The sequence below is a fragment of the Diabrotica virgifera genome, chromosome 5 (assembly GCF_917563875.1).
Source record: "Diabrotica virgifera virgifera chromosome 5, PGI_DIABVI_V3a".
Classification (NCBI taxonomy): domain Eukaryota; kingdom Metazoa; phylum Arthropoda; class Insecta; order Coleoptera; family Chrysomelidae; genus Diabrotica; species Diabrotica virgifera.
In genome coordinates, this window is record NC_065447.1 from 177,113,427 (window position 1) to 177,373,714 (window position 260,288).

General features: G+C 33.5%; 2 protein-coding genes across 5 annotated transcripts; both read right to left on the minus strand.

The window, feature by feature from the left end:
- Positions 1 to 15,857: 15,857 nt before the first annotated feature.
- LOC114334632 (uncharacterized) lies at positions 15,858 to 221,891 on the minus strand. 4 transcript variants are annotated; one of them, XM_028284716.2, is made up of 6 exons: positions 221,481 to 221,891; positions 93,351 to 93,418; positions 82,822 to 83,058; positions 37,102 to 37,230; positions 27,935 to 28,054; positions 15,858 to 22,422 (listed from the first exon to the last, which is right to left on the minus strand). In XM_028284716.2, exons 3-6 carry the CDS (start codon positions 82,892 to 82,894, stop codon positions 22,322 to 22,324), a joined length of 423 nt encoding a protein of 140 aa, XP_028140517.1. In that variant the 5' UTR covers positions 82,895 to 83,058; positions 93,351 to 93,418; positions 221,481 to 221,891; the 3' UTR covers positions 15,858 to 22,321. The 4 variants fall into 4 exon arrangements, with proteins under 4 accessions (XP_028140517.1, XP_028140520.1, XP_028140518.1 ...); XM_028284719.2 differs by having other exon boundaries at positions 15,858 to 22,407; positions 221,481 to 221,887; XM_028284717.2 differs by lacking the exon at positions 221,481 to 221,891 and adding an exon at positions 103,412 to 103,643.
- Positions 147,688 to 149,622, minus strand: LOC126885533 (uncharacterized). The gene has a single exon (XM_050652115.1). The coding sequence runs from the start codon at positions 149,620 to 149,622 to the stop codon at positions 147,688 to 147,690; it is 1,935 nt and encodes a 644-aa protein (XP_050508072.1).
- Positions 221,892 to 260,288: the final 38,397 nt, after the last annotated feature.

Consider the following 260,288-nt stretch of genomic DNA (forward strand, 5'->3'; position numbering starts at 1 on the left):
ACCCAAATTTTGGTGCACTATCTCAATCACGAACGTCGCAAAAAACCCCTTATATTTTTTATATTCACCCCTACCCCCACCCCTTTGTCGGCCACGCAGCGTTGAGCCCCCAGAGATTTTACTTAGGTACGTCATGACCCACTTATTCCCAAATTTTGGTGCACTATCTCGATCATGAGCGTCATAAAAAAAATAATAAAATCCGCGACTTTGACCCCTTATAACTACCCTCGGCCCCAACTCTGGTTTCCGGCCGTTGGTGAAAGTCATGTACACAACTAATTCAACATATCCCCGTATAGTTTTTCCATATTACTTATCACGCACAAAATCCGCTCCCAGCTCTTAGACTATATCTGACCTTGTTTAGTATAGGAAGCGAATACGTTCGATAACGAAGCGAAGAGTCAAAAATCGAGGCCCTGGTGAAATAAAGTTCAACTACTATAAGTGGTATAAACAAACCAGAAAATTGTTGATTTGAATGAAATTTGGTCACTATCAAGAAATTTTTAGTAAATTTCAGCATGATGAGTACATTAATAGTTATTTATGTACCAAGTCAGTAAAGTGACTCTTTGTCGAAAGAGTCTGATATTATGAGCCGAGCGAGCGTAGCGAGCAAGGCGAATAACAGACGAGTTCGATAAAGAATCTTTACTGACGTGGTGCATACAAAATTTTATCGCCAATCATAAAAAACATTAACATTTGCTTAATTACATCCTTTTAATGAAAAAAAGTGTGTGTACTTTGTACGCACGAAATAAGTTATATTTCTGTTATCATGATTTCAACGAAATAAATATATTTTAAACAGTTTTATCGTATTTATATTTAAATAATATACTAATTTTAATACTTAAAGTAAAATACCAAAAATTAAAAATATCGTTAATAGTTACGTCATTGTTTATGAAATGTAGCTTCCCGCAGCGAAGTTGCGTTTCCCGTGATGAATAGTAGACAATCTAAATAAATATATTTACTAACAAATTATCAGTACCTATATATTTATCACCGTCCTATATATAATCGAATTAACAAAAACACCATTTCATACTATTATATTTGCATTAATACGAAACTTAAAAGATTTAAGAATTCTTTTATTTTTACACGAAATAAACATTTCGTATAACAGTGACAGTAATGACAGAAGGCTCTTGCATGGTAGCTGATTTCGATGTTTAATCGATAGTTGTTAGGTATCAATATTGAATACCTAATTACTAAATCTGTAAAGTTTTGATTTATGTACAGAAAATACTACAGAATTTCATTATCTGACATAAATTTAATTAATAATAACGTAAATTTTGTACAATATTTTTAATAATTAAAGTAAATAAATTTTAAGGTCACTCAAATAAATAATCGATTACTGCCATCGACCACTTACATTCAATCTCAGTTAATTTGATTAATCGCGGCAGGTAAGCTAAAAGTCTTCTTTCAGTACAATAAAGTGTTACTTTACTGCCGCAAATGGCGGCAAATGAGTACAATAATGAATGACTTTAGTCACGGTTGGCGATAAAATATTTTAAATCAAATCGGTATTGTTCTGTTCCTCAATAGACCAGGGCGGATCTGTTTTGAGGTGGATGTGAGAGGTGGCATTTGGATTTTTGCAGATAAAATTACGTGACGACTTCAGTAATTATAATTGACTTATGGTCCTTCGCAAATATGCCCGGAACATTAATGAAAAAATTAAAATATGTAAAAATTTCGAAAAACATCGATTTTTTTCAACTTTCATTGCTTATAACTTTAAAACGATTCATTTTGGAACAAAGTCGTACGGAAATAAAATAAAGATAATTGAATTTTGTATGATATACGACTGGTTTAAAATGTCTTAAGTTATTACCCTTTCTGCAAAATAGCAATCAATACAAAATAAGGGGGCAAAATAGGCCTGTTTTTATTCAATGTTTTTCAACCACTTTGGTTGCACTTAGAACCTTCGTAATCCGCTTAGAAAAATTCTTACAACATACTTAATCCATCCACCGAATTTCATTAAAATCGATATAATAGATTTTGCAAATAATTTTGCAATCTAAATTTTTTTAAAAAAGTTAAAATATTTTAAAAGCTTTCTGAACAAAAAGTAGACCATTTAGAAGTTTGCTAATTTTTTTACATATCACGAGGCGCTTTACCTATCTAATACACTTTACAGCATTAAAATCGGATTATTTTTAAGCGGCCTCAGCACTGTTTTAAAGTTATAAACAATTTTTTGGCTTATAAACAAATATAGTGAGGACGTTTGAGTTGGAATAAATTCATTTTCTCGAGAACGGGCGACTCTGCAGATAAATCCCGAAACAGGTCGATTTTTATATTTAAATTATAATTTTTTGGCATATATATCATACTAGTGCCGTCAACCATCTGGCTGTAATGACGTAATCGATGATTTTTTTAAATGAGAATAGGGGTCGTGTGCTAGCTTATTCGAAAGGTTGTTTAATTCTCTATTCACTAATATAGACATTAACATAATTGTTTATACAGGGTGCCCAAAAATTTTTTTTTAATTAATTGAGACAAAAAGAAGAAAGTATATAATTTATTTAATTCGAAATACATTTTACTGTTGTCCTAAAACAGAAAAAATGTTTATTCGATAAATAACTGAAAAATGAATTTATTCCAACTCAAACGTCCTCACTGTATTTGTTTATAAACCAAAAATTGTTTATAACTTTAAAACAGTGCTGAGGCCGCTTAAATAATCCAATTTTAGTTCTGTAAAGTGCATTAGATAGGCAGAGCGCCTCTTTATATGTAAAAAAATTAGCAAACTTCTAAATCGTCTACTTTTTGTTCAGAAAGTTTTTAAAGAATTTTTTAGATTGCAAAATTATTATTCAAAATCTATTAAGTCGATTTTAATGGAATTTGGTGGACGATTTAAGTAGGTTGTAAGAATTTTCTAAGCGAATTACGAAGGTTTTAAGTGTAACCAAAGTGGTTGAAGAACATTGAATAAGAATAGGCTTGTTTTGCTGCCTTATTTTGTATTTATTGCTATTTTGCAGATAGGTTATAATTTAAAACATTTTTAACCGGACGAATATGATACAAAATTCAATTATCTTTATTTTACTTTCCCACGACTTTTTTTCCAAAATGAATCGTTTTAAAGTTATAAGCAAAGAAATTAAATCATTTTTATATATTTTAATTTTTTTATTAATGTTCCGGGCATATTTGAGAAGGAGCATAAGTCAATTATTATTATTGAAGCTGTAATATAACTTTATCTGCAAAAATCCGAATGCCACCTCGCACATCCAAAAATAGACGTTTTTTCACAGATCCGCCCTTAGTCCTGTCGCCAGGGGGGGTCAACGGCCTCCTTAATTCAGATGGACTTACCCAAGTTTTTTTTTATATATTTTGACCCGTAGAATACGAATTTTTTGGGTAACAGTTGATCCGGATGTCGATAAGATTGTTATAGACAAAGAACTTGAGGAATTACATAACAGCGATTTCTCGCAAAACAAAACATCTTTTTGTATTTTTTGGGTCATTTTAAGCAAAAAATATTCCTACAAGTTTTTTCGTAGAATGCATAGTTTTCGAGATAACCGCGGTTGAACTTTCAAAAAATCGAAAAATTGCAATTTTTGAACCCGAATAACTTTTGATTAAAAAATAAAGTAGCAATTCTGCTTACCGCATTTGAAAGTTTAAGTCAAATTATATCGATTTTGATTATTTGCATTGCTAAAAATTAATTTTTTTATTGTTAAACTAATCTATAAACACATAGTGTTTCTAGTGCCTAATACATGCGTTTTAACGCATGCTACGTAGAAATTGCCTCGCTTGCACTCGTAGCTACCCTACCTACTCGTTCGATTTTAAATGAGAAATCATTGAAAACATCACTCACATACTAGGTGTTTATAGCTTTGTTTAACAATAAAATAATAAATTTCTAGCAATGCAAATAATCAAAACCGATATAATTTGACTTAAACTTTCAAATGCGGTAAGCAGAATTGCTACTTTATTTTTTAATCAAAAGTTATTCGGTTTCAAAAATTACAATTTTTCGATTTTTTTAAAGTTCAACCGCGGTTATCTCGAAAACTATGCATTCTACGAAAAAACATATCAAAATATATCAATATTTTTTGCTTAAAATGACCCAAAAAATACAAAAAGATGTTTTGTTTTGCGAGAAATCGCTGTTATATAATTCCTCAAGTTCTTTGTCTATAACAATCTTATCGACATCCGGATCAACTGTTACCCAAAAAATTCGTATTCTGCGGGTCAAAATATATAGAAAAAACTTGGGTAAGTCCATCTGAATTAAGGAGGCCGTTGTACCCCCCCTGGCGACAGGACTACCTGGTCTACAATTGAATGTTTGTTTATCCGCTGTGAGCTCGTACGTAGAGGGGATATTTACAAATTCTCGAGCGCCAGTAGTGGCAAGTCTGTAAACGTTTACCGGAAATTTGACATAAATGTCAAAGTGATTAATGTAAAATTAAAATTAAAAACATTAATTATAAAAAATATTAGTTGGTCAAAGTTGTGGTATATATTTTTACCTTAAATATACTTACGTTTTAAATACTGAATTTAAGTTTTTTTAATGTTCCGTAATATGTAATTATAATTTAATCTAAAAACCTTAGCGCCATCTACACGATAATTGTGAAAGTATCCGAAGTAAGAAATTCATATTTTATCAATAGAACGTCAAAATGATTAGCAAAATCTTAAAAAAATCGATTACAATTTGATTAATTTTTTGCGTTGTAAATGTTAAGCGATAACAATTAAATAATAAATTTAAAAATTACCGGTGAAAGATAATTCCAGTAATCCGCTAGGAGCGCCACCAGCGAAGCTCAGAGCGTATACCATTTATATCGGCCATTTTCCTGCATTCGACCTGCCCTCTATATTCCGTTTCAATCGCGAATAAAATAATATCAACATTTACCACTGTAAATTTTACAGAACGTGACCACCAATCACTTATTTAAGCAAAAAACTAAATTTGGAATAAGTCGAGTTACTGCACACGTTTTATCAGATTCTATTGCAATCTGTAAAATTTTGTTAATTCAATCAAGAGTTAAACCATTTTTAACTTAGGTAAGTAGCACGATTATTCACTACCTGTCACGCAACCCATTCAGCATCTCTGTATCAACGTGAAGATACTTTGAAAGGCGCTTAAAATGCAATAAATTGCAATTTATATTGTGTCTTATATGATTCCATTCTATTCAGGATGATGCTAGCTGACAAGACCGATCTTCTTGATATCCTCATCCAAACCATCCCCCTATCTCAACCTCAACTTTTACCTATCTCTTTGTTCAGTTCCCCCCACAAACCATACATACTCATAGACGTTTCACGTAAATTGTCAAGGTCAAGACAGCAAATTAGTTACCATTCCAATCCAGAGATGTCGCTGTCAGTCAATTCTCTTGTCATATTTAACAACTGACAGTTGACAATTAAATTAATTTGTTATTTACTTTTTATTTTACAGTTTGTGGCTTAATTATTTTATTATAGTGGTGTTACGTTTTTAATTAGATTTAATCACAATTTTAATCAATTGTATTAAAACCTCCTCTCCGTTTTTATGAGTACAATTTTTAGTTTGCTTTGATCATCCCGTGTTGTTTCTCCACATTTAAAAAAACAATATATTAGATCCTGAAACAGTTTATTCCAATAGACAAGTGTGTCATCAACATTTCGGACCTATATATTTTTGGAAGTTTGTAAAAGATTATAAGGTATTTATCTAAACAATCATCCTACAAGATTCTTTCAAAAATTTTCATTCAACTCATTACACCTCAGTGCTTTCACGTGACACATGGCAGTAGTGTTTAGTATTTTGAAAACGAATTGGAATATTTGAAGTTTTCAGTAAAACCGTAAAACTATGATTTTTGGTTATATTGGTATTTCAGCCCCGATTACAACACTACCTACTAACAGAAAGACAATACTTTTAGTAGGTATTTTTTATGTAGGTAGATGGAACTTTTAAGGTCATAGTATAATTATTGAATAAAACATTGAATTGTCTTTCTGTTGTTTTAATTTCCTGCGAAATTTCATCAAAAATCCCGCAAAATTTATAATTTGAAATTCCCACGTAACTAAAATTTGTCAATTTAGTTCTCATTCCAATCAAGAGATGGCGTTAATTCGATCCGAAAGATTAACATGGTCGTGAAACGTCTATGAGTATGTATGGTTTGTGGTTCCCCAGGCTTCACCAATAAAATACATCGTGCAGGATAAACTTTCATTTGCTATTGCCATCGCAGGCGTGTAATTTTTATTGCATCTAAGTTAGAAAGCGCCCATGAAATTAAGCCCCCGGAAGTATGTATTAAGGTTATATTTGGCCACTTTTTGGCATGCAACTGCCGGTTATACTGAAAATTAACAAAAACTTTTGTATTTTACACTTAACCCTCTGTATATTATGGCATTTCTAGATTTTGTTTAAAATTGACAAAAGTTGTAGAAGGTGTCATTGTCATAGGTTTATATTTTTTTGAGTTATTTACCTTTGTACGCAAAGAGTAAGTAACATTCTTACAGGAATTTACATCGAAATCGAATGTCCAATAACATGGTCATCACCTCTCTTTCCTTGTCTAAGGTCATCACAAATTATGATACTTCTTCTTTTCTTTAAACTACAGTAACTACAAAAACAGACAAACCACTTTGCAGACAGGGGCGGCTCGTGGTAGTACAAGACGGTGAGGCACCCTACATTTGAGGAATATTATTATTACGGAGTTATATTCTCTTTAATGGCCAGAAGGTCGATTTTGTGACGTTATAACGTGTGGCTGTCTACAGTACATTCTGCGAAATCATGTATTAACTCGTATATAAAAGCGTTCTCATCCTGCGATTTTATAAATTAATTTTCAGTTGAGACTTGCCATATTACTCAATCGTGCCTGTCCAGTTGTATTTCTGATATAATTTTAATCCTTTTTAGCGCGGAGAAACTTCTTTCTGCAGAAGCACTTGTCACTGGCAAAACAACACAAATGCATAATAATTTAAAAACTTCTGGCATGCTAAGTTTTAAATCATTATCGTGAAAAAAGTCTCTATCATAAAAAAAAAACGTTATAGTAGAGGTTCCGATATAAGGTCGAACTGCACCGATTTGTTTATTGGATAAAAATTATTATTGGATATGTATTTTCGTATGTTACCAAGTATACAATTAATATACAATATGAGAAGAATAAAGTTATATATGTGAATGTGTGGTCTCTATTACTATATGGCTGTGAGTCCTGGACGTTATAACAGTATGACGTCAACAAATTGAATTCATTCGAAATGTGGTTGTACCGCCGAATGTTAAGAATACACTGGGCCAGCAGAACTACGAATTAAGAAGTACTGAAAATAATGAACACACGTCCTCCTCTGGTCAATACTATCAAAATTAGAAAGACGTCATTTTGTGGGACACATAATGCGCCACAGGGAATTTGAGCAGCTCCAGGTAATATTAGAAATCAAGATCGAAGGTTAAAGGCATATAGGAAGAAAGAAAAAATCTTGGCTACGAAACATCAGATATTGGACCCACACAACAGCAAATGACTTAATTCATCAAGCCCAGAACAGACAGAAATTTGTCATCTTGACCGCCAACCTCAATAGAGAAGACACTTAGGAGGAGGAGGAACAATTAAAAGAAAACAAGGGGTGCTCGATCTAATTTTGTTCTGACTATAATTAATTAATAATTAAAAAATTACTTTTTTATATATTTTAAAAAAGTAGTTGATCGTTTTCGAATTATATGCAATTTAAAACTGAAAAAAGAACGAAAGATGACGATTATCAAGGCTAAAAACACAAGTAAAAAATATTATTTTTGTAATCATTAAGTACCTAAATTCAAGTTCAAACCCTCTTCTATCAGGTTCTGATCATCATTTTTGCCATATTTTATTCTAAAATGTAGGATAGTTTTTTCATTTTTAAGGAGGAAGGTTCCTTATGACAAAACGGTCGATCGGGCTGCATTAACAACTAAAAAACAATGTCTTAAAATAAAATGACTGAAATAAGTCCAAACTACTTATCAAAACTGTTAGGATAATGGTTGAACTTGAATTTAGTTATGGACTTCGTAATTTCAAAAATGATATTTTTTACTATATTTCAAGCCGTGAAAAACGTCATCTTTCTTTCTTTTTTTAGTTTTAAATTGTTTATAATTCGAAAACGATCAACTTAAGAAAAAAAAGAATGTGTGTGTACTTTGTACGCACGTAAGAAGTTATACTTCTACTATAATATAATTTCAACGAAATAAATATACCTACTTAACAGTTACAATACAAAAAATTAACAATAATTACCAAAAATGAACCAAAACTTAACAATGCCAAATATTAAAAAAAAAGAAAAAAATATGAATCTTCCGGGATTTGAACCCGCAATCTCGCGATTTTTTGATCTCTGGTCCAATGCTCTGCCAACAAGGCCATCAAGCCGCATGCTGGTTACCTTTCAGATAGACATAATTATACATCACGGTGACAAGTGAAATATAAAAATAGATGTTTTATTATTTTACGCCCAAGGAAGACAAATCGAAAGACACAAAATTATAATAAAAAACCTTTTAAACCACCTTTTTCAAATTGCGCAAGTTGTATTATTAATATTAATGTTAATAAACGAAATATAAATATTTTGACGTTTCACAATTTGACAATTCACTTTTAACTGCAGTGCCTTAAAAATTTTAAAGCACTAGCACTAGTGCCTTAAAGTAGCATTTTTAACGCTCCTATGGAGTCCTAAAAATTGCATTTTTAACACGTTTGTAGAAAAATGTATTTAAAAACACTAATATATTCTTTCCACACCTTTTCTGGACTGATACATACATAAATTAAAACATTTTGAAGTATAACTTCAAAAATATAATATGAAAATTATTTAAAAAGGCAGTATAACTATTAACTAACCTTTGTTGTTTCTCTTCCCACAAATTTTAAAACGCAACAACCATACATAACCAAACCGTCAACCGTCCAAACCACAGCTGCGCTACAGCTGCCATATTGGATAATTTTTGACATGTCATTTGAACATCCAATCAGAACAAAGTTATAATGCGCATGCGCCGGGATCGTAGGTTTTAACATATAAAAATTCACTCTCATATCGCGCGTAAAGAAGTATAACTTCAAAAATTACAAAAGATCTTTTTTATTTCGAATGATTATAAAATCTAAAATATCTGACCCGGCCGATTTTTTTTTAATTTATAAAGAAAAGTAATTTTTTAATTATTAATTAATTGTAGTCAGAACAAAATTATATCAGGCACCCCTTGTTTTTTAAAATTGTTAACAGACTAACTTACATATCCAATAATTTTTATCCATTAAACAGATTGGTGAAGTTCGACATTATACGCTTATATCGTATTACACTTACTACTATGGCCAGAGGCAAGCCTCCAGGAATAGTGAAATTCGCTTTCCGAAATTAAACCTCAGTTAGAATTTTGTTGTTGGTTGCCGATATACATCTGGTCCCGTTTGACGAAACCTTAGAGTATGGAAAATTTCACCCTTCTGAAATTTTCCATACTCAAGGACGAAACGGTAGTGTGCTAGAAAAGGCAAGAGAGGCTTGCTTCATCTGTGATAATTTGAGAGAGTGAGAATGAGATGCAAAATACTCGCACGTAGGACGGAGGGCAGAGATCAGGGCCGTACTCATTTTTATGTTTTATCATAAAAATATGTAATGTTATTTAGCAAATTTCAAAGAGTTACTTAAATCGTATTTAAAGCATTGATGACGAAATAACGAAATAACCTAAATAGTCGATTGATATACTGGTGAGGCACTGCCTCACCTGCCTCATAGGATCAGCCGTCACTGTCTGCAGAGCTACCAAGTTTTACTTTTTGGATCCACTCAGTAGCCCTGGAGAGTGGTTCGTCTATTTTTGCGCAAGTCAATCATTTTAAATGAAATGTATTTTATAATTTTAATAAAAAGTCAATTTTCTTTCAAATATCTATGGTTCCCTATACCCAAAGTTACTACTTTTGGAAACAATTGGGGATTAATGTTAGAAATACGTAAGATATTTATTGCTTAATTTAGTAGGCCGTATATGAAGATGTCATATCTCTTGTTATTTCTGGTTGCTGTCACTTTTACCAAGTGATAGAAATGGCTCGTTTAGAAATAAATAATGAAAATTTTAAACGTAAATTTACTTATCATACAGAGGTAAAAACTTCTTTTGTACAATGGTATAAACAGTTGGTTAAAAAACTATTAAAAAGTCATCCAAAAGGATTCGCAAAACGTTTTCGATCTAGATCAGATCATCTTCAGTGCCTAGAACGAAGTAGTTCCGCGTTAGAATGAATGCAAAAGGTTAAAATTGTGACTAGTTAAAGAAAAATGTGGCAAATACTTACGTTCTGCTTAGTAGATGAAACTAGCAACCTTATAAAATTGGTACCATCGAGAAATATGGTTTACATGTTAATAATGTGATATTTGTAGCGACAAGTCGATGTTAAAAGATTAAATTTGTTAAGAGTGCTCAAAAGGCAATATGGTTCCCTGCTTGATAAGAATGTGTGGCTCGTGCCAGTTCAATGGACACAGACCAACAAAGTGTAGGAGATGAAAATCTATTTATCAGACAGAAGTGACAGGACAACACAGGTAGTCAATTTTTGGTTATGAATTTAAAAATAGTGTAGTTTTGAATTTAGATTATTAGTTAAGCTAAATGGTTATTAATAACTGTATTAAAGTGGAATTTAAATTATAATAAATTAGATTATATTGTAAAAGGCTAAAAGACAGACTTTCTGTTACAGAAAGAACTGTTGTTAAAAATATTATTCATAAATATCTTTCTGTAACAGAGAGTGGCCTTTTAGACTTTTACAATAGAATCTAATTTATTATAATTTAAATTCTACTTTAATACAGTTATTAACAACCATTCAGCTGAACTAATAATCTAAATTCAAAACTACTATTTAAATTCATAACCAAAAATTGACTACCTGTCTTATCATGTCACTTCTGTCTGATAAATAGATTTTCATCTCCTACACTTTGTTGGTCTGTGTCCATTGAACTGGCAAGAACCACACATTCTTATCGAGCAGGGAACTATGTTGCCCTTTGAGCACTCTTAACAAATTTAATCTTTTAACATCGACTTGGAGTCGCTACAAATTATTAACATGTAAACCATATTTCTCGATGTTACCAATTTTATAAGGTTGCTAGCTTCATATACTAAGCAGAACGTAAGTATTTGCCACATTTTTTCTTTAACTAGTCACAATTTTAACCTTTTGCATTCATTCTAACGTGGAAATACTTCGTTCTAGGCACTGAAGATGATCTGATCTAGATCGAAAACGTTTTGCGAATCCTTTTGGATGACTTTTTAATAGTTTTTCAATAAACTTTTTATACCATTGTACAAACGAAGTTTTTACTTCTGTGTGATTTTTAATTATGGTATACAACCAGCTACTGGGATTTTCCCACTGATTTTGTAAATTTACTTCTCGTATAGCTACTAGAACATGTGCTTTATTTGCTACAAGGTATTCAGATTGACCACGATCTATCCGTAATATCGTGAATTGAATACTTTAACAAATTTTGGTTGTTTTAACCTTAGATTAACGAAGACGAAACCGGTTTCGTTAATCTAAGGTTTTAACACGTTAAGCGCCATGGCGGTTCCTAGGAACCGATGTAGGAAGCTCCCCATACGCCATGAAGGTTCCTAGAGACCGCTGTGTATTGACAAAACAGCTACGACGAAATGCTTAGCGTTTCTCAATATTGTGTGTGGCGCACAAGAAGGTAAAAAAAGAGAAGCACACAATTTCACATACATACATACATCACAATAACTTATAAGTGTTCAAAATGTTGTCCTTGAACTTCCAAGCATTTACATAGAGCCTTTCTATCATGGCTTTGTTGGTTGCACGTCTAATCATTGCATGGGAACAAACAGCATTTTTTATATAACCCCATTTAAAAAATATAGAGGTGTTATGCCTGGAACAAATTAGATGAACAAATTAGAAGCCTTTGAGATGTGGTCGTATCGTAGAATGCTCAGAATATCTTGGGTTCAACGCATTTCAAACAGAGAAGTCTTAAACAGAGTAGGTCAAGGCGAAGGTGATTTAACCAAGCTGATAAAAAATAGAAAACTTGAATATCTGGGGCATATAATGAGAGGTAGCAGATACAGGATGCTGCAGTTAATACTCAATAGAAAGATCGACGGCAAAAGGGGGAATTCGTCAGAAGAAATATTCATGGCTCCGAAACCTTCGTCAATGGACTGGCTTATCAGCAGATCAATTGTTACATGCCGCACAAGATCGAGAACGATATCGGCAAATTGTTATGGAAGCTGCCCAAGCCTAAAAAAATTGGGCAGGGTACTTAAAGAAGAAGTTAGGTCTGGGTGTCTAGAGAGCCACTGGAAATGACCATTGTTGTCTATCCATCTATCTTTAAAGGTCTCATCTATAAATTGCTTTCGGGGAGCTCGATCGTGAACAAAAAATAGTTTTCTAGACTTTAAACTTTGAAATGGGGTATAAGAATCTTCTCCTGTAGTGCCTATCAGTTTTGATTTTTGGCGTCTATAACGGCAGACTGTATGTTGCACACTGATGTTCTGAAAAGATTTGTGGTTCTTGTGTTGAACCGCGCACGTAGATTTTTCAACCAGGAAATCCTTCGCGTTACTTCTACTTTTCCCTGTAAATTTAGATGCAGCAATCGATATCTTCAGGTGTCCTCATAATGTGACCGAGGTGTTCGATTTTGGCTGTTTTTATTGTGATTAACAGCTCTTTTATTTTTGTATTTTTAATAAGACGTCATAACTAGTACTAGTGGTCGATATAAGATTCGACGATAAATACATTTCGAAAATATCAATTTTCTTGCAGATAGCATCCTGTAAGAGTCCACGACTCAACTCGATTCCACAATTTTTATGAACATTGATAAATCATCACATTTGAAAAGCTTAACCATTTTTTGAAATGCAGATCGTGCTTTCTTCATCATACATTTTTTGACTTCTAGGGAATCACCGACTTAATTCTTTGATTCATAACTGTCGGCGAATATAACAGCGACGTATGCGAATCAGTGCCGGTTTATCCACTGGGCGCTTGGGGCGGGAGCCCAGGGGCCCGGGCCCCGGAGGGGCCCGTTCCTTTTAATTATAAAAAAAAATAAAGTCGATAAATAATTTACATATTCTCCGAAAAAAATCTCATACGCAGATATGCCAATACACTGCAAACGCCTTTGTTCTATTGTTACATCTCTTCACGCCTATACACAGTGCAGTAGCCTAGCCCCACAGGGGCCCCGTGTCAGTGTTTGTGGCGGGGCCCTTTTCCAAAAATTACAGAAAGTTGTCAGATTTCGCTATGTTATTGATTAAAAACTACCCAGGTAGTGGGTAAAAACTGTGTAGGTTATTAATCAATGGCCATGTCTCGAATTGTATCCAAAATAATCGCACAAACGGAGTTTTTTTAGTTTCTAATAATTTCTTTTTGAATTGTGGGCTTTAATAATAATTTATCTTACTTTTCAGCTTTAAAATAAGTTCTTTTAAAATAGGAACAAAATAAGTCCTTTTAAAATAGTTAAACGACAGACAAAAATAGATAATACATAAATCTAATTTATAGATACAGAATAGATTATTCTCGAAAATGCCAATACCCAAACAATAGGTACACACTCTTTCAAACATTCAAAAGTAAAGCGATTACAAAAATTGCAATTTGGCATTATACAGTGGCCTCTAAGGCTAGCACTCCACTTGCGATTTGTAGTCGCAGCGACAAAAAAATCGCTGTCGCAGAAAATCTAGAGTCTAGAAAATTAGTCTCTGTTTTCAAAATCGCGAATTGAATGCTACAAGGATGTAACATCAGCTATTAGATGTTTCTTTAATCGAGATATAAAGAAGAAGTCAAGACGTCAGTTAATATTTTATGCGTGACACATAAAAACGATGTTGATGGAACCAAAGAGAACTTGCATAATGAAATTACTCATTTTGTAACGTTATGCCAAAATTTGAATAAACATCAAACAATTTATGAAAAATTTGACTCTTCCAGGATTTAAAAGCAACTTTTCCCAAATTTTAACTTTACTGCAAATTTATTTGACGATCCCAATTTCTAATGCATCAGGCGAGCGGTCTTTTTCGGCTTTAAAACAAATAAAAAATATATTTAAGGTCAAATTTGGGTCAAGAAAACCTAGACGCATTATCACTATTGTATATAGAAAATGAAGAACTGGAGAAACTGAATTGCGATAATATTATATTACAGTTTGCGAATGCCAAATCAAGAAAAAAAGTGATCTAATTTTTGTCTTTATGTTTTTTTTAGAATGTTTTTTTACTTGTCATGTGTTGTTTTGTGGAACTTTCTGTTTTTTATTTATGTTTTTAAATGTATTTTTTGGATAATTTTTTACGTTGGCTATTCTTCTTGCTTGTTTAAAAAAATATTTTATGGATTTTACAATAAAACTTTATAGTTAATGCATGTGTTTTCTTGTTAAAAAACTGACAACGAATAGCAATGAAGGGGGCCCCTAAAGCTCCAGCGCCCAGGGCCCGAAGTTAGGTTAAACCGGCACTGATGCGAATCTAATGTTATTGATACTATATCCGTTAATTCCAATGCCGCCTTCAACATCCTCTATTGCTTCTGAAAAGATTTTCTCGAGTATATTTATGTTAAACAGCAGAGATGATAGTATACATCCTTGTCGGACCATACGTTTGATTTTGATATCACTGGATTCTGCCTCTGAACGGATAGATGATGTTTGATTAGAGTAAAGATTTCTAATAATTATTACATCAAGGGTGTTTATTCCAATACATATTTGTAAATATCTCCATCAGCTTATCGCACTTTGCTGTGTCGAACGCTTTATGGTAATCAATAAACCATGCAGAGATATCGTAAATAATATTTACGAATATATCGCGAAAAATAAACTTTGTATGGCTACTTTTTTCTTCGCTAGTCATATCCCTTGATGTGTATTTTTTATAAATAACTTAAAAATATGGCTCGTTAAGCTGTTGGTTAGGAAAACACTGAAGGATACGGATTTTGTTTTCGTTAATAAAACAATAAACGTTGACTTCAGCCATGTTCTTGGTATTATTCCGCTTAGATAGGTATATATATTTTATTATGTCATTAAATATTTTGGTTAGGCGTTGAGCTTTGCTATTTTTTAGTTGTCACATTGTTTCTTCCAATTCATCCGATGTGATTGGTAAGTGGGTATTACATATATTATGTACGACAGAGGTTATTCGGACCTATTATTATCAGATTTCTTGGATGTATTTGTTCCATATTATGTAAAAATAGATATGAACTTTATTTTTTTTTAATTCGCTGATTAGATGGCATTACTATTACGATATTTGTTATTAATAATGTTAATATTGTTTCGTACATACTATTAAGAGAGTGCCCTGTACAAGTACATTGTACTCGGGGCACTTTTTTTACATATTGGTGTAATCACTCTTGTTTTCCATTCTAGAGGCATTTTATTTTTACGTATATATCCTTCACAGTTCCCATTTTTCATGCAGGAATGGTGACTCATACTTAAATCGTATAACTGGAATACCACTTGTTCTAGAGGATATGGATATGGTACACATAAGAAAGAAACACAGCATATTAATTTTTAAATAACGATTTTATAAAAAAAAGTCCATCTGAGAGTTTTGTACATTGCTTTTAAAGTCTCGTACAAAATTTGTTATGGTAAATACCTACAGAAATATTATCGTCACAAAGCTAATATGTACCTACCTTATAAAATCAATATAGGTATTTTATTCAGAAAAATATTAAAATTGTTTAGTGTTTTTAGGTTCTAAATTTCCTTAGTCTTAATTCAATCTAAGTCTCTAACACCAAATCCAGCGTTTTACAAGAAAATTAAAAATTAACTCTCAAAATTAAAAATTTACTCTCAGGACTGAACTAAACACTATTCTGTAATGCGGGTTAACTATGCATTTTTTTGGCGTGCTTTGGAGTCTACTGTTTATTTTCATCGTCCTTGAATTTGTCAAAACGTTATAATAACTAAACGTACATATTTGTAAGTCTCTGATCTGACTGTTTATTTAATAAGGAATAGTAGAAGTTTGCTGAGAACCCAAAATTTAAAAATCCTTTGAAAACACAAAATACTGGGCCCTAGTTATCTTACCTAGATGGCCTAGGTGATGGATATCTAGACCGATCACGGATAATGTGCAAACATACATCACAACTATTTGAAAAGTAACTAGGCATTAAATATCTAGGCATCAGACTGCCCAGCTACGAAAAGCTCGAAACAGAAGTGGAAGATCAAGTCAATAGAGCAAACAAAGCCGGAGATTACCTGAATGAAACAATTTAAAGAAATAAAAATACAGTAAAACCTCGATATAACGGACCTCTATTTAACGGACCTCTATTTAACGGACTTCGGATATAACGGACAAAAAATATTGTCAAAAGTAAAAAAAATTAAAAACGTCCTATTAATATTGTACATGCTTAACTTGTCACATACCAAGATACATTGGATACCAACGGGGTCCGTGTGGACCCCAAACGCGACACCTACCTACAAACTCAAATTGTATGTTTTTGCCAAAAAATACAACATCGCTTATTCAACCAATGGATCAGGGAACAATTTTGGAAACCAAACGAATATCTCGCAGAAAGTTTTTAGATGAAATAATGGTTGTATTGCATGATGAAGATAATGCAGAAGATACAAGAGGTCAGCGTACCTTGCAAAAGAAAAATATGTTTGATGGCCATGATGCAAACATAGGTTTAGAAGGGTTGGAAATTCCTGATTTCTGTAGGACAATACATAATTATGCCGGAGAAGAAGTAGGTAGCTGAGAAAGATGTTTTACAATGGATAGAAGAAGCTGAAGTTGACCCTGGGTATAATATCATGACTGAAAGTGAAATAGCAGATGAAGTTATGAACCTAAAAAATGAGGGTAATTGTGAAGATAGCAAAGAAGACAAAACAACATTGCCAAAAATGAAGTTTTCAGAGGTAAGATCGCATCTTTACGATCTAATAACATTTGATTATTCGTCAGATAACGAAGTTCTGTATTATACTGTATAAGTTCAAGTTCACTGTATTGTACGCAATTTCGTAATTTTAGAGAGTTAATTATAAAAAAATAAGGAAACTTCAAAAATGCAAACAAAGCTTGATTCGTTTTTCAAAGCAGGCCTGCTTTGAATCTGGATTACCGAAAGCAAGCGCGTCGATATCAAACGTCACTTCACGACGAATGTCCGAAGACAATTAAATAGAATTTTGTTTGTGTTTTGCACATTTTCAAAATCAAGTTTTTTTATTTATTTTAAACCTATTTTTATATAACGGACTTTCGGCTTTAACGGACACCCCGTTCCCCCAATTAGTCCGTTATATCGAGGTTTTACTGTATAGGGAAAGAAATGAAAGGCAGAATTTACAAACCAGTCATAGTCATCACACCAATAATGACATACGCGGTAGAAACATGACCTGACACAGGGAGGACAAAAAGAAGTCTTGTCTACAAAAAAAGAAGAAGGGAGTATAAGTACCTTATTTTGAATAAAATACTTATTGATGGAAATATGTACCTACTACGTTCTGGACATCCTAGATTACTATACTAGTTAAAGATAAATTTATTCGAGATGTTTTAAAAATGCATACCTATACTCTTTCTCAGAGGCACCTTTCAGTGCGTCACAGTTTGTCGATTTCTTTCTAACGCATTAAGTTGAAAGTGACAGAAAAAAGGTACGTCCGTGGTTAAAATCATTTAGGGTGTTTCATTGGGAAACGGAAATACTTTAACGGTGAATAGAGGTCACCGAGCCGGTTCTAGATATACTACATTTTTTGCCCTGTCGACTTTTATAACCGAGTTATAGGGTGTTTTATCGATTTTGTCCATTTCTTTCCTAAGCCATAACTTTAGAACCACCCTGTATATTTTTTTGATATTTGGTGCACATATGTCTCATTCAAAACCCAAACGACCGACATACTAAACATAAGAAAAATCCAGGTCCGGATTAACAAAAAATTATAAAGTAATTGTGACCTTAAAACAACACCCTGTATATTCAAATTTTGAAAATCTGTTTGCATATTTGAAAAGAGCACAAAAAAGTAAGTTTAATGGTTCGCTTCAATTTTTCGGCCAGACAATTTTATGCCTTTAATTTTGACATTATATTGAATTTTTTAAGAACTCTTGACATTAAAAAGCAGGTATTATTAACTTTTACTTAGTTACAAATTATTAAAGTTAATGAATAAATACTCATTTTAAAAATAATCAATAATTATTTACCTCATTGGAACGACCCAATTACTAATGACAAGAAAAATCCAGGTCCGTATTAACAAGAAAATATAAAGTAATTGTGACCTTGAACCAACACCCTGTATATTGAAATTTTGAAAATTTGTCAGCGCATTTTAAAAGAGCATAAAAGACTGTGATTAAAGGTTCATTTTAATTTTTTCGTCGTTGATTTAATTACATCAATTTTGAAAGTGTATTGAAATTTTAAAGAACTCTGAGATTAAAAACCAGGTATGTATTATTAACTTTTAATAATTTGAAGTTAATGAATCAATACTTATTTTAAAAATACTTAATACTTATTTACTACGCTGGCTTCATGGATTCTCTGGATTTGTAGCTGTATGCACATCATTAAAAATTAGAATTGCAAGAATTGGGATATTTTAATGATTGAGTAAAGAATTAAAAAAAGAGCTATATTTAATAAAAAAAAATTCGTTTAAACAATTCAACAATTTAACATAAATTAAAAATATTTGAACTATAACAGTTGCTCAAAATGTCCGCCATTTTGTTCGATGCATTTCCGTGCTCGTTTTAAAAGACTTCGAAACGATTTTCTAATTACATTGGGATTGTTCTTCATTTTTCTGGCAGCTTCTTGTGACCTTGAAAGAATTAATCAATGATTGCAAAATTGCCGTAATTAAATTATCTGCGCAAAAATTTGACATGCACCTTTTAACGCAGTTTCTTATGCTCTTTTAAAATACGCAAACAAATTTTCAAAATTTCAATATACAGGGTGTTGTTTCAAGGTCACAATTACTTTGTATTTTTTTGTTAATCCGACCTGGATTTTTCTTGTCGTTAGTAATTGGGTCGTTCCAATGTGGTAAATAAGTATTGAATATTTTTAAAATTAGTCTTTATTAATTAAATTTAATAATTTAGAACTAAAAGTTAATAATATCTGCTTTTTAATGAGAGTTTTTAAAATATTCAATATAATTTCAAAATTAAAGTCAGAAAATTGTCTAGCCGAAAAATTGAAGCGAACCATTAAACTTACTTTTTTGTGCTCTTTTCAAATATGCAAACATATTTTCAAAATTTGAATATACAGGGTGTTGTTTTAAGGTCACAATTACTTTATAATTTTTTGTTAATCCGGACCTGGATTTTCTTATGGTTAGTATGTCGGTCATTTGGGTTTTGAATGAGACATATGTGTACCAAATATCAAAAAAATATACAGGGTGGTCCTAAAGTTATGGCTTAGGAAAGAAATGGGCAAAATCGATAAAACACCCTGTAACTCGGTTCTAAAAGTCGGTAGGGCAAAAAATGTAGTATATCTAGAACCGGCTCGGTGACCTCTATTCACCATTAAAGTATTTCCGTTTCCCAATGAAACACCCTGTAACATTTATTCTAGTTGTTGATAGATGGCGCTATAATGGAACAAAAAAATGATTTATGTATTATCTATACGACCATACTCTGTATAATTTATAAGACTATACAAATCAAAGAACACATCTTTTTATAAATGAAATAAACACAATTTATTTGTTTTTATACCAAATTACGATTAAGATTCTGACAACTGTCAGATTTAACTAAAATGTCATGCTATAATTCTTTACATTCTTAAAATCACATCTTACGTCATTAATGACACACTGAAAGACTGAGAAGAACTTTAAATTATAGTCGTATAATATGCATTGTATAACTAGACCTTTTTTAAACAATGTATATAGTTCAGAGAAATAAGGAAAAAAAATATCCTGTTGGTGACACAACCCCCTCCAGACCGAAACCAAATTTTTTGAGTAGTATGGACATCTATATTAATAACCTATGTATTTCCTGCAGCCGATTTTGATGATATACATAGTAATAAATAAATGAAGATCAAAAAACGGTAAATTTTTGCTTTTTTCGTCTATAACCAAAAAGTCAAGGATTTTAAACAAATTTGAGAGCAAGAAACTCATAAATCGTATAAAAAACTTCAATATGGCGTTCGCTGAATACATCTATCTTTACTGGTTGCTTAGAAAATTGCAAAATAAATCATAAGTTGTGAGTTTTTATAAATATTCATAACTTATGTAAAAATTAACTTAGAACATTCTGATTATACGGATTGCTGAGACTTCTGGTGCTTAAATCATACACTAAATTTCAAAGTAATTGGTCAATTAGTTTAAAAGATATTTAATTTATTTATACCAAATTAATTTTTTTTGCAACGCTATAAGTCAGAAAATGATGAAGTTACACTAATATCTTGGATAGTTTATGAAAGAAGAAGATTTATACTATTAATTTAATTAAAAAACAATGACAAAATAATTCTAAATACTGCAAAATTATTTTGCAAAAACATGTGAATTAAAAAATGGGAGGGTGGGGCTAACTTCGCCCCTAATTGCCCTAGGACAATTGTTTTTCTTTCTAAATGTGTATAAAAATTCAGTCTTTCTAAATATAAAAAAATAATTTTTCTACGGGTAACGGTTAAGAAGTTATTCTAATTGTTTATAAGTAAGCAAAAAATTGACGTGTTTTTGCAAAATAATTTTACACTATTTAAAATTACTTTCTGTCATTTTTTTTTAATTAAGTCAATAGTATAAATGTTCTTCCATAAACTGTCAGAAGTCTTACTGTAACCTCATAATTTTCTGACTTATAGTGTTGCAAAAAAAATTAATTTGGGATAAACAAATTAAATAACTTTTAAACTATTTCACCAATTGCTTTGAAATTTAAAATATAATTTAAGCACCAGAAGTCTCAGCAATTCGTGTAATAAGGTTATAAGTTAATTTTTACATAAGTTATGAATATTTATAAAAACTCAAAATTTATGATTTATTTTGCAATTTTCTAAGCAACCAATAAGGATAGACATATTCAGCGAACGCAATATTCATTTTTTTAGACTATTTATGAGTTTCTTACTCGCAAATTTGTTTAGAATGCTTAACTTTTTGGTTATATACGAAAAAAGCGAAAATTAACCGTTTTTTGATCTTCATTAGTTTATAACTATGTATATCATCAAAATCGGCTGCAGGAAACCTAAAGGTTATTAATATAGATGACCATACTACTTAAAAAATTTGGTTTCGGCCTGGAGGGGGATGTGTCACGAGAAAAATCTTATATCTCTGGACTAATAACCTTTTTTTAAACAATGGTATACGTATGTAATAGGTAAATAATGGGTAAATACGTAAATTTCTTTTCCGATTATAGCGCCACCTATCAACAACTGGAGTAAATGTGTATGTATCACGGACGTATCTTTTTTTCTGTCACTTGTGTCGCACTGAAAAAAGCCTCTGAGAAGCACCATAGGTACCTACAAATTTGTTGCAAGAGGACAAAAAAAGTTAAAAATACTTTTTGGTAAACATGGATAACAATTACACACTATTTTAATTTGCTGACAAGAGAAATTGCTTCTATTAATTTCTTTTATACATGCTGATTCCAACAAATAGAAAATGTAAATAGAAAATTGTGTAATTTGAACGTGAACCATTGGTGGCATAATATTTCTTAAGAATTTTAATCTTACGATGAATGACGATAATATTTCTACACCTAATTACGTTTTGTCTTTAAGTACATTTTAAGTATCTATTTACATTACATAAATAACCTTATAAACAAAAAAATACCAAAAATTTTAAAATATCCTGAAGTTGTTTTACATCTTCATGGGAGGTGGTATAAATTGAGATATATGAACATCTTTGGTCAACATCAACTATTTCTTTAGCCTATCCACAGATATAACTTTAAGTAGAGTAATACTAAAACGGGTAAAATGGCATATTTGGTGGCTGATATCCTTGTAGAATCTGAAACAACGGGAACTATATAAAATTAATAGTATTTGATCTCTGATTTCTGTTCGTTAAACATTAGGTCCCTATACGTTTTATTGCAACATTTCGCAAATGTCTAACTAGAACTACACTCAACTGAGTGAAAATGGACAAAACAAACCCGCTATAAAATTAACGAATATTTCCTAAAAGTAAATACTTACAAAATACTCTGCGTATCTTGAAGTGGCTATTATGATTAACTCCATAAATTTTTAGTTATACTTCTTTTGGTGAGATTTGGCGCACACTGACAGAAGCAATAAACAGTGTGAATAAATAAAAATACGTTGTTGTTCTTGTTAATTTAATTCTATATACGGTGGTGATAGGTCATCATCATTCTTTTTGTCTTATCCCTATGCGAGGTCGGCTTCCCTAATTGCATTTCTCCACACAATTCTATCTTGGTTCATATCAATATTAATTAATCCCCTTTACCAACATGTCCTGCCTAATCGTCTACCTCCGAGTCTTCTTTGGTCTTCCTCTCCTGATTCTTCCAGGAATCTGCAAGTCAGCAATTCTTCGTATTGGGTGCTTAACGTCTCGACGTTGAACATAACCAAACCATCTTAACCTACATATGCTCTCTCATTTTGGCATCAATTGGTGCCACACCCAGACTTTCCCTAGTATACTCATTTCTAATTTTATCCTTTTTTGTCACTCCACTCATTCATCTAAGCATTCTCATTTCCGCTACATCCATTCGTTATTCCTCTTTCTTTTTCACTGCCCAACATTCAGTTCCGTACATCGTAGCTGGTCTTAAGGCTGTTTTATAGAATTTTCACTTTAGCTTCATTGGAATTTTTCTGTCACACAACACACCACTCGCTTCCTTCTACTTCATACATCCAGCCCTAATTCTACTGCATGCATCTCCATCTATTTCTCCATTACTTTGTAATACCGATCCTAGGTTCTTAAAGCTATTGCTTTTCACAATCATTTCACCATCCAAAGATACCATTTTATTTGTAGTAACTCGATCTTTAAATGAACATTCCAAATACTCTGTTTTGTCCTACTAAGTTTTAATCCTTTTTCCTCCAGAGCTTGTCTCCACTGTTCCAGTTTTTGTTCTCTTTAACTATTTCCTACTAACACGTTTCGCTGTTATCTGGTCCAAAACTAATGAGAATAAATAAGGTCTAAGCACCGATCCTTGGTGCAATCCTACTTTCACCTGAAATTTATCAGTCTCTCCCACACCTGTCCTAACACTAGTCATTATTTCCTTATACATATCTCTCACAATATTTACATATTCACCAGGGACTCCTTTCTTATTGAGTTGAGTTCCCACCACAGAATCTCTCGAGGAACTCTATCATATGTTTTCTCAAGAATAATGAACATTATATTACCGTTTGTTTCTTTATTCCTGTATTTTTCCATCAATTGCCTTATAATGAAAATTGCATCTGTTGTTGATCTGCCGATCTGTGTTTTATCTTGATAAAAGTGGTTTTAATTCACTGTTTTAAGTGCGTTTATAGATTTGAGGTTATCTGTTAATATGTATAATTTATTTACATTTTAAATTATAAATCATTACATTATTATCTAATAAATATTTTTCTGATATATTAACGAATTTTATATATAAATTTAAAAATTTTAGTTTTTAATTTTTCAAATTTAAGTCTTCGTGGTCGTTCGCTCGCGTACGAGCATTTTGGCATATTATGTGGGATGAATTATTCTTTGACACAAATCATCTCTATTTTTGGATGTTTCAATGCAATCATACTAGTGCACAGATGTCACAGATGCCTCTTGGTGTGGGTGATCTTCCTTCAACTTTTACCTATGCTACCAGCTTTTTGAGCGGATCGTTATTCTTTCTCACAATATGGATGAAATATTTAATAATGTTTTTCTGAGTACTGCTTCTTAGCCGTTTAATGGTGTTCGGCGAGAATTAAGACAATTACGTTTCTGGATTTACGCTATTCTTAACATTCGCCTCCAAGTAAACATTTCGAATGCATGGATTTATTGCCTATCTGCCGATTTCATCATCCATGTGAGTTTCGGAAAGTCCTATTATCCCATATGGTGCTATTTTACCATATCAATATCACTACAACTGTTTCGGCAGAGTTCCTTTCTTAAGTGATGTATTTTTACTATGTGTCTACACTTTATAGCCCGATCAAAGAACAATCTGACCCTAAAAAAGATAAAGGAAGGATGAAAATTTGGGAATAGGTAGTTGAAATTGTCAAAATGAAAAATTGAAATTGACAATTGAAATGAAAAAATATATAGCTCAAAAAAAAATGGTGTATGCTTGAGGTCTGTAGACCTAGTAGAAGCAGAGTTGTAGCTAATGAAAGGTAGGTTCTTCTTCATAAAATTCCAAATCGAATATTTCAATGTGAAATAACCTAAAAACGGAGCACTTTTCGGGGAAATTCATTTCAACTTTTTTAAAGTGTTTAAAAAAAGGATTATTTTTGTTTTTTAAAAAAACTTGTCATTAAAAGTAAGTTAGTTACGCTCAAAATATTGTTGGCCCCTTTTATTTTTTGGTAAAAAAATTGCGAAAATCACCCCCCAATTAGCATCACAAATAAATTTTATCATTACCACTTCACAGGTTACTTTGCTTATGTATTATTTATATGATCTGTAAGTTTCATCGGTTCAAAGTGCTTATTTTTGAAAAACCTGTGGTTAAAATGGCTTGAACGAGTTTAGTCAAATTTTTAACAGCCATAGCATAATTAATTTTAGTATAACAAAAAAAACAAAAAAGGAAAAATATTCAGAAAAGCAAAACGTACATTTTATTACTCTTTAAGATTTTTGGTATAACTAATAATTTTTAAGTTAATTCCATGAACAATTCCATTTTTTTTAAATTAAAAAAAAATGTTTTATTTTAAACATTTTTTTTTTAATTAAAAAAAAATGTTTTATTTTAAACGCATTTTTTTTTTCAAAATTGAGCACTTTGAACCAATGATACTTATAGATAATATAAACAATACATAAGTAAAGTAACTTGTGAAGCGGTTACGAATAATTTTATTTGGGAAGCTAATTGTGATTTTCGCGATTTTTGTACCAAAAAATAAAAGGGACCAACAATATTTTGAGCGTAACTCACTTATTTTTAATGTTAATTTTTTTTTAAAAACAAAAATAAACCTTTTTTTAAACACTTTTAAAAAGTTGTAATGAATTTTCCCCGAAAAATGCTCTTGGTTTTTTGGTTATTTCACATTGAAATATTCGATTTGGGATTTGACGAAGAAGAACCTACTTTTCATTAGCTACAACTCTGCTTATACTGGGTCTACAGACCTCACGCGTACACCATTTTTTTCTATTTTTTATAAGCTATATTTTTACTAAGAATATTTTTTTCGCTAGAGTACTTACTTTTTGAGTTATCTGCGAGAAGCCGTCCATAAACATGTTTTTTTGTTGTTAAAAATGAACATATTTACTCGCAAATAACTCGAAAAGTATTGACTTAGTGAAAAAACTCTCTAGAACAAAAGTTGCTTAGTCATTTTATCCAATTCCGGGCCTATCTTGAACGTATATTTTTTCACTCACGAGAAAATATTTTTCACCCCGTGTTTCCCAATTTTTGTAAAATGGAGGGGATGTAGAATTGTAAACTTTTTCTTATATAATAATAGACAATTTCAACTACCTATTTCCAAATTTTCATCCTTCCTTTATTTTTTTGGAGGTTTTCGTAAAATTTTGTGTTCCCTGATCGGACTATTATACTCTTTAACTGAATAAGTTGAGGAGCGAAGAGCTGTTGGTCATTCAGAATTATATCTGCATTTTTAATTTTTTAATTTCCATAATAAATTAAACGAATAACACTAAACAATGGGCACAACTTACAAACAAATAAAATTTTAAACCAAAAACTGCATGTAGAAGCTTAGTAAAAATACATCACTTGAGATAGACACTCTGATGAATCAGGTGCAACGGTCAAATCCAACACTAGAAAAGGTTTAGTTTGTTCTACATTACTTTAGCTTGCCCCACTTTGAACACTCTAAGGCAGGCCGCACATCAAAGAAACATGAAACGTAAATTACGTTTCAGTAGTAATAACCCAAGGCCATTGATAATTGTTCGAAAAAATTTTATAACAGATTTCGAAAGCTTGTTGTCTGTAAGCAACAAGCTTGAGAAAGTTGTTAAAAAATTTTTGAGCATTTATCAATGTTCGAGGGTTATTCGGATAGAAAATTTTTTACTGTAAACAGTATTCTTTGGTATATTTGATTCGATAATTTCATTAATATTCTCATCAGTATTACAACCAAATCGTGACATTTTGAAATATTGAATATTTGAAATGTCAAAATCGAAATGAAACGAAATGTAGGTATCCATAGCTACATGATTGAGTGAAAACAGCCCATGGGATCTGTTTTCAGTATAATGTTGGTTTTATTGGTTGTATTCAATCAGATGACCACAAATTAATTGATTTCATTGGATTTCTAATTGAGCAAAAAATTTTCACTAGTAATACCACTAGAGGTCAAATTATTTCCGGAAATTTTTTTGAGATCATGAATATTTTGAAAATTTCCCGAGTCGCAGACGAGGGAAATTTTCTAAAAATATTCATGATCAAAAAAAAATTTCCGGATATTAATTTGACTTCGCGTGGTATTCGGTAAGAAAATTCCACACCAAATTTGCATTTGAAAATCCAAAGCTGCATGAACAGATTAATAGCGCGCCATAGCTTTGTCAGCAATTATTTAGGCTTTCAAATTCGTAATTTCTACTCATTGTAGTTGCATGGGAATACCATTTCAAGATAGAAAATAGTATATTCTTCAATTTTACATAAGTTTTGAGTAACTACAAGTGATAGAAAATGAATCAAAACTAAATTATGTAAACAAATAAAAACCAGTCTGTCAAAAATGTTCTGTTATTGTAAACGTCAAAAAATTTCCACTATAATTCGCTGTTGGGTACCCCACGAGCAAAAAATTTCCGATAAAATACCTCCGTTGCCATGGTGATCTGTCAAAATAACGTATTTTCATTGGTTCAAAATTACAGGTGTGGAATTTTCATGGAAATAAACCACTGCTAAACAAATATATGTCCGGATATTTATGAAACTCTCCGAAAATAAAAATGTGTCATGAGCATGAATCACACTCGTTTCGTTGGTAGGCGGACTTTGAGATTTTTTTAGCAATGTTTTCTTTTCATGAAACATGTTTTTCGTTTCATGTTTCATGTTTCTTTGGTGTGCGGCTTGGCTTAGGATGGCTTCAGTCGAAAGCTCGAAATAATAAAAAACGTAGCACACATAAAAACAAAATAAGTGAAAAAAATAAAATGCAGTGAAAAATTTGTTCCAAGACAATAAAATTAAAAGAAATACAAATAAGAAAGTGTTACAAAACGCTTAAAGAACAGAAATGTTAAAAATGTGCAATTAACAAAAAAAAAATTAAAAGATCTAATAGCAGATACTTACGTGAACACTCGGTTTTGTCTTCGCTTGCAACTAGAGGTTCTTTGCACTCGCATTGTTTTTGTTGTTTACAAAATCCGCCTTCTATACAATGTTCGTCATATTTACATTTCTCGCCAACGACTAAAAAAACAGAACTAATAAACCAAACAAGTAAAAAATATGTTTTGTTGTTTTATATTCTAATTTAAATAAATGCTGTTATAGCATTATGTTTTTGATGTGTAACTCTGGGCTAATTAGCAAAATACAATGAAAAGTTATTTACATCAATTTTATTGCTGGAATCGAATCTTATGATTGTATATATAGGCCAGGGTAATAAGACAAAAATATACCCTGTTCGTGACACTCGAGCAGCCAGGGTACTGAAGCGTTTTTTCGACAAGTAATACCTATAGGAACAAATTGTAACTATTTCCTGCGTAGGATCTGGCGGCCATTTTTATTTATAAACAATTAACTGTCAAAAAATGGCATTTTTCCCTTTTTTTTTCAAATCAATGGAAAACAGTGAAACATGATTTTTTTTAGTACAAATATCTTTGAGATTATGGAAAAAGCTTTAAAATCACATATTACAAAGTTTGATATACTCATTTATTGTTAATATAATTGCGAAAACAGGTCGAAATTGCAAAAAAATATATTTTCGCAATAACTGCTGTAAAAATTAGTGTACAGGTTTGAAATTTTTGTCAAATGAGGGTTCTTTGGTGCTTAATATGTGATAAGAATTTCAAAGCGATTCATTCAATTGTTTAAATTTTATTGGAATTGTTTATCTCAGTGAGCATTTTTTTGCACTAACATAAGTCAGAAAAAAATGACGTTAGAACCATTCCACAGGTGTCAAATGGAAGAGCATGAACTATATTTTCAACTTGGTTTAAAAAAAGCGAATAAAAAATGCATTTATTAGTAATAAATAATTGTGCAAAAGTATCGTAAATCTTTCCTTATAAACCTTTTGAATAACTTTTTCCAAAAAAATTAACTTTTTTACCCTGTTTTAAGTGCACAACTACCAAATAATGTTACTTATATCATAATTGATAAAAAATTGTAATAAATATATATAATTTCTTATATAACAAAATAAAAAGTTTATAAGGAAAGATTTACGATACTTTTGCATAATTATTTATTACTAATAAATGCATTTTTTATTCGCTTTTTTTAAACCAAGTTGAAAATATAGCTCATGCTCTTTCATTTGACTTTCATCTGTGGAATGGTTCTAACGTCATTTTTTTCTGACTTATGTCATTGTAAAAAAATGCTCTCTGGGATAAACAATTTGAATAAAATTTAAACAATTGAATGAATCGCTTTGAAATTTTTATCACATATTAAGAACCAAAGAACCCTTATATGACAAACATTTCAAAGCTGTACACTAATTTTTACAATAGATATTGCGAAATTAATTTTTTTTGCAATTCCGACCTTTTTTCGCAATTATATTAACAATAAATGAGTATATCAAACTTTGTAATACGTCATTTTAAAGCTTTTTCCATAATCTCAAAGATATCTGTACTAAAAAAACCATAACTTTCACTGTTTTCCATTGATTTGAAAAAAAGGGAAAAATGCCATTTTTTACATTTAATTGTTTATAAATAAAAAAGGCCGCCAGATCCTACGCAGGAAATAGTTACAATTTGCTCTTATAGGTATTACCTGTCGAAAAAACGCTTCAGTACCCTGGCTGCTCGAGTGTCATGGAAAAAACCTTATTACCCTGGACTAATAGCAGTGGTCGGCAAAGTGCGGCTCCGAAGCCGCATGTGGCTCTTTGGCTCCTTAGGTGCGGCTCTGGCACAAATATCCACGGAAAGTCATTTAAAAAATAATTGGTAGGAAAAACATTACCTACATCTTGTTCTGATAAATTAGCTTTTATCAAACTTACAAACTTTAGCATTTGTCAAAATTCCTCTTAATGCTACGATAACAGAGTTGAAATTTTCTTCTTTTAACATTTGCATTAATAGCTTTGAAATATGTATTTATAGTCTGGGCTGATTACCGGAGAATAGGCCATTTTTGGGAAAAGTTATTTACCAGCAATTTTATTGCTGGAATCGAATTATAAGATCCTATGTATTAATAATATAGGTATGCAAAGTCCTCAGATAGTGTGCTACTTTTTTTATAAACAAAATGGCGCACGAAAATCGTGTTTTTTTCAATTATTGCTCTATAACTCCGAAGATTTTAACTTTACAACAAAAATACTCAAATAAAAATTCACCATACTTAAATTCTGCATAGAGACGCGTTTTTCCCGACCTGCTCCGACGAAAATTTTCCTCGGAAAATGCGGGTTTTCCCAACAAAATCTTTAATTTTCAAATAAAGTTTTAGATAAGTAATTATCTACCAATAATTAAATAATTTGGTGACTTAAAAGCCTTTTTGGTTTAGATTATAGTTCCAGAAGCTGATGAAAATTTTTTTTTTCTCTGATTCTGGCTTTGGTTTAGAACTAGAACCTTTAGCCACGTAATTGTATAACTTATCACTAAGTCAGGGGAGTAATGTGTAGTGTGTGTGTTGAGTAAGTGTCTTGTTACTTTGCAAAGTCGACGTCATTGTCTTTGCAAAGAGACGCTAATTGTTTCCGAACGTCTGCGGTCCCTCCGGCTGATGAAAATTAAACGAATATTTTAGCAACAATTCAATTGTTAATTAATAATTTACGATCGCAATAATAACCAAAATATTTATGATACACTGATCAAGCTTTGAAATCTTATAAAGATGAGATGTCTATTTAATATTTTGTCGACAAAATATGAATTTTTTATTTCTTGGCATAATCTTTAAATGTTTTTAAAAAAATTGTTATAAACAAATTAACGTTTCTCAGAAAGTTTTTATTATATTATAATTTTAAAAAATAGCTAAAATGCGCATTTTAAATATCTTTAAAATGAATGTTTTAAAACTTTTTTGCAACCATTTGTAAAAAAGTTATGAAACAGCAAAGTAAACATACGATTACTACTGTGTTTATATATTTTTTTAATTCTTTCAAAGCGTAGAAGTGAGTTTAAAGTACAAGCTAATTATTTACAAAAAAATATCGATTCTCAGTTTAATGGTTATATATTAATTAAAGATTATAAATATATTTTTTTGTAATTTACACCCGCGAAAGTAGAGTAACACAGTACTGTAGCTAAAATTTTCACTCTGAGCGACGACCAGCCGCATGATGTACACTTTTAATAAATAATGCATGCTGCGTGTCAGTCGCTTCGAGTGAACAGTTTAGCTCCGACTCTGTATCAGGCCTACGTTTGCGCTAAAAATTACAAAAAAAGGTATTTTTAATCTTTGATTAAAATATAACCATTGCACTAATTTTTGACATTCTTTGTGAGTAATTAGGTTGTACCATAAACTCACTTTTAAGCTTTGAAACAATTAAAACAAATTATAAACAACGGAGATTTCGTATATTTACTTTGCTGCTTCATAACTTTTTTGCAAATGGTTGGAAAATTTTTTTAAAGCATTCATTTTCAAGACCTATGAAATACGCATTTTAAGTATTTTTTTAAATTAGAATATAATAAACAATTTCTGAGAAATGTTAATTTGTTTATAACAATTTTTTTTAAACATTTAAAGATTATGCAAAAAAATGAAAAATTTATATTTTGTCGACAAAATATTAAATAGGCATCACACCTTTATAATCTTTCTAAGTTTGATCAATGTCTCATGATTATTTTGGTTGTTATTGCGACTGTAAATTGTTAATTAACAATTGAATTGTTGCTAAAATATTCGTTTCATTTTTACCGGCTTCTGAATTTATAATCTATAACAAGAAAGCTTTTATTTCACCAAGCTATATAATTATTGATAAATAATTACTGGCCCAAAAAATGTATTTGAAAATTCGAGATTTTGTTGGGAAAACCCACATTTTCCGATGAAAATTTTCGTCGGAGCAAATCGGGAAAAACATGCCTCTATGCAGGATTAAATTGGGGTGAATTTTTATTTGAGTGTTTTTGGTGTAAAGTTAAAATCTTCGGAGTAATAGAGCAATAATTGAAAAAAATACGATTTGTCGGCGCCATTTTGTTCATAAAAAAAGCAGCACACTATATACGGACCTTGCATACCTATATTAATAATATATAGGATCTTATAATTCGATACCAGCAATAAAATTGCTGGTAAATAACCTTTCTTTGTACTTTACTAATTAGACCAGCGTATTATAACTATTTTTTTTTTCAAAATTTAAAGATTATGCAAAAAAAAGAAAAATTTATATTTTGTCGATAAAATATTAAATAAGCATCTCATCTTTATAATCTTTATAAGTTTGATCAATGTATCATGATTATTTTGGTTATTATTGCGATCGTAATTTGTTAATTAACAATTGAATTATTGCCAAAATATTCGTTTAATTTTCACCGCCTTCTGGAATTACAATCTATACCAAGAAAGCTTTGATGTCACTAAGTTATTTAATTATTGATTAATAATTACTTACCTAAAACTTTATTTGAAAATTAGAGTTTTTGTTAGGAAAACCCGCATTTTCCGAGGAAAATTTTCGTCGGAGCAAATCGTGAAAAACATATCTCTATGCAAAATTTAATTGCGGTGAATTTTTATTAAGGTGTTTTAGTTGTAAAGTTAAAATCTTCGGAGTTATAGAGCAATAATTGAAAAAAATACGATTTTTCGGCGCCATTTTGTTTATTAAAAAAGTTGCACACTATCTGCGGACTTTGCATACCTATATTATTAATATATAGGATCTTATAATTCGATTCCGGCAATAAAATTGCTGGTAAATAACTTTTCCATGAATTTTGCTAATTAGCTCAGAGTATTAAGAACAAGAAGCTATGGCGCTCTGAATTCGAACGTCTTCGTGTTAAATTTGAAATATTGAAGAAAAAAATGTTCACAACACAAGTGGTCTGCTTGGAATGACCTGGAGAAGGAAGACATGATCATTTTCAACGCTTGGAATAGTATTCCTGATTCTTATGATCAGCTGAAAAAGCTCACATTTGCTGTTCTTTCCTTTTTTGGTTCTGCATATCAAAAGACAGTGTTGTAGGAAATAAAACCTTACAAAACGAAAGAAAATAGAAGGCTCTACGATGATTAGAAACGAAAATATCGCCAAAAAACGAAAGAAACACGTTTTAATTTTTTGGGGGTTATGGATGGGACTAGGTAGTAGGGCTTTAGTTCTATTTCGTGTAATAAAAGTTTGCTGAACAAACAGATTTGGCTTCCCATTTTTTTTTAAATTGTTGTAATGTTCATATTTGGCTCTTTGGCTAAAAAGTTTGCCGGTCACTGGTATATAGTAATCATATAGGTGTGCAAAGTCCGCAGATAGTAAGCTACTTTTTTTATAAACAAAATGGCGCCCGAAAATCGTGTTTTTTTAATTTTTGCTCTATAACTCCAAAGATTTTAACTTTACACGAAAAACACCCAAATAAAAATTCACCGTAATTAAATTCTGCATAGAGACGTGTTTTTCCCGATTTACTTTGACGAAAATTTTTCCGGAAAATGCGGGTTTTTCCAACAAAATCTTTAATTTTCAACTAAAATTTTAGATAAGTAATTGTTTATCAGTAATTAAATAACTTGGTAATATAAAGCTCTTTTCGTATGGATTCCAGAAACCGATAGAAAATGAATAAACAGTTTAGCAACAATTGAATTGTTAATTAAAAATTTATGGTCACTATAATAATAATAATAATTATGATACATAAGAATAACTATGATGTTTGTATAAATAGATACTCTACCTATCTAATGTACTTTACAGAATTGAAATTGGACTAGTTAGCGGCCTCAGGAATATTTTAAAGTTATAAAAAATTTTTTGGCTTATAAACAAATAGAATATCTCGGGAAATATTAAATGTAATTAAATCATGATGACGGTATTTAAAAAAAGCGGCAGGACGCTTATTTTAAAAGAAAAAAACGTTTAATTCTGATGAGTGGTTCCTGAGATACAACCGGTCAAAGTTGACCGGCATTTACAGCAAAGATATAAATACTAGGAACATAATTTTCTAACCATCACCTTTTTATTTTTATCCACTTTCTCTACACCAATTTTCGTATCTTTAAAATACTCAAACATGTATTATTATAATAAAAACTATCGATATTACGAGTGAAAATTGCCAAAAATAGCAAAATTCCAATAAAAAATTAGGTTGGAGAAAATGTTATCTCAATGTTCAAAATAGGTATACGTTAAAAAATGCATTTTCTCGGTTTCCCATGGAGCAATTTTCTTCATTCTTTTTTTGTTCCCAAGTAACTCGAGTAGAGCCATCTAACTAACGTATTATCAAATGTCAAACTTCCTTTTATTTTGTTATAATAGATTAATTTATTTTTAAGAAAAGAAAACTACAATATATATTTTTTGCCAGTGGCAGTCTTTTTTTTTAGATAAACTTACTACAAGTGTACTTTTTAACGTTAAAAACACAAATATTCTCATTTGAAAGCTGTATAATTATTTAAACAATATTTATTTTAACAAATTAAAAAATGTTGTTATAACAAAACAAAAGCAATTTTGACATTTAATAATGCGTTAGTTAGATGGCTCTACTCGAGTTACTTGGGAATTAAGTCAAAAAATTATAACAAAAAAAAAATAAAAAATAATTTGTTGCCCCTCAACTCCCAATAAAGTAGTCTTTGGGTTAAGTTAATAATATAGTGTATGATCTCCACGGTTGTTGATGACTATCCTACATCTGATATGCAAACTCATGATCAGATGGTCAATGCCTTGCTGCGGTATTCTGTTCCACTCCATTGAAAGGCCCTCAACAGTTGGTAGTTGCTGTATTGTATTGAACGCAATATTTTGTTGTAAAATGCATCTACCCAATATGTCCCACACATGTTCAATTGAATTTAAGGCTGTCAATTGTGCAGGCCATGGTAAATCCTCAATTTCATTATTTTCGAGTAATGTTCGCATGACCCTGGTAGTATGCGGACGCACATAGTCGTGCATTAATTGAAATTGGGAACCAGCTTGTTGTGAAAAGGATACAACAATAGGTTCGAGAATAATATCGCGGTAGTCTGTTGCATTTAGACACCGTTCCAGACAAACGAGGGGTTCTTCCACCACGAGTGATGCCACTTCATACAATTATACTGCCGCCTTGCTGTCTATCAACCTCCTGCACCGTGGACAGCATTGCCAGATCGTCTCCGAATTCACGTCCGTCTTGTATCTGGTGAAAATCCAAATCCGGACACATCTGTGAACAAAGTAGAGGCCCACTCACGTCTAACCCAATTTGCGTCTTCTGTGTTCTTGTGCCCACTGAATTCGATGAGCTCGATTTTCTCTGGATAACACAGGCACTCTCACAGGTTTTCGAGTATTTAGCTCTATTTCATGCAATCTATTTATAAGGGTTTGCCCACTTACAAACTCCAGATGGCTCTCTTGCAGCCTCATTTGTAATTGTGATGCAGTTACAGTGCGATCTCGCCAAGCCTGCAAGGTTATCCTTGTACGGCCTCTACGATTTTCAGAAACATCACCAGTTTCTTGAAACCTTAACCGCAAACGACTAATGACCCTTCAGTTCGTGTGGAGGACCTTAGGAACGTCGCTTTGACTTATGCCAGCTTGAAGCATCCTGATAGCGCGCCACTGTTTTCGCGATTTAAATGATATCTCTCCATTATTGGCAACTTCAAAACTAAATAAAAATCCACATATATATCGAAAATCAAGTACCAATAGAGAAATATTACTTTTTATCTCATAGATAAGAAATATTACTTTTTACCTCTACGTAAGTTTCATAGATTTTGAGAAGGCCTTCGATAAAGTCAGACACCAAAAGCTGTATGAAATCCTAAGAAGCAAAAACATCGACAGTCGCGACATTAACATCATATCCAGGTTGTACTGGGGACAAACAGCAAAAATCAAGGTTGATAATGAGTTAACCGAAGAAATTGAGATTCGTCGAGGTGTGCGTCAGGGTTGTGTGCTTTCTCCACTACTATTCAATATATAAAGCGAAACAATATGTTAGAAAGCGCTCCTAGAGCAAAACATTGGTATGAAAATTAACGGAGAGTTAATTAACAATATACGATATGCTGATGACACGCTAATAGTAACAGGTAACCTAGCAAATTTACAGTACTTGATGGAAAACATAAACACCCATACCAATAAGTACCTATGGTCTAAAACTGAACATCAAAAAGACTAAATTCATGATTGTAACAAAGAAGCTATACACCAATGTGAATTTAACCATAAATAATCAGCCAGTTCAAAGAGTTACGTCCTACAAATCTTTAGGGGTTTGGTTCACTGATACTAATGACCAGACAAGAGAAATCAAGAGGCGAATAGAGATAGCGAGACAATCGTTTGTCAAAATGAAAAAGTTCTTATGCAGCCGCGACATTAATATAAACTTAAGAATGAGAATGTTAAGGTGCTATGTTTTCTCCGTTCTGCTGTACGGCATGGAAGCTTGGACACTGAAAAAGATAAACATCAAAAACATTAAGGCATTCGAGATGTGGTGCTACAGGAGAATGTGGAAAATACCATGGAGAGAAAGAGTGACAAATCAAGATGTTTTGCTGAAGCTGGGGAAGGAATGCGAAGTCATAAAAAGCATACAAACGAAAAAAACTGGAATATCTCGGCCACATAATGAAAGGAGAAAAGTACTCTCTGCTAAGACTCATAATCCAAGGAAAAATCTCGGGAAAGGAAATGTGGGACGTAGGAGAATTTCCTGGTTGCGAAATTTAAGGGAGTGGTATGGGTGCAGTTCAATACAGTTGTTCAGAGCTGCAGCCAACAAAGTTAAGATTGCTGTGATGGTAGCCAACCTCCGATAGGAGACCAAAATAAAGTTTTTATTTTTATAGTCATTTTTATTAGCATTACCGTCCAAGTTGATACAATAATTGACAAAACATCAAAAAAGATTAAAAACATAAATTTATTTTTGTACGAGTATTTGCACCTAACATTGATTTAAAGCTAATAATACAGGTGTCTCCTAGATTATTTTTATGTGTGTATTAAATGAAACCATATATGTTTTGCTTTTTCTGAAAATTTGGATACTTACTACCAACACATTTGTCCCAATATTTGTTTGGTTTATAGTTTGGCAAGCATTGACAAGTTCTGTTTCTACTACACCAATAGGCAAAATGTCTACAGTCGCTCCCTAAGGTACAATGTTCGTTAAGTTCACCTAAAATTAAAAGAAAAAATCATAAATTTATTGTTCATTAGTTTTTGATGCGAAAAGGTATTTCTTTTAGCGCATATCGGGGGTACACGAGCAGATTGCACTAAGTCAAAAATTACTGTTTTGAGAAAATCAAGTTTTAGTTAAATTTTTAAATATAAATCAAAATTACACAAAAAGTATTACTTTTAGTTTAATTCTATTACTTGTATAGAAATAGTAATGGTATTTTAAAGAATGTGGTATATGACAACAACAGTTATTGTTTTTGGTTAATTAGTAATTATTTTTTTAATAAATAATGAACTGACTTGTTCATTCTGCTTGTTCATAATGTTACTATTTTACACAAGTAGACACACAACTAATCCCATTTTAATGTTAATTTTAGCTGTATCAATTTTACCATTATAATGTTTTATCCTATAATCTTAGACAACTAGAATTTCGGCATGAAAAAAATCCTGTTGAAAAATAAAAAATAGAAAAGGACAATAGAAATTTTCACAAGTTATTAGATTTTACAGACAATTAGACAATTATTGGATACTTACAAAAAAAGTACAAAAAGCACATAGATGGTTGGTCTTCGTTATCTAGACCAGGGCATTTAGGAATTTTAAATACTGCACATAGAATCTTGTAACTTTTTGAATTGTGTTCAAGATGATGTCACAAAAAAAACTTCTACAATAGAAAAATGAATGGAAATGCATACTTAAATTTTAAAAGTGCAAAGAATGCATTCAAAGGTGCATAAACATATCCAAATAAGTGTATTAAGGGCTAGATTTTGTCACTTGATGATTTTTTGGTTTAGAACCGGCCACCGGAGCACTGCTAAGCCACATGATCTGGAGTTTCGTGGGTTTTTGGCAAATTGATGCAAACAGATTACTCGAGGGTTTTTGGGGCCGCTGAATAAGAATACGACATCAGAACCGACCCCCGATGCACAAACACCCACCAAACTCTGTAAGGTAACATGCCTTCGCAGTGACCTTGGGCCCCAGGTGGTCCGGGTTCGTTTCTGATGACGTATTCGTACTAAGTAATCCCAAAAACCGCCTAGTAATCTATTTGCATGGATTAAGTGCCGAAATCCCTCGAAACTTCGAAGATGGCATGACCCTAGATACCACGTGTCTGTTCTGAAGGTGTATTCATCTTCAGCACACCCAAAGACTCCCTCTGAGTAATCTGTCTGCATCAATTTAATGCCGAAAACCCTCTAAGTCCAGAAGATGATGTGCCTTAGCAGTGAAACTGTGGCCTAGGTACCCCTAGGGTCGGTGCTGATGGCGAATTCGTATTCAGCGACCCCAAAAGCTCCCTAGTGACAAAATCTGGCGCCTTAATTATCTTGACATGTTTATGCACTTTTAGATGCACTTTGTGCCCTTTAAAATACAATTATGCATTTTCACTCATTTTTCTATTGTAGACGTTTTTCCCGACGTCATCTTGAACACAATGCAAAAAGTTGCAACTCTCTAGGTGCTGTATTTAAAATCTATTTACCCCGGTGATTTTAGTGCTAAATGATCTAATCTGAATCATAGACATCAGGTTCCGGCAGAACATTGATAATAATTTTTTCATCAAACGACAAATCTTCGTACCACCTGTGAAATACTTCTGGCATCTGGTATTACTTTCTTCTCGCATAACTGCATTAACTCATTCTTTTTGGCAAAATTTATTTTAATCGGCGTAGAGTACAATTTTGGAAAATTTTCAATATTCAAAAATAGTTGATGAGTATAACTTGACCTATGCGTTCTCACATTTATGGCCCTTTAATTAGGTAAAAGGTTTCTCTTTTTCGTACATTAACCTTTTGATTTAAACCTGACGATAGGTATACAATACATATTGTACAATCAGAATGTTGTAAGTTAACGTTAATGCAGTGTTGTATGTTCGGTTTTCGCAAAAATAGTACAAGCAGACTACATTAAGAGTACTTAATGCATTCTGCTAGTAAATGAAACAGTCAAACTGACTTGGTATTAAATTTTTTTCTGTTATTATAATAAATACGACTTAGTGTGTTTGTGCAGTATATAGAGCATACCTTTTTATATACGACTGCATTAATAGTTAGATAACTGAAAAAACTGACTTGTGCATTCTGCTGGTATACCGTGAATATACTGTGAATTCCAATTGGTATTTAAGAGAAAGATCCACCGATAACCTTGGTGGTATGGATCTTTTACCATAAGCTGAAATTGACGTCACTTGTTTAATTTTATCTAAAATTTCCTTGATAAATGAAATGCGGTTAGTATTTATCAAACTATTGGAATTGCATATATCACATTTAACAATAAAGAATTAAACAATAAAATGAGTAAAAAGTCTAGTGTTATATGCACTATAAAGAAACACAATGAAAATACACTCACAAAATTAACCGCCCACCTTGTATTTCTTTCAATTTGAAGAAAGTGTCCATCTTGGACCACATTTTATGAAAGATACGGTGAAAACTACTTTTCTTCTTCTTTAAGTGTCATCTCCGTGGCGAAGGTCGGCAATCATCATAGCTATTCGTATTTTAGAGACGACTGCTCTAAAAAGTTCATTTGATATACATCGGTACTACTCTCTCAGGTTGCGCAGCCACGATATTCTGCGTCTCCCTATGTTTCTCTTTCCTTGCATAATCAATTGGAGCAAGCTGTATCTCTCTCCACGTGTAATATGCCCGAGATATTCCAATTTTCTTGTTTTGATGGTATTTAGGATTTCCATTTCTTTATTCATCTTTCTCAGAACCTCTTTGTTTGTGACGTGTTCTGTCCACAATATTTTCAGAATTCTTCTGTACACCCACAGCTCGAATGATTCTAGTTTTTTCATTGATGCAGCATTCAAGGCCCAAGCTTCCATTCCATAAAACAAAGTCGAGAAAACGTAGCACCTAGCCAACCTAACTCTTAGCTCCAACTTCAAATCTCTTGTGCAGAGCACTTTTCTCATTTTGTTAAAATTTGCTCTAGGCTTTCCTATTCTGATTTTGATTTAATGTAAGTAATCTCCTGTGGAGTTGATCATTGTTCCAAGGTATGCATATTAGTCGAACGTTCGATATTGGATCAGTTTATGAAGAGATTTTCATTATTTCTTTGAGTTTTCGATATTCTCATAAACTTTGTCTTCTTGAAATTCATTGTTAGCCCGTATTCTTGACCAAACTCTGCTATTCTGGTCACCAGCCTCTGAAGATCCCCAATATTTTCAGCTAAGATGACAGTGTCATCTGCATATCTAATGTTGTTAATGGGAACTCCATTTACCTTTACTCCAGCTGTTTCACCCTCAAGAGCTTTTTTCAAGATCTCTTCCGAGTAGGCATTAAAAAGAATTGGCGACAACACGCATCCCTGTCTCACTCCACGTCTGATTTCAATTGCCTCTGACAGCTGGTCGTTAACACGTACTTTTGCTCGTTGTTTATAGTGTAAATTCGATATAATCCTGAAGTCATTGTAGTCCAACTTCTTTGATTCCAGAACATGCATTAATTATTCATGTTGTACTATGTCGAATGCTTTATTATAGTCAATAAAATACGCATATATATATCTTGATTGACGTCCAGGCACCTTTGTATAAGTATGTTAAGTGAAAAAGAGCTTCACGAGTTCCCAGGCCTTTGCGAAACCCAAACTGAGTATCATTAATGTCTATGTCCAATTTATGATATATTCGGTTATGGATGACTTTCAGTAGCAACTTTAGCACATGGGGCATCAAACTAATGGTGCGGTAGTCGCCGCATTCTCTTGCGTTTTTCTTTTTAGGGAGGCAAATAAAGATCGACGTCAAGAAAACTGAGGAAAACAAAATAATAAAATGATTGAAAAAAAAGTTGTCTATCAAGGGATGTTTAGCAAAAATCCAATGATTAAAAATCTAAAATCGAAGAAAATTTAAAAAAAAAAACATAATTTTGAAAAATATAGTCTAATTAAAAAAATCATTAGTATTAATAAAGGGTGTTGTCGCCTCTGGCCCTTAGGACTTCTTGGAGCCGGTTCGGCAATCCATTCATGCTGTCCTGGATATCCAATTGGAGGATATTGTGCCACTCCTCTGCCGCAGCATAGGCGTAAACAAGGGGTGGTTTTGGGGGTTATAACCCCCTTTTGGTTGTACTTTGAACTCTATACGCTTAACACCATTATTATTCCATACCCCCCAGAGACCTTCAAGTAGATGTAACCCCCCCCCCTTAGGATGATCCTGGTTACACCTCTGTGCCGCAGTCGTCTTGACCTCTCCGAAAGCAGTTGTTTTGAGTAGTATGGACCTCTATATGGTATGATAGTATGGACCTCTATAACAAGAACCTATACCTTTCTATCAGATTTTTTGGACGTGTTATTTACAAAAACGTCAATTTTCGCTTTTTTCGTGTATCATAAAAAAATAAGGCATTTGAAACAAATTTGAGAGTAAAAAATTAATAATTCATACAAAAACAAAAGATTACTTAAAATCCTGTATAAAAGATATATTCAATTTAAAAAATTATCTTCGAGGGCTACATCACAGAATGTTTTCGAACTAAAGAATTCATCACCAGTGCTGTTAAGAGGTTTTTACATGCTTGAGCCACCAAAAACACTTTAAATGTTGTACAGTTATAGAAAATTTATACGTTTTTCTACGACCGTTTAAAAACATGCTCATTATTCGCTATTTTTCATAGATAATAGCACCCATTACTGTACACAGGTCATTACTCACGGGCTGAAGTTAGATTCAAGTGGCGCATGCCACTTTTAATATTAATCGTATATAAACTGCAAATAAAATTACTTAAACTTGTTTATTTAATACAATAATTATTGTAATTTATACCAATTGTAACGTTACAAACAGCACATCTTTGTTATTTTATTTTTAAATAATTATTTTGTTCTATTTTTTTTTAATATTTCATTAATAATTATTATCTTCTATTCGTTTTAACTTGTTTTTTCGTTAAACACTTGTTTGTCGCCGTCTTTTATTATGCTCTTTTATTATCTTCTATTTAATATATCTCTTTTAATCTAAAATCTAAATCACCATACTGAACATACCCCGTATATTCTTACTCTATAAGTATCTGTCTTTTAATACGGAACATGGTTGTCCACCTCCTCATACTTTGCGCTGTCATGTCCATGAGGATGACAATTAGTAATGGAGGGGAAAAATTAATAATCTTACAAAAGGCAATTACAGAGGTGATAATAGCTATCTATTTCTATCAACAATTAATATTCTCTTGGGTGAGTTTTTCATACAGCTTTTTTATAATAATTTCTTACAGTCATTATATTCCTCATTATATTCCATGCATACCTAGTTTCTTATAACAGTCTTTCTAATATTTTTATATCTAACCTCCAATGTCAAACAATGTGTTCTGATATTTTAGTTTTAAACATATCTTTTTAATTTACATATATGCACGTTTAGTAATCAAATTTTAACTAGTAATATTCAATTAATTTAATTTATTCTTGTCATCTACTACTCTTTCTGACGATTATTTCTTAAAAGAATGGCAGACTGACACAATTTGGTTTTTTTCTTGATGTTGATATGTGTTTTTATCTTATACGTTTTGGAAATAAGATCACCGTCCTCCCTCTGGGAGCTTCAAAAAGCCTATAGCCGGCGATGACACTAAGGCTGCCAGCAATGGGACCATGACATCTGGACTACGGTACCCAACATCTTCAGCTGCAGGGATCTGAGGCCGAATATCTGCCCAGGTCTATAAGAAGTCTACAGTAGTACCATTCGACATCAAGAAGTTACCATCAGATACCAAAAGCCATAAGTATAATCGAGAATTGTTAGTTTTTGGCAAGAATTTGAATTTATTTGTTAATGCACTTAATAAGTCATATTTTTATTATATCTTTATTGAACAATAAACATGATTAGTTAAAAATACTGTTTTGTTTGCTTTCATTCCTAATCTTCATAGTTCACATCTAAGATTAGGACAAGACGAACACACACCTGAGAGACTGAGCTAAGCTAAGGGTGTAGCGATTGCTATCTTGGATGATTGAGTTTATTTTCGAATAAGTATTATTTCAATTAGCTGGGGTAGTCCATCGCCTTTTTTTTTCGTTTCACAATAATTAACTTCGAAACATTTTTAAAGGAATTTTAACTGTAACAATGTCAGTATATTTTTTACGTTTATATCTTGTTTACTAAAAATTTTGACGTTTATCATTTAATTTAGTGACAGTGACATTAGCGCATTTTGTTTATGTAAATTGGAATTTATAACTAATATTGTGTTTGTTTTTCAAGTTATACTGTGTTAAATATGTTATAACATATTATGTATAGCTATATTATTATATTATATATCGTTAAATGTAAATATACATTATAACTATATATATATGAAATACGTCCACCGACAACAGCCATTTCCTATTTATTAGATTCACTGACAGTAGATACAAATTTAAGCTTATAATTTTTCGGAAACGACTAGAACCAATAGTCCATAGTATTTGCTAGAACTTATATTGACTAGTTGTACTAGTTGTATTTTTACAATAAATAAGAATTTAGTAATAGTAGGCAACCAATTATTCAGCCACATACTAGGGGTAAATGGCATTTAGGTATTTTGTAAATTATTATAATTTAAATCACGAGTAGTTGATAATTAAATTTTTTACTAATTAACATAAAAAAAGGTCGTAGAAAAAGTATAGTATTCTGCTCGCATGTAATGGCTATTACTCACTCTGATGAATTACGACACTCGCCTACGGCTCGTGTCGCAAACTTCATCATCGTGTTGAATAATATACTATTACCTATATTAAATTAAGTGTCATGGTTAAAATAATTCTATATTTTACATCAGGTAACACAGGACTCCCCACAATACATAGGTTGCTCGTCCAAAGGGCAGAACAAATGTGTGGTATAGGAAAGTTCCATTTTATATAGATTATTATGTGTTTTTGATACATATTTTGTCCTTGAATCTGATATAAATTCTTTTGTTAAAAATGTGGGTTCGACTTATTGCATTGCAGAAAAACAAGTTGCTCTGTACAATTTACCGATGTAGGTACCCGCTTTAAATGACATAAAAAAGTGAAAGTTGTAAAGGTAAGGCAGGCAAGGCATTTTTTAGAAGAGGTGTACCTACTACTAAATTTAAACAACTGTATAAAGAAATAATGAAACAACGAGCAAGAAATATATAAATCAAATATATACCCACAGACTAACTAAAAAATAGTCTGATGATATTGTAACACGAACGAAAATCATAGCATAATAGGCAGAAATACTTTAAAATCTTAGAAAAACCAAATTTTAGGGCTACTGTGTGTTTTTTGTCCACTTTTCTTCTTCTTGTTGTTCGGCTCCTGCTCGGAGGTTTTCATCCTCCACAGGGCTCTATTCTCTCAGTTACCTTCTCTGATGTCTCTATCTATCATAGCATTTCCTATGTAAGTTTTCCATCTCATAGCAGGTATTCCTCTCCGTCTTATTCCCGGCGGGTCCTAGTCCAATATTCTTTTCGACCACCTGTGGCATTCTGTCCACTTCCAACCTAATTTAACGGTTAGAAGAGGGTTAAATGAGGTTAATCGAAATGCTCGAAGACCCGCTACAGGACCCGAACTCTGTAGTTCAGGGTAATAAGGATTTTCTCAGGACACTCAAAGATCCAGGTAGCTGACTACTTTTTTAGTTATTGTAGACCTGTTTCCTGCCTAGAGTTACCGTCCGTTTTTTAATTATTAACAATTTATTGCAAAAATCGCGATTTTTTCGATTTTTTGCACCATATTCAAAAGCTAAACAATTGACAAAAAACTACAAAATTGAATTTTTTAGAACATTAAAAATCCTTCAAAATACCGATTTTTGAAAATTAAAAATTTAATTTGTTGCTTCGCAAATTGAAAAATAAATGAAAAGCGATATTTGTTAATAACTTTTACTAAATTTAACTTAGAATTTTACGGTTTCGCCCAAAGTTGGTTATTTTGGTACTTAACAAAGCCTAAAAATTTGAAACCGATCCATTAATTAGTTTAAAAGTTATTCTATTTGTTTATCCCAGAGACATTTATTTTGCAATAACATAAGACAGAAAATAATGAACATTGGGCAATTCTGAGTAAGCCAAACGAAAGTAGAAGACTGATAGTATCAAAATGTATTAAAAAAAAATAAAAAATTAATCAATATAATCAAAAATCCTAATGCCAAATTTTTGAAATTTTGTGGTTTATAAACATTTATAATAACTTGACAAATACTGTCCGTAGAAACAATCTTTTTATATATTCGGAAAACTAGTATCTTTACACGAATTTCCAAATAAAAAAATTTAGCCTGGGTTCATTAGGGACAAAGTTAGCCATTTGTTTTTTTAATTCGTAGCTAATTTGTTTACAATAATTAAGGAATTTCATTGATGTCATTTTAAATAATGGGATTTGTAGTTTTTGTTAAAAAATTTGCATAAACATTGTGTCTTCACAGCACCCCCTACGATTTTTCAAAATTGTAGTTCAAACGGTTACTAAGGTGAACCTACGAATCCACCGAGTTAAAATACCGAAAAAGTACGAGTAATTTCAAACTAATACAATTTTCTGTATCTCCGGATCAACTCAATAGATTTTCATCTTTCTTTTTTTAATTTGTATGTAATTTCTATGTACATTACAAATATGCAATTTGTTTATAAAGTTATTAATTAATAATCAGTCTAATCTGTTTAAACCATTCTTGAAATAATATATTTTTACAAAAATCTATTTTTTTAATCATAGTATCATTAAAAATCATACAAAAAGTTAAAGTTGACTTTAATAAATAAATTATTTTTATTAGATAATTATTTATTGATGATAATTTATTTATTACAGTATACCTTAACTTTTTCTATGATTAATAACGATAGTCTGATTAAAAACACGGATTTTTGGAAAAAAATTATTTTTTCAAAAATTGTTTAAACAAATTTGATTGTTTACTACTTAATAAATGTCAAATTGCAAATAGACAAATTACATATTTGTAATGTTCAGAAAAATTACATATAAATTAAAAAATAAAGATCAAAATATATTCAGTAGATCCCGAGATATAGAAAAGTTGCCTTTTTTAGTTTTTGAACTCGTGGATTTTCCCAGCTTCGCTTACTACGACTAGTCACCAACTGAACAACATTTTTAAAAATTCGTGTAAAATACCAACTTTTCGAATATGTAAAATAATTTTTTCTACGGACAATATTTTTAAAGTTGTTCTAAATGTTTATAAACTACAAAATTTCAAAAATTTGGCGTTAGTATTTTTGAATATATTAGATAATTTTTTATCTTTTTTTAGTAAATTTGATAGTATCACTTTTATACTTTCATTTGACATACGCAGAATTGTCTTATCTTCATTATTTTCTACCTTATGTTATTGCAAAATAAAGGTCTCTGGGATAAACAAATAGAATAACTTTTAAACTAATTAATGGATCGGTCTCAAATTTTGAGGGTGTGTTAAGTACCCCAATACACAACCTTGTGTAAAACACTGAATTTCTAAAGTAGTTTTTGTAAAAGTTATTAACAAATAATGATTTTCACTTATTTTGCAGTTTGCGTAGCAACAAATTAACTTTTTAACTTTTAAATTGGGGATTTTGTAGCTTTTTCAATGTTCTAAAAAATTAAATTTTGTAGTTTTTTTGCACCAAATTGTTATTAATTAAAAAACGGACGCGAACTTTAGGCAGGAAACAGGTAGGTTTTCTTCCTATAGGTCTACAATAACTAAAAAAGTAGTCAGCTACCTGGATCTTTGAGTGTCCCAAACATGGTATATTTCCAGCTTATTACCCTGGAGTACTAGACGACTGGAGAAATGTGATGTTTTCCGATGAGTCCAGATTTCTACGTTACCCGGATGGTCACAAAAGAATCTGGAGAAGAAATGTTGAACGATATGCTGAGTGCAGTTTTATTCCTAAAGTAAACTTTTAAGGGCCTTCAGTTACTTATGTGAGCTGGTATAACTTCGGAGGCGCGTACATAATTATACGTTGCCCCGTCTGACCGCTGATAGGTACATAAAAGAGCTAATGCAACTAGAGCTCCATTCCCGGGAAATCAGTAAAAAATGAGATTCCCGGAAATTCTTACAGATTTCCCGGGATTTTTTAATATTTAATTTTAAATTATGAGCGGAGATATTACTAACTCAAAATTAATAAATGATTCTGATACAATTATCTCTGTTTGCCTAATAATTATTTTCAACTATTCCACTTGAATTCTTTTTTCAATTATATTTTAAACCTTTTTTGGCGTTAAATCAGAATGTACCATATCGGTTAGCATAAACACTTAAACACTCTATTGTTTATGCAACGGACCTGATTAATATTGAATCATCTAGAATTATAACATAAATATTTATTTTCAATAAAAACTATGTCTATGAAGCCTTATAAAAGGTCATTAAACAAGTACCAGCCTGAAAGATCAAACATTGAACAATTTATGTTTTCTTAAAACATATTTCAATAATAAAAAACAACAAAAATTCAAATTAAACACAAATTTATAATTTTCCTATTTTTAAATTTTTTTTAAATTTTTGAATTTTTATAAAAACTTTTAATATTTCGTCAAATTTATACGTTTGTATACTAAGTAGGTATTATATACCTAATACCGTTTGTATATCTAATTGCATTGAAAAAAATAAAGAATTAAAAAACAATTTCTTCTTTTTATTTTTAAATTTCCCGATTTCCGGGAAGTCCCGGGAAATCCAAATTATCGACTCCCGATTCCCGGGAAATCAAAAGGGGCCGGGAAAATGGAGCTCTAAATGCAACATTATGTTGTCCCGTATGCATCATTTATTGGAGAAAAATTCACACTACTGGGCCACATGGCCATCGCACAGTCCCGATTTAAATCCCTTCGAGCATTTCTGGGTACCTACTCCTCTTACCTTTTAGATCAACTCATAGTGGCTCTTTTAGAGGAATGAGAAGCAATTCGCCAGAATGAAGTTTTAACTTAATTAAGAATATTCCCATAAGAATAAGTACCGTTATACAAGCTCGTGAATCATTATACCCCGGTCAACTTACGCATCCGAGGCTACAAAAATTACCATCAAGCTGAAAATTGGCAGGATTGTTAAAAATACCATTATAAATGAAATCTAAAAAGTCCTCATAAATCCGACCCCTGCTAAAAATTTTACGCGGGGTCAAAGGTCACCAAATATGGTTTTTAGCGATTTTCAGCGAAACGGTAAGTTTTATGGTAAAATTAGTGCTAACAAAAAATGTAGATTAGATAATTATCTATGAAAAATGCATTATTACTTTTTTTCCTGGGAGCCACCGTTTTTGAGATATAACGATTCAAAAAGTGGTAATCGTCATAATACTTAGCGCGTTTTTTTAACGTGGTTTTCCCAGTAGGCCTATTCCACGGATCTGTTACGATTCTGTTTAATTTAAAGCTATTTAATAATTGATATTGGCAAGGGTTAAAAATGCTTTAACCCTAATTAACTTTATATAAAGCGGTATAAATTAAAAAAAAGGGAAATTTATCAAACTGGTTCATAATTTTCTAATACTTCTGCTTCCCTTGTTCTTCTTCTCATTGTTCTTCTTCCTCTTCTTCCTCTTCTTCATCTTCTAGTTCTTCTTCTTGTTCTTCTTCTTCTTGTTCATCCTGGGTGCAAGTAAATTGTCCCAATAATGACACATCGCATGGCTCCTCGAAAGAATCAAATGAATCCTCAATTGTTGGTGATTCAACATTGGAGCACGACCGGTTTTGACAATTAGTACATGCTACCGAACAAAACAGTCCAACTTTTTTGCAACCACATTTAGCGCTACATCCCTTTTTACAGTTGCAAAAAATTGTGTTCAGGAGTTTTTCCGGCGCAGGGGGGAGTAAAGTTTGAATTGGTTCTAATGAACTATCGACTAATTTCCATCCCCAGTGTTTTGGATCTAGCTGATAACCAAGCCACACTTGAACTTGGTAATATACCCGAAAAAGATGCTGATGAGCAGCCGCTGAGGTTGAAGGAAGACAAGATAACTGCACTTGTTTTTTGTTTCGAGTACTTTTAAAAAAACATGCATATCGAAACTTATCTAAGCACGTAGTTTTCTTAGGCGCTGCATACATAGAGAGAAGAAAGCTAATTCCGTTGGAAATAACTTCTTGTGGAGTTGACTTGTTTTTCAAACATTTTAAAAACAGTCGTTTTACCCCTCCTGAAAAATGCAGATGTCGTATCACAGCCAGTTATTGCGTGTAAAAATAGTATAGGATTTTGACATTTTGCAAAAGTAGATAAACTTTTCGATGAATATATTACCGATTGGTGTTGAGCTTTTCCAGGTTTTAAAAAAAGATATGTTTTTTCGATTGGAGTTCTACCAGTGAGTAATACGAGCAAGTCTACATCTTCACCTACAACAATAGTTGTATTTGTTAAATTGAATTGCTCTATGGCTGTTTCAATTATCATTACGTCAAATAATACGCGCAAATACGCGCAAATAAAACAATATTCTGACATTTTTGTTATAACAATGAAAATAACACGAAATACACGATAAAAAAAATATAGGTTTAACACGCATTTTCACTCCGGAGTAGTACTCAAGACAAATTAATACCTCGAGGGTGTCATCTACCTGAAGGATTTCGCCACCCAGGAAAATTACGGTGTTATTTGCATAAATATTTATTAGTACTTAGCAATAAACATTTTGCCTAGAAAGTTGTCTTTCATTATTATGTTCAGACCCTTCGGAGAAGAGAATAGGTAGGGTGATTAGATTAGCTGACGAACGTGTTTATTCCGACAAAACCCATCTTTGCAAATTGAACTAAGGCGCATAAATAAAAAGAATTATTATAAGTTAATACTTTGTCATTTGTTGTATTTTTGTTGGGATTAAGCCGTAAAATTCAAATAATTCTTATTATTTTCGCGTTACATTCACTTTGTAAAGATTTTTTTGTTGGCACTGCAATATAATACAGCTTATGGATTGCATCCCTCGGTAGACCGCAAGCTGTATAGTAGAAACATTATCATATTTATAATCTTATATTATTATGTGTAATATAAGTTAAGTTGACCGTAGAATATTATGTTTACTTGTATTACAGCTTCAGTGATGTATATACCTGGTGTACTAATACATATATTATGACGATTAGAAGTCTTTCAACTCTTTGAATCGTTGTATCTCAAAAACAGTGCCTCTTAGGAAAAAAACTATTAAGATATTTTTTATAGATAATTATCTAATCTACATTTTTTGTTATAGCTAATTTTACGATAAAACTTACCGTTTCGCTGAAAATCGCTAAAAACCATATTTGGTGACTTTTGACCCCGCGTAAATTTTTTAGCAGGGGTCGGATTTATGAGGACTTTTTAGATTTCATTTATGATGGTATTTTGAACAATCATGCCAATTTTCAGCTTGATGGTAATTATTGTAGCCTCACTCCTGTTTTTGAGTCTAACTAGACCGGTCTATTAATACAAGAATAAAAAACCGCTAAACGCTGTAAAATGAGTGACGCATACAAATTTAAGCTACAAAAGATTTGATAAATATGTATGAAATAAATGAATATGTATGAGATAAATGTATTTTCATTTTGATAGAAAATAAAATTCTAGTTTTATTTTAACATAATGTTTCCATAATATTTGTTCAATTTGAAGTAAAACGCGCCACAAAAGAGTAACTTTGATACAGTTTGAATTTTGAAGCTCTTTGTGGCGCGTTTACTTCAAATTTAGCAAATATTATGAAAAAATCTTTTAAAATAAAACTAGAATTTTATTTTGCATCAAAATGAAAATACATTTTCGCGCCCGCGTAGTATTCATATCAGATCTTTTGTAGCTGGAATATTATATGCGCCACTCATTTTTACGGCATTTAGCGGTTTATTATTCTTGTATCAGGAGTTTTTCAAAGTTATTTATACTTTTTTTAAAATTATTTAGCTAATGCCTCGACAACTAGTGGCCATTGGCATGGTAGGTACGGTAAATTTTTGTAGTTAAGTACCTAGGTGTCATGTGTAGTGTGTGTGTTGAGTAAGTGTCTTGTTACTTTGCAAAGTCGACGTCATTGTCTTTGCAAAGAGACGCTAATTCTGTGCTCCGTGCGTAAAGAGAGTTAAGTCCTAAAACAATGTTTTGAGATAAACGCGTTTAAAGTTTGCAATAATATGTTCGAGTTATACTTTTGGAGTTTTTACAAGAATGTATCCCTCAAAATTCTTTTAAACACTTTTGATCAATTAAATGTTTATTTCTCTCAATAACATAATCAATAAATAATAAAAATAAACCATAATATAAGTATTATATGAAAAATAATAAACTTTTTCTTACATGGACTTAACAAAATTTGCACAAATATCATGAACTTAACACGCTTAACGCATAACACAAACTATTACAAAAAGCATAAAAAATAATATTTAATAATAATGGGGCTTCTTAAGACCAAAGTAGCAAGTTTTAATAAATAATAATACAAAAAACATTTAGCAAGATCAAAAGTTGTGTTTATTCATCATAAACCAAGTAAGTATTGTACCCTCGGAGATCTGTGGAAAAAATTTACACCCAAAATAACAAAATTCAGTTTGGCAACACTGTGTAAATGTTGATAGTAACATATCCTTTTTAAGATAAACACAACTGTAATTTGGTCCAAACAAATTAATATATTTTTTTTGCCAACAAAAATGAGATTTTTCAACCAAATAATGTTTCAAATATGATGTGCAAAATAATTTTTAATTGGGTTCTGCTAATGGGCTTGCTCTTTTTGTCATTAAAGTAAAAAAAACTTAAAATTTCAGTCATTAAATCATTATTGTCCGGTTATCGTCTTAATTAATTTAACTGTACTAATATCCGTCGAGTAATTCTGAATGATTAATAGGTCGTTAAAACATTTTATCTGTAGCGGCTTCTGGAATATCTTAAAAATATCGAATTTCATTGATAAAATGCACATATCCCACCGAACTTCGCTTCGACCATACCTAATAATACAAAGTAGATAAGTAAAATAATACAAAAAATAAACAAAAACTGATATGGAAATCAAATCAATATTTTTTTAAGTTTTATTATTTAGTAAACATTTTTCCCTTCTTCCTGACAGTTTGTTTCGTTGATTTATTTTCTTGGCAACTGTCATTTTTTTCGTGGTTTTCACATTTACTTTCATTTTTTGTCAACTAGTTGCACTATCTCTTCATTTTCTTCAACAGGAATGTCATCAGTGTAGGTATCCTCTGCTTCATTTGAGGTTATTAAGTCTTTATAGAACTGGTAAAATACTAGTGAAATGGATGAAAACAGGTTGAGGAGGTTATTTTGTTCTTCTTAGGTATAGGATTTTATCCTGGGTAACGTAAACTAGGGTCCATTTTGCTAATGGTTTCTTTGCCTCTTCTTTTGAAACTAAATGCATTGAAACGGTTGATTAAGGTCTAAGTAATTCTTATAGTAAATTCTTTCAGGCTCGTTTTTGACAAAATTCAACAACTGTACATCTCTCCAGCTTAAATTGTCTCCAACAACATCATCTTTCGCTGCTGAATGTCGGTTTTCAGCAGCTTAGCAAAGTCAAAGAAGCTATCTCAATTCATCTCCTTCATCACGAAAGGGCGTTTCTTACCAGTGCTTTGTATAAATTCGGCCCAATCATGAGGATGGTGGAAGATCCAGTACTAAAAAATTTATGATTAATCTCTTCCAAGTTAGTAGGTACCATACACATAACCGCTACATGAGTATCCTTGTTTTGACCACCACATGTATCTGAGTACATAGTCAAACTTTTCGCAACAGGCTTTAAAGCTTTAGTAATAAATTTGTATACACATGAGCCAACTTCATTAGCATTTCTGCCAACTACACCTTCATGCCAAAGGAACAGTAAGTTGTGCCACCACTGCAGTCGTAGACCGTTAGATTAAAATTCCAAAGTTGGCGTTTGTAGAAGGCTACAGAACTATGCACGAGTGGAGTGGGAAGGCATTGCTGCATGTCAAATCTGGCAGTTTTGGTTGAACGTTAACTTTTGTATTTTATTTGTCTTTTTAGACTCAGACGCACACTCCGCGTTATCAAGGTGGTCATTTTTTGTTTTAAAAACTCCTAGTTTTCATTCTCGGAACATATTTTAAATTGCATGTCTAGCCTATCACATTTTGAACAGGTATCTAGTTTAGGCTTTTTAATTTTTAAATTTAAGTTGTGGAACTCCGCACAAAACTTAGTATAGCTTCGTCACTATCGTCAAATGTGGAGAAACAAATTTTTCCCACAATCTCGTCTTGAGTACGGGTATTCATAAGCTGGGATTCTAATTAAAAATTGATTTACTTTATTCCTTCCTTCTTCAGTTATAAAGGTTTTTGTAAAATTTCCTCTTCCATCCGGTTGGATTATGCCCGAAGAAGATGATCTTTTCTTTTGAATAATAGTTTATAGGTATCTCCAACTTTCTCCAAATACTTTTAGTAAAATACACAAATCAGCTTCAAAAGGCGCGCGGGGTACAGAGAGTCAACGCAATAACTTAATAGTGTACAGTGTGTTAAGTCGCAAAATTGTGGAACTTAACACAGTCTTCTTATTTCTTAAATAATGTTTAGTGTAAAGAGTGATATGTCTAAGTTCAGGACTTAACACGATTTACACAGTTAGGATTGATCGTTTTTCATTTGTGTAAAATGAATATCTCAGTTTAGGAATTGAATTGGACTTGATAAATTATATACACATGTAGATATCAAATTCTAACATACAGATAGTGCATTGGTTAATTTCGACCATTTTTGGACTTATCTCACTTTACACACAGAGCACAGAATTGTATCCGAACAAATTAAATGTATGAAGCTGAATGTAATGGTTCTCGATTACACGTTAAGCTTTATAAATGGTCACCTTTGTCGCATTATCTCCCAAAAATGATCTAGTGTACATTGAATGTACACTAGATTTTTTTTCTATTCGAAATACACTAAGCGCCAAAATTAACTCACCACCTTAAAAATGGAACATTTTTGATGTCTCGTATTTCCTAAACCTGCTGTCCGATTTTAGTGATTTTTTAGTGTATTATAGCTTTATTCTTTAAAAATATCGAAGTAATAATAATTTTGCTAAACAAGTAAGTGTCATTGTATACCGGGTGTAACAATGATAGTGTGTTTTTTCCTCAAAGTTTGGAACAGCCTGTGGAATATTCTAGCACATGTAACATATTGAAATGATAACTCAACTGTAGCCTTAGGCTTTCTTAACATTTTTCTTTTTGATTCATTCGCTTATGTGGGATAATGAAAATGTTAGGTACTTTAACAACTAGCCATGTTATTCATCACCACAGGGTGTTTCTAAATAAGTGCGACAAACTTTCACGGGTAATTCTGCAGGAAAAAATAATAAACGTTTGCTTTATAAAAATATGTCCACGAATGCTTCGTTTCCGAGATACGGGATGTTGAATTTCTTCTTACAAACTGACGACTTATTTATTGCTCTAAAACCGTTTGAGATATGCAAAAGAAATTTGGTAGATTTTAAGAGGTGGTTATTGCACATTTTTTGACATACAATTAAGAATTTTATATTCACCATTGGCGTGCATACGGGATGTATATAAAATGTTTATACCCGTATGCACGCCAATGGTGAATATAAAATTCTTAGTTGTATGTCAAAAAACTACCTTTTAAAATAACTTTAAAATAACTAAAATAACTTTAAGGTCAATAACTACCTTTTAAAATCTACTAAATTTCATTTGCATATCTCAACCGGTTTTAGAGCAATAAATAAATCGTCAGATTGTAAGAAAAAATTCAACATCCCTTATCTTGGAAACGAAGCATTTGTGGACATATGTTTATAAAGCAAACGGTCATTATTTTTTCATGCAGAATTACCCCTGAAAGTTTGTCGCACTTATTTAGAAACACCCTGTATTGATGAATAACATGGCTAGTTGTTAAAGTGCCTAACTTTTTTATTATCCCACATAAGCGAATGAATCAAAAAACAAAATATTAAGAAAGTCTGTAAGTCTGTTTAGTTGTAATTTCAATATTTTATATAAGCTAGAATATTCCACAGGGTGTTCCAAACTTTGAGGAAAAAACACGTTATCATTGTTACACCCGGTATACAATGACACTTACCTGTTTAGCAATAATATTATTACGTCGGTATTCCTGAAGAATAAAGCTATAATATACTAAAAAAATCACTCAAATCGGACAACAGGTTTAGGAAATACGAGACATTAAAAATGTCCCATTTTTAAGGCGGTGCGTTAATTTTGATGCTTAGTGTAGATTGTAGATTGAAAAAAAAATATTGGGAAGGCCGGTAAATGAACTCGAATAGCCCATTGCCCGATCAAATTTAGTGTAGTACAACAACATAAACCATTTCGGGGATAATGGTTCTTATTCTTCTTTTTGTTTTCGGTCTCGCTGCAAGGCGATTACCAGCACGATTTATAGGTGATCTTGAAGGGATAATGGTTAATTGGATTATACTTTTGTAGCTTAATAACCTAAACGGCTTAACTCATTTTGATCACAAAACATGAGTTTAAAACGTATTGACAAGAAGTATCTGACGCATCTAAGGTCAAGTATGATAACTGAGGGTATTACAGAAATTATTGAGCTTGAAAAACGTTTTTTTCCATAGGAAATAGATTTGATCATACTTATGAAGCCCATAACTTAAAAATTCAAAATTTACGGGATATGAGGTGTACACCGTTAGATGCAACTAGAGCCCTTCTACAAACGCTCAGTTATTGGCGCAATTCGTAGGTTGAAATTTTGAGTAATTGCCGAAAAACCAAAATTTTCAAGGTGTAGTTTTTCAGTTTTTCGGCTATACTGAGAGGTGTGTATGTCTGATCCTGATGGCTTAGACATCTTTGAAAGCTTAACTCAGCACTATTGATTTGGTGTATTTGCGGTTTTCCTGTCTCTTCTTGAACCGAAGATTGAAGATATATACCCCCAAAAAATATGCCGTTTTTTACCTACTAAGTCCTATAGCTGGCTTATGGGTGGTCAAAAGTCACAAACTACACCGGTTCTAAATCGGCCCTGGCCCCTCTTCAAACACAGAAAAAAAATTCAGATCGGTTTAACTTTTCCGCACACATACATACATATCCACAAACATGTTCCCTTTTTTAAATAGAAAGTGAGCATTTCTGATCTCGGTAACTTTTGAATAGTACAACCGATTTTCAAAATTAGACATGCGTTGGAAAAGTGCTATCAGAAGTCGCAAAGGTCAGACTTAAATGTTCGAAATTTTTGGAAGTTTTGGGGAAGAGAACGAAAAACAGACCCTAAATAGGAAAGGCCGTAAAATCCACACCCTTGGACCAAAATATTGATGGTTAATATATAGATGGGTGAGTCTTTTCCTGAAATTTGAGATGGGATTTGGCCCAATTTTTAATTCAGCCAGATTTAGAAAATCGAAAATTGCGTGTATATATTATAGTGTCGCGCGTAGTGGGGTTGTGCGCCACTGCCGAGAACTCCCGTTCTCTTGGGATGTTTTCTGTCTTGCTATATGGCTGGGAAAGTTGGACCATGGACTATGAAAGAGATAAGAGAATATATGCCTTTGAGATGTATATATACAGACGGATGCTGAGGATTCCATGGGTACAAAAAGTTTTTAACAATGAGGTACTTCGACGCATGAACAAACAAAAAGAATTACTAAGAATAATCCAAGAAAGAAAAATTCAATACTTGGGCCATGTCCTGAGAGGGGAAAGATATGAACCAGTTCAAATCATATTGGAAGGTAAAGTACAGGGCAAAAGATCAATAGGAAAATGCCAGAACTCGTGGCTGAAGGACCTGAGTAGATGGTTTGACCGCTCATCTGCAGAAATTTTTCGTGTAGCTGTTTCCAAAGCAACAGTTACCATTTGGACCGCCAACCTTCGAAAGGAGACGGCACAATAACAAGAAGAAGTATAATTAATTAAATCGAGAAATAATTTGTATAGGTTTCCTTGTTATTTTTATTTCTTTTTCTGAAGATAATTGAATAGGTACCTATCAATTTGTTATATTTTATTTTTTTAAAGGATTGGCAAGCTTGTATAATTCTCTTTAAATAAAAGTTATTCGTACGAATTTCCTGCCTAAAACATACCTTAAATCCTTATATCAGAGCATATCAATTGTCGATAAAAGTTAGACTAAAAAATAAAGTGTTTTTCCACAATTTTATCAAAAATTCAAGGGCTGCTCGTTTTTCATACCGGTGGGTGTATATAGGTATACATAAGCAATCAAATTTGTTTATAATCAAATATATTATATAAAACAAGATGAATATTACATAATGTATAAGCTGAACAATACCAGAAAACTATGAATAAATTATGTTTCTAATGTTGAAATTTCCCTGCTAATGACACAGCTACAATATGTTTTATATCCAATAACAGTAAATAAGATGTTAGTGCATTTGACAATTCAAAAAATGCGACAAAAATTGTTTGTTTCAGATGATAATATGTTGTCCCAATGATACATAATTATTTGGTAACTTCCTGTTATGAAATAATAATTTAGTGTCAGTGAACGACTTTCTACGTTTATCTGCAGAGCATCGAGTATACGAGGATTCTACTGTAGGTTAGGAAACCTATACAGTGATGAGCGCGCTAATAACCGGCAAAATAGCGCAAAAGATGGAAAACATAATACATTGCGAAACAAAAAGAGGTGAAACTAGTGAAGCTGGAAATGATCATTATAAACGTATACATTACATTACATAGTTTCCCACCTTTAGACGTCTGTGACGGGAGTATTTTATAAAATACAGTGACAGTAGAATTTTATCTAAATCTATCACAGTGACAGTTGTCATACTCCTCTGATACGTGTAAAGGTGGGAAAGTATGTAATGTAATGTTAATTTATACGTTTATAACGATAATTTCCATCTCCACTAGTTTCATCTCTTTTTGTTTCGCAATGTATTATGCTTTCCATCTTTTGCGCTATTTTGCCGGTTATTAGTGTAGGAAACAGAGGTTGAACCTCGCAAAATGGACACAAGTCCGGTTTTATTTTTTTTTTCTGGTCTATTAAGGGCCTTCCTGTACGTTTTGCAAAAAATTTGCTTTATAGTAAAATGAAGCGGACTATATTTCCTACTATTTATTACCCGACAGAATATGTCTATCACCCAGCGGCGGCTCGTGGGTCAATCTTCAGGGGGGTCATTTTGGTTTGAAAACTTCAAACTGTTGATTTTTTAAAGTATTTAAAAGATCTTTTAGCATTTATATTTTAGATAAAAAATACAGACTTAGATAAAACTCAATACTATTTACCCTAGTTTTCCGAAAATTAAATTTGTCTTTTTTTAGAGTAAATCTTTTAAAAAATATAGGAAAAATGGTATGAACAGGTTATTGACTGATATATAGATAGGAATATTTATAGTATAATAAATTGTAAATTTATTAAAACGAAACTTACTTTAAATATTTTTATATTTTAAGTCAATTCTTCTATCCTTTAGTTCTGCAAAATAGTCTATGACCTTCTCATTGAACAAGCAGACGGTAACTAACTAAACGTGAGGCCGTCGACTCTACTACAGGTATACGACGGAAAGGTCACTCCCACTCTCGCCCACGAAATTGCTATCTGCCGTCTCTTTTCTATTTTACATGCATTTGTCCATAAGCCATAAGAACTGTATGTAGACAATTTAAAATACGGCCCAGCCACGGGCTTGTGTATAGCGCGAGGCGCGACGTTATTATATCTATTATATTTGTTTTGCCAATGCAGACTGCTGAGAGTATTTCAGAGTGAAGTTTTAGATAAAAGATATTTTTAATAAAATTGGTATTTTTATGAGATTATTTTAGGGGGGTCATTGACCAATTGACCCTAAGGAGGAGCCGCGCTTGCTATCACCCACAGTTTAGCGGGGGTGGCGCCCCAAAATTTTTAAAAAAGGTGTTTTTAAAAAAAAATATTTTTCCCTAACTGTAATGGAAATCAAGAAAAAATCCTGGGGCAATTAATCACAAATAAGTGGCTGATTTTTTGGTATAGGCTTCATTTAAGGTCAATTTCCCATTTTTTAATTACAGGGTGTTACATTTTAAAAAAACCCCTTTTTATACCATCTGAACCGCTAATGCTGGACCACCGAACAACCCGAAGGCACAGTCGACTCGGCGGGAAGAGTTCGCGCATCTGGTTTGCGCACGGCCGGCGGCCATTTTTTCGGTCCACAGGTCCGCTGCTGACACGATCAATTTGTGATTGTTGTTGTCAGATCACGCTTGTTTCGGGGTTACTTTGATTTTGTGTTGTTCTGTTCGGTGATTTTGTTTTTGTGCATTGTGCAATAATAATTAAGGATATGGACAAAAAGAAAGGAAGTTCGAATTCAATCTGTGCAGCGATCAACTGTAAAAACACGGTATCAAATTGCAGCTATAGTTTTTTCCGTTTTCCAAAAGACGAATCAAGGTAAGCATTTTTAAATTCACAATGTTTTTGTAAATGTGTATGTACTTGGGTAGGTAATGGGTAGGTATTGAAAATTTGGTGTTAACTATGAAACTTTACCTAATCAACTATTTTCAATGGGAAATAAGCCACAATTTTACCAAGAAAATGATTTTATTAACGTTTAGACGCCCAAGTCGGGTGTCGTTATCAAAATACAAAATAATTCTTGTATTCAATCATTGAAAATTCAGAACAAAACTTTACCTATATGTATATATAAAATATTGTTGAAAACGTACTTATACATACCTTGTTATTGTAGAGCTTGGAACTCCTATTTTTTGTACAAAAAAATTACAGAAAAAGGGATAAAATATATAGAATACCGAGAAGCTCTTATTAGATCGCTATTAGGTCTCGATAACAATTTCAAGGATGGTTGTTTCTGTGCCAATTTCAAGCCAATTCATCAACGTAGTGACAATTCAGAACTCCATTATGCTACTGGTACAGTATCTCAACACTTCCGAGAACTAATACCAAGACCAGATAACCATCATAGAAAGTTCTATTACCTACGCTGTAAACAGTGTTCCAGAGACAAGAAGAGGACAGAAACTCATTGGAGATGTAAGGCATGCCAGGACAATCCACTTCTTTGCCCTGGACCATGCTTCAAAAGATGGCATATAGAAAAAAATTAATTTGTTTTGTCCAAAAATGACTTTCTCTAATGTTCCAAATACCTAATAAAACAATTTGACGTAAAATTACATTGAACGGTTGCAGCCGTTGTGTCCCATTAGACATAATATATTTGCCGGGTGGGACGGTGACGGTTCCTACCGTCATAGTTTTTTAGTAAAGTCACTTAATTTTAAGCAGTTAAGTCATTTCTAAAAATTTGAGTTCAAAATATTCCATAGTATAATAGATAATCAAGTGCGTTGGTTTGGTCGAAAAAACGTTAGCTGGTGTCCGTCAACGTGTTAAAATACACAATAATTATTATTCGTATGGGCATTTTGGTATTGCAATTTTTCCATTTAACTGTTTTAAATTTAATGAAACGACATATAAACTAATAAATAATTTATTAACAAATTATCCACCATAATATCTTAATTATTTAACGCTGCCAAAAAGACCAAAAAGACATACGATGTATTGAAAACTTGTACTGGTATCAGAGAGCACAATTAAAAATAGATTTTTTAATTAAAATTATATGTTAAATAAGTTTAAAATAAATAAATTTTATTTGCTACACTTATTTGAAAAATCAAGACCGGTGCTGCAACATATATTTAAGCAAAGCCGGATCTGACCACTTGGACCGATAAAATGGCGCAAGGTCACAGAATCTGTCTGACAGCTAAACAATGAAATTTATTGAAGTGCACCTTCGGGTTTTTCGGTGGCTAGACTAACAAAACTTTCAGCGATTACCCATGTACAAGTATTATTTACAAATTTGTATAATGCACCCCCATATTTTCCCCGGAACCACCTCAAAAAAGGAGAATCAATAAAAAAAATAATGAAAAATTGATTTTGGGCCACCACTGGGGCTTTAGGGTGAAAAGAAAGTAAAATATGCATACGTCATAATTAGTGTGACCAACTAGCCCGAAAAATCCGGGACATGGCTCGAATTACAAAGTCGTGTCCCGGCGTCCCGGACAAGGCTTCCGGGTCATCCGAATTTTCAACGATTTGGTAAAATTCTATTTTCAAATTTTGAACACGTTATCCTTTTAAGAATTCACATCGAACTGAATTGGTGGGACGAAAAAATGTCAACAATTTCTAATAGTCGACCTAAACTATCTGTCTAGTGTAAAGTGTAAAACTAATACCACATCAAAATTGCATGCATTTTATTTCGTGGTATTATAGTTCTACAAAAACTCAAACTCTGGGTTTTTTCTGTTTTTGTATTTTAATTATCGTCTTCTGAAAAGACGATTTAAAAACATGACAATATAATTATGATAATTATATTTTTATATTAACCTAAGGTTCTATTTAAATTGAAGTCCAACATCAGTTAATTTTCTAATTTTTCCTTCTTTGAGCACGATTTCCGGATTGGAATCCGAAACGTCAAAAACTAACAAAAGTGTGATTATTGTTACAACCCATCCCATAAAAAAATTTTTTTTTAACACAAAAATGATAATAATTAATCAATAAAATGATTAAAGTTCTATATTTAAAAAAATGGCCCGATTTTCATGGGAATGTCCCGAATTTTAGGTATTTTTTTAGCGTTGTCCCGAATTCGACTGAATTGCAGTTGGTCACGCTAGTCATAATGTGTAGAAGACAGTGTGTTCTTTTATTTTCCATAGGTACGTTATCAATAAAATGAATAGGTGACGAAAAAAAAACAAAAAGTGGAGCCCGCCAAAGCGTTTCTGAGGTTTACGGCGCCACTGTGCCGTAACGGTTGCTTATACGAAAAAAATGGGTAGGACCTTATTTGTAGAGAAAATAATGGTATTTTATTCTGTATAAGTTTGTTTCAAAAAATGCATAAGTAATGAGAAAATCGTAAAAACATGCTCGCCAAGGGATAGGAGTAGTTTCTGCAGTTTATTTTCAAGGATAGGGGTAGTTTCCGCAGGGATGTTGCAATAACCATATATATTTATGAAAAACCCTATTGATGGAGAATATGCCCATATGGGTCAAAAAGCAAAAAAAAAAATTTTTTCAACCCCCCATTTTTTTTGGCTACAGGAGTTGCATCAAGAAATCGCTTTTGGCGTCAATGCATGGGTAATAAGAACGTGCACAAAATAATATATGAAGCATTTTAATAAAGGGCATGGTGTGTGAAGGCTTCCAAGAAGATTACTTTCTTTATTAATTCTCCTTGCTGAAAGTTTTTTTACTCTAGCTTAAGCGGTTCAGATGGTATAAAAAGGTGTTTTTTAAAATGTAAATGAAACCTTTTAAAACCCTTAAATGAAACCTATACCATAAAATCTGCCACTTATTTGTGATTAATTACCGTAGGGTTCCTTCTTGATTTCCATTACAGTTAGGGAAAAATAATTTTTTTAAAAACATCTTTTTTAAAAACTTGTCAACCATGAGGCGCCACCCCCGCTAAAGGGTGGGTGATAGACATATGCTGTCGGGAAATAGATAATAGGAAATATAGTCCTCTTCATTTTACTTATAAGTAAATTTTTGGAAAACGTACAGAAAGGGCTACGTTTTGCAAAAACCACAAATTACCCCTTTTAAAGGGATGAAAAAGGGGGTTCCGGGGAGAAATTTTTTAAGAAAAAGTTAGTCTCATAATAAGCACCCCTTAATATACCAGAAAAAAATAAAACCGGACTTGTGCCAATTTTGCGAGGTTCAACCTCTGTTTCCTACACAACATCACTGTATAATCGTTTGAAATAAACAGTGACATGGGATAAAGAGATGCGATGTCACCTTTCCTCGTTATAGTCCAGTCGGGTTAGGCCGCGTTCAGAGTGGACGAGCAAAGAGCAAAGAGCAAAAAGTGCACGTTCAGAGTGGACGAGCAAAGAGCAAAGAGCAAAAAGTGCACGTTCATAGTGGACGAGCAAAGAGCAAAGAAGTGCTAATAGCGGGTAGTTAAGTTTCTACGCTAGACGAGAGTTTAGTTCTTTTCCACTCGGCAGTATGGATAGGAGCGGTAGGATATTTGCTCTTTACTCTCACAGTAGTCCATGTAGTGAGACCGCTCCCGTCTGAAAAAAATTCCGATTCGGTCTCTTTGTGGATTCCTATTTAAAAATATTTTAAAATTTCCTTTAAACAAATCTGAAGGGTGCCGGGCGGAATTTTTGGGCAGAAATTGTTTAAACAATTTTTTTAAACAAATACAAAAGATCACGTTTTTTGCTCTGGAACATATATTTTTAAGTTTTGTGGGTCATTCTAAACAACAAAGGTATCTTGTAAATGTTCTCAAAAATTGATAGTTTTCGAGTTATAGGCAATTTAAAATCAGAAAAATGCGAAAATACGCATTTTCGAGGCCTAAAAACTCATATTTAAATTAGTATTTTTGAGGTTGCCAGATACTTAAATTGAAGTTTAAACATTGAGCTTCAAGACTCTGAAGAGTGATCGCGTCTAACCTTAATTTATGCCGTTGTTTTTTAATTGTTAAATATGCGTGTTTATCCGATTTTTTTGCCGGTGCTCTATTTTTACAAAACTGTAAAAACTTTTGTCGTAATTTATTGCTCATTATGTCATCACCATGACAACGCCAAAGTTAAGGATATTTGATTATATGAAAGTGTGTTAAAAACAGTGCGAAAAAGTAAGTCCCATTTAAAATACATTGTTACTTCACGCTCACTTTAAACACTTCACGCACTGCTATCTAGAATGACAGTTTTCACAAACTAAAAACTTACACATAATATAACATAGAGTAGATAAAATTGTTTAAACAATTTCTGCCCAAAGATTCCGCCCGGTGCTCTTCAGACTTGTTTAAAGGGGACATTTTTGAATAGGAATTGACAAAGAAACAGAATCAAAAATTTTTTCAGACGGGAGCGGTCTCACCACATGGACCAAAGAGTGCGAGCGGAGAAATCAAACTTGTTTGGTTTCGCCGCTTTGCTCTTTGCTAGCACTCTGTGTACCTCCATTTCCCAGTATGAGTTTGATTTCTCCGCTTTGCTCTTTGCTCGTCCACTCTGAACGCGTCCTAAGACGAATAACAGCCCTAACCTTGCATTAGGAGGTGCCCCAAATTTTATTTTTCTAATCTTTAGGGGGCTCAATAGTAGTTAAAATTTAAAATCTCGACTAAATTTCGCCCTCGCTTTAGCCACCATCTTGATTTTAAACGAGAACCGTTTTTGCTCAATATCTCCGCCATTTTCAACTTTTCGACAAAAAGTATAACAACCAAAATTGTTTAAAATGCGATTTTATATCATTTCTATTGTTATAATTTTTTCGTGCCGTCGATATTTTCCGAGTTATGTCGGAAAATAGTGACAGTTAGAGCATAATTATTGAATTATCCCGTTTATTATTAGTTTTACGACAAAAATGTTTTTATACAAAAATAGAGAAAATTAAGTTCTACACAATTTTGATCTCTTTCTTTTTTTTTTGCTAAAGTTAATATTTAAGGTAGTACGTATGAGATAATGGCGCGAGCGTAAGACCTGATTGATTTTGTAGCAATTTTTTTTGTTCAATATCTACGCCGTTTTCAACTAAAATTGTTCCAAATATGATTTCCTACAATTTCTTTTTAACAATTTTTTTCATGCGGTTGATATTTTCCGAGTTAAGTGTGAAAATAGTAAAAAGTGATGGGGGAATAATAATTACTGAATTGAACCTTGTTTCCGAGCTGCCCCAAATTTTATAATTCTCTCCTTTAGGGGAGCTCAACAGTAGTGTAAATTTAAAATCTCGACTGAATTCCGCGATTGCATTAGAGGCCATATTGATTTTAAAGGAGAACTGTTGTTGCTTAATTTCTCCGCCATTTTCAACTTTTCGACAAAAACGTTAGAAACTAAAATTGTTGGAAACGCAATTTTCTACAATTTCTTTTCCACAATTTTTTTATGCGATCAATATTCTCCGAGTTAAGGGGGAAAATAGTGGAGGCGTTGGGAAGCATAATTATTGAAATGCCTCATTTATTATTAATTTTACGACATAATTGTACATAAACAAAAATAAAGAGAATTATATTTTACACAATTTTTGAAACTTCCAATGAAACACCAACCAAACTATTAAAACCTTTTTATGTACTTGGCTTGGTTGTTGTCACGATATCCGCAAATTTTGTAATCCATTTTAAAAATAGTTCTAGGCTACCTAGGTACCTGAAATTCTCAGAATAGCTTAGAACTAGCTAACAATGCAATATTTAACTGCTATTATACAGGGTGATTGATTAGTGGGGTAAAGCTCCGTAGATCCGTTATAGTAATAAACAGCGATAAAAGTTAAAAACAAAAATTGTAGCTAACTTTGAACTTCACAGTAGAAAATTAGTTAGAATGTTACAGGGTGTTCGATAACATAGTGGCAGATCAAAGTTATGTTTTTTTAAATGGAACACCTTGTATTTTATTTTATATTCGAAACTTAACTTCTCCATTACAAAAATATAAAGGTTTAGTATGTTATACAGGGTATTTACAAAGTTATAAGCAATTTTATATTATGAAAATCGTAACAAGTTTAACTCCCTTTATAAATGATCGATATTGCTAATTTTCTTTATATTGAATACAGGGTGAGTCAAAACGCAAGTACATTATTTTCTCAGTAATTTTAAATGAAACACCCTGTATTTTTATCACTATCGAAAAGTATTATTACCGTACCTTAATTTTTATAAAACATTCCCTATCTCTAAATTGATTAGTTTTCGATATATTTTCATTTTTCAGAGAAAATTATTAATTACGGGTATAAATCTATCCAAATTTTATGTAAGCCATGACTGAATTGTCTAAAACTGACAATTTACGATTACTGATTATCAATCTGTAATCAAAGTTGGCTACAATTTTTACTATTAACTTTTATTGCTATCTATTACTATAACGGATCTACGGAGCTTTACCCCACTAATCAATTACCCTGTATGGATAAATCAATTTTTTTTTATTTCAAACTATTTTAAAAATGTGACTAGTGCAATGATATTTTAAAGTGCGTTAATAAATTGATATCTACAAATTGATGGTGGGTTAGTGGCATTAGACTGCAGATCGAGAGTTCCCTAGTTCGAACACGGCTGTTGCGTATTCTTTTTTAAATTTTTTAATAAATAATTAAAAGTTGATATACTTAAAATTAATTTATATTTTATAAGTTAATTATTATATTATATAAATTTTATATATACCATTTTAAACAACCGTGGTATTATAAAAAGTACTTTTTTATACTAGTGTAATTTTTGGAATTATAATTTTAAAAGTTAATACACCTACTAAAAATTCATATTTTATTCTTTCGAAACATTTTGTGTCCTGTATACAGGGTGTTTCATTAATAATTGTCCAAATAGTAACTGGAGAAGCCTTAGCACAAAATACGAAGATTTAACCTAAAACACTTAAATAAAATGTGGTTCCTTACTGAGTTACAGGGTGTTTTATCTAAAATTTTTAAAAAAATCTAAATTTATCTAAAAATATCTAGAATTTAAAAAAAAATTGCTCAGAATTTTAAAACTATTCGACTTATCCTTTTCATACTTGGCAGAAAGTACGACTACTAGACAGCCAACTAAATTATTATAAAAAAAAGCGTTTCTAGCTACTACCAGAGGCGTACGACAGGGGATGGTGAATGGTTGACCCTTCTCAAATTCTACGCCACTGGAGGAATTACTATAATAGTACCATTTTTAGATTCTCCAATACTTTCTACGTAAATAATATACTCTCTATCGGTAACGATTAAAATCATTACTTTTTGAGATATTTGAAGTTAAATAAGAAACGGCACAGTTATTTTGATTAATTTATGATATGATTCATATGATTAAAGTTTAAAAATTATTTGTACCCAGTACTTTAAAACTATTTGGCGTATCCTTATCATACTTGGCAGAAAGTGTAGGTACTGTACAGCCTACTAAATTAAGATAAACAAACGTTTCTAGCTACTACCAGAGGCGTACGACAGGAGATAGTGGCTGTTTGACCTTTCCCAAATTGTACGCCACTGACAAAATTGCTATTTTAGTGTAATTTTTTTATTTTGCAATACTTTTTACGTACATAATATACTTTTCATTCGTAACGATAAAATGATCAGATTTCGAGATATTTGAAATTAAAAATGTTTCATTTTTATCTTCAAAGATCTCGAAAACTAATGACTTTATCGTTACGAATGAAGAGTATATTATTTTTAAAGAAAGTATTGGATAATCCAAAAACTGAACTAAAATAGCAATTTCGCCAGTGGCGTAGAATTTGGAAAGAGTAAACCATTCACTTTCCCCCGTCGTACGCCTCTGGTAATAGCCAGAAACCTTTGTTTAACATAATTTAGTAGTTTGTATAGTACCTATACTTCCTGCCAAGTATGAAAAGGACATGTAGAATAGTTTTAAAATGCTGACCAAAAATAATTTTTAAATTTTTACATAAAACACTCTGTAACTCAGTAATAAAGGAACCACATTTTATTTAAGTATTTTAGGTTAAATCTTCGTATTTTCTGCTAAGGTTTCTCCAGTTAATATATGGACAATTATTAATGAAACACCCTGTATAACAAAACCGTGTTATTATAAAAAGTACTTGTTTATTATAGTGTAATTTTTGGAATTTTAAGCATTTTATATCGTCAAATTACTTTATATTGTCTCCTATAAATAATAAAAAGGTTTTAGTATAAAAAAGTTAATTTTTATAAAGGTGTAATTATGTACATATACATATAATAACTTATATGCATTAAGTTCACTTACTTTTATTAACTAGCGTGTTTTATTGGTTGAATTTGTCTGTCGATAATTAAGTTTCATGTCAGCTAACCTATTTTAATATTTCAACAATTTTGTTTTAATTTTCGACCCTGTTGGGGGGAATTTCCCCAACCCCCCCTTGTAGACCCGCCACTGGTTCTTACGAAAAGTTGTAGTAAATGGTAATTGCAACAATTTCAGTCCTTACACTTTTTGTCGAAAAGTTGAAAATGGCGGAGATATTGAACAAAAACAATTGCTATAAAATCAATCTGGTCTTACGCTCGCACTTTTACCGCATACGTACTACCTTAAATATTGATTTTATCAAAAAATTTTAGGTGATCAAAAATGTACAAAATTTAATTCTCTTCATTTTTGTATATGTTCAAATTTGTTTTTAAAACTAATAATAAACGAGATAATTCAATAAATCAATAATTATGCTCTAACTGTCACTATTTTCCCTCCATACCGCGGAAAATATCGACCGCACGAAAAAAATTATAATAAACGAAATTATAGAAAATCGTATTTTCAATAATTTCAGTTTCTACACTTTTTGTCGAAAAGTTGAAAATGGCGGAGATATTGAGCAAAAACGGTTCTCGTTTAAAATCAAGATGGCGGCTAACGCAACGGCCATATTCAGTCGAGATTTTAAATTTATACTACTATTGAACCCCCTAAAGATTAGAAAAATAAAATTTGGTGCAGCTCGTAATGCAAGGTCAAATGCTATCCCGACTGGGCTATTAATAATCCTGGAGAAAGTAGTAAGAAGTAAGAACAGTACAAATTAGAACAGAACTACTGACAATAAATTAACCAAAATTACTACTAGCGTACGTGGATCACATTTACATTGTTGGAAACATCGTCACCAATCTAAAGGAAACTTACAAAAAATTAGAGATACAGGCAAAAACTGGTCTAAGAGTCAATGAAAACCAAGCGACAATCAAATATATGTGCGTTAACAGACAAAAAAGACGGACAAAATAGAGAAAAATGTAACAACAGACCCAGATAACTTTGGAAGCGTAGAGAGTGTTTTAAATATCTCGGAGCGATAATCACCGCATATAACGATATCATGGACGAGATGAAAGGAAAAATGCAGACAGCAAAACAGATGTATGTATAGCTTCCACAACAGTATTAAATCCAAGAGCTTAACACAAATATAAAAAATCAGGTTATACATATGTACACATATTAAACAGTGATTAGACCGATGCTCTTTCATGGGTGTGAGACGTGGACGCTGACAAAGCTCAGATGTTTTGAGAGAAAAGTCCTCAGAAGGATCTTCGGACCCTATCGCGACCCGAAGCAAGTTATGCATTCAGCCAAGACCCACCCCGGGTGGTTGTGCTACGAGAAGAAAAAGAGGAAGAATTAGATTGCATTTTGTAGAATGCTGGAAGAACTGGACAGGCATAAATAACACTGGAGAGCTTTTGCATGCCGCAAAAAGACGTCTGATTCAAAATATTTATTTATAAATACATGTACACAATGTTATGTTTCAATTAGTTTTCACATATACAGGGTGTTTGGTAAGTAATGGGCCATAGCTTAACCATAGATTCCTGAGGTTAAAATAGGTCGATTTAAGCTAACTTACCTTAGTACAAAAGTTGATAATAACCGAAATACATAATGTCAAATGCCGGCCGCTTCATTTGTTGTTCTGAGATTTCCGATAAACAAATGGTGGTGACTGGAATCCAGCTGCAGATATGGTTTTAGAGAGCTTGTATTTGAGTGATCCGTTAATTTAATTAACTCCTGTTCAGAAACACCTTGCTTGAACAAGGCTGACATAGCTGAAGATCGATGAGAATGGTTTGTAATTTTATGGTTTTTTTTTGGGTCTATTCCAATTTTTTCACCTGACATTTTTGTCCACTTCGATACAGTCTTTGTTCCAAGTGGACAGTTTTTGAACCAAGATCCATCCTTCTACTTGGGGTGAACGGTAAGAAAGAGTCTGAAAGAGAGTGGTAAAATATTTGGTCCCCTTTTTTCCATTAATTTCAAAAATAATCTAACTGGGCAACAATTTTCGTTTGATGAATTTCTTACCAGCCATTTGCTGTTTGCCAAACTTTTTTCGAACCGCATTGATTTGTTTTGGAAAAAAATGCTGTTGTATTCAATTTGGCCCGTAAATTCTCCCATAACATCAAATTACTTCTGGAAAAAGTGAGTCTTGCAGTTTACGGTCTTATTGCATCTCCAAGCAAGTTCAAATGAGCAAAGGCGAAAAAAATTTTTTTTGTGCTCCATCGGGGGTTTCCTCGTCGTAGCTTTGGATGCTTTTTAATAGTTCTTCGGTGGATAATGCTTTTGAACTGAGTTTTCTGTTTTCTTAAACACTGAGCTGCCTCCGCTTGATATCTCTGGCCAATCTTGCACATTTGAAAGATATATGTGCGAAAGAGTCGATTTTTATGCCGTACTCCGTAATAGTTATTTTCCTGTGCAGAAAGTCATACTTTTCCGCACGCGACCGCAGTTTTGCCGAACGACGCGAAGCGGGAGTTCGGCAAGCAGTCGAGTGCGGAAAAGAGACTTTCTGCAAGCGTTAGGAACAATGTTGTTCTGAAGCTATTTTCTTGTGGCATTTTTACAATTTTAACTATTTATAATGGGAAATAAGCCACAATATTATTAAAAAATGATTTTTATTAACGTTTCGACGCCCAAATCGGGTGCCGTTGTCAAAATAGAAAATACTACTAACATAAACAAAAATGTTGTTGCTTAGTAAAAAAATTCTTCTAATAATTTATTTAATTTTACTCATTTATATCGGCAATTCAGATACATATGATACATTTTAAAGTAGAAGACTTTAAATATTGGCAATATCATTTTAAAGTCTTCTACTTTAAAATGTATCATATGTATCTGAATTGCCGATATAAATGAGTCAAATTAAATAAATTATTAGAATAATTTTTTTACTAAGCAACAACATTTTTGTTTATGTTAGTAGTATTTTGTATTTTGACAACGGCACCCGATTTGGGCGTCGAAACGTTAATAAAATCATTTTTTAATTATATTGTGGCTTATTTCCCATTATAAATAGTTAAAATCGTTAAGAACAACATTTTTTCTACGAGTCTTTAAAAAATGACCAAATCTTAATCAATTAATTTAATTAATATGATTATTTCATTAATAGGAGATTCTGACCAATAGAAAGCTACAGAAATCTAAATTAAATTGATAATTTTTGATAATTTCCCGTCGTCAAGTATATTACGTCAGATGCCCTTCGTTGCTACGAAAAAATACATTCAGTAACATTAATGACAATTAATGTTTTAAAAATTATAAAAGTGATTACTTTCAACCGTAAAATATTTATAACAACTGTGTGTTTAATTTTACTAATTTGTACTTACATAAATAAATTACAATAAAATTTTGGTTTTGAACAGTTTTATTCATGAAATAATCGCAACAAATTGCACTCGATCTCTAAAAGTAATATAGAATTTTTGCCCTCGTGACGCTTTTGACATAATTTCACTCGCCTTCGGCTCGTGAAATTAAAACTGTCAAAGTGTAACTCGGGAAAAATTCAATAATTTTAGAGCTCTTGTGCAATTACTACTGAAAATACATACACAAATTAATTCTTTGACAAGGTTGTCAAAACCAAACTTTCAGCATAATAGGGAACTTGCATAAATTTTTAAATTCGAAAAAAATGTTATAAATCACAACAGAACATAATTTAAAACATGTATCAAAGATAAACAATTTTTGTAGGTCTTTCGTTTGGCCCCCAAAGGCGATTAAAAATTCAAATTAAAACAGGTGGCCTAAAACGCGTCGTGTCGTCATTAGTTTGTACATTTACATTTTTCCAACAAAGTAAACAGAATTTTAAATTTGAGAAAATACATTTATTTGACGTTACAAGTGTTTTGATCGTTTGAACTATTCATAGAAAACTGTACTTTTGCAAAATGGTTTTATTTTCCGTAGTAAACCTTCTTTCCTTTCCTTCAATAACTATATCAAACTCCAATGTCAACAAACTAGTATATATTATTACAATGACATACGATAAATGTTAATAGAATATAAATATTTTTCCTTTATTTCCCGACGAGGTATACCAAAATAGGTGGAGGCCAATAAACTAAAGAAGAAGAACAAGAATATACCTAATTATAACCATAAATGGAACCATATAGTTGAACTGAGTGACGTCACGGGCCGTTTGACCTATTTTAAGATACCGAAGACTTTAAATTTGTACTTCTAAGTTATTATGAGTTTTTGAAGCGTGAAATTTTGGAAATCTCATTTTTATACAAAACTGAACATTATTATGTAATAAAAAAATGTGCAAGTTCCCTATTGGTTAGCATGACGACGATCTTGGTTTCCATGACGACGATTCAAAACCACTGTTATTGTCTACTGATTTTACTTTGGAATATTACGTCAAAATTATTTTATTTCATCGAATTCTCGCGTTAATTTCATTAAAACATGAACACAATAAGATATATTATTTGAAATAAATTAGTAAATAATATCTAAATATTAGTTTATTGCATGTATTATAATTACTTTAAGGCCATATTAACATATCTAAATTAACACGCGTGCGGAAAAGTAAAACGCGTGCGAAAAAGTAACACGCGTGCGGAAAAGTAAAACTTTCTAAACTAAAACGCGTGCGCGAAACTAGAAATTTTTGCACGCTCGTAGAAAAAATATTTTTCTTGTACCATTTTTGCTGTAGTATTCCACATTGACAATCTTGATTTTTCGTCTGGATTCATTATAGGTATCTGACCAAAATTGATTACGCCTCAATGACGTTTGTCAAACTGACAACAATAGAATTAACAGACACCTTCGTGACGGATCTGTCATAATTTTGTAGCTGAGAAATCATGGGCAGGAAGGAGTTTTGTTAGTAGGAAACGTGGCGTTGCTACGACGTTTTATCAGTTAAAAATAGTCTAGTGAAATAGTCAATTAAAAAGATAATATTAATTTTATCTCAGTGGAAAAAGTATGAGAAGGTACATACTAAAAGGTAAAAATTTGAAAAACACAATATTATTCTGTATAACTCTTATTCTATTTCATACTTAGGCCTATTAATGGAATATTTATTAAATACTGCATTGTTGGCTTTTCTCATAATACAACTAATTAATCTACAATTCATGTTGTTATAATACTATACAGTCTATATTTAAGACAATGATAAATATATACAGGTGGTACTATAGAAAGAGTGTAATGACCTTTTAATGGTTCACGCAAATGCTTAGGTAAGAACATTTAAAATGTTTCGATATTTTTGTAAACAATGGGGTTATAAAAAAAGTATAATGTATGGTCATATAAAACTGGTACAACTCATAACGGAAAATTGTGTTTCTTTTAAAATATGTTAATGTTAAACTATTTGTAGGCTACAATTTGTAGGACAACGTTGCATCACAACAAAATATAAAATATATTAAATAAAACGCCGTATTTCCTTCTTGTATGTCAGCTTCAAAGCCTGTTTCTTTTCTTGAATATTAGCCTCCTAAATTGTTTAAATTATCGCACCATCGTTTTCTTGGTCTGCCAATACTTCTTCGTCCATTTGGTGACTTATCTCGTGCTATTCGTACTAGCCTATCCTCTGCCATTCTACTAATGTGTTCGTTCGTTCCACTCCTGTTTCCGTTTTTTCACCCATCCATTTATGTCTTCTACATTGCATGCTCTTCTTATGTTTTCGCTTTTCTCCCTATCCAATAGACTTTTCCCTGATATTCGTCAAAGTATTTTCATCTCTGTTGTTTCTAGTAGTCGTCCCGTTTTAGGCCGATGCCACATTATGCGTTTTGACCGGATGCGGTGAAAACGCATCCGTTGCCAACGCAACCGGACCGACCTGTCACACTATGCGTTTAGTCTGGTGCAGGGCCCGGATTACGAACACTCGATACGAATCGTATCCGCCATGTTTTCCCATAAGGCGCTACGGTAAAACATGGCGGATACGATGCGTATCGAGTGTACGTAATCGGGCCCCTGTTTGTAAGCGCGTACCGATGACTCAAAAAGCATCCGTTTCCAACGCAACCGGACCGATCTGTCACACTATGCGTTTTCACCGGATGCGGCTGAAACGCATCCGGTCAAAACGCATAATGTGGCATCGGCCTTAGATGTGTCAGGTCTTGTCTACGCCGTGTATGTCAATATATAGGGTGGAAGGCACTTATGGAATAAAATTATTTCTGACCTTGTTTCAAAAAATTATAAAAAATGCTGAAACCTGTCGATTTTTAAATAAAAATGTGCACTTTTTAAACATAAATTTAAATGTACAGGGTGATCTTTGCAATTCTAACAGAGTCCATAAGCTTTATTTTTAATGGAGCATCCTGTATATTCTTAGATTTTTAAAAGCTGCTTAACAACCTTTCAACAAACTATATCATGTAGGGTGTATTATGAATAATACAAGGTGAAATTTTGAAATTAAAGAGTATGGAAACCACTTATGGAATAAAATTGTTTGTCTTTATTTTAAATAAATATAAAAAAATACTGAGACATATCAACTTTTAAATTCTAATGGGCGCTTTACAAACATAAATTAAAATATACAGAGTGATTCACGCAAGTACAGCATAGTCCATGATCTTTAGTTTTAATGGATAATATATATTTTTATATTTTTAGAACCCGCTAAACAACCTCATATATCAAAAAAGTGTATACCTATTATGTAGGGCCTATTATGAATAATACAAGGTGAAATTTTAAAATTATGTGTAATTTTCGACAAGATATTAAATACCTACATACAATTTTAAAATTACTAAATTATCATGCTTTAAATAATGGTATATATTTTAAATTAGCTAAATAAAGACATCAATTTTCTAAACTAAGTATTAAATCTATTGGGTTTTGTATTTAATGTCTTGACAAAATTTATAAATAATTTCAAAATTTCACCGTGTGTTATTCATAATGGACCCTACATAATATACTTTTTTGATATGAGGTTGTTTAGCAGATTCTAAAAATAGAAAAATGTACAGGGTGATCCATTAAAATTAAAGGTCACTATGAGCTATGATGTACTTGCGTGAATCACCCTGTATATTTAATTTATGTTTGTAAAGCGCCCATTTGAATTTAAAAGTTAACGTGTCCCAGTATTTTTTATAATTTTTTAAAATAAGGACAAACAATTTTATTCCATCAGTGGTTTCCATACTTGTTAATTTCAAAATTTCACCCTGTATTATTCATAATACACCCTACATGATGTAGTTCGTTGAAATCAAGTTGTTAAGCAGCTTTTAAAAATATAAGAATATACAGGGTGTTCCATTAAAAATAAAGCATATGGACTCTGCTAGACTTGCAAGGATCACCCTGTATATTTAAATTTATGTTTAAAAGTGCACATTTTTATTTAAAAATCGACGGGTCTCAGCGTTATTTTATAATTTTTTAATACAAGAACAGAAATAATTTTATTCCATAAGTGCCTTCCACACTGTAGGTCTAATTGCTGCTTTATAGATTTTTGCTTTTATGTCTTGTCTTAGTCGGCGAACACAGTGGAGGCGGTTTCTGATTACGGTTAAACCGCGCGGACCCGCTTTTAAACGTTTTCAAAATTAATGCACGTCTTTAAATGTACACGAACATAGTCAAAGCAGGTTCGCGCGGGCCAACCGCTTTAACCCGCCTGACCGCTTTTACTAGAATGAGAATTTAGTTTTTTCCGCGCTGTTTTAATGTTTACTCGAATTAGAATTTAGGTTATTTCCTCTTTTTGTCGCGCGTGTTCAGTGATTTTACAATGAATATGTACCTAAATATGTATTTATATAAATTACACCAGTTTTTAGTTAAACGATACTCCACTTTCTCCAAAATATAATTAAAAGTCTCTTGAGTCATTCTCATATACTGGAAGAATCGTTCATTATCTTCTTTTAATTTTTGAACTAGATGATGATATTCTCCATAAATTAATCTTTCTCGATTAATAGGATGTACACCAACTCTCTTTCTTTTCAGTTTAGTCAAAACAGAATCTAAAGCAATTATATCGTCATCGGAAGACGACATTTTGCTACAAGTAGTAGACGCAACTGACAAATTTGAACGATCTCTCTCGATTTTACCCGTCTTCACTGTGTAAGCGGAAACCGCTTCCACTATGTGTGCCGCCTAGGTGTTTGTTCTTTCAGATTGAGTCATTAAGAAATCCCTCCGCTTTACTTGCTTTTAAGCTTTGTTGTCGTACTTCTTCTTCAACATCTCCGTAGCTACACTGCGCGTCAGAGAAAACGGAGTTGACAAACGGAGTTGAAATACAGAGTAAACGTGTTGTCCGAAATAAGTAATTTCTTTATTATGTTATAGCCTTATTCTTTAACAATATCGCTGTAATAATATTGTTGCTAAACAGGTAAACTTTCATTGTATACCGGGTGTACGAATCAAATTGTGTTTCTTTCTCAAAGTTCACAACACCCTGTGGAATATTCTAGCCTTTATAAAATACTGAAATTAAACCCAACTATAGCTTTAGGTTTTCTTAACATTTTGTTTTTTTATTTATTCGCTTAGGTTGGATAATACAAAAGTTATTAGGTACTTTAATAACTAGCCATGTTCTTCGTCAGTACAGGCTGTTCCTAAATAAGTGCGACAAACTTTAAGGGGTAATCCTGCATTAAAAATAATGGCCATTTGTTTTATAATCGTATATCCGCAAATGATTCGTTTCCGAGATACGGGATTCCGAGATACGGGATATTTTTTTACAAACTGACGATTTATTTATTGCTTTAAAACCGGTTGAGATATGCAAATGAAATTTGGTGAGTTTTAAGAGATAGTTATTGCGCATTTTTTGACATGCAATTAAGAATTTTATATTTGACATTGGCGCGCATACGGGTAATATAACCGATCGTATTAGCCGTATGCACGCCAATGGTGAATATAAAATTTTGAAACGTGAAACGTCGTTTGGTGAACGTTTCCATATTTATAATGCGTAGTTTTTTCACACTATTGAAATGAATGAAAAAAGTCACTTTTGCTAAATTGGTAATAAAAAAACCATGACGCAGTAAAAATTTCGATACCTACGAGATGGTGCGCGTTTTGTATTGACTTGCCCAAAATATTTCAGTTGAAAAATAGCGGCCAGTAATTTTTTTATTTTTAAATGCTTCATTTCCTGGGGTATTATTTTTTCAGCATCTGCCATTATGATTGAATTTCGCTTGTTTTTTTATGGACACCTGTCAAAAATATAACGTAATACGTAATCAACATTTTTCTTAAAGACAGTTCTATATAACATGGCATAATTTGGAAACTCATCATATGGAATCTCTTGTGTTACGTATTAGGAGGTTATTAGTAACAGTTAACAGTTATTGTTTCATTGTAATTTAATAGATAAACAGAATTCGCTCTACCGAGATTCACTTTGACACATTCGGAATAGGAAACATACAACACAAAAATTCCTACCTCACACTATTAACTGCTAAAATCAACTTAATCTTTCATTAAAAAAAAAGAAGAATTATTAGAAATAGTGGGAGTGCCTACTAATCTCATAAAATTTTGTGGAGTTTGATTTCTACAAAATATTTTTATTTTGTACAATAAATAATTTTCTCATTTGTTATCAATACATTATAAGGGTGTAAATAAATAATTATTGATTGGCGTAAGGTTTATGTTATTTTTATGTCTGTTTACTATTAATAATATTGGCTATGAGCAGGTGCGTTGGTTGTGTAGTAATTTCCAGTCACACTGACAACTGAACTTTTCAAAAAAGAAATTACTAACGTCAGTGTCAAAGTGAATCTCGATAGAGCGAATTCGGTTTATAGTTTTCACCATTCAACGGACGCCATTTTGAATAAGAGAAAAGCACATTAATAAAGTTAACTTTTTTGCAATCGCAATAATTTTTTTATGTTCAACATCCAATATTTAATCCAACATTAAATCTAAATTTCACTATAATTGTTGAATTCTAGATACTACAATAATAATAGAAAACTATTTCTACCTTGAAAAGTAACTACCATCTTTCTCGTCATGCGACGATCTTAAAAAGGTCAAGTATACCATTAGTTATATAACCGCATAGCAGAAAAAAACACATTCCTTAGAAGCACATATTAGCATAATGTGTTCTTTATACGAACTACAAGTCTTCATGCATTAGTAAATATCTAGAATAAATCTGCTTTACTGCTTTTATGTCCTTAAACTAAATCAATAAGACAGAAGAGAGCACTCATTTATTAAACCACATGTACACAATTATCCAGTCAACATGTAGTTAAGAAAATAGAAGTTATACATATAATACTTCATTTGTTGAAAACAAAGAACATCTTGATTTCAAAATAGAGAGGGCTGTATCGTCGCCCCCCTTAGTGAAATTATTCCGATTCGATTTTTTTTGCACAAACTTACTCAAAAAAAAAATCCTTATAACAAATCCACAGGGTGCCAGGCGGTGCCGTGGTCTAAAACTTGTTTAAATATTTTTTTAAACAAATTCACAAAAATCATTTTTTCATTTCTAACAATTTTTTTAGATAAATTGAGTTATTCCAAGCAAAAAAGGTCTCTTGTATTTTTTCTCTAAAATTGATTGTTGTCGAGTTATACGCGATTTAAAATTTGAAAAAAAAAATATGAAAAATTTTAGTTACGAGTGACTCAAATTAACAATATAAAAAAAATTAACTAAAAGGCAAAAAATAAAAAAAAATTCAAAAAATCTAACACATTCGTCAAAGAAAAGCGTGGCGCATCTTCATTGAATAAACGGTTTTCGCCCCACGCTTTTCTTTAACGAATATGTTAGATTTTTTGAATTTTTTTTATTTTTTGCCTTTTAGTTGATTTTTTTTATAATATTTTTAATTTGAGTCACTCGTAACTAAAGAAAAGCGTTTCTTAAAAATTTTTTTTCATATTTTTTTATTTTTTACTTTTTAGTCTTACACTTTTCAAACATTAAAATATATCGTCATATTTCTTAAAATATGTATAAAACATATTATGATGTACTAAGATGAAAAGTAGTCGGAATCGGCAAAAAATTTGAAACTTTATTGTTTATTTATGAAGCATAACGTAAACAATTAACATAAAAAGTGAAATTATGTATAGTTCATATCATTAGCTACAATCCGTAAAAGTTTCAAGTTTTTACATTGTAAAAAACAAGAGAATTTAAGCATTTTCCATTAAAATCGTTTTTTTTTATTTAAACAATTAATAAACACAAAAAAACATTTTTTATTGATTATTCGTGTATTGTTCCCGCGAATGCATATGTCTGCAAATTTTCATTCATTTGCATTGGAGAAAAGGCACTCAAATTAACGTCTAAAGATTTGACGCAAACTATTGAACTAAATAAAAGCGTTTAAAAATGCGAAAATGGGCATTTTCAATGCTTAATAACTCGATTAAAAATTATATTTTGAAAGTCAGAAAGTGATCAAGCAAAGTTTAAAACCCCTCCTTTAAGATCCTAAAGAAATTTTTGTCATTATTTTATTACGAAGCTGATATTTTTAATTATTAACAATTAGCGCTATCGTCCCTGCTGTATCGTCGCCCCCGTTAGCGAAATTATTTCGATTAGATTTTTTTGCACAAAGTTACTCAAAAAGATGTCCTTTTAACAAATCCACAGGGTGCCAGGCGGACAATTTTTCGACCAAGGTACCGCCTAGCACCCTGGGAGTTTGTTATAAGGACCTCTTTTTGAGTAACTTTGTGCAAAAAAATCTAATAGAAATAATTCCTCTAACGGGGGCGACGACACGGCCTGGACTATAGCGCTAATTGTGAATAATTAAAAATAACAGCTTTGTAAAAAAAAATAATGACAAAAATTTCTTCAGGATCTTGAATGAGGGGTTTTAAACTTTGATTTGGTCGCTTTGTGACTTTCACAATAATAATTCTTAATCGAGTTATTAAGCCATGAGCATGGCCAGTTTCGCATTTTTCAAATTTTAAGTCGCGTATAACTCCACAACAATCAATTTTAGAGAAAAAATAACAAGAGATTTTTTTTGTTCAGAATGATCCAGATTATCTAAAAAAAATTGTTAGAAATGAAAAAATTATTTTTGTGAATTTGTTTAAACAAATTGTTTAAACAATTTTTCGACTACCTCACGCCTGGCATCCTGTGGATTTATTATAAGGACTTCTTTTTGAGTCAGTTTGTGCAAAAAAATCTCAATCGAAATAATTTTGCTAACGTGGACGACGGTACAGCCCTCTCTAAAAGGTATAAAGGTAGAGCAAAGAAAAATTGTAATTAACACATAACTCATTTATTGATGCGAGAAATATACAATATGGTGCAAATGAAAGGAATAAATTCGTTATTTCGTAAACCAGCGACTTCGAAAAATTCCGAAACAGGTCGATTTTTATTCATAAATTATGATACTTTGGTATATATACTAGTGGACATACTAGTGACGTCATCCATCTGGGCGTGATGACGTAATCTATGATTTTTTTAAATGATAATAGGGGTCGCGTGCTAGCTCATTTGAAAGGTTATTAAATTCTCTATTCAGTAATATAAATATTTACATAATTATTTATACAGGGTATCAAAAAAAATTAATTAAATTATTTGCACCCCCTAATTAGCATCCCAAATGAAATTAGTTGGTACCGCTTCACAATTTATTTTACTTATGTATTTTTTATATTATGATCTGTAAGTTTCATCGGTTCAAAGTGTATTTGAAGTGTATTTTTTAAAGCTGTAGTTGAACGTTCTTGAACGAGTGACTAAGCACGAGTATGTACAGTCGAACCCGCTTATTAGAATACCGGTTATAGGAATTAGTAAGATAGAATTAGAAAATAGTTTAAGAAATAGAAATGTGAGGTCCCGAAACCGTTTTACTAGCTTCTTTTTATCGGTTATTTAGAATATCTCGCATATAGGAATACTTTTGCATGGCACGAAGGCTATTCCAATAAGCGGGTTCCGACTGTATAAGAAAATTCTGATGAGCTATACCTTAATCAATTTTGTCTTACAGAAAAATAAAAAAATTATAATAAACCTGTAAAATAAAAAATTATACTAAATAGCTTACAGAAAATTAAAAAATATAATAATAAAGAAATGTTCACAAAAGCAAAATCTACATTTTTTTACACTTTAACATAACATTTTTAAAAATGTTTGGTGAAAGAAAAAAGCTTTGTCAAAATCAAAAATTAAAAAAAATTTACTTTAAAACCAAATTTTTTCAAAAATAAGCACTTTGAACCCATGAAACTTACAGATCATATAAATAATACGTGCGTAAAGCAACTGGTAAAGCGGTAACAATTAATTTCATTTGAGATGCTCTTCGAGGGTGATTTTCCCGATTTATTTTAATAAAAAAAGGGAACAACTTTATTTTGAGCGTAACTTGCTTACCTTTGATGCTAAAACGTTTTTGAAAAAACAAAAATAAAGCTTTTTTAACACTTTAAAAAAGTTATAATGAGTGTTTCCCAAAACATGCTTCATTTTCTGGTTATTTCACGTTGAAATATTCGATTTGGAATTTGACGAATATGAACCTATTTTCATTAGCTACAACCAGGGCAGGGGATAACGGGCCTCCAAGGTATGTACTGCAGGCGAGCGCCCCTGCTGCAGGCCGCTAAAATGAGCTTTTTTTTAGCTGGTATTATACAAAATACTAATGTAAAAAAAAATCGAAGGCGCCTAGTTCTAGAAGGTACTAGTTTTGCAGACGGGCACCTTATACCCTAGCACCGGTACTGCCTACAACTCTGCTTCTACTAGGCTTAGAGACCTCACACAAACGGATTTTTTCACTTTTTTATAAGCTATATTTTTGCAAAGAATATTTTTTTTGAAAAAATAATTACTTTTTGAGTTATGGGTGAAAAACCTTCTGAAATCGATTTTTTTTGTTGAAAAATGAACATATTCACTCGCAAATATCTCGAAAAGTATCGACGTAGTGAAAAAACGCTATAAAAGAAAATTTGTTTATAATTATTCAGTTTATCCACTTCCGGACTTATTTTGAACTTATATTTTTGCACCCACAGGGCAAAAGCATACATCAACACAATATCACTTTTTTCTTTGACATGTTAGCTATGTGTATGCCAAATTTCATGTCAAGAACCGTGCGTAAATGAACTATAAAATATGTATTTAGAAAACGGCTTCGTAACGGAAAAACCGAAACGTCAAGTAAAAAGTGTTCAGTATAATTTGTGGTTTATTACCAACTAAATATTTGTCAAGAGATACATCACAAGATAGAAAAATTTTTAATTACTAAAAAGAAATAAAACAATTTTGTCGCTTACCTTCAATTGCAGTTGAACATACAAATAGTCCTAATAAACTAACTCCTACACAAACTATGACATTGTATTTCATCGTGGCAACTGATTTTTCGTCGTCTTTTCGATGTATCGCTCCCTTTAATTTGAAGTTCTTATGTTTATTACTTGTCGTTATCGTTGGCTAAAAGTTTGATCGATATAATATTATAATTGATTGCCGGAAGTCCCATTCAATGTATTCACCGATACATTCATAACCTGCAACATAAAAGATACGTATTAAAGAAATGGATTAATGAATGTAACAAAAGATTTTGGTCGGAATGGTAAAAAAATTCAAACTAATTTGAATTTAAAAAACCAGTCCTAATGACGTACACAAAATACACGCAAGACGACTGCATTTTTTAAACATTAAGTAACACATTAAATTAATTAGTAGTCTGGGCAGATTATCGGAGAATAGGCCATTTTTGGGAAAAGTTATTTACCAGCAATTTTATTGCTGGAATCGAATCTTATTGTTGTATATGTTACAGTTCAAGTTGATTCTCAGTTAGAGTTGACTCCAACTAGTTTTAGTTGACTTCAAACTAGTTGGAGTCAACTCCAACTGAAACGAGCAGTAAAAGTTGATTTTAAAAATTTAAATCAACTTTTACTAGTTGGAGTTGACTCTTCCTGGATCGATTCAGTAAATGTTGATTATACGAGAATCTCAAGTGCATTTTTAATTAGTGTGCGTTTCTTTGTTTTGACCGTTTCAACTACTTATTAGTATTGCCTGTAACGTCGCCCTCGTTAGGTAAATTATTCTGATTCGATTTTTTGCACAAACTTACTCAAAGAAATACATCCGTATAACAATCCTTATAACAAATACACATGGTGTCACGCGGTACCGCGGTCGAAAAATTGTTTAACCCATTTCAGTAAAGTCAGTCAGTAAAGTGACTCTTTATCGAACGAGTCTGATATTACGAGCAGAGGAACAGACGCGTTCGATAAAGAGTATTGAGGTGGTGCGTACAAAATTGTATCGTCAATCATAAAAAACATTAACACTTACTTACAACTTTGAGGAAATTTTTTTAATTTTAGACGAAATAAAAAATTCGTATGACAGTAATGACAGTAATCACAGATGACTTTTGCATGATGGCCGGTTTTGATGTTTAATCGATAGTTATCAATATTGTATACATACCTACCTAATTACTAAATCTGTAAAGTTTTGATTTATTTTGTATGAATATAATTGCGAATCACTACAGAGTTATACCTTTTGACATACATTTTATTAATAATAAGATAAATTTTGTACAATATTTTTAATAATTAAAGTAAATAAATTTTAATTTCACTCAAATAAATAATCGATTGCTGCCATTGACCACTTACGTTCAATCTCGGTTAATTTTATTAATTATTGCGGCAGGTAAAGTAACATTCTTCTTTCAATACAACAAAGTGTTACTTTACTGCCGAAAATGAGGGCAAATAAGTACAATAATGAATGATTTTAGTGACGTTTGGCGATAAACAATGATTTTAAACAAATTCGCAAAAATACACACACCGGCAAAATTAGCCGAACACCTTAAGAATGGGACATGTTTGATGTCTCAAGTTTCCTAAACCACTGATCCGATTTGAATGATTATTTTAGTATGTTATAGCATAGCCTTATTATTTAACAATATCGTTGTAATAATATTGTTGCTAGACAGATAAATATCATTTTATACCGGGTGTACAAATCATGCTGTGTTTTTTTTTTCTTAAAGTTTGGAACACCCTGTGGAATATTCTAGCACATGTAAAATATTAAATTTTCCATAACGTGGGGGACTTTTCATTTTTTAATTTAATTTTGCATTTGAAACAATGATTTTTCTCCGATTATAGATCCGCTATCTATCCATAATTAGAAAAAATGTGTCGAATAAAAGTAGCTTATTTTTACGTAAAGAATCCAAATCTGCAATAAAAATTTGGGGCTCCTATTTGGGATTTTAAATTAAATTCCCCACCCCACCTCCGTGGAGGTTCTTGACACCCCACGGAGAGGGGAGGGGGTAAATTAAAAATTTTAAATACGAACCCTGCGATATTTCGCGAAATGAACATCAGATCGTAAAACTGCAAAATACACCTGTTCAATATTTTTCAAAAATCTACCGAATGGCACCAAACACGACCTCCATAGAGGTGGGCTGGGGGGTTACTTTAAAATCTTAAATAGGAGACATCTTTACAAACTGCAAATTTAGCATACTTTTCTCCCCTACTATGAGGATTTATTGATAAAAAACATGGCTAGTTGTTAAAGCACATAACTTTTTAATTTTCCAACATAAGCAAATGAATAAAAAAAGAAAATGTTAAGAAAGCCTAAGTCTACAATCGAGTTTTAATTTTAAAATATTATATATACTAGAATATTCCACAGGGTGTTCCGAACTTTAGGAAAAAACCCAGTATGATTGTAACACCCGGTATAAAATGACATGTATCTGTCTAGCAACAATATTATTACACCGATATTCTTAACTAATAAGGCTATAACTTACTAAAAGAATCACTCAAATCGGATAACAGGTTTAGGAAATTCGAGACATCAAACATGTCCCATTTTTAAGGTGTTCGGCTAATTTTGCCGGTGTGTGTAATTTTTTCACTTCGTACAAATTTTTTTTAGATCCGTTGGGCCTTTTTTTCTCTAAAATTGACTATTGTCGAGTTATTATCGACTTATAATTTGAAAAACGCCAAAATAACCATTTGCAAGGTTTAATAACTCGGTTAAAGATAATTATTGTGAAAGTCGAGCGAGCAGCCGTGGAGTAACGGCATAATCGCTGGCCTCATACGCCAGTACACGTGGGTTCGAGCCCTGCTAAAGACAAACCATTTTCATTTCCAATAATGACACAAGCCGTCTCACCGTGCCTCGGAGAGCACGTTAAGCCGTCGGTCCCCCTGGGCTAGTGTACATCGACACTAGTTACTTGAAACAGGGTTAAAGATGTAATTGGCGCCGGAACTGTCCGAAAGGCAAAAATGCCATACGATATTATATAATATGAAAGTCAGAAACTAAAAAAATCAAAGATTAAAGCTACCTCTGTAAGATCCTGAAGAAATTTTTGTCATTATTTCATTAATAAGATATTATTTTTAATTATCAACAATGAGCGCTAACCGTGTATTGAGGGGGCCGTCAATGTGAGTGCGAGTGAGATTCACCATTGGACGGCTGGAATGGTGCATCTCTTTAGCACTCACCATTGACGGCCGCCTAATACGCACTTAGTGCTCATTGTTAATAATTAAAGATAAAGCTTAGTAATAAAATAGTGACAAAAATTTCTACTGGATCTTGTAGAGGGGGCTATAAACTTTGATTTGGTCACTTTCTGACTTTCATAATAATGGATTTTAACCGAGTTATTAAGCCTTGAAAATGGCTATTTTCGCATTTTTCAAATTTTAAATCGTGTATAACTCGACAACAATCAATTTTAGAGAAAAATCACAAAATACCTTTTTTTGCTCAGAATAACCCAAATGATCTAAAAAAAATTGTTCGAAGTGAAAAAATTATTTTTGTAAATTTTTCTAAAAAAAATTGTTTAAACAATTTATCGATCAAGGTACTGCCTGGCACCCAGTAGATATGTTATAAGGAACATCTTTTTGAGTAAATTTGTGCAAAAAATTCGAATTGGAGTAATTTACCTAACATGGGCGACGATACAGCCTAGACTAATTTGAACATATTCAGTATTAATTTCTAGAATCGGCTGTTTGTGTGAATCAGAATCAACTTTTACTAAATTGCATTGGGAAGAGTATACTTTTCCTAGTTGGAGTCTACTTTTACTAGTAAATGTTGAATATAAATCTTCATTTTATATTTATAATCAACTTTTACTGAAACCAGCCGTTAGAGTTGACTCCAACTAGTTGGAGTCAACTCCAACTGGATAATCAACTTGAACTGTAACATATTATAATAATATTTTGCATACCTATATTAATAATATAGGTATGCAAAGTCCGCAGACAGTGTGCTACTTTTTTTTTAAACAAAATGGCGCCCGAAAATCGTGTTTTTTTCAATTTTTGCTCCAAAGATTTTAACTTTACGCCAAAACCACCCAAATAAAAGTTCACCGTAATTAAATTCTGCATAGAGACGTGTTTTTCTCGATTCACTTCGACGAAAATTTTCCCCGGAAAATGCGGGTTTTTCCAACAAAATCTTTAATTTTCAAATAAAATTTTAGATAACTAGTTGTTCATCAATAATTAAATAACTTGGTAATATAAAATCTCTTTTCGTATAGATTATAATTCCGATGGAATACCACAGAAGCCGATGGAAATTGAATGGACAGTTTAGCAACAATTAAATTGTTAATTAAAAATTTACGGTCGCCATAATAACCACAATAAATAAGATACATGATAATAACTATGAAATATTTTAAAATTATTAACAATTTTTTTGGCTTATAAACGAATAGAATATTTCGGGAAATATTAAATTAAATCATGAAAACGGTATTAAAAAAAAGGGGCAGTACGCTTCTTAAAAAAAACGTTTAATTATGATGAGAGGTTCCTGAGATAAAATCAGTCAAAGTTGCCGGCATTTACGGCAAAGATATAAACAATAGGATCATAATTTTCGAACCATCACCTTTTTATTTTTGTCCTCTTTCTCCACACCAATTTTCATATCTTTAAAATACTCATAACATATTATTATTATAATGAAAACTATCGATAGTACGAGTGAAAATTGCCAAAAATAGCAAAATTCCAATCAACAATTAGGTTGGAGAAAATGTAATCTCAAAGTTCAAAATCGGTATACGTTAAAAAATGCATTTTCTCTGCTTCCCATGGAGCAATTTTCTTCATTCTTTTTTTGTTCCCAAGTAACTCGAGTAGAGCCATCTAACTAACGCATTAGTAAATGTCAAAGTTGCTTTTGTTTTGTTATAATAAATTAATTTATTTATTATAACAGAAATTTTTAATTTGTTTAAATAAAGATTATTTAAATAATTATATCTGTGGTGATAAGGCAAAACCCGATATATTTATCAAAAAACGTGATTTTGCAGCAGATGAGTTTAAAAGTTCGCGGTGTTGTTGTAATAGTGGAGATATCGGAAACTAATTTTATCATCTACTGGTTACATGGATGCGTTTAGCCATGTAGGGTTTTGTCATCATAATATGCTTCATCGCTCAAGGAACATATTGGCATTAAAACGGAAAAATCGATAGTTTGTGACATATTGGGTTTTGCCTTAGTACCACAGATAAAGCTTTCAAATGAGGATATTTGTGTTTTTAACGTTAAAAGGTACACTTGTAGTAAGTTTATCTAAAAAAAGTCTACAACTGGAAAAAATATGTAGTTTTCTTTTCTTATAAATAAATTAATCTATTATAACAAAACAAAAGCAAGTTTGACATTTAATAATGCGTTAGATGGCCCTACTCGAGTTACATGGGAACAAAAAAAGAATGAAGAATTGCTCTATGGGAAGCCGAGAAAATGAATTATTTTAACGTATACTTACCGATTTTGAACTTTGAGATTACATTTTCTCCAACCTAATTTTTGATCGGAATTTTGCTATTTTTGGAAATTTTCACTCGTAATATCGATAGTTTTTATTATAATAATATAGGTTATGAGTATTTTAAACATATGAAAATTGGTGTGGAGAAAGGGGACAAAAATAAAAAGGTGATGGTTCGAAAATTATGATCCTATTGTATATATCTTTGCCGTAAATGCCGGCAACTTTGACTGGTTTTATCTCAGGAACATCTCATCACAATTAAACGTTTTTTGCCGCTTTTTTCCAATACCGTTTTTATGATTGAATTTAATTTAATACTTCCCGAAATATTCTATTTGTTTATAAGCCAAAAAATTGTTTATAATTTTAAAATATTCCGAAGGCCGCGGCCGCTTAAATAGCCCAATTTCAATTCTGTAAAGTACATTAGATAGGTACAGTGTCTTTTTATACAAAAATCATAGTTATTGTTATGTATCATAATTATTGTGGTTATTATGGCGACCGTAAATTTTTAATTAACAATTTAATTGTTGCTAAACTGTTCATTCAATTTTTATCGGCTTCTGGAATTATAATCTATACGAAAAGAGATTTTATATTACCAAGTTATTTAATTATTGATAAACAACAACTTATCTAAAATTTTATTTGAAAATTAAAGATTTTGTTAGAAAAACCCGCATTTTCCGGGGAAAATTTTCGTCGAAGTGAATTGGGAAAAACACGTCTCTATGCAGAATTTAATTACGGTGAATTTTATTTAAGTGTTTTTGGTGTAAAGTTAAAATCTTTGGAGCAACAATTGAAAAAACACGATTTTCGGGCGCCATTTTGTTTATAAAAAAAGTAGCACACTATCTGCGGACTTTGCATACCTATATTATTAATATATACAATTATAAGATTCGATTCCAGCAATAAAATTGCTGGTAAATAACTTTTCCTTGTATTTTGCTAATTAGCAAAGAGTATAGGTACGTTAAGAGGCTACAGTAGCGCGTTATCAAAACGGAAAACGCGTTCCAAGATTGCGGCTTTAATTTTGAATATTTTGTCGAGATATTTGGCACACATATTCGTATTTAATATAGTAAAAAATGGCGGTACAGAGCCAAATTTGAGAAATATGTTAGTATGTGGAATTTACTGTATAACTAAATACAATATTAAAAAAACAAGCCTGTACCACCATTAAGAAGAACAAAAAAAATACTTTCTTCAAATAAACTTTTTTGTCCCATGCTAGATTTTGTGTCATATTGGAACTACTAAAAATTTTTATCTCTAACAAGAAATCGAACATATTATAACTAATTAACTGATTAGTCAACATAGAGAAATAATCACTGTCATTTTGACAAGCCTGCGTCAGATTTCTAAGTGTAATAAAACACGATTCTCTTATCTGTTCTGTTATCTGTATCGATATCTGTTCAGTGCAGTAGTGTATTATTTTAAGATTTCGTTAGTGTTGATCCATAGGGAAGTAGTGTTTATTTTATAATTACTTTATTATATTTTTGTGTAATAGAACTAAGTTGTTGGACTATTTTGAAAAAAAAAAAGAATATCAATTGTTAATTGTAAATTTTACTTAAAGGTAAGTATATTTACGAAAAAATATTTCGAATTCTAATGCGAGTATATGAAGTTTTAGGAGGGTTTTTTTTTTTTTTATTTAAATTAACGTGTCTCAGTAGGAGGGTTTTTTATTCGAAAAATATTATCAATAGTTGCCAAAGTTTCGCAGAACTTTCGAAAAAGGGTATGATACCATCTCCAGAAGTTATATTGATGACGCGCTACTGTAGGCTCTTAACACTATCGCATCGTCTCAGAGACACTGTGTCCCGTTTTTCGTCCCCACTATTTATTTTTTGGCCTGAAATGAACTAATGTTTAATAGACTTCGATCAAAATTATGCGGAAAAGACTATCCGATGCGGTTTTGTGAAAAAATATTTGAAGAAATTACGGTATTACTAAACAGAATAATAAACAAATTATATAAAGAAAAATTTTAAAAATCGTTTATTACTTTATTAAGGATATATTATAAACATCAATATTTAACGAGAAATATAAAAATATTCCTGTCATTAAAAAAATCGCAGGGCCTAAAGTTAAGCTTCTGCGGTATGCTTTTTCTCATGAGGATCTTTCAGTGCGTCACAGTTTTTCGATTTCTTTCTAACGCATTAAATTGCATGTGATAGAAAAAAACGCACGTCGGTGATTACCTTTCGTCGGTGACATTTATAACATTTATTCTAGTTGTCAATAAATGGCGCTATAATCAAAAAAAATTATTTACGAATTATATAATATATCTACGAATATAATCTGTACAATTTATAAGACTATACAGATCAAAGAAAATACCATTTTATAAATGCAATAAACACAATTGATTTGTTTTTATGCTAAATTGCAAATAAAATGTGACAACTGTCAGATTTAACTAAAATGTCATGTCACTAAAATGTATATTATCACGGACTTACCTTTTTTTCTATCATTTGTGACGCACTGAAAAATGCTCATGAAAAGAAGCATACACTCTCTGCATACTTTTCTGCGCACACGAAACAGATTGGTCTCTGGCAGTGGTTCTCCTTTTTTCTGGTAGTTACAAGTGAGACGGTTCAATTAGAGGACGATATTGGAACTGTAGAAAGTTTCAAGTTTCACCTATTTGAGAGTTGCATTAACACGGATGGAACAGAAGAACCAGAAATTCAAAAGAGAATAGCAAAGGGAAACAGCTTATTTTTAACTCACCCATGAGTTCTATAATCAAAAGGTGTTATATTTTAGTTAAAAAGACCTTTTTGTTGTTAAATTAAATTAAAATATTTTGAATGATGCTTCCGGTTTTTTAGAAAATGTTTTTTAATTATTTTTAGGTATTTTTAATATTTTGTTCTTTTGTGTTACTATAATTAATAGGGAGAAAATAAAATTATTGATTTAATTATTCGTATGTATTCATTAGTGATTAGAGAGTCTCTGGAAATCATAAAATATTTACTTTTTTTTATTTCTTCACAAAAAATCATAGGGTATCTGACACCCATGTGTGCGGTTTATGTAAAAAAATAGGTATGATCTTCCAGGGTTAAGTTATAGGGTCCCATCGTGCCTAAAATGATTAAGAAATTTCACCTATAGCGGCTCTTAGGGCCGGTTGTTCGAACGCTAATCAATAATGATCATTATTAAATATTTAATTACTGTCACCAAAACTGTCAATGTCAACTTTGTTTGGGTTGCTGAAAACATAATTAATTACAATTATGAGATTTATTATTAATTATGTTAATAATTATTGTTATATTAATTGATTATAGTCTCAGAATTGTAATTAATTATGTTTTTAAAGTTGACATTGACAGTAATTAATTATTTGATAATGATCATTGTTGATTAGCGTTCGAACAACCGGTCCTAAGTCTATTAGTTTTCTCAGGATTCGAAAAAATGAATACATTTAAAACACATTGAAAATTTGGCATGCGTCAAAATTTTGCATTTTGCTCCGTTCCCCTTAAGTGTACACATTATTATGGCGGTATTATTTTGGCTACACCTTACCCTAAATAATTTATCTCCGGGATTAAAAAATTGAATAGATTCCAAACTATTTGGTCGATCTGTTTAAAATTTAGCACACTTTAAAAACTCATTAACAATTTTGAGGAGTTATATTACATATTTTATTCAACAAACAATAGTATATTGTACAAGTGAGAAAAAAGGCCTATTTGTCACGAGCACAGAAGTTTGCACGAGCCGAAGCACGAGGCGAGGGCCGCAAATCAAGCGAGGGAGAAATATGTCATTTTCTCATGTGTTGTACACTGTACTTTTTCTATGGGTGCGGTTTTGTCAAGAGTTCAAACTTCAAAATTAAATAATTTAGGTGCTTTTAGGTATATTATATGCATAAATTGAAATAAAATACACAATATATAAGTAGGTATTTAACATTCTTAAAATTTATACCTCATTTTTTAAAATGCTATTTAACAGTTACTTTTGAACATTTTTGAAAGGTAGGTAATTCCTGGGGCAAGTTTTGCTTTAACACATTTATTTGACAACATTAATTGTGTTTGTATCGTGCATGTTACCATGGAAACGGCGATGATAGTATGGAAGACCGTAGGAGAACCCGTGAGAAAAAAATTTCTCACTGCAATGGCCGACTTTTCTCACTGCGTGAGGAATTGTTAGTTTTGAATGTATGTAAGTAGTGAGAGAAGTTGCATATTGTATAGCAACCATAGAAAAAATTATTTATATACCTACTTTATTAATTTAAAAATACATTTATAAAATACTGCAAAATTATGGGTTCTTTGCAATTATTTCGGTCAATTTTTTATGGTCTACAGTTTTTATTTGAAATATATTTTTCTAAAATGTATAAGAAACGTTTTATAGGCCAAACACATTTTTCACTTTTTGAGATTATGTAAAAAAAACAAAGCAAAATCAGCTGTGCGTCTCACGGATCTTTCATCATCTACCCCCGCATATTCCTTTTAGAACCTTTAAATATCAATATACAATTTTTTCAGTTTTTTTCTTCTTTGACTACGGTAACAACGTTATCTTTGACAACTTATTTATTCCCAGGCAACAGGAATCCAGCACTGAAGGTAGGTGAAACGTCAAACTTTTTATAACCTATAAATATTATAACTCACATGCTAATCACAAACGTCTTATAATTTGAATGAATCTTAAAAATAATAAACTGAGCATTTTATTAAAACTCTTTTTCGCTTCACGCTGTTTTATATGAATTTTAATTCATTTTAATGAGAACAGTTTGATTTTAATATGCAAAAGCAATAGTACCTATAGCAAGTTTTTTAAACCGGTGTTTTATTATAACCGACCTACCTATTATATTTAACGTCAATGACTTACCTTATAATAATAAGTTATCACAATTTCGTAGATTTCCCACTTTAATCACGACAAAGAGCCGGCGAACACTGAAACAAAAACACATGTGTCATGTGTGGTTATACTTCCACATGTTTATGCAAAATGATAGTAAAAAGACGATCTTTATACAGCATAGACCATATTATATTATGAAAGATAGGGTGACGAAATAGTCATCGCGTATTTAAATCGGCCGTAGTAATGCACTAAAGGGACTGAAGTTTTTATGGCTGGACAAAATATTGATCAATGGTAGGGCATTTCTGTTTGCTGATCACAAAGCAGCCCCCTTATAATGCAATATCAGAATATTCTGTTTGTAGGGCAGTATACCTACACCTGGGATTAGGGTTATTGTTCGTTGGCAGCGGCGGCGTACGTTTTTAAGAATGAAGGTGTGCCTCGATAAATGCGTAAATGTAGACATATCAGATAAGTCGAGGGATATTTTTACAAGATAATAAAATTAATAAAAAGTAATTCGTGTGGTCGTTTAACTTCAATTGAATTTGTACAGTTGCTCATCCTGTAGATTTTTGTGAGTAAAACAGAACGGCAAAAGTGGAAACGAATAGATATTTGACAAATTTTAAACAGAAGAAACATCAATCTACACGTAAATAATAAGACGATAGAACGAGTTCACAATTATAACTATACAGTGCGTCCATAAAGTAAGGCATAAATTTATTATTTCGTAATCCGTCAACTTTGAAGAGAAATCCCGAAACAGGTCTATTTTTATTTTTAAATTTCGATTTTGTGACATATGTAGTGACGTCATCCATCTGGGCGTGATGACGTAATTGAAGATTTTTTTAAATGAGAACAAGGGTCATGTGACAGCTCATTTGAAAGTGTATTCAATTCTCTATTCAATAATATAAACATTAACATAATTATTTATATAGGATGTTCAAAAAATACCCACTTACCTCTTGGAAGTTTGAAAATTTCGTTTAAGCGAAAATCAATGTTTTTTTCAAATTAAATTTTTTTCTGTTTCCTGGCAGCAGTAAGATGTATTCGGAATTAAATAAATTACATACATTCATCTTTTTCTGTCAATTAATTTAATAAACAAAGCTTTTTTTGGACACCCTGTATAAATAATTATGGTAATGTTTATATTATTGAATAGACCCTTTCAAATGAGCTATCACATGACCCATATTCTCATTTAAGAAAATCATTGATTACGTCATCGCGCCCACATTGATGACGTCACTAGTATGAACAACCTGAAAATGACAGTCTCAAGTTTTAATTCCCTAATTACTTACAGTAAGTAAGATAATGTTTATGAAAAAACAAAAGATGTAGATCTTTGAAACACACTTGGTGATCAAATATATATATATATATATATATATATATATATATATATATATATATATATATATATATATATATATATATATATATATATATATATATATATATGTGCCAAAAAATGGTAATTTAAAAATAAAAATCGACCTGTTTCGGGATTTTTTCTCAAACTCGCCGGTTTACGAAATAATGAATTTATGCGTTACTTTATGGACGCACTGTATATTAAGGGACTAACATTATTGAAACAAACGATTATACCAAAGAAATCAGAATTAGAATAGAAAAGTCTAGAAGCGTATTCACTAATATGAAACAAATATTATGTAGTAGAGACCTCAGCCTAAATTTAAAAGAAAACGAGTACTAAAGTGATATGTATTTTCTGTTCTTTTGTATGGTGTGGAGACATGGACCCTCAATAAACAATGTCTCACTAGATTGGAATCATTTGAAATGTGGACATATCGAAGAATGCTGCGAATCTCCTGGACAGACAGAATAACCAATGAAGAAGTACTAAGAAGAATAGAGAACAGCATGGAGATACTCGATTCCATCAAAATAAGAAAACTGCAATACTTTGGTCATATAACACGTGGTGAGAGATATGAACTCCTACAATTAATAATGCAGGTAAAGATTCAAGGAAGGCGCAGCATAGGTAGAAGAAAAATGTCCTGGCTGAGAAATCTCAGAATGGTTTGGTTGCAGCTCAACTCAACTCTTTCGGGCTGTAGTGTCAAAAGTTAGAATGGGAATGATGATTGTCAACCTTCGTCGCGGATATGGCACGTAAAGAAGAAACAGAAGAGGAAAAAACTATAGTTTTTATACTGCAGTAAATATTCTGCTAGTTTTGATTTTGTTCATGCTATAAAGAAAGCTCTTGTTTACTTAGGGCCGGTTTTTCAATGCTGGGTAAACCTATTTATTTTTTAAATCTAAACGGGAACTGGTGTATGTTTTCAAAATACTGATAGTGTGTAAATAAATTTATTAAATCGGCTAAGTACTTTCAGCATATTAATGCCATCATCAGAGCTATCCTATAAAAAGACTAAGTTGAAAAATCTTATTCATAAAAAATTATAAAGTGAAACTTACGTCTTATAGGTGTAAATTCTTCTATTTATTTATTTATTTTTTGGTCACCGAAATATTCATGTTTAATCAGTTTTTCAGTAGGTACTAGGTTAGAGCTTAAACTCGTTTAAGTTAACCACGATTTTAACCGATCCTCGTTAGATGGTTTAACTCCGAATTTTGCGGTTACGCTTGCGCATTGGTGCAGTGAATGTTTATTTTTTTGAATACCTGCCTGACAGAAGGGATTAGTTGAGTTATGTTATTTTCTTTCATCGCGGGAAGTATTCTAATACCTCCTTATTATTATAAGGAAATTATTATTATTGAAATTATAAATTATTATTATCATTATTATATAGGAAGGAATTATAAGGAAATATATTTAAATATAATTGTAACAGGTATAGTACCCTCGGAGATCCGTGGAAAAAATTTACACCCCAAATAACAAAATTCAGTTTGGCAACACTGTGCGAATGTTGATACTAACATATCCTTTTTAAGATAAGCACAACGTTAATTTAGTCCAAACAAATTAATATATTTTTTTTGCCAACAAAAATGAGATTTTTCAACCAAATAATGTTTCAAATATGATGTGCAAAATAATTTTTAATTGGGTTCTGCTAATGGGCTTGCTTTTTTTGTCATTAAAATAAAAAAAAACTAAATTTTACTCATTAAATCAATGTTGTCCGGTTATCGTCTTAATTATTTTAACTGTACTAATATCCGTTGAGTAATTATGAATGATTAATAGGTCGTTAAAACATTTTATCTATAGCGGCTTCTGGAATATCTTAAAAATATCGAATTTCATTGATAAAATGCGCATATTCCACCGATCTTCGCTTCGACAATACCTATGTTTACACATAGGGTCGATTTCTCATACCTGCCTTAATCTATGGTTCAGTTGACCGCAGTTCAGTGGTGAACTTCGGTTTTGTTTGGAATGCATTTCTCATTGCACGTTTATGTCAGTGCACGTTCTACAGCTTTCGAGAAATGTCAATAGACGGCAAAAGGTAAAAAGATATCGCCATTTTGTACGACCATTTATATGCTGTTTTTTAATAAAGTTAAATTTAAGTATTTATAGTCAAATAGTAATTTTTATAATTATAAATAAATGTTATAAAAACAAAAATGATGTTATCGTTTATCGTTAGACTTAATATAATAAAATATATATTATGACAACGTTTCGTGTTACTACAACGCATGCGTAATCCATGAAATCATCTGAATTGGGTTCTGAAATTTTTGAACGGCCGAATTCCACCGTTCAAGCATCGTTCAAGTTTAAACTGCCATCATCGGTTGAACGTGAATTGAAAAAGACGATTTTGACTTTAAACTGACGTTCACTAAAAATTCAGGTTAAACTGGAGTTGAACTCGATATGAGAAATTGGCCCTTACTGTAACAGGATTTAATGCATGATTCCTAGTAATATTTTAAAAAGATTATTTTATATTTATTGTATACACAGCAAAATACTTAATTATTTACCAAAGAGTCTGACTTCTTATTTCCTGGTCAATCTGTTCAAATAGTGATAAGACCGTGGTCTTTGACAAACAAAATCGGAAAAAAAGTCTAAATCGTCCCAGTAATTCTAATTCTCTTCTGTTATGAAACCGAGGTAGACGTTATGAACAAAACAAATATTCCGAACTTGATATTGCATTGCATTAATCATTTTTTTTTAATTTGGTTATGAAATTGTCTTTTATTTATTTTTCTGTCAAATTGATCATTATTTCTCGAATTGCACATGCGCACGTAAAGTTACTGCTGCCAACAGAAGAAAAAAAATAGTTAGCTAACCGAGATTTTCTTAACTGGATTTAAAGCACTGAAAAACGCTATGAGGGTTAAAATATTGGTTAAAATTTAAACTAGGTTAGCTAACCAAAATTTTAACCGCTCACTGAAAAACCGGCCCTTTTTTTAGTGATTGAAAATTTTGTGTTTTATTTTTTATAATAGAACGGCGTCATTTAACTGTGGATGATTTATACGAACGACGTCAAACATGGCTGTAGTCCTTCTTCAACGTGGCATGCACAAAATAATGCAACTGGGCGCATGGAACTTTCCCAAAGTGTTAAACGCTGATTGTGACGGTGTTTTTGTCACACTCGTCGCGTCATACATAGTGCGAGTAACTCCAATTTCGAATTCGGGACAAGGCTGAAAAAAAAAATACCTGAAATCCGGGACTTTTCAATGAAAATCGGGCCATTTTTTTAACATAGAACTTTAATATCGTCATTTTATTGTTTATTTAACATTTTTATGTCGACAACGGTATCAATGATGGTATTAAGGTACAACTGTTGATTGTAATGGTAACTATATGGGTTTTTGTTAGTTTTTGACATTTCTCAAAAAAGGGAAAATTAGAAAATCAACTAACTGAGGTTGAATTTCCATGTATTTTCCGTGGACAGCTGATTCATGTGTATACATGAATTGCTATTGTTTTTGAATCGTCTTTTCAGAAGACGATAATTAAAATACAGAAACGAAAAAAAGTCCACGGTTTAAGTTTTCGTGAACTTTAACACCAAGAAATAAAATGCATGAGTGTTGGATGCGGTATTAGTATTACACTCTAGAAATTGTCGACTTTGTTTAGTCCCACCAATTCAATTTGATATGAATTCTTAGAGGAATAACGCATTCAAAATTTCAAAATAGAATTTTGCCAAAACGTTGAAAATTCCGATGGCCACGGAACTTCGTAATTCGGGCCATGTCCCGGATTTTTCGGACTAGTTGGTCACATTAGTCATACAGGATGTGAGCGCGCTATATACAACTGCAGCTCAAGACCGATGTTTAGTGTTAACCGCTAAGAAGATAACCAACAATTAACAGCATCTGAGCGAATTATTGTATCGGGCACACCCGGTAACCATAGGCCGTGATACTGAAGGAAATTGTCTCCATATAGCCAATCTTACAATCGAAGGCCATTGACATGTCACCTATCTCCAGAGGCAATCACACTGCAAGATTAGAGTGGTGTCAAGAATATCATAACTGGGATGCAAATGATTTAGCTACAATGTTATTCTCCGACGGATCTAGATTTTTATTTCATCCAGATTTTCGTAGAGTAAGAGTGTAGAGACAATCTGGAAATGTAGAACCTTAAGACATGTCCAGGAAGTTTACACATGCAGAAATGGTACGGTAAAGGTCGATTCGCATTTTACGAACGTCAACGTCAAAGTCCCGTCACGGACCGGCAACGTTACGTTAAAACTGTCGCTCATTCACACTATACGTTCGTCGTGCAATGGTACAGTAACGTTCACCAAAGTTTGACGTCGTTCAATTACGACAAAAAGTTAAGCGATGAGCAAAAAGACTTATCAATAATTGCACTAATTTTTTATGAAGAGGAGCAAGCAAACAACAAACCTAAGAAAAAGTTGTGGGCACGAAAAATGTTTCTTAATAGAAAATATGTATGTAGGAGAGTACCATACATTGTTTAAAGAACTAGATGATGACGAAATTTGTTTTTAAAAATATATTTTGGATCAGTTTTATGTACCTACTATTATCTAAAATTGAAAGGCAAATTCAGAAGAGGAACACTACATTTCGAGAAACATTTATATTAGTCCCAAAGAAAAGCTAACGGTGACATATCGTACACTTTTATGTATTCCCTTACACAGTCTTAACTTTTCGACATCCATACTAGTAGTAATTTTTAATAAAAAAAATTGGAAAATTATTTAGTTCAAAATTCAAAAGCAAGATACGATCTCGCCAAATATTCAATGAATTGACGGCCGTGTTTTACTTTCCGCATTCGCGTACTAGAAATATTATGCAAGAATGGACAGGCAACGATACAGACCGTCAAGTCAAACTATTGTTTCAGAGAAACGGTGACGTTCTGAGAGCGCGACGTTCCGTGACGATGCCGACATATGAGAACATCCTGGCTTAAAATACACTACAGAATATTTTGACGGGACGTTGCCGGTCCGTCACGGAACGTTGACGTTCCGTAAAATGCGAATCGACCACAATGGTATGGCATAATAATTAGTGGCTGAACGGACCTCGTTTTTCCAGACTGCTTCCTTACAGCTCAGCAGAACATCGACGACACTTGACACCATTCTTCAACCTATCGTTCGTCTGTTTGGTGGTGGTGCTCTTGGTCAAAACTTCTACCTCGTGCATAATAATACTCGTCCAAATGTCGCAAGCCTAGTCTAAAGACTGGCTTGCCAGTGAAGGTATTGATGTGTTACATAGGCCAGCACAATCCCCGACGTGAATCCCACGTGAATTGACCATGTGTATGAGCGGTGAAATCATTAGCGATATGGACGAAATTAAGATAACCTGGATGACATATTTTAAGGAAGTATTAAACAAAGGGGCACAACCACCATTACAACAACAGAGGCAGCAGCAGGCACGGCAGGAGGTACAACAACAAGAGCTGGGGGAAGATGGAGAAGAAAATGAATTAACTAGACCCCCAACGCTAGAGGAGGTCCAAACGGCAATCCACATACAAAAAAGCCATAAAGCACCGGGAATAGATAAAATACCGGCAGAACTACTCAAGCAAGGAGGAAGGAATTTGACACAACAGATGTACCAGCTAATACGAGAGATATGGATAGAAGAAGAAATCCCCCAACAATGGAAGAAAAGTATAATCTGCCCTATTCATAAAAAAGGAGACAAACTGTTGTGTCAGAATTATAGAGGCATCTCTTTACTTTGTTCGGGATACAAAATATTCACAAACATCCTTAATCGAAGACTTCAACCTCTCACGGAAAAAATCATCGGGGAATATCAAGCAGGGTTTAGGCAAAATATATCTACCATTGACCAACTATTTACAGTCAAACAAATACTAGCCAAAGCATGGGAATATGACATGGACGTTTACAATCTCTTTGTAGATTTTAAACAAGCCTATGATTCAATAGGTAGAACAATTCTACCTAATATATTAGAAGAATTTGGCATACCATCAAAATTAATACGACTAGTGCAAATGACAATGACAGAAACAGAAGCACAAGTATGTGTTCAAGGACAGATCACTGATGCGTTTACGATAACGCAAGGACTGAAACAAGTCGACGGACTGGCTCCAACGCTTTTTAATCTTGTTCTTGAATATGTAATTAGACGGTTGACGGTGAGTGGAAATAACATACTTACAAACAAATCTACCCAATTAGCAGCATACGCGGATGATATAAACATAATGAGCAGAACAATGAATGCAGCGGAAGAAACCTATGTTGAGTTGAAACAGAGTGCAGAAGCAGTAAACACAAATAAAACAAAACTACTCATACAAACCAGATCAAATAGACCGGCGCAACAACACTTTATTGACGATATAGAACATGTGAATAGATTCACGTACCTAGGAATGGATCTGGTTGCAAGCAATGAAGAAGAACCAGAAATAAATAGAAGGCTTGTGCTGGCAAATAAAGCCTATTTCGCGATGGGCCACATATTCAAATCGCGAGACGTACACTGGAAAACAAAACTCCGGGTACCTATATAAAACAATAATCAGGCCCATAGTAAGTTACGGCTGCGAAACAAGGGTGGTGACACAGAAATCTGCCAATGCATTAGATGTGTTTGAAAGAAAAGTATTACGTAGGATACTGGGCCCAATAAGTGAAAATAACAACTGGCGAATTAGGTATAATAGAGAAATATACGAACAATATAGCGAACCAACTCTAGCACAACACACTAAACTGCAGAGATTACGGTGGGCAGGGCACGTGGTCCGCATGCATGAGAATAGAATCCCCAGAAAATTGCTGAATGCAAGAATGCAGGGAAGAAGACCTGTTGGAAGACCTAAAAAGAGATGGGAAGACGAAGTCGATGAGGATGCCAGGAACTTCCTGGGAACGCGTTCATGGAAAAGAACAGCGGTAAATCGAAATGATTGGAGAAGCTTATTGAAGGAGGCCAAGGCTCGATTTGGGCTGTAGTGCCATTGGATGGATGGATGGATGGATGAGCATTGATATGCTTCAACGAAGAATTCCTCCACATATCACACATAGAGGAATCCAAACCTGCAATAAAAACGGGGGTTCCTATTTAAGATTTTAAAGTTACCCCCACCCCACCTCCAAAGTGTGGAGTGGGGGGATGGGGGTCGTGTTTGGTGTCATTCGATAGGTTTTTGAAAAATACTAAACACGTGTTTTTTGGTTTTTCATTTGGCAGTGTCTTTCACGAAATATTATAAATTACCTATGGTACGACGATAAATGGTTTCAAAATTCGAAAAAACGTCTCGAATAAAAGTTGCTTACTTTTACGTAAGAAATCTAAATCTGCAATAAAAAAAATGGGGGTTTCCATTTAAAACTGTAAAAGTTACCCCCCACCCCACCTCCAGGAAGTAACGTGGTGGGTGTTGTTTAGTGTCACTCTAGATTTTTGAAAAATATTGAACACGTATTTTTCAGTGTTCCGATGTTCATTTCGCGAAATATTCGACCATGCTAATTTTGGGACACCCTGTATAGGTATATAATATGGAAAATGTAGAAAAAGACGAATTTGTTTCAGTAAAAATATACCTACATAAATATAGTGTATGTGTATAGAATAGAGCTTTTCATTCTTATTTATTTGTTTCGACCTTTTGTCATATGTAGTATAGGTAGTGTGACCAACTAGCCCGAAAAATCCGGGACATGGCCCGAATTACGAAGTCGTGTCCCGGACAAGGCTTCCGGGCCATCCGAATTTTCAACGTTTTGGAAAATTCTATTTTCAAATTTTGAATATGTTTTTCTTTTAAGAATTCACATCAAATTGAATTGATGGGACGAAAAAAAGTCGACAATTTGTAGAGAGTAATACAATACCACATCCAAAACGGATGCATTTTACATCGTGGTATTATAGTTCTACGAAAACTCAAATTCTGGACTTTTTCTCGTTTCTGTATTTTAATTGTCGTCTTCTGAAAAGACGACTTAAAAACATGAATATGTAGTAATGATAATTATATTTTTATAAGGTTCTATTTACATGGAATTCCAACATATCAGTTTATTTTCTAATTTTTCCTTTTTTGAGAACGATTTTCGGATTGTAAGTCGAATCGTCAAAAACTAACAAAAATGTGATTATCATTACAACTCATCCCATCAAAAAAATTGTTGTCGACATAAAAATGTTAAACAATCAATAAAATGATGATATTAAAGTTCTATATTTAAAAAAAAATGGCCCGATTTTCATTGAAAAGTCCCGGATTTCAGATATTTTTTTCAGCCTTGTCCCGAATTCGACTGAATTGGAGTTGGTCACACTAAGTATAGGTAATCCGTGTATTATTAAAAATATTATATACAGATTATACAACTCGAAAACAAATGAGAATCGATGAAAATCCCTATACGGTACTATGTAGTTCCACTAAAAAACGGGAAATGTACCTACTTGATTAAATTTGTAAAATAAATAAAATACACTTTGTACTTCAAAACTTGTTAATAGTTTTAAATATTAAATAGGTATACCTAGTTTTTGGTTAAATAAAATAAAAAAAAAACGTATTATACCTCTCAAAAACGTTTCTTCATCAATTAAACCAATCCATCAATACCACACTAAACACTCTATTTCACACTACAACTAAAAGCCGTACCTACACTTCAAATAATATTTATTATAACAACTGAAAAACACTGAAAACGTTTTCTTTCCTGGTACTTCCCACAATTTTATCTTCAGAATGTTCGTAGCTGGGATTTTTACTTTGCTGTGCGTGTGTGTTAATAAATGGGTTGATGATCTGCTGACATCCAACATAAACTGAATAAAAATGATGTATGCATATTTTTTAACTAAGTTTGATTTCTGTTTATTTGAATACACGGTTATTGTAAACAGTTCCAAAGCTAAAATGTCAACAGGGTATGATTGCTGTCCTTGCAATTTTTCAATATAAATTATGTCTCTGATTTTAAAATTGGAATAGAACGATTTTATGTAAATTAAAATAATATATTACATTTGCTTTGTTGCATTTTATAAATAATTTCTCGTCATGCTTAATTTTGTTAAGTTTGGGATTAGTTTCCACATCAGAAATATCACTATCTAAATACATGTATTTATTATATTTTCAAATAAGATACTGACTACCACAATAATGAAAAAAAGTTCCCTCCGACTGCAAGTATTTTACGCTATATTATATATTCACACTTAAAGACTAAGCAAACAATATAATAATATGTATTATGTTTACGCTGTAAACATTCCCACATCCGTATGCGAAGAGTTCGTAGGTATATAAAAAAATCAAAGACTTAAGACAAAATGAATGCGAAAATATACTGCGAGGCATAAGGTAGGGATGTATAGAAAATTGTGCTCATGTTCATAGTTGATTTTTTAGATTATTTTAGACAGATTAACGGATTCCGCTAATTTTTTTTATTATTTTAGATTTTTCTTTAGTATCTACACAGTTGTGCAAATGTTTACTCAAGTAGGAAAAGGTACAAAGGTCGGGATATACATCGATATGATGTTGTAATCTCATATTTTGTGAACATTTTATTTTTTTTTAATTTCTCTGATATCTTTAATAACAAAGAAATTAGACGGTTTTACTATTTAATATGTGTTTTTTAACTGACGTCAAGCTATATGTGAGGAGGCGTCTTATCATACCACAAGATGAAATTATTTCCTATATAGTGCGACAGTGCGAAAGAAAAATTGTGTTCAAAGAAAAAATCTAGGTTCTAGAATACATACAGTGCTAGTCAAAAGTCCGTACCCCCCCTCGTATCTTTTGATCGGTTATACATATAATAGTGAAATTTGGAGTGAGGAAATAAACGGACGTACGCTTCTTAACTAGTCATGACAGGTGACGTAATAGTGACAGATGACTTTACAGCGCCACTGTGACAGATAATTTTAAATGGGACCTTATGGCAAGTGACACTAGTAATATCTCTTCAGTCATACTATTTTTTTTGGGTTTAAGTTGATTTTGATTTTGGTGAATAAATGAAATAAATATAACTTTGTAGTTTCGCATTTAATTCTTAAAAATTGAAATGTCCGCCCATGGTTATTTTGTCAAAAAAGTTGACATTTTTCAGCTCTCTGGTAGTTTTTACGTCAACGTCAACCTTTTTGACAAGTAACCATAGGCGGAGGTTTGAATTTTTATTAATTAAATGCGAAACTACAAGTTTATATTATTTCATTTATTCATCCAAATGAGCTTAAACTCAAACAAAATTAGTATAGCTGAATAGGTATTTTCAATACCTATCAAACGAGGTGTCGCTTACCATAGGGTACCATTTAAAATTATCTGTCACAGTGGCGCTGTAAAGTCATCTGTCACTTTTACGCCACCTGTCATGACTAGTTAAGAAGCCTACGTCCGTTCATTTCCTTCCTCCAAATTTCAATATTATAAGTATAACCGGTCAAAAGATACGAGGGGGGGTACGGACTTTTGACTAGCACTGTATACTTCTTGTGCACATAAATTCATGTGAGGCCACTATACACCTGGAAATGCATGACTGGTCTTCTAAATTAAGTACTACTACTTTATACTATTTGATCAACTTTTTGTGAGTTTGGGCTATCCAAAAAAAGGGAAAAGAAATTTTTCCTAGATCTTGTAACCGTGATCCTTGACAATAATTAATGCCGTGTAGTGTCAGTTGCGTAGCGTGAGTGTCGGCTGCCCGGGGCGGCACACAATTTTGCCGCCCTCTTATTTAGGTATTTTAATTTATTATATACCTACTATACATTACATAAATTAAATTATAGAGATCTTTTCGGCGAGAACAGTCATCATTATTTTGCATTATACAGGTTAAATTTTAAATAAAAAAGTTTATCTAAGTTTTACAATCACGTTTATTAATACAAAAATTCTTTTATTTTAACCAATTAGATACATTGATATAAGTTAGATACATATTACTTAAGATTAGGTACACCTTGAAGATTGACAACATTAAATAAAATCAATTTTTAATTAGAACTAGAACGATACTATAATGTTATATTTTTATTAAAAAGGAATACATATGAGTATTTGTTAGAATTAAAAACAAAACTTCCGTCTTCAATTCAAAATTTATAGGTCTACTTTTTTTAAGAGCAAAAGTCTTTTATTGCACCGTCAATGTCTATCGCATCACATACCTCTTGCTCAAATAGACAAAATAGCCCAATTAGTTAGTCTTAGAGTACTCATTGTCGATCTTAAATAATTTTTAATTACTTCTCTCACAGCTGACATTGCTTATAACAACTGTGAAAATTATTCGGAACATTATTAAAATATTGGGAACAGTATCTTCTAGCTTGGATTTAACAATACATTTAAATAATTCAAGTTAAACTGCATTAATCAATTTATTTTCGTTGTCTGTAGCAGCAACGAAAGTCAGCAGTCGAAGACTTTCCAGCTTGAAATCCTGCTCGTCTGAATTACATTCAGTGTTGTCTGGACCTAATAATATAGCCGGCGTTAGATAAGCAAACTTACATATCTGTTAAATTATGTAGCAGTTGAAAACGCTCACGAATTTCTACAATAAATCTATTTAACGAAGAAAACCGCTTTCGTGTCAACTCATTTTCACAAGACAAATTACCATCTCTAGTTTGATCATCAAAAATATGCTTTCTTGTTATGCGCCTCCGTGGTGTTATGGAAATTCCAAGTTCTTCACACATATTTTTTGCATAACCTATAGCTCCATTTGCCCATTCCTCTCTTTTCTCTGTCAATATCATATGCAAAGCATTTACTTTCTGAGCGCACAATCTTATGTCAAGTCCCCTTGTTTGTAAATTGTTCCCACAAGTCAGTATAGACGTTGTTGCCAGTCGCTACAAAATATTATCATTCAAAGAAAAGGAATTCCCCGAATTCGTCACAAAATAAGTAATGAAAAAGTCCGTGTTCCTTTCAATCGGTCCGAATTTGTAGTTGCGATAAAAATATAAAATGGTTCAAATATTTACAAAATCTTCTTCTTCTTCTTGTAATAGGAATGTCATGTTTCTTCTGTTACAGTCTCTGCTGCGATCCGGAGCTCCAGCTCCTCGTACCATCGTTCTTTGGTTCTTCCTATGGGTCGCTTGGTGTTGGGCTTCTGTGTCTTCGCCCATTGCGGCATACGCTCAGGGTCCATCCGATCTACGTGGTCTCTCCACATGCGTCGTCGTGCTCTTATCCATCTCACTACGTCTTGAACGCCTAGCTCTCTCAATGTGTCTTCGTTTCGTATTCTATGTCTGAGTGTGATACCTCTTATAAATTTTAAGAGTTTTCATCTCTGTTGTTCTCATTATTTGCTTGTTTGTTAGGTATATTTACAAATTATTTTTATTATTTACTGTTAAATTTTGCCGCCCCCTAAAAAATGCCGCACGGGGCGGGCCGCCCCTGCCGCCCCCACTACGCTACGCCACTGTGTACTGTTAGACACGGGCTTGGTAGCCAAAAACCAAGGTCGCTGGCTCGCTGGATGTGCCAAACATTTAGAAAAGAAGCCATTCTATATTCTAGATTCACAAAAACAGAGGTAAACCAATGAGAAAGGCGCAATAACCTCACTCGATTAAAACAGTATCACTGCAGAAAGGACTCTTGGATAACTCATTTCCCAGGCATCCAAGATCAAAAATAAGTAAAGCTTCCCCAACATTATGCAATTGGAAAGAGGTAGAAGTAGCTTGGTCACTAACTAGTACTTGGTAAGTTTTACGATAACAGAAACTTACCACTAGAGCTCCAGCTAGATAATTGGAAATGCTTATAGTATAAGGGTACAATGATGGTGTAGATAAAACCAAGCTAATGATCATCCGCAAGTAAAACATAACTGGAGCAAATCTGTATGTGAACCAAATGCAAATTGAACGTTTCACAATACAACTATTTGGGAACTATAATCAATGAGTCGTGGGACAATACTCAATAGATCAGATGTCGCATCGGAAAGGCAAAAAGTGCATTCTTGGCCATGAGCTCTGCGTTCAAGAGCCATGACCTTACTCTAAAAACAAAAATAAGGCTCCTTAAATGTTACGTGTACTCAGTGCTTCTATACGGAGTAGAAACGTGGACAGTGAAGGCAGAAACTCTATCGAAACTTCAGGCTTTTGAGCTATGACTGTACAGAAGGATCCTGAAGATACAATGGCCAGACAAAGTCAACAATGAAAAAGTACTACCGAGGATGAACACAACTGCAGATTTAGTCAACATGGTGAAGGGCCGTAAACTGCAGTACTTGGGACATATAATGAGAAATCAAGGCAGATACGAGCTACTCCAATGCATTTTACTACGTAAAATTGAAGGAAAAGTGCCCCAGGACGAAGAAGAATATTCTGGCTTGCTAACCTGAGGGTATGGTATAGGTATAGAAAGACCTCAACACAACTATTCCGTATAGCAACCAACAAAGTCATCATAGCCAGAATGATCGCCAACGTTCGGAACGGACAGGCACCATAAGAAGAAGATGGTGTAGTGGAAAAGTGGTTTATACTTTTTATGGAGGGAATTTTGGTACAAATTTTTAGGGATTTTTTAAACTTTAGACGAGATATTCTTAACTCTGATAGCTACGAGAGTTGGTCTCTTGAAAAATATGTATCTAACACCTAACCTAACCTAACCTACATATCGCGATATTTGTCGGAATACAATTTTTGCTAATTAAATAGGTAGATCAAAGTAAATATCGATTCAAGACAGTTAAGCAGGGATTCCTCTAAATCAGGGGTTCCCAAACTGGGGGGCGTGAGGACATATCAGGGGGGGGGGGGCGAGAGACAAGTTGAACACTAAATTAAATTTAGTTATTTTTCTAAAATTCAAAATTAACCGCTTGTTAAACTGTATCTGGTAACGCAGAGTAAGCAAAAGTTATCTCAAATACCTCTTTTTGACAATACTGTGAAACGCCGCATTGATGATATATGACCGAAGACATACAAAACCAGGTAGTTGATGCAGTAAAATAATCGCCATTTTTTGCTATTCATCTAGACGAGAGTACTAACATATAATTATCATATTATCATATTCATAACACAATGTTATCAGTTAATTGTTTATGTTCGGTATATTCAAAACGAAAGAATGAAGGACGAGCTACTCTTTTCTACAGAGTTGGAGACTGGAGACCACGACAAAAGCTGTTAATGTTATGAAAGCAGTGTGAGAGTTTTTTGACAAACATGAACTATCTTGGCAAAAACTGATCAGTTTATGTACAGATGGCGCAACTTCAATGCTTCGTTTTCGTTCAGGCTATTTGTAATTAGTAATAGAAAAAAATGCTGATGTGATTGGGATACATTGTTTTATACATCGACAAGCCTTGTCAGCAAAAACCCTTCCAAATGAACTTAGGGATGTCTTAAAGTTGTGTATTAAAGTAGTGAAGTACATAAAAAACAGTGTGTTGAATACTCGACTGTTTAAAACTCTGGTGTCATCGACCTTCCTGAGTCCCCGATTGTTCATACTGCAGTATACTGCATAAGGATTTATTGGTCCTGAAAATTTAGAAAGTGATCACAAAACACTGCTACTTCATACAGAAGTACGATGGCTATTAAAAGGAAACATGTTGGCAAGATTATTTGACCTTTAAGATGAAGTAATCACCTTGGAACATCAAAAGCAAAATGAGCTAAACATGGCCTTCAAAAAACATTGTACCCAAGTAATATTGGCCTATTTGTCAGACATCTTTGACTCGTTGAACAGCCTTCACCTAAAACTGCAGGGTGGAAACTCAAATATAGTAGTTACTCATTGTGATGTAGGCCTAATTACTCAACTTTGGAGGCGTAAAATATCAGCAAACCCCTGAAATTATTCAAATTTCTCTAAAGTAGAGCCAATCTCAGAAGAAACACGCTTCAAGGACATTTATGAAGGACCAAGTTTAAAAATCCAAATATCAAACCATTTGGAGAGCCTAATTGAAGAGTTCCGAAATACTTCCCAAACACTTGTGACAATTTTATTTACAGAATCCATTCCATGTCAACTGATCCAATCCATGTCAACATAGACTCCCTGCCTGAATCACTTCAAGAAGATGCTTTGCAAATAAATCCAAATGATTTTTTGAATGATTCCTCTGCCAAATACTTTGTTATAATGGACAAACCTTCATTTTGGTTAAAATATTTCAAAGTGTATCTTAGTGTATCACGGGAAGCTCTTCATTTATATTTGCCTTTTTCAAGTAACTATTTGTGCGATTTTCAACAATTGTGGCAATTAAAACAAAGTATCGGTATAAACTTGATGTTGCTAGTGACTTGTGCTGTGAGCTTACTAAAACTCAGCCACGAATAGGCATACTAGTAAATAAAATGAAAGCACATCCATCTCACTAACCAACCTAATATATTTTTCTTGTATTAATAATTTTTGTATTTTATGGAAACTGATATTATAGTATCTTATGACAGAATAAATAAATGTTTTGTTTTCAAGCTAATACTTATTTGTTTTGATTTTGTTCCTATTTAGGCGCATACAATTTATTGTAAAGGGGAGGCGCGAGAAGCTTTCATTTCAACAAAAGGGGGCGTGGTACAAAAAAGTTTGGGAACCCCTGCTCTAAATGTTTTAAAAGAGTGTCATTAAGATCTTCATCCACAAGTTTCATAATTGCTGATGGTAAATCATCTGAATCGAATGATCTTTTAATCTGATCCCCAATGAGTTTTGTTCATGGTTGAAGTACATATATATTTATGTGGATTGTTTTTAAATTTATTGGTTCGCCTTTCAAGATATATGAAACATTTTACAATTAGACCAGGAAGGATCATGTTTTAGGTGGATGTGAGAGGTGGCATTCGCATTTTTGCGGATAAAGTTAGGTGATAACTTCGTTAATAATAATTAACTTATGCTCCTTCTTAAATATGCCCGGAACATTAATAAAAAAAATAAAATATTTAAAAATTTTAAAAAATTTCGTTTTTTTTACTTTCTTTGCTTATAACTTTAAAACGATTCATTTTGGAACAAAGTCGTATAGGAATAAAACAAATATATTAATTAAATTTTCTATCAGATATAATTGGTTAAAAATGTCTGAATTTATCACCCTTGCTGCAAAATAGCAATAAATATAAAATAAGGGGGCAAGACAAGCCTGTCCTTATTTAATGACTTTCCATCACTTAGGTTACATCTGGAACCTTCCTAATTGGCTTAGAAAACTTTTGTAATGTGCTAAAACCGTCTACCGAATTTCATTAAAATTGACTTACTAGATTTTTCATAATAATTTTGCAATCTAAACTTTTTTCAAAAAATTAAAATTTTTTAAAATCTTGCACAACAAAAACTAGAACATACAAAAATTTGACAATTTTTTTACATATAAAGAAGTACTCCACCTATCTAATTCACTTTACAGAATTGAAATCGGATTATTTAAGCAGCCTCAGCAATGTTTTAAAGTTATAAACAGTTTTTTGGCTTATAAACAAATTAGTGCTGTGGCCAGGAATGGGTGCTACGGGTTCTTTTATTTAGATGGACTTACCCAAGTTTTTTTTATGTATTTTGACCCATAGAACACGAATTTTGTGGAGAACAGTTGATCCGGATGTCGATAAGATTGTTATAAACAAAGAACTTGAGGAATTACATAACATCGACTTTTCGCAAAGTAAAACATTTTTTGTATTTCTTAGGTAATTCTAAGCAAAAAATGTTCTTACAAGTTTTTTCGTAGGATGCATAGTTTTCGAGATAAACGCGATGGAACTTTCAAAAAATCGAAAAATTGCAATTTTTGAACGCGAATAACTTTTGATTAAAAAATAAATTAGCAATTCTGCTGACAGCATTTGAAAGTTTAAGTCAAATTATACCAGTTTTAATTAATTGCATTGCTAAAAATTAATTTTTTTATTATTAAATAAAGCTATTTTTTTATAAGCCAAAAATTGTTTATAATTTTAAAACATTGCTGAGGCCGTTAAATAATCCGATTTTAATTCTGTAAAGTGTATTAGATAGGTAAAGCAATTCTTTATATGTAAAAAAATTAGCTAACTTCTAAGTGGTATACTTTTTGTTCAGAAAGATTTTAAAAAATTTGAACTTTTTTAAAAACATTTAGATTGCAAATTTATTATGCAAAATCTATTAAGTCGATTTTAATGAAATTCAGTAGACCGTTTAAGTAAGTTATAAGAATTTTCTAAGCGAATTACTAAGGTTCTAAGTGCCACCAAAGGGGTTAAGAAACATTGAATAACAACATGCGTATTTTGCCCCCTTATTTTGTATTTATTGCTATATTGCAGAAAAGGTAATACCTTAAGTCATTTTTGACCAGCAGTATATCATACAAAATTCAATTATCTTTATTTTATTTCTGTACAACTTTGTTCCAAAACGAATCGTTTTAAAGTTATAAGCAAAGAAAGCAGAAAAAAATCAATGTTTTTCGAAATTTTTAAATATTTTAATTTTTTTATTAATGTCCCGGGCATATTTGAGAAGCAGCATAAGTCAATTATTATTACTGAAGGTGTCACCTAACTTTATCTGAAAAAATCCGAATGACACCTCTCACATCCAAAAATAGACGTCTTTTTACAGATTAGTCCTGGTCTAAATCCGAATATGGAACGAACGGGATTTACTTGTTTAAACATTTTTTATGGCACCTGTCCCAGTTTCTGGAGTAATACATATGACTATTGTTTCGGAAAGTTATTGTTTAATAGTTTACTTAAATAGTGTCTGAATAAATAACTAATGTCTAAATATTCTTCAGAAGTTCACTGTTTGTTTATTTGCAACTATTTTTAATGGGAATAAGCCACAATTTTACCAAAAAAGATTTTATTAACGTTTCGAAGCCCAAATCGGGTTTCGTTGTCAAAATACAAAATACTACTAAAATAAACAAAAATGTTGTTGCTAAGTAAAAAAATTCTTCTAATAATTTATTTAATCTGACTCATTTATATTGGCAATTCAGACGTATATTATACATTTTAAAGTAGAAGACTTTTATGAGTTGCGTTCCTGGGGCGACTTTACTAAAAGATAGTTCACTCGATTACATGAAATCAATCCCAACTCAAGAATATCCGTCACAAAAAAATCATAGCATGTGATCTGTATTTAAAAAGACAACCAAATGTATCGATGATAGTAAAATTCTCGCGTTAGAGATTCCATAGTAAATCACGAGGGAAAACCAGGAAAAAAACCTCGTGATACTATCCCGACATCGTAAGTATTTGGTCTTACATTTAATTTACTTTCAAAAAACTAATACCAAATTCTGACTTTAATATGTTTAAATTATAAATATTATTAATAATACATAGATATACGATAAGTAATACTAAAATATAAAATTTGTACTAACTCAATATGTTATTGATTTACCAATCGGGTATTTTCTTTCTATTGACTTCCTCTTTCAGTATGGGTAACCATTTTTAGTAGTATTTTGTATTTTGACAACGAAAACCGATTTGGGCTTCGAAACGTTAATAAAATAATTTTTTGGTAAAATTGTGGCTTATTCCCATTAAAAATAGTTGATTATAAAAATGCCACAAGAAAATAGCTTCAGAACAACATTTGTTTATTTTGTTTTGTCTCCCAGGATTATTGCACTATTGTTTTTGAAAAGACTGAAAGTCACTAATATTCATTTACTTACATATAATTTCCTTATCTTTCACAGCAGCGATTAATTGAAATGAAATGAAGAAACCACCAAACAAAAAAAAATTCCGACACGCCACTGTTTCTAACCTGCTTAGATTATTAAAAGTGATTCATTTATTATATTATATGGAAGTCATTAAAATGGCTTATTGGCATGTTATCACTGCATTAATTCGCAATGAAACAATATAATAGAGTATAACTACTATTATAATTTCTTTAACCTAGCAGATTTTTAATAAAGGTATGTCCTAGATAAAAAATGAAGTCTTTATAAATCATAAATATGTCATAATGCATTAGTATTAAGGATCATTCGCAATGCAATGCACAAACTATTTGTGATAAAACTGGAAAGTTAATATTATCAGCTCGTACAAATATTTATTCTCTCATGTTAAGCTACCAAATTTTTATTATATTATGAGTCAGACATGGTGTACTTTCCGTTATTTTGAAACACCTAATAAGGTAACGCGATAAAAAAAGCCACTAAATATTATATTCATATGGAATTAAACCACAATTAATTGTAATGAGAATTACCTACATTTCACATTATTTGTTTTTGATGATTCAATTTCGAATCCGCAAATCAATTTTTTATAAATTAAAGAAAGACAGTTAGATTTAGTTTCAAATGGTTCAATACAGAGACCATCACCATTCGACTATGCACATTTCATCCTCTTCGACATAATTATGTCTCTGTTGCGTCTGTTAAGCTAGGTATGAGACAGGGCAGGCCCCTGTCCCAGGGGTGGGCGAACTGGGCGGCTGCCCAGGGCGGAAAATTCAGGGGCGGCAAATTTAGGGGCAACAAATTTTAGAGGACAGCCAATTTTTGAAATTTGAAAAAAATTAAATATCAAACTTATGTTTTTAATACTTATTATAAAAATCAATATTATGAACAAGAGCGGCAAAAATGCAACTGTAAAAACGAGAATTAAGTAAGTGAAACAGTAACAATTGCAAGGTTCGGAATTACAATTCGACAGAAAATCAACAACATCGCCTTCTTCTTCATCGCATAAGAATAGTAGGATCAGAACTAAACTAAATTCACTGAAATTCACTCAAAGTCAACTTTACTGAAAATGGATATAATAATTAGAAACATATGGCTGAAGCTTTGTCCAGCCACGCTAAGTCTCCAGCTCATCTACAGTCACAGCGACAGTGGGTAGAACTAGCGATTAGACTGGAATCGGGCAAAATCATAGATGAAGAAACACAAAAAGTTCTAAATTCAGAAACTAGTCACTGGAAAAATGTAATACAACAATTTATATCAATAATACAGTTCTTAGCACATCAGTGTCATCCAATAAGGGACGATTCTGATTAACATTTTCATCAAAACAATGGTATTTTTTTAAGCTTTTTGAGCTCTTTAAAAATTTTGATTATGTGTTACAAGAGCACATTAGGAGAATAACTAATGGGAGTAACAAGCAGCATCACTACTTGGGAAAACGTATTCAAAACGAAATTATTCAGCTCCTCCATGACCAAATCAAAAATAAAATTTTAAACTTTTTGAAATCAGCAAAGTATTATAGCATAATTTTAGATTGTATATCTGATATTGCTGGGGTGGAACAGATGACTATTGTTGTACATTTTGTCGATTTAAGTTCTTGTTCACAAAGTGTTAAAATTGAAAAACATTTTCTTGGATTTGTGCCTGTAGTGGAAACCACTGGCTTGGTAGTTACAGAGTCCCAGAATGAACTGGGAATATCTTTGGAAGATATGAGAGGACAAGGGTATGATAATGGGGCAAGCATGGAAGAGAAGAACTTGAGAGTTCAAAACAGAATTTTGAAAATGAATCCTAGAGCATTTTTGTCCCATGTTCTAGCCATTTACTTAACTTAGTCGTGAACGATGCTGCTAAAGCCTTACAGTTTGCAGTTTCTTTCTTTTCCTTAGTGACAAAATTTACAACTTTTTCTCAGCATCTGTTCATCGTTGAACTATGCTGAAAAATCATATTTCTAGCCTAACATTGAAATCTTTGTCCGAAACTATATGGGAAAGTAGAATAATTTTGATGCAATTACTCCCATTAGATACCAAATTGAAGAAATTTACGATGCTCTTGTAGAAATCACTGTGAATAAAAACAACGCTAAAATGGTTGCTCATGAGGCAAGCTGTTTGGCAAATCAAATCCGTGATTTTTTTACTTTTCTTTGCTCTGTGGTAATATTAGAAAATGAGAATCGAAAAGGAGGCTGAAGATGAAAGTATGGACCTAGATCGAGAGACACGATATAAAAATGACTTTATTTAAAAATTATAGACACAACCGTTAATGCATTAAGTGATAGATTTCAGCAAATTAAGAGCCATGGTGAAAATTTTTGAATTTTGGGTACACCAAGGGGGAGGGGCGGCGGTCGCCGATCTTGCCCAGGACGGCAAAATCTCTAGGGCCGGGCCTGAGACAGGGCAACACTCTCTCACCTAAATTATTTATAACGGTCCTCGAATATACCCTATTCCACGAACATACCCCTGTTTTAGATTACTTCTACAACGAATATTTTACTGTGCAAAATAAGAAGAAAGAAAGTAAATTGCAAATTACATTGTTGTTTATTGGAATAATTATTAGCGCCATTTACTTTCGTACTTCTTATGTTGCACAGTAAAATATTCGTTGTCGAAGTAATCCAAAACAGGCGTATGTTCGTGGAATGGCCCATACGCATTTCAAATGCTAAAGTGGGAAAATTACGACCATATTTTTGTGATGACCTAATTGTTTTTAATTGTACTTCTCGGTAGTTTTGACATTTCAACAAATTTTGTCGTATATTAAATACTACTAATGGTAGGGGTGCCCAAGCGGGGATCTTTGCAGTCAATCGAGCGCGTCAGATTATCACACCTTGTACCCTGTAAATGTACCTTGAGAACCCTTGTACCCTGTAAATGTACCCCTAGCATATATTGGCTCTTAACCCTTAAACGCCCAAGGGTGGGTAAAAAATGTCCACCTAATGCATATTCCTTTGTAACATATTTATTACGTGTTTAAAAATTTTCAAAAATTATTTGTTAAAAAGACAGCCCTTTATCGAATGTTAATTTGGTTCTACCGATATTTTTTAAAATAAAAGTAATATCTTGAGTTAAATATGGGTGGGCACAAAAAGTACACCCTTAGTAAAACTTGTTACTAATGGTTTCTACATAATTTCTCGTTGGTAGGAACATAATTAATATAAATATCGACGTATAAGTACATAATCGACATAATTATCCGCCAATAAGGAGGCTGAAAGGAAGAATTTGGAGAAAATCGACAAATCTGAATTACCGGCTTTTACTAGTATGTTAATTTTGATGTACATTGTAATTTGGATATAAGGTTTTTAAATTGTTTATATTAATATTTTAGAAGATGCTGTGTTTATTAAGCATAATATTCTTAAGTTTAATCCATTTCCAACCACCCTCAATAAATATATTAGCTATTTTCTAGGTGGACATTTTTTGCCCACCCTTGGGCTTACATGGAACCAAAAAAAGGTTGGGCGTTTAAGGGTTAATATAGGGGAGTTCGTTAAGGGGTCAGAAAAATAATCTATCCTTAGAAAATCTCGAAATCGTCAGATTAAGATAAGGTAAATTAAGTACATTGTTATTGTTTTATTACACAAGAAAAGTGATATAGCAGATATAAAAACCTACCATCCATCAGTCTGCTATCACACATATATAAACTTTTCACAAAAATTATCAAAAAGACTGGAGGCTAAGTTAGACTTCTATCAGCCTAGAGAACAAGCTGGGTCTAGATCCGGATATAGCACTAACGACCACTTACTGGTAATAAAAAACTTGACAGAGAAGTGTGCAGGATACAACATACCATTTAGGCCAGGGTAATAAGACAAAAATATACCCTGTTCGTGACACTTCAGCAGCCAGGGTACTGAAGCGTTTTTTCGACAAGTAATACCTATAGGAACAAATTGTAACTCTTTCCTGCGTACGATCTGGCGGCCATTTTTATTTATAAACAATTAACTGTCAAAAAATGGCATTTTCCCTTCTTTTTCAAATCAATGGAAAACAGTGAAACTTATGATTTTTTTAGTACAAATATCTTTGAGATTATGGAAAAAGCTTTAAAATGAGATATTACAAAGTTTGATATACTCATTTATTGTTAATATAATTGCGAAAAAAGGTCGGAATTGCAAAAAAAATTATTTTCGCAATAACTGATGTAAAAATTAGTGTACAGGTTTGAAATTTTCGTCAAATGAGGGTTTTTTGGTGCTTAATATTTGTTAAAAATTTCAAAGCGACTCATTCAATTGTTTAAATTTTATTCGAATTGTTTATCTCAGAGAGCATTTTTTTTGCAATACCATAAGTCAGAAAAAAATGACGTTAGAACCATTCCACAGGTGTCAAATGGAAGACCATGAGCTATGTTTTCAAGTTGGTTTAAAAAAAGCGAATAAAAAATGCATTTATTAGTAATAAATAATTATGCAAAAGTATCGTAAATCTTTCCTTATAAACTTTTTGGATAACTTTTTCCAAAAAAATGAACTTTTTTACCCTGTTTTAAGTGCACAACTACCAAGGAATGTTATTTATATCATAATTGATAAAAAATTGTAATAAATATATATAATTTCTTATATAACAAAATAAAAAGTTTATAAGGAAAGATTTACGATACTTTTGCATAATTATTTATTACTAATAAATGCATTTTTTATTTGCTTTTTTTTTAAACCAACTTGAAAATATAGCTCATGCTCTTTCATTTGACACCTGTGGAATGGTTTTAACGTCATTTTTTTCTGACTTATGTTATTGCAAAAACAATGCTCTCTGTGATAAACAATTTGAATAAAATTTAAACAATTGAATGCATCACTTTGAAATTTTTATCACATATTAAGCACCAAAGAACCCTTATATGACAAAACTTTCAAAGCTGTACACTCATTTTTACAATAGATATTGCGAAATAAATTTTTTTGCAATTTCGACCTTTTTTCGCAATTATATTAACAATAAATGAGTATATCAAACTTTGTAATACGTCATTTTAAAGCTCTTTCCATAGTCTCAAAGATATTTGTACTAAAAAAAACCATAAGTTTCACTGTTTTCCATTGATTTGGAAAAAAAGTGAAAAATGCCATTTTTTGACACTTAATTGTTTATAAATAAAAATGGCCGCCAGATCCTACGCAGGAAATAGTTACAATTTGCTCTTATAGGTATTACCTATCGAAAAAACGCTTCAGTACCCTGGCTGCTCGAGTGTCATGGGAAAAACCTTATTACCCTGGACTAATTGGCACTGATATTCGTGGACTACGAGAAAGCATTCGATACCATAAAGCAGCAGAAAATGTTAAAAACATCAACAGAATGCCGAATAGACCATCGCTACAGTTTTTTTTATTATAACACCTGTACCATGTATGCATACTGCTATCTAGTCACAAATGACCAATTATCTGTTATTCTCTGACCTAACTTAATAACAAATACTTAAGGGGAAACAGTATCAATCAACAGGTAGCGAAAACGCGTTCCAAGATTGCGGCTGTAATTTTGAATATTTTTTCGAGATATTTGGCACACGTATTCGTAATATAATAAAGAATGGCGGTACAGAGCCCAATTCGAAAAATATATTAATATGTGGAAATTACTCTGTAATTAAATACAATATTAAAAAACGAGCCTGTACCGCCATTAAGAAGAACAAAAAATACAGTTTCTTCAAATAAACTTTTTTATCCGATGCCTAGATTTTGTGTCTTTTTGGAACTACTAATGAAATAAATAATTTTAGTAGTTCCAAAATGACACAAAATCTAGGCATCGGATAAAAAAGTTTATGTGAAGAAAGTGTATTTTTTTGTTCTTCTTAATGGCGGTACAGGCTCGATTTTTTAATATTGTATTTAATTACAGAGTGATTTTCACATATTAATATATTTTTCAAATTGGGCTCTGTATTGCCATTCTTTATTATATTACGAAAGCGTGTGCCAAATATCTCGAAAAAATATTCAAAATTACAGCCGCAATCTTGGAACGCGTTTTCGCTACCTGTTGATCGCTACTGTTTCCTCTTAAATCTAAGAGCATACCCTATGGCTTACTCTTATTATATCTATCAACTAATGCACTACAATTAACATGCAATAACATCACAGCACTATGCTCTGCTTTTTACACTAAACTGTTACACATTTACACTAACTCAAATGGTTTTGTCCTCATGAGTCTTCTCTTTAGTTCAGTGTTGTCAAGAAGCTGGATTGCCTCGACATTCACATGACTATGCAGCCTCTGCTCGTGACTTGCTGCTGTTCTCTTGATTACTTCGGTCACAGTTTCCATACCCAGGTCCTGGTGGAGGTTGCTGTTACGGATATACCAAGGAGCATCAACAATGTTCCTCAGTACTTTGTTTTGAAATCTCTGGATAATATGTAGGTTACTAGCTTTGGTACAGCCCCAGAGTTGGCACCCATATACCCATACTGGCCTCAGTACTTGTTTATAAATGGATAATTTATTATGAATGGATAATGTTGAATTTTTTCCAATCATCCAATACAATTTATTGTACCTCATATCTAGCTCCCCTCTTTTCTTTTTGACATGGACTTTCCAGCGCAGTCTCGCGTCTAGGGTGATGCCCAAGTATTTTGCTGATGTTGCATAAGGAACTTGGGTATCATTTATTCTAACTGGGAAATTTTCTATTTTTTTATTTGTGAAGTTAATGTGTGCCGATTTAGACTCATTTAATTTTATTCGCCATTTTCTGGTCCAGGTATGTATTGTATTTACTGAGAGTTGCAACTTATCAGTCGCTTCTTCACTAGTGTCTCCTATCGCTAGTATAGCTGTATCATCAGCGAACGTGGCAATAGTGTTCTTTTCTAGTTCTGGAATGTCACACGTATACAATAGGTACAGGACCGGACCTAATACGCTCCCTTGTGGCACGCCAGCTTTGATCTCCCTTAAATCGGTGTACACTTCTTCTTGTTTAACTCTGAAATATCTATTCGCAATGTATGATTCTAGGATTTCCGAATACTGTTTAGGCATGAACGTTTTAGTTTATAGTTTAAACTCTCATGCCAGACTTTATCAAATGGCTGTGCTATGTCCAAGAAGATTGTAGAGCAGACTTTCTTTTCTTCTAATGTTTTTTCTATTATATTCGTTATTCGGTGAACTTGATCTATAGTGGAATGTTTATTTCTGAAACCAAATTGATGATTTGGTATAAGATTTTTTCTTTCTATTATTGGTTTTAATCTTTTCAATAGGAGTTTTTCAAATAATTTTGACATCACCGGAAGGAGTGATATTGGTCGATACGATGTCACTTCATTAGGAGGTTTACCTGGTTTAGCGATCATAATGACTTCGGCTACTTTCCAGAGTCTCGGAACATATCTCAATCTAAAATCAGCATTTATTAGGTTTGTCAGCTTAGCTATGGCTTTTCTTGGGAGATTTTTTAATAGTTCCCTGTTATGAGATCATGTCCTGGAGCTTTCTTAGGATTTATATTCGCTCTTGTCTCTGTTGATACTTCTCTAACTGATGTCAACGTTATTCTTTCTTCCGTTTGGAATGGTTCTTCCCATCTCAGTTCTTCACCATCATTGTCGTTGGATTTGAACGTGCTTTCTAAATGATCTGCAATCTTTCTGCTTTCTGTTCGTTACTTCTAGCCCAGTTGCCGATCGCTACAGTAACATGATAAAATATATCTACCACAACGCAACGACTAGCATAAGACTATCTGATCAACAAACAAATAAATTCTGTATACAGCGAGGAGTACGGAAAGGAGACACCATCTCACCAAAACATTACAACCCTTTTAGAACACACTTTTAGAAGACAGATCTGAACGAATATGGTGTCAACATAAAAGGAGAGAAATAAGATGAAAATAATGACTAACCTGGTGCTAAATCGTAATATTGTTGCTGATGGAATGGATATTGAGCAGACTGCATTTTATAAGTATTTGTGACATGAAATTCGGTTGGGAAGAGATAACCAGACGTGCGAGCTCCCACGTCGCATAGGATTAGCCTGGGCAGCGTTTGGTAAACTGAACTATGTATTTAAATCGGACTTACCCATATGCCTGAAAAGGAAAATCTTTGACCAGTGTGTATTGTCTGTACTTACTTATGTAGCGGAAACATTAACACTCACAAAAAAGGTAGTGAACAAGATTCGTATAACTCAGAGGGCTATGGAGCGCCAGATGCTGGGTGTCTCCTTGAGGGACCGAATCCCAAATAAAGAAATACGCCCTAGATTGCCCTAGAACAAAAACAACGGATGCCGTCGAAAGAATCGCGTCGCTTAAGAGCCACGAGAAGAACAGAGGACGACCATCAACCAGATGGGGTGACGATCTGAAGCGTGTTATCGGCAACTGGATGTAAGCCCCACAAAACAGAGACAGATGAAAAGAGCTGAGCAGGACCTATGTCCAGAAGTGGACGCGTACGGGTTGATGATGAAGTTAAGTACATGCAAAAGAGTGTATATTTCAAAAATCTGACGATTTGAGCGGGGTGTAAGGAAATGGGTGGGTCACAAAGTTTCACAAAAAAAGCGAATGTTTCGCGAAATGAACGTCAGATCGAAAAACTAAAAAATACCTGTTCAATATTTTTCAAAAATCTATCGAATGATACTAAACACGACCCCCCCCCCCACGCAGAGGGGTTGGGGGTAAATTTAAAATACGAACCCCGTAATATTTCGCGAAATGAACATCAGATCGAAAAACTGCAAAATACACGTACTTATTCAATATTTTTGAAAAATCTATCGAATGGCACCAAACACGACCCCCACGGAGGTGGGGTTGGGGGTTACTTTAAAATTTTAAATAAGAGCCTCCAATTTTTATTGCAGATTTGGATTTTCTACGTAAAATAAGCAATTTTTATTCGAGACATTTTTTCGAATCATGGATGCCGCTATAATCGGAAAAAAACGATTGTTAGAAATGGAAAATTAAATTATAAAATGGAAAGTCTCCCACTTTATGGAAAACTTAATTTAACTTTTTTTGGTTTTAGGACCTACTCTTCACAACCCAATAGGTCCCCATAACGCTCGAGTAACTCCAAATTTAGCATAATTTCCTCCCCTACTATAATCACTACAAATTACGTCTCTTTTTAAAAATATCTCTAGACTTTTTACGATGCCTGTATATTATAAGTCATGCAGACAATTTCCTTGAAAATGTACTTTTACTTTCATTCAGTTTGTATTCCATTTCTTAATACTGAATCCTAATATACTCACGGACAAAAATATTGCATATTTTATCTTCAATCGTTATTATTTGTTTATTTTTTAAATTTGAAATGTTAAGTATTTTTTTTATTTATTTATTTATCTGTTTATTTTATTTATGTATTTATTTGATGTATTTTAATTTATTAGAGATAAATAAATGGTTAAAAATAGCCTTTATAACCCAATATGCAATAATGTAACAAATTAACAAACATTGCATAGTATGGAAAATGTGCTTTGGCGACTGACAATTCTTGTTTTGTTGAAATGTCAGTTAGAATATGTCAGTTGGACAGTCTTATTTTTCGATTCTCCAGTTTTCTTGATGATATGTCACATGTAAGTGAGTTAGTGTGTGCTAGAATTGTTACTTTAAGAAATTAGGGTTACAGATTAAGGCGGGTTCTCATTAGTCAATCTCATTGATCAATATCCTTGATTCTATGCTATAGAAGAAAAATAGATTTATATGAACGTCGATTCAGCGATATTGTTCTATCATATGGTATTTCAATAAAAGTGAAAAGCCTTCCTACTTTTGATAGATCAATGGAAATGATTCTATCAAATAGAACAGTGCTTGACAATGAGAACTAGCGTTCAGTTACGTTGACTTGTATTTTGTGGAGTTAAATATATAGTAAGCATATGAGATGAGGTTAAATTCTTTGTGAAAACCGTAGATATATTATAATTTCGTGAAAAATGTCAAACTTTAAATGGAAAGACAACTATATCTGCAATTTTCTAGAATTATACCAGAAAGAGGAGTGCTGTGGAATATTAGGAGTGAACAATATAAAAATTTAATAAAGCGGGAAAAAAGCTATGATAAATCGTTTTGGAATGGAAATAGAAACCCTGACTTGACTCTAAACAATATTAAAAATAAATTAACTGAATAAAATATTAAAAGCAAATAAAAGTGGTACATGAACAGATGATTTGTATAAACCATAAACCCAAATTGTTTTGGTTCGGCCAAGCTAATTGGCCAAAACAAAACTTTTAAGAGGTATTTCCGTTGCAAAAGACAGTCAGAGATGTTCTTCTTTTCCTATTTTTAATTACGTTTTTTAAATATTCACACACAATGTGAACGCCAGCATGAACAATTTTCTTCTTTACATTATTAGCCATTATTAAAGTTAGCACTTTGTAGACCGAATTCAATATCCTTGAAATAGTGTGAATTTGAATTCTATGTTCAGTTGCATAGAATCAGCGCTATTGATCAATGAGGTTGACTAATGAGAACCCGCCTTTACAGACAAGAAGATATTGCGTCTATAGCGAATATCCATCAGTCGACTGTTTCTCGTATAGTAAAGCGATACAATGAGACTTGGGAATACAAACGGCGACCTGGTCAAGGATGAAAAAGATGTACAACGCCAAGAGATAACCAATATTTAAGACTTAAATCTTTGCGAAATCGTACACTTACAGCTCTTTATCTCAAAAATGAATTACTGATCACAAGACAAGTTAATGTAAGTGTCAAAACTGTGACTCGAAGACTTAAAAAGGTTGGCTTGAATCCAAAACGGAATGTCAGAGTTCCACTTCTACCACGGCATAAAACTCAAAGGTTGCACTTTGCAAGAGCCCACGTTAACTGGAACGAACATCAACGGAGAAGAGTTCATTTCACAGATGAAACGAGGATACAATTATGGAAGCCAGATGGACATGATTAAGTATACAGAAGGTCTGGGGAACGTTTGGCAGAATGTAATCTTGTACAAAATGTTTGTTTTGGTGGCGGTTCCATAATGCTGTGGGGTGGCATTAGTTGGGAGAGGCGTACGGAGCTTGTTGAGGTGAATATTCGAATGAATGCTGACTGGTACATACGGCACATCAGTGAAGAGCATGTTTTTCCTTATGCTGGCCTCATTGGGTATGGTAACTTTGTGCTAATGCATGATAATGCCCGTGCACATACCACAGGAACAGTCATACAATATCTTGAGGATGTTGAGGTTGAGGCTCTAGACTGGCCACCAATGAGCTCTGATGCAAATCCCATAGAACATATATGGGACATTCTAAAAGACGTATACGAGCAAGAAATCCAGCTCCAAACTCAATTGCAGGATTAATAATTGCTGCACAGGAAGAATGGAATCGACTTCCGCAAGAAACCATCCAAGATATTCTGCGGAGCATGCAGGCAATCATTAGAGCTAGAGGAGGAAATACTAGGTACTAAATTGTTACAACGTTGCCGTAAAAATTGTTCTATTGTCGTTATTGTTTGTTTTTCTAATTAAGCGTTATTAGTATAGTACAGTTGATCCAAAAGATGGCATAACCCAGACATCCAAAGTGAAAGTTATCCTTCAACACCAAATTGTTCTATATGGTCCACACAATGTCCAGAAAAAAGTCACACCATTTTGTGCGTCGGGTTTGGGGGGGGGGGGGGGGGAGAGAAATCGGTAAATTCGTAGTTTTTTAAGTTTTTCGCCAATATTTCTAAAACTATGCGGTTTAGCATGAACAACCCTCTACACAAAATTGTTCTACATTAAATTTGAAATAAAAAAGGCCCTATGCGTAATCTTTCTAAAATGAATGGTTCCAAAGTTACGGAGGTAGTATAGTATAACTGGTCCAAAAAAAGGCCTAACCCAAACATCCAAAGTAAAAGTTTTCCTCCAAAACCAAAATGTTCTATAAGGTCCACATATTGTTCAGTAAAAAGTTACACCATTTTGTGCGTCCGGTTTGGGAGGGAGATGGGAGAGAACCCGGTAAATTAGTAGTTTTTTTAAGTTTTTCGTCAATATTTCTAAAACTATGCTTTAGCGTAAACAATGTTATATACAAAAATGTTCAACATGAAATTTAAAATAAAAAATGTTCTATACATAATTGTTACAAAATCAAGGGTTCCAGAGTTACGGAGGGTGAAAAGTCGAGGTTTTCGATACTTTTTATATTTTTTGGGCAATATTTATGATATAACCGTTGATTGATAAATATAGGGGGAAGATACGAAACCATGTGCATTATTTTGTTCCCTTTAAAATCTGCCTGTATAGTGGCGCGCCTAGCGTAAATTTGTTGAAGCTAGCCAAGAACAAGCACTTATTCTACGTGGTCCGTATTCAAAATTTTAACGCACAGTCGCTATCATATTAATCTGTATTAATACCTGTATTAATTTTTTTTCTGCAAAAACGTTGAAAATATAAATTGACTATAGAGTTTTTTTCACTAGTCTTGACCTCACAAGTAAATACTTTTCGAGTTATTTGCGCGTGAATATATTCACGTTTCAAAAAAAGTATGTTTCATGAGGAAATGAGGAAGTATTTCGCCAAAAAAATATTCATAGCAAAAATACAGCTTATAAAAAAATTAAAAAAATGTTTTATATATGACATATGAAGTCGTAGACTCAGTAAGAGCTGAGTTGTAGCTAATAAAAAGTAGGTTCTTATTCGTCAAATTCCAAATTGAATATTTCTACGTGAAATAACCAAAAAATTAAGCACTTTTCGGGGAAAACTCATCATAACTTTTTTAAATTGTTTAAAAACAGCTTTATTTTTTTAAGTTTCTAGTATCAGAAGTAAAAGTTGCGCACAAAATAAAGTTGATCCCTTTTTTTGTAAACAAAATCTTAAATATCACCTCTTTAATAGCATCCCAGATGAAATTAATCAGACCTATGGATATGACCTTTACACTTTGGGATATTTCGTATCACTGATAATTATAAAGTTATTTTGAAAAAAAGGCATTTTTCTTTCAAAACAAAAAAAAAATTACTGTAAAACTAAATTTACGATAAAACTTACAGATCATGACAAGGCGAAAACGGCGGGTCCGTTGGGAAAAATATTCCCATGAGATTTTTTTGCATAATCACATTCGTGAGACATCCCAGAATAAGGTTCAAGAAGTCGCCCACGTGAAAAGTGGGCCAAATTTTTTTTAACAATTTTTTTTAATCAAATTGCAAAAATAAATATTTTTGGCTCGGACATTTGTTTTTTTAGGTTTTTTGGACCATTCTGGATAAAAAAGGTCTCTTATTATTTTTCTCTAAAGTTGATCGTTTTCGAGTTATAAGCAATTTAAAATTGAAAAAAAAAACGAAAAATGGCGATTTTCAAGGCTTAATAACTCGGTTAAAAGTTATTATTATAAAAGTCAGAAAGTGACTAAATCAAAGTTTAATGCCCCCCTACAAGATCCTGAAGAAATTTTTGTCATTATTTTATTACTAAGCTGTTATTTTTAAGTAATAATAATGAGCGCCATGCACGAGGTAGGCGGCCGTAAATGTGAGTGCAAGTAAGATGCACAATTGGACTGCCGGAGTGGCATCTCTCTCGCACTCAGCATTTACGGCCGGCAACCACGTTCATGACGCTCAATATTATTACTTAAAAATAACAGCTTAGTAATAAAATAATGACAAAAATTTCTTCAGGATATTGTAGGGGGGGGCATTAAACTTTGATTTAGTCACTTTCTGACTTTCATAATAATACATTTTAACCGAGTTATTAAGCCTTGAAAATCGTTGTGGCATGTTTTTATGGCAGCAACATCTTAAAAAAAAATTAAGTAAAATTTTTGCGCCCCATAAAAATTTTATGGGGGTTTTGTTCCCTTAAACCCCCCAAACTTTTGTGTACGTTCCAATTAAATTATTATTGTAGCACCATTAGCTAAACACATTGTTTTTAAAACTTTTTTGCCTCTCAGTACTTTTTCAATAAGCCAGTGTTTATCGAGATATTTTGAATATTTGTCGAATCCACCACATATTTGTATATGGTTAAGTACGATTATAGAGACCTGTTAATAATCTGAAAATTTATTTATAATTTACATTTTTAGGTATATTTTGAAAAAGAAGCTACATCTCGATAAAAGGTGACTTATGAAAACAAGACTAAGAGGCAAAAGTTTTAAAAACACTGTGTTTAACTAATGGTACCACAATAATAGTTTAATTGGAACGTACACAAATATTTGGGGGGTTTAAAGGAACAAAACCCCCATAAAATTTTTACGTAAATATATTGAAAAAGAAGCCGCATCTCAATAAAAACTGGTTTATCGAAAAAATACTAAGAGGCAAAAAAGTTTTAAAAACGTTGTGTTTAACTAATGGTACCACAATAATGAATTAATTGGAAGTACACAAAAGTTTAAGGGGGGGGGGGGTTTAAAGGAACAAAATCCCCATACATTTTTATGGGGTGGACAAAGTTCACTATAATTTTGTTTTAAGATGTTCCTGCCGTAAGAATCATACATGTCCATTTTCAGTAAAAAATCTCTAATAGTTTTCGATATATTGAAAAAAATCGATTTTCATTTTGTAACTTCAAAGGGCTGTAACTTTTTTATGAGCACATTTGTACTAAGGTAAGTTAGGTTCAATCGAACTATTTTTGACCCCAGAATGTGTGGTATAATTTATGACCAATCTTTTCGGGACACCCTGTATAACGTGTACCATTTGGGGATTAGATATAAGAATTCTATTAAGTTGTTCAATTCAAGGAAATATAAAATTTATTAATAATTATCTATATAGACGAAACTTATTCGAATAAATAACGTTCTTTTAGACTCAAAAATCCAATTAAACGGCATTCCTCAATGGTCTACTCTTAGTGTTGCACTTTTCCTTATTGCAATCAATCACATCGCTAAATCACTTAATCCACTACTCATTTATAAATTTAAGAATTGTTCGAACACTACTGGCTTAGAATTTTCTCCCACTAAAACGAAAACAGTAATCATCAGTAAAACTCCAAAGAAGCACATTATACTACCGAAAATCTACCTAAAGAATTTGTTCTTCTTTTTCTTTTATATAGGCAGTACTGCCCGTTTTTCTTCAACGGTGCCTTTCATTCTGTCCCTAAATTGTCATTCCATCTTTTCCTTGGGCGTCCTATACTTCTTCTGGCTATTCTTACTATCCTTGATTCAGACATCCTGCTTAAGCGTTGATTCCACTCTTCTTTTCTATTCTTTACCCAGGCATTTATATTGTCTATCCCACATATGCATTTGATTTCCTCACTTATTACCCTGTCCCGTAGTCCTTTTCCAGCAATCCTTCTTAAGATCTTCATTTCGTTGGTCTCCAGATGTCTTTGTGTTTTGCTTGTATCTGGTCTTGTTTCGGCAGTGTAAGTCATAACTGGTCTAATAACTGACTCATATTATATTCTGGCCTTTGTTTCCACTCTTAGGTGTTTGTTTTTCCAAATTGTGTCGTTTAGGCATCCGGCCGTTCTACTGGCTTTAATTATTTGGTCTTTAACCTCTTCTTCGATATTGTTGTCGGCTGATAGATGAATTTATTATTAATCCAAGGTATTTGAAAGTCATTACTTGTTGTATAATTTGATTGTCCAATTTGCATCTTATTGATTCTGTAGATATTACTAAGATTTTTGTTTTTTTAGGCTGATATTTTCATATTCATTTCTTTTACGTTAATGTTGAACTCGTGCAGTATTCTTTGTAGGTCGACTTTGCACTCTGCTACTAACACGGTGTCATCAGCGCAACAGAGTTTTTTATCTCTTTATTGCCCATTTTGTACCCTCTTTTTTTCTTCACTTGTTTTATTATTGCATCCAACTTTATTTTAAACAGTATGGAATGTTTAGTGAATCTCCTTGCTTGATTCCTGTGTTTGCTTCTATGGGTTCTGTTATTCATTGACTTTCATTTCTATTTTATTTCTTACATGTATGTTTTCTATCAGTTTTATGATATCCAGTGGTAAATTTTTGTTATATAGTAGGTGTAACTCATCTTTTAATTGTATTCTATCAAACGCTTTCTCTAGGTCTATGAAACAGGAAAAGGCTGGCTTATTATATTCTAATGATTTCTCCGCTGTTTGCCTTATCACAAAAACTGCATCGTTACATGATCTTCCACTTCTAAATCCTTGTCGTTCAACCGATATATTTAAGCACCATTATTTTCTCCATCAGTATTTTTGTTGTTTCAGTATAATACTGCTTAGTAAATTTATCCCTCTATAATTACTGGGGTCTGCCCTATCACCGTTCTTAAATAACGCTATCATTTGAGTGGTTCTCCATTCTTCTAGATTTCTTCCTGTATTTATTATTTTACTTATTATAATAATAACGGATCTGTGTCCTCTTGTATTTTGGAATGTATATTTTTATTGATCGTAGTTCCTAAAGAAATTACAATAAATTATTCAGAATTGATTAACTTCTTGGGAATAAAACTGGACAATCGTCTATCTTGACGTAAGACAATATACACTCACTCCAACTGTCAGCTTAAACGGCCTCAACTTAATGAAAAATATCTCCCATAAAAAATGGGATGGCGACTTCCAAACTCTTATGACTGTTCACTGAAAGTTGGATTTCTACCTGAGATACAATATGCTAAAGTGTTACGTTTGGCTTTTTCTCTTGTATGGAATGAAAGCATGGATATTAAATGCCGGCTCCATTAAAAAACTTGAAGTCTTTGAAATCAGGTGCCTGCACCGAATGCTTTAAATATCATGGACATGAACGACCTGAGACATAGTCTCAGCATCCGTTATGGCTTGCAAATTGTAGAACACCTCGGAGGTGTTACCAGAGAAGGTTCCCATTGTTTTCAATCTGGTAGGATGTAGAGTAACATCTTTGGATGTTGTTTTAGATTTTGCTATTAGATTGAAAACTTAGTTTTTTGCTAGCAGTTGCCGCTAGGGCATCCCTGCCATTTCATTCGTTGCAATCCGTGACTGCACGCCGGGGTTTGTCCTAGTTGGGTCAGAGAGAGCAGCATATGTGCCTCCTGATGAGAGACTAATAAGTTTCGAAACCGGTAGAGGTGCTTGCTGCACTCTGATTGAACTGGAATAATGATGCGGTTGTAGTTTCGTGTTGCAACGCAATTGAAAATGGTTATTCATTTTTGATTTACATCTTTACTCTGATAGGAGTATGAAGGGAACCATTCTCGTTAGAACTTTACCGCGCTGAGCAGATGGGACGTGAATTATAAATTGTAAAATTCCCTCATCTTCCTTAGTCTCAGCATCCGTTATGGCTTGCAAATTGTAGAAACCTCGGAGGTGTTACCAGAGAAGGTTCCCATTATTTTTAAAATGGTAGGATGTAGAGTAACATCTTTTGATGTTGTTTTATGTGCTATTAGATTGAAAACTTAGTTTTTTTTATCATGGACATATTTCGGGACATATTACGAGGAGAACGATATACGGCAACTGGTAATCAAAGGAAAGATAGAGGGTAAGAGAGGTCTAGGAAAAGATGTCATGGCTGCGTAATATTCGCCGAATGATATTAATGAAATTACTCTTAATAGAATAATGTAGGTAATTCTGACTATCTAATATCTCACCTGACAATACAATCCACGGTGGACGCCTGCGCAGAAATACAAGGCACCTTTAAGAAGTAAAGTTAATAATAGATAAATAATTCAATAAGTATACTTAGTCACGATTTTCCCCCTAACTCGGAAAATATCGACCGCATGAAAAAACTTGTAAGAAATTGTAGGAAATCGCAACAACTTAAGTCCTTACCATTTTTTCGAAGAGTTTAAAGTGGCCGAGCGGTTTACTTAGTAAATTTTATATTAAGTAAATACCGTTGCAATATCTCCAAACAAAATATACAATCATCAGAAGAGACTGTAATTAACGAAAATACCTACCTAATTTTTTATCGAGATTATGAGGCAAATAAGATAAATTTATAATATCTAAAACCACCCAGTGAGTATTTTTCTCGTTAAATAATTTTTTTATTTGGAATATTCAATGATTTCTTTCAAGAATTCAAATTAGAGACAAATTACAACTAAAATTCTTGTTAATTTAAAAACGAGTTTAGAAAGTAATAGGTGCTAACTTCAATAATTATTTTAAAGATTGTCTGATCGTCATGATCATGCCACTATTATCGCTGAATAGTTGAATGATAACTCAAATATAAATGAATGAAAAGAAATAAATACGTTATATTATAATCCAGTCGGCAGACCGACCCCAAATTCTGATAACCAAAGCTACCTGAATACGTCTCATAGTTGTCTCAGGTAAATTCAATCTCGCACCTAGAAAGCTGCTAACGCCATCTATTTCTAAAACCACTGGTGTCGTACATAAACGCTCGTTTAGTTTCGTATCTTCTCCCCTATATTTATTAATCAATGATATAACTATACCAAAAACCCAGACATCCAAAGTGAAAGTTATCCTCCAACACCAAATTATTCTATATGGTCCACATAATGTTCAGAAGAAAGTCACACCATTTTGAGCGTCGGGTTTGGGGGGGAGCGGGGGGAGAAATCGGTAAATATAAAAAGTATCGAAAACTTCCACTTTTCACCCTCCGTAACTCTGGAACCGTTGATTTTTTATAACAATTATGTATAGAACCTTTTTTGTTTTAAATTTTATGTAGAACATTTTTCTATAGAACATTCCTTACGCTAAAGCATAGTTTTAGAAATATTGACGAAAAACGTAAAAAAACTACTAATTTACCGACTTTTCCCCCATCTCCCCCCCAAACCGGACGCTCAAAATGGTGTAACTTTTTACTGAACAATATGTGGACCATATAGAACAATTTGGTGTTGAAGGAAAACTTTTACTTTGGATGTCTGGGTTAGGCCTTTTTTTGGACCAATTATACTATACTACCTCCGTAACTTTGGAACCGTTCATTTTAGAAGGATTATGCATAGGGCCTTTTTTATTTCAAATTTAATGTAGAACAATTTTGTCTAGAAGGTTGTTCATGCTAAACCGCTTAGTTTTAGAAATATTGACGAAAAACTTAAAAAACTACGAATTTGCATATTTCTCCCCCTCTCCCCCCCAAACCCGACGCTCAAAATGGTGTGACTTTTTTCTGAACATTATGTGGACCATATAGAACAATTTGGTGTTGGAGGATAACTTTCACTTTGGATGTCTGGGTTTGGGTCTAACTATACCATACTATATAAGTAAAATCAGACCATTTCATTTATTTCTCTGCAAATTAGTTGCGACTCTGCAATTTGCAAGTTTATTGACAATAACTATACGTAGCATAGTCCAGTTCAACTTATTTAGCAATAAAAAGTACAAATTTTTTAAAAGGAGAAAGATATACTTCAAAAATAAATTAAATGCAATATTTTTGTCTGTGAGTGTATATCGTATTTACGGTCTGTCATAACTTCATCTGATTTCAAGTTCTAATTGTTTATCATAGTGTAGTTCAAACAATGTAATAGGGGTAGTTACATACTACTAAACACTACAAATCGATTGTTACTTATTCAAAGTAGAAAAGTAAAGAAGAACTTACGTCTCCTTTTAAAAATATCCCAAGACTTTTAATGTATGTGTATTATAAAAGTGATGCAGACAATTTTCTTGAAAAGATACTCCTGCTTTCATTCAGCTTGTATTCCATTTCTTAATACGTCACTGAATCCTAATACCGTATTTACGGTCTGTCAGACAGCAAACAAAGAACTTCATCTGGGTCTGGGCATAAGGAGTGTTTCTTTTATAGCATCTTCGCATTGATTATAATTACGGACGTTGGAATAACGATATTAAATTGTTTATCATAGTGTAGTTCAAACAATGTAATATGGGTAATTACGAACCAGTCCTGCAAGGTAATCAAGTTGTCAATAATTAACCATTCTAATGTTTATATAATATTATGTTGGTATGTTTTTTTGTGTTGATCAGATTAAAAATAGACGAACAGTTTTGTGAATGCCACTCAACAAATGTATTTTCAAAGATTAAAGAACAATAAATTAATTATAGAAAAATATTTAGGTATATATTACAAGAATAAAAAACCGCTAAACGCCGTAAAAATGAGTGGCGCATACAATATTCCAGCTACAAAAGATCTGATATGAATATTACGTGGCGCGAAAATGTATTTTAATTTTGATGCAAAACAAAATTCTAGTTTTATTTTAAAAGATTTTTCCATAATATTTGCTAAATTTGAAGTAAAACGCGCCACAAAAGAGTTTCAAAATTCAAACTGTATCAAAGTTACTCTTTTGTGGCGCGTATTCAAATTTAGCAAATATTATGGAAAAATCTTTTAAAATAAAACTAGAATTTTGTTTTGCATCAAAATTAAAATACATTTTCGCGCCACGTAATATTCATATCAGATCTTTTGTAGCTGGAATATTGTAAGCGCCACTCATTTTTACGGCGTTTAGCGGTTTTTATTCTTGTATCAGGAGTTTTTCAAAGTTATTTATAAATTAAATGTATGAAGTTAAATGCAATGTTTCTCGATTACACGTTAAGCTTTATAAATGGTCGCATTTGTCGCATTATCTCCCAAATGATCTAGTGTCCATCGAATGTACACTATATTTTTTTTTTCTATTCGAAATAGATTGAAAAAAATATTGGGATGGCCGGTAAATGAACTCTGACTGGCCGTTGTCAGATCAAATTTAGCGTCGTAACCACTACAACTACATAAACCATTTAGGAAATAATCGTTAATTGGATTATACATTTCTAGCTTAATAACTTCTAAACGGCTTAACCGATTTTGATCACTAAACATAAGTTTGAAACGTATTGACAAGTAGTATCTGATCAATATAAGGTCAAGTATGATAACTGAAGCTATTACAGGAATTATTGAGCTTGAAAATCCGTTTTTCCCATAAGAAATATATTTGATCATACTTATGAAGCCTATAACAACTTAAAAATTCGAATTTTCCCGAATATGAGGTATACACCGTTAGATTCGCCTAGAGTCCTTCTATAAACGCTCAGTTATTGGCGCAACATAATAATAATATTAACTAATTTCAATTACATATTTTAAACAAAACTCAAACTTAAGTAGGTATAGTATTTTTACTACAAAAACGTTATTACGTAGGTCAAAATTTTTGACGTAAGAGAACTGTCAAAACATTAGAATGTGACTTTTCATTATTGCCGTGTTTATAATAAACATAGCAATAATGAAAAGTCACATTCTAATGTTTTGACAGTTCTCTTACGTCAAAAATTTTGACCTACGTAATAACGTTTTTGTAGTAAAAATACTATACATACAAAATTCTTAACAACTGTGAAGGACCCGATGAAAAATATTTCTTCATTCACTTCTATTTAGTGTTTTTTTCCAGTCCCTCACCATCACGTATTTAAGGTATTGGCGTTTTTTTTATAATTTTTGTTTTATTTGTTTCTCGGGTTAGGTTTAAGAGACACATTCTTAAGTATGCTCGGTTTATTGCAGTTTTGACATTTCTATTCCTGTTTTTCAAGCAATAAATTGAAATATATGGTAGGGGAGCCCAAACGGGCATTTTTGCAGTTACTCGAGCGGGTCAGATTATTACATGGGGATAAACCTTGTACCCTAAAAATGTACCTCTACCATACATTGGCTCTTAATGCAGGGGTGTTCGTTAAGGGGGGGGGGGGCGAACAAACATCTATCCTTAGAAAAACTAGAAATCGTCAGATTAAAATAAGGTAAGTTAAGTATAGTGTGACGCCTCACAACCCGGCCTAGTTATTCTTGAATCTTCTCGGGGTTACGAGTAAAGGCCAGACCTTCCACGGCGATTCGAGGCGACCGCTGTCAGAGTATTTACAGGAACAGGAATTCGAGCACAGGCCAGTCAGTCAATGAACGAGCCGCGACGCGTGATATAATTGTATTCGAATCGGATTTAGTGAAATGTATTTATTAGTTATCGTAATTATTATGTTTAGTTAATTAAATCATAAATTTGAGTTTGTAAATAAATTAGATGTGTTAGTTGGTGTTATTTGTAATTATTAAAATAAATAAGTGATATAAATAAAATAATATAAGTAAGTCTTCCTTTATTTAAATTAAACTTAGTGCCTAAAGATATAAATAAATAAAATAGTATAGTCAATCGCGTAACAAAATGGTGCAAAAGTGAGGATACTTGAAATAAATATCAACGTAAATTTTCGGTTTAAATACAGTGTGGAACCTTTAAAAATAAATAAAATATAAATCGTAATAAATAAAGTGTGTGATCATGCCTTCCTTGTGTAAGCTAACAATTGCAGACCTGAGACTTGAATTGGAAGAAAGGGACCTGAGTTCTACTGGCAAAAAGGCTGATCTAGTTGAACGTCTGAAGAACGCACTAAAAGAAGAGGGTCATGATCCAGAAACTTACGTGTTTGTAGACAAGCATGCTGCTTTAATTTCGCCAATAACATCGTTAGTGATCAAATTTTCTAGTGAAATCTCTTAAGTTTCCTCGGATGTTTTGAAAGTTTCGACAGACATTACGTCGTTAGAGAACAAAGTTTCTAGTGAAATCTCCCAAGTTTCCTCGGATGTTTTGAAAGTTTCGACAGACATTGCATCGTTAGAGAAGAAAGTTTCGGGTGATATTTCATCCCTTGAAAGCAAAATGACTAACGAGATCTCTGCTAACATCTCTAAGGTCACTTCGGATTTCGACGACAAGATATCGTCCATAAAATCTACTTTTGAAGAAAAGATCAAGGAAATAGAAAAGAAACTGGAGGAAACTGAAAAAGTGGACAAACAGATATTAAAGATGATGAAACCAAATACAAATTGGAGCCACGGTCGATAGTTGAAGGGAGTGTGAGTCTTGCTCGTGTTAAGGTGCCAAATTTCGACGGAAAGTCTTCCTGGAACAGTTATGTGAAACAGTTCGAAGCAGGTGCAAGAGCGAACGGATGGTCTGAAAAAGACAAAGCTGTAAACCTGGTTATTGCTCTTCGAGGAGAGGCTTTAGATGTACTTGAGACCATAGCAGTAGAGGAAACTAATGATTATGAACAACTTATGAATAGACAACATGCGCTATGGGCAGGAACATTTGGAGTATGTCTATCAGGCGCGGCTTAAAAATCGACGACAAAAGAAAGATGAAGCTCTTCAAGAATACGAGGTCGATATTGCCAGGTTAGTACGGTATGCATATCCAACAGCAGTAGATAGGCAAAGCGGTTTCTGGCGCAACCCCTAAATCGCAACCCTTAAATATTAATAAATGCCAAACGGCTTAACGTAGGATGACGTGTGACGTATCGTTGGAAAGGGGATGAAAAAGGGGGTTGAACTCAGTATGTGGCGTGCGCATCGGAATATGCCAAAAGGGCATTACGTCATATCTTCTTTTCTATTGGTCCGATTGTGACGTAAGAGGGCTCGTCGGAACGGGGAGGGGGTAACGAACACATAAAAAAGATGGCGGCAGTGCCAAAAGGGCATTACGTCATATCTTCGTTTCTATTGGTCCGATTTTGACGTAAGAGGGCTCGTCGGAACGGGGAGGGGGTAACGAACAAAAAAACAAAGATGGCGGCAGTGCCAAAACGGCATTACAGCATATCTTCGTTGCTATTGGTCCGATTTTGACGTATGGGGTGTCAAATGAAAGCGGTGGCGACACAGAAGCCAACTGTCAATTCTTCTTCTTCTTTTCGTTTGTCAATTCTTCTTCTTCTTTTTTCGTCCGTTAAATCTTATGTCAACGATTGCGTGGAAAAGCCAACTGTCAATTCTTCTTCTGTCAACGTTCAATATTAACTGTCAGTTCTTCTTCTTTTCCGTATAGTGCCTAACAGAACGTGAGATTTGACGTATGACGTGACATTTATGTGTGACGTGGCAAAGCGCTGACATTCGACGCAGAACGTGACATTTGACGTAGATATGTGACATTGTTCAGTTTTCCGTCCGACATTTGACGCAGAACGTGGCATTTATGAGACATTGTGACACTGAGCATGTTCAGTACTGATATGAATCCCACCGAGTACATACATAGGGTTATGGAATTTCAAACTAAACTTAATCAGTTAAATAAAGATATTAAATCATATGAGGATATAAAACAAATTAAAAGACATTTCGATAGTTTGCATATTGAGGACAAAACGTGGAAGCCTGAAGAGTTGAATTTACAGCAGCAGCAGCAAGGTCTTTACGCTTTTAGAAAACTACCACAAGCTACATATCCATTGAGACGTATTCAGCCTACACCATGGGTGCCAGCAACAACACCAGCGAGTATGTGAAAAGTGAAATAGACAATGTCTTTGCAATGTCTTGTGTAATATTAGCATCTATATTTATCTTAATTTTAAAAATTATGTTTGAAATTGTAAAGAGAAAATTTGAATCTTCATGTAATATAAGACTTGATCAGTAAATAAGGTGTTTAAATAAAAAAGCAAAAATCTCTCTCTAAAAATATTTATTTATACATAGAAAAATTACAATGGTAATATTGTATAAGAAAACCAGTGACGTAGACGATCCACATTTCTTTCTGTACACGAAAATAGTCCAACGGCGTGACAGGGGTTTGTAGCAGGACCAACGTTTCCAGTAGCAAGAGGCGTGCCATCAAACTTGCAAACATCAATAATAAGGGGAAAAACTCCAAAAATGTGACATTTCTTGCTTAAAAATTCTGCTTTTTGTTCTCCTCGAACGTATATGTAATCGGCTGCATACAACAACTTGGTTTCTAGTATTTCATTTATTTTGGACAATTCTACTGCTCCATCAGAATATCGAATGCCAAGCAGTTTTTTCTCCACGTATGATGCTGTCTTCTTATCATCATTACTTAGCGCATTGAATGGTTTCGGAGGTAAAAAGATGTAATGACTTCGTTTAAAACCTATTTCGATGGTAAGTTCTTTGGGAACAAACCACCCGTCCACAGCGAATCCCTGAATATCTACGAATGCTACTCTCATGATGACTGCTCTTGTACTACTGACACTTTATGCGTCTAATTTAGACTTTTTACAATTTCGGTAAGTGGGTAGTACTCCATTACGCAGTCGTGAATTATAATGCAGTAGGCCTTGGTATTTTCGGGAAAACCATTATGTGCTTCAATATCTAGTTTTACGTCAACAGTGGATGCTTTCATGCTTTCTTCTTGTTTTGAACAGTCGATGACGAACAATGCACGATTCTTGAAAGCTGAGAAATCGAGTAGAGGTCGCTTTTGGTGGGAATGTACGTAGCTGGGATAAAATTCGGTATAGTTGAAATAGGCCTCGTTGTAGTCAGTTTTGCTGAAATCCAACTGCATTCTCTCGTTTGGCCAATATTCTCCATTTAAGGATAATCTAATACTTTGGATGCTAACATTGTCAAATAAGGTAGGATCAGCTGTAATCGTGTTACGTTTGCCTGTTTGAAAGAAAACAATGACATAACGTGGTCTTTCAACTGATGTGCTAGTTTTGACGGCCCAAACTTCACGCCTAGCACCTTTGGTAATGGTAGGCAATTCGTGCAATTCCCACTTTCTAAATGGAATAACTATAGGTTGATCTTGTTGAATGGACTTCATTAGTTCTAGTTTAATTTCGTCATTTGGAAATATGTGCTTCACTCTGAGTTCAATGTTGGTGATGTTAATCTTTGCTTTTGTAGTTTCATCAGTAATAATTAAACAATCGTTGTCGTTTCGAGCTCGAACTAGTCTTATTGTTTGACGACCACACGTAATCATTGGATAATCGTTGAAAATGTTAAAAATATGCTTAAGAGGTATCTGTATGTTGAATGAATTATCTGCATCGTGTAGAATGGGATCATTAGGGTAATTCCAACCCGCCATAACCATATAATGGGAATCTTCTTGATTGTAACACGTCATGGCACGTACAGCACTTACGATACCAGGATCCCGCACTGTTTCCATCTCCCGTGCGCTTTCGCTGTACGTACACGAATCGAAAAGAAAAGCACCCACATTGTTGGCTAGTTTGACTACGCCAGATCCTTCTTTATCGACGAGTGATCCTTTAATGCACAACAAGGTTTCGCTCATTGCAAAAAACGAGTCAACTTGATTAATGCTAAATTCTACAATATCATTACAGTTGAATGATTTGATGAATGGTGCATAAGTTCGGTATTCGGCCTTTCGAATCGACTCATCAAACATTGGCTTACGATAAATATCGAATATTGGAGGCATTACGCTGCTGTCGTTTGAACGAGCTCGTTTTCCATACATTGTTGTCATTTTTTAGTTTAAAACCAAGTGATTGTAAAAACAATTTTTTTGCGAACGTAAGAGGTTTCCGCTTCGACACAACTAATGGTGTTCTTTTAATACGATATTGTCGCTTGGACGGTTGCACAACTAATGGTGTTCTTTTAATACGATGTTGTCGCTTGGACGGCTGCACAACTAATGGTGTCCTTTGAGCAGTAGATGACCTTATTACTAGTCCCATTTCCCTCTTGATCTAAGTTCCAGCACCAATGTGCTCTCTTCTCCTCTAAAGTTTACAGGTCGTCCTTCTTGATCGAGAGCCAAGACAGTGATATTGGTAAGTTCACGCTGCGGCACAACGGGTAAATACAACAAATTGTGAGGAGTTTCGTCAATTGCGTACCCAGGATTTGATTGTATGACAAATTCGTAGATCGTATGAGCAGGTCTGTTACCGTCGAAGGCTCCAGTACTAATGTTACATTCAAAGCGTATGCTAGATACTTTAATAATCCTAACAGGTAGATTCGAAGTATGTATCCGTCCAGGATTGAGTATTGCCGGAGAAAATCCCAATACTGTACCAAGGCTATCAGGTTGCTTAAACGAAATCCTATATTTGCTAAATATTTGACACTGCAACGTGTTGTGGTTAGGTTTTAGACTAAATATCGATTCTGGTTTAAGCTCATTGTCAGCACCCAGTTTCTTTTGTATGTATTCTTCAATATCGGCAATTTCATAACATCCATCGGGAAAAGCAAAGTTTTGCCATTTGTTTTTGTCATTGCAGTAATAAAACTTGTTATTTTCAATGTTCGGTATACTGTTGTAGGAATGGAAGGCACGAAGAGCTATTTCGTAATCTTTTTTCGGATCCAACACGATTGGTGTGGGTGGTTGAAATGAAAATGTATAAGTGGTGCTAACTACTCTCAACAACTGCGACATGATGACTGATTCAAGTCGATAGATTAATAGGTTTATATATATAGTTGAATAAACACCAATTTTTTTTCACATATTTTTTATTTGTTCTAAAGCAAGTTTACATAAATGACAAGATGCTTGAGAATCGGGTGGTCCATCCCAGTGAGTCCTCCAATCTGGTCTGTTGTAATGTACGAAGCACGGAAGTAGTATCTGCAAGTTAAATTCTCCTCGATATTCCCCAGGTAATTTATGCCATATACTTAACAATTCTGAAGGTCTAACAGTCCGTATAATATACTCTAGCGGTATGTGTTTTAGTTCTTCTTCACTATATTCCGTAAAACATTTTTCGCGAAACATATGGGACATAAGCAATCTACTACTGTCCATTATATAAAAATTTTAAGCATAAATGCCCACAAACGATTTGATTGTAAGTTTGATACTGGTGATTATTGTAGAAAATTCTGGCACGTGCACCCAGATATTTCACAAGTTCTTTGGTCGGCTTCAAATTACCAAATGAATCGAAATATTCCACGTCGTTGTTTATCTTTCTATATGCTACCCAATGTGTTCCGTTATGCGCGGACACATCCAAGTTAACTATTGCACATTCTCGTTGTCGAGGACCGTCTCTAGGCAGAGCGTCATTCATGAAAACTCCTCGAAAATGTGGTATGTTAAGTATTTTCGCGTAATGTGCAATGTCCAAGTCGTACAGCGGACGATTGGGCAGCTTTATTGGAAGTTTTTTTTCAAATACAAGCCGAATCCGCCTCTGGGTTTCTTACGTAGGTACAGACCCGAACCGATATGTTCCATTGCCTTATTATGACGTATATCCTCCTCCAATTTCTTTTGGGCATTTTTTGCGTCGACCACAGTTTTTGCCACCCCCGCAGCACCTCCTGCTAAAGCCCCCAGTGCCGAAAGACCAGCAAAGAGAGGTATGAGGGGTAGGAAACCTCCAGATTTTAGTGGTAGTACGCGAGGAACATCAATTTCTTTTCGGCCGCCAAGTCTTTTGATTATGGATTTTGCAATTCGTACAGCAGTCAAAGCAGTATCGTGTAACGATGCTCCTCTCTTCATGGACTTTGCAATTTTTGAGACAACATCGCGATTGAAAGAGTAACGCCCCTTTCTTCCACGACGTAACTGACATCCCATTCCCAATTTTCTTTTCGTCTTCATTCCACCGGTTACAAGTAAGGCAGCAGTTTTTTCACCAAAGCTAGCGTCTTTCGACTTGAATCGCTCCCAGGCTCTATTTTCCAATTCTTTATCGGCCTTGTGACGTTCTTCGAGAGATGAATGCTGCGAGTAAGCGATATCGTGTTGTTTACAAGCTGCGTCTAATGGATTAATACCTGGATCTCCACGTGCAAGACGTTTTTGTAGTTTTGTTCCAGCTATAAAGAACGTATTTTTTTTTTACTTATAAAACACAACAAAATTGTCGCAAAGTTACTTACGTCCACAGTACTGATAACCGCCAGGAATATGTAGCTCAAATGGCAGTTTATTAATTAAAGAGTTCACGAGACCTCCTCCTTCGACGACCAACATTGGACTGATGCCATGCAAGTGATGACATCTATAATATATTGCCGTACTTATGTACTACACTTGCCACACGATGAAGATCGTTCAACAAGAGCAGACGTTGCCAATTGATAATCTGGACATTGTCCAGAAAGTGACAGTCAGTAAACATGGTAAATTGCTACCAAACTCATTTAGAGCCATTATTTGCGGTCCAAGTGGGTGCGGAAAAACGAATGTCATGCTATCACTATTATTTAATCCGAATGGCGCCAAATTCAAAAATGTCTATGTTTATTCGAAATCCCTTTTTCAACCGAAATACCAACTACTGCAAGATGTAATAGCCCAAGTCAAAGGTGTTGGGTACTTTCCATTCAAAGACAATGAAGAAATTATCAGTCCAGATGAAGCACAACCAAACTCAATTTTTTTATTTGACGATGTTGCATGTGATGGCCAACAGAAGATTCGCGAGTATTATTCCATGTGCAGACATAAAAATATCGATGCCGCTTATTTATGTCAAACATATTCAAAAATACCGAAGCAGCTAATAAGAGACAATTGTAACATGATTGTATTATTCAAGCAGGACGAGATAAATTTGAAGCATATATTTGATGAACACGTATCGCCAGACATGTCGTTTGATGAATTTAAAAAAATGTGTTCAGAATGTTGGACGACAGACCGCTATGGTACTTTGGTCATTATGAAAGATTTTCCCCTTAACAATGGCCGATACCGCAAAGGATTTGATAAATATATAAAATTGTAAGTTGATGTATTGTTTAGTTGTCAACAAAATGTCTTATGATGCGGTCGCCATTGCCATGCGCAAGAAGAAAGTTGCCGAATTGGCTAGATCAATTCGCAAAAAATATTTGGCATTGAAATTAGGCAAGACAGAACAAGATGAGTCACTAAATAAACTTTTTAAACCAATCTCGAAACCACTCAAGAATATTGCGCAATCATCAAAAACGTTGCATCATGCTATCGATAACAAGTTTAGACAAGTTAAAAAAGAAGAAGAAGAGGTGAAAAAGGAACAAGTAGGACTAAAAAAAGAGCCAGATAGAGAGGAAAATCCTACACCACCATTATCATTTATAAGTGATGGAGATGTGTTTGAAAACAACGATAAAGAAGATGAAGAATACGAAGATAACATAGAAACAAACCAATCGCAAGATGAAGTATCCGAACAAGTATTTCAAGATTACCTAGACCAATATCATTCTCTAATTCAACCTTACGTGATAAATCACGGGATATCTTCAGATCAAATAGATAAGGTATACGGTCCAACCTATGATAGCAAAACGGCAAAATGGGCACTTGGTTCCACTGATATTAATTTCACTCGGGATGGTAGGATTGTAACGAAAGGAAAATATGTTAAAGGGACACGTGGACTATATGAGTTAATATTTTACAAAGACCCTGATCATTTTAAAGAAGAAGACGTTAAAGACTATATTTCATTGTTGGATATAACCGGCGCTCATAAAAGACGGGATGGTACACTAAAGGGAACCCACGGCTACAAGTGGAAGGAAATTATTAAACCTAATCTTCCATCATTAATACCTCAACGTCGTCATACAGAAACTAGTAGAGGAGATGTCGGTTCTGGATTACCTACGCATTTGACATACAATGATTTGCCTAGGGAATATATTTACTGGGACGACCCAAATGAATTGGTGGATCGTCTTCAACTCTTGGTGGCTTCGAAAGACGCCGGCAACACATCTCTCGACAACGAAATTGTAGCCATCATCAATGAACTAAAAGAAGCTAATATAATAGAGTAACTGGGAATGACAATATCATTTCCATTATGAGTGTCGACAAATTCGGTCATCATTCTCGTGGTGGTGGTGGTAGCGCTCAAAAGGTGACGCGAGTTACATTTCCACATACTTCTGACGGAAATATTAATGCCGAAAATGTGAAAATTTGCAATGTCAAGGATCCATCAGAAAATGGTGATGCTGCAACGAAAAAATACGTCGATGCACAAATAAATGAGTTGCGTAACATACAGTCACCATTAATTCAAACACATGGTGAGTTGTTGCAGCAAAAAACTGGGGAGATAGAAGGTTTAGCCATCGGACTAAATGAAGTAAGAGAAGAGCTTCATAAAACTACAGTTCCACTTCTCGAGCAGAAGTTGCAGAAAATAATGAAAAATGATTTGAATACACTAAAAAAGGACACGGAGAATAATGTAAATAAGTTGTTGCAGCAAAAAACTAATGATATAAAGAATTTAACCATGGAACTAAACGAAGTAAGAAAAGAGCTTCATAAAACCACAGTTCCACTTCTCGAGCAAAAGTTGCAAAAAATATTCAAAGATGATTTGAATACACTAAAAAAGGATACGGATAAGAATATAAAATCGGCTGCAGAAACCATTGCACATCATGCGATATACGATATGAAGATGGAAAAGAAGATAAAAGAAATGAACGCGGCATTACAGGATGTAGTAGACCACCTTCATTCGATGAATATAGATACCCGCCTAACAGCAATTGAAAGTCGTTTATAAAAATGTCTAAAGAAAAGGAACAGGTGGTGTATGAGTTGCATAAACCATCACGAAAAAACTATCCTCGTCGACGAACAATAATCAAAGGAATCGATGACTTGTGGCAGATGGATTTGGCTGAAATGCGTCCTTATGCGCACCAAAATAAAAATTACAAACTAATACTAGTTGTAATTGATTGTTTTTCAAAATTTGTTTGGACACGCCCTCTAAAGAACAAAACAGGTGAGGAAATTACTCGCGCATTTTCGGATATTCTCGCCCGTACTCAAAGAGTTCCGAAAAACCTACAATCTGATCAGGGAACCGAATTTTACAACAGAAAATTTCAAAATTTAATGAAAAAACACGAAATTAATCATTACAGCACATACACGGTTAAGAAGGCTGCCATTTGTGAAAGAGTTATTAGAACGTTGAAAGCAAAGTTGTACAAGTATTTTAGTTTACATGGATCATACAAATGGCTAGATGCACTACCTACAGTCACTGAGGAATACAACAATACAAAGCACAGTAAAACAGGATACAAGCCATCTCATGTCAACAAATCCAATGAAAAAGCCATTTTAAACAAAAATTATAGTCATTTAAAGATTGCCGGTCCACGGAGATTTAAAGTTGGCGACATTGTACGTATATCAAAGGCAAAACATTTCTTTGAAAAGGCCTACACGCCCAATTGGACTACAGAATTATTTAGAATTGTACAAGTTAAGATAACGAATCCTATAACGTATTTGCTCGAAGACATGCAAGGTACACCGATTAGCGGCGGGTTTTACGAAGAAGAATTACAGAAAACAAAAAATCCCGACATTTACTTGGTTGAAAAAGTACTTAGACGAAAAGGCAATAAAATGTATGTTAAATGGTTAGGATTGGATAGCAAACACAACAGCTGGATTACTAGTTCAGATGTAGTTTAAGGATCTATATTTCGATACGCCGCGTAGACATACATTTTTTAGAAAATGCTGACAATTACACGCAAAGAGTGGGGGATTGAAAAAGTATAAATTCTCTCAGCAACCATCCGTCACATTCAGTTTGAGTTTCTCCAACCGACTTGTGTATTCAGTTGCAACAGCAGTACTATGACTTCTCAAGATAGCGGATACGAAAGTGAAGAGACAATTATCTACGACGCTGAATTAGATCGAGTACTGGAAAAATATGAAGAAGCTGCCAAAGATGGACCATATTATTTATTGGAAACTACCTATCCAATAGGATGTTTTCACATAAAAATTGGCCTATCTCCAGCTCGACAGTTTTCTCCATCCATTATTCTGTACCAACATGGTAAATTTACAAGAATCAGTTTAAACACATTCGAGTGGACTACCCTAATTGAGATGTTTATACAAATTATGGAAGAATTTTTCATACCACCTTTGCCGACCTATGCCGATGAGTATGATCCAATCGAATTTGAGTGTGGTGATTTCTGCAAACTAAGACAATTGGTAATGGAAAATGTAAAGTTCCTGACTATCGAGAAACACGGAATCGAATATTATTTATGTGAAGATGATGTAAGCCAGATCCTGAGAGCAAACATTGATTTAGTGTCTCAACGAGTGTCGTTATTGGACAATTTACAGTTTTTTTCGTATTATAGAAATGTTGTATACTTTATTCAGCAAAATTGTCATAAGAGTAACAGTTTATATAGTCGACTTCACGCTTTAACTGCGTTTTGTGAAATTTCTCCAGATACTTTGTTAAGTCAAGCTTTGAATGAATATGTATGGTATTATAGCAATAAAGTTGTAAATGATTTGGATAGTTGTGAATAAATAATATTAATAAATATGTTGTCTTTTATTTTTACCTAATATAAATAAAACAAACAAAAATTAAGATTAAACAATTTTATTAATAAAAATTACATTATACAATGGATAATATTTTTTATATACAATTTACAAAAACTTTGCGATAAGTGATCTTTTCTTTTTTTTTTAAGTAACCATATACTGCGCAAAAAGAAGAAAATTATTTATGCATTGAGCATCTACATTGAAAGGACCAAGTTGTATCAAACAAGACGTGATCAAACGAATTTTGACACCAATTATCTGTTAAATCATACAAATATTTTATTTCATATTCATGATATTCATTCCAATTAAGAACCTGTTCATAACCATAACATTTATTTTTTGATTTAAGTACGTTTCGGAAAAGTTTGAAACAGCTAAAACAAAAGTTTAAAGCAATAGCATCTGCTACAAATGCAGAAAAACAAACACAATACATATTAAGTTCTTTCTCTTTATAATAATTTGACTCACAAAGATGATTTCTTTCTGCTTCGTTTTCACGTTTTGTTTGTTCAAAATCTATTTGATCACATATTTGTATTTTATGCAAATAATCAGTTTCATATAATTTTCGAAAGCGATAAATACTATAATTATTACAAATTTCTACAGTAAGGCTCCACGGCAGTGGTGACATCTCAACAAATTCAGTTATGTTCAAGATATTTTCACAAATAGTTTTTATAGATTGTGTGCGTAATGTTGTTACCATCTTTTCTTTTGCTGTATTTCTGCAACAACAACAACAAATAAATGTTTAGTGATGACACTGCCGTTTTATGTATTATAATGCCCCCACGGAAGCGTATTAAATGATTTTGGTATTAAGTACCGCTTGTCGTCATAAGGACTTAGAGCCGTTTTGGATTGTTCGATGCTAAATACTGAATGTTGATATGACCGAATACATCTTTGGCTTGCGTTTTGAATTTTGAATTCTTTAAGACATTTTTCATAGTCTTCGTACGTAATTTTATTTCGAACGACATTATATTTCACTCCTTTTGCCTTTTTGGTTATTCCCAAATTGCTTACGTCGCTTTCAATTCTCTCTTTGTTTAGTTGTTTTCGTTCCAGGCGTTGTCTTTCTTTTTCCCTCTCCACGTCTGTTATTTGCATTTTAAATGTGTACATTTTTGATCTTAGCCCAATAAAATGTGTAATTATTTTCCCATTTGCCTCATTCTTCATTAATCCAGGGATTTTTTTATTTAATCGTTCTATGTCATATGGGTTATTTTCGGCGTAGTCGGAGGTATCGAATTTGCTTGGATATGCTTTTAAAACCTCTCTATATGCATCTGAACATTGCAGTTCATAAATAAAGCTGTCTGTGTCCATGTACAGCAATGAACAGTTTTCTTCTCCCATCGTTGGAAGCATAAAGTTATAATGAAAATCGTACATACATAATTTGGATATATCAAGGATTGCTGCGCCTATATACAGGGGTTTATTAAAGCATACTTCTGATTTTTTCAGTTCGATAGCCACCAAATTCTCATGAAAGATCGTTCGACTATGAAATCGACTACTTGCAATCAAATTTTTAGCTCCGTACCTTCCATGCCATTTTTTACATAATTTTACGATACGATGACGTCTTATGTTCTCCATTGTCTTACCGAACACAGCATTATTCATTAATTTAAAGAGATTTTTTTCGAAGCTACTTGTGGCTGCTGTTCGTAAGTTGGTATTTAACTCAATATATGGTCGCAGCCACGCAGATTGTTTAAATTTCAACACTCTGTGTATCTTTGTTAAAATTAAACCGTTCTCTAATGCCTGTTTAAGATTTCTATAATGAATAATATATTTTGTTTTGTGATATAAGGTTGGTATTAACTTTGGCAATTTTGAACCGGGCGGAATGCGGTGTTCGGCAGCAAATGGAAAATCTTTGTGTTTATCATGCAATTCGCGTGGATACTCCAAGTCAACTTGGAAAAAATAGCCCTCTTTCGCATCATTTGGTATTGACATAATATCAATATGACCTTCGGGAAGATTAGTGGATTTTGATGCAACACCAAATTTGGTACCATCTTCAATCCATTTGAATCCTCCTATTGGTAAAGCCTCACTCATGGCCCAGCCATACAGATTATTCACGTCTAAATACATGATGTATTTAGAGGGTTGTGTGGGGTCATACGTCGACATGTATTTGTTGTTGGCCTCCGAATACCTGTTGCTGCAAACAGATATTCCGCCTCTTATGGCTTTTTCCATGAACAAAATCATATCCACATCTTTTAGCAATTCTAATTTACATTTTGTGTATCTCAGCATACAATCCCACGTGTATCCTGGCATGGTATAATACCAAGCAGGATCTAGTTTATACGTGTCTCGACATTTTTGTCGAAACTGCTCAAACACATCAGCCAGCAGCAGAATATCTGTTTTCAAATACAAATCGCTGTATTCACCCAAATTTTTACAATTAAATTTATTCCAAACATTCTGCGCATGAGCATACTTCTCTTCACTAATATATTCATTATTTAGCTTATTATAAAAATGCCTAATGTTGGGTAAAGAAGTTTCATCTAATTTTTCCACGCTATCGATATAATCGTAACAAAATACTCCTTTACAAGTTAACAAATTGAATGTATCATCATCTAAATTACTAAATTCTCGTTTTAAAATCTTCTTTTCCGATGTGTCTAAAATTGATGCTAATTCGTCGAGTGAAGCTCCCATAAATCTTAGTGAATCAATAAATCGTAATTTAATTTGATGTTCGTCAGAGTGTAATGTAAATGAAATATATTTTTCTTTATTAATTGGAAGTAGACTCAAGTGCCCATGTTTGCATAAATCAATAATCATAAAATGCGAATCGTAACCACTAAAATTGTGAAAAACCACGGGAACAACAAATAATTTTTTAAAGTTCAAATTACATGCTTGGTGTGCAAATCCACGTACCTCTCCGGTAAAATGGTTGTGATCTACTACAATTGTATCTGTAGCCAAAAAGCGTTTCTCACAAATATGACAAACAGTCGCTCCATTTGTATTAGTCTTTTCGGCTATAGGTATAATTGTTTTCAACTTGGAATTTACAAATTTGGAAATTTCAGCCATTTCTTTTGCAAACCACTCCATGCAATTTTCACCTCTATAGCTCTTAAAATAAGATAAACTGTCATCGTAAGCACATTTAAAATAATAACCTGCACTAAAAGGTACATGTTTCTGATATTTTGCTGTTTTACTCAATTTGACATTGGAATCCGTAAAATTATGTAATTGGCATTCAAAATCGGCATAAACTATAAACGGAGTTGTTTGTTTGTACGTAAAATTGCGAAAACCCACATGATCATATTTAGGAACAGTCATTTTGCATTTATTCATATCCGAACACATTTCTTCATGCTCTGCTAGTTTGATTTCACTGCTAAAGTGGTTTAAACAACGATCGCAAATATATTTTTTACTTTTGCTCTTATTCACTTGTGACTGTACTAATTTTCCCAAATCTTTAATCCAACAATAATGAAAACGTATTTCCGTCTGATCGTCATCTTCTGGAGGAGCATCGTAATCATTTAATTTTGGAAAATATTTATCTTGCACAAGAAGCAAATTAACATGCTTTTCCAACTTTGTTGGTGTCAGTCTGGCAGGTACTACTTCGTAAAATTGTTTGTCCTTAACTATATTTAATTCTAATACGAAAACATTGACTGATATGGCGTTTAGTTTTTCGAATTTTGAAATTTGATTTAATGGCATTGGGCTTTCTAATTTGTCCGTTTGAAAAATAGTAGAATAATGTGGATATTTGGATACTCTTTGAGCATCTTTGTTAGCAGGATACAAAGCACTAACTATTGACCAATAAAAGCATGCTTGATCAAAATTACGAACATTGATACAAGCCTTTTTATTACTAATCTCTTTTGGCAAGTCAATGAAGGACGAACCGTTTCCTATGTCCACTCTATTAATATTAACCTCTAATGAAATTACTTTAGACAGCGCGGCTCCTGAATCTTTTTCTGCAAATTCGGACAGCTTTGTATAAATTTTATCTTTAACATTTTCACGAAACCAAAGATGTAAATCGGTCGATGTATCTATAATAGCATTTTTCGTATTAAAATATTTTAAATCTACACTTTCACTATCACTTGATTTTTTAATGAACTCCCCGCAAAATGCAGTATTGACTTTAAGTATTCTATGTGTTTTCAAAATAATTTTAATTTTGTTGCTAAAAACAGTATAAGCATCCTCTAAAAATTGGCCAATGTCCTTATGAGTTAAATTTACTATTACACCGGTTTTAATTCGACTGGCAAAACACGACATAACATTTTCCCATTTAACTCTATTGCGTAATTTTGAACTAAACCCCATCCCAACATGTTTATTATTGAAATTTAAAATAATTTGTCTAAAATGCTTAAAATGACCTATGTTAGTTTGCAATTTTCTAACTGTTCCAATGGGTAGCTTATTGTTTTTAATAACTTTATTGCATCTCCAAATTTGACTATTTACACGTCTTGTCCACACTTTACGGTCCCTATCAGTGAATTTGTCAAACATTATTTTACGAAGCGTTTTAATAATGTGAAGCAAATCATCAGACTGTTTGATCACTTGTTTATGTTGCATGGCTACTCAAACACAAAAGATACAAGAAAGAACAAGATCACTTACCCTTTTTCCTTTATTCTAATAGCTAGTTGTCTATTATCTCAAATTTTGCTGATGGGCGGTGGTATCCGGTATCGATCAGTCCTCGAAATATAATGGAATACTTCTTAGTTGCAAAGTCAGAGATGAATGGAGTATATACGTTTGTGACTCTATTTGGCAGGAACACAACGTTCTCCTCCAGTTCCAGCAAAACTACTTGGCCAAATTTATTTTTCACCAGCTTGGCGTCTATTACTTTTTGTGGCTCGTTTATTGGTAGTTCGTTTAATTTAATTATTGGTTTACGGTCTGCAACCAAAGAAACGGCATTTATTTTTGTTAAATCCATCTAAAACAATAAGAAACAATTGCTAGAAAACGTGCACAAATCTTACTATTTTCCTATAAATAATAGTTTAGAGAAAACAAAATCCACAGAAGTACGTAACAAAAACAGAGACATTAAAAACAAAAAATCGATAATTTACATTAACAAAATAATGTGATCGTGTAAAAATAAGAAATTGTGAATTGTGAAGACCGACAAAAAATTGGGAACACAGAGAAATAGAAAACAGTAATCCACAAATTATTAAAGAAGAGGAGAAGGGAAATTCTTTGCACGTAAGTATTTTTTAAAAATACATAGATAAAAGAAACACAAGTATATAGAAGGCCGGCAAAAGAAAATTGGGGAGAGAGTAATAGAAATAGTCCACAATTATTAAAGCACAGTAGACGTGAATTTTTTTTGCACGTAATTATTTTAAACATAGATAAAAGAACCACAAGTACATAATACTAACACAAGAACTTATTTAAAAAATATTTAAGACATGAAACACAAGTACACAACAAATACATACAGAAAAAATATTTAATATGAACAACAAAGATAGCTTACCTTGATTCAGTATTTATCACTGCACTGCGAACTAACTAGCGACACGTTCAGAAACTGTGGTTCGGACACAATTGGTGTACTTTATGCCTGTCGGAAACTCAATGAACTGGCTATCCCCCGATTTCTATTTATATAGTAGGTTAATCTGATGACGCATTAAAATTTACATGTATGTACTTGCAGGATTCTTTGAAACGGCATGTGCATATTATTGCTAGAGTTTGCGGTTTTGATTTCCGTTATTAACGCGTCGGGTAGAATGTGCTGTGTCATAATAATGAAATCGTATACTAAAAAATATAATTGATGCTTTTTTTTTTGCGGTCATTGCCATATTATACATTCTTATTTATTTTGCAATATCAGGTTAAAATGCAATATTAGACATGTGAATATTATTTATATAAGTTGCAGTTTTAATTTCCGTTTTAACGAGTCGTGTAAAATTTGCAAGGTGTTTCTGGCGATGTTGCAAAAAATATAATCGTTGCTTTTTTGCGGTCATTGCCCTACATTCTTACTATTGCAATATCATGTTACAGGTGTAATATGAGATTGGGAATGTGCCTTGCTTCCGCTGACACATTCGTTTTGTGTGACTAATGAAATTCTATTTAATACTTAGTATTAGATGTGAATTTTATGAATAATAAACTCGTATTTAATTTCTTCTTCTTCTTTGTGTCAAGCCATCTGTCAATTCTTCTTCTTTTCGGTGTGTCACTTCTTCTTCTGTTTTCCGGTTTGTCAATTCTTCATTGTGCTGTGCCATTGTTACTTCTTCTTCTTCTTTTCGTTTGTCTTGTTGCTATCAATTCTTCTTCTTTTCGGTTTGTTAATTCTACTTTGGGTCGAGCCATCGTCACTTCTTCTTTTCGTTTGTCACGTCACCTTCTTCTTCTTCTTCTTTTCCGCAGCCGTCAATTCTTCTTCTTTCCGGTTTGTCAATTCTTCTTCATTTTGTTAAGACATTGTCACTTCTTCTTTTAGTTGTCATGTTGCTGTCAATTCTTCTTCTTCTTTTCGTTTGTCATGTCAACTCTTTTTCTTTTCCGCAGCCGTCAATTCTTCTTCTTCTTTCCGGTTTGTCAATTCTTCTTCATTTTGTTAAGCCATTGTCACTTCTTCTGTTAGTTGTCATGTTGCTGTCAATTCTTCTTCTTTTCGTTTGTCATGTCAACTTCTTCTTTTCAGTTTGTCATGTTGCTGTCAATTCTTCCTCTTCTTTTAGTTTGTCATGATGCTGTCAATTCTTCTTCTTATTTATTTCGTTTGTCACGTCATACGTCAAATGTCACGTTCTGTTAGGCACTATACGGAAAAGAAGAAGAATTGACAGTTAATATTGAACGTTGACAGAAGAAGAATTGACAGTTGGCTTCTGTGTCGCCGCCGCTTTCATTTGACACCCCATACGTCAAAATCGGACCAATAGCAACGAAGATATGCTGTAATGCCCTTTTGACACTGCCGCCATCTTTGTTTTTTGTCTCAACTTATTCGTTATCCCCTCCCCGTTCCAACGAGCCCTCTTACGTCACAATCGGACCAATAGAAACGAAGATATGACGTAATGCCCTTTTGGCATATTCTGATGCGCACGCCACATACTGCATTCAACCCCCTTTTTCATCCCCTTTCCAACGATACGTCACACGTCATCCTACGTTAAGCCGTTTGGCATTTACGACCGGGGGTTGCTATTTAAGGGTTGCGATTTAGGGGTTGCGCCAGAAACCGCTTTGCCTATCTACTAACAGCTCCCGAAGACATGATGGAAAAGTTGGCTGTTCAAACATTCATTGATGGCCTTCGTGATCATAAAATGCAAAGAACACTGCGGTTAGCTCGTCACAAGACGCTGGTCGATGTCTTGTCTGCCGCCCTCGAATACGAATCAGCTACCCAGGCCTCTAGCGGGTACAGTAAAGTTAGGACCGTGAAAGAGGAAGAGGATGAAGACAAACTTGACCAGCTGGTAAATATGGTGAAAGGCTTTACATCGAAGAAAACGAAGACCATGAATTGCTGCAATTGTGGTGAAAAGGGGTACGCACGGAGTTTAAGGAAGAACGCAAATCAAGAAACTCACCAGCAGGAAATAAGAGAACGCACAGACCCTAGGGGGGCAGCCTAGACTCAGAACTCCTCTAAAGACCATCTCATACTAATAGCTTCTTTGAAATGTCATGAAGATAGTGTATATGTGGATGGAGAAATAAATGGTAAAAAGTATACATTGTTGGTGGATACCGGAGCGACCAGGACCATTATACGACCGTCAGTTTTAAACAGCCGTAAGAAACTCTTACCAACGAGGTTGCGACTGCGGACTGCCACAGGTGAAAACGCCAAAACCCATGGAGAAATCCAGATACAATTAGGGATTGGAGCAGAAAAGTTCGTCCATACTGTCATAGTTGCAGACATCGAAGAAGATGTTATATTAGGAATGGACGTAATGAATTTGCATGGATTTCAATTGGATTTTAAGAATAGGGTAATCAAAGTTGGCAACGAGGAGGTATTTCTTCATCCACATGATGACAGAACTGTGCTAGCAGCCATTAAAGAAGATACAGTTGTGCCTGCGAGGAGTGAAACGATCATCGTAGCGCGGCTACAGGGAACTGTAGAAGAAGGAACGCCTGTTATGATGGAGCCATGGAACCACGACGAGGAGGTTGGCCGAAGAATCATAATTGGAAAGGAATTGGTTACTTCTGCTAAAGAAATTCCCGTGAGATTGATTAATGTCAATGACTACCCAGTGACTATCGAGAAGGAGACAAAAGTAGGAACTTGTGTGCCCGTGACGTCCATAATCCGTCAGACGACAACATCAGATAATTCCAATGATAAGTTCGACCAAATGGTTGCAGTTGCAGGCCAATCTCTAAATCAAATGGAAAAAAGGAAATTAAGGGAATTTCTTAGGCAATATCGTGACGTATTCGTACCGAAAGGAGGAAAGACAGGAAGAACGAGAGTTGTCAAACATAAAATTGACACTGGTACCGCTAGGCCAATTCGTCAATCAGCTCGACGATTACCACAGGCGAAGAGAGAGGAAGCTGAAAGGATTGTTCAAGAAATGAAGAAAGACGGGGTGATAGAAACTTCTACGAGCCCATGGGTCTCTCCGGTGGTCCTGGTCAAGAAGAAAGATGGAACTACGAGGTTCTGTGTGGACTACCGTTTGTTGAACAATGTTACCAAGAAAGATAGTTATCCTCTGCCTCGGATCGACGACACGTTGGACACATTGGCTGGAAGTAAATTGTTTTCTACGTTGGACTTGAAGTCTGGATATTGGCAGGTAGAGATGGATCCAGTGGACAAAGAGAAGACGGCCTTTACGACAGGATCTGGATTATGGGAATTCAACGTTATGCCGTTTGGACTCTGTAACGCTCCTGCGACATTTGAGAGGCTTATGGAAAATGTGTTGAGAGGGTTATCTTGGAAAACGTGCCTGGTGTATTTAGACGACATAATCGTTTTGGGAGAGACGTTTGGAGACCACCTGAAGAATTTAGAAGACGTTTTTAATCGACTTAAAGCTGCCCAGTTAATGTTAAATCCCAAGAAATGCCAGTTATTTCAAAGTAAAGTCAATTATTTAGGTCATATAGTCAGCAAAGAAGGAGTGGCCGTGGATAAAGTAAAAATCGATTCCATTAAGGAATGGCCTGAACCAACTGATAAACATCAAGTGAGAAGTTTTCTGGGACTATGTACATACTACCGGAGATTCATTAAGAAGTTTGCAGATATTGCTAAGCCATTAACGCGACTTACAGAGGAAGCAAGGGATTATTGCTGGGATGGAGACTGCCAAACGGCCTTTGAAACTTTGAAGAGGCATTTAATTACAGCGCCAATATTAGGGTATCCACTGCCAGAAGGAGAGTTCATCTTAGATACGGATGCAAGCAATGTGGGAATTGGAGGAGTGCTGTCGCAGATCCAAGGAGGACAGGAACGAGTCCTTGGATATTTTAGTAAAGTGCTTTCAAAACCTGAACGAAATTATTGCGTCACGAGAAGAGAACTTCTACTAGCAGTAGTAAAATCAGTGGAACACTTCTATCAATACCTCTACGGAAGGAAGTTTCTAATCCGAACCGACCATGCCGCCCTTAAATGGTTAATGCAGTTTAAGAATCCAGAGGGTCAGATCTTCTTCTTCTTTAAGTACCGTGCCCAAATTTTTAGGCGTGGGTAGCTTCCATAACAATTTGCCGATATCGTTCTCGATCTTGTGCGGCATGTAATAATTGATCTGCTGATAAGCCAGTCCATTGACGAAGGTTTCGGAGCCATGAATATTTCTTTCGACCAATTCCTCTTTTTCCGTCGATCTTTCCATTGAGTATTAACTGCAGCATCCTGTATCTGCTACCTCTCATTATATGCCCCAGATATTCAAGTTTTCTCTTTTTTATCATCTTCATTAAATCACCTTCGCCTTGACCTACTCTGTTTAAGACTTCTCTGTTTGAAATGCGTTGAACCCAAGATATTCTGAGCATTCTACGATACGACCACATCTCAAAGGCTTCTAATTTGTTCATCATGTTAACCTTCATGATCCATGTTTCACATCCATATAGTAATACAGGATACACATAACATTTTAGGAACTTAATTCTTAGTTGTAAGTTCAGCTGAGAGTTGCTCAGAATAGATCTAAGTTTCATAAATGCTCCTCTTGCAATTTCTATACGAGTTTTAATTTCTTCATCCGGATTTAGTGTCTCGTTTATCCAACATCCTAGGTATTTAAAGTGGTTAACTTTTGTTATTGATTCATCATTGACAATTAGTTGCACAGGGCCGACGTCTTGTTTACTAACCACAAGTAACTTTGTCTTTGTTGCATTTATGTTAAGTCCGTTATTGGAGCATTCTCTAGTGACTCGATCTATAAGGAATTGAAGATCTTCGATATTTTCAGCCATGATCGCGGTGTCGTCTGCATATCTGATGTTGTTAATAGTTTCTCCCCCGATTCGAACTCCACATTGTCCTTCCAAGGCTTCATTAAAAATTATTTCTGAGTATACGTTAAACAAAGTTGGGGATAACACACAACCCTGTCTAACACCTCTTTGAATGCAAATTTTGTCTGTTTCTTTGCCGTCTACCAGAATAGAAGCTTCTTGATTCCAATATAGATGTTGTAAAAGTCTCAGATCTTTATCATCTATTCCAATCATTTCTAGATATTCAAACAACCTATTATGTTGAACTCTATCAAACGCCTTCTCAAAATCTATAAAGCAGACGTAAATTGGTTTCTGTACTTCCCATGATCGTTGAAGTAATGTTAAAATTGAGAACAAAGCTTCCCTTGTTCCCAATCCTTCTCTGAAACCGAATTATTTGTTTCCCATTGTCTCTTCACATTTCTGCTTGATTCTATTAAGAATTATCTTAAGAAGTAGCTTGAGAGAGTGGCTCATGAGACTAATTAGTCTAAAGTCTTTACATGATGATGTATTAGGCTTTTTTGGGAGTGGAATAAATGTAGACTCTAACCATATCTGTGGCATCATGCCAGTCTCGTATATATGGTTATAAATGTTTGTTAGTTGTGAGACATTGTCGTCATCCAGAAGTTTGAGCCAGTCTGATGGTATTTGGTCAGGGCCTGGAGATTTCCCATTTTTGCTCTGTTTGATGGCTTTCTCTACTTCCGCTTTTAAAATACTAGGACCAGTATTCGTATACTTTGTGGTGTTAAGTGGTGGCCTCGTATCCAGGAAGAGCTCTTTTATATAGTTAGTCCATTCTTCCTTTTTTTCATCCAAGTCGAGAATTATTTTACCTTTGGAGTTTCTCATAAAGTGGGGAGTTCTTTTTCTCTGAGTGTAGGTAATTTCTTTAAGCTTTTTATGTATATTAAACTCGTCATGTTTTCTTTGTAGTTCTTCCATTTCACGACATATTTGTTCCATCCAGTCCTCTTTTGCTCGCTTAACCTCGTATCTAATTTGTCGATATATCGGTCATCCAATAAAGGTCAAGAGGGTCAGATAGCCAGATGGAGTGAACGACTTCAAGAATATGATTTCAAGATCGAGCATCGGGCCGGAGTTAGCCACAGGAACGCTGATTATCTAGAAGACCGTGTCCAGCAGAATGTTCCCATTGCAACAAAACAGAGTCAAAGGAAGCAACAGTACTAAGAACAACAGTGGTCAATGACGAGTGGACGCCTACCAAGATCAAGGAAGAACAATAAAAAGATCCAGTTTTACAGAAGATTCGACAATGGAAAGAAGAAAATCGTCGACCATCTTGGCAAGAAATATCAAGCCTAGGCTCAGTAGTTAAGACGTATTGGGCCCAGTGGGACTCATTTATCTTGGAAGACAGCTTGCTTAAACGAGTAATAGAAAATGATGATGGTTCAGTGAGGAAAACACAGTTGATGATTCCAAAGAGCAGAGTAGCCGAAGTACTTCGTCAGTTACACGACAGTCCATCAAGAGGGCATTTTGGTGTAAAGAAGACCCTTCAGAGAATTCGGGAACGTTTTTTTGGATGAATAGTTCCGACGATGTGAAGGACTGGTGTAAGAAATGTACTACCTGTGCTACAAGTAACGGGAAAAGAAAGGCTCCTATGAGACAGTACAATGTTGGAAGTCCGTTTGAAAGAATAGCTTTGGATATTGCCGGGCCATTTCCAGAAAGTGACAATGGATGCAAATACATGTTGGTGGTAATGGATTACTTCACGAAGTGGGTGGAGATCTACGCAATTCCAGACCAGAAGGCCGCCACTATTGCAGATGTGTTAATCAAAGACTGCATCAGCCGATTTGGAGTACCTCTGGAGATCCATAGTGACCAAGGAAGGAACTTTGAGAGCGATCTATTTCAAGGAATCTGTGATAAACTAGGCATGAAGAAGACAAGAACCACGGCCTATCACCCGCAATCGGATGGAATGGTGGAGCGTATGAATAGGACAGTCGGCAAGTATTTGACAAAGATGGTGTCCAATCATCAACGAGACTGGGACCAGTACCTTCCGTTCTTCGCAATGGCCTATAGATCTGCTGTTAACGAATCAACTGGCCAAACACCAGCAAAAGTCCTATTTGGACGTGAGATGCGTCTACCCTGTGATCTAGAGTTTGGATGTCGACCTGGAGAAGATGTTGCTGGTGAGGATTACGTGAATGAATTACGAAGAAGAATGGACGATATACATGAGTTGGTCCGTTCTAATCTTCAGATCGCTAGCGACCGAATGAAGAAACGATACGATACCCAAGCCGAGAAGGGATGTTTCAAGGAGAACGACAAAGTCTGGCTTTATAATCCAAAGAAGCGAACAGGTTGTTCTCCCAAGTTGCAGCAATTTTGGGAAGGTCCGTACCTCATTGTCAAGAAGATCAATGACGTTATCTACCGAATAAGCAAGATTCCTAGGGGAAAGCCGATGATAGTCCACCATAACCGGTTGGCGCCATACGAGGGAGACCACGACGTAGATGAAGAAGTAGAAGTCAACCAAGTTCGAGAAATACCTGACCTCACGTTTGAAGAGTTCATGGGTGCCTACGGAGGTACCGGTAAAGCAAGACATGGTGTTACCACTGAAGAAAAGCGAGATCTTCTCGCACTTCCCGATGACTATTCGCTGGCCCATACCATCCCGGCCAGTATCAAAGACGCACGAGGGTTGGCATCCGCCTTCCGAATGAAGTTTGGTCGAGTTGCAGAACTTCAATGCCAACTGCCAGCTCCTGGCAAAGCATTGAAACTCCAAGATGCATCACGTTACCTATTCTATCTGGTAACAAAAGACACTGTCCATGACCAACCTACCTACCAAGATGTATGGGATGCATTAATTCAATTGAGAGAGCACGTGTTGGAGTCCGACGTGCAAAAGTTAGCCATGCCAAAGTTAGAATGCCGCCAATTAGACTGGAGAGTTATCCGAAATATGGTAGAAGAAATTTTTAAAGACACCGAGGTCCAGGTGTTAGTCTGTTGCAATCCGCATAGTTACTGGTGAGGAGAGAAGACCGTCCCCTGTCATTTTTATACAACTGGGAGTTGTAAAAGAGGGTCCAGTTGCAGATACCAGCATCCAGTTCCAGTCCCGACAAGGTTCCAGGAGGAACCATCTTTTAAGGAGGGGGCAATGTGACGCCTCACAACCCGGCCTAGTTATTCTTGAATCTTCTCGGGGTTACGAGTAAAGGCCAGACCTTCCACGGCGATTCGAGGCGACCGCTGTCAGAGTATTTAAGAACAGGAATTCGAGCACAGGCCAGTCAGTCAATGAACGAGCCGCGACGCGTGATATAATTGTATTCGAATCGGATTTAGTGAAATGTATTTATTAGTTATCGTAATTATTATGTTTAGTAAATTAAATCATAAATTTGAGTTTGTAAATAAATTAGATGTGTTAGTTTGTGTTATTTGTAATTATTAAAATAAATAAGTGATGTAAATAAAATAATATAAGTAAGTCTTCCTTTATTTAAATTAAACTTAGTGCCTAAAGATATAAATAAATAAAATAGTAGAGTCAATCGCGTAACAATAGTAAAGGGTGATTCATTTGGAGGTATTTTTTTGTTGGGGATTTGATGGGAGATCGTGCATGAATCGTATTACTTGAAGTTGCGCTTTTATACTTGAATAAATGCAAGTATCTGCAATACACATTTTGTTGAAACAGATTACGTATTGCCCCTGGATTTGACTGTAAGATATCGAATACTTCTCTATAAAACTCAGTAGAAATAAAATATTAAGACGATGATTAATATATCTTACCCTTCGATAAGGGCTTCCTTTTTTCCAGTAACTCTCGCATTCCAGCAAAAAGAATATCGAAAGAAAATAGATGAACTGAACGAAAGAAGATCTCCAACGAAAGAGTACAAAAATTAGAAAGAGATGGAACAAGGAAAAATATTGTGATTCAATTACTGCAGATTGACACCGATCAACCACTCTTGCTAGGGAATGAGGTAGAAAAATTCATAGAAAAAGAAATGCGAGTACTTAAAAGTAAACGTTAATGAAGCAAGAAAGCTGGGAGACAAAATATATTTGGTAGAGATGGATAGCAAGACAGAAAAGACGAAACTAATGCAAAATAAGATAAACCTTAAGCAACTAAGAGAAAGAATATAGGTACATAAATGATGATCTGATGAAGAACGGAAAGGGAAATAATGGCCAAAATAAGAAAAATTTCTAAGGAAGAGAAAATCAAAGGAAATAGCACAAAACAGGATACCAAAGACTGACAATAAACAATCAATTATGGAAATGGAATTAAGAAAATGAGCAGCTGGAAAGAATATAGGAAGACATTGCAAAAAGCTAGAATTGCATGCAGTATTAGGAGACTCAACAAAGATGACCCGGCAGCGTATTTACAGATGCTAGCGTGTGTAGACACCAGGGTGTTGAAATCGGTTAGGGTTTGGAAAAACAGTACATTTACAGATGCTAGCGTGTGTAGACACCAGAGTGTTTTATTTATACAGGGTGTCCAAGAAAATTTTTTTGAATTAAATTAATTGACACAAAAAGAAAAATGTATGTAATTTATTTAATTCAAAATACACTCTACTGCTGTCAGAAAAGAGATAAAAAGTTTTTTGATAAATAAACATTGCTTTTCGCTTAATTTGAATGTTCAAGCTGCCACCCATCTGTCTCTTGGCAGTTTGAACATTGAATTTAAGCGAAAAGCAATGTTTATTTATGAAATAAACATTTTTTTTCTGTTTTCTGACAGCAATAGAATGTATTTTGATTTAAATAAATTACATATGTATTATTCTTCTTTTTGTGTAAATTAATTTAATTCAAAATAATTTTTCTAGTACACCCTGTATAAATAATTATGTCAATGTTTATATTACTGAATAGAGAATTTAATAACCTTTCAAATGAGCTAGCACACGACCCCTATTTTCATTTAAAAAAATCATCGATTGCGTCATCACTCCCAGATGGATGACCTCACTAGTATGGTATATATGTCAAAAAGTCGTAATTTAAAATTAAAAATGGACCTGTTTCAGGATTCTTCCTAAAGTCGGTAGCTTCCGAAATACTGAATTTATTCCAGACATTTGCACTGTACTGTATAAAATCAATGTCAATAGCCGTTAGCATCTGCTATGCATGTATAACCACTAAAAAAGCTAGCTGGTTTCAACACTCTGGTGTCCAAATCTGTTAGTATTTGTAAATGTACTGTTTTTCCAAACCCTAACTGATTTCAACACTATACAACGCAATAAAGAAGAACTAGTTAAAATAGCGACGTGTAATATAAGAGGATCGATCACTCCAGGAAGGAAAACTGAAGCATCTAGTAAACGAAGCCAAAAAATATAAATCTTGTGACAACAAGAAACTAACAAACTGGGACAGGGCAGTTAGGCAATAGATGGCTACATAAACAGTGGAGACTGTTAAAGGGCTTCCTTTTTTTCAGTAACTCTCGCATTCCTTCTCCTCAATTCGTTTTTCAGCGTAAAAACAGTCCAAGATCCGTATTTTTCTGCAATAATTTATTATTTATCAAATCGTAAACAAAAACACCACATACTAACTTCACGAATTGTCAAAACGTTGACCTCCAACTACACTAGCGCGCCAAGCGGGAGCAAGGGCGTACATAGCTGCCATTGCTATACAGCCCATGAAAGCATGGCTTTACTGCGAAAACGATTCGGTGAGCAATTTATTTCACGCTTTGGGACAGTGAATTGGCTGCCTATATCCTGTGATATCACACCTCTAGACGTTTTGCTTTGGGGCTACCTAAAGTCCAAAGATTACATGGACGCCAATATTACTCGAGTCATTGTTCAAAAATACAAATCGAAATGCTCGAACGCGTTATCGAGAATTGGAACTATAGAATGGACCATCTTAACTGCAGTCACGATCAACATTTGAAAGAAATTATCTTCAAGAAGTAATTGTAAAGACGGTTCTTTTGTATGACAATAAAAAATTTTCAAATAAAATTCATTTTTTTCAATGTTTTTTCTTTAAAAAAAAAGTACCTCTAAATGAATCACCCTTTACATCCAAAATAGTGTATATTTAAAAAATCTGACGATTTGAGCGGAAATGGGGAAGTCCCAAAGTTTCACAAGAAAAAAGCGAATATTTCGCGAAATGAATGACAGATCGAAAAACTAAAAAATACGTACTCAATATTTTTCAAAAATCTATCGCAGATACCAAACACGACATCCCACGGAGAGGGGTGGGAAATAAATTTAATATTTTAAATACGAATCCCGCGATATTTCGCGAAATGAAGATCAGATCGAAAAACTGAAAAATACACATATTTAATATTTTTGAAAAATCTATCGAATGGCACCAAACACGACCCCCCACGCAGGTGGGGTGGGGGGTTACTTTAAAATCTTAAATGGGAGCCCCCATTTTTATGGCAGTTTTGGATTCCTTACGTAAAAATAAGTAACTTTCATTCGAGAGATTTTTTCGAATTATGGATAGATGGCGCTAGAGTCTAAAAAAGCGATTGTTGGAAATGGAAAATGAAATTAAAAATGGAAAGTCCCCACTAAAATGGAAAACTTTACTTAACTTGTTTTGGTTTTAGGACCTACTCTTCACAACCCAATAGGTCCGCAAAGCGCTCGAGTGACAGCACATGCACATTTAGCATACTTTGCTCCTCTACCCTACCAATACAATACTTACAATAATATTAATTGAAATAAAAACTTAGGCACCATATTTTAATAAATGTCTTATAATTTAATAGGTGCCTAAATCAATGAGGGTTTGTAGCGTGATAGTGTATACCTTTGCTAACTGATATCAGCACTCTGGTGACGCTTGCCAGATGGTTTTCCTTCTACCGCAATTCTTGGTAGTCTGTGCTCCTCCATTCTTTTTACATGACTGAACCATTCTCTTCGTCTTTGACTGCCCCATCTGTCTACATATTGCACGCCACATTGTTCCCTGATGATGTTTCGTATTCCTTCTCTTCTTGTCTTCCCTGCTATTGCTCTTAGTGTCTTCATTTCGCCTGTTCGTAGCATGTTTTGGTTTTATTGGTGTCTCCTCTTGATTCAATGCCCTAGGTCATAACAGGTCTGATGCAAGTTTTATAAATTTCAACTTTGAACTAACCATTCTAATTTTTATAATAATATTATGTTGTGTTGATCAGATTAAGAATGGACAGTTTTTGTCAATTCTATGCAAAAAAATTTATTTTCGAAGATTTAAAGCACAATTAATATAATATAAAAATAGATTGCAGCCAATAAATTTTCGATAAATTGCTAAACATGTCAATAAATTGCTCTAATATTTTTTATAGTTGCGTTCGCGGGTACCTCAAATTGTCGGAAAATTTTATAAATTGTCAAAAATCACATGCGCACTTTAAAGTAATATAAATAATATCGTTGGTAGATAAATATACAAATAATTTAATAATTAGTTATTAATATTAATTAAAAGTCAATCATCATTCTCTTTGCCTTATCCCTATGCGGGGTCGGCTTCCCTAATTGCATTTCTCCACACAACTCTATCTTGGGTCATGTCAACGTTAATTCCTTTTACCAACATGTCCTGCCTTATCGTCTCCCCCCAGGTCTTCTTTGGTCTTCCTCTCCTACTCCTTCCAGGAATCTGCACTTCAGTTATTCTTCGTATTGGGTGATTAACGTCTCGACGTTGAACATGACCAAACCATCTTAACCTATGCTCTCTCATTTTGGCATCAATTGGTGCCACACCTAGACTTCCCCTAATATACTCATTTCTAATTTTATCCTTCTTTGTCACTTCACTCATCCATCTAAGCATTCTCATTTCCTCCACATGCATTCGTTATTCCTCTTTCTTTTTCACTGCCCAACATTCAGTTCCGTACATCATAGCCGGTCTTATGGCTGTTTTATAGAATTTTCCCTTCAGCTTCATTGGAAATTTTCTGTCACACAACACACCACTCGCTTCTTTCCACTTCATCCATCCAGCCATAATTCTACTGCATGCATCTCCATCTATTTCTCCATTACTCTGTAATACCGATCCTAGGTACTTAAAACTATTGCTTTTCACAATCATTTCACCATCCAAAGATACCATTTTATTTGTAGTAACTCCATCTTTAAATGAACATTCCAAATACTCTCGTTTTTGTCCTACTAGGTTTTAAACCTATTTCCTCCAGAGCTTGTCTACACTGTTCCAGTTTTTGTTCTAAGTCTCTTTCACTATTTCCTATTAACACTAATAACACTACATCATCAGCATACATTAGGCACCATGGAATGCTACCCTGTAGTTTTGCTGTTATCTGGTCCAAAACTAATGAGAATAAATAAGGACTAAGCACCGAGCCTTGGTGCAGTGCTACTTTCACCTGAAATTTATCAGTCTCTCCCACACCTGTCCTAACACTAGTCATTACTCCCTCATACATATCTCTCACAATCTTTACATATTCGCCAGGGACTCCTTTTTTATTGAGTGCCCACCAGAGAATCTCTCGAGGAACTCTATCATATACTTTCTCAAGATCAATGAATACCATATGAGCGTTGGTCTCTTTATTCCTGTATTTTTCCATCAGTTGCCTTACAATGAAAATTGCATCTGTTGTTGAACTGCCCCGCATAAAGCCAAATTGATTATCGGATATTTCGGTTTCTTCACGTATCCGTCTATCAATTACTCTCTCCCATATTTTCATGGTGTGGCTAAGTAGTTTTATAGCTCTGTAGTTTGTACATTGTTGTATGTCTCCCTTGTTTTTGTAGACAGGTACTAATATACTGCTTCTCCATTCGTCTGGCATTTGTCCAACTTCCATAATTCTATTAAATAGACCTGCTAGCCAACTTATTCCTGTCTTTCCCAATGCTCTCCATACTTCCCCAGAAATATCATCTGGTCCGACTGCTTTTCCTTTCTTTATTTTTTGAAGCGCTTGTGCCACTTCCTCGTTTGTTATTCTGGTAACCATTGCTGTTACTGTCTCCGTTAACTCCACAGGCTGTCTGTCAAATTTTTCATTTAATAAACTGTCAAAATACTTTCTCCATCTCTTTTTGACATCCTTTTCGTAAATTAGTATTTTATTATTTTCATCTCGGGTATATCTAATCTGATTAAAATCGCTTGCTTTCTTTGCTCTCTGTTTGGTTATTTTATATCTTTGCTTCGCCTTCCCTGGTATCAAGTTGATCGTATAGGTTTGAATACGCTTCTGCTTTAGCTTTTGCTACTGCTACTTTCGCTTCCTTTTTGGCGAGCATATAGTTTTGAAGATCTATATCCGATCTGGTTTCTTGCCAATTTTTATATAATTTTCCCTTCTCTTTTATTTTTCCTTGTACTTCATTTGACCACCACCAAGTCTCTTTATCCTCAAACTTCTTTCCTGACGTTTTCCTAAGTATTTCAATAGCAGTCTCTCTAATAATATTGGCCATTTTTCTCCAAATTGTGTTAGGGCTTTCTTTCATGTTCCAACATATTTTTTCTACTATTCTTTCCCTGAATAGACCTTCTTTCTCATCTTTTAGCATCCACCACTTGATTTTTTGTGGTCCTCTCTGATATTTTTGTTTAGTTTCGCTTTTTACTTCGATGTCCAGAACAAGCATCTTATGTTATTGGCTTACTGTCTCACTAACTATTACCATGCAGTCCTTGCATTCACGTATCTCTTCTTTTCTTGTACTGAAGTAGTCTATTTGGGATTGATGTTGTCCACTTTTGTAGGTAAAAGTTGAGTTTCTCTCTTTTTAAAGAATGTGTTAACAATCGCCATATCCAATGCTGTTGCTAATTCAAGCATGTCATCTCCAGCTTCATTTCTAGTTCCAAAGCCTAATCCCCCATGTATTGTTTCATATCCTGTCTTGACTTGGCCCACATGTGCATTGAAATCACATCCTATTACAACTTTCTCCTCTGCTGGAATATCACTCAGTACGTCTCCTAATTGGTCATAGAAAGCTCTTCTTTCATTCTCACCCAGACCTGTTTGAGGAGCATACACACACAACATTCAATACCTCTTTATCAATTACAAATTTCACTTACATCATTCTATCACTCGTTTTTACAACTTCTACTACGTTATCTTTCATTTCACTATCAGCAATTATACAAACTCCATTTCTACTGTTACTACTCCCTAAATACCACAATTTGTATCCTTCACCTAGTTCTTTCGCCCTTTGCCCTTTCCACCTAGTTTCTTGAATACAAGCAATTTGAACTCTTCTTCGTTTGAGCGCATCCACTAACTCCAGACTCTTACCTGTAAGACTACCAAGATTCCACGACCCTATATCCTGATCTTTCTAACCTGCAGTGGTGTTCCCCCTGAGATAGTCCTCACCCGGAGATGCGAACGGAGGCTCATTTTACTTCCGGCATATTTTACCTCAGGAGATGACATCATTTCAGTATAAGTTTTTATATCATTGGAGAAAGTCTTTTCATTATTATGGCCTGAAAATATTTTTTGGATATTTGATGCCTGAATGCCTTTTCTATCAGCACCATACCCTGCCCTGCACGTTTAGCCAATACACCACCAATGCAACCAAAGTGCAGTATTACCCCACACCCGTCTGCATTTTTTTGTATAGGCCAGGACCCCCACTGTAAGGACTGCCCTATAAGCCAATGTATTTTTGGTCGTATCCCGCCACTAGGAGGCACGTACTTTATTCGGGATACAATTAAAAGTCAATATAGCTTGTATATTTATCTAGTAACGGTATTATTTTAACGCAACTAAAATTATGCGAATAAGAAGAGCGCGTTTTATACTTTATTTCATAATGGTTAACAGGACATGGTTAGTACCTTAGGACAATTCTCTTGGCATTACGTTTTTATGCATCAGGAATAGAGATTTAACATATCGGAAAAATACGGGAAAAATTGGGAAAAAATGGAAAAATTTGAATATTTTTTAATGGAGATTTGAAACGTGAAAAAATAGAAATTTTAAAGTGTTTTAAATATATTTTGTAAAAATAAATGGAGGAATATCTTTAAAAATATTTATTAATATCTCTAACATGCATATAAGTAAATATAGTCCGTCCGCTATAACTTTTCCCATGCGGTACGATTCATTTTCAATCAAATTAAGTCAAAACATAAATTGAAACGAACGTCGATGTGTATATACATTTTGTATACTGTATACCAGGGGTGGGCAAAGTGCGGCCCTCGGGCCTCATGCGGCCCTTTAAACATTTTTTTGCGGCCCGAGGAAAAAAAATAAATTATTTTAATTATTTAATTTTTTTTTAATTATTGCTAATATTAATGTTTTGTCGGCTCCCTCAATGAAATCCATGAAATTTCAACAAATGGAAACGATATTTTGAAGTAGTCAGGCTCTGTTTGAAAAATTTTAAATTAACCCGTAACCACCTACTAAATGTAACAACTGATGGTGCACCAAGTTTAAGAGGGTCAAATATTGTAATGTTGAGAAAGCTTAAAGATTACATTTATTAACAATTTCCAGAACATGATTTATTATTTTTTCACTTCATAATTCATCTGCAGGTATTGTGCAAAAATGTTTTCAATTAGACTACTTAATTTCAATTATAACTAATATTGTTAATTTGGTTCGTTCAACAGTATTAAAGCATCGTGCATTCACAGTATTTTTGGAAGAGTTAGAAACAGAACATACTAATGTCTTATACCACAGTCATAATCTATGGTTAAGTTTTGAAACGGTTCTTAACCCGGGAACAGTCGCGCACTTTTCTGTCACGTAATCGGCCGCGCGTTAGATTAAATCTAACAATATGACTTTAAAACAGATTTTTATATTATAGTACTTTTATTTTAGTTAAATCTATCAATTTCTAAAATTATCAAAGCTAATTGGTTCTCACCAAAGCCATAAATTCCACAAAAAACCTACGCATTTCTACACTCTTCCTCGAGGCACTTACGCGTGGAAAGTTATGTTGCAAAATTTTTCATCAAATTATCACAGAAAAGGATAAAATGTTAGATTTTTTCTAACGGTGCGACCGATGCCGGGTTAAAAGAAGCTGTGAATTAGGGGAGGAAATTACTTTATTTTTAGAAATGAAAAACTGCAACAAATTTGCTATATTTATTATAAGTTTTGAACGCAAAATGAAACTCAAACTATTCATTGATCATATTAAAGAAAATAATTAGTTCAATTATTTCCTCATTACAATCATTAAATAATGTACCAGAAAATAAGTTTAAAATTTATAAAGAAAATCTTGGAATTTGCTGACGGAACTTAAAAATCGTTTCAAAGATTTTGAAGATATATTATCATTTTCCTTAGGTATCACTTTTACTTGGGAATAAGCCACAGTTTAAATTTGTAATTAAATTTATTTGACGTTTCGATTTTTACTTCGGAAATCGTTATCAAAATACAAAACATTAATAATATGTCAATTAAACTAATTAAATAAATGCTTAATTTATTAATATTTTGTATTTTGATAACGATTTCCGAAGTGGAAATCGAAACGTCAAATAAATTTAATTTCATATTTAAATTCTAGCTTATTCCCGAATAAAATGGATCTAACTAAGGACCTAACCTAAACTAATCAAATAAAATAATTGCACAAGATGTCACAAGGATATAGCTTCAGTACAATATTAGTGAAAAAACAAGAAGGGGGGGGATTTGAAAATTTTCGATTTTTATTATTATTTTAAATGAAATTACATAACCTTGAGAATACTCTGAAAATTTCCGTTTGACCAGAGTAAAATCACCGGAAATACAGCATGTTTAATATCCCTACCTTCGACTCACTTTACAGCAGCTTGAGCGTAGTGAGAAACGTTCAACAGCTGTTCCCTTCTATTTTGTAAATTACTTTTCGATTTAAAAATATATTCCGGTGTGCATCACTTTACGATTTGACAGACAAAAAAGAAATTGAAAATAAAAGTTTTCAAAACTAGGTTCAAACTTCAAAGGCGGTGGACATTGTAACTCAAAAGCTACTTGACAGATCCACCTGCAAATTTTCATTGATTTTCTTTAGACATTTCTGTCGAGTTATATTTTGTTTTATGCTTATTTTTTGTTTAATAATAATAAAATGTTGATTTTCACCCTTTTTTTCAAAAAAGTTGGTTATTTTGACTTTTGAGTGATATCAAAAACACAAAAATCGTTAGTAAAACAAAAAAAATCGACAGAGTTACCTTGAGAAAGTCATAGTTAATAAAATATTTTTGAATTTTTTGTTTCATATGATCCAATGACGAGTTCTGATATCTACTGCAAAATCCATTTTTTGAGGTGTCTGTACAAATTTGCCATCGTTGGCTTATTTTTCAATATATGGTCTTGAATTTTTTTTTATATTCTTTGAATTGTACTGATATATGTTTATTTAATTTAAAAATAAAATAATTCTACCGTAGTTTCAAACAAAATTCAAAAAAAGGTGCTTGAAATGTTGATTTCAAACCATACATCCCCCCCTTTCCACCGCTTAAACAAAATTAGTAAAAAGTTAAAAATTAGAACATGTTAAGGTTACAAATATTGCGGCCCTCGGTAACAGACCAAAAATATGTGGTGGCCCTTACTAAAAAAAGTTTGCCCACCCCTGATGTATACTATATACTACACACATCGGTGTACGTTTCACTTTCTGTTTTGACTTAATTTGATTGAAAATGAATCGTACCGCATGGGAAAAGTTATAGCGGACGGACATATATGTATACCTATAGGGTCAAAAATTATAATTTTTATCTAACAATGGAAAGTATAAAAACCGAAACTACAAAGGTTAACTACATTATTTAATCAAAGCGCTCAGTCGTATATTTTCATCTTAGTCTGATTCAGACTCGATCTCCGCTTCATCATCCTGGACGGTGGAGTTATAGAGCAAAAATTGAAAAAAACACGGTTTTCGGGCGTCATTTTGTTTATAAAAAAAGTAGCACACTATCTGCGGACTTTGCATATTATTAATATATAGAATCATAAGATTCGATTCCAGCAATAAAATTCCAAAAATAACTTTTCCCAAAAATGGCCTATTCTCCGATAATCTGCCCAGGCTATTGTAATTGAATGAGTATACAGTATATTATACAGAATGAGTATACAGTATGTTATACAGATTATTTCATTCATAGGAGATTCTGACCAATAGAAAGCTACATAAATGCAAATTAAGGTGATAATTTTTGATAATATCCCGTCGTCAAGTATATTACGTCAGATTCCCTTCGTTGCTACGAAAAAATAAATTCAGTGACATTAATGACAATTAATGTTTTAAAAGTTATAAAAGTGATGACTTTCAACCGTAAAATATTTTATATCAACTGTGCGTTTAACCGTACTAATTTGTACTTAAAATAAATAAATTACAATAAAAGTTTGGTTTTGAACAGTTTTATTCATGAAATAATCGCAACAAATTGCACTCGATCTCTAAAATTAATATAGAATTTTTGCCCTCGTGACACTTTGACATAATTTCACTCGCCTTCGGCTCGTGAAATTAAAGCTGTCAAAGTGTCACTCGACAACTTTGAACTATACGAAATATACCAGGATCCGGATATCATAACATTCATTAAAATAGGACGGCTGCGTTGGATGGGACATGTAGAAAGAATGGAAGAAGGCGAAATACCAAACAAAATATTCAAACAGATGCCAGTAGGAAAAAGAACAAGAGGAAGACCGAAGCTGAGATATTTAGAACAAATGGAAAATGATATAAAAACCTTAAAAATAAAAGACTGGAGAAAAAAAGCACGAAACAGATTAGAGTGGCGAAGAATCCTGGAACAGGCCAAGACCCAGAAAGGGCTGTCGAGCCAATGATGATGATGATGATGATGATGATGATGATGATGATGATGATGATGATGATGAAAGTGTCACTCGGGAAAAATTCAATAATTTTAGAGTGCAATTACTACTGATAATTTAAATCTTCAAAATTAGTAATAGTAATAAAAATATGCATGGAAACTGAAATCACACCTTCAAAACACTAAAGGCTATTCCAAATTTATAAAAAATTTACTTACCAGAAACCAAAACAAACACTGGTCAAAAACTAACAATTTTCAAAACAAAGACACTCAATTCTGTGGCTTGGTTCTAAAAGGGCCAATGTCAAATTTTTGTTTTTTTGTACAGCTTTTTTTTGAATTTAATATCGACCAAACAAAATGCAAAAAATTGAAATTGGCCATTTTAACACCAAGTCACATAATGTGGCTTAATGCTAAAAGGGCCAGTGTCAATTTTTTACATTTTGTTTGGTCAATATTAAATTCAAACGAAAGCTGTACAAAAAAACAAAAATTTGACATTGGCCCTTTTAGAACCAAGCCACAGAATTATTTTACAGCAAAGTTTCACTTTGTTCAACGCATTGACTGCGGATATAAGGCTAAACTACTAAAATGCGCGCTGTAAAATAATTTTAACAAAACGTGTCTATAAAATTAACAAAACGTGCCATTCTTGAAGAATCTCCGAAATTAACCATAGTTTTCCCGGAATCATCGAAAATCGAGGGGTATTTTATTTACCGAGAACTAATCCTACAGAGCCGTGCCTTGCAAGTACTTCTGTTTGATTCATATTAATGATAAATTCAGTAACTAAAACACTGTTATCGTGTATATAACAAATTTTAATTTTTCGGAATGTTTCCATTATTTCCTGTTTTTTTTTCGGAAAAAAACAGGTTTTTTTCCGGCACCCAATTTTTCCGGAAATTTTAAATCTTTAGTTTCTTCCTAGGGTCTTTTATTTGCTTTTGTCTTCATTTAGCGCCAATCTGAATTTCTGTGCATGTTCAATAATTCTCTTTACAACTTTTCCTGATTCTTTCGCGATTCTTGCTAAGATCGTTCTAGATCATCAGCAAATGCCATGCACTGGTGCTCTTTTTGTTGTTTCTTCCACCTCATGCTGCATTTTTTGAATACAGTTGCTAACACTAAGTTAAATAATATAGTGGATCGATCTTCCTATCTCAAACTTTTGCAAACGTCAATTGAGTTAAAATGTGACTGTGCCAAGCAATAATCTAGTTGTTAGTAATTAATCATTCTAATTTTTATAATAAACAGTGCCGGATTAACCATTAGGCGGAGTAGGCAGCCGCCTAGGGTCCGGGCACTTGATGGGGCCCGCATCCCACACAAATGCATTAATTAATATTAATATTTAATTATTTAAGCAGTTATTTAAAAAAAATTAAAATGTTAAAAAAATCAAATAGGGCTAAATGAGACAAAAAAAAAGAAAATGGTTAATTTATGATTTCCAATCAAACTCAGTTTTTTGTTTTCTCTTTTGTCAAATATCAGAAAAATACAACCGACTTAAAGACAAATTAAGCAGTTATCTTCAAAGGCTTTTTTATATTCCATGTTCTAATCATTCCCTCGATTTGGTAATCAATTTTGCAAGCAAATTTTGAAAAAGCTGGTAATTATTTTGGTATGATACGTTTTTTTTTTTAATTTCTACCCACCGATGGGCCTTATAGTCGGTTCACTCATGGTAAAATAAAAAAGTGATGTTGTGCCAATGTGTGTTTTTGCTCTACAGTTGAGTCCACCCCTTTTCGGGAGGGAAAATATACCGTCAAAATACGTCCGGAAGTGGATAAACTGAATAATTCTAAGCAACTTTTGTTCAATAAAGTTTTTTCATCAAGTCAATACATTTCGAGTTATTTGCAAGTGAATATCTTCATTTTTCAACAAAAAATAACACGTTTTTAGACGGTTTTTCGCAAATAACTCAAAAAGTAAGTATTTTATCGAAAAAATATTCTTAGCAAAAATATAGCTTTTAAAAAATTGGAAAAATGGTGTATGTGTGCAGTCTGTAGACCCAGTAGAAGCAGAGTTGTAGCTAATGAAAAGTAGGTTCTTATTCGTCAAATTCCAAATCGAATATTTCAACGTGAAATAATCAAAATATGAAGCACTTTTCATGGAAAACTCATCATAACTTGTTTAAATGTTTTAAAAAAATCATTATTCTTGTTTTAAAAAAAATCTATCATAAAAAGTAAGCAAGATACGCTCAGAATAAAGTTGATCACATTTTTTGGGTAAAAAAACTGGTGAAAATAACCCCCTAATTAGCATCCCAAATGAAATTAATCCTTACCGCTTCACAAGCTACTTTACTTTTGTATTGTTTATATGCTCTGTAAGTTTTATCGGTATAAAGTGCTTATTTATAAAAGGGCTGTAGTAGAAAGGGCTTGAACAAGTCACTAATCACGAGTGTATGCAATCTTTTTTATTTAGCTTAATGCCTCGACAACTAATGCCCATTGGCATGGTACAGTGGATTTTTCCAATCAGGTACCTAGTGTAGTGGGTAGTGTGTGTGTTGAGTAAATGTCTTGTTACGTAGCAAAGTCGTCATTGTTTTTGCAAAGAGACGCTAATTGTATCCGACCGTCTGCGGTCCCTCCGGTGAGTACCGATCCCACAAGGATAGAAACTATTTTCATTTTTTATTAATTTTTAATAAATGAAAAATTCTCTACCCAGGGTATGCAAATTTTGAACAGTCATATCTTAACCAATTTTTGTCTTCCAAAAAAGAAAAATCTGAAATATTCAGAAAATCAAAACCTATATTTTTTACTCTTTAAGATTTTTGCTTATAATTTTTAAGTTATTTTGAAAAAAAAGACATTTTTTTTTCAAAATTTAAAAAAAATTGTTTTACTTTAAATCCCAATGTTTTGAAATATAAGCTCTGTGAACCGGTGAAACTTACATATCATATAAATAATATACTTTTTTTCAATATATATGTTTCATATATAAGTTTTTTCAAGATTTTCATAAATTTTCAAGATTTTTGTGCAAAAAAAGGAATCAACATTATTTTAAGCTTTACTTGCATAATGTTGATACTTGAAACTTTTTTACTTGAAACAAAAATAAAACTTTTTTAACACTTTAAAAAAGTTGTGATGATTTTTCACCGAAATGTGCTTCATTTTTTGGTAATTTACGTTGAAATATTTGATTTGGAATTTGTCGAATAAGAATGCACTTTTCATTAGCTCCAGTTCTGCTTATACTGGGTCTACATACTTCATACATACACCATTTTTTTAAACTTTGTATACGCTATATTTTTTCTAAGAATATTTTTTCGATAAAATACTTAATTTGAGTTATTTGCGAAAAACCGTCTAAAAATGTGTTTTTTTTTTTGAAAAATGAACATATTCACTCGCAAACAACTCAAAAAGTATTGATTTAGTGAAAAAATTCGATGAACAAAAGTTACTTATAATTAATCAGTTGTCCATTATTTTGAATGTATGTTTTTTCACCCCCGAAGGGGTGGCACTCATACCCAGGGCAAAATCATATATTGACACAATATCCCTTTTTTCTTCTTTGGCATATTAGCTATGGAATATTAATGAGAAATTGTTGTGAAATGTAAAAAAAAGAAAAATGATCTTTTTTACATTGTACTAATTTATTTTTGGAGTAACTACTTCCCAAAACAACATAAATATCTGTAAATTTGATTTAAGTAAATGGTCGATATAAAGGGGCCTACATCTTATGGCCGCCTACATGATGCTTTAAACCGTCACTGATAATACATAATATAATGATGTTGTGTTGATCAGATTAAGAATGGACAAACAATTTTTGTCAATTCTAGGCAACAAATTTATTTTCGAAGATTTAAAGCACAGTGGATATATAAAAATAATTTGCAGCCAATAAATTTTCGATAAATTGCTAAAAATGTCGATAAATTGCTGTAATATTTTTTATAGTTGCGTTCGCTGGTACCTAAAATTGTCAGAAAATTGGATAAATTGTCAAAAATCGCATGTGCACTTTAAAGTAACATAAATAATATAGTTAATAGATAAATATACAAGGTATATTTACCCAGTATAATTTAATAATTAGTTATTAATATTAATTAAAAGTCAATATAGCTTGTACATTTATCTATTAACGGTATTATTTATATTTGAGGTTAGGAATTCTCGACGACAAATTGTCCAGGGTACCCGCGAACGCAACTAAAATTATGCGAATAACACGAGAGCGTTTTATACTTTATTTCGTAATGGTTAACAGGGCATGGTTAGTTACTACCTTACAACAATTCTCTTGACATTACGTTTTTTGCATCAGGAAGTATGCAGTTCGGCCAGTAGAATCACACAAAAAGTATCAATAGCAATTGTATCTTTAAGGTCACAGTACATTTTTTTGCCTAAAAATCCTCAAGCGAGAGAAATAGCAGTTGAAGATTTCTATAAAATTGTTACATTCCCTAGAACAATAATTGGTGCAATTGACTCTACCTTAATGAAAATAGATTCTCCTGGTGATCAAGACGCAGAAATATTTAAAAATATATAATCATCTTTTGCATTGAACATCCAGACTATCACTGACACAAAATTGAAAACTAGGGATATTGTTGTTGCCAATGATCTGTACATGGTCAGTCAGACAATCTTTAATAATAGTATGCTGAAGCCCAATTTTGAAAGTGGTATGTTTGGCCATTATATGTTTGTTGTTTGTTGATGACAGTGGCTATGGTTTAAAACAATATCTTATGAACGAATTGTAGCAAACATCAACACCAGCTTAAGATTTATATAATTAATCAATAATATTATACGAACACGAAAGTTTTCGTCATTTTACTCCTAAGGTATTCAATGATAAGTAAAAATGGAAAATTGGCATTTTTTACACTAAATTGTTAGAATAAAAAAAATACGCAAAAATATCTCCAGAAAACGTATAGGTTTTCTTTATATAAGTAGGTATATAAATAACTAAAATAATTTCAGGTATTTGTCACAGTCCCCATATACTCTGGGCTAATTAGCAAAATTCATGGAAAAGTTATTTACCAGCAACTTTATTGCTGGAATCGAATTATAAGGAATATATATTAATAATATAGGTATGCAAAGTCTGCAAAATGGCGCCCACAAATCGTGTTTTTTTCAATTATTGGTCTATAACTCCGAAGATTTTAACTTTACACCAAAAACACTCAAATAAAAATTCACCCCAATTTAATTCTACATAGAGACATGTTTTTCCCGATTTGCTCCGACGAAAATTTTCCTCGGAAAATGTGGGTTTTCCCAACAAAATCTCGAATTTTCAAATAAATTTTTTGGGCAAGTAATTATTTATCAATAATTAAATAACTTGGTGAAATAAAAGCTTTCTTGGTATAGATTATAACTGAAGAAGCCGGTGAAAATTAAACGAATATTTAAGCAACAATTCAATTGTTAATTAACAATTTACAGTCGCAATAACAACCAAAATAATCATGAGACATTGATCAAACTTAGAAAGATTATAAAGACTTAAAATGCGTATTTCAAAGGTCTTGAAAATGAATGCTTTAAAAAAAATTTCCAACCATTTGCAAAAAGTTATGAAACAGCAAAATAAATATACGATTGCTCCGTTGTTTGTAATTTGTTTTAATTGTTTCAAAGCTTAAAAGTGAGTCAGTGGTACAATCTAATTACTCACAAAGAATATCAAATATTAGTTCAATGGTTATATTTTAATCAAAGATTAAAAATACTTTTTTGTAATTTTTAGCGCGAAATTAGGCTTGATACAGAGCCGGAGCTAAAATGTTCACTCGAAGCGACTGACACGCAGCATACATAATACTATAAGTTTATTTATTAAGTGTACGTCGCGCGGCGGTCGTCGCTTCGAGTGAAAATTTTAGCTACAGTACTGTATTAGTCTACTTTCGCGCGTGTAAATTACAAAAAAATATATTTATAATCTTTAATTAAAATATAACCATTTAACTAATAAGCGATATTTTTTGTAAATACTTAGCTTGTACTTTAAACTCACTTTTACGATTTGAAAGAATTAAAAAAAATTATAAACAACGTAGTAATCGTATGTTTATTTTGCTGTTTCATAACTTTTTTGCAAATGGTTGCAAAAAAGTTTTAAAGCATTCATTTGCAAGATATTTGAAATACGCCTTTTAAGAGGATCGGTACGTTTTTTCGGCTGCAATGCTATTCAAATGGGGATTCATTTTTTTCGAATCCTGAGAAAACTAATAAGTATTTTAAAAAAATTTAAACGCAGAATGAAAGATTGCGTTATTAGCGAGGGCCGAAAGTCCCTGAGAACTTCTATAATGTTTATTTTAATAAGTTACAGGGGTGAAAAACTAAGAGAAAATTTAGTGTTATTTTTAATTTCAAATATCTCATTCAAAATAAACTTTTTATTTATTCTAAGGGACTTTCGGCCCTCGGTAATAATTTAGTCTTTCATTCTGCGTTTAGATTTTTCAAAAATATTTATTGGTTTTTTCAGGATTCGAAAAAAAACGAACACAATGTCCGTGGTAATTTTCCAAATCTATCTTTGTCATACAACGCACTCAGTCGAATAGAATATTGTCAGTTAGACACTGACAATCAGTGACAATTTTAAATAATAGGGCTTTTCATCGATTGTCATTTGTTTCGAGCTTGTGTCATGTGTCACATAATATTAATACATCTACGTCTTTGGTTTGTATCATTGGTATATAGCGATAACGTATGACGTAGATATATTAATATTATGTGACACATGACAGAAGCTCGAAACAAATGACTGTGAATGAAAAGCCCTATTATTTGACATGAATCGGGAATATTTTGAATTGTTGATTAAATAATATTGATATATAGTGTATTTGATAAATAATTGATTTAAAAGGTGAACTTTATAAAAAGTTATTTATTGTGTATTATTTATGGAAGATAGAAGCAGAGAATACATCAAGATATATTCTGTGATCCAAGTATTTTGTTGTTAAAGATGTTCAAAATTGTAAGCGTTCCATTTATTAAAAAAGTTTTCGTTAAAAGGTATTCCGTTTATTAAAAAATCACTTTAACACGTTTCCTCTTTTCTCGATTGAATATTAGTTTTTGTTGTAGGTACATATAAATTATTACAATCACTGAATACATAGCTAGTGAAAAAATTATCACATTTATTAACTGAATTAATAATTTGCAATTATACAAAAAATAACAGTTATCCAAGAACATTCAAAAGCCATCTCTTTAAGCTAGTTATGACATTGTCAAGTAGAATGACATTCTAGTAATATGTACATATCCATATCAGTGTGAATTTTACTACACGTAATTTGCCATGTAAAGATAGGAAAGGTAGGGATAGCCGTAAAATATTTGCGAATTATGTACCCATAGCCTTAACTATTTTTTAAGGCTATGGGTACATAATTCGCAAATATTTTACGTGTATCCCTACTTTTTCTGTCTTTACGCGGCAAATTACGTGTAGTAAAATTCACGCTGGTATTGATATGCAAACATTACTAGAATGTCATTCTACTTGAAAATGTCATCATTAATTTAAAGAGATGGGTTTTGAATGTTCTTGGATAACTGTTATTTTTATAATTGGTAATTATTAATTCAGTTAATAAATATGATAATTTTTTCACTAACTATGTATTCAGTGATTGTAATAATTTATTTGTACAACAAAGACTAATACTCAATCGAGAAAAGAAGAAAAGTGTTAAAGTGATTTTTTAATAATATATTGTTATGGAACGCTTACAATTTTGAACATCTTTAACAACAAAATACTTGGATCACAGAATATATTATCCTGATGTATTCTCTGCTTTTGGATCTTCCACAAATAATACACAATAAATAACTTTTTATTAAGTTCACGTCTTAAATCAATTATTTATCAAATACACTATATGTTGTTCTGAACCTATTTTCTTGTGGCATTTTTACAATTTTAACTATTTAGAGTATAAGTATATATACTATATACTAAGCAACAACATTTTTGTTTATATTAATAGTATTTTGTATTTTGACAACGGCACCCGATTTGGGCGTCGAAACGTTAATAAAAAATCATTTTTTAATAATATTGTGGCTTATTTCCCATTCTAAATAGTTAAAATAGTTAAAAATACACTATATTTCAATAATATTTAATCAATAACTCAACATATTCCCGGTGCAATGTCAAATATTTAAAATTGTCACTGATTGTCAGTGTCTGACTGACAATATATGCTGACAATATTATATTCGGCTGAGTGCGTTGTAAGACAAAGATAGATTTGGAAAATATTACCACGGCATTGTGTTTATTTTTTTCGAATCCTGAAAAAACCAATAAATATTTTTGAAAAATTTAAACGCAGAATGAAAGACTAAATTATTACCAAGGGCCGAAAGTCCCTTAGAATAAATAAAAAGTTTATTTTGAATAATATATTTGAAATTAAAAATCACACTAAATTTTCTCTTAGTTTTTCACCCCTGTAACTTATTAAAATAAACATTATAGAAGTTCTCAGGGACTTTCGGCCCTCGCTAATAACGTGATATTTCATTCTGCGTTTAAATTTTTCAAAAATACTTATTAGTTTTCTCAGGATTCGAAAAAAATGAATCCCCATTTGAATAGCATTGCAGCCAAAAATACGTACCGATCCTCTTAAAATTAGAATATAATAAAAACTTTCTGAGAAATATTAATTTGTTTATAACTATTTTTTTAAACATTTAAAGATTATGCAAAAAAATGAAAAAATTTATATTTGGTCGACAAAATGTTAAATAGGCATCTCATCTTTATAAGATTTCAAAGTTTGATCAGTGTATCATAATTATTTTGGTTATTATTGCGACCGTAAATTATTAATGAACAATTGAATTCTTGCTAAAATATTCGTTAAATTTTCACCAGCTTCTGGAACTACAATCTAAACCAAGAAGGCTTTTAAGTCACCAAAATATTTAATTATTGGGAGATAATTAATAATTACTTATCTAAAACTTTATTACTTGAAAATTAAAGATTTTGTTGGGAAAACCCGCATTTTCCGAGAAAAATTTTCGTCGGAGCAGATCGGGATAAACATATCTCTATGCAGAATTTAATTGCAGTGAATTTTTATTTGGGTGTTTTTGTTGTAAAATTAAAATCTTCGGAGTTATAGAGCAATAATTGAAAAAAAAAACACGATTTTCGGGCGCTATTTTGTTTATAAAAAAGTAGCACACTATCTGCGGACTTTGCATACCTATATTATTAATATATATAATCATAAGCTTCGATTCCAGCAATAAAATTGCTGGTAAATAACTTTTCCCAAAAATGGCCTATTCTCCGATAATCAGCCCAGACTAATAGACTTTTAATGATTATTTTACTGGATGGTGTCACTGGTGTTTCACTCAAACGTGTTATACATAATATGAAGTTTAAAATAGAAACAAGCTAACGTAGGCTTTGAAATATAGTATTAATTTTATTATCCGCATGATGAAAATAGTTATTTATGTACCAAGTCAGTAAAGTTACTCTTTAACGAACGAGTCTGATATTATGAGCAAAGCGAGCGAGGCGAATAACAGACGAGTTCGATAAAGAATCTTTACTGACGTGGTGCATACAAAATTTTATCGCATTTGATATTGGTTTTAACACTTACTTACAATTTACAATTTAAGAAGTTTTTAAATTTTAAACGTCATAATAATTTCATGACAGTGATGACAGATAACTTTTGCAAGATGGCTGCTTTCGATTTTTAATCGATAGTTATCAATATTGAATGATTACTAAATCAGTAAAGTTTTAATTTATTTTATATGAATATAATTGCAAAATACTATAATTTCACTTTTTGACATAAATTTAATTGATAATATCGCAAATTGTGTATAATATTTTTAAATAACTAAAGTAAATAAAATTGTAAGTTACTCAAATAAATAATCGATTACTGCCATCGGCCACTTACATTCAATCTCGATTGATCGCGGCAGGTAAAGTAAAATTCTTCTTTCAGTACAATAAAGTGTTACTTTACTGCCGCAAATGAGGGCAAATGAGTACAATAATGAATGACCTTAGTGACGGTTGGCGATCAAAAATAATTTTTATTGACTATTTAAAATGGTACTATAAACAGCTGCTATAAATCTAAAATTTACAAAATACCAATAATTATATTCTAAAATAAATTTTCAAGTGGCGATTCTCAATTTAAACTAATACTATAGGTTAAAAAATATTTGAACAGATGTTTATACATATCTGATAATAAAAGGCACGGTTTCTTTCCAAAAACGGACATTTTCAAGGATATTTATTTAATGTATTTTTTATAGGAAAATTTCAAACCATTAAACGAGAGACCATATTAACTTAGTTATAGATACGACATCCTGTAATAAATAACTAGTTTATCAAAACTATGTGTTTGTCGAAGACTGATAGGCAGTAAACACTTGTTAAACTAATTTATAATTAGTTACATTAGTGAAGGTAAAACGTGGTAAACAAAAAACAAAATTTACTTAATTACAGAGTATAGTAATAGAAGGGGGAGGAAAGTCGGTACGCTAAATTTGCAATTACTCGAGTGTTATGGGGACCTATTGGGTTGTGAACAGTAGGTTCTAAAACCAAAAAAAGTTAAGTTGAAAAGTGGGTGACTTTCCATTTTTTAATTTAATTTTCCATTTCCAACAATCGTTTTTTCCGATTATAGCGCCATCTATCAATAATTCGAAAAAATGTCTCGAATCAAAGTAACCCCCACCCCACCTCCGTGGGGGGTCGTGCTTGGTGCCATCCGATAGATTTTTCAAAAATAATGAATGTATGTATTTTGCTGTTTTTCGATCTGATGTCCATTTCGCGAAATATCGCGGGGTTCGTATTTAAAATTTTAAATTACCCACCCCTCTCCGTGTCTACGGTCTAGGTGTCTACGGTCTACGTCTCTACGGTCGTGTTTGGTACAATTCGGTACATTTCTGAAAAATATTGAACACGTATTTTTAGTTTTTCGATCTGACGTTCATTTCGCGAAATATTCATTTTTTTTGTGAAACTTTGTGACTCGCCCATTTCCTTACGCCCCGCTCAAATCGTCAGATTTTTAAATATACACTATTTTGCATGTGCGTAACTTTCCTTACTTATCTTAATCTGACAATTTCGAGTTTTTCTAAGGATAGATCTTTTTTTTTTTCGGACCCTCCTTAACGAACTCCCCTGCATTAAGAGCCAATATTATATGGTAGAGGTACATTTAGAAGGTACAAGGTTTCTCCCCATGTGATAATCTGACGCGCTCGAGTAACTGCAGAAATCTCCGCTTGGGCTCGCCTGCCATGTTATTCAAGATGGAAACCACTTATGAAATAAAATTATTTCTGTCTTTGTTTTCAAAAATTATAAGAAACACTGAGCCCCTAGATTTTTCTACAATATTATGTGCGTTATTTTAAAATAAATTTAAATGTACAGGTAGATTCACACAAGCCTATATAGTATACACAAGTCCATAAGCTTTATTTTTAATGGAACACCCTGTACATTTTTTTTTGTAAAAACTCCTTAATCTGATCTCTATTAAGCAGAATACCAGCCCTCCGTAATAATGTAATCTTTCATTCTGCGTTTAAATTTTTCAAAAATACGTATTAGTTTTCTCAGGATTTAAAAAAAATTAATGCATTTAAAACACATTGGCGCAAAATTGTGCTTACGCCCTTTAGCCAAGAAAAAGCTTAAGTTATCAGAGATACCAAGTTTGCAAAATTCTCGAAAATTTTTTACCTGTTGACTCGTTATTAATGAAAACACGTCAAAAAAGAAGAACATTTGTGTAATTTTTGATGCTGTCTTCTGACTTGAATGTCATTTCAATATTATTACTTGTTATGGTTCTTATTTATTGTAAATTGTTATGGTTCTTCTCATGTTCATAATTAGTCCTGTCGCCAGGGGGGATACAACGGCCTCCTGTATTCAGATGGACTTACCCAAGTTTTTATTATGTATTTTGGCCCGTAGAACACGAATTTTTTGGGTAACAGTTGATCCGGATGTCGAAAAGATTGTTATAAACAAAGAAGTTGAGGAATTACATAACAGCGATATCTCGCAAAACAAAACATGTTTTTGTATTTTTTGGGCCATTCTAACCAAAAAATGTTCCTACAAGTTTTTTCGTAGGATGCATAGTCTTCGAGATAAACGCGGTTGAACTTTCAAAAAATCGAAAAATTGCAATTTTTGAACCCGAATAACTTTTGATTAAAAAATAAAATAGCAATTCTGCTTACCGCATTTGAAATTTCAGGTCAAATTCTATCGGTTTCGAATATATACATTGCTAAAAATTTATGTGTTTATTGCTAAAAAAAGCTATAAACACATAGTGTTTCCCGTGCCTAATACATGCGTTTACATGCATGCTACGTAGAAATAGCCTCGCTTGCACTTGTACCTACTCTACCTACTCGTTCGATTTTAAATGAGAAATCATTGAAAACATCACTCCAGCACTAGGTGTTTATACTTTTGTTTAACAATAAAATAATAAATTTTTAGCAATGCAAATAACTTAAACCGATATACTTTGACTTGAACTTTCAAATGCGGTAAGCAGAATTGCTATTTTATTTTTTAATCAAAAGTTATTCGGGTACAAAAATTGCAATTTTTCGATTTTTTGAAAGTTCCACCGCGTTTATCTCGAAAACTATGCATCCTACGAAAAAATTTGTAGGAACACTTTTTGGTTAGAATGGCCCAAAAAATATAAAAACATGTTTTGTTTTGCAAGAAATCGCTGTTATGTAATTCCTCAACTTCTTTGTTTATAACAATCTTATAGACATCCGGATCAACTGTTACCCAAAAAATTCGTGTTCTACGGGTCAAAATAAATGAAAAAAAATTTGGGTAAGTCCATCTGAATACAGGAGGCCGTTGTACCCCCCCTGGCGACAGGACTAAATGTGTATTTTGCGGATTTATTTGCTAGTTTAAAATAAATATATATGTACTAGTTTAAAAATTTAGAGAGTTTTAAAAATTAAGGTATGTAATAGTTCTGTTTTGTCAGAGTGTGGCAATGGTTTAGAAATAGAGTATGGAAATGAAAATCAGTGAAAATAAAAAATCTGTGTCTGCCTATACTGAAACTTGTTGCGACATGAATTTCATTCTTACCGGATGCTTCATTTCGTGTGTTTTCCGTGAGCAGTTCGGTTCGATACGGTAAAACAATGGCAAATAGCAAAAAGCAGTGGCTAGCAAAAACAATGGCAAATAAATATATAATCATTTTCGATAATCCGAACACTTTTGGTAATCCCGACACCCCTTTGGTCCCATACCTGTCGGATTATCAAGGGTAAACTGTAATTTGTTAGAAATTATTTTTTAAAATAAATGTAGCAATAATTCTGAAATTATGGCATTTAGGTATAGGGAATATAACATAAAAAATAATCAGTATTTCTTAAGGACTTCACAACGCAAAAAATATACAGGGTGTTTCGTTTGAAATAAGAAAGTTCATAAGATTTCCAGCAAAACAGAAAATCTGAGAACAATGCAATTACCACTATAATATCGGCCGCATTAGAAAACCCTTTCCCACCAAAATCTATAAAAATCGTACAAGCCCTTTCCGAGATAAATGAGGGTTTCCATACATAAAGCTCACTCTGTATGTATAGGAACTTCATTCGAATATTTTTGAACAGTTAAGATATTGTATTTTTGCATGAAAATGAAAACAGCGCATCGTATAAGAAAAAGGAAGATAGATTTTTTGTCACAAATTGAAGAAGGAATTAAAAAATTAGTTTTATTTTTAAATACCTCAGTGGCGTGCTATTTTTTTTCTTTAAAAAATTCAGACCATTAACCGTATCCGCGCCAATGATGAATTTAAAACTCTTAATTGTATGTCAAAAATGCACAATAATTAGTTCTTAAAATCCACCAAATTTTATTACAATGTTGCTAGTAGCCTAGTAGTTATTAAAAAAAGTGTAAAATTTGTTTTTTTTCAATGATGCCTTTCTTGAAAACGGATGGCGTTACAAAGATTGTTTACTAATTATTTTTTAGCTTTTTACCTAGAGACGGAGTTACCTTTTTTGAAACATCCTGTATGTATTATATATAAAAAATAAATGTTCGGATTATTCGTGCTTTTCAATTCACGTCCGGTCCCGAGGAGCACGAATAATCGGGGTTTTATTGTATTTGAAACACTATGTACTTATTTTATTTCTTAACAGAAAGCAGCAAACGTAGCAAAAGCTTAAATTATCATATACATACAGAGTGTTTGGTAACGAATGGGCCATAGATTCCTGAACTTAGATTCCTGAGGTTAAAATATGTCGATTTAAGCTAACTTACTGTACGAAAGTTGATAATAACCAAAATACAGGGTGTCAAAGTTAAACTTTTATTTTATTCATTCTTGAATATTTACTGATAGGCATGGGATAACGACACGAAATCTGGTAAGCGGGTGCTTTTTGGAATGAGAAATCTAAATTCGCCACCAAAAATTATGTATTACCCAGAGGGCGCCACATACGTCCTTCACTCATTTAATACGTTCAATTTTTTATTACCCACTGTACCGGGTGTCCCAATAAGAATGGCTCTCGGCTATATCTCAGGAACCGTTTATAGTAGAGCTTTGAAATAAAAAATTTTTTAACAAAAGTTGCCTCAGGAAAAGCCTGGAAATTATTTTCATAATTGTGGGACCACCGCTAGAGGGCGTAATTGAATATCAAAAATTAAAAAATCTAAATTTTACAAAATTTTCCTAATGAAGGGGCACTGGAAATCCGATCGTCGTATTCTTCATAAAATTCTACGCATATTTGATTTGACGAGTTTAGGTCTACCTTTGGAAATAAGAGGTGGGGGTGAGTGGGAACCTTGTTATGAAAAACTGGCTGTGAGTCCGGTTTTGCTTAATCAAATTTTGCAAACTTGGTCTTGTTGAAGATAGATCTTTTTCATTAATGTAAAAGTTATGATTTCGAACCAACTTACTGAGTAATATGCCAGCTAGAAGGCGTTATTTAATTTTTTTCAGAAATCTAGTGTTCCTTGGAAAATATTAAATACAAATATGCATTTTTAATACCATATTACAAAATTAGACAAAATTAGCAACATAATAGCGAAAACCGCATGTTAATACCTTTTTTCTATCTCGAGATATCTTACAAAACGTGTAAATTTAAAAACATAACTGTTACTGTTACCGGTAAACGAAATAATTCATTAAAGGTAGTGTGCTATGGACACAACAAAGAAACATTTTCCAGCTGTCAACGTATATTAGGTCTTTTCAACGCTTCTCATTTGTTTCGAGCCTCGTTGATATCTCGTATATTAATATTATACACGGATTATACGGCATATGACAGAGGCTAGAAACAAATGAGAAGCGTTGAAAAGCCCTATTACAACGAAATAAAAACAACTATTTAGTGATGACATAAACGTTCAAATTTTTGCCCATCATTTTCGTTGCAAACATTTACTCTTTCAAGAGTAGATTGAACAGCAGTCTCAATTTCTGCTCTCGATATGCTTTGAATGGCGTTTAGTATTCTCTGGATAATGTATTCTAGAGTAGTGTATGATGGGCAACAATTTGAATATTTAGGTCGTCACTAAGTAGTTCTTTTTGTTCTGTGTTATATTTAATTTTAATAGTATTGTTTCTCTTTATATTGTTGTTTTAATTAATTATATTTTTATACGTTGACATCTGGAAAATGTTATTTTGTTTTTTTCCACAGCACACTACTTTTCATTAACTTAGTTTACCGGTGATAGTAACAGTTATGTATAAAATTTACACGTTTCTCGAGAAATCTTGAGATAGAAAAAAGGTATGGACATGCGGTTTTCGCTGTTCTATTGCTAATTTAATCTAATTTTATAAAGTATGATTAAAAATGCATACTTGTATTTAATATTTTCCAAAGAAAACTAGATTTCTGAAAAAAATTAAATAACGCCTCCCAGCTGGCTTATTACTTATTATAGGACGGTTCAAAATTATCACGCTTACATTGAAGAAAAAGATCTGTCTTCAACAAGTCTCAGTTTTCAAAATTTGATTTAGCAGAACCGGACTTACACCAATTTTTTCATAACAAGGTTCCCACTCACCCCCACCTCTTATTTGCAAAGGTAGAGTTAAACTTGTTAAATCAAATATGCGCAGAATTTGATGAAGAATACAATAATCGGATTTCCAGTGCCCCTTCATTAGGAAAATTTTGTAAAATTTAGATTTTTTTATTTTTGATATTCAATTACGCCCTCTAGCGGTGGACCCACAATTATGAAAATAATTTCCAGGCTTTTCCTGAGGCAAATTTTGTTAAAAAATTTTTTATTTCAAAGCTCTACTATAAACGATGGCCGAGAGCCATTCTTATTGGGACACCCGGTACATACTCTTTTAATCTAAAACTTTAATGCCCCTATTATTTTTACTTAAAAAAAGGTATAAATACTACGTTCATTTCGCTAAACTCCACCGTTTTCGAGATAAACGAGTTTTAAATCTGCGATACAACATAATATTTTGCATAAATCATTGTATTTACGCCCGAAAAATTACTTAAGATCATAATAATATCCAAAAATGTATGGCAAATTCCTTCAAATGGAATAATTCCTTCAATAAGATAAATATGAGAACTTGCATAATTATTATGGTTTCAAGTTTATTTTTCGGGTGTAACGACAATTATATTATGCAGAAAATTATGTTGTATCGCAAATTTAATTTTTTTCAAAATGGCTGAGTTTAGCGAGATGAATGTGGTATACCTTTTTTAAGGCTATGGGTACATAATTCGCAAATATTTTACGTGTATCCCTACTTTTTCTGTCTTTACACGGCAAATTACGTGTAGTAAAATTCACACTGGTATGGATATGTAATCATTACTAGAATGTCATTCTACTTGAAAATGTCATCATTAATTTAAAGAGAGGGCTTTTGAATGTTCTTGGATAACTGTTATTTTTATAATTGTAAATTATTAATTCAGTTAATAAATGTGATAATTTTTTCACTAACTATATATTCAGTAATTGTAATAATTTATTTGTACAACAAAAACTAATGCTCAATCGAGAAAAGAGGAAAAGTGTTAAAGTGATTTTTTAATAATATATTTTTATGGAACGCTTACAATTTTGAACATCTTTAACAACAAAATACTTGGATCACAGAATATATTATCCTGATGTATTCTCTGCTTGGATCTTCCACAAATAATACACAATAAATAACTTTTTATTAAGTTCACGTCTTAAATCAATTATTGATCAAATACACTATACAGCGTGTCTACTTAAGTTGGAAACTTTTTTGTTATGCATTTTACGAAAAAAAGTTATTCTTTACAAAAAGTTCTGCATGCTCTAAAACCTAAGATACAATCATCAGATATCAAATTTTTTAAATATTATACGAGGTATGTCAAAAAATATGAACTTCGTTCAAGAGTAAAGTACCTTTATTTCTCTCAATATTGAAAATTTTTATTATGAAAAGTTGTTTGGAAATATAAACTAAGCTCAAATATGTAATTACATGCTTCTAATTGGAAAAAAATATTTTCCAAATTTTTCTCAAATATATTGATACTAACTTTGTTTTTATTTATTTCACATACGATAACTCTTTTATTATTACTTTTACGAAAAAAAGGTATTCTTTATAAAAACCTCTGTATGTCCTAAGACCGAAGATGCAACCATCAGATATCACATTTTATTAATTTTATACGAGGTATGTCAAAAATACGAATTTCACTCAAGAGTAAAGTACCTTTATTTTTCACAATATTGAAAACGGTTATTAACAAAGTTGTTTAGAATTAAAAACTATGTTTCAATATGCAATAACATCCTTCTAATTGAAATATTGTGAAATATAAATGTTGTACTATAATCTTGAGCGAATTTCATATTTTTTGACACACCTCGTATAAAATTAATAAAAGTTGATATATCATGGTTGTGTCTTAGATTTTAGACCATGCAAAGCTTTTTATGAAGAATAACTTTTTTTCGTAAAATGAATAATAAACGAGTTATCATATTTGTAATAATTAAAAACGATGTTGGGTAACCATAAATTTGAGAAAAAATTTTTTTTTCAATTAGAAGCATGTAATTGCATATTTGATCTTAGTTTTTAATTTCAAACAACTTTTTTTCATAAGAATTTTCGATAGTGAGAGAAATAAAGGTACTTTACCCTTGACCGAAATTCATATGTTTTGACATATACCTCGTATAATATTGAGAAATTTTTATATCTGATGATTGAATCTTAGGTTTTGGGGTATGCAGAATTTTTTATAAAGAATAACTTTTTTTCGTAAAATTAATAATAAAAAAGGTTCCCATATGTTTCCAACTTAAGTAGACACGCTGTATATCAATAATATTTAATCAATAACTCAAAATATTCCCGATGCAATGTCAAATATTTAAAATTGTCACTGATTGTCAGTGTCTGACTGACAATATATGCTGACAATATTATATTCGGCTGAGTGCTTTGTAAGACAAAGATAGATTTCGAAAATATTACCACGGCATTGTGTTCATTTTTTTCGAATCCTGAAAAAACCAATAAATATTTTTGAAAAATTTAAACGCAGAATGAAAGAGTAAATTATTACCGAGGGCCGAAAGTCCCTTAGAATAAATAAAAAGTTTATTTTGAATGAGATATTTGAAATTAAAAATCATACTAAATTTTCTCTTAGTTTTTCACCCCTGTAACTTATTAAAATAAACATTATAGAAGTTCTCAGGGACTTTCGGCCCTCGCTAATAACGTAATCTTTCATTCTGCGTTTAAATTTTTCAAAAATACTTATTAGTTTTCTCAGGATTCGAAAAAAATAAATCCCCATTTGAATAGCATTGCAGCCGAAAATACGTACCGATCCTCTTAAGTAAATTAAGTATATTGAGAAAAAAAGTTTTGATTTAAAAAGTATGTAGAGTGGGGGATAAAAAAAATTGAACGTATTAAATGAGCTACAAGACGTATGTGGTCTGTGGCGCCCTCTGGGTAATACATTATTTTTGATGGCGAATTTAGATTCGCCAACACAAACTTCGTGTTGTTAGCCCGTGTCTGTCAGGAAATATTCAAGAATAAATAAAATAAAAGTTTACCTATGACGTATTTCGGTTATTATCAACTTTCATACTAAAGTAAGTTAGCTTAAATCGACCTATTTTAAGCTCAGGAATCTAAGGTTAAACTATGCCCCATTCGACTGTGCCCCATTCGTTACCCTGTATAATTCAATACTCTGTATAATTTGGTTATTATATTTACGTATCGAAATGCGAGATCGGAAATTAATTCTTGATAACACCATTAAAATCACGACATAGTGGTTCCGGTTTCCTGTGTCGTATACCATCTAAATATCTTTACACTTCCTATAACCTGTCATCAAATGAGTTTTGATGTCTTCGAAGCTTTTAAGATAAACAAGAGATAATAATAATTATTGTATAGTTCGTTCGCTAAACTCAGACACAACTGGTTAGTGAATTTAGTAGGTATTTTTTTTTGTTTTTGGCCAATTTTGCCAAAATTGGCAAAATTACTAACTGTTTAGTAATTACAGTAAAACCTCCGTTAACCGAAACAATTGGGGGGAGGCCGTTTCAGATAACAAAAATGTCGGTTAAAAATAACATTGTTTTTTTGTATTCTTCTTGTATCAAATTACATTGTATTCTTGGTCAAAGTTGGTATTAAAAATAGTATGAGGTGGTTTCGTAATGTGTTGTATATTGAATTGCGTTATTTAGTTGTATCGTTGATTGAAATATTAATATGGGTTAATATTTCAATCAACGGTTGTATGCAAGCAATGTTGACGATGTTGACAAATTAATATCGAATTGGTTCTTTTTTACGTTCAAATTTACGTTTATTGTTTTTTTGGCTTCGATTTTGAAGGAATTTCGCATAATAAAAACCCTTCAAGAACTCAGACAATTAACAAAGAATTTACGAGTTCTAAGTTATAGTGAGATTGCGGCGCGTAGAAAGTAAAAAACAAATCCCAATCGAGGGGTTTTTCTTACAGGACACAAAAAAATAATGTCCATGGAACACCTATTTAGATGATTCAAAGAACGCATTTCTAAGGAAATCCAACACATAACTCCAGAATCTAGTCAATTCGCCAAGACTTTAAAAAGGAAAGAAACTCCAAACATTTTACAAAATAAAAGAAATTAATTTTACCGTTACGTTGGATTATGCTAACACGAAAAGGGCATTTGGAACATCTTTTACAATACATATATAACTTATCAGTAAGAATATTTTGATTTTAATTTATTTCAAACTTTTATTTTCCTAATCACAAAAAAGATGATGCGATGTAATCCTCTTCAAACGGTCCTTTCAACAAGCGAAAAGTCGTAGCAGCATCTCCTTAAAATGGAAAAACCGTCTTAAAATGTGATAAGTTTTACACAAAAGTACACATGCCTCAAGAATTTTGCAAAAAAACCTTTGGTTCATTTTTATTGAATTTATTCCATTTAAAGTCACCACCCCGCATAATATACGAATACTCGCAGAATAGACCTAATAGCAATGCGTGCTCTGTTCTGGGAAGCACGACAGCTGTTTTCTTGACTTGAATAAAAACGCCATTTCAATATAACTATATTATTTACTTTGCGCTATTTAACTTACAAAAAATCACTGAAAACGTTATTTTCACGAAGAGTTTTGAAAGATATTTAAAATTTAAAAGTTCAGATTATCTTATCACATTATGTATTTTGATTTCGATATACGAAATACATTTACCTACAATTTATAAATTAACGAAATAGTAGGAAATCTAGAAAGAGGTTTGCGTTTGTATTGCACCATATTAAAATTACCATTACACCATTATATTGCACCATATTAAAATTCAGAGGGCTGGTTTACCTTATGTGGTTTTTCCATTCTTTTTCTTGCAATTTGACATAAGCGAGCAGCATTCCTTTACGAATACACACCTCAAAAACTCTTTTAACATATTAATTCTATATAAACTCAACTATTTATTGTGAAGTTGGGCGCCAAAAACATATTGTTTATAAAGGCTATCAATAGTCCAGAAAGCCACTGCGCATCCGCTAGGAAAATTATTCTAATTCGAATTTTTTGCACAATCTCAAAAAGGACCCCTTTTAACAAATTTGCATGTTGCCAGGACCAAAAGTTGGTCAAAAATTTTTTAAACGTTTTTTTTTGTTTTTTTCCTAAAATTATTTTTTTTTTCATGGAACAAAGTTTTTTTTAGGTTTTTTGGATCATTCCAAACAGAAAAGGTCTTTAGTGACTTTTCTATAAAGTTGATAGTTTTTGACATATAAGCGATTAAAAATTGAAAAATTGCGAAATCGGCCATTTTTAACCCTCAAAAACTATATGAAAAACTGAAAATTTGAATGTTGCCAAGGTAGGTAGATCTTCTTTAAACATCGATTGATGAAATCCCGAAGAGTTTTTTGCAATACAATGTTCAAAACTCCTTTGTTTTTTAATTGCTAATCAAGCAACAATTGTACAATTGCAATTATACAGGGTGTCCAAAAAATTTTTATTAAAATAAATTATTTGACAAAAAAAGAAGAATGTATAAATAATTATGTAAATGTTTATATTATTGAATAGAGAATTGAAGAACCTTTCAAATGAGCTAGCACACGACCCCTATTCTTATTTAAAAAAATCATCGATTACGTCATCACGCCCAGATGGATGAAGTCACTAGTATACCATATATGCCACAATATCATAACTTAAAAATAAAAATCGACCTGTTTCGGGATTTTTCCCTAAAGTCGACAGTTTACGAAATAACGAATTTATTCCTTGCATTTACACCATACTGTATACACATGCAACGGTGAAAAATAGTGTCGCGCAGACTTGATTAGCAATTAAAAAACAAAGAAGTTTTGAATATTGTATTGCAAAAAACTCTTTGGGATTTTATCAATCGATGTTTAAAGAATATCTTCCTACCTTGGCAACATTCAAATTTTCAGTTTTTCATATAGTTTTTGAGGGTTAAAAATGGCCGATTTCGCAATTTTTCAATTTTTAATCGCTTAAATGTCAAAAACTATCAACTTTAGAGAAAAGTCACTAAAGACCTTTTCTGTTTGGAATGATCCAAAAAATCTAAAAAAATGTTTGTTCCATGCAAAAAAAATAATTTTAGGAAAAAAACAAAAAAAAACGTTTAAAAAATTTTTGACCAACTTTTGGTCCTGGCAACATGCAAATTTGTTAAAAGGGGTCCTTTTTGAGTAAGAATGTGCAAAAAATCTGAATTAGAATAATTTTCCTAGCGGATGCGCAGTGGCTTTCTGGACTACAAACTAAAAATACACTTACTTAACTTTAACTGTAGAAAAATAATGTGAAATCTATATTGTTCAAATTCTACATTATTTATGTACGAAATTATGAGATTACAGTCATAAGCAGACTGTAATCTTCTTCACGTGGCATATCAGAATTATTATCCGACATTGGAGGATATTTCTTCTGCATTCGATCTCTGAGTCCATTCAATAATATTTTTTAACCAAGAAACTTGTTGTCTCTCTACACCTCTACGGCCCTCTATTTTGCCTTTTATGATTAGTTGTAATAATTTATATCGATTTCCCTTCACTATATGTCCCAGATAAGTCATTTTTCGATGTCTAACAGTCTTTAGCAGTTATCTATCTTTGTTGACCCTCCTTAGTACTTCTTCACTAGTTTTTCTTGCTGTCAAAGGTATCTTCAGCATCCGACTATGAATCCATATTTTCAACGCTTCAATTCTTTTCGTAGTTTTGTATGGTTTGTAATATCATGTTCAATCAGATCGGATTGTAATATAATGTTCAATTCTCATATTCTAGTGTAGTTGATTTGACCTACGCCATCAGAACCGACCTCCGGAGCACTTAGTGCCCAGGGTCCCCGCTAAGGCACGTCATCTGGAGGTTCGAGAGGTATCGGCACTAAATTGATACAAACAGATTATTTCTAGGTTTTAGGGTCATTGAATACGAGAACCGACCCCAGGAGTACCTGGTGCCCAGTGCCACTGCTACGGCACGTCATTTTCTGGAATTTGGAGGGTTTTGGCCACCAGGTGCACCGGGGGTTGGTTCTGATGGGTATTCTTATTCGGTGACCCCAAAACCCCCCGAGTAAACTGTTTGCATCAATTGGGATCCTAAAACCCTCGAAACTTCAGATGACGTGCCTTAGGACTGAACCTGGGCACCACATTCTCTGGTGGTCAGTTCTGATGGCGTATTCGTCTCCAGCGACCTCAAAAACCCCCCGAGTAACAACATCTGGCCCTTAATAAACATGTTTTGACATGCTTATGCACTTGGATACTTTTATGCACTTTAAAATGCAACTATGCATTTCCACCCATTTTTCTAAGGTAGACTTTCTTCCTGAGATGATCCTGAACACAATGCAAATAGTTGTACGTCTCTAGGTGCTGTATTTAAAAATCGATTTTTTTGTGTTAAATGCCCTATAGTCCTGGATCCCGCGTAAGAAAAAAAAGTTGATTAATAGCAAGCTGAAAATTTGTTAATAGCTTAACGATATTTAGTTGGATAAACTTTGATCTACGGGAACACTGGAACAGGGGAAGTTTTAATTGTGGAACAGTTTAAAAATTTGGGACGTCAGATTACGAAAACGTCCCATGTATTTTGTCGGACAGAACATCCAATTAATTTGTTACCCTTTCATTATATTCTCATGCAAAAATCAGACTGCTATTACTAAGCAACACGATTCCTGTCATTTGACATGTTCTTCGTGTTCCACTCCTTAAAATGACCAGTTGGTGATAAACACCAGTCTGCTTTTTGCATGAGAGTTTAATGAAATGATAACAAATCAATTGGAAGTTCTGTCCGACAAAATATATGAAACGTTTTCGTAGTCTGACGTTCCAAATTTTTAACCTGTTCCACAATTAAAACTTCCCCTGTTCCAGGTAGACACCGTTAAGCTGTTAAAAAATTTTCAGCTTGCTGTTAATCAACTTTTTTTTGGACGCGTGATCCAGGTCTATTAGTCTTAGTCTATTATGCTCATTTTCATAGTTTATTTTTTCTTGAAGTGATTAACGAATTTCGCTAATTTGTTTTTCTTCGGTATTTACACAGTTGGGCAAAGGTTTACTCAAACTTCTTTTTTGTACTTATACCGGATGGAAGAAAATATAGTATGTTTTTCTAACGTTAAGTTTAGGACACCCTGCTTATAGGGAAGAAAAATTACAAAAGTGGGTAGGATACATCGAAGTTAGGTTGTAGTCTAATATTTTGTGAACAAAACTTGAAAAACAGTAAGAAACATAACGTGAACTAATACTTAATATCGCGTGTTGTTCCTCTTATTCTAGTAAAGGCTTCACATAGCCTAGTCATGCTGGATATTAAGCAGGTTATTTGATTTTGGCCTTATATACTATGGAGTTTCATATAGAAGTAACCATAGCTTCTATATTTTGCAGGAAATCAGGAAGGAGCTGACGAAGTCTTAATTGTCTACCAACAATATCTCATAAGTGATCACTAGGAGTCATGTCGAGACTGTGAGAGGGTCAATTCAATATCTGAATGTTTACTTCACTTAAATATGGATTAACGATATGCGATACGTGTGGAGACCATGTCTTATTATAAACTAAGACGAAATAATTTCCTTTATAAAGTGCGAAAGGAATAAAGTGATCAAAAATAGAAGTAATGTGCCTTTCGCTATTTAAAGAGCCTCTACGAAAAGGCACTATCCAGGAAATTTCAACCCCAAAAAATCTCGACCTCCATTAAACAAACTCGTCTCTCTTATGTTGCACTGTGCATACCGATCACCTGGTCGACAAATAACTTATAGGTGTCGACCAGAACTGTTAACGTTATGTGCCTCTCTGTTTTTAAAGTTTTGTTAACTGTTATATTTTATGGTTCATTTTGTTTTAGTTAAAAAACATGTTAAAGAATGAAACCATATATGTATTTTCTTTGTTTCTAAAGCTATCAGGGATATTCAAAAAACAAAATGTTCACAAAACATTCACAAACTGTGTAAATACCAAAGAAAAATCTAAAATAATAAAAAAAATAGCGGAATCCGTTAATCTGTTCACGAAAAATTCAACTATGAAAATGAGCATAATTTTAGGTGATGCATACGCATACATAACTTTTGAAACTATGTGTAAGTATTAGTGATGTAACGAATGTCATTTTTTGAACATTCGCGAATACGAATGCGAATATCTGCTACCGACATTCGCGAATGCGGATGCGAATGTGGATGCGAATGCGAATATTCAGTTTTTTCTTTAAATTTGTTTCTATTTTTGTAATGTTTCCTAAAATGATGAAAAGTTAATTGATATTTAGTATAAATCAATCTGAATCTTAAGCTTTATTACATAATATCAAACATTAAAAAAAGTGAAGGCTGATAATGTGATTATACAAGGTTAAGTTCTATCGATCTATTGCCCTTCATTTGTCTAAAGTTGAACCCCTTATTTTTCCACTATTTTAGGTTCAGTGTTAATGCTGTCGATCTGGTCCCTGCGTATCTCTTTAGGTCATCCAATCATCTCGTCTGTGGTCTGCCCCTTCCTCTTTTGCAGTCTCAAGGTATCCAGTGAGTTATCCCTTCATTCCATCTTCCGTCTCTTTGTCTGCTGTTGTGTCCTGCATATTTCCATTTGAGAGTAGCTGCATGTTTGAGGTTAAGTTACCTTTTCTTAATAAAAAAAGATGAGAAGTGAATAGATTTCGATTTTATTAACCTTATATTATCTTAAAATTATTTTTTTTTTGGTTTTCATATTCGCAAAACATTCGCACAAATTTCGCGAATGCGGATGCGAATGCGAATATGCAAAAACATGCGAATATTCGCGAATGCGAATGTGAATACGAATATTCGTTACATCACTAGTAAGTATTATGTAGATGTACGGCATGGATATTTCGAACTCAACTTAATGTTGCAACTTTTATTTTCATTCCTAAATAGTACTCTTTTAATCATTATTCAAAACCGGTTTTTCATACCTTGACCTTATTATTTTTATCTGTCATCAAAAAATTTTTTCTACAGCCGTCCCGAAAATAAAGCTTTCGGTATGATTTATTAAATCGAAAGTACCATTTTACAAAACTCATACCGAAAGTAGCTACTTTCGGGACTAATTTTTTCACTTTCTGGACGCTTTTTTTTACTTTCGGGACCATAGTAAAAATCTTTCGAATTAAGTAGATGGCTAAAGAAGAATGTTGCAGTTTTTGCTATGAAATTCTGAGAACATCATTTAAAAAAATATATTATAAAAAATGATTTAAAAAAATACAAAAATAATTATTTACTAGTAGAATTGTTTATTAGAGATTAATATTAGTATTAGTTTTAGGATAAGATACGAAAAAATGACATAAAATAAAAAATAGTAAAATTGGCGAATGGATTTAGTGTCCGCAGTCATATAAACCCAAATAAACAACAAAAATACTTTCGGGACGATTTTGGATAGCTAGGTAACGGCTTTGACAATAACATCAACTTTGTATTTTATTATGACAACGCTTGCCATTTAAGATTCGTGTGTGTTTTCGCTCAGTTTTTCGTTTTTCAATTCCAAGAAATAGAAATCAGCAGTGAAAGTGAAGCCGAAATGATTCCAGATGAGATTAGGGAAACTGCTAAAGCCGCTATTTATGAATTATTGCCGGTAAAGTCAAGAAAGAGGTATGAATTGGTCTACGATTTATTTCAAAAATGGAGCAATGAGAAAATATACATACTATAAATGAAGAAGTCATTCTTGCAGATCTAATGGAAAAGTCTAATATCTTGATCCATAAAGCCATCAAGCCTTTGGAGCAATTACTCGATGCTTAAGTCCACACTTAACTTAACATTAAAAATAATATATATGTTACAGTTCAAGTTGATTCTCAGTTAGAGTTGACTCCAACTAGTTGGAGTCAACTCCAACTGAAACGAGCAGTAAAAGTTGATTTTAAAAATGTAAATCAACTTTTACTAGTTGGAGTTGACTCTTCCTGGATCGATTCAGTAAATGTTGATTATACGAGAATCTCAAGTGCATTTTTGATGAGTGTGCGTTTCTTTGTTTTGGCCGTTTCAACTACTTATTAGTATAGTCTCTAACGTCGCCCCCGTTAGGTAAATTATTCTGATTCGATTTTTTCCACAAACTTGCTCAAAGAAATACATCCGTATAACAATCCTTATAACAAATACACAGGGTGTCACGCGGTACCGCGGTCGAAAAATTGTTTAACCAATTTCAGTAAAGTCAGTCAGTAAAGTGACTCTTTATCGAACGAGTCTGATATTACGAGCAGAGAAACAGACGCGTTCGATAAAGAGTATTGAGGTGGTGCGTACAAAATTGTATCGTCAATCGTAAAAAACATTAACACTTATACTTACAACTTTGAGGAAATTTTTTTAATTTTAGACGAAATAAAAATCTCGTATGACAGTAATGACAGATGACTTTTGCATGATGGCCGGTTTTGATGTTTAATCGATAGTTATATCAATATTGTATACCTACCTAATTACTAAATCTGTAAAGTTTTGATTTATTTTGTATGAATATAATTGCGAAACACTACAGAATTTTACTTTTTGACATAAATTTTATTAATAATAAGATAAATTTTGTACAATATTTTTAATAATTAAAGTAAATAAATTTTAATTTCACTCAAATAAATAATCGATTGCTGCCATTGACCACTTACATTCAATCTTGGTTAATTTGATTAATTATCGCGGCAGGTAAAGTAACATTCTTCTTTCAATACAACAAAGTGTTACTTTACTGCCGAAAATGAGGGCAAATGAGTACAATAATGAATTATTTTAGTGAAGTTTGGCGATAAACAATGATTTTAAACAAATTCGCAAAAATACATAATTTTTTCACTTCGTACAAATTTTTTTTTGATCCGTTGGGCCTTTTTTTCTCCAAAATTGACTGTTATCGAATTATTAGCGACTTAACATTTTAAAAACGCCAAAATAACCATTTTCAAGGTTTAATAACCCGGTTAAAGATAATTATCGTGAAAGTCGAGCGAGCGGCCGTGGAGTAACGGCATAATCGCTGGTCTCATACGCCAGTGCACGTGGGTTCGAGCCCTGCTAAAGACAAACCATTTTCATTTTCAATAATGACACGAGCCGTCTCACCGTGCCTCGGAGAGTACGTTAAGCAGTCGGTCCCCCTGGGCTAATGTACATCGACACTAGTTACTTGAAACAGGGTTAAAGATGTAATTGGCGCCGGAACTGTCCGAAAGGCAAAAATGCCATACGATATTATATATTATGAAAGTCAGAAACTAAAAAAAATCAAAGAATAAAACTACCTCTAAGATCCTGAAGAAATTTTTGTCATTATTTCATTAATAAGATATTATTTTTAATTATCAACAATGAGCGCTAACCGTGTATTGAGGCGGCCGTCAATGTAAGTGCGAGTGAGATTCACCATTGGACGGCTGGAATGGTGCATCTCTTTAGCACTCACCATTGACGGCCGCCTAATACGCACTTAGCGCTCATTGTTAATAATTAAAGATAAAGCTTAGTAATAAAATAGTGATAAAAATTTCTGCTGGATCTCGTAGAGGGGGCTATAAACTTTGATTTGGTCACTTTCTGACTTTCATAATAATGGATTTTAACCGAGTTATTAAGCCTTGAAAATGGCTATTTTCGCATTTTTCAAATTTTAAATCGCGTATAACTCGACAACAGTCAATTTTAGAGAAAAATCACAAAATACCTTTTTTTGCTCAGAATAACCCAAATGATCTAAAAAAAATTGTTCGAAGTGAAAAAATTATTTTTGTGAATTTGTCTAAAAAAAATTGTTTAAACAATTTATCGATCAAGGTACTGCCTGACACCCAGTAGATTTGTTATAAGGACCTCTTTTTGAGTAAGTTTGTGCAAAAAATTCGAATCGGAGTAATTTACCTAACGGGGGCGACGATACTGCTTAGACTAATTTGAACATATTCAGTAACATTTAATTGCTAGAATCGGCTGTTTGTGTGAATCAGAATCAACTTTTACTAAATGGCTTTGGGAAGAGTATACTTTTCCTAGTTGGAGTCTACTTTTACTAGTACATGTTGAATATAAATCTTCATTTTATATTTATAATCAACTTTTACTGAAACCAGCCGTTAGAGTTGACTCCAACTAGTTGGAGTCAACTCTAACTGGATAATCAACTTGAACTGTAACATATATAAGCCGCCATCCAAAAAGTTATTGCTTTCCTTAAAAGAAAATCGTCGGCTACAAACCAAAAAAATCGAAAGTATTGAATAAAGAAGAAATAGATAAATTTTTATCAAAAGCTGAAGATAAGATCTACTTAATAACAAAGGTTATATAATTAAATCTAATTCCTCTTTTTTTATTATTTTTTTTTTGCAAATTTTAGGTTGCATTAATAATTGGTTTGGCAGGCGCTTGTCGTCGTGAGGAGCTTTGCAAAATGAGTTTAGATGATATAGAATATAGAAGATAAGATAACCATGTTAGTGATTAAAATTCCTAATTCTAAAACGAACATGGAAAGAACCTTTGTGGTTATTGGAGGAAATAACATTTCTTTATACAGAAAATATTTGTCATTAGTTACGTCAAGCAAACACACCGCATCGTAGATTATTTGTAGGTATTACAAAAATGGAAGGTGTCCTATACAACCTATTGGTATTCACACTTTTGGAAAAATCGCCTGCACTATTGCTGAATTTAACCTTCCGTGACTAACATTGGGTCTGTGAGACCCAATAAGAGTTTTTACGATTATATCCAAATCGTTCGTTATGAATCTTCGCCGCCATCAGTAGCTGCCTGACTTAGGTTCCGTTTTTAGTGTTGAAGTTTGAGTCTTCAGTGTCAACTAATTATGCAATTATCGGCAAATCTTGTCTCAGAGACCCATGTTTGACCCATGATCTACTAATCTACTCGATGAAAAAAATATTTAGATTAACGAAAGACCGTGCAAACAAGTGCTGATAATTTAGTAACCCAATTACCAGGAGTAAAAAGTGATCCTAGGTACAAGAAAACAGCAATGGAAATATTGAGATTGTTTTTGACAAATCAGATGTTATGTGATTGTTTTATGTTCTTTGGTACTTTGCTAATGTTAAAGAGGTTTAATAATTTAAAAATAGGTATCATTTATATTTAATTTTACTCCTTCAAGGAGTAAACACAATCCTACGCTTGAAAGTGTGTCAATGGAAACATTTTTTTATGTCGGTCTCTGAGACCCGATATTAGCTTTAATGTTCAGGAAAGCTATGTTAGTTGCGGAAGGCTAAATTACCGCGCATCCCAAAGAATACACCGGGCACTGTCTACGAAGGAGCTCAGCCACTTGAGTCGCTGATAGTGGTGGTACTATAACCAACTGGAAAGGACACGGAGGATGGAAATCAACTAATGTAGCAGATGGATACGTAGAAAATTCTTTAAGAAATAAAATTCACATGGCTTCGGCTTCACAGATTGAAAATGGCCGCAACCAAATTAATATCTCAAAAAATGGTAAAAGTACTGACACGTGTAACACTAATTTCAATACTGCCACTTCTGTTAATATTCCTAACAATATCAATGTAAATAATTTTTTTTTTATTTAAAGAGACAAAGTCGCATCCACCCAAAGGTTATTAGCGACATTCCTGTAACATTTGTAATAATATTAAATTTAACATTTATAACAATCAATCATTTTAACAATTAATTAGAATTTGAGAACAATTGAACATTTGTAACAATTAAGTTAAATTTTGTGTAACATATTTATAGGGGTACCGGGTACCTATAAATACCTATACCTATACCTATTTTCAACTAAATAATGAATTCTATAAACAAAATTTTGGTCTAGCAATGGGCGCTTCTTTATCTGCATTATTGGCTAATATATTTATGGAGGATTTCGAAACTAATATCATTTCTATACAAAATTTAAAACCCACAGTATGGTGGATATATGTATATGATGTGTTTTCAATATGGCCTCATAGATCAGAATTGTTGGATACATTCCTGAATATTATAAACGATCAAGAAGAGACAATAAAATTTACAATGGAAAAGGAATACAATAACACTTTGCCTTTCCTCGATGTTTTAGTCTCAAAGAAGGATATGAGACTCAAGTGTATAGAAAACCAACACACACCAACAGATATCTCAATTACAAATCAAATCACAACATCAACGTTAAAAAGGGAATCATTAAATCCTTATATGATAGAGCCAAAATTACTTGTTCTAACGAAAATTAATTTTTAGAAGAAAAACAATTGTTAACATCTGTTTTATTAAAAAATGATTATCCTTTATCGTTTATAAATAAGGAATTGTCAAGATTGGATCGAATGGAACAGAACGACTTAGAACGGGATCCTACAACGTTCACAAGACATAATACGAGCAAAATATCAATACCATATAATTATAAAAGGACTATCCGAGAAACTTAAAACAATAGGAAATAAATTCAACATTGCAACAACATTCAAAACAACAAACACATTGAGATCTATTATATCTAAAACTAAACCTAACAATGAAAAAGAAAGAACAAAGAATTGCATTTATATATAAAATACCTTGTGAATGCGAACAATTTTATTCAGGTGAAAGGTGAAACATCAAGACCATTAAACGTTAGAATAAGTGAACATCAGTCTTATATTAAAAATAGAGAATTTGATAGATCTAACATAGAGTTCAGTGGAGAGATTTAAGTATAGTCCTGAAAAAATCAGATAGTAAAAAGAGAAAAATCAAAGAAGCGGCTCTAATTATGCTAATGAAACCAATTGTGTCGCAAATTCCTCGGTAGAATGCAGTAGGATATGGTTACCCATACTGAAAGAGAAAGTCGATAGAAAGAAAATACCACGATTAGTATGTCAATAACATATCGAGTTAGTACAAATTTTATATTTTAGTATTACTTATTGTAAATCTACGTATTATCAATATTATTTATAATTTCAACATATAAAGTCAGAATTTGGTATTAGTTTTTTGAAAGTAAATTAAATGTAAGACCAAATACTTACGATGTCGGGATAGTATCACGAGGTTTTTTTCCTGGTTTTCCCTCGTGATTTACTATGGAATCTCTAACGCGAGAATTTTACTGTCATCGTTGCATTTGGTTGTCTTTTTAAAGACAGATCACATGCTCTGAGTTTTTTTTGTGACGGATATTCTTGAGTTGGGATTGATTTCATGTAATCGAATGAACTATCTTTTAGTAAAGTCGTCCCAGGAACGCAAATCATAAATATTGGCGATATTATTTTAAAGTTTTCTATTTTAAAACGTATAATACACGTCTGAATTGTCAGTATAAATGAGTCAGAGTAAATAAATTATTAGAAGAATTTTTTTACTTAGCAACAACATTTTTGTTTATTTTAGTAGTATTGTGTATTTTAACAACGAAACCCGATTTGGGCTGCGAAACGTTAATAAAATTATTTTTTCAATTTAATTGTGGTTTATTTCCCATCTAAATAGTTAATCATAAAAATGCCACAAGGAACTAGCTTCAGGACAACATTCACATATATCATTGACAAATGATTCATGTTATCTTAAGTCTGGCAAACAAAAAATGAAATTACTCATCTACAATGCTCCAAAGTAGCCGGAATCATGTGTCAATCATGAATTTTCGCAAAATGTGAATTTGATCATTGCCGGCGAGTACGAAAATATATGTTTCCATACTAGTCACCTTTCTTAAAACTTTTCACCTTTATACTCTTTCTGCTGGTACAAGCTTTTTTCAGTTTTATTAAATTAAACAATACTGTATACCACACACAATGTACTTACAACTCTGAGAAAACTAAATATATCAAACTATACTAAATTTAATTTGAAGGTGCAGTAGAAATAAACAAACCAAGACATGTTAAATGCTACTAGGAGCACTCCTGAATCAAAATTTACAATGTATGAACTTTGGAAATCATGATTTGAGATTTACAATGTATATACTGTTATGCTCTACTTTATCTCTTTTATTAGATTGATTAGCAAATTCTTAATTTAATTAATTACTCAATTATTTTAATTTCTGCCTATGTAAAAACACAACCAAATTCAAATTAAATTTTCTACTATACTTTATTCTCAGGGATAATTTTGTATCCGATGCAATACCTTTGATTTGTGGCTTCTAGTATCTCTAGTTGCTTACTCCTTTCAGGATAAAAGAGGGAAATTAAACACATTCAATAACATATAAATGTAATCTATTATTTATTTATCAATATGCTTTATAAATAAGATTTGAAAAAAAAATACTAAAATCTAAATTTGTTGCAACAATTTCTTACTTAATAAATTAAGCTTTAATTCTGGTGTCTCCTTGTTTTAACAAAAAAAAATGATTCAAATAAATTATTGTTTATTCATACTAAATTTAATAAAATTTACTTTTCTCCTTTTGAATTGATTACTTAAAGTTGGAATGACTAACTGAGTTATAGACTGTCCAATACAAAAAAAATGAGCATATTATTCATCATCATTCTCTTTGCCTTATCCCTATGCGGGGTCGGCTTCCCTAATTGCATTTCTCCACACAATTCTATCTCGGGTCATATCAATGTCCTGCCTTATCGTCTCCCCCCAGGTCTTCTTTGGTCTTCCTCTCCAACTCCTTCCAGGGATCTGCACTTCAGCTATTCTTCATATTGGGTGATTAACGTCTCGACGTTGAACATGACCAAACCATCTTAACGTATGCTCTCTCATTTTGGCATCAATTGGTGCCACACATAGACTTCCCCTAATATACTCATTTCTAATTTTATCGTTTTTTGTCACTCCACTCATCTATCTAAGCAGTCTCATTTCCGCCACATGCATTCGTTGTTCCTCTTTCTTTTTCACTGCCCAACATTCAGTTCCGTGCATCATAGCCGGTCTTATGGCTGTTTTATAGAATTTTCCCTTCAGCTTCATTGAAATTTTTCTGTCACACAACACACCACTCGCTTCTTTCCACTTCATCGATCCAGCCCTAACTCTACTGCATGCATCTCCATCTATTTCTCCATTACTCTGTAATACCGATCCTAGGTACTTAAAACTATTGCTTTTCATAATTATTTCACCATCCAAAGATACCATTTCATTTGTAGTAACTCCATCTTTAAATGAACATTCCAAATACTCTGTTTTTGTCCTACTAAGTTTTGTCCTACAAAAAATGAGCATATTATATGGTGTGGATATCAACAAGCTCTCTCCGTTTCGACAAATGATTTGACTAACCTTTTTGTTTTTTCACTCCTTCTTTTCCCAGATTGCGTTGTCCTTGATTCTCCCACACGTACTCTTTTGATGTTGCTCCCTCTCGTTCAAACTGCTTCAAAAACAAACAAAACCAGGACTCGCTCGAATTATTCACTCAGTTTTCTCCTTGCTCGATATCTGGTGCAAATAGATACCAATAAGCTACTCAAATAGATACAGAACAAAAGAATCTTCCTCGGACACATCAAAATTTTACTTCTCAACCGGTCAACAATTTCGTTTCAACTTGATTCTGCTCGCAAAGGCCGATTTCACCACTTTACACTGACTTTTCACTTTTCAAAAACTGGACTGCTCTCTCCCGATATTCATCACACAGTGTCTATCTTCTCTCTGAAATTCCGACTCCACATTCTCATCCCTTCCATCGATCTTTCTCCACCAACCAAAAATCAACCTCTCTACCCAAAATATTCATACTTTCCTTTCCTAAGAAAACCAAATTAATTTGTATCCAACTTTCCATTTTGTTAAAATTCTAAGAGACATCAAATTACTATCGTTTTTTCAAAAAACTAAACAAAAGGCCTTACACTCTAAACTCAATAAAATTTGTTTATCGTTTAAACCTTCTACGAATTATTTACAAAAATCCTATTGATGTTCACAAAACGAAATAACATGCACTTTCCAATATTCTCGAACCATTGTCTGTAAATCCTTTCAAAAAACCCATTAACAAAAACCATATTAACGATTTCGCCTTCACCGAAAAAGAACTGTTTATTAACTAAATTATACTCTATACAATTTTTGGTCATATACAGGGTGAAGAAAATCTACGATCTCGTGGTCCATGATATAAATTTATTTTCTGAATTTTTCCAAAAAACCATTCTACAACAATACATTGTAAATTATGCTTTGGGAGTACTCCTAGTAGCATTTAACGTGTCTTGATTTGTTTATTTCTACTGCATCTTGATTGTAAATTTAGTATAGAAATATCAAATTCTCACTGCTTTTATTTATTATTTTGTGTTAATTTGTTTGTGATATCTGTATCATAGATGTGATTGTTGAAATTATTTTTTTTTATTTTTGTCCACGGTTGTGTGTCCTTGTATTGTGTATGAGATTTTCGATGATTATTTGTTCTTCAACTTCTTTTATTCCGCTATTGTTGGTATGTTGCTGTTAAATATTGGCAACCAAAGCTTACTGAATATTAGTAATCGGCGCATTTGATTTGTACCTTTAGTACTTGTACAATTAGTAATATAATGTTACATTTATGAGTCACCCTCCTTAATTTATTTCTTTAGAGCATAGTAAAAAGTAAAACCAAGTAAAACTATAACATTATATAATTAATAAATATTTTTTAGAGATGTAGTTCTAAATGAAACCAACACTCTAACCTAATTAACACAAACACTATCCAAACATTATAACAGCACAGTAAATCACCAACAGAGTCCTAGTATTGTATAGAAAAATTTTTGATGACAGATAAAACTAATAAGGTCAAGGTATGGAAAACCAGTTCTGAATAATGATTAAAAACAGTACTATTTAGGAATGAAAATAATAAAAGTTGCAACACTTTAAGTTGAGTTCTAAATACATATTATGTACATGCTGTACATAATACACATAGTTTTAAAAGTTATGCATCGCCTAATATTATGCTCCTTTTCATAGTTCATTTTTTGTTGAACAGATTAACGGATTCTGCTATTAGTTTATTAGAGAAATAAGGAAAAAAAAATATCATGTTGGCGACACACCCCCCTCCAGGTCGAAAGCAAATTTTTTGAGTAGTAGGGACAGCTATAATAATAACCTATATCCTATATGTTTCCTGCAGCCGATTTTGATGATATACATAGTTATAAACAAATGAAGATCAAAAAACCGTAAATTTTCGCTTTTTTCGTCTATAACAAAAAGTTAAGTATTTTAAACAAATTTGAGAGTGAGAAACTCTTATATCGTCTAAAAAACTTCAATATGGCGTTCGCTGAATATGTCTATCCTTATTGGTTGCTTAGAAAATTGCAAAATAAATCATAAATTTTGAGTTTTTATAAATATTCATAACTTATGTAAAAAAATTAACTTAGAACGTTCTTATTACACGAATTGCTGAGACTTGTGGTGCTTAAATTATATTTTAAATTTCAAAGCAATGGGTCAAATAGTTTAAAAGTTATTTAATTTGTTTATCTTAAATTAATTTTTTTTTGTAACGCTAAAGTCAGAAAATTGTGAAGTTATACTAATACTTTGGACAGTTTATAAAAGAAGAAGATTTATACTATTAATTTTATTAAAAAATGACAAAAAATAATTCTAAATACTGCAAAATTATTTTGCAAAAACATGTGAATTAAAAAAAGGGGGGGGGGCTAACTTCGTCCCTAATTGTCCTAGGACAATTATTTTTCTTTCTTAATGTGTATAAATATACATTCTTTCCAAATCTGAAAAAATAATTTTTCTACGGGTAACGGTTAAAAAGTTATTCTAATTGTTTATAAGCAAGCAAAATATCGATGTTTTTTTGCAAAATAATTTTACAGTTTAAAATTACTTTTTGTCATTTTTTAAACGCTTTTCTTTACTTCAATAGTTGTCATCAAATTTTTAGACGTTAATTTGACTGACTTTTCTTCAATGAAAATGAATGAAAATTTGCAGACATATGCATTTGCGGGAACAATACACTAATAGTCAATAAAATTTTTTTTATATTTATTAATTGTTTAAATAAAAAAAAACAATTTTAATGGAAAATGCTTAAATTCTCTTCATTTTTACAATGTAGAAACTTTAAACTTTTACAGATTGTAGCTAATGATATGAACTATACATAATTTCACTTTTTACGTTAATTGTTTACGTTATGCCTCATAAATAAACAATAAAGTTTCAAATTTTGAACGCTCATATATTTGTTTATAAAATAAATCGAGTTCCGTGAACTTAGCCCGAAAAAGTCGGGAAAAAAATGTGATCAATGCCATTCGATTGTCCATTGATTGTCCACGTTTGTCCACCATGTTATTTCGTTAGTCCACCTATCAATTTTTTTTTATAAACAAAAATTTTTTTTCGGGCTATCTTCACAAATCCGCAAATTTTCGAAAATTTAAAAAACTCTTGCTATATTGTTTGTCCATCGTTTGTCCATGTTTGTCCACCACATAATTTTTTTTGTCAACCCACTGATATTTTTAAAATAATTTTTTTTATATATAATATATTGCTTACGGATAATAGGACAGTACCGCCGGAAAAGTACTTCAGACATTAGAATGAATGTTTATGCGGGAGCAGAATCTCAACTAACCATTTGTCCACACCCTCGCAGCGTTTGTCCAACCCCTTAAAGTGCAAAACAACCCCCTTGAAGACTTTAATTTATTTTTTTTAATTCTCAACCCGGGCCAAATTCACGTCCGCTTAAAAACGCATTTAAACGTTATTTCAGGTTCAGAATCACAACTACCCCTTGTCCACTCCTTCGCCGCGTTTGTCCAACCCCTTAAAGTGCGAAACGACCCCCCCCCCAGATTGTAATTATTTTTTTTTATTTCGTATTTTATATATTTTTAAATGCGTATTTAAACCTTAATTCGGGGACAGAATCCCAACTACCCGTTTGTCCACCCCTTCGCAACGTTTGTCCAACCCCTTAAAGTGCGAAACCACCCTCCTGCAGATTGTAATTATTTTTTATTTCTTAATTCGGGCTAACTTCCCGTCCGCTTAAATGCGTATTTAAACGTTAATTCGGATGCAGAATCACAACTACCCGTTTGTCCAACCCTTCACAGCGTTAGTCCAACCCCTTAAATTGCGAAACGACCCCCCGGATATTTCGTTATTAACGAATTAACGTTAAAATACGCATTTAAGCGGACGTGAAGTTAGCCCGAATTAAGAAATAAAAAAAATAATTACAATTAACAAGGGGTGGTTTCGCAATTTAAGGGGTTGGACTAACGCTGTGAAGGGTTGGACAAACGGGTAGTTGTGATTCTGCACCCGAATTAACGTTAAAATAGGCATTTAAGCGGACGTGAAGTTAGCCCGAATTAAGAAATAAAAAAAATAATTACAATTAACAAGGTGTGGTTTCGCAATTTAAGGGGTTGAATTAACGCTGTGAAGGGTTGGACAAACGGGTAGTTGTGATTCTGCACCCGAATTAACGTTTAAATACGCATTTAAGCGGACGTGAAGTTAGCCCGAATTAAGAAATAAAAAATAATTACAATCTGCAGGAGGGTTGTTTCGCACTTTAAGGGGTTGGACAAACGTTGCGAAGGGGTGGACAAACGGGTAGTTGGGATTCGGTCCCCGAAGTAACGTTTAAATACGCATTTAAGCGGACGTAAAGTTAGCCCGAATTGAGAAATAAAAAAACACAATCTGGAGGGGGGGGTCGTTTCGCACTTTAAGGGGTTGGACAAACGCTGCGAAGGGGTGGACAAACGTGTAGTTGGGATTCTGTCCCCGAATTAACGTTTAAATACGCATTTAGGCGGACGTGAAGTTAGCCCGAATTGAGAATTAAAAAAAAAATAATTACAATCTCCAGGGGGGTCGTTTCGCACTTTAAGGGGTTGGACAAACGCGGCGAAGGAGTGGACAAACGGGTAGTTGGGATTCTGAACCTGGAATAACGTTTAAATGCGTTTTTAAGCGGACGTGAATTTGGCCCGGATTGAGAATTAAAAAAAAATAAATTAAAGTCTTCAAGGGGGTTGTTTTGCACTTTAAGGGGTTGGACAAACGCTGCGAGGGTATGGACAAATGGGTAGTTGAGATTCTGCTCCCGCATAAACATTTATTCTAATGTCTGAAGTACTTTTTCGGCGGTACTGTCCTATTATCCGTAAGCAATATATTATATATAAAAAAAAAATATTTTAAAAATATCAGTGGGTGGACAAAAAAAATTATGTGGTGGAAAAACATGGAAAAGCGATGGACAAACAATATAGCAAGAGTTTTTTAAATTTTCGAAAATTTGTGGATTTGTGAAGTTAGCCCGAAAAAAAATTGTGTTTATAAAAAAAAATTGATGGGTGGACTAACGAAATAGCATGGTGGACAAACGTGGACAATCAATGGACAATCGAATAGCATTGATCACATTTTTTTCCCGACTTTTTCGGGCTAAGTTCACGGACCTTATAAATCGGCGTTTATTCGTGTCAAATTTCAATACGATACGAAACAAAACTTCAACCAGAACTCGAATTCAAAAAATTCGTGTTTTTATCGTAGTCTTAGAAAAACCACCGGTAGAGACAGTTTGTGCTACAATTATCATTAGAATTCGTTTTGTCGTATTAATTAATTAGACGCTTTTCTTTAGTTCAATCGTTTGGATTAAATCTTTGGACGTTAATTTGACTGCCTTTTCTTGAATGCAAATGACTAAAAATTTGAAGACATATGCATTCGCGGGAACAATACACGAATAGTCAATAAACATTTTTTGTTTATTAATTGTTTAAATAACAAAAAACGATTTTAACAGAAAATGCTTAAATTCTCTTGTTTTTACAATGAAGAAACTTGAAACCTTTAGAGATTGTAGCTAATTATATGAACTAGGTATACATAATTTCACTTTTTACGTTAATTGTTTACGTTATTCTTCATAAATAAACAATAAAGTTTCAAATTTTTTGCCGATTCCGACTACTTTTTATGTTTGTACATCATATGTTTTATGCATATTTTAATAATCACGATATATTTTAATGTTTGAAAAGTGTAATACTAAAAAGTAAAAAATAAAAAAAATATGAAAAAAATATTTTTAAGAAACGCTTTTCTTTAGTTACGAGTGACTAAAATTAAACATAATATTATAAAAAAATCAACTAAAAAGCAAAAAATAAAAAAAAAATTGAAAAAATCTAACACATTCGTTAAAGAAAAGCGTGGTGCGAAAACCGTCTATTCGATGAAGACGCGCCACGCTTTTCTTTGACGAATGTGGTAGATTTTTTCAATTTTTTTTATTTTTGGCTTTTTAGTTGATCTTTTTATAATATTATGTTTAATTTTAGTCACTCGTAAATAAAGAAAAGCGTTTCTTTAAAATATTTTTTTCATATTTTTTTATTTTTAATTAAGTCAATAGTATAAATTTTCTTCTTCCATAAACTGTCCGAAGTCTTACTGTAACCTCATAATTTTCTGACTTATAGTGTTGCAAAAAAATGATTTTGGGATAAACAAATTAAATAACTTTTAAACTATTTGACCAATTGCTTTGAAATTTAAAATATAATTTAAGCATCACCAGTCTCAGCAATTCGTGTAATAAGAAGGTTCTAAGTTAATATTTACATAAGTTATGAATATTTATAAAAACTAAAAATTTATGATTTATTTTGCAATTTTCTAAGCAACCAATAAGGATAGACATATTCAGCGAACGCCATATTGAAATTTTTTAGACGATTTATGAGTTTCTTACTCTCAAATTTGTTTAAAATGCTTAACTTTTTTTTATAGATGAAAAAAGCGAAAATTTACCGTTTTTTGATCTTAATTTTGTTTATAACTATGTATATCATCAAAATCGGCTGCAAGAAACATAAAGGTTATTAATATAGATGTCCATACTACTCAAAAAATTTGGTTTCGGCCTGGAGGGGGATGTGTCACGAGAAAAATCTTATTTCTCTGGATTGTTTTTATTATTTTAGATTTGTCTTTGGTATTTACATAGTCAAATGTTTACTCAAACTTTTTTTTAAACGTAAGTACCGCGTGAAAGAAAAAAAAATGTTTTTCTTAAGTAAAGTTTGAGACACCCTGCTTGCTTGGTTGGTAGAGACCATGAGGTTAGAAAGATGACAGAAGGGTTTTTAGGTTAGGAGTTTCTAGATATAGCGGGCACATGGTATGTTGGAGCTACTATAAATGTACAATAAATGATAAATGCGTATAAATGCTTTTGAGTTTCATTCATACCACAGTTTTGTCGTAGAATTTCCTTGAGGGTAAGTACGGATTTGGTGTCATTACGTGGATGGAGACTCTAGCGAGAGGTACATTACACAGAATTTCTTTCTGTGATCACTTTGGTCCCTTCGCACTTTAGTAAACAATTTCATCTTAGTGTTGATAAGACGTGGTCTCCTCACGTAGCGCATGTGGTTACTCCATATTTAAGTGAAGTAAACATTCAGATATTGAATAGACCCTCTCACAGTCACGACATGACTCCTCTTATTGATCACTTATGAGATATTGTTGGTAGACAATTTAAGACTTCGTCAGCCCATTCCTGTTTTCCTGTAATGCTGGGGCCACAGTAACGTTAACGTCTAACGTCCATTATCGCATTAACACACCAAAAATGATTTAATAAACTGCGCATTAAAGTGACTGGCCACACTTATTTTAGCGCGTAGTCAGCAGAACACGCGTTTTTTAATCCAATAATTTCAAGATGGAAGTCGAAGCTGCTACGCTGTTAGCCCGACCGCACATCAAAGAAACATGAAACGTAAATTACGTTTCATGGAAATAAAACACTGCTAAACAAATATATATCCGGCCATTTATGAGACTCTCCGAAAATAAAAATGTGTCATGAGCATGAATCACACTCGTTTCATTAGTAGGCGGACTTTGAGATTTTTTTAGCAGTGTTTTCTTTTCATGAAACATGTTTTTCGTTTCATGTTTCATGTTTTTCGTTTCATGTTTCTTTGGTGTGCGGCTTGGCTTATATTTTATGAGTGCTGATGATTATTTTATGAATTTATTATTTTATAAACGGATCAAGCAAAAACCAAGACTCAAAAGAAAATGGTGGATGATAAAAATGCAGCGTCACCATGAACACCACGATTTTTATGTGATTTTTGTCGGGGATCCCATAAGCAACTTTCTGTTTGGAACACTGTTAAAAATTCAAGTATTTTCTCGTTACTCCAAAAACAAATTACATATACTCTGCTGCGCTGCAAGCTAAACATTGTTGAAACAGTGCAAGTGTAGCCACAACAACGCGATAAGTAACGGAGTAACTCCTTTGTAGTGTCGAAAAAAACCGACACCCAATCTATCGCCTAACGTTTAACGGCATTAATAATGGCATTAACAAATTAGCGCGCTACTTCATGGCTACACCTAACGCGTTAGTCAAATAACGCGTTAATTAACGTCATTAGACGTTACTGTGGCCCCAGCATAAGATATAGAAACTATGGTTACTGCTGTCTGAACCTCCATAGGCCAAAATCTGCCTGCTTAATATCCAGTATGCCTAGGAGCCTAGGCGATGAAGCTGTTATTAGAATAAGATGAATAACCATAGACGTAATAAGAATAGAGAAGGACAAGGTAAGTTATGGGCCGCTCTGAGCAGGGCTCGGCGCAAATTAAACCTAAGCGAGACACAACCTGCGCCGGTGGGACGGGTGACCCGTGCAGTTAATTTCTAGCGCAGCGCATATTGAACACAAGCCAACCCGACCATTGTCTGTCGTCGTAACGAATAGAGACGGGCAAAATAAGTACGGACGTGTAACGGTTACTTTTGATACCGGTTCTCAGTCGTGGTACTGAGTACAAATACTGATTACAAAATACTGATGTATCTGATCCTTCTACTGAATTGAGTAGGCAACTTTAAATCCGTATTTCCGTACTTGTAACGTTTTAAATACCGAGCATCTCCCTAGTACTCGTAGCGGCATGACTTTCGAAAACATCGAATTTGATCATAATAGGGCGCATAAAAAGATATCTTATACTGAATATTTTATTTCTGCACAGAATATACATTTAAAATAAAATCAGAATTGTTTAATGATCCCTCCGTTAAATTTTTTAATTTTTTATCTTCAATGTATTTAAAATATTAGTAATATCTCCAATTATGATTTTAACTGTGTAATAAATTACTACCAACTACCACACCAACAACGCATTATTTGCATGAGTGCATTTTTCTATAGTCAAAACTGCTTATTCTTGTTCTCATGATCATTTTTCAGTGCGTCATTAATTATGACGTCATATACTGTATTGGGTGTGTCGAGACTTATTTCATGTAATTATTGACGAATCTGACAGATGCCACAATCGTACTTAGCCTTAGGTGAAAAGCTTGTGGAATTAAACTAATTAGTAATTTAGTAGATTTGATTTTTACACAATATGTTAACATGTAGGTATTTTTTATAAAGGGGAATAAAATTAAAAAGTAAACAATATTGTTAATTAAATTTATAAATATGGAAACATTAAAAAATGACACAAAACTGTCCATAAACTGTGTTTTTATCTTCTTCTCTAGGTGCTGTCTCCGCTTCAAAAGTTAGCAATCATCAGAGAGATCTTTATTTCTGAAACAGCGGCTCTAAATAATTCATTGTTATTACATCCAAACCAGTTCCTAAGGTTCTTCAGCCATGAGTTACGTCTCTTTACTATGGATCTTTTTCTTGCATAATGACCTGGAGTATTAGATATACATCTCTCATCACATGTCCCATATATCTCAGTTTTCTTCTTATTTGTTAGTTCTCGTTCCTTATGCGTAAGTCTCATTACCTCCACGTTGGCTATTCTATCTACTCATGAGATATTTAGCACTCTTCGGTACAAATCGAATGTCTCTAGTCTCCTTACGCTAATGACTAACTTTTAACGAACTAAATTCTAAACCAAAACACAAAATAATGCACAAAGACGTTGTGAAACACAAGTGAAGTCGAATTCGAAATTTCAAAATGACAGGTACACAAAATACTGACCTGAATAATAACCGTCACTTGACTCTTTGACACTTCTAAAAAATGGCCAAAATGGACGAAGTTTTTGTCAAATGTTCGTAATACGTGTATTTGATTGGCTAGAAAAAACGCGCATTCTAAATATCAACGAATCAAAGGTAGGTTAGGAATAGACATCTTATGTATATAACCATTGTAATGCTGCATTATTTTTGTGTTTAATCACGGAGCTACCGCTTTTTCCGTCTCATCTAACTTAATGCATTAGAGAGAAATCGAAAAACTGTGACGCACTGAAAAATGAGAGAACAAGAATACCTATTATATTTATATCTCGTCTACATATTTTGTTTTTAAGCATAAACAAAAATGTAGATACCTATATTATGATGACAAATTTTATTTGAGGGTAATGCGATATTCACAGATACAGTATCCTTAACGGTTTTTAAATAATGAATCATTTTTCAATAATATAGATTTAAGAATTATTAAATTTTTATACCTATATAAAGGGGATTACGACATCATTTGTGACATTGTATTTCTAGGCCTGGATCCCGCGTACCAAAAAAAGTTGATTAATGGCAAGCTGAAAATGTGTTACCTTATAGCTTAACGGTGTCTCGTCAGACAAATTTGATGTATGGGAACACTGGAACAGAGGAAGTTTTAATTGTGGAACAGGTTAAAAATTTGGAACGTCATACTACGAAAACGTCCCATGTATTTTGTCGGACAGAACTTCCAATTGATTTGTTACCCTTTCATTAAACTCTCATGCAAAAATCAGACTGGTATTTATCACCAATTGTGCATTTTAATAAGTCCGACACGTAGAACATGTCAAATGACAGGTGATAAATAGCAGTCTAATTTTTGCATGAGAGTTTAATGAAAGGGTAAGAAATCAATTGGAAGTTCTGTCCGATAAAATACATGGGAGGTTTTTGTAGTCTGACGTTCCAAATCTTGTTCCACAGTTGACCTGTTCCACAATTAAAACTTCCCCTGCTCCAGTGTTTCCGTACATTAAAGTTTGTCCGACCAGATACCGTTACGCTATTAACAAATTTTCAGCTTGCTATTAATCAACTTTTTTTTGTTACGCGGGATCCAGGTCTATTCGTTTTAAGTAACCTTTTCTCTAATAATGTGTTCTTGGAAAGGCATATCTGGTATAAGGTATAACCGTTTATTTTGTCTACGAGTACCTAATAAAGTTAGCAGAGTTTTAATGACAAAGCGGTGTTGGGTTTTGATTATACAGGGTGTAACAAAAATACTAACTTACCTTAGTACAAATGTGCACATAAAAAAAGTTACAGCCCTTTGAAGTTACAAAATGAAAATCGATTTTTTCCAATATATCGAAAACTATTAGAGATTTTTTATTGAAAATGGACACGTAGCATTCTTATAGAGGTAGTATCTTAAGAAAAAATTATAGTGAAATTTGGACACTCCATAAAATTTTATGGGGGTTTTGTTCCTTTAAATCCCCCCAAACTTTTATGTACGTTCCAATTTAATTATTATTGTAGTACCATTAGTTAAACACAATGTTTTAAAAACTTTTTTACCTCTTAGTACTTTTTGGAAAAGTCAGTTTTTATCGAGATATTTTGAATATTTGTCAAATCCACCACATATTTTTGTATATGGTTAAGTACGGTTATGGAGACTTGGTAATAACATGAAAATTTATTTATGATTTATATTTTTAGGTATATTTTGAACCATATTAAAAAAGAAGCCACATCTCGATAAAAGGTGCCTTATCGAAACAATACAAAGAGGCAAAAAAGTTTTAAAAACACTGTGTTTAATTAATGGTACCGCAGTAATAGTTTAATTGGAACGTACACAAACATTTGGGGGGTTTAAAGGTACAATACCCCCATAAAATTTTTATGTAAACATATTAAAAACGAACTCGCAACTCGATAAAAACTGCCTTATCGAAAAAAATACTAAGAGGCAAAAAAGTTTTAAAAATATTTAATTTAATTAATGGTACCACAACAATAATTTAATTGGAACGTACACAAAAGTTTGGGAGGGTTTAAGGGAAGAAAATCCCCATAAAATTTTTATGGGGTGCACAAATTTGACTATAATTTTTCTTTAAGATGCTCCTTGTATAAGAATGCCACATGTCCATTTTCAATAAAAAATCTTTAACAGTTTTCGATATACTCGAAAAAATCTATTTTCATTTTGTAACTTCAAAGGGCTGTAACTTTTTTTATGTGCATATTTGTACTAAGGTAAGTTAGGTTCATTCGAACTATTTTTGGTCCCAGAATATGTGATTAATTTATGACCTGTATTTTTGTTACACCCTGTATATGTACTAATATTTTTATTTATCACAGTAAATTGTATTAGGTCTGGATCCCGCGTGTGAAAAAAAAGTTGATTAATAGCAAGCTGAAAATTTGTTAATAGCTTAAGGGTGTCTAGTCGGACAAACTTGGATATATGGGAACATTGGAACAGGGGAAGTTTTAATTGTGGAACAGGTTAAAAATTTGGAACGGCCAGACCACGAAAACGGCACATGTATTTTGTCCGACAAAACAGACTTAAACTCTCTGAACAGAGATTAAACTCTCATGCAAAAATCAGACTTCTATTTATCACCAAATGGGCGTTTTAATGAGTGGAACATGTAGAATATGTCAACTGGCAGGAATTATGACAGGTGATAAATAGCAGTCTGATTTTTGCATGAGAGTTTAATCTCTGTTCGGAGAGTTTAAGTCTATTCTGTCGGACAAAATAAATGTGCCGTTTTCGTGGTCTGACCGTTCCAAATTTTTAACCTGTTCCACAATTAAAACTGCCCCTGTTCCAGTGTTCCCATATATAAAAGTTTATCCGACTAGACACCCTTAAGCTATTAACAAATTTTCAGCTTGCTATTAATCAACTTTTTTTTCATACGCGGGATCCAGACCTATATTTACTATTCGTATTCAGTTCGTTTCCTATCTTATCCTATACCTCGTCTTTTAATTTCGTCCTCATATAATCGTCGTGGCTGGTATCATATACGATGCAATTTCGAACGAGTTCTATCAGCTTTTCAACGTCCATCTCACAAACAAAAACACAACTGAGAATTGAGTCACGCGTCCCACGACACAAGAAAACTGTACGCCGATGACAAACCTTCCCAAGCTAGACCTGCGAACGCATGAACTGATAGTAGGATGCGCAGAGTGGTCTACGCAGTCCGCCGGTGCAGGTTGTGTCTCGCTTAGGTTCAATTTGCGCCGGGCCTAAGGTGTAACACCAATATCAAGGACGTTATTTGTCAATATCGACTTTCTAGCCCTCTTTGTCTGTCACATGCGCGGGATCGCTTAGGCTACGGCCAGACAAGCGACCATTTACGTTGTTTTAAGACAGTAAAATAAAGCGGGAAAAATGGGTCCTATCCATGTTGCTGCGCGATGTTTTAAAGCTCAGTCTGGCCATCCACTACTCTCACCGTGGGAGCCATTTTCGCGCTTTATTTTACTGCTCTTACAGCGCCATAAATTGTCACTTGTCTGACCGTAGCCTAAGACTAAGGCTCCACGGGCGACAACGCTAGCAGTAGCCGTAAAACGAACTTACGGTTCCGCGGAACAGAATAGGAATAGCCGAACTGAACCGACCACAGGACTTGTGCGTAGTCGGTTCAGTTCGGCTATTCCTATTCCGTTCCGCGGAACCATAAGATCGTTTTACGGCTACTGCTAGCGTAAATTTGTCGCCCGTGGAGCCTTAGCCTAGGACCCATTTCTCGCGCTTCATTTTACGGCTGCTACGAGTGTTACGGCGCCGTAAATTACCGCTTGTCTGGCCTTAGCCTTAGTAAAAAGAGATAGATAGACCACCGATCGACTGCCCGCACGTTACACTATTTGGCTCAGTAGGTATGCCTTATCTTATCTATTCTTATTATGCGTGCGAAAGCAAGATGAGTACCTACGACCGTTTGTCGTAACGACCAAAGTCGTACTGTGTGAAAGGACCGTATGTGAACTACACGTGATATAAGTTTACGTTATGTTTCTTTTTGTTTTTCAAGTTTTGTCAACTGTTTTTATTTATTTATTATTAGTTTACTATTTATTAGAAAACACACGTTAAAAAGTAAAACCGTCTATTTTTTTGTTTTTAAAGATACCTATTAGAGAAATTAAAAAAAAATATTCACAAAATATGAGACTACAACATAATTTCGATGTATCTACCTTTGTACCTTTTCTTCTCTACCTACAGGGTGTCTCAAACTTAACATAGAAAATATTTCTTTTCTTCCACCTTCCACCCGGTACAAGTAGATACAAAGAAGAAGTTTGATTAGACCTTTGCCCAACTGTGTAAATACCAAAGAAAAATCTTAAATAATAAAAAAAATTACGGAATGCGTTATTCTGTTCACGAAAAAATCAACTATGAAAAAGAAATGCATAACTTTTGAAACTATGTATATCTATTTGATCCTTCGTAATCATTTTAGTTATAGAAAAATATAAATATTTAAACTTCTATCCAAGTTTGTAATATTTTTATAAATAGATAGTAAACAAAACCAGTTAGATTCCAGTACATATTTTGTCTAATTAAATAATGTCAACTGATAATAATTTAATAAAAACATACTAGTTTTTAATTCATAGTTTATCAATAACAAATAAAAATTTCCTTACCTTTGTAGTTTGTACCAATCTAGAACGCGCCACAAATAGTGTGAAAACACAACTGTCACATTTAATATTGTTTTAGAACACAAAACCACGTGTTCGTCGATAACGACGAAGAATAACCGAACTATTTGAAAGGAAAACTAACACAAATGTTTTTGTTTACAATATAAACAAAGTCCCAACGACCTACGTCTCGGTACCTACGCCGAACTTAAAAAATCTTGTGCAATTTCTTTACTGCTAAAGGAAATAAACACAAACTTGACACAAACTGGTTATCTACAGTTGTTATATAAAGAACTGTTGTCTGTCTTGCTTGATTCACCTACATACTACATATGAGTGCTGGTAAGTCGCTTGGGTTGAGGCCAGCGCTGACACGGTAGGTAAAAAATACGAAAATGATGGTACGAAACTGAACTGAACAACGGTTCGCTTATATTATTATTTTACCATACGATTTGCATGTTATTATAAAAAGCAGTGTTGTGACTGTGGAATGGGAGGAATGATGGCGACTCTAGATAAGACAACATAGTTGAAATAAAATGGGGTCTCTCAGGTGTCGGATTTCCATTTCGGAGATCTAATTACATACTGGTATTGATAATTTGGTTTATATTTTGCAAGGTTGCATGTATTTATATTGGTTCTCGAGAAAACAGCTGATTTGAATACTAAGCAAACTACAACATTTTACTGAGCATGTATGTAAGTCAATACATGACTACAGTTGAGTCCATGGTTCTTTACCCGTGCGTTATGAATACCCTGAATACCTACACCTGGCGAGATAAAACATACTTTATATTTAGCGGCATTGTCTTCTACGCATGAAACTGAGGCTTTGTACATATGCGGGTGCTTTCGCCCCGTTTTACCTCATAAACCCTAACGCCGCGTTTTAAGTTACCGAGGAACAAATGGTATCGTCCACATGCAAACGCGCAATAAACAAACAGGTATACCGAGGCGTTAAGCGCCCGCATCTGTACAAGGCCTAAAGACAAACCAGCTGCCAACTTAAGTGTTATTAAATAAAAGCTTTGTAAGAGAAGGCTTTGCACATCTGCAGGCGCTTTGCCAGGGCATTCGTCGCGGTTAACCTGTTAAACCTGCGCTTGCATGTGTACGATACCATCTGTTCTTTGATACATTGAAACGCGGCGTTTGCCGCTTAGGCCTTGTTCAGATAGGGCGGTTTGCCAACGTTTGACGCCGTGGTTCACCTGAAAAACCCAACCGCCGCGGTTCGAGTTGCCAAGAAACAAATGGAATCGAACATAAGCAACCTTTCCGTCGTCAAATCGCGGCGGTTGTAAGTTTATTAGGGGAGGAATGAGACCGGCAGTTAATCGCTCTCATGTGTACGATGCAAATCGAACCGCGGTGGTTGGGTTTTTCAGGTAAACCGCGGAGTCAAACGTTGGCAAACCGCCCTATCTGAACAAGGCCTTAGGCGAAGCCTAAGAGCCCGTTCACATGACAAGTACATAACGCGTTTTTATAATGCACGATTACAACTACATAAATACATTTTACTTGAGACCGTTCACATGCCAACGGCCGTTTTAATGGCTGAAAACGCGCGATAGCATGTGAACGGTCTCGAGTAAAATATTAGTAGTAATCGCGCGTAATCAAAACGCGCTTATCATGAGAACGGGGCGTAAGACACATGTTATTTTTACGAACGCTCTAGAGACTCAGTGATCCCGACAGAAGACATATCTATCTCAGGAAGTAGCGATCCTACCCTACACGAGCTCATAGGTTTCCCTTCGTTATCCCTTTTTCTGCGAGAGGGACCCAGGACCCATGTCCCAGAAACCTAGTCCATCCACAAAAAAACCTTATTTTCCCTGTCTCCTCTCCTTTGTCCAACTCTCCAACACGCAATAGCCAAGCGCGGTGTTTTAAACTGATTTTTGGCACACTGTATGATACAGAATTAAGTGACATTCATATTATTCATGTTGGTAACAAGATGACATGACAGCGAGGTGACGGTGACAGGAGTCAGGTGCAGGGTTGTTAGGCATGTGTGTTACCGGCATGTAAAATGTGAACTAAGATACTTGTTAATCATACAATAATAATTATTTAATATAGTATTGTATTTGTTTTATTTATTACACCTTCCATCAGGCTTATACATGGCGTCAGGTGTGATCATCTTAGCATGGTGAAACCATTTCTTGTGTGGATAGATACTCAACTGTAAGCTTGTAAAACGTGAGTATTATTTTTTTGGTATCATCATGGAATCCACGTTTAAGCCACCTGAATCTCTAATATTAGACGGGAATATATCTGAAAACTGGGCAAATTTAGCCAAAAGTTTGATCTATTTATGATAGCTACGGACCTAACCTCCAAACCAGAAAGTAAAAAGCTGTCAGTTCTCTTAAGTCTGGTGGGTGATGAGGCATTAGAGCTGTACAACACCTTCACTTCACTTGCCGAAGATGAAGACAGAACAGTAACTTGTGTTAAAAAGAAGTTTGAAGAGTATTGTTCACCAAAGAAAAATGTTATTTTTGAAAGATTTAAGTTTAACAGTATTAGCCAACAAGAAGGGCAACCCTTTGACTCATTTGTTACAGAACTACGGAAAGCCCTTAGAACAACAGAGTATGACCAACAAGACCAGATGATCAGAGATATAATAGTAATGGGCATACACAACAAAGCAACACAAGAAAAGCTGCTTAGAGAGTCAGACTTAACGCTAATGAAAGCAGTTGACATATGTCGATCGATATAAATAAGTAAAGACCAGTCTAAAATGTTACAAAATGAGTCATTAATAAGCGCAGTTCAACGAAGAGAACCAAGACGTGTTCGCTTGTGTACCAGATGTGGATACAATCATTTGAGAGATGATCGATGCCCAGCTTGGGGTAAAACATGTGCCAAGTGTTAAGGGCATAACCATTTTGCAAAAGTTTGCAGAGAAGACCATAAACCTAGTGGGAGCAGTGTGACAAGCAAACCAGAAAGTCCAAGAAAGAGAATGAAAGAGCAGAAGAAGAAAGTGCATCAAGTAACAGAAGCTAGTGTAAGTGATGTGCACAGTTCGGGAAGTGGAAGTGATAGCAGTGAACATCAGTATTTTGTCAGGTCAGTAAACTCTAAATGTAAACACAAACTTGGACCAGATATGTGGTCAGCTGATATTTATGTTAATGATAAGCTTGTGTCATTTAAATTAGATACTGAGCTGAGGTAAGCACTTTGCCTTTATGTATTCTCAAAGAAATAGCCCCAACAGCACATATCCGTAAATCTAAAGGCGGAAATACATATCCACGCCGCGAACTCCGCGCCGTGTGTGCGCCGCGCGTTCGTGGCGCGGTTATTGTTCGTTAAAATTTTTCATTTTGACGATCCAGAGGAAACTTACGAACGTTTAGTAATTGTAGATAATCATGTCTCTGTTCTGTACTTCTACTACATCTTATTTTGGTATTGTTCTGAAACTATTTTCTTGTGTCATCTTATGCAATTTACTATTTTATGTGGAATAAGCCACAGTTTGGGAACATTTCGGGAACTACCTTTTTCGATTCCTGGCAACACAAATATAATGGTAGGGGAGCCCAAGCGGGGATTTTTGCAGTTACTCGAGCGCGTCAGATTATCATATGTGGAGAAACGTGGTACCCTGCAGATGTACCTCCACCATATATTGGCTCTTAACACAGGGGAGTTGGTTCGGGGGGGCCCGAAAAAACATCTATCCTTAAAATATTCGAAATTGTCAGATTAAGATAAGGTAAGTTAAGTACATGCAAAAGAGTCTATATTTCAAAAATATGACGATTTAAGCGGGGCGTACGGAAATGGGTGAGTCAAAAAGTTTCACAAAAAAAAGCGAATATTTCGCGAAATGAACGTCAGATTGAAAAACTAAAAACTACGTGTTCAATATTTTTCAAAAATCTATCGAAAAATACCAAACTTGACCCCCCACGGAGAGGGGTGGGGGGTAAATTTAAAATTTTAAATACAAATCCCGCGATCTTTCGCAAAATAAACATCATATCGAAAAACTGCAAAATACACTTTATCAATGTTTTTGAAAAATCTATCGAATGGTTCCAAACACGACCCCCACGGAGGTGAGGTGGGGGGTTACTTTAAAATCTTAAATGGTAGACCCCGTTTCTTATTGCAGATTTGGATTGTTTGTATAAAAATAAACAACTTTTATTCGAAACATTTTTTTGAATTATGGATAGATGGCGCTATAATCGGAAAAAAGATTGTTGGAAATGGAAAATTAAATTAAAAAATGGGAAGTCCCCACTAAAATGGAAAATTTTACTTAACTTTTTTGGTTTTAGGACCTAATAATCACCACCCAATAGGTCGCCAAAGCGCTCGAGTGACTGCACATTTAGCATACTTTGCTCCCCTACCATTATATATCTGCTTGTTGCTACAACCAGAAACAAAATTAGAGAACTATAGGTACTTCCAAGTCATGCGATACCTTTTTCGTTTTCCGGTGACACAATTGTAATGTATCTGCTTGTTTCAACTGCGTAGCTTCACTAGAAACGAAATTAGAGAACTGTAGGTTCTTCCGAGCCCTGTGTTAACTTTTTCGCTTTCCGGTGACCCAATTATAATATATCCGCTTGTTCCAACTCAGTTGCTTCACCAGAAGCGAAGTTAGGAAACTATAGGCTCTTCCAAGATGTGCGTTACCTTTTTCGCTTTCCGACGACACAATTATAACATATCTACTTGTTCCAACTCCGTTGCTTCACCAGAAGCGAAGTTAGGAAACTATAGGCTCTTCCAAGTTGTGCGTTACCTTTTTCGTTTTCCGGTGACCCAATTATAATATATATGCTTGTTCCAACTACGTTGCTTCACCAGAAGCGAAGTTAGAAAACTATTGGGTCTTCCAAGTTGTGCGTTATCTTTTTGGCTTTACGGTGACCCAATTATAATATATCTGCTTGTTCCAACTCCGTTGCTTCACCAGAAGCGAAGTTAGAAAACTATTGGGTCTTCCAAGTTGTGCGTTACCTTTTTGGCTTTCCGGTGACCCAATTATAATATATCTGCTTGTTCCAACTCCGTTGCTTCACCAGAAGCGAAGTTAGGAAACTATAGGCTCTTCCAAGTTGTGCGTTACCTTTTTCGTTTTCCGGTGACCCAATTATAATATATATGCTTGTTCCAACTACGTTGCTTCACCAGAAGCGAAGTTAGAAAACTATTGGGTCTTCCAAGTTGTGCGTTACCTTTTTGGCTTTCCGGTGACCCAATTATAATATATCTGCTTGTTCCAACTCCGTTGCTTCACCAGAAGCGAAGTTAGAAAACTATTGGGTCTTCCAAGTTGTGCGTTAGCTTTTTGGCTTTCCGGTGACCCAATTATAATATATCTGCTTGTTCCAACTCATTTGCTTCACCAGAAGCGAAGTTAGGAAACTATTGGGTCTTCCAAGTTGTGCGTTACCTCTTTCGTTTTCCGGTGACCCAATTATAATATATCTGCTTGTTCCAACTCCGTTGCTTCACCAGAAGCGAAGTTAGAAAACTATTGGGTCTGCCAAGTTGTGCGTTACCTTTTTGGCTTTCCGGTGACCCAATTATAATATATCTGCTTGTTCCAACTCTGTTGCTTCACCAGAAGCGAAGTTAGAAAACTATTGGGTCTTCCAAGTTGTGCCTTATCTTTTTCGCTTTCCGGTGACACAATTATAATATATCCGCTTGTTTCAACTGCGTTGCTTCACCAGACACGAAGTTAGAAAACTATAGGTTCTCCAAGTCGTGCGTTGCCTATTTCGCTTTCCGGTGACACATAATATATATCTGCTTATGAATGTTTTTTTGATATTGATAACTATTTCCGAAGTGAAAGTCGAAAGGTCAAGTAAACTTGATTTCAAACTCGAATTGTGGCTTATGCCCAAATAAAATAATAAATCTTATTTTTAATACATGTTATTTTTAGTACAACAATGAACTAACATTTTTTAAAAAGGTCCGCATGTACATTTTTTTATTTCAGCTTCTATTTCCGTTCAGATCGGATTTAAGTTGTTTCTTTAAATTAAATGGTTCTTTATTGAGGATCCCACAATAATGATTTTCCACGGTAAACATCAATTTCCTTCCGACAGTTCCGACCATTCCATTACTAACAAATATTCAACTCATGCGCGCCAAAACCAACAAACCACTCGCAAACCCGTCCAAATACGTATTGCGAACCATCAAAGCGTTTGTTGAAAAACCGGCAGAATTTAGATCGTGGTGCGCCGTGTGCGTGCCGTTTGTGCGTCACTTGAAAACACGTACTAATCTGACGAATACGCTGCGCGCGAGCGGCTCGCACACCGAGCAGAGCGCATATGTATCTCCGCCTTAATATATCATTAGTATATGAGGATTCAAATTTCAAAATTAAAACAGTAGGGAAAGTTACATTAACTTGTGTTAATAAAAATGATAAAAAAGATATATCTTTTGTAGTTGTAGATACAAAAAATCAGGTTCTTTTGCTAGGGTTTAAGGAATGTCTAGAATTAAAGTTAGTCAAACGGGTAGATTCATTAGTAAGTTCTAAATTTAACAGTTTAAATGATCTAGTAAGAAAATATTCACATGTGTTTAAAGGTCTAGGAAAATTTCCAACAAAATACCATATAACCTTGAGGGAAGATACCAAACCTCGAATAAGCACCATAAGACTGGTTCCACATGTTTTACGAAAACGTTTAAAAAATAAACTGTGTGATCTTGAGGCACAAGGAGTCATGACAAAGGTAGATAAACCAACAGAGTGGGTTCACCCACTTGTCATTGTGGAAAAGCCAAATGGTGACTTACGATTATGTCTTGATCCAAAAGAACTTAATGGAGCCATCAAGAGAGAACACTTTCAAATTCCTTCTGTTGATGAAATTGAAACTTTACTTGGTAGGGGATAATTCTTCACCGTTTTAGACATGAAGGATGGATATTGGCAAGTGGAGCTGGATGATGAAAGTGCAGATTTAATGACCTTTGGTACACCATTTGGTAGGTACCAATTTAATAGACTGGCTTTCGGTATATGCTCAGCCCCAGAAGTATTCCACAAAAGAATTTTGAAATATTTGGAGATCTTGAAGGCGTAGACCTTTACTTTGACGATTTAATAGTCACTGGTGCCTCAGAAGCAGAACATGACAGGAACTTAAAAAGGGTTCTTGACTGTGCTACCAAATACAACATAAAGTTCAATAAGTCGAAAGTACAGTTCAAACATACCAGTGTTAAGTACATGGGTCAGATATTTTCAAAGGATGGAGTGAAAACAAGTGATAAATATATCAAAGCAATATTAGACATGCCCACACCAGAGTGCAAACAAGATGTTGCAAAATTTTTAGGAATGGTAAAATATGTAGCCAAGTTCGTGCCAAGCCTATCAAAAATATCTGCCCCGTTAAGAAACTTGACAAGATTGGATGTAGTTTGGCAGTGGTCAAGTGAGCATCAAGATTCACTGGATCAACTAAAGCATCTGTTGACTAACTCACCAATCTTGGCAATATTTGACCCAAAGAAACCAATAGAAATTGAAACAGATGCATCAAAAGACGGACTGGGGGCATGCTTGCTGCAAGAAGGTAGACCTGTGGCCTTTGCATCTAGAAGCCTTACAAAAACTGAGCAGCAGTATGCTCAAATAGAAAAGAAAAGCCTGGCTATTTTATTTGCAGTAAAGAGGTTTCACTACTTTGTCTATGGAGCTTGTGTAAAAGTTCATAGTGATCACAAACCACTGGAATCGATTTTTAAGAAAGATTTGCAGTCGATTTCCCCAAGAATCCTGAGAATGAGGTTAAAATTATTAGATTATGATTTAGTAGTGTCATACAAACCAGGAAAAACCATGTACATATCTGACACACTGTCAAGGGCATTTCTAAAAAACAATAAAAGATCTGTTGATACAGAGACAGAGTTTGCGGTTCATTCAATTGTCAATGATTTACCGTTATCTGAAGAACGAAAAAATCAGTTTCGACAAGAGACAATAGCAGACTCGCAACTACAAGTTGTTTTTGACTCTATCATCAGTGGCTGGCCAGAGCAAAAATATAAAATTTCAGAGAATGTCAGACACTTCGCCAAAATAAAAGAGAATCTATTTATAACTAATGATCTTCTTTTTCTAGACAATAAATTAGTTGTCCCTTTTTCATTACGAAAGGAAGTTCTAGGATTACTTCATGAGGGACATTTAGGCATAGAAAAAACAAAAGCGCATGCACGCCAAATTTATTATTGGCCTGGTATGGCTATGGATATTGAATCATATATAAGGGCATGTAAGAGTTGCGAAAAATTTGCTAGAAAAAACCCAAAACAAACCCTATTGTCATATCCACTACCTAAAAGGCCATGGGAAAGGGTAGGGTCTGATATTTTCACATATGCAGGAAAAAGTTACGTAGTTTTATTTTACGCATATTCTAACTGGTTAGAGGTATTACCCATTAGAGACAAAAGTGCTGAGGCAGTAATTGATGAAATTAAGACAGTTTTTGCACGATTTGGATCACCTGATTTTCTTGTAACTGACAACATACCTTATAATAGTGAAAAATTTAGAAAGTTTAGCAGAAACTGGAACTTTACCTTGATCTTTCCTAGTCCTAACTATCCACGTTCAAATGGATTAGCAGAAAAAGCAGTCTCAATTGCAAAAAACATGTTAAGGAAAACCATAGATGAAAGAAAGCATGCAGACCTTCAGTCAGCATTAATAAATTATAGAAATTATCCATTAAAAGGCATGGGATACTCTCCATCACAACTTCTTAATAGTAGGTGATGTAAGACAAAGGTTCCAATTTCAGTTGAATTGTTGCATCCATGTTTGTGTGAAAATGTTGAAATGAAAATGAAAGCTAAAAAATAATTAAATGAGGCAACTTTTAATAAAAATGCAACAATATTGAAGCCGTTGGACAGAGAAATGGATGTAACAGTCCTTGATCACCGTAATAACACCTGGAAGTCTGCAAAAATCTTGTATCAACATGAATCACCTAGATCATACATCCTGGAAGATGACACTGGAAACTATACGCTGTGAGCTCGTACGTAGAGGGGATATTTATAAATTAGCGAGCGCCAGTAGTGGCAAGTCTGTAAACGTTTACCGGAAATTTGACATAAATGTCAAAGTGATTAATTTAAAATTAAAATTAAAAACATTAATTATAAAAAGTATTAGTTGGTCAAAGCTGTGGTATATATTTTTACCTTAAATATACTTACGTTTTAAATACTGAATTTACGTTTTTTTAATGTTCCGTAATATGTAATTATAAATTAATCTTAGCGCCATCTACACGATAATTGTGGAAGTATCCGAAGTAAGAAATTAATATTTCATCAATAAAACGTCAAAATGATTAGCAAAATCTTAAAAATATCTATTACAATTTAATTACTTTTTAGCGTTGTAAATATTAATCGATAACAATTCAATAATAAATTTAAACATTACCGGTAAAAGTTGAATTAGTAATCCGCCAGGAGCGACACCAGCGAAGCTCAGAGCGTATATCAGAAGGAACAGATGTCACATAAGATCATCAGCAAATAAACATGTTGTAGACCTTGGGGATGATCAAATAAAGAGTAAGCAGCATCATTTGGGTGGTGATGTTAGTGTGGGTCATGAATTCCCAGACAGTGGGTATTGAAAGTAGGGACCCTCAATCAAGAGAAATATTAATCCTTGACAGTCATACATCTGAAATGTCAAATCCTACTAATACTTACTGTACAAGGTCAGGGAGACAAATTAAAAAACCTTGTAAGCTCAACCTATAAAGAAAAAGAAAAGAGGATGTATGATACAGAGTTAAGTGAAATTCATATTATTCATGTTGGTAACAAGATGACATGACAGCGAGGTGACGGTGACAGGAGCCAGGTGCAGGGTTGTTAGGTTAGCGTTACCGGCATGTAAAATGTGAACTAAGATACTTGTTAATCATACAATAATTATTTAATATAGTATTGTATTTGTTTTATTTATTACACCTCCCATCAGGCTTATATTCTCCTTTTCATGACCATTTTTCAGTGCGTCACAAATTATAGAAAAAAAGGTAAGTCCGTGATAATACACATTTATGACATTTATTCTAACATGACATTTTAGTTAAATCTGACAGTTGTCACATTTTATTTGCAATTTGGAATAAAAACAAATCAATTGTGTCTCTTGTTTTTATAAAGTCGTATTTTCATTGATTTGTATAGTCTTATAAATCGTACAGATTATATTGATACCGACGTGCCTTTTTTCAATACCGATTGAATCACCGACGTGCCTTTTTTTCTGTCATATACAATTTAATGCGTTAGACAGAAATCGAAAAACTGTTACGCACTGAAAAATGGTCATGGAAAGGATTATACACACACTTTCATATCATGAAATATCCTTAACTTTCGCGTTGTCATGGTGATGACATATGAGCAATAAATTACAACAAAAGTTCTGACAGTTTTGTGGTTTGAAAGAAGTTAGAATTTGTAGAAGTCAAAGTTTTAAAAATTGTAGAATATAAATGAATTCCAGTGACAAAGAGTTACAGTTTTTTTATTTGTTTAGATAAAATATTGTATGAAACTGTGCGTGAAGTACTTTTTGCGAACTTACGCGATGTATAGTACTCGCTCCTGCTCTAAACATCGCGTGTGTTCGCAAAAAGCATACTTTTCACGAACTGTTTCATAAATAACTATTGTAGGAGAAGGAGAGTTTATTTGCCTTTTGTAGATTTAGCTACTTTTATTTAGTATATTTTTGGTGATAGGCACGAACAATGAGATTACATATTATTATATCTACTCACAATATGAATAACCCATCATTTCAACACCTGCATTGGTTTTCTATCTCATACGTAGTTTAAATGCAAGTAGCATTTTATGGCTGTGGCAATAAGTAATAAGTATTGACTTGCATAATAACAGGGCGATTCACCAAGAGTAGAGGTCAATTTTGACTTTCTTTATTTTGAATTTTAAATAGTTTCGACAACTATGGTTTATTCTTACCAATAGTCGTTTATTAAATTACATATACCTACTTAGGTTAATCTACTCTTGTTGCAGAAGTCACAATAAATGCCGATACATCATAAGATAAATCATTTTTTAGATGAACCCCATTTGTATTGCAGATTGGGATTCTTTATGAAAAAATAAATATTTTTATTCAAGATGTTATCTATTCGAATTGTTGATGGATGGCGCTATAATAAAAAAAAATACGATTTATTCTCATACCCTTGAACATTTTTGGAAACGGTCTAATTTCTCGAGTAATGCAGTTCTACAGAAAACGAACTAAAATTACTTCTTTTGCTCTTCTTTTTCTCGGATTTGATCTAATTCTCTTATCTTTCTTTCGCTTACGTTTCTTTGAAAGATTATTGCATATTGCATTTTAAAAATGTTTTAGAATTAAATTTTTTTTAAATTTGGTAAAAGGCAGAATAGTTACCTACTGTTTTTATAAAATCAAACAAGAAAATTAAAATTTTAGTAGAGTTATTTTGGACTATTGTTCTGTTTTATTGTCCTGTTGAAGTATAGTAGAGGCGTTATAAAGCTAGAAGGATTCGAAATATGGGTGTACCGACGTATCCTCAAAATACCCTGGACGACCCACACCACCAACGAAGAGGTATTGACCACCACCACCAATGAAAAAACAAAAAGAAATCGCTTTCAGAATTAAGAAACGGGAACTTGAGTACCTCGGTCATATTATGAGACATGATAAATATTGTAGCGTGATTAGTGTAATTACTTCTAATTACAATAAAACTAGCGGTTCGTAATTTATATACGACTTTATTTATATAAGTTACAGACGAATTTATCTTATACACTTTAGCTTAAGACTAAACTCTAATAACAGCGCGCTCCGCTTAAATAGCCAATAGGTCCTGTTCTCGAAATGTCTACATATCCCTCGGCCTAATGAATATTCTGGAGATCTTCACTCACAGCGCCGTCGCTTCTGTGACGTCACGGCTACTGTTATTCCGACGGTTGGAATTCTCCCAAGCCGGGGACTGTTTATTGCGCCGATTCGAAACTCTTTCGTTACACTGCTCCCCTCTTAAGATCTGAGCGTCCCGATCAGCAACTCTAGATGAAGGCTCAGGATGGCGGAATCTACACGACTCTCCAGCTTTGCATACACCCTTCAAGAAGAAATAACATTCTACTGTCTTTGAAGGATCCGACATCTTCGGGTTCATGCAACACACAGTAATTCGTACGCCAGTTTCTCTGAAGACCACCTCAAGCATGCTTCTCACAATCTTCCAATCCAGATTTTCTACTGCATGGCCTATTTTTGGTAAAGCCAAATCTTTGATGTCATAATTACACACGATTTTCTTCAAATTAGTTAGAGCACGCCATATGTTCTCGTAGCTTGGCGTGTCCGTATAAGACTTCCTGGTCACCATATACAGCAAAGATCGAGGACCATCTTCCAATCGCAGTACTCTTCCAATTTTAGGTTGTTGATTTCTTAACTCGTCCAGGCGGCCGAACTTTCTATTGAATACGGACGAGATTCCTTTGGTCATCTCGAGGTCTTGGGCAACACAGTGGGCTAGAGAGACGTTTTCTGGAACACCAAACAGATCTTGCTGAACTTCTGTGGTTACGCCGAATCTAGCACTCTTTCTCGCTGCGTAATTTGACATAAATTGATTAAAACTTGGCTGTGCGGCGTCTTTCATCTCCTGTTGGAGGACTCGGGCTTCTTCTGTTTCATTTGAGCCAGCATATGGTGCAAGACGATTTATGTGAATAACTTTTGGTTTACCGTTTGGCAACTTCTTAATTCTGTATATTACGTCATTTATTTTCTTCCTAACTTCATACGGACCTTCCCATTGTCTTTGCAGTTTAGGACACAAGCCGCGACGACGTTGTGGATTATAAAGCCAGACAAGATCACCTACTTCGAAGCTTTCATTCTTGCATCGAGAATCATATTGATCTTTCATTCTGTCACTGGCTATCTGGATGTGTTGTCGGGCAAGTTCATGAATGTTGTTCATTCGTAACTTCAGGCGGTCGACGTATTCTTCGCCTGCAACATGTTCCTCAGAAGGTCTGCGGCCAAACTCTAGGTCGCAGGGCAAACGAACTTCACGACCCAACATCAGGCAGGTTGGTGTTTGACCTGTAGTTTCATTTACGGCCGAGCGGTAGGCCATCAGGAATAAATGAATGTGTTGGTCATAATCTCGCTGATGTTCAGATACAACTTTGGACAAGTGTTTACCCATCGTTCGGTTCATCCTCTCAACCATCCCATCTGATTGAGGATGCAGGGGTGTTGTTCTGGTCTTATTGGCACCAATCAATTTACAAACGTTTTGGAAAAGAGCTGACTCAAAGTTTCGCCCTTGGTCGGAGTGGATCTCCAAGGGAACACCAAATCGGCTGAAGAATTCTTTAACAAGTACCTCTGCAACGGTAACAGCTTCTTGATTTGGTAATGCATAGGCCTCGGTCCATTTCGTAAAATAATCCATGGCTACCAGGATGTATTTATTTCCAGCATCAGTTTCTGGAAATGGACCTGCAATGTCGATTGCTACTCTTTCCATAGGACTGCCAACATTATACTGTCTCATGGGTGCTCTCTTTTTACCAACTGGACCATTACCGGATGCACACAGTTCACATTTCCGGCACCATCTTCTTACATCATCTTTACAGTTCACCCAATAGAACCGTTCTCGAACCTTTTGCAGAGTCTTCGTAATACCAAAGTGTCCACCTGATGTACCGTCATGCAACTGACGCAATACTTCTGACACTTTACTTTTAGGTACAATCAACTGAAGCTTAGATTCTGTACCATCATCGTTCTCAAAGGTTCTGTACAGGAGATCATCTTTTAGTATCAGGCAATTCCATTGGCTCCAGTAGGCCTTGACTTCCGGACCACATGCACTAATGTTTTGCCAACTAGGTCTCTCACCTCGACGCATCCAATCCAATACTCTTTTTATACATGGATCATCTTCTTGGGCGTGTTGTAACTGTTGGGGCTGCCATTGTTCATTAACTACGGTGGTTCGTCTCACGGGGCAAAATCGTTCCTCTAATTTGGCACAGTGATTACAATTTGCACTGCATGGTCGTCTCGAAAGGGCATCAGCATTTGAATGAACTCTTCCGGCCCTATGTTCTATCTCGTAGTCATATTCTTGTAATCGTTCCAACCATCTTGCCATCTGGCCCTCGGGATTACGGAATTGTATGAGCCATTTTAGAGCAGCGTGATCTGTTCGAAGAAGGAACTTTCTGCCATACACGTATTTATGGAAATGTTCGCAAGCCTTCACTACACCCAGCAGTTCTCTTCTTGTAACGCAATAGTTTCTTTCTGGTTTCGACAGGACTTTGCTGAAATAAGCAATGACTTTTTCCTGTCCATCCTGGATTTGGGAGAGAACAGCTCCTATGGCACTGTTGCTAGCATCGGTATCCAAAACAAATTTTCCTGCCTGTCCCGGGTAGCTTAATATCGGTGCACTGATCAGAGCCATTTGTAGTTGTTCGAAAGCTTTTTGGCACTCTTCACTCCATATATATTCTTTGCCCTCCTCCGTCAACTTTGTTAGGGGCTTGGAGATATTCGCAAATCCTTTGACAAATCGTCGGTAATATGTACATAGGCCAAGGAAACTTCTAATTTCATGTTTATCTTTTGGTACTGGCCAATCTTTAATTGCTTCAATCTTTTCAGGATCAGCTGTTACACCGTTACTCGATACAATATGTCCCAAGTACTTAACTTCTCGTCGAAACATGTGACATTTCTTCGGACTTAACTTCAAGTTTGCTGCCCTCAATCGTTGAAAGACTTCTATTAAATTCTTGGCGTGTTCATCAAATGACCTTCCAACCACAATTACATCATCCAAGTAAACCAGGCATGTTTTCCATGTTAGACCTCTTAAAACTGCCTCCATTAATCTTTCAAATGTGGCAGGGGCATTACATAAACCAAACGGCATAGCCGTAAACTGCCAAAGCCCTGATCCTATCGAAAATGCGGTTTTCTCCCGATCCACTGGCTCCATGTCTACTTGCCAATATCCACTTTTTAAATCGAGTGTGGAAAACCATCGAGAACCGGAGAGAGTATCCAATGTATCGTCTATTCGGGGCAAAGGATAACTATCTTTTTTTGTTACCGCATTGAGCTGGCGGTAGTCGATACAAAAACGCGTCGAACCATCTTTCTTCTTTACCAGAACTACTGGTGATGTCCATGGACTGTTCGATGGTTCAATTACCCCTTGTTTGTCCATATCCTTGATAATCTCTTCGGCTTCATCTCTTTTCGCAAATGGAAGTCGTCTAGGCCGTTGTCTGATTGGCTGAGCGTCTCCGGTATTTATTTTATGCGTTACTATGCTTGTTTTGCCCTTATCCTTCTTATCAATAGCAAAAACATCTTGATACTCTATCAGCATAGACCTCACTTTTTTCGTTCGTTCATGATCAAGATCTTGGCATCTTTCAATGATCATCTCGACAAGGTCTTTTGGATACTTTGACTTCGATGATTTCTCATTGGTATTCATAGAGCAAATTGAAGCCACGGGGACACACTGTCCGATCAAAGCTCCTCTACTCAACTTAATAGCCGTTTCTCTTAAGTTCATAACTCTTACAGGGATGACATCTCGAACTCTTATCAAAGTTTTCGCCGTTAGGAACTCGACATTTTCCACATCTTCGACCATCCTTAAACTTCCCTCTCGGCAGTGTCCATCAAGCATGGTCATCAGAATTTTCTCACTATTACCGGGTATGGTTACGTCGCATCTAGTTAGTAGGCGAATGGCATCTTCTTTGTCGTCGTGAAAGGGCAACTCTTCACCATTGATCCTGAGAACTCCATTTTGAACATCCAATATTGCCCCCACTTTTCTTAGTACGTCCATCCCCAATATGAACTCGTCGGAGATCTCGGCAATTAATACTTGATGTTCAACTGTGGTCTGGCCAATGGATATCGACATATTAGCCTCACCATATGTATTAATTAGCTCACCAGTCGCTGTTCTAAGCTTTAGTGTTGTAGGTGATAACTTATGGTGGCCTCGTACTACGTCTGGACGTGCGATAGTTCTAGTTGCACCTGTATCCACCAAAAACGATTTACATCTATTATTGATACGACCTTCGATGTATAAGTTGTGGATTGCACCGGAGGACGTAAGGTTGACAGTTACTATGGGGGCTTTAGTTCTCGAGGTCGGCAGTTGCCCCTTGGTGTCGACCCGCTCTAGTTTTCCGACGGCTGTACGATCTTCTTACAATTACGACGAATGTGGCCTACGTCTCCACAATTCCAACATCTAGGCTCGCGTCTCTTTGGCATCTGATTACTTAATACTCTCCGTATCATTTCCTCCAGACGTTCATCGTTGTGTTCGTCACTTTCTTCAATGGTTCTTACTCTATGGCCTCGTGAAGTTTGACTAGCCGTTTCGTGTTCCAATGCAATAGCAAGTGCTTCATCTAAAACTTTCGGTCTTGCTAGTCGTAAAGCTTTCTGTAGTTCGCTCTCTTTCAACCCATTGATGAAGGTATCTACGGCAATTTCTTCTAAAATACTGTCTGGCGCCTCCGGATAAGCCAACCGCACCACACGAGCAACATCTGCTTCAAATTCTTGCAGATTCTCACTGGCTCGTTGACTTCTACTTCGCAGTTGTGCTTTGTATACTTGTTGTAGATGAGCATCTCCATAGCGTTTTTCTAGACGAGTGAACAAGGTCTGGTAACATTTTTCTTGACCCTTAGGAATTGACCTTAAGATATCTGCAGCATCACCTCGTAAAGCAGCAGTCAAGGAAACAGCCTTTTCTTGTTCGGTCCAATGATTGGCGGTCGCAATAGCTTCAAATTGTTTAAGGTATATGGACCAAGAGGACTTTCCATCAAATGGTGGTAATTTGAATCTCATATTATGCGACATTTCTTCTCTCGGTAGTTCATCTTTCACTACAGGATCTAAAGCTACTGCATGAACTGACGGTTGCACTTTTGTATCGGTTATCATGCTCTCTAATTCTTTGATCTTCTCTTCTACGGCCAAAACTACTGCATTAACTGAAGGTAGCACTTTCGTATTGGTTACCATAGTCTCTAGTTGTTTGATCTTATCTTCTAACATTTCTTTACTGTCGTCTACGCTTTTCTGTATCTTATCGAATGTTCTAGAAACCTCTTCAAATTTCTCGTCGTTCTGTCTACAAACGTCTTTAATTACTTGAGAAACACTTTCAAATTTCTCGTTGCTCTGTCTACAAACTTCTTTAATTACTTGAGAAGTCTCGTCAAATTTTTTAGCAACGTTCTCGAATTTCTCGTCGCTTTTTCTACTAACTTCTTCAAGTTTCTCGTTGTTCTTTATAGAAGTTTCATCGATCTTTTGAGAAATGGTTTCGAATTTCTCATTATTTATCTTAGAAGTATCATCGATCGTTTCAGAAACAGTTTTTAATTTCGATAAGATTGCTTGTTCTGCTGACTGGAAGTGGAACGTCTTTGGGTCTTCTCCGTTCTTCGTTAGGAATTCCTCGAGTCGTGCTTGTAGGACCATCTTGAGCCCACTGCTGTCCAGATCCCGTTCCTCTAGCTGTTCACGGAGCTGTTTTACTGTAAGTTCTTGTAGCAACATCTTTGGTCGGCACACACGTACTTTCCAAAATGTCTTTTAAAAGTCTTTCCGAATACCGAACAATCAACGCACTTTAACTATTCCCGACGAATAAAGTCCAAAAGTCTTTTAAAGTCTTTCCGAATACGAACAATTAACGCACTCCGGTTATTCCCGACGAATAAAGTTCAAAAGTCTTTTAAAGTCTCTCTGTAATTCACTTATTTATATCGCACTAAGTTTACCGAACACCGACACCAACTGTAGCGTGATTAGTGTAATTACTTCTAATTACAATAAAACTAGCGGTTCGTAATTTATATACGACTTTATTTATATAAGTTACAGACGAATTTATCTTATACACTTTAGCTTAAGACTAAACTCTAATAACAGCGCGCTCCGCTTAAATAGCCAATAGGTCCTGTTCTCGAAATGTCTACATATCCCTCGGCCTAATGAATATTCTGGAGATCTTCACTCACAGCGCCGTCGCTTCTGTGACGTCACGGCTACTGTTATTCCGACGGTTGGAATTCTCCCAAGCCGGGGACTGTTTATTGCGCCGATTCGAAACTCTTTCGTTACAATATCGTATACTGCAACTGATAATACAAGACACAATAGAGAGCAAACGCGAACCCGAAAGAAGAAGATACTAATAACTTCAAAACTTACGCCAATTGTTTGGGCTAACATCGCCCTAGTTCTTCAGAAACGCATCCATCAAAATTAAAATCGCTATGATGGTAGCCAACATCCGCAACGGACAAGGCACATGAAGAAGAAGTTGAAGTGTAGTTGAAGCTGCATAGATATTTCTCTGAGAAATGTAGATTAAAAGATCATATGCATAAAGCACAGCCGTAGCGGAGCTTTTGAGGTTATTTATGCTATATCGTTAATTGCAACAAAAAAGTAACACACTTAAGAGCACACAGTAGCGATCAACAGGTAGCAACAAACGCGTTCCAAGATTGCGGCTGTAATTTTGAATATTTTGTCGAGATATTTGGCACACATATTCGTAATATAATGGCGATGCAGAGCCCAATTTCAGAAATATGTTAGTATGTGGAAATTACTCTATAACTAAATAAAATATTGCAAAAAGGAGCCTGTACCGAAATTAAGAAAGACAAAAAAATAAACTTCCTTCAAATAAACTTTTTTATCCCGTGCCTAGATTTTGTGTCAAATTGGAACTACTAAAAATCGATTTTTTTATAACAAGAAATCGAACGTCACTGACTTGGCAACATTTCGCGCCTATGTGTATAAAAATTATTGTTTTTGATGGTATAAACGTCACTGTGAGTGTCGAATTACCGACGCACTGTTGCCTCACTTTTGAAAGTTCACAGAACTTTCGCAATCTTGGACCGCGTTTGTTGCTACCTGTTGATCGCTACTGTTTGCCCTTAATGTAAATCTCTGAATTATTTCACTGTTTTGAATGTATTAATCAGACAGTTGATTTAATTTAACTTGGAAATTTCTTCGGCTTTTCCCATTATAGAATAGAATAGAAATATGCTTTATTGTCACTGAAAATTATACAAATTTTATGGACAAAGCTTAATTAAAGTCAGAAAAAATAAATAAATAATATCTAACAATAACAATAACAAATACAATTTTCTGAAATTTGATAAATCGTCAATATAAAAAAAATATACATAAATACAAAATATAAGTTAATAAAGTAAAGAAAAAAAAAACAAAATCGATATATTGCAACAATTTATAGAAATTGCAAAGTGAACATACAACAAAGAAAACTACTTATAGACATAGGAACTAATAAGTTTAAGCTGCTGCATGTGACACCCAAATATAGATAAGTTTGGTTACTTGTACATTACTGTAATTTCTTAGTTAGTCATTAAGAAACTCTTCTACTGAATAATATGGTCTTTTAGATAGATGAGCTTTTGTCATTTTACGGAACTTGGGAAAAGATGTTGCAGATTTGAGTTGTAAAGGAAGATGGTTGTATAGTTTTTTTGCGGAATATAATATAGATTTCTTTACTAACTCAAAGGACGGGATCGGTAAATAGACATCAAAATTTGAATTTCTCGTGGAGTAGTCATGACGAGGCCTTGCTGGAAAGATATGCATGTGTTTACGAATTAAGCAAACAGTTTCTAAAATATATAAAGATGTAAGGGTTAAAATGCCGTGATCTTTGAAGTAACTTCTGCAATGTGTTGTTCTTCTAAAGCCAAACAGGTACCTTATTGCTCTTTTTTGTAATTTAAAAATAACATCTAATTGGGCAGCTGTACTAGAACCCCAAAAAGGAAACCATATCGAAGATGAGACTCGAACAAGGAAAAATATGTTAGTTTAGAAGATGCTAAATTGAGTTCTTTCGAAACAGATCTTATAGCATAGCAGGCTGAGGCGAGTTTCTTACTTAACAAATCGATATGAAGGGACCATTTGAGGTTGCTGTCTAAAAAAAACAAGAAATTTTACAGAATCAACGGTAGAGATCTGGCTGTTATTAACAAGCAGGGGTTGAAGAGCACTTTTATAGGATAATGCTACTGTCTTATCCACGTTAAAAGAGAGTAAATTAGAGTCAGACCAGGTTTTTATCGTAAGCAAATCAGAAGTTATAGTTGCATGAAGAGATGCAATAGTTGAGTTGCTTCAAGTGATACTGGTATCATCAGCAAAAAGAAAAATTTTTCCATCGATTTTTAAGTTAGTGATTTCATTTATAAAGATAAGGAACAGTAGAGGACCCAATACTGAACCTTGTGGTACTCCACATACAATGTTTTTGAGACTAGAGTCAGTATCATTTGCTCTAACTTGTTGTTTCCTATTATTCAAGTAAGATTGGAACCAATTCAAAGAAATACCTCGAATCCCATAGAAATTTAGTTTTTTAATCAAAATGTCGTGATTTACACAATCAAAAGCTTTGGCATAGTCACAGAAAACAGTGGCAGTATAAAGATTATTGTTTAGTGCTTGGTCAACCTCATGAAGCACAGAAAACAAGGCATCAGTGGTACATTTATTAGTTAAAAAGCCGAACTGATTTTGGGATAAGATGTTGTTATCAATGAGAAAGGACATAAGACGGGTTTTTATGAGTCTCTCAATAATTTTTGAAAGTACCGGTAGTAAGGCAATAGGTCTATAGTTGCAAGCATTAGATTTTTCACCACCCTTATGAAGGGGAAAAATAATGGCTATCTTAAGGCACTCTGGGAATTTGCCTCTTTCAAAGGAATCATTAATTAGTGAGACGAGGATTTCCAACACATTTTTTGTGAGATTTGAGAAGATTTTTATGGATAGTCCATCAGTACTACAGGATGATTTGCTTTTGATACTAGTGATAGTTTGGATCAGTTCAGATGTATCGATTGGTCTTAAAAAGAATGAATTCGAGAACACTCCTGAATTGGGGAGATAGGAAATGGGATCTTTTTGTGGCAAAATAGTAGAAGTTATATTTTTACTCACACTAACGAAATATTCGTTTAGATTTTCCGGGTCTGGAAGGGCAAATGTTTGAACTGCGTGAGTTCTATTTCGAAGATCGTTTATTATGGACCAAGTTTTTTTGCAACACTTTTAGAGCTTTCCATACGATTTTGATAGTAGGCTTTTTTAGCTGATTTGATGAGTTTTAGATATGTTACCCTGTACTTGGTGATATATTGAGTGACAGAGACGTTGGTAGCAAATTTCTTGATATACAATAGTGAGCGCATATTTTTGGCTGATATGCGGATACCTTTGGTAGCCCAGGGTTTGTGATGTTTTGGCTTAATTGAAATTAAAGGAAATGCCTTATTGAAGATAGAGACAAGCTTTTCTCTAAAATCGTTGAAATTATAGTCCACGTCCGCAGAAGGAAAATGCCACTCAGAAGTTAAGCATAAATTTTGTAATTTATGAAAATTCCGAGCGGAAAAAATCCTACCTAAAAGTCGGGTTTTCGAGGAGGGTTTGCTAAAGATGTTAAACTTCGTATAAGTACGTTTTCGTTCTCCACAGCCCCCTATTCTGCCAGTCACCTACTCTAAGGTCTATATCTATCATAGCATTTCGTATGTACGCTTTCCATCTCATAACAGGTCTTTTCCATCCGATATTCTTGTATTCTGTCAACTTTGTTGATATTGAGCATTCTACTTTCATTCTGTTCCATATTTCCTCTGTTCTTATTCTATCCTCTATGGCTATGGTGATTTGTAGACACCTTTTCATAAAGTCCAATTCAACTGTTCTTATTTTTTATTTCGTATTGTTGTTGTCATTGGCCATACTTCTGCTCCATATGGGATAATATTCAACACTATGACCTGAAAGATCCTGTTTTTTTTGTTTTCTTTGGTTAGAGTGTTGTTCCGTATCACTCCACGAAGTGCTTTCATGGCTATTTTCATTTCTACAGTCCAACACGCTTATTGGAATGGGCTTGGTGCCAAGAAAAAGTATTCCTATAACCGAGATATTCCAATAACCGATCATTGGTGGCTAATACAAATGTTTCGGGACCTCAATATTCTATTCCTTAAACCTAGATATTCCTATAACCGGTATTCTAATAAGCGGGTTCGACTGTATAATATCTTTCATTCAAGTACCACCTCGGCTTATCATTGACCCAAGTCTTACAACTCTTAATAGTATCATCAATATTCCTTTAATTTTCTTATCATATATTATATTCTTACATTCTGTATCGAGCATCGAAACAAAACGGACGTGTTGGCTCTCCGTGTTTACAAAGAGTTTTTCAGTGCTGCAAATAAATTTATTAATAAACAATTGAAATAGATAAGACACATCATTATCGAAAGCGATAAAATACCAATTAGTGATAAAGTGATCAGTCAATGAAATGAAAAAAATTACCAGATTGTCGATAGTCTGAGTAAGTAGTTAATTTTTATTTGCTAATTGTTTTTGTTAAATCATTTAAAATTTCTGAATAGAGATTCCATATAAAACTGTGCTCGTGACTCAGTGTAAAATGGAAATTCAAGTAGAAACACAATAAAATGTTTCCACAACCAGATTTATACCAATCGCAAAATGAAGCGATATCATTACAGCAGGATAATGTGCTGTTTCAAGAAAACTATCAACGTTCACAAAATGAACAAATGCTATTTAGCAGTTGGAAATTATCTGAGGCCGAGAAGAACAAGGCCTTGGAAGCAACTCGTCAACTACAAAACCAGCTAATTAACATGCAAAAAATGTTTGATGAATTAAATGAAAAATATACACTGCTCGAGAAAAAACTGTCTAACAATATCGATAAACAGACGGTTGAGTATCATACAGACGAAGATGATCTTGCACAGGAAACAGAGTGGATTCGTGCGAAAAACAGGAAAAAGAGGAAAATGGACACTTCCCTAACACCACCACGAGAAGAATATAACAACACAAAAAGTCCTGAAAAACCTAAAATAATTGAGAAACCCCCACCGATTATAATAGAAGGGGAGAACAACTTTAACGATCTTCATGCTATGGTACTTAGCTACCAAAATTCTCAAATAAAAGTCATCAACGACAAAACTATAAAAATTAATGTACAAAAAGAGGAAGATTTTAAACTGCTTACCGCAGCATTAAATGATAAGAAATATTCATGGCATTCCTATGAAAACAAGCAAAATAGGCCCATTAAAGTAATGGCCACTGGATTACATCATTCTGTAAAGCCTAATAATATTGTCCAAGAAATGAGGAGACGTGGCTATAAGCTCATCGAAGCTACACCCAAGCTAAAGTATAATACTAAACAACCTCTTAATATGTTCATGTTATCATTCAGACACGATGAAAATATCGATAAAATATTCGGAATTTCTGATATATTACAAGTTAGAGTTCAGATTTTGCCGTTAAGAAAATCCAGACTCGTGCCTCAATGCAAAAAATGCCAAGCTTTTGGTCATACGCAAAAATATTGCGCAAAGCAACCACGATGTGTTAGATGTACCGGAAAGCACCTGACTATCGATTGTGATAAACCTAAAAATGCCCAACCAAAATGTGTCCACTGTGGAGAAAGTCATCCTGCAAACTACAGAGGATGCATGGTAGCAAAAGAAATGCAGAAGTTAAAAGACAATCGAAATAAGAGAACTACAATACCTAAACAACCACAAAGGGTGCAGCAGCAGAATCCGATATACAAAACCAACGAAAACAAAAAAACCTACAGCCAAGCTGCTAGAGGTAATATAGAAATTGAAAGTACTAACCCAAAACACAGCTCTAACATTGAGAGCACTCTCCAACAAATACTGGAAACACTGACCAAAATGGATGAGCGTATTACTAGATTAGAATATAGCACCAAAGGAGCTATTCCTAAGAATTTTAATGCCAGATAGTCTGAGGATAATGGAATGGAATGCAAATGGACTACTGCAGCATCAACAAGAACTGCAGACTGTCCTAGACATTGAAAAAATAGACATTTGTCTCATTTCTGAAACACACTTTACAAATGAAACCTACATTCATTTTAAAGGATTTAAAGTATACCATACCTTACATCCGGATAATACAGCCAGAGGTGGTAGTGCTATCATAATAAAAGAAACAATTAGACATCATCAAGAAATATGCTACAAAACAGAAATGTTCCAAGCTACTTCAGTATGTGTTAAAACAAAATCTTTTGAGCTTATCGTTACCGCTGTCTACTCTCCACCAAAACATAACCTCAAAAAAGATGAATATCTAGAATTTTTGAATAGACATGGCAAAAGATTTATAATTGGTGGTGATTTTAATGCCAAGCACACCCATTGGGGTTCTAGGATAATTACAACAAAGGGGAAGGAACTCTTGCAGGCAGTTAAGCAATTAAAATGTGAAACACTTTCAACAGGTAAACCGACTTATTGGCCTACTGATTCCAACAAAATTCCAGACCTGATTGATTTTTTTATAACTAGAAATATTTCTGTTAATTATTTACATATTGAAGAAGCTTGGGACATGAACTCCGATCATTCACCCATCCTTCTCACAGTTAGCGATACTGTTATTCAAAGCCAGCCACCTCCTAAACTGACTAATAGACTAACAGATTGGCGGAGTTTTCAGCTTCACTTAGAAGAAACAATCAATCTCAAAGTTTCACTAAAAACTAGATATGAACTTGATGAAGAAACGGAATGTTTTGTTAAACAAGTTCAACAAGCCGCTTGGAATAACTCACCTGAACTGATTCATAGAGTTAAAGGTAATAATTACCCTAAAGAAATTAGAAAGCTAATCGAAGAAAAAAGAAAACTCAGAAGGATCTGGCAACGCTCTAGAGCTCCATCTGATAAAACAAAACTAAATAATGCTACACAACAGCTTAAAAGAGAAATTAAAAAAAATAAAAACGAATCAATTAGTAACTATCTAAGAGAATTGACAAATGATAGCACAACTGATTATTCCCTCTGGAGAGCCACTAAGAAATTAAAACGACCGATAATGCAAAATTCCCCACTAAGAAATACAGATGGAAGCTGGGCAAAAAGCAATTTAGAGAAGGCTAATAAATTTGCTGAATATCTCGAGGAAACATTCCAGCCAAATGAAGGTGATAACACACTGCAATGGGAAAATGCCACACAGGAAGAAGGTGAAATTAAACTAGTCACCCCAAAAGAAGTGGCCGACGAAATTAAATCAAACATCAATCCCAGGAAAGCACCTGGGTTTGACTTAATTACTGGGGAAATCTTAAAACAACTTCCTAGAAAAGCCATAGTAAAACTGACATATCTCATAAATGCCTCGTTCAGATTAAGATATATTCCCAAGATATGGAAAGTGGCTGAGGTCATAATGATCCTTAAACCTGGAAAACAACCAAATACAGTATCATCGTACAGACCGATTTCATTGCTACCCGTAATTTCAAAGCTGTACGAGAAGCTTTTGCTGAAAAGGTTGAAACCTCTCATAGATGCTAAGGCTCTAATTCCATCACACCAGTTTGGGTTTCGAGAAAGTCATTCAACTATCGACCAAGTCCATAGAATAACGGATATAATAGAGAGGTCGCTAGAAGGAAAGAAAGTTTGCTCAGCTGTCTTCCTCGACGTAGCGCAAGCTTTTGATAAGGTATGGCACGAAGGACTTAAGTACAAATTAAGCAGGATTTTGCCAAGACAATACAGAGAATTATTGGAATCTTATATATCAGAGAGAGTTTTTAGGGTTAAGCAAGAAGAAGCCTACTCGGAACTAAAGGAAATCAATGCAGGAGTACCACAAGGTAGTGTGATAGGACCGGTCCTATACCTATTATACACTAGTGATATCCCTGAAGTACAACATAATACAATAGCTACCTTTGCTGATGACACTGCCGTCTTAGCCGTAGGTGAAGACCATGAAGAAGCAGCAAGAAAATTACAAATATCTCTTAACAGATTTAACGAGTGGACTAAACGCTGGCGAATTAAATTAAACGAAATGAAGTCAGTGCATATAAATTTTACAAACAAGAAAAATCAATACATTCCTGTTAACTTAAATAATACTCAGATACCATATGCCGACACCGCAAAGTATTTGGGTATTACACTAGACGCTAGGCTACGCTGGAAGGCCCATGTTAAAAAGAAACGAGAACAGCTTAACATGAAGTATAAAAAAATGTATTGGCTATTGGGAAGACAATCCACTCTCTCAATCTACAATAAAATACTTTTGTATAAACAGATTATAAAACCTATATGGACATATGGCATCCAACTATGGGGCTGCGCTAGTAATACAAATTTAATTATCATTCAACGATTCCAAAACAAAGTGCTAAGGAGCATTGTCAACGCTCCATGGTACTATAGGAACAGTGATCTCCATAGGGACCTAGACATGGATACTGTTAACAAGACCATAGAAAAATTTGCCAAGAGTCACGAACAACGACTTCTTCAACACGTCAATGTTGAGGCCATCCAGCTCCTCGACAACACGGATCTAGCTAGAAGACTCAAGAGGAAGAAACCCTTCGAGTTAGTTAAGTGAAAAATAGTGCACGGTGCAAGTGATGGTACAAGTTAAAATTTGTGCAATATATTAACAGAACCTAGGGGGTACTATCGAGTTTGTCCTTAGTATTAAGTTTTTTTAGTAGTAATTTAGGTTAGAAATAAGTTGCTCATTGATCACATTATTTGATCAGATTGTAATGTTCTTAAGCATCTTATTGGTGTTTAATAAATAAAAAAAAAAAAAAAAATATATTATATTCCATGCCCTCCCTATCTTGTACAAATGACTTGGTCATCGGCGAAAAGTACTGAATGTAATAGGTGTATTCTCTTGTATTGGTATGCCCATTATTCCACATTTTCAGAATATAAAAATTTTTAACTGGAAATATAATAACCAAATACAAATAAAAACACAAATACAAAAAAAAGTTACAGATGCTAAAAAGTTTCAACAAAAACGTAACAACAGACTTACTTTATTAATATCCCGTATAATCATCATGAACCTAAGCGTACAATAACTATTACTAAGTATTATATACAAGAAATGGACATGTTAACAGTATTTATTCATTTATAATTAATGACAGTGACAATATTATATTAATCTAGAAACATTAAAAAACATTAGTAACTAAGGTAGACATTAGTAGCCTTAGATCTTAACTACTAAATATATAACAGTCCTCCGCCCCAATTCCCAACTACAAGATTAGAGGTGCTGGCAGCAGCTGATCTAAGTGACTTTTCCAAAGTAGACCATCATCTGTTCGTATTTCATAATGTAAGTAACCTATGTGTCTGATTACCTTTCCAAATACCCATCGTTGATCACTGCAGTATTTTCTAGCCTGAACTCTGTCTCCCAAAGCAAATTCCCTACCAGGTGTAGGCCTGTCTGATGGAAAGGAAGTTGTGTGTTTGCAAGGTTTTTTTAACATTGCATGAAGATTCGTTCTAATTTCTCTTCCGAACATAAGCTCATACGGGGTGAAACCGTTAACACCTGGTGTACGACGTAAACGTGTTCGTACTTTAAGTAGTTTATTAGTTAAGCTATTGTTCTCCCCCGCTAAACTGCGCAGAGTCCTTTTTATAGTTTGTACAAATCGTTCTGCTTGACCGTTCGTTGCTGGGTGATATGGAGCAATAGTTCTATGGGTGATTCCGCAATTGAATAGAAATTTGTTAAATTCTGCTGAAACAAATTGTCGGCCGTTGTCAGATACCAGCACATATGGATTTCCGAACGTGGCAAATATTTGTCTTAGCGTTTGTATACACCACCAGCTAGTTGTTATCTTTGTAGATATAATTTCCACCCATTTTGTATATGCATCTACCAAAATGAATAGTTGAGAACCACAAATTGGTCCAGCGAAGTCAATATGGATTCTTTCCCAGGGCCCTGTAGGCTCTTCCCAGTGATGTAAATGTGTCTTTGCTGGTTCATTTTGTTCTAAACGGCATGATTTACATGCTTTCACTTTTTCTTCAATATCTTTATCAATATTTTCCAGTAGATATAACTGCGTGCTAGTTGTTTCATATTTAATATACCAATATGTCCCGCGTGCAGTTCGTTAAGAATAAATTTACGAAATTTATGTGATATTACGACCCTTGTTCTTCTTAATACAGTCATCTTGTAAAGTAAATTCATTGTCTTTGTATCCATATTGTTTCAGAGATTGACCTGTTCTTAGTGCTTTAAGTATTTTCTGTAATTCGATATCATTTTCTGTCTCCTTAGCGATTATATCTGGGCTAATTTCTAATATCTGAATTTGTTGTATTTGGTATAAGCCATGTTGATCTACTTCATATGTATTTGTGTTCTCAACAGGAAACCGCGACAAAAAGTCTGCGTTAGCATTTTTTGTGCTTGTTCTGTACTGTAAATCATAATCAAATCCAGATAAAAAATGAGCATTATGAAAAAGTCTCATTGTACTCAGTTCTGGTAGATTATGGTGGGGATAAAAGATTGATGTTAACGGTTTGTGGTCAGTAATCAGAGTAAATTTTCGTCCATAACAAAAATGAAAAAATTTTTTTTATACCCCAGTATATCGCAGTCGCTTCCTTATCAATCTGACTGTATTTCTTTTCGGCATTGGTTAAGATTCTTGACGCAAAAACTATCTGTCTTTCTGAGCCGTCTTCAACTATGTGTGAAAGGACTGCTCCAAGTCCTGTTGGTGAAGCATCTGTGGCTATGATTAGAGGATTTGATATAGACGCAAGATTAGCAATAAATGTGTTGTAGTAATTAGCCATACCCAGAAAAGTTCGCAATTCGTTTATATTAGAAGGCCGTTCCATACCTATTATAGCTTTAATTTTGTCTTTGTTCTTATGGAGCCCATCTTTATCAATTGTATGTCCTAAATAGTTTGTTCTTCTTAAAAAATTGGCATTTTTCTTTATTCACCCGTAGGTTATTTTCTTTTAGCTTGGTAAGTACCTCTCTTAATCTTAGTAATAGCTGGTCTTCTGTTGATCCTTGAATTATTATATCATCAAAAAAACATTGTACGCCTTCTAAACCTTTAAGTAAATTATCCATGAATCTTTGCCATAAACTGGGAGCCACTTTTACACCAAACAACAGTCTGTTTACTTTGTATGTTCCCATATGAGTGCTTAAAGTTTGTATTTGGGCGCTGTCTTCGTCCATCTCCATATTAAGGTAAGCTTGTTTAATATCTAATGTGCAAAATAATTTACCCCCATTCATTTGAGCAAAAATATCTTCTATGATAGGTATCGGGTATTTTTCGTCTTTAATAACTCTATTTAAAGTTATTTTGTAATCGGCACATAGTCTTATACTCCCATTAGGTTTAACAATTGGTACAATGGGTGTACCGCAATTAAAATGGTCGATTTTTGTTATAATACCTTCAGAACTTAGCCGTTCTATTTCTGCTTCTACTTTCGATTTTAGAGCGTATGGAATTCTTCTAGACTTCATGAAAATTGGTTGTGTATTTTCCTGTAAGTTCAAACGAGCTTTGAAATTTGGTATTTTTCCTAGGTCTGGCCTAAATACTAATGTTGCAAATTCTTCAAGAAGTTGGTCTAATTTGGGTATTTCAACAGTTTGTAGTCTTCGCACACCTGCCAATTCAATATTTATTTCTTTCATCCAGTTACGTCCGCATAAAGGGTCAACGTCTTTAGCTATAATGTATAATTTGATGAAGAAGGTTTGGTTCTTGTAGTTACATTTAACATAAGCAACTCCAGTAGGTTTGATTACTTCTCCTGTGTAAGTTCTTAATATTAAGTCTGTTTTAAAAATTTTCTTTGGAATGTTTAATTGTTTGTACAATGTTAGTGATATAAGAGATAGTGTTGCCCCTGTCTCAAATTCCATAGTAACTGGCTTATTTTCAATACTGATTGTAATTGTATATTTTTCAGATCGTTCATCCTTAACAAGGTTTATTTCGCCGATAGATTCTTCACTTGTATTACTGGTACAATCATTAATCTGGAGTGCATTGTTTCTTTTTAAACAAACTTTTGCTAAGTGTCCCTCTGTTTGACATTTGTTGCAAGTTCTTTTAATGGCCCAACATTCGTTGGATCTATGATCTGATTGTCCACATCTGAACATTTTCCCCTTAAATCTTTGAATGTTATATTTTCATGTTTTTTCTTGTAAGTACATGATCTTTGAGGGCTTTTTACAGATGTCGACAATTTGTTCACCGTTTCAATTTCATTACGTATGTCTGCAGATATTTTATTGTCTTCTATTTTTCCCACTTTAATTGATGTAGCTATCTGAACTAATTTTGAGAATGTGTGTGTTTCCCTGTCTTGCAAAATTTTTATTCGAATTTCGCTGTCATGCAATCCTCTGATGAACTGTAACGATAAAAATCCATCTATTGTGGACTTACAACAATTCTGGCATTTGAATTCACAGTTAGAAGCAAGTTTCTTGAGTTCTACAGCGTATGTTGCAACAGTTTCATTTTGTCGTTGTAAATGTGTAACAAATTTATGTTGTTGAGCCCACAAACTAGGTTTAGGATCAATAAAGTCATCAAGTAGTTTAATTAATTCTTCAAAGCTTTTATTTAATGGATCCTCCGGAGAACAAAGATTATGTAAAGTATCATAAAGTTGTGGAGAGATCGTAGATAATAGAAAGTAAATTTTACTTTGCTCATCTGTGATGATATTTAATAGGAAAAATACCGTCAATCTCTTTGTAAAGTTATTAATTGTTTCTGTTTCTTGCAATGGTTGCAAATTAACTTTTGGTAATTGTATCTTATGCTCTATGTTTTGAATTTCCGTACTACATATAACATCTAGGTCGTTTGATCCGTTTCTCTTTCGCAAAATTAGGAGTTTGGTCTTTATGATTGTATATTTTTCTTCAAATTCAAATCTTTCTTGTGTTTCTTGTTCTATATCTGCGTCTTCAGTTTCTTGTTCGATATCATATTGTATATTTTAAAATTTCTTTATGGTTTCGTCTAACGTCTGTAATCTGGATTCAATTTCTTCGTTTGTGATTTCCCGTTCATGTATACAGTTTTCAGTTTTTGTCAGAGTGCCTCGTAAACAGGCTCGTACTTTTTTAGCTTTTTAATGTCCATTCTACTAACCGCGTCGCCAATATTATATACAAGAAATGGACATGTTAACAGTATTTATTCATTTATAATTAATGACAGTGACAATATTATATTAATCTAGAAACATAAAAAAACATTAGTAACTAAGGTAGACATTAGTAGCCTTAGATCTTAACTACTAAATATTTAACACTAAGGATACGACCTATTTTAATTTTAAACAGATTAGAAAAGAAAAAATTCCTTTAGGCTGGGATGCAGAAATCTTGGTAACTATCTATAATCTGAGCTTTTTAAAATTTATATTATAACAGCAAACATACCGATAAATAGCGAACATGAGAGAATTCATCTACAATTTGCATTCAATTATATCTCCGCTAATCTAGATAAAAATCCAACAGAATTTCTGCTTCCTTAGTACTCAAATATGAGTAAAATAAAAAAAGGAAAGGCAGCTTTAGATTTAGTTCGATTCAGGGACCACCACCATCGGCTGAAATATGTTTCTTCTTTTTAGAGTCATCAGAACTGCCTGCGGTGTACCCTGAAGCGAATTAAATCTAGCTGTGTACTAAGCAAAATAATAAACAATTATTTGCTGTTGGGTACATTAGCGACATCTATTTAAACAAAATAGATAAGAGAAAATTCTCTTTTAGGTCGGAATGCAGACTTCTTTGTAACTATTTATAATCTGAGCTTTTTAAAATATGTAAAGTAAAAAGAATGTGTGTGTGTACTTTGTACGCACGTAAGAAGTTATACTTCTATTATATATAATCTAACTTCATATTATGATTTTAACGAAATCCATATAGGGGAGAGGCTTGTACCTTAAACCGGATTTTTTCAAAGCTCAATTATTTTTAAGTTTTTAAATTTTAAGGAAATTTTTTTAGACTAACTTGTAGTTTATACACCATAGTGTACTATATTAAAAGATCATTTTAATAAAACAAAACCAAACATATTTTTTTGAATTTTATTTATTAGAGCTAATTTGGTCCAAGGTACAAACCGGTCCTGTACCTTAAACCACGTAATCTTGTACGTTTAACCACCCGTAAACCTTTAAAAATATGTATATACAAAAAATTGTGTCGTACATCATTGAACCTCTTAAAATTTAAGTCAAACACATGTACTCCTTTTTGCCTTTTAGACAACCCAGCCTGACTTAATGGTTTAAGTTTGAGCAAGACATCTTCAATGTCAATATCAAATTGTTGATTACTTGGGCCAAAAAATTTGTTGCTGTTCAGAATTCTCTTCAGATACTGGACTGTTAAATAGGGACTTACAGTAGTTACTTGTGCAACATAAAAACGTGTCTTCTTTTTTCCCATTAATTTTGTACGGCCCAACGTACAAGACGTGACAGCGGTCCAAGGTACGAGACTCGGCCAAAAAGAAAACAAATGTAAATTTAACCTAATAAAACGGTTTCGTTATATTTCTCACAATACTATTTAACTACCTAGTCCTGTCGCCAGGGGGGGGTACAACGGCCTCGTTAATTCAGATGGACTTACTCAAGTTTTTTTTATGTATTTTGACCCGTAGAACACGAATTTTTTGGGTAACAGTTGATCCGGATGTCGATAAGATTGTTATAGACCAAGAACTTGAGGAATCAAATAACAGCGATTTTTGGCAAAACAAAACAATATTTTGTATTTTTTGGGCAATTTTAAGTAAAAAATATTTCTACAAGTTTTTTCGTAGGATGCACAGTTTTCGAGATAAACACGGTTGAACTTTAAAAAAATCGAAAAATTGCAATTTTTGAACCCGAATAACTTTTGATTAAAAAATAAAATAGCAAGTCTGCTTACCGCATTTGAAAGTTTAAGTCAAATTATATCGGTTTTGATTATTTGCATTGGTAAAAATTTATTTTTTTATTGTTTAACAAAGCTATAAACACGTAGGGTTTCCCGTGCTTTTACATGCGTTTTAACGCATGTAACGTAGAAATAGTCTTGATTGCACTAGTACCTATTCTACCTACTCGTTCGATTTTAAATGAGAAATCATAGAAACATCACTCACGCACTAGTTGTTTGTAGCTTTGTTTAACAATAACACAATAAATTTTTAGCAATGCAAATAATCAAAACCGACATAATTTGACTTGAACTTTCAAAGGCGCTAAGCAGAATTGCTATTTTATTTTTTAATCAAAAGTTATTCGGGTTTAAAAATTGCAGTTTTTCGATTTTTTGAAAGTTCAACCGCGTTTATCTCGAAAACTGTGCATCCTACTAAAAAATTTGTAGAAATATTTTTTGCTTAAAATGACCCAAAAAATACAAAATATTGTTTTGTTTTGCCAAAAATCGCTGTTATTTGATTCCTCAAGTTCTTGGTCTATAACAATCTTATCGACATCCGGATCAACTGTTACCCAAAAAATTCGTGTTCTATGGGTCAAAATACATAAAAAAAACTTGGGTAAGTCCATCTGAATTAACGAGGCCGTTGTACCCCCCCTGGCGACAGGACTAACCTGTTAGTATAGGCATACAGACCCTGTGATTTAATTTCCGATATCTGTTAACACAAAAATTTAAAAAGAAAATTATCTATCCTATAAATAGGTAATTTTCACGAAATAAAACACTATATTTTTACGATAGACGCAAAGGATTTCTAATCACGTTCAACACAGACAGTTCGCGCGCAAAATAAAAGAAAAATGAGGTGGCCCATGGTACAAGCTGGCCCATGGTACAAGCTGGCCCAAGGTACAAGCTTCTCCCCTACCTATCTACTTTAAACAGTTTTTTTGTATTGTATTTAAATATTAAACTAATTTTAAAACGAACAAAAAGAATACCAAAAATTAAAAAAGGATATGACTTTGTCAGGATTCGAACAGGGGACCTCTCGATCCCTAGGCGAAGGCTCTACCGATCAGCTACCACCGCTTTTGTATTCAGTCGATCATTTCTCGGACATAATTACAATCACGGTGACAGATACATTAATTGAAAATAAACATTTTCAATAATACTTATAAGGAGGAAGACAAATCCACAGTCATAAAAATTATAATAAATATATTTACTAAAAACACTAAAAATATATTCTTTTCACGCACACCTTATTTGCGCTACATAACTTAAAATATGTAGCGACTAATACCATACTGTCGGTGTGCGCATGCGCCAGGGAATGTAAAAATTCACCCTCGTGCCTAAAGAAGTATAGCTTCAAAAATACCTATAAATAACGATAGGGGCGAATTTCCATTTTGTATTCGTCACCTTATTCCGGTGGTGTGGTTGACGGAATTAATAAAAAATAAGTGTAACAATGAACAGTAATATATTGATTTATTTTGGGTAAAGAAGCGGTGTTTTGCTTATATCTCGAAAGAGGGTTGTTTGTTAGCTCGAGCGAGGGTGTGTCTTTTTCGTTTGAATGCTGTGTAGAGACTGCCCTGCCGGAACAATAACTTTATGTCTTTATGTCAACTGGTTTTGCGGTTTTGCTATAATGGCCAGATGGCCCATAAATTACTGCCTCTGCCTTTTAAGAGATGAGAAGCTTTTTTGTATTTTAAGACGTTGACATAAAGTGTGTGGCGATCTGGGGCATCGTAACCTATTAGTGTTTCCTTGAAAGAAACATTAATCTTACACAATCTGCTTAAGGGATAACCTTTCGTTTCTCGAAATCAACGGCATATGGTTTGTATATCACATGTGGATTTTAAATGACCAAAGCCGTTTCGTTTTGAGAAAAGTTATCAAAAATTAAGAAAATAAAATTAGCAAAAATAGTAATTAAAGCGTACCGCTATACACCCCCGTTCGAGAGAATAAGACGATAGATAATGCATAATATACATATGATGAAAATTGAAAATATCAGGATATAAAACCACGCAATGTTTATACGAGAAAGAAAAATCACTGAATTTACTGTTAATCGACACTTTCTTGATAACTTCCGGTAATTCTTGCTTTTCGCTTCGGTCTGCTGTTTGTTTCGCTGAATACTGTCATTTTTCTGGTTCGTGATGGGTACTTTCGTGAAGCTCGTTCGCCAGCTCGAATCTGTCTATGGAAATTGTTGTTTCTTTTCCATTTACACGGATGACAAAAGCCTTGTCACCTCGCTTAATAACTGGAAAAGGACCGTGATATGGGTTTTTTAAGCTGCTTTTGATTTTATCGCGGTGGATGAAAACGTGAGTAGTTTTCATGTCTTTGAAAATGAAGGTGCTTTTGGATCCATGATGCGACGGTTGCTTAGGACGGAGGTTTTCGAAATGGTTTCGAAGCGCTTTTAAGTATATGTGAGCACTGTCGTCGGTGTTTCTTTGCGACGAAAACAGTAATAGTTCACCTGGCAAACACAATGGTTCTCCGTACACGAGTTCGGCGACTGAAGTACCTAAATCTCTCCACGCTGCTCGTATGCCCAGTAACACTGAAGGTAGGCTTTCGGTCCATCGAATATTTTCATGACATCGAATTGCTGCTTTTAACTGTCGATGAAACCTTTCTACCATACCATTTGCTTGAGGATGATAGGCGGTTGTCCTTAAATGGGTAGTTCCAGTTAATTTGCAGATTGATTTGAAGAGATGCGATTCGAATTGTCGGCCTTGATCTGTTGTGATGCGCTTGGGAGTGCCGTAACGAGCTATCCAACCAGAAAAAAATGTTCTGGCTACTGTGTCTATTTCTTGATTAGGTATCGGGAAAGCTTCTGGCCAACGTGTGAAACGGTCGAAGCATGTTAGACAGTATATGTTTCCTTCTGAAACCGGCATCACTATAATGTCTATGTGGACATGTTCGAATCGGCTGGAAGGTGGTAGAAAACTTCCAGTAAGTGAAACAATGTGGCGCGATATTTTTGGCACTGTAGACACGCTCGAGTCCATTTCCTCACATCCGATTTAATGGATGGCCAAACATATCGCTGTGTGATCATCTTCACAGAATTGTTGATTCCAGGATGTGCTAGGTTATGCATGGTGCGAAAAATTGACATTCGAAGTGGTTTCGGTACAAATGGTCTGGCTGTTGATGTTGATAATATATCACAGTACAAACTCACGTTTTGTTCGGAAAAGCGTATTTTCTTCATTTGCAGTGATGTTTTCTCACTTAAAAAGTTTGCAGTTCTGGATCAGTTTCTTGTGCGAGAGCTAAGTCCATGATGTCGATATCTTTCTTGATGCTATTGACTCGAGATAGTGCGTCGGCCACAATATTTGTTAATCCAGAAATGTGTTGAATGTTAGTGCAAAATTGTCCTATATAGTCTAAATATCGGAACTGTCTAGGACTACATTTATCTAGATTCTAAGTAAAGGCGAAAGTGATTGGTTTCTGGTCTGTGTATATCGTTATGTCCTTGCCTTCGATCATGTGTCTGAAGTGGTTTATGGCTAGATATATAGCTAATAGTTCTCTGTCGTATGTACTATATTTCTTTTTGCCAGGTGAGAATTTCTTAGAAAAGAAAGCTAAAGGTTTCATACCTGTATCCGTTTTTTGTTGTAGTACAGCTCCAGCACAAAAATCAGAAGCGTCACAAGTGATGGAGATATCAACATCGTTTACAGGGTGGCTCAGTAAAGCAGCTTAGCTAAACTGTTTTCGCAGTCGTCAAAGGCTTGGATTCGCTGTGGTGTCCATTCAATTGGTGCTTTTCCTTTGACATTACCTTTTAGGGCATCATGTAATGATGCTTGTAGCTCAGCTGCATTGGGTATGAACCTTCGGTAGAAGTTTAACATACCTAGGAATCGGCGTAGGTCTTTCACTGTTTTTGGTTGAGTGAAATTTTGTACAGCTGCTACTTTTTCTTGTGGAGGTGTGAGTCCCAAAACTGTGTATCCCAAAAAGGTAATCTCGTTTTTGCCGAATTGACACTTTGCTGAATTTATCACAACGCCAAACTGCTTAAGCCTTTCGAAAATTTCTTCCAAATGCGACATATGCTGCTCTTCGGATTCTGATGCAATGAGAATGTCATCGATGTAGGCGTAGGCGAAGTCTAGACCACGTAAAATCTCGTCTATGAAACACTGGAATGTCTGTCCTGCGTTTCGTAAACCAAAAGGCATATATAAGTACTCGTACAGCCCAAATGGTTTGGTAACGGCGGTCTTTGGTATGTCTTCGGTGGCTACTGGTATCTGGTTGTATGCTCTAACTAAATCTATTGTAGAGAAGATTGTCTTAGCAGCTAGCGACTGACCGAAATCTTCGATGTGCGGAATTGGATATCGATCTGGAACTGTTCTTTGGTTTAGACGTCGATAATCTCCGCAGGGTCTCCATTCCTCACCTTTCTTCGGGACCATATGCAGTGGAGTAGACCAGTTACTTTTTGATGGTCTTATGATGCCTAGCCGTAGAAGATTTTCAAACTCTATTTTAGCCCATTGCAGTTTGTCAGGTGCTAATCGTCGCGGCTTAGAAAAAACGGGTGCACCTGGTGTTGTATCGATGTGGTGCTTGGTTTGAAGCTAAATGTCTTTCACGATACCGGCGCGTCGCGTGATTTCTGGAAATCGTAGCAACAGTTCATGGTAACGTGACACTTCTGCGATAGTTTTTACGCTACTATCGAAACACTCTCTAACAAGTCCCTTAGTTCGAAGGGTTGTCGTACTGTCTATTAAGCACTGGTTAGCAATGTCCACTAAAAGGGCGAAATGGGAAAGAAAATCAACTCCAATAATAGGCTTTGAAATGTCCGCCACTACGAATCGCCACGTAAAATCGCGCTGTAGTCCGATGTTTAAAGTCAAATTCACATAGCCGTATCTCGCGATTTTAGTGTCATTGGCCGCGTATAGCTCGTATGTAGTCTTTTCGCGTCCACCCGTACGCATTTTCGCGGAAAAACGCACAGATCGGCACCGATGTCGATTAAAAATTGTTTTTAGTTGCATAGTCTGTTACGAAAAGGCGGCGAGACTTTAAGCTTGTATCGGATGCCGCACTCACCGACTGCCCGCGAGGTTTCTCTGATGCTTGCACGGAGGAGAGCACTTTTGAGCCTGGTCACCAAAACGGTAGTAATACCAACATAATATGTCACTACATATTAATTAAGGCGCATTTAAATCAAAGCGAACACGAACGAACGAACGAAGGAACGAATTCGTAGGTGTTCGCTTGGTCATTCGTTCGCTACAAAGTAGGGCCATTTACATTGAAGCGAACGTTCGCATTCATTGATGATCGGGAGTGCATATTGCCCGCAGATGTATTTAAGATCGGCCAGTCCACACATTGTGTTTAAGTTTATTGTCGTGTTTCTTGTTGGGTAAATTTTAATACAATAATAACTTATAAAATGCAATGTGTGTTCTGTAAGAAAAAAAATATGTCATATTCATAAATATAAGTATAAATTTTGATACGACTTCAATAATTTCATTTTGTCCTGTCTCTAT

Coding starts and splice junctions, on each gene's coding strand:
- LOC114334632 (XM_028284718.2), bottom strand. CDS start 82,894: ATGAAATACAATGTCATAGTTTGTGTAGGAGTTAGTTTATTAGGACTA. Junction 37,231..82,821: donor ATGTTCAACTGCAATTGAAG/GTAAGCGACAAA, acceptor TTTTAATTTTAG/GTGAACTTAACGAACATTGT. Junction 28,055..37,101: donor TTGGGACAAATGTGTTGGTA/GTAAGTATCCAA, acceptor CTGTTTTTTTAG/TCGTTGGCGAGAAATGTAAA.
- LOC126885533 (XM_050652115.1), bottom strand. CDS start 149,622: ATGGGAGCTTCACTCGACGAATTAGCATCAATTTTAGACACATCGGAA.